General features: G+C 40.7%; 6 protein-coding genes, 3 long non-coding RNA genes and 1 other non-coding gene across 25 annotated transcripts; 6 read left to right on the top strand and 4 right to left on the bottom strand.

Annotated features, from left to right (window-relative positions):
* The first annotated feature begins 16172 nt into the window (after positions 1 to 16172).
* Positions 16173 to 26709, top strand: nipal3 (NIPA like domain containing 3). Of its 4 annotated transcripts, none has more exons than XM_088602665.1 (12): positions 16173 to 16563; positions 16654 to 16833; positions 18264 to 18332; positions 18696 to 18867; positions 19909 to 19968; positions 20772 to 20917; positions 21574 to 21670; positions 21886 to 22021; positions 22337 to 22425; positions 23456 to 23519; positions 24006 to 24100; positions 25413 to 26709. In XM_088602665.1, the coding sequence occupies exons 2-12, from the start codon at positions 16753 to 16755 to the stop codon at positions 25586 to 25588; spliced, it is 1185 nt and encodes a 394-aa protein (XP_088458791.1). In that variant the 5' UTR covers positions 16173 to 16563; positions 16654 to 16752; the 3' UTR covers positions 25589 to 26709. The 4 variants fall into 4 exon arrangements, with proteins under 4 accessions (XP_088458791.1, XP_088458792.1, XP_088458793.1 ...); XM_088602666.1 differs by having other exon boundaries at positions 16173 to 16570; XM_088602667.1 differs by lacking the exon at positions 16173 to 16563 and having other exon boundaries at positions 16570 to 16833; positions 20796 to 20917.
* Positions 26710 to 27504: 795 nt separating this feature from the next.
* On the bottom strand, positions 27505 to 33266 carry LOC148649680 (uncharacterized). The gene is made up of 5 exons (XR_015925904.1): positions 32991 to 33266; positions 31730 to 31789; positions 29434 to 29493; positions 28946 to 28996; positions 27505 to 28077 (listed from the first exon to the last, which is right to left on the bottom strand). It is a non-coding gene; the product is annotated as an uncharacterized LOC148649680 (long non-coding RNA).
* A 1022-nt stretch (positions 33267 to 34288) lies between these two features.
* Positions 34289 to 75163, top strand: rcan3 (regulator of calcineurin 3). Of its 2 annotated transcripts, none has more exons than XM_088602670.1 (5): positions 34289 to 35217; positions 37069 to 37287; positions 67416 to 67589; positions 68459 to 68630; positions 71887 to 75163. In XM_088602670.1, the coding sequence occupies exons 1-5, from the start codon at positions 34984 to 34986 to the stop codon at positions 72039 to 72041; spliced, it is 954 nt and encodes a 317-aa protein (XP_088458796.1). In that variant the 5' UTR covers positions 34289 to 34983; the 3' UTR covers positions 72042 to 75163. The 2 variants fall into 2 exon arrangements, with proteins under 2 accessions (XP_088458796.1, XP_088458797.1); XM_088602671.1 differs by lacking the exon at positions 34289 to 35217 and adding an exon at positions 35301 to 35589.
* A 3518-nt stretch (positions 75164 to 78681) lies between these two features.
* ncmap (non-compact myelin associated protein) lies at positions 78682 to 92107 on the top strand. 4 transcript variants are annotated; one of them, XM_088602675.1, is made up of 5 exons: positions 78682 to 79828; positions 86186 to 86241; positions 88531 to 88631; positions 89350 to 89434; positions 89980 to 92107. In XM_088602675.1, the coding sequence occupies exons 3-5, from the start codon at positions 88541 to 88543 to the stop codon at positions 90242 to 90244; spliced, it is 441 nt and encodes a 146-aa protein (XP_088458801.1). In that variant the 5' UTR covers positions 78682 to 79828; positions 86186 to 86241; positions 88531 to 88540; the 3' UTR covers positions 90245 to 92107. The 4 variants fall into 4 exon arrangements, with proteins under 4 accessions (XP_088458801.1, XP_088458802.1, XP_088458800.1 ...); XM_088602676.1 differs by having other exon boundaries at positions 78682 to 79833; XM_088602674.1 differs by having other exon boundaries at positions 78686 to 79833; positions 88528 to 88631.
* A 1826-nt stretch (positions 92108 to 93933) lies between these two features.
* On the top strand, positions 93934 to 107172 carry srrm1 (serine/arginine repetitive matrix 1). Of its 7 annotated transcripts, none has more exons than XM_088602659.1 (18): positions 93934 to 94023; positions 95380 to 95469; positions 95723 to 95845; positions 97961 to 98131; positions 98390 to 98499; positions 98816 to 99025; positions 99189 to 99404; positions 99711 to 99830; positions 100170 to 100441; positions 101206 to 101286; positions 101571 to 101654; positions 101853 to 101997; positions 102256 to 102297; positions 102552 to 102644; positions 103188 to 103682; positions 104181 to 104370; positions 104814 to 104990; positions 105424 to 107172. In XM_088602659.1, the coding sequence occupies exons 1-18, from the start codon at positions 94003 to 94005 to the stop codon at positions 105529 to 105531; spliced, it is 2748 nt and encodes a 915-aa protein (XP_088458785.1). In that variant the 5' UTR covers positions 93934 to 94002; the 3' UTR covers positions 105532 to 107172. The 7 variants fall into 7 exon arrangements, with proteins under 7 accessions (XP_088458785.1, XP_088458787.1, XP_088458783.1 ...); XM_088602661.1 differs by having other exon boundaries at positions 101568 to 101654; positions 105431 to 107172; XM_088602657.1 differs by having other exon boundaries at positions 101568 to 101654.
* A 2585-nt stretch (positions 107173 to 109757) lies between these two features.
* LOC148649676 (uncharacterized) lies at positions 109758 to 112107 on the bottom strand. The gene is made up of 2 exons (XR_015925905.1): positions 111967 to 112107; positions 109758 to 111173 (listed from the first exon to the last, which is right to left on the bottom strand). It is a non-coding gene; the product is annotated as an uncharacterized LOC148649676 (long non-coding RNA).
* Positions 112108 to 112169: 62 nt separating this feature from the next.
* On the top strand, positions 112170 to 141024 carry LOC148649674 (chloride intracellular channel protein 4). Its single transcript, XM_088602672.1, has 6 exons — positions 112170 to 112605; positions 132165 to 132274; positions 133856 to 133981; positions 134483 to 134589; positions 137561 to 137742; positions 138256 to 141024. Exons 1-6 carry the CDS (start codon positions 112537 to 112539, stop codon positions 138418 to 138420), a joined length of 759 nt encoding a protein of 252 aa, XP_088458798.1. The 5' UTR covers positions 112170 to 112536; the 3' UTR covers positions 138421 to 141024.
* On the top strand, positions 128601 to 128714 carry LOC148649675 (small nucleolar RNA SNORA5). The gene has a single exon (XR_015926254.1). It is a non-coding gene; the product is annotated as a small nucleolar RNA SNORA5 (small nucleolar RNA).
* An 11133-nt stretch (positions 141025 to 152157) lies between the features above and the next one.
* LOC148649673 (uncharacterized) lies at positions 152158 to 166036 on the bottom strand. The gene is made up of 2 exons (XR_015925903.1): positions 165941 to 166036; positions 152158 to 153207 (listed from the first exon to the last, which is right to left on the bottom strand). It is a non-coding gene; the product is annotated as an uncharacterized LOC148649673 (long non-coding RNA).
* A 4037-nt stretch (positions 166037 to 170073) lies between these two features.
* Positions 170074 to 241644, bottom strand: runx3 (RUNX family transcription factor 3). Of its 3 annotated transcripts, XM_088602654.1 has the most exons (8): positions 241249 to 241622; positions 240899 to 241021; positions 208995 to 209236; positions 206817 to 206973; positions 205071 to 205175; positions 189282 to 189446; positions 179832 to 179909; positions 170074 to 174331 (listed from the first exon to the last, which is right to left on the bottom strand). In XM_088602654.1, the coding sequence occupies exons 2-8, from the start codon at positions 240954 to 240956 to the stop codon at positions 173841 to 173843; spliced, it is 1296 nt and encodes a 431-aa protein (XP_088458780.1). In that variant the 5' UTR covers positions 240957 to 241021; positions 241249 to 241622; the 3' UTR covers positions 170074 to 173840. The 3 variants fall into 3 exon arrangements, with proteins under 3 accessions (XP_088458780.1, XP_088458782.1, XP_088458781.1); XM_088602656.1 differs by lacking the exon at positions 205071 to 205175 and having other exon boundaries at positions 241249 to 241644; XM_088602655.1 differs by lacking the exon at positions 179832 to 179909 and having other exon boundaries at positions 241249 to 241632.
* Positions 241645 to 250573: the final 8929 nt, after the last annotated feature.

The raw sequence follows: 250573 nt of genomic DNA, 5'->3' as shown, positions 1-250573 counted from the left end.
TCAATCAGCTATGCGCTAAGGTATATACAGTAAATGTGAGACTTTAGACTTCCTATCCCAGTGTTCCTAGTGCAAACACCTCTCCACCAACCCCACTGCCAATAGTGCTATCCTCTGGCTCGTGATAAAGGGTGTACCAAGTACCAGTCACATGAGCTCAGGGCAACAGTGTGAATAAATTGTTATGGTTCCAGACTTGTAACTAGAGGGTTGTGGGCCAAAATCCTGGGTACAACACTTGTGTTGTACTCTTGGGCAAGATTCGTCACCGATTTGTTCTATAACAGGGTATTTATACTTTTACAACAGGGTAAGTGTTCTATATAAGGTATAAAATACCATACTGTATAAAAGGGTAGAAATATAAGTTCCTTTGGATACAATTGTTAGCCAAACAAATTAATAACTGTCTGTATCTCTAGAATCTGTTATAATTGTCTCTGTAAATTCCCTTTTATGAAAGCGAAAGGTTTAATAATTACTACGAAAACTATTTGGATCTAGGCATAGATACTATTTACACACATAACAGAACTTTCTTCATTTCTTTTGGTATTTGTGTGTTATATCATTCATTGACACCAGAAAGTACAAGGCTTTCTAGAGAGAAAAGGCTTTCCAAGTAGCTTGGTCTTTCTCAATATCAGAAGTCATTGTGTTTTGGACCAATATGTTGGAAGACCTTGTTCAAAGATCATTAATGCTGATATGAGTTTTTTGTAGCAGATTCTTTTTAGGATGAGGACAGAAGCACATGTGATTTATCTCTGTAGGTTACAATTACCACATACTTGCTTCAGGGCTGGTCTGCAGCTAGTTCTAGTTCTATTACATCCATTACATTTGTAAGAGTTTTTTTAAAGGCAGCTTACAGATGTTGCCAGTATATATTATCAGCAGCCAGGTAAGCATTGCTGGCCAAGAGACACTCTATTTTTTAACTTTTATTATAAATTTTAGTTCTGTAAAGCACCAAGTATGACTTTGTTAAGATGCCAGATTTAATATTTAAACTTTAATTCATTCAATTAAAAAAACTGCAGCAATTTGGAACTTAAGTTCTAAGATACAATACGATAAATACAATATTTACTCTAGTAAAGTTTAAAAAATCATGTTAAATGTTAAAGTCGTGTTATAAAATATCTGACAGCCCAAAACGTCTTCAGAATCTCAAGACGGAATCATCGGAGCGTAAGACATCTTGAAAAATTAAAACAAATGTAAGGGAAGGAAATAACTAAAAATGCTCAACTGAAACTACTTTCAGCGAAAGGGACTGGAAAAGAGGGATTAGGAAATCAGAGGAGCCGACTGTCTGTGCCCGAACATAAGATGTCATTTCAATACTGCAGCTGTGATACAGGTGGGGATTCTTGTAAAGATAATAATGTCGTTTTTAAAGCACATAACATCTCCAGACTTATAATCAGCATGATAAATCTGCTATCAGTGGTAACCTTGCTGCAGGCCTTCTCATTTCTCTATGGATGGGTTGCAATATTCCCGTGGGATCGTAAGGTGGGAACGTTTTCCAGGGTCCGTTGCCTCATTAGGCACAACTAAACATTGAACATGTACAGACCACCACCTCAGAGCCAGTGGCATGCAGGCTCCGGGGGTCTGGAACAGCCTTCCCAAGTGCTGCTCCGGATTTGCACATCTACAGTTTCACTCCCAGAGTGCGCTCAGCAGGTTTGGTCTTGTCAACGCCGTTTCCAAAGCAAAGAAACGGGGGAAAAAAAGCAATCGAGAATCCAAAGGGAGAGGGAAACAGAAAGCCAGCACTCCCTTTGTGGATTGTAGGCTGTTACTCACGTATGGTCCTTATCGTACTGTTCTTAAGCCTTTTTAAACAATAGGCATGCACAGAGGGGACAGAAAGACAGATGGACTGACAGCCACAAAGATGGATTAGACAGATAAGAAGTGAAAACGTCACTGGAAAAATGGGCTTAAAGATTAAAATCAAACACGCTAGGCACGGAGAGAAGAAATATTATAATTATATATATATACTGTACATGTACTTAACCATTCAACACCTTAAACAAAGTTCGGTAATTTTAGATAATTATAGCAAAAACAAATCAGTTTCTCGATGGATGTTGCTCAACAGGTCACCAGATTTTATCACCTACATTAACAGTATCTTTTATACCCAACTTAGGTCCCCCATGTCAAAACCTGCGCTGAATAACTCCACATGTGAGGCAGTTCCATACCCTTGAGGACAAAGCCAGCCTGCTGTTATATCGATTAAGCCACTGTAAGAGACCACCAATTAGTTTGCCCCCTCTTCAATATGAAAGGGGGTCACCTCCAACTGGTTTGACTCGTATCTAGAGCAAGCAAAGAGCCATGATTGCAGGGTGCTGAAAATATGAAGGGAACAACAACAAAGAAAGACTTTAAAAGTGCCTGCTGTTCATTTGCTGCTCAGGTTTCCCTCTCTGTTTTCTTAGCATGTTTTAGTCTCTAAGGCGTCCAATATTGACAGGGATAAAGCTGTCACAAGCTAACCATGACCGCATTTGCATTAGGTCTCAAGCCAACCATAGAAAAGGCCATTGTCTTGGCAGTGCTGCTGTCGCCTGCTGCAAGCCTTTGTAAGACAACAGCAGACACACGCACACACCCTGCTGCACACACACACACGCACCCACATGTATTCAAATACATCCTGTGCTATTGAAATCTGAACACCAAGCAACTGTTTACCATTCATTCCTGCTTTATGATTTATCAAGAAAAATCACAGCTTTGTTATTCTCCCTGACCAAGCTGGCATCAACCCCCAGAGTTCAAAAGTGCTGCTACAGTTCATTGTTCTTTCCTTTTCTGGGATCTGCTTTTTTTTCTTTTTCTGCCCAAAGGCAATTTTTTTTTTTTTGGGTTTCACTCCCTTCCACCTGCTGGTCTCACTATCTGATGAAGGGAGAGAGAAAGAGAAAGCACAAGGAAATGTGACATTTTAAATCAAAAGCCAGCCATTCTGTTGTTGAGCAAGCTGCGCTCTGTATTCTGCTGAAATGTTTACTCCAGTTTTAATGAAAGACATTTTGGGTATGGGTAAATTGTATCAATTTATTCTTACAGTAACTAAAAGATTTTGTTCAGTCCCAGTCCAGCAATAGACAACATAAAAAAGAAAAAAATGTAATTCTTACTTTGTCTTTTCCTAATCCCTTTTTTAAAAATCCTGAGGGTTAGCTATACCTAAAGTTAGAAATACTGCGGAAATTCCTGACTGACATATTGACCTTTGAAACTCTTCCTGACAATACACTTGTATTGGCTCCACAGCCAGAAAGTAGTGTTTCTTTTCTTTACCTTTTAGCATGGACTGGACCTTCATATGCTAATAGTTTTGCTCAGGGAGCTCCCACCTAAAGTGTGGTATAAGGTATAATTCCTGCAGAACCTTTCATGGGTCCAAATACACGCCAATTGCCAGAGCGCTGTATTATACTGCGAAACTGGCAACTTGAGTTTCTCTCTCCAGATTGGAGCTCATTGTATATCCACCCCTCAAATAAACAATCCAGGTGAGCACATGAAGTTTATTTTTGTGTTCTGCATGTGTCATAGTTCCAGTTTGAATGGGGCGTTCACACGTTAAGAATGATTTCTCCGTACGCAATGAGAGCAGATTCTCCCCTGGAGGGGGAAAAGGTTTTGAAACCCTCCCTGTCTTCATCCCCTGCCTTAAAAGCAAGCAGGACCCCTGTAGGAACTGGAGACCCCCCTTACTGTGCTTACAGGCCTCTGCGTATGGGAAGGTTCTGGAGAGCTGCAGGGGTCTATTTCATTGCCAACCCTGTACAATGGAGGTGGAAGTGTGGATCAGCACTGAAGACCTCTGGTGGTGGAACTGGAAGGTTGTGGAATGCGGTCCCAGATGGAAACTGGTGTACTACTCTTGAGCACGATTCTGCACTCACGCTCTCAAGTAAAATACACAGATGTACAGTACAAATGAGTACATGTGCAAGTAGCTAACAATGAACATTTCGGCCAAATTAATACAGAAACAGAAATAACAGCCTTTTTTACGTGTGACTACACAAGTAAATGACTTGCGACTACTTTTACTAGTGACTACTTGCAAAATCCTCAAAGGCTTTGGCAAGGTCACCCCAGAGCGTGGGCTTTGAAAAATGGAAATACAAACCAGAGGGCCTAGGTATGCGACAGTGTTTTTAAAACTGAGAACAGGAGGACTTTCTTTACCCAAAGAGTTGTGGGAGACGTGGCCTGGCTTCCCAGCAATGTTCCCTCTAATTTCTAATGATGATATGCGCGCAAATAATTCACGTTGTGCATTTTTTTTTCTCCCAGTGACAAAAACTTGTGCGCACTACATGGAGTGTATATAAACTTGTAAACCTGAAATTATTTTTGGTTAATATTTCTCGCAACGGAACACACAGCAAATTATGACTTTTCGGATTGGCGGTTTCTACCATTCCGTCAAGCCGTTCCACTTGAAATGAACTGGCAATTCTTTTGCTCTTAACGCCCTTCTCCTCTGTCGACATAGTGAATCGATATTTTTATTTTTTTAAATAAAATAAACTTTTAAGTGAGTAACACAAACCTGAAAACAGTTAGTCTACGTTTCTACGATATCAACGTTCAACGATGCACACTGTGCAAACCAGAAAAGGAAAAGGCCGTTTATGGTGAAGCGCAGAGATCCTAAAGACCGGGACAGGGACTCGACGAGTCCAGTCGTGGAGAATGAGTGTCGAGCGAGCCTGAGCGGTGAGGTACGGTACGAGACTACGGGAGCATAGATATCGATGATACCGACGATCGAGTAACAGTAATAATGCACACAGCCAAGCCGCAGCCGGTCTCAATATGGTCAATTTCGCACTTTTCAGTTGACGACCGTGTTTGTTTCATTATTTTATATTTTTTTGGAATTGTTTTGTGAGCGCAGTTCAATCTGCTTTGTGCGCTGATATCAGAACCTGTGTGCCCGTGCTCAGGCGCACAGTTCAGAGGGAACATGACATGATACCCCAGCTTCCTTCAGGAAACAGCTCCTTGACTCCTAAATAAGCCAAACACCCTACTATGGTTTTTGACGATTAGGAAATTATTAATTGTTCATTAGAATTAGTTGAGTGATTTCATCACATGTATTTTCCAAGGCTTAATCTGTGTTGTTGGAAAGTTCCTCTGAGACAGGAAACTCTCACACAAAGTCCACGATTGTCTTTTAAAGACACAATCCACTGAGAAGGATTATTCTGATAATTATTGATGAATTATTGGCATTATTTATTATTATTCTGATGCTATTTTAAATAAGAAAATATGGTGAATATAAAGGGAAATCAACTGCAGAAAATGTTCTGCACCAAACAAAAAAAAAGGTGCAATCCACTTATATTAAAGTTATGAACTAATATTATGCAATGAAGTAATTGCATATTCTGTTTTTTAACATTGTGTGGAGGAACTAATTTTATTTTTTAAAAAGGTTTCATATTTTTTGCCTCTGTTTCTGGTGGGAATGAAGTTGATGACTCGTGCTCCTTTCAATCCTCCCTCCCCTGTCCTGCAAACGGAAAATAATTTATGAAGAATTATCCCATTAATCCCACAAGATCATGTGAGGAAGACTTTCACAGTCCTTGAAAGGAGACGTGGGGTGAGGTCACTTCGTTTTGAAAGAGAATGCATGGTGTCAGCAGCCACTGGTATTGTTGCTGGATTTAATAAAATACAGGTAACCACGGTGAAGAAGGAAAACTTCACATGCCTTTATTGAAGACACCACCATTTTCAAACAATGCCTTAATCGCCTGTCTGTACCTTGCCCTCTCCTCCAGCAGTGTGTCTCTAATTGCACTGGCAGATGCAGGGATGGGGATAGAAGTTCCCTCTGCAGTGCTGTGGGGGCAGAATTCCGCAGAAGCACAAAGCAATGGAATGAGAGGTCAAATGAGGCTCTTCACCAGGACAGGGTGTTTTCGTCTTAACATGGCTGGAAAGCAAAAATTCTGCTGAATGATTGCTTGAACAAACTTAATGTTTTACCACTGTGTGGCGTTAATATGCTTATTGGAACCACTTTGGGTGCAAAAAACATAGAACTCTGAAAAATATATTTTTTTTAATTCCGTTTGAACAAGTGAGTTACTTGTTCAAGTGGTTACAGTGCAAACAATGAGAAAATGACACCGCAAAACAAAACCAGAGGAAACAGGTGGAAACCGTGTGGCAGTGCATTTAAACCCATGAACAGGAGGCACTTCTTTACTCAAAGGGTAGTGAGAGTGTGGAACAAGCTACCCAGCCATATTGTTGAAGCCCATACCCTGTCTCCCTTCAGGAAACAGCTGGATGTTTCTTAAAAAAAAAGCAGAAAAGATTAAAGCACTGGAAATACCTGTGAGAGACAAGACAGCAATATGGGAATTCATTGTTCTGTATGGTATGTGCTGGAAATGCTGTATGCATATATATATAGATGCAGCACTTCAATGAGAACAGAAGACATGTACATGAGTCCACATCCTAAATTTATCTCTTTTAATCTACTTGTACAATTTCAGATACACCCATGAAATATGTCTCTGTTGCCTTGGTAATTAAACCATGATTACTTAGTCAGCATGAAAAAATGAGTCGATGAGTCATTTCATTGAGCATTTGGGTGGGTCCATTTGGATAATAGCTTCTTTTCAGTAGTTGTTGGACAGATTTATAGTCAGGTTCTGGCAAATGCCTTTTTTCCCCTTTAAGACATATAGAAAGCAGTGCAAATGAGGCGGATCCTTTCCTTAAAAAAAATAATCTGAATTCCATCCTTTTGGTTTTACAGGTTTGATAAGACCCCACGCATGGTGACGTATGATCATGAAAACTTGCACCCTATTCTTATTTGTTGTCACCCTTGAATCAATTTGAAATATTTGGAAATATGCACAGAGACAAGTCTGGACAAGAGAAGGATTTTGGATGTCGTCCTCAATGTGATTGCATTCCACCTGAAAAACATATACAAGGCATACAGTCTGTTCACCAATAGTTTCTGGTCTGTTCAAGTGTGACATGTGTTACCGGTGTTCAAGTCACAATAAGTGCTTTACATTTGCTTATTTTGAATTTCACAGGGAGATAATCATGTCTAGGTTATGATGCATTAGACTGCTTGTAAAGACGTTTTGTGTACAAGAGCCAGAATTACCTTATAAGGAGTTATGCATGAACTTAATATGGAATTGAGTAGCTGAAAGCTGAATTGTGAGTCATTACGTATGTGCTATTCCTCATGAAACTTTTCCTATGTCTACTGTATGTGGTGTTTTTCCATGCTTTCACTGGGGTATATCTGGCTTCACTGTCCTTTCACTGTTGTATCCCAGGCAACCATTATAAGGGACTAACTGAGGTGAAGGAATAACAAATGTGTCTTTGAAAATTGTGTTTTCTTGTGAAATGTGAATTTGGCGCTGATTTGTACATCTGTACGTACAGGGTAGCTAATATCTCTAAAATGTCAAATGTAACCTATATAACCACATTATGTATATGCAGCTCATCCGTGCACAGAATCACTTGAAAAAACAACATGATTCTTCGTGTGATGCCTGATCAAAATTTTCCTTGATCAATTTTGTTGGTATTTTGAGTCTTTTACTCCGCTTTTAATAAATATATATATATTTTACATTTTGGCTATTGGTTTATAAGATTTGATTCTATGGCAGATCATAGACCCCTGCCGGCCCTGTTCTCACTGGACTCTACTATTCCACTGTTACTTTCCTCTGCTGCCTCAGGAAGATCCTGGCTCCCATCCTGCCACTGCGGGGACACTGTCCTCTTCAAGGAGAACGAGTCAGAATGAGTTCTTCCACAGAAGAAAACCGGGATCTGTATGTCTGAGGATCCCATCCGGCTCTTTCTTGAAAAGAAAAAAACAGGACAGAATCCTTTTCAACAACAGGGTCTAGGCAACTTGTTACAGACACCCGCCTTCTTTTGTGTAAAGACGTGTTTTCCATCCTTGGCCTACAGGGCTTCTCAAGATATAGTTACAAGGTCTTAAGAACTGTAACAGGTACCTGCAACGTTTTACAATTAAAAAACAGAGAAGAGTGTCTAAATTTCAAGGCACCGGGATTTCATCTAGAACGTTTCCTTTCTGGTCCCATGACTCCAGTGCAGTCATCTTCTGAAGAAAGAAGCTGGTTTGCCTAGCTTGTTTAATTGTGCTGCCTGAAACACAGGGACACGGCAGTGGAGAGCAAGTGTTCAACTGAATTCTCCATTCACGTTCACAGGGTTTCAAAACAAACATATTTCTTTCCTCATGTTTTCTCTTCTTTCTTTATTTGCAAAAGCAACGTCAAGCCTACTGACACTCCAGGGCCACGTTTGTACACTATGTCCCACGGAGAGTGCTTTCTCAGCACCCGCCCTGTGTGTCAGAAAGATGACAGGAAATGCCCCTGTAAGGAATAATAGTGGAATATATAGAATTAATCAGGAGGAAGCAGTCTATGTGTTTGTAAGTGGCTAGTCCAGTCACATACTGTACTGAGTGCATTTTATTTATATTAAATATGCTCTCTTATTCTCTATGAGTTTTTATTTCTGAATGTAGTACACAAGCAGAGGACTTTTACAGGAGAAGTTTTTTATTTCCAGCTCAACCTCAGAAATACACATGTCATGGTTGAGAAAGGGACTAGTCAAGCACATCTTTCACTTTCACAGAAGTTACAAATATGGGGTGGTCTCAGAAAAAACAGGAAAGTTTAAGTGTGGACAAGTTACTATTTTAAGAACTTGTGTGTGTTGGTGCCTCAAGCTTTTTTTTTTTTAGTGAAGTTGTTCTACAAACATTTTAATAGTTTTAAATATTTATTTTTCATATTTCGCTTGCACTTTTAAATTGGTGTTTTTTTAAACCATTCATCACAGCCATGAAAAGACAAGACTGCTTTCACTTTAACTAAAGCAGTGGAGAAGGGACCTTAATTTTGAAACAGGGAATGCTGCACATGTCCATTATTAAGTCTTTTGTGAATTTACTTTACTGGAATTTTAGCTTCACTAATTTTTGGACCAAGAGTTTTTGTTTTTATGGCTTACAAACTCAAACCCACAACAGCACTTCCTTTCCCTCACCTACAGATGGGTTTCTTTACCTGAGGTGACAGCTTGTCTGCTGTTTGCAAGGAATGCTGCTCCTGTGCGTGACTGGCTTGGAGATTGTAACACCTCGGGAGCCCCACTGGAAAATTACAAGAGTCATGATGACAGATCATCCTATAGAGGCATGTGCACTGGTGTCTTGTGCCAGGCAAAGTGATTTTCACAACCTAAAGGATGCCTTGCACGTTTCTTCCACGAATATCTTTCTCAATAAAAATGCTAAATCTTTCAGGGTACTCGGCACACAAAACAAAATAGCCTCAGAGAACAGATAATGAACATACAATCTTGCAGGGGCCTTGATCAAATATACCTGTGCTCATTCTTCCTCCACATCATTCTGTGTTATTATGCAAACCGTAATAATAGGTCTCTGTCTTTGTTTAGTAGATGAAACTATCTTACAATATCACCTAGGTGGCTGTGTCAGCATGCATAGGCTGCAAAGGAAAAGTGTAGGTTTATTCCCCGCTGAAAAGAGAAGAGAACAGGTGTCAGCTGTGTCTCCGTTCTTTTCAGCATGGAATAAACCTACACTTCTTCCTTTGTGTCTTACAATATGAGCAAAATACCAAATGTACAGTAGCACTGCAGGGATTTCAAAACAACTCATCTCTATTACAGGACTGGGACTGAAATCCTAGGCACTTTCTTTCTAACACTTAAGACTGGGACTTTAAGACTGGCAGGAGAATCCATGAGTTATATTGCTTTTCCCTTCTTTGGCTAAACTGAGGGGGTTTCTCATGTAGCAAGTGTAACGAACAGTTCTTTCCGGACCCTATGCGGACGACACAATCCGACAAAGTGGGGGAACACTGGGGAAACGTCATGCAGGAAAACGGGGCTGAAGACAGGGGGGCGTGTCCAAGGTGCGCTGGTGCACGGGGGAGGTGTGGCCGAGGCGAACAATCCGAGAGTAATCCATAGAGTATCCAAAAACACACGAGAAAGTCCAAAACCAGGAGATCCATCAGAGGAAGGAATTAAAAACCACGAAGGCCGGGTCGGAACCGGCGGACGAGGAACAGGAACAGGAACAGGAACAGGAACAGGAACAGGAACAGGAACAGGAACCGAAGTTAAAACCTTAACGGGACCAGGCGCTTCCTGGTCCCGGACTCGCACGATATGGAAATCAGATGCAGAGCCCGGAAGAGCGTCAGCGCCTGGCTTTTAAGGTGGGCAGGGAATGGGAAACAGGTGCAGAGAATGAAGTCTTTAGTGAAAGGGCTGGAGCACCCTTAAGGAGGGGGGACTATAGTCGTGACAGCAAGACCTACAAGAAGAGCCCAGGCTGAGGCTCTCCCTGTCAAGAAGGCTAACATGACCAAGAATTGCTAATTTGCTGTGGGTGGCCTTTAATCCCGCTGTTTGAATGGAGGGGTGTCCAGCGCTGACTTCTCCAAGCCCTTGTGCACCTGTAATGTCTGGCTTTAGCCAAACCCAACTGATGCATTCCTTTGCCTGTCTCCATGGCTTGACCACTACATCTGATAGCAAGATGCACGCACCTCTGTGCACCCCTTTTTAGCAAGACATTTCCACAGTTTCTAGCACCCTCTCACCCGGATTAGCTGACAGTTTGCTGTCACATTGAGAGGCTGATCAGGTGACTTGGCTTCCATAGTTGCAAAACTGATTGTTCCCAGAAACACTACTCCCTCCACAGTGACATCTTCACTGCGCCTTTGCCCTGGAGTGGAATGTGTTTTTTTCTGGGTGTAATTGCTGCTTGGCATATTTCTTGGAGTGTACAGTACCACATAGTTGCATTTATATTTGGATGGTCTTTTCCATTTGTCATCAGCGTAGCATTTCTCATTATTTAATTTCCTTTTATTCGTTATTGATTTATTGATTTATTGAGTATTACAGCTGGGCTGTAATACTCAATCATTGCAGTATTTCCACACTTTAAAAAGTCATGTGCATAAGGATCATGGGTGCCAATCTATGGTGAATGGGCAGTCCAGTATCCCACAGGTATCAGGGAGTCTGTCCTATAGTACTGTGGCTGTAGGGAAGTTGCTGCTAAAGATTTAGTAAACCTGTTTGTTCTTCTGAACAGAAAAAAAAACATTTTCCCACTTATTCTAGAATGTGTTTTGTGGGCAGATGCTAGCGTGACATTTTTTTGCTGAATGTGGTGACTCAGCTTTGTTGAATTTAACTAAATTCTGCTTTTGTTCAGTGCAAAATTCAAGCTTCAAGCTCTCCAGCAATGTTTCTTTGGTTAGTCATGACAGAACTCCATATTTTTCACACTGAAGGCTTCTTCAGTAAAATTGCACGATATCATCATCAAGTTCCCACCTCTGAGGGAAACACAGAGTACACACTGAGAATTTAAATACTCCAGGTAACCTCATTCCATATCCCCTGTATATGGCAGAAATGGCAGAAAACCAGAGCCCCGCATCACATTGCAAATGTGTGTATCGCAGCAATGAATGTTGATGTTATGTAGTCAGTCCTACCTCAGTGAATGTTCCTTAATAGGTGTGAGCCTGGTCAGTACCTGGATGGGAGACCTCCTGGGAAAAACTAAGGTTGCTGCTGGAAGAGGCGTTAGTGGGGCCAGCAGGGGGCGCTAACCCTGCAGCTCATGTGGGTTCTAATGCCCCAGTGTAGTGACGGGGACACTATACTGTAAACAGGCGCCATCCTTCGGATGAGACTTAAAACCGAGGTCCTGACTCTCTGTGGTCATTAAAAATCCCAGGGTGTTTCTCGAAAAGAGTAGGGGTGTACCCCGGCGTCCTGGCCAAATTTCCCATCGGCCTTTATCAATCATGACCTCCTAACAATCCCCCTCTATAAATTGGCTTAATTACTCTGCTCTCCTCCCCACTGATAGCTGATGTGTGGTGAGCGTTCTGGCGCACTATGGCTGCTCATCCAGGTGGGGCTGCACATTGGTGGTGGTGGAGGGGAGTCCCCATTGCCTGTAAAGCACTTTGAGTGGAGTGTCCAGAAAAGCGCTATATAAATGTAAGCAATTATTATTATTATTATTATTATTAATAATAAATAAATGAGGGATTTATGGTGTCCAGGGCAGCCAGCTTCATGAACGATACAGTACATAAATTTCTAGGTAGTGTATTTTTTAGCAAATGAATATAGAAAATGTAGTCATAAAGAAAAGAAAAAACCGTGGAAAGTTAATCTTTCTGTAATTCCAATAGGTACCTCTTCACGAATTTATTCCACAGAACAGCGGCGGTTTCTTAAACTGTGAGGAATGTGTTTTGTTTCTAATCAGTGACTGTGAAAAATAAAGACACAACGCTGAAAAGTGTCGCGTTATAATAATGACATATCACCGTATCATCCATTTTCCGGTTAAGACCCTCGAGGGACTGTTTAATTCGCGGATTTCAAGTTAATTGTGAGAGGAGGGAGTGAGATGCCTTTGAAATACAAGTTTTTGCGCCCTCTCCTGGACTTGCGCGGAATTGTTTTAACATGCTCTGCAGCATGTTACGAAACGCGTTTTTGCTGTAGTCAGAACATCACCTTAAAGTCAAAATCCATCTAAGAATAATGTATAACTACGAGTAATAATTTAACATATTAAAAAACAATCTCCCTATTAACATAGCTCTGCATAACGTTAGCTCAGACCGCAGTCCTTCTTTGCAGTGCTAATTTCAATTAGGAGAAAGTAGTATCCCCAATGGCAATTTAACAGCAGCATACAATATAAACTAAACACAAAAACAATACACGTCAACATTAAGAATAGAATCGGCTTTTGTGCAAGGTTATGGCTATAGGTATAAATGAGAACTTGAGTCTAACTTTTTTTAAATTGAGAAGCCTGTTCCTGTGTTCTGATGGGAGTAATCGACATTCTTTAAACAAACGGCGTGAAGGGTCCTCTAGGATTGAATATATCATGTCGTGTCATTTCCCAAACCGCTGTATACCCTACGGTGTCGCGGGAAGCCGGAGCCTACGGTACACCCTGGACGGGACACCAGTCCATCGCAGGGCAAGTGCAAGCCAACCAACTCGAGAAATGCCCGGGGATCTTTAATGACCACTGAGAGTCAGGACCTCGGTTTAACGTCCATCCAAAAGACGACGCCCACTACAATATAGTGTCCCCGTCACTATACCGGGGCATTAGGACCCACACAGACCGCAGGGTCCCCTACTGGTCCCACTAACACCTCTTCCAGCAGCAACCATAGCTTCCCAGGAAGGCTCCCATCCAGGTACTGACCAGGCTCAACCCCAGCATTGAATATGCTTAATTCAATTTATTCAAGACTCGTAATCGATAGACCCGGGCCTGTTCAGAAATATCAGCGCTAGTGACTGACTCTCTGACATAATTTGACTCCCTTTGTTTTTACTCCTCAGATTAAGCTTGCCAAACCAGCGCATCAGTGCAAAAGTGAAAGCAGATTCAATAAAAATACTAATAAAAACGTATAAGATTTTTAAAGAAAACAAATAAGCTTTCTTATGAAAATGCTGTTGCCCAATTACTGATGTCCACAGTGGCTGCGAAGGGAAAACGAGTTTTTTCTGTCTATAGGTACTGAGACCACAAGCCTCGGTATTCAGATCTGGAATTTGTTAATATTGTAGCAAAATATGTATTGATTTAATTCCCCTCGTCTCAGCTCTCTTCTGTCTCGATTTCTTCAGCGAAATGTCTGCAACAGAGATTGATTCGATGAAAATATATTCGTGCATTTTAGTTTTCGTGCTAACGCTGCGTTGTGAACGTTCGTTTTCCAGCTAAATACTGGATTGTTGCATGTAAGTAATTGAAGTGATTTTTTGCACAAAACTAATAGATTTCTTCCTCATACAGTAAATGGAACTCGCTCGACTACGCTTGATGCTGTGGTCTTCTGCAATAGTAACTCGTTAGTCCCACGCCTCGCGTGAAGATGGGAGGTTTGATACAGAACAGCCGAAGGCTCTCTGCAGCTGTTGTGACACAAGACAATGGCATGCGAGTTTTTATTTTTAATGTTCCTGTCACGCTATGGTTGACTGACGTTCTCTTATTAATTCTAACCATTGTTTCCTGTTAGTAAAACAAAAATGAAATGATTGCTCAAAAGATTTAAATATAGAAGCAACACTAACAACAAGTACGCAATATCAGACAAGCCAGTTAGGAATCAATTTTGATTTAAGGAGATTTTGATACTCGAGATGTTTTTTTTTTATTAAAAATAAACCTGTGGCTGATGGAAATGGATGGTGCACATTTACAAAATCAGAACTAAGATGTTTAGCTAATATCAAACTAGTGCCTCGGAGAGGTTGTGAAAGAATAAACTGCGACCAATTGAATACATGAAATAACAAGAAATAATCCGACTTTATGATTTTGTTTTTAATTTTCACTACCGTACTATAAATTGTACTGGCTCTTAAACTCTTAAGATATTTAAATATAAAAAAGAACTTTGTTGAAATAGTAAATATGGATCGTTTAATAATACAAAAATAGAAATAGATATGCATCCATATTTACGTCTTTTTTGCCGGATCTGACATAAATCTCCCAAAAGACACATTTTACAAGTTAAAGGTTTTTAAGCACAGCACGTTTGCGCCATCTACCGAATGCATGATGTACTGCAAAACAATAATGTACATGTGCAGCATATTGTTAAAACATCTTTCTTTCACCTCAGAAACATCGCTAGACTACGTCCCTAAACTCTGGAGCTCTCTCCCCAAGGATATCAGTGAGTCACCTTCTCTAAACTCCTTCAGATCCAGACTCAACACCTTCTTCTTTAGAAGGGCCTTTACTGAACTTGTTCCATTTTTTACCCCTCTGCTCCTACTGTATTTAGTACCACCATCTAGTGTCTGCTGTGCGCCTTCACATCGGCTTTATCTTGAGTATTTTTTAAAAATGTTTACTTGCTGTTGTTGTCATTCTGTAAAGCGCTCCCCGTCACTATACCGGGGCTATATGAGAAGCCACCTTTAAAGGCGCTACAAACAATTAAGTGTATTATTATTATTATTATTATTATTATTATTATTATTATTATAACTTATTGACACCGTGGCGGGGACACTATACTGTAGTGGGCGCCGTCTTTTGGATGGACGTTAAACCGAGGTCCTGACTCTCAGTGGTCATTAAAGATCCCCGGGCATTTCTCGATAAGAGTAGGGAGTTATCCCGGTGTCCGGGCCAAATTCCCCCCTCGGCCTTTACCGGGGCCTCCAGATTGTCCTTGCCCTGCGATGGACTGGTGTCCTGTCCAGGGTGTACCCTGCCTTGCGCTCGCTGCCTGCCGGGTAGGCTCCGGCGTCCCGCGACACCGTAGGATATACAGCGGTTTGGGAAATGACACGACATGACAAGTAAAACCGCTGGAAAAGAAGCAACACAGTAAAAAACGTTCGAGCCGGGAGCGACAGCCTCAGAGTAGCACGTAGAAGCTGAATGAACTCCACGCAGAAAAGAGAAAACTGAAGATTTTCTCTCCTCAGTCTCTTTCAAAAGTGCCCCTTACACCCGAAGATCGCTCAGCTGCTGGAACCTTGTTTTCGCCGACTCAATAAAAGAAATGCTTTCAGTTTTGCATGAGAAAATGGCTGCGTTGTAAATAGTGCCTCGCAGCTCCTGGGTTCCAGACCGGCCTGGGATCCTTCGGTGTGGAACCCGCATGTTCTTTTCGGGTCGACGTGGAAAATTCCCCGGGTGCTGAGGTTTCCCCTCCCACCTATATCTTGTAAATGCTGCTGCGACCTTCGCCCGTACAATCGGATGTTTTGTTCCTAGATGCTTGAAACGCCTCAAAAAGACCGATGCAGGCGCTGCAATGATACTCGACACCAGGAACCGGTAATGTGCGTCATCATGCCCCGGACAAAACTGATGGTGAACCTGCCCATTCGGATCATGCGTTTTAAAGGAAACATGTGGGAGGGGGTGATAATATTATTGTTAACGCTTAAAGGCGTCGTGTAATTTTGCAATTCAGCTGAGACCTGATGAGTTCTCGCCCAAGCCGCGACCGAACTAAATGCAAGAGGAGGTCCGCGGCGGCTCGTTCTCTTTCCTGTTTATTTCTACGACGGAGGGCTGTTAAGACACACCTCCTCCGCTCACGCCCGGGCGAACCGCGTTTGATGCGGAGTAACTGCGACAGCCGGCGGCGAGTAACCGGCTTGGGGAGCCTGGAGCTCAGCAGCGCTCCCCGGCTGTGAGCTCTGACGTGCCGGCACCGCGGACGTCAGCCGGCGGCCGGCTCCTGATTGGCTGAGCGCACCCCGAGCTCCGCAGACAGCCGCCGCACCTGCCCGGCAGTGATGACGGCATAGACCGGCTCCCCCCGTCTGCCGCTGCGCCTGGTGGGTCCTTCCTGTAACCTGTGGCAGGTAGGAGGTGAGCTGAGCTGAGCAACGTTTCAAAGATGGCGTGAGGTTCTGCGGTACTGAGGACACCTCTCGGTGGCTGTCTTTTTGTAGGCTGCGGGTCAGCAAAGCTAAACGGAAGATGCCCTCGGTGCCGATGTACGTGTGTTGTCAGGACAGCTGCTGAAGAAGAAGAAGAAATAGAAATAAAAAATGGAAGTGGCACACGACGCCGACGTCATACTCAAGCAAGTACAAACTTTCCAGGATTCTGGGAAGGAATCCTCTTACACGGTAGGCACAGTTTTATCAGCTCCGGCCAGAATTGAGTGACCGTTGATGAGTACTGAGTAATGCGTAATTTCACCTTTCGGTAGGGTGCCAGTGTTGCGTGTTGATGCTTGCTGTAATAGTCGTGTTCAAACAGGGAGGAAACGGCACAGGCATCGCCGTGCAGTCGTGACAATACGCGTACACTAGCTCCTGCAATGAAACTGCTTAAATGCCTTCGGAAATAATGGCGAGCGCGGACTGGCGGGTTGCTTTGCAAGATATTGTACCGGCTATGTGCAGACGCCGCGCTGTGTATCTGAGGAAATGGCTGGTTAAAAAAAAAAACAGATTCATGCAAGTGTACGCAGCAGCCCCGCCGCTGTTATGTCACGTTGTATTTTTAAATACAGACACAGTTCACAGAATAACTGTAGGCGACGTGTTTAGCTGATAAAGTGCAACTGACAACTCGTTTTTCCTCAATATAAAATTAAAAATCAAACTGGAATTAGAAGGCTTATCCTCCATCTTCAGCTGTATGCCCATAATTGTATATACAGTGTATATATAGATCAGGCAGCGCGTTTTGTTCTGGACATTTTCTGATTGGTTAATTGTCCTGGATGAGGTTCTTTTTGCTTGTCAGGACAGAACACAGTGTTTTCCCCATCTTAATTCTTGTGACTGCCGAACCAGTGGGACGACCTATTAAAGATTTGGATTGAAAAAGAGCCAGGATTTGCTTATCTCTGTTGCCGTCATTGCTATCGTGCACCATCCTGAGTTTCAGGAAATGTTACCCTACTTTGCTGAAAGTCTGAGCACTGCCAGTTTACTGTGTGCAATAAATGTACAGCTCCATGTCCCTGTGAAGGACTTGTAGCCTGGAAGTACTTGTTTACACTCCCTGATGTTATTGAAAATGACGGGAGTTCACACCGGAGCCACACCTCCTTCCTGTCAGTTAACAATGTTGTGAGATTCAGTGGTGCAGCCAAGACAATGCTGTATTAATTGGCAGTGAACTCAATAATGATGTCTTGGGCGAACAATATTTATGGTATTGTTTATAACGGTTCAGTGAAACAGCTCAGTACTGGGATATGTGTGTGTTAGAGAGCTTGGTAAGGTAATCAGGGCATGCTATGTGAAAAGGATGTCTTTGTTAGGGAAAAAAAAAGCTCTGCCTATATTTCATCTTTACTGGCAAGCAAAGGCTTTGTTGCTGCGTGTGAGTTCGGAACGGAAATGATATGAAACGAAACATCCGTTGCCTCTTTCGGCTAATGTTACGAATATCTGTGCTATTACTGTATAGGTCTTTAACCCTCTGAAGGCTTTATAATTGTAATGCATCAAATTGTAATATAACTGTAATGCATGCATGTTTTTTCTGTATTTATCTTGTGTTTGAAGGTATTAAGCCACTGTTTTTGCTATGTGATTTGCAGGAGAATCTCATTGGAACGTTGCTAGCTATATTCGGAAACCTCCTCATCAGTATTTCACTGAGTGTGCAGGTGAGTGTTCATTTGTCAGGCTCTGGTGCTTTAAAGCAATGAATCAGTGAGGGTGTGTCAAGTCTCTGAATGCTGATGTTCTTCTGTAAAATACCAGAGTTACATGTAACATTTGAGACTTGTGTTATTGAACACCAGCAACACAGCAGGAAGTTTATTTGCACACTGTTTCGTCACTGGACATGTAACCTGAGGCAGGTGTATCTGATTAGGACAGTACCTCTGTCCAGGAATTTCACTGGAAGGCCTCTTTTTTTTGTAGAATCCTGTTGACTGCATTCAATTGCTGTCAATTCTCAAAAAAGCCTCCTTTATATTAGTGGGTGAAAGTGTTTTTCCATCCGAGTTTTTCTCCCTCTGCAGAAATACGCCCACGTGCATCTTGCTGGGACAAAGGAGCCACAGCCTTTTTACCACACCAAGACATGGTGGCTTGGACTGGTGCTCTCGTTCCTCGGAGAAGTGGGCATCTTCGTGGCATACGCCTTCGCTCCAGTCTCGCTGGTGGCGCCTCTCAACGCTGTGTCTGTCATAGGTATAAGATCACTTTATTGGCCATATACAATGTCATGCATTAGGAATTTGTCTTTTCGCAGACCCTCTCCATGAGCACGCAGACAGGGAAAGAAGCTTGGGGTCAGAGCGCAGGGTCAGCCATTTATATGGCTTCTGGAGCAGTTGGGGTTCAGGGCCTTGCTCAGGGGCCCAACGGAGTAGGATTCCTCTGCCGGCTGCGTGATTTGAACCGGCAACCTTCCAGCCACAGGCGCAGATCTTAGCCACAGAGCCAGTTCAAGTTCAAGTTTATTGTCATTACACTCATATACATGGTATATGGTATAACGAAATGCTATTTAGCTAGCTCTCGGACATAAGTAGTACAAAGAGAAAAAAAAACAACAACAATACAATTGTGTAGCAAAAGAAAGATCGAGACAACAGACGATGTGCAAAAAAAAAACAACAACAGGCAATGTGCAAAAAAAAAACAACAACAGGCAATGTGCAAAAAAACAACAACAGGCAATGTGCAAAAAACGACAACGGGCAATGTGCAAAACAACAAAAAGGTAACAGGTTATGTGCAAAAATATGCATCAACAGAATAAAATAAAGGGATAGAAATGATGGGGAGTGAGCTTTTGACATGTATGGTAGAGGTGCTCCGCTCCTATCGTATCGTACAGTACCCATCACTCCAAGCACCGTGTAGGGTGGGGCATTGCTGCTCGTTTAACATGACGGGACGAAAAGGACGATCAGAAACTTCCACATTTTTTGTCTTCAGCATCTGATTTTTGTTTCGCTTTGCTTTTTTTTCTTTTTGCAATGTCTTCTTGTATGTCTATTTACTGCGATGTTCTGTGGTAAAACTGTTTGTTAAAGCTTTCTTTGTCTGGTTGCAGAAGTTCGTTCCCTTGTGCCATTTTAAAAGTGGCGCCAGGAGCACAGGAGGATGCCAGGCAGAAACAATTTCATTTTCACCACGCCTGTCTCCTGTGTGTCGATCTTTAGGGTTCACACCGACTGTACTGTTCTGAGCGCTACCGCTGAACTGTGCTCTTTCTTTCCACAGCAAGTTCGATTTTAGGATTCATCTTTCTTAGGGAGAAATGGAAATTCAAGGAATTTCTAAGTAAGTAATGTCTTCAGTAAACAATTTTAAACTTTTCACTTTCAAACTGCATGGATATACCTGCTGCTGTTTCTTCCCCTGTAGCCATCTTTACTCCCTCTGTTCAGCAGCAGTTAGTGAAATTTCTCTTTGATCTCTACAGTGACAGTGGCTTTAAAAGATTCAAGCTCAGCCAGAAACGATGGCCCTATATTGTAGGGCTGCGAATTCATCTGGTGCCAAGCTACTTGAAAACTATTTTCACAATATGAGAGACAATTATAACGGGGAAAAAAGATGCATCATTTATGTATTATTATACAAAACTTTAATCTGTTTCTGTTAAACACCTTAAGTGTCTTTTATATTAGATATTTTTCAAAATTGTAGTTTTACTTAAATAGTGAGTGAATTAATCTGGGTTCTCTTCTGAATTTGGGTGTCATCATGCTTGCTTTTGATTGAAAAATCACAATTTACAAACAAGACATTTTAAAATGTTTATTGTTCTTATTATGGTATTAGAATAACACTCTGCTTGTGTTTTGTAATGAATCTTAAACATTTCTAAACCCTAACTGCTGAAATTTAAATATGTCCTTACCCCGCTCCTGCTAATTATTAAAAATACAGGGACAGGAAGAAGTTAAGAATACATCAGTGACACAGCATTGTGACACATGAAGGAGGCACAGAAAGCATTTTATAAGCTGATAAAGTCTGTCAGCCATTCATTAGCATTAACCTCATTCTTTTACAGTTGGCATTACTAACCAGCATGAAAACTTCTTTCTTACTCTCTCCTGTGTCTCCACCCCCTGTAGGACGCTATATCTTATCCTTTTTAGGCTGTGCCTTGACAGTGGTGGGGACCTACCTGTTTGTAACATTTGGGCCCAACACTCATGAGAAACTGACTGCAGATAATATAATAAAGCATGTCATAGGCTGGCCATTCCTTTTGTATTTGGTAAGCATGTTTTCTCTTCAGTTTCCTTTTTTTTTTAAAGTCAAACTTTGAACAGCTGTGCTTCAGATAGACAAAATGCCATTTCCACATAAAATGTGGAAATTCACCGGTGAGTTTATGCTATCTATAATCTTTATGTAAACTGTGTTTTATTTACGTTCAGTCACAACAGACATTTGCTCTGTTTCTGAAACCTTAATCCTTTTGCTGTGTACAATTGAAGAATTATACAAATTACAAATGTTAGACAAATAGTAACACAACTGTAAACTATTTCAGGAGTAGAAGTAGCTCATTTCGTTACGTGTCAGAGAAGGTTTAACAATTAAAATATGCCATCCCTACATTATTTTGTGATTTTCAGTTTCTTTATCAACAGTCGTACTTTCAAATATAAGAAAACATCTGTACTTTATCTGATTCTGTGTAAACAGGACTTTCTGTGTCAGGACGTCATGGTCAGGGTGTTAGAATTTCAGCCATAAGCTTTCCCATTCAGACATGGTCAAATATGAAAATGTAGGTCCTTTAAGTGTTTATGCTACAGAGACATTACTGAATGAAAGAATATTTGATGTTCATGGTTAAATACAGTTGTTTTAAAACTGACCAAATCGAATATCGGTCAATTTTCTTTGTTGATGTCTTTATTCTAGCTTCTGGAAATCATCGCTTTCTGCTTCCTGTTATTTTTTTACAAGCAAAGGAAAGCAGTTTTCCTTGTAGTTATTCTCCTGCTGGTAGCATTGCTAGGTATGTATGACTATTTTCTACATTTTTAATTGTACATTTGTGATTGCAAAAAAAAGTGGTCAACTGCATTTTAAAGACAATCTTAAAACCAGTATGCTGTCGGAAAGAGCAAAAGTCATCTGCTGAGGAAATTTCGACATCCAACACTCATGCTGTATTGTGTAATTTGCAAAGGGTTACATTTAATAGCTAGTGAACCGTTGCTCTTTCCCCAGGCTCCATGACCGTTATTACAGTTAAGGCAGTGTCTGGCATGATTGTTCTCACAGCACAAGGAAGCATGCAACTGAACTACCCCATCTTCTACGTCATGCTTGTGTGCATGGTGACGACGGCTGTATTTCAGGCAACGTAAGTTAACCAAGCATCCATTTGGAACAAGCAAGGCAGTCGGTTGTCCCCTGCAGCTGCGAATACACTGAGAAGTTTGAATGCCTTGTGCCGAAATTCAAGGAATTTGCCTTTTGCTTTTAGATCTGGATGAGCCAATGTTGAAGCTCTTCTATATTAGGGCATCACAAACATCTGACTTTAAGCCTTTTAGTTTGGACATTAAGGTTCGGAGATGCTTATAAACCCTGCTGGACTGAGGACATTCAATATTCAAGGCCTTCTGCAAATCCAGCATGTCCTGTTCTCTGTTTTCATACCGCCTCTGTCTTTCAGATTCCTGACTCAAGCCTCACATCTATACGAATCCTCACTGATTGCCAGTGTGAATTATATTTTGTCAACGTCTTTTTCTGTCTCGGCTGGTAAGGAAAATCATTTTTATCTGTAGTGCAAAGACTAACCGTAGAGAGGTATTGTGGCTCAGTGGTTAGCATTGCAAGCTCACCGCACAGGGCCCTGGGTTCAGTTCCAGACCTGGGGCGCTGTCTGCCTGGAGTTAGTATGTTTTACTCGTGTTTGTGGGATTTGTCTCCGGGTGCTCCAGTTTCCTTCCACAGCCCTGGAGCATACTGGTAGGTTAATTGGCTTCTGGGTAAATTAGCCCTGGTGTGATGTGTGTTGCTTTGTGCCTGCTCTCTGAGTGACTGGCACAACATACAGGGTGTGTCCTGCCTTGAGCCCGTTGCTTGCTGGGAATGACAGCTAGAAAACGGATGAGTCTGAAGACATTTTTATTTCCTCCACGTCCTAGCTCTCATTTTTGGAGGAAGGTGTTTCGAAACATTAGGGGCCTAAGTAAATGTATATAAATAAATGTGTATATATGTCCTATATAGTTCCACAGGTGGCCACTCCTTTTGTGCATAGTAGCTTCAGCATTTGCAAGATTTTATGATTTCTGACTGTGGCCTTCATACTGTAGTAGTGGCTTATGGAGCTGTTTGTATGAAACATATATAATTTAGTTCTGGGAAGCTTGGCTCTTGTTTAGCATGCATGCCAGTGTCAGATAACTGTTATATACCAGTGGTCAGCTTTGGCACTTTCAAAGCAGCTACAGCTAGTCCTTAATTATTGAAGTAAGAATCTATACTAACATAGCATCTATGTTAATTGAGCAATATAGGAAGATTTGAGCAATTAATTTATTGGAAAGTCCTTTTATTGGCATAGAATGGAAGTTTGAGTACTCCTGGTGTATTGTTGTTTTAATTAACTGCACCTCTTTAATTTTTTGAGTCATTTAATAAAGGTCTTGGCCTCTTTGTGAAAAACAGCTGCTTGCCTTAAATCAAAATCTCAAAAATGTTTTGATTCCTGCGACTTAAATGAGAGAATTCATGTTTTGATTGTTTGTTTTTTTTTTTACTGATTTTTCTCTTTCTGCTTTAGGAGCAATATTTTACTTGGAATTTAACCATGAAGATGTACTGCACATTTGCATGTTTTTGTTAGGGTATGTACAGTATAAATCATATCCTTCTCTAGTGTAATGTTTAGCAGAAGGGAGCAGAAGCTTTTAGTGTGTGTGTGTGGTGTCAAATATGATAATACTTAGTGTTTTTGTCTAAATAACTTGGGGAAAATGTTTACATTTATGTATACAAGGTGTGCACATTTCCTTAAGAAGCAGCCTTCCTCGCACCTGAAGAAGGCTCCACGTCCGAAACGTTGTTTTCTTTCTTCTCTTTTCAGCATGGAAATAAACCTGTATGTTTCCTTAGATTACCGAGGAAGAGGCAGAGTGAATGAGATGAGATCTCCAGGCTTTAGTCCCTTGCTGTTGTAGTCCAATTCAGTAGTCCTGCTGCTTTTGTTGAAACCCATTGGCAAAGTCTGACTTGTGCGTTTATGTCGAATCATGTTACTGAGGATCTATGTTACTGAGATGATGCATTGCGAACCTGTGCTCATCAGAAAATGCCTTTTATCATCTTTGCAGATGCTTAATTGCCTTTTTAGGCGTCTTCTTAATCACCAGGAACAGGAAGAAGTCGAAGGCTTTTGAACCCTATGTGACAATGGATGTCATGCAAGGTAAATGCATGGGAGCCTCCTCAGTGCAGGACTCACACCATCGTTTTAATGATTACAGATTAATTCACATAAGTCTAGAGTATATAATGTTTCAATGTATACTTATATACTAATGATGTGAATTAACAAATGTAAAAGGCTCCGCAGCCTTTTATTTTTAAATCTAAATTAAAATGCAATAAAATGGTAACAATGTTTTTTTGACAATAAGTCCTAAGCAGTAACAATATAATTGTGTGATTTATAGGAGAAATTTAGTAACATTTTTTCAGAGGCTTGCATATCTAGTCACACTTTCTTATATCTGAAATTCCCTTGTTAGCTTTTAGAGTTAGCAAGATTCTTTTCACAACTTAAAGGTGAGAATTTGTTTCTAATGAGCTAGTCTCCAGCTCAGCGATATCCTCATGGTCTTTTGGCACAGCTGTTGGCAGAGATCATTTCTCCTATAGCTCAGCTGTACTGTGCCTTACCTGCAGCTGTGGCAGTGCACTAACCTGGAACCAGTGGGGACAAATTGTGCAGCTTGGATTTACATCATAATTGCAGAAGTGTGTGCTGTGGAGGCAGACAGGGCTTTGCATAAAGACAGTTAGGAGACCCTGTGTGGTAAACCAACATCTCTGGTTCATGGCATTAAGGTGATTTAAATTCTCTCTATGATACAGGCAGGAAATAAGATTTAATTTAAAGCCGTGGCAATCGTCTAGTAGTATTGAATTTAGGATTAAGACAACATTAAAAGATTAAGATCTAATCTTATAAAAAATGTAGTCAGATGGTCTTCAGGTTATGTTTTAGCCCAGTTTTCATGACATCTGTTTAACATTCTCCATCTTCTGCTTGCTTGCTGAGATGTGTTTAACCATATGGCATGACTTTATCATGACTCACTAACACTTCCTCTGTCAGCTGAACATGATACACACTAGACACAGTCAGCCATAATTAACTGCATCTCGCCAAACTGCCCATGCCTTTAATCCTTTAGCCAGTACTTTATTTTATTGGGAACAAACCTGAAAATCCCACTGGACAGCAATATTTTAGAGTAGTCAATAAAACCTAAACCCTCATAATTTGGGGAGCTGGAGCTCTCGGCAAAAACCCATGAGGAGTTTTCCAGAACACTGGGGGGGAACATACTAACTCCACATGGACAGGTGCCCCAAGTTGGAACTTAACTCACAAGCCTGGAGCTGTGATCAGAAGTAAATCAAATAATCTGATGTTTCATTTCTTTGCTTCCTGAAGTACAATATGGAGTCCTAGGCTTTTTAGCTTACAGATATTTTTTTTCCCCTGATTGCAGGCCTCCCAACTATACATGATAAGGGACGGGCAATTCAACCTGACTACAATGGCTCTTTCTCCTATGGTGCCCTGGTGAACAATGACAATGTCACTCCTGCCACTCTCCCTGTCCTGCAGGAGCAGCTCAGGTCTGCTGCAGTTCCATACAGGGTGTCTGACCTCAAAAAGGAATGAGATATGAGGTTGTATCCCAGATCTTCTCAAATTCAGATCAAGGACAGTCTCAGACTGAACAGTCTCAGTTTTGCTTGGTTGTCGTATTAGAACAGTCTCCTCACTACAGTATATATTGCTATTAGCTCCTGGTTTCTGGAATTCCAGATTGGCAGTATTGATGCCAAGCAACTCTGTCCTGCTGGTTAGAATGCACAAGAAACTGAATGTGCCTTAGCAATCACCCATCAAGATGCAAGGCATCCTCCTTTGTTAAAATCATGTAGTTGAAGTAAACTGTTATGCAGTATGAGAGATGTTTGTGCACCTGGTCTCTAAGAGCTGACCTGGTAAACGGTGGGGTTGGTTTAAACCAGTAACTGAAAACTGGTGCAAGTTACTTCATTACTCGGCAGACTTTCCGGCTCATTCTTTTTTATCCCGGAAGAGGTTAGACATACAGAAAACATGCTGGGAGTCAATACATGTAAGTGGTAAAGTTTAATTCAGTCACTTATAGTTCAATACTGCTGTAAGTTTTGTGTGTGCGTAATTGGCTTATCTCTGACCCATTTCCAGCTCAGCTGTTAAATGACTCGTGTGCGAAGCACGGAACTGGATTCTCTTAAATTATTTATTGTTGTCATTTTAAAGACTTTACTTATGAATTGATAAGAATTTATGATTTGTTGTTCTGTTTGTTGACTGCTAATGTAACATAAAATGTATAGTATGTATAATGTTATGATGCTCATGTGTCCAACGTAATGCCTTAACTTCTTTGAGCTGTTGACAACATGGACCCCCCTGTTTTGTTCTTTATTTATTCCGCCATAATTAAAATATTGCGATTTTACTGATTTATCCATGCTTTGGGCTTATGTAACGGTAATAAAACCAAAATGCAAGTATTTTGTCTTCCAAATGATATTTCCATTAAGATTTAAGAAACCTTAATTATTTTAATTGATAGTTTATAATATGACATTTGTTACAGTGCGTAGTGTTGAGCCGTTGACCTTGTAGTCCTTACAGAGGATAAAAAAAAACAAAATTGCAATGGAAGTCAATTTCAGCTTTCTCATAAAAAGGGAAATTTTGCTCTTGGTGTCCAATAAATGTTTATTTTTGTTATATCCGTATTCCTCCTTCCTGTGGTTTTATTTTTATCCTTATTTCACTTACGTAATTATGCTTGTGGCAGGATACCCTGAGGACTGTTTAAATGGAACTACTGTATCACCGAAATCTAGTTATAATAAAATAATGTGAGCAATAATATTAGAAGACCTGTGGAGCTGGGACAAATTTAGTACTAATGCAGTAAAACTGTAAGCTAACACAAATCTCATCTACAGATCATATCTTCACCAAATGGTAATCTTATGAGATTGTTAGTTTAATATGGAGCCTGATCTCTTCGGATCTCAGAATTTCGACCAGGCTGATTCCTGGTCTACTGGGTAGACCTCCACGGAAAAACAGGTTACTGAAAAGAGACAGCATGGTGAGAGGGGACACTATGCTGTGAAGGTTGCCATCCTTTTGAAAACATGGTAAATGGAGGTCAACTCTGTGGTCACTAAAAATCCCACAGCTCTGTTTGAAAGAATATGTGTGTTAGCCACATCTTAGATGAATTCCACTCTGAGCTTCGACAGCCTGGCCTGCCTAATGTTTTGCATTAGTTCAGTTGTTGGAACAATTTTTCATGTCGCCAGCTGATCTGCTGTGCAGTGGGTCTGCTGGCTCCCACCCAGGTGGGAGCTGTATGATGGATGAAGTGGGTCCCTTCCTATCTGTGAAAAAGTGCTTTGGAATGAAAAGTGCTACATAAAAGAAATATATTCCTATTATATCCAAGTAAGTTTTTTTAGCGTATCTTTCTTCTGTGCTTTCTGTTGTTATTTCAAGGTATATTTCAAGGAGAGTGGATATCAGAGGAATTATTTTTATTTCATTATATGCACATGGTTCTTTTGGACGAGACCCTAGAATGGGGAAAAAAAAAACATGACTTGAGTAATTAAAAAAACAGTAAAAAAGCTATGCCTTCAAGTTTTGATTAGACAACAGGGTCACTGCACAAAGTGTCTTGCAGGGGTAAAACTGGATGGAATAATATATTGAAAAGTTGTGTGCTGCAGGTTTTATTTCTTGTTAAGATTGTGTCGATGAAATTTGAATTTTGTCACATTATCAGAGGTGAAACTACAGTAGGTTTATGGTTGCTTAATTTTGCTTCGTTTTTTTAACACAATAGTAGGAAACATTTTTAATAAACTGGATGCCAGTTCATTACGACTAAGGAAGTGACACCAATAATGATATACTGTATTGATACAAGCTACTATAATTTAAATAATTACTTCTAATTGGCTTCTTTACATTCTATTTTCAGGATATATAGGGATAGAAAGTGCTGATTCTGTTTTCATACACATTTCAGTGATTCTATGAAAAAATGAATCATCATCTGAAGGCTTTGCGCTATGATTCCTCTTCAGCCTCTGAAACAAACAAAAAAAAAAAGGCAGCAGTTTGAAACTGACAGTATTTGTCATGTTAGTCATTTTCTAATTAAATAAGATGTCACAAATGGTGAGGTGATGTTACTGCAGAAACAAGATCATGATGACACTTAACTCAAAAGCTTTTTTAATAGTATTTCTCATGGGAGTTACTTTAGATGCGAAAAACATTACTCGGTCTCTACAGAAATCAAAGAGAGAACTTATTGAATTATCAATTGCAATGTGAGCCGTAGGGGTCTGGACAGTTACCGGTACTGTTACACAATTTGTATTCACAGCAGGGGAGTGGTAAGAGGAGCTGTGGGAGTTTCGTGCTACATAATGTGAATACAGGTCAAGGTGAAGCTCCGTAGAAGTTTAATCACCTACTAGTCAATAGAAAGTCTAGTTTCATTATTAATGCAGAATAATTGGTCTGCATTGCCTTCCTGGATTTTCTTTTATGAATGAATTAAGAATTGTTCATCATTTTAGTTGTACCCACAGGATGTGAGGAATGTTTGTGTTTTTCACCTCTCGGCATACAGTGACGAGCCCCGTCTCACACAGAAGAGAAAGAGGAGGTGCAGTAAGACTCCTCTGACCCACCTGAGCTCCTCGTCACTCGTCTTTTAACACATCGCAGGCAGCACAGCCTGGCTTGGTGTATACCTAGTGGCCAAGTACTGCTTGAACCCCCATATCACATGGACCCAGGCTTGATCCCCAATATCAATAGGCTCAGGCTTGAACCCCAGTATCACAAGAACCTAGACTTTGATCCCAGTATCACAGAGTACATCAGTTGGAAGATTTGAGCTCTCCTCCCACACCCAGACTCCTGTCGTGACTGCTTGTTACTTACTGTCTGTCCCCGGTGAGCGCTCGCCTTCACTGCAGGAAGGATTACTCCTCTCTGTGGAGAAAACACGGAGCAGTTGTGCATGTCGTACAGTATATCAAAATCAGATCCCAAAAGCTACTCCTTCAGGAAAAAATTCCATATCCTGTAGACATGCACAGATTTCTTTCTGAAATCACTGCTTTATGAAACGGCAGCAATCTTATTTTTTATCTGGCAATTCAAAACATGATATAAATATTAATAGAGTTACTGGGAATGTTCAGAACCTGTTGAAAGGGGATAAAAGAGGGTTTTTATAGGTTTTACAAGTATCAGTCTGAGTCACCTGACAGATGATTCCCAATGGAAGATGCTTCTGAATTCAGATATCTCACAGCGTATCCTCAGCTAAAACGTGGTGCTGGGGTAAGATCTTTTCTATTTTTACTATAACTCGCTTTTTGTCTCCCAAAGGGTTCTACAGTGTGTGTTTTCATTGCTTATCTTACCTTCTACTCTCTCTGCTTCAGATTCAGGATGAGATGTAGGTTCCTCGCTCTGTTCTTCATCTGAAAAAAAAAGGCTTTATATTTTAGCTATTGAGAACGTAAGAGTGGTTACATAGAAGAGACAATTCGTCCCATTTAGCTCCTATGGTTATAGATTGTTACTTCATCCATGGGTCTCATCCTATATTTAATTTTGTCATTGTTCCTTTAAATTTGCATTTGAATCTTCTAATAGCATTGTATTATTCCAGAGAGGAAAGCGGATACTGTACATATTAAAGTGTGGTGGCTCTTTTTGGAACAAGTCCTAGAAATAAGCAGAACAGAGCTCTAATTTTAAATCCAGTGTGTACACATCGTACAGACAGGAATCCAGTGTGTACACACTGTACAGACAGAAATGGCAAAAGTCATGTCCCTGTGCTTTTATTTGGAATACTGCACCATGCTGATAGCCTGTAAGAAGGATGAATGGACACTTGAGAAAATTGGTATTATAAATCAAAGTGATTTTACTACGGAATATTTGACAACTGTGAAAGATTGGGGCTCATTTTTTTGAAGGGTGGCTTAGGGTTCTGTTTACACAGCTTAACTCTTCATTCCAAATCACCAGCTGACCTGAGCTGAACCTCTGGTGACAGCTTTGAGGTTTATTAGTGTTGGCCTTTGAACTGGGTGACACATCTAATACTCATTGGTAGCATGAGATGATTGTCCTACATAAATCAGAGTTTAGGAATGTCTGCATTCCAATTTCAGTAACTTGTGAAATGGAAGTATCCATTAGGTTTTTAATATATTAATGCAAACCGTGGACTATACATAACTACTTGTGCCTCTTAAGTAGCACCAATTCTTGACCTTCAAGAATTTAAGAACAGCTACAACTTTGAAGAGGACTTCCACAACATAGTTGGGTAGCTTGTTCCAGACACCTTCAGCTTATGAACTAACAGGGTTGTGGATCTCTGGGATTCAGTTTGAAGAGTTATTCCTTTGCAAACTGTAAATGTATCTTTCTTTAGTTTAAACCTTGATGTGTCAAGGCTATACTGGTTTGCTTTGTTAGTTGATATTTTAGGGTTTATTTAGCAAGTAATGGAAAGTACAGTGGCGCAGTGGTTAATATGGCTGCCTTGCAGTGCTGGGGCCCTGGGCCCAGTTCCTGGAGTCCTCTCTGTGTGGAGTTGGTACATGCTTCCTGTGTTTGTGTGGGTTTCCTCTAGGTGTTCCGATTTCTTCCCACAGTCCAAAGACGTGCTGAAAGGTTGACTGGCATCTGGGAAAACCGGCCTTGGTATGAGTGTATCTTTGTCTGTGTGTGGCCTGCAATGGGCTTCAATTCCTAAAGAACAGGCAATATCTTCTGTGCTTCCTTTATCAAAAGCCATTTTAAACTGATATATTGCCAACTTAACGGCAGCCAGAATCCTGACCAGATCTAGTGCAAGTGTTCACATTACCCCTATCCTCAGAGTCCTTACACTGGCTTCCTGTCAAATTCCGTGTGGACTTTAAAATCCTCATGCTCACCTATAAGGCTCTGCATGGCTTGGCACCTCAGTACCTGTCTGAACTATTATCGCCCTACTCCTCATCTCGCAACCTTCACTCTTCCTATTCTGGTCTCCTAACTGTCCCCCATTAAGGATTAAGAACCCATCTACATTGTATGTGTGACAGGGCCTTCTCCTGTTCTGCCCCCAAGCTCTGGAACTCTCCGCCCAAGGATATCAGAGAGTCACCCTCTCTAAACTCCTTCAAACCCAGACTCAAACCTTCTTCTTTAAAAGAGTCTTTACTTAACTGATTCCATTCTTTACCCCTCTGCTCCTACTATACTTAGTACCACCATCTACTGTCTCCTCTGTGTATTGTAATTGTGTTCTATCTTGTGTATCCTTTTTATTTATTGTTGTTGTCATTCTGTAAAGCGCTTTGAGAAGCCACCTTTAAAGGCGCTATATAAAATAAAGTTTATTATTTTATTATATTAATAAAGGAACTATGGATCTTCTACAGAGCATGGTCCGTAACCCTACGTTTTCATTCAAATATTTCTGTGTGTGCATGTTAGTGTCTCTCTGACCCCTGTGACAGACTGGCGTCCTGTCCAGGGTGTACCCTGCCTTGCACCCACTGCTGGCCAGGCCAGACTCCGGCACCCACCCAGCCCCGAACTGGGTAAAGCAGTTCGAAGATGGATGGATTAGTAAGTAAGACGGTCTTCTGTAGTTGCGTTGCCCCCTAACTGTGAGAGCCGAAAATGAGTGTTCTTGTGCACAGGCCATACTCGTAGTGGCAGCTAGGTCCAGGACTTCTTCAAACTGGGAAACTGGAGTTTTATTTCTCTCTACAATTAAAAAGGAGAAAAAAAGAGATTCTATAGAAGCATCATCGCAGACTTTGTTCAGAGATTTTTATTGAACCTGAAAAGCTAAATAATTCTAAGCAGATGAAGAGTCGACCTGTTAAATAGAATTTAAATGAAGCACATGGGAAGAGTACATCAGAACTGTATGATTTTGAATTAACCAGTACTTTTTAAGATGGAAGAATCTTCATTTTGCCTGACAATAATATCACAAAATGACAAATGAACATCTTCTGGGCTGGAAATACAGGGTGTCCAACCATGTTGCTGAAACCAGTACAGCACAAAGCCACTGGAATTGATCCTTGGATCAATTAAATACTATCAAATGGGCTGAATGGCTCCTCTCATTCGTAACCTGTCTTATGTTTTTATGGTGGTACAGTACTTGACCCAGCACTGAGGAAAGCTATCGAATAAGACTGACTTCTATGAATGCACACTAGTCAGTGTAAAGACGCAGATATTAGGCATAGCTTCTAAACTACTACAGTCTCATCAAAAATGAATGTGAGTTCTGAAAACAGGATTTTTAAATTCAGAATAATAAGTTTGCCTCACTCTCCTTACTGCTGTTTTAGAATATAGTTAGTCAAAAGAACCATCAAATACTCCATAATCAGATTCATTAACGACCTTCTGAATTAGGTTAATACATGACAGATTTGGAATGCCAATGTTTTGTTTCCCATTCAAACCACAGTGGAAACTAGTTACACATTACTCAGGTTTTGCAGTACTGTTTCATATGAACTGCACCTTTATTTCCTTTTCAAATTTCATCTGCTGCCTGCCTAAGAATCTACCTATCTAATGTATGCCTTTCACTTTAGTTTTACTTTTCAAGATACCTTGAATGCAGATGAATTAATTTTAATATTAACTTCATTTGATCACAGACATCTGCAATAATTAAAGATGGCTGTGTTGGTATCGTACTTTTCCGCTCCGGTTTTGAGGGCTGCAGAAATATGCCCATATTTGTTGGTCGGAGCAGAGAAGATGGATAGAGACAGAAAACTGCTAATTGAAAAACAAGGAATGTGACTTTAGAATGTAAGAGCATTAAACACGTGAAGGCATCTTCATTTAAAAACTAAAACTTCCCAAATTAGAAAAGACCTAAACATTTCAAAACATTTCTTTAATTAAATGTTGAAATACATAAAGAAAACCTTACCTGGTGTGTCTTTTGGGGCGTTTGTTGGAGGATTCTGTGTTTTGACTTCTGTGCTGGTTGTGCATCCCATCTTTGATAACAAGAATATACCCCAAACTCTGGCTAGAGCTGTCTGATTCCTGTATGAACTGATCCCTTTTCCTTCCACTGCTGGTTATTAATCATTTTATTTACACTGCCTTTTATCACAGCTTCCTGTCACTTGTCTGCCATAGTAACACCTTGTGTGGGATGTTTCCCTGCAGAGCCCGGCTATGGTTTTGAAATCTGGAGATAATTCAACAAAGTTAATCTTTCGGTTAAGCAAAAGTTAATGATTTAACTCTCATTACCCATGGCAGAACTAATGCCCAAAGAGCTGATCCCAACATAGTTCTTGTTCACAGGCTTCTTAGTCGCTAACTCTAATTGTTAGTACTTGAAATCTTTATCTTTTGTGAATTTCTCCAGAGAAGACAAAGACCAAGGTACAAAAGCTTTCAAAAGTGCTGAAGAATTCAGTAAGCTTCTGTGTTGTAAAATCATTTTAGATGTTCAAAATAGGCATATTGCTTTCCTGTCCAGCAACATTTTAGAGTCATCAATTTGGAAAAAAACACACAGCTTTTTGCGAACCCACAAATGTGTGTGTGCTTGTCTCCAGGAAGTTTGTAATACTGACTCCCTGTCCCTTTCGGATTTTTTTTTGCTCTGCTCTAGTTCCCCTAATGTATATACAACAAATGTGTTTACACAAGAAACACAGCACTAACAATATTATCAGAACCGCAGCAGAGCCAGCAATGGAACACTTCTTATTGTATGGTGCTTGTAAGCCAAACTAAATTAGATTATTGGATTTGGGAGGAAAACAGGAAAACTTGAATGCCCGTTGCTTAACTGGTCCTGTAGTACTACAAATTTTAGCCTCCCTTCACACTGTGCTGTGTCGGCAAATAAAATCATATCAGTGCACAGTTCAGGCGGCTCTGAATGTTCTTTGTAAATTACAGTGACGGATGAGCGTGACTGCTGCCGTGGCAACAGATGCCCTCTTTTGAACAAGTTCCTACTTGTGGAGCAAAAAACGAGGCAATGTCAGAGGAGGGGCAGACACCAGGTTACACTTCACCTTGCATTTACAAGGCATTTGGTAAGTAATAACCTTTTAAGAACGTGCTTAAATATGCTAGAATACTTACTGTAAATCTGGAAGGTTTCTTCTCATAAAAAATAAGAATGACCTCTAGTTAAACACATTTTATTGAGACACTTTGAAGTGTATGGTATTGTAAATTAATCGGAAAGACTCACAAGCTCAGCAGGTGTGAGCCTGGTCAGTACCTGGATGGGAGATGTCCTGGGAAAGATAAGGTTGCTGCTGGGAGAGGTGTTAGTGGGGCCAGCAGGGGGAGCTCACCCTGTGGTCTGTGTGGGTCCTAATGCCCCAGCATAGTGACGGGGACACTACACTGTAAAAAGGCACCATCCTTTGGGTGTGATGTAAAAACGAGGTCCTCACTCTCTGTGGTCATTAAAAATCCCAGGGCGTTTCTTGAAATGAGTAGGGTATAATTTCCATCTTTGAACTGGCTTAATCACTGTTCTCCTCCCCACTGAGAGCTGGTGTGTGGGGAGCGTACTGGCGCACTATGGCTGCCGTCGCATCATCCAGGTGGGGCTGCACATTGGTGGTGGTGGAGGGGAGTCCCCATTACCTGTAAATCCCTCTGAGTGGAGTGTCCAGAAAAGCCCTATAAAAGTGTAAGGATTTATTATTATTCCTTCATAAGATAAAATTTGCGCTGTAGATTGCACGGCACACAGGGGACTCTTAAAGCATATTTTGGATGTTATCAGGATTAAGAATGGCCTTTTCATTTTCATTTTGGAGGCGCAGTCTATTTTCTCTTATCTACTCTAGTTAACCTCGTATGTTTTTTTAATTTCTTTGTACGACGTTTCATTTTTAATTTTCTTTTCGCGTCGGGTACTTGTTAGACCTGCCACTGCCATGGGAACCCGTGTCGTGCAGGAAGCAGCTCCTTTGAAGAACCGTCCGAAGCCCCCAGTTTTGTTTTGTTTTTTTTTGTTACTAAAACGAAATTCGCGACGTCTGAAAACTGAAAGACGCCGAATGGAAACAGCCACGAATGGGCCGCATTCATTTTTTTTGTTGCTGTCCTCGCCGAGCGCCAGGAGGTGCTTCTGGCCGAGCTGTCGCCGCCGGCACGGCGAATCCTCCCAGGTGAGCCGTGTTTACCCGGCGCTCGCCACCAGTCTTGACGCGCAGCCTCCCCGACCCCGTCCGCCGCCGTGCCGATTGGTCACCCAGCGAGAGGGGCGGCAGGCCATTGGTCCTGTCCTGCAGCCCTCTGATGAAGGTGTAGGGTGCACCCACCTGCAGCCGGAGCGGTCACGGGGTGGGGAGGGGAGGGGAAGGGGGGGGTGATGCACGGGCGATTGAGCGATATAACTTCCAGCTGTGAAAATACAGCTGCGGGCGCACCAAAACAGCCCGAGGATTGCGCTGCCTCTGTGTGCCGCGCTGTGCGTTTGTTTTGCGCTTAATCCAAGAGCAGCGGAAACTCGGCGGACTGTTAACGCGGGTGGCTTTGTGGTGAGTGAGGCGATCCGCCCGTTGTCGATTTGGAGTTGACCCGAGCGGTCCTCTTGATCCGCGGAGAGCGTGATTTGGAGGTGGCAGGAAGACGCGCCGGCTACGCTGGGGCTGCGTGATGTAACCGCGCTCGGTTGTCATTTTGACATTGAGCCGGTGTGACGCGAGGTCCGTGTGTGTCGCTGGGCTCTGGTGTCCCACACGCACGGCTATTTTTAAGTCTATTTCGTTGTTAGCCCATCATATTTTTAGGTGCATGAAACGGCGGCTCTTACAACGCTACTACGAATCTTCTCCGACCAGTGTTGTGAACAGTCTCGGTATACTTAAGTACGGGGTGGCCCAGATAACAACGGTATACTTTGTTAAGAGGAACAAATCTGTGCTTCTTAGATTGTGTTGCAACGTTTATGAATAATAATAAAACAACTTTCTACGATAAGTTCCACGATCAGACGCCGCTGGTGTATTAATTAAAAAAGATATGGTGTATTAATGAAAAAATATATGGTCTTGAAAGTCGAACGTTTTAATTGTTTGAAATGTAGACGCCACATGAGAGTAAAGTTCTTTTAAAGAAATGTTCCTTAAATATAACATCACGGTGTATTTACCTCATCTGCACTTCACCGCTTTTTTCGAATGATGTCGCTGCGGGGCGACAAATTATGGTTTAGAGTGGAGGTCGTTCACAGTGCTGTTTCTGTTTATACCTGACTTATGTTTGTATTCACACTTCAAAACTATGCGGTATTTGTCTGTGAAAATAGTAATAACACTGTTATGTAAGAGGACGGTAGTCACAAATGTGGTTATTTTCTTTATGTCTTTGCAATGGTTGTCACAACACTTGATTGTCGTCTAGGAAAATATGTATTTTTTCTCTGTTTCAATCAATCTAACAATATTACAATAATTACCTGCATAAAAAATGCCTTCCTGCTTTGTGCAACACGTGTTAGACAGACGTTATTGTCGTAAATATCTAAAAAAGTCATTTTTATTCCTTGATTGTTACCTATGTGGTATGTTCTGTTTCTTATATCTATTATTGCATCTACTGTACGGGGTGGAGCACGGGTATACAAAAGATCAGTGCAATCTTAGTTTTAAACACCCTGCGTTTAAATAACACTTTAGCAGAAGGAGCATACAATTCTTGTTCCAGTGATTTCCTTCCCTGCTTCTTCCTTTCAATTCTTTCTCAAACAATTAAAAAAACAAGGGACCGCAACAACAACAATATTAATGTTTGAGTAGCGGGCTGCGTCAGCGTGCGTAGGCTGCAAAAGAACAGGTAAAGGCTTAGGACAGAGGGGAACCAGCAGAAAATAATCATGAATAATAATAGCTGTGATTTATAAAGCGCCTTTCGAAACCTAACCGCATCGTACATGGTGATGCAGAAACAGACGAAGATGTGTGTCGGATGTTGCACCGACAGGGCAGCTGCTGAGTGTCCACTCTTTGTCCCCTCAGCACGCGCAGTGTCCGGCCCACTTCCATCCCACCATGCTGAGAGACGGCGGGAAGGCCTGGAGCGACCCGGAGGAGGAGGAGGAGGAGGAGGAGGAAGAGGAGATGATCTTCGGGGAGAACGACGAGGACGCGGAGGAGATGATGGACCTCAGCGACCTGCCCACGTCCCTGTTCGCCTGCAGCGTCCACGAGGCCGCGTTCGAGGAGGACCTGCACCGGGTGAGCACTGAAGCTCCAAGGGGCAGGGTGTCCTGGTCGTGTCATTGTGTGCCACCCAGTGGAGAAGCGATCCCAGTAACAGTTAACCCAGCGGCACTACACGGCCTCCAACCCCTGACCTGCGCTCAGAGTGAGTGCCTGTATTGATAGATAGATACTTTATTGATCCCGTGAGGGAAATTGCAGTGCAACAGCAGCTGAACACAGACAACACTGCCACAGTGTAACGAATGATACAATAATAATAATACAATACATACAATTGATCCAGCCATGTGTAATATGGATTTTCTTTACCCTGCATTATTTGTTTTTAAGTGTGCGTTGCCTTGATCAGAGGCATGGGATCAATAATTTAATATTGCTGGCACCGCTCAAAAGGGTACAATAAAGCAATTGTCAGGTTGTCGATATGAAAAATAGCAGGCGCGTGCACTGAGGTTTCTGAAGCAATGAAGAGCAGTGAGTCTGGAAACCAGAATTCTCCACAAGAGCCAGAACCCTGCTATAGGTGACCTCAATCCTAATGTACTGTGGAAATGTGCACCTGCTGTATGGTCCAGTAAATGCTAGCCGTGCACTCAGGCTAACAGTGACAAGAGTGGTCTCGCATCTCTTTCAGTGTGGGCCGATTCCTGCTCAGATCTCCTCTCCTGTGTTATGTTCCTCATCAAACAGCACCAGAGCATTGACATGCTAATGATCATCATTTGTAAGGATCACCGTTTTGTCATCTCTGTCGTTACTTTCATAATGGAAAGATTTGGCTTGCACTGTAGCGAATACAACCTCTCTCTTTTATGCATTTTGATCCACTTACTTTTTTCAGCCTCCCAACTGGCAACTCTTTGGGGCCTAACGAAAAGAACAAGTAAGCGGGTATTCCGTTACCCATGCATTTTCACTTCCGAAAAAGAGAATTCAAGTTAATCACCTGTAGATTTTAAATGTGCAATTCCCACGCATCTCCATTTGATCAGATTATCTGCCCACTGCATCTTCAGTTGCTGGTGTTGTGTTTCACTGACGTCGTTTTAATAAAAACGCTCCCCTCTCTTAACCTACCCCTCCACGGCCTAGTTTACCTTCGTGTGATTAATCAGTGAAGAAAGCGTGGCTGAATGAGGCTTCGGAAAACAAGTCCCACGAGTTGTCTTATGACTTTAATTTCATGTGTATCGTATAATGCATCTATCTGTCCATTTCATCCTCCTGTTAAAAATCCAATAATCTGCTTGGATCCCATGTCTAAAGGTTTTTATTGAGGTGACAGATTTTTTTGTGGCAGAGCTCAAGTCTAAAGTAATTCGGTGTCTGTCTGACCTTCCTTTTCACGTTCTCGTCACTCTGCACATTGCCCAGTCAGCTTGGCTTTGTTCTGTTCAGAGGGCTGTTTTCTTTACAGAGCAGGTGTGCCAATTTAAGACAAAGCTCTCAACGTCTATCTCAGATGGAAAGTGCATTAGTGGAAACAGTGTTTAGTAGAACACCCCGTTCTTTTATCTTAAGTATAATGGCTGCTACTCAGCTCTCAGCATCACCCTCATAACCTGAAAATATACCATTACCTCCTGTTTTTCTCAATTTCTAGATTGAATGCTTTTACAAAGGTCGCCCCTTTTTTTCCGCAAGATCTTTTATTTTTACAGTGTTTGAAATTTCAAGATCAAGTGGAGCACTCTTAGGGAACATGGCTGGTTAAAGTACATTCCGTACCATTTTTGGACTTTGCATAGGCATTGTGCTCGTGTGAGAGCAACAGGTTGGAAAACGGAAATCAAACTTTCTGAAAGGAAAGGTTTCAAACTTTCCGTTCTATTTGTGCTATATTTATTTGTGGATTTTGTTGCTTTTGGTACATCAAAAGGGGAGGTGATGAGGCATGAGAGCAAGTTGTGCAGATCTGACTCTCTACACAATGGTTTAAGGTCAGGTGCGTGGCAGTGTGGTAAAATTACTGCCAACATCTCCCTGCATCAGTATCCTGCAGTCATGCAAGAGGGATGCAACAAAACCTTCATTATTGCGATATTGAAAAGCTCTACTTTATAATTGTGCTGATTAAATCTTTAATGCACCTCTTCATTTTCAATGTCCACATTAGACAAATTAAGGTGGGTACGTTTTATAATGGTAAGGATACTTATTAAAGTAATGATGTGCCAGAAGGATGTTAAGTTATAGGGCCGCATGGTGGTGCTGTGGCCTGCATTGCTGCCTTGTCATGCTGGGGCCCTGGGTTCAATTCCTGACCTGGGGTGCTGTCTTCGTGGAGTTTGTATGTTCTCCCTGTGTTTGTGTGGGTTTCCTCCAGGTGCTCTGGTTTCTTCCTACAGTCCAAAAACATGGTGGTAGGTTAAGTGGCTTCTGGGAAAATGATTGCTTGCCAGGATAGACTCCAGCTCCCCTGCGATCCTGAACTGGATAAAGCACTAACAGGATGGTTGGATGGTAAGTAATAGCTACTAGGGTTTGAACTGGGAAGCTTCTCTCAGCAGTGCTTTGGCCTTAACTACGGCCCCATTTAGCCCGCTGAATGGAGCCATGGGCAGGCTGAGTGTACAGTCTGGTTATTTACTATTTTACTGGGAGAGCTGGGGTCAAGCAGCCTGACCATATTGTTGAAGTTGATGCCCTGTCTTTTTTGAGAAATGTCTGGACAAGATTGTGAGCTCAATTAGATGAACAAACAAGCTAGATGGCCCAAATGGACTCCTATTATTTGCAAACTTTCTTGCGTTAAATGCTTAGCAGAAGCAGGGTGATGTAGGTATATATAGTAGAACCTAAAAGTTAATGAGTCTAAAAGCCGTACAGATTAAGTGTCCCTCTTCCTTTTCTCAAAGATCACTGTTACGTCATTTTTTGGAAAATGTAACTTTTTCCTGGTTACAGTCCTTGACCGTGTGTCGCTGACACCTTGTCTTTTTTTGCAGTCCATCATTGCTGCCTCAGACTCCCTTTGGATGTTTTGTTTTCTTGTCCTTCCTTTCCGATCTCTTGGGTATCTTCTTCTGATCTCACGGTGGGCTCTCCTGCGCTGTGATCCAGAACGTATTTAAAATTTCCATTTGCTAAATTTTCCAGTCAGTCTGCCAGGAGCTTAGGTTTAGTTCATGGAGCATAAAGAAATGCAGTTCTTAACTGCAACAAATGAATGGTTATTACCAGGAAAGGGAGAATATTGTTTAGCAGCAGATGCACTGGCGTGTTATTGATGGATACACCCCTGAAGCTGGTTGAGTCCATAATGAAAGGCAGAGGCTAGACGTTCATCCCTCCATCCATTTTCTGACTGCTCAGTTCAGTACGGGATCATGGGGAGGACGGAAATCTAATTGGGCAAGCAGTGGGCACAAGGCAGGAAACATCCTGGATGGGACGCCAGTCCATTGCAGGGCACACACGGACACAGCTGTGCACATCAGAGCCAATGTGATAGAAGCCAGTTAATTTGCCAGTATGACTTTGGACTGTGGGAGGAATCCGGAGGACTTGGAAACCCAGGGAGAGACCTATAAACTCCATGCGGAGAGCACCCCGTGCCTCCTTGGCTGGAAGGGAGAGGGGGTACTGCTTTCTTGATTGTTCTCCAGGCTGGACTTTTGACAGGATAAATGATGGCAATTTAGTTCTCATGCAGTAGTCCACCTAACTCAAGTGACTCGCAGTCAGTCATGAATGATCAGTTCATTAAAATAACAACAACAAGAACAATTTATATAACTGAAAAATAAAAGTAATATCTTTTTTATTTCTAAGAAAGTGCATTGAGAGTGATCAGATCCTTTTTATGCTCCCTATATTTCTAAAAATATGACATCTGAAGATTAGCAAGAAAAAGCTCTTAATCTTTAAAGCGGGGCACGAGAGCCTGTACCGGAACACTTTTTAGTTTGGTGAACTATTCAGCATGCTTCCTACTCTAACAGCAACGTTGAAATGATGAAACATTAGCAGAGTGTTATAGTTATAGTGATGTGTGGTTGGGGCGGCTCTTTGCATTCAGTCAGCGCACTGAGTCATGAAAAGATGCCAGAGTGCTTTACTACACCTCATCAATGTCAAGTTCTTTTTTTTCTCTCCTAGAAAGTAGCAGGTTTTTTTTCTGCTCTTACGAGCTCATCTGTTATTTACTGAATGGAGTCTTTAATACCCTGAAGCAATCAGCTGCCCACACAGCACTTTCACAACAATTGTTTTTTTATTCTCTCTCTCTCTCTCTCAAAAATAAAAAGTACACACAGTCCCAGAAAATATTCCACAGTACAGATCTTGCGTGCCTATTTACAGTATAAATCTCACCATCTCAGCTATGTCTGTCAGTCTGTGGTTCTAGTTGATTTTCTTCATGCTCAGTCTCTTTCCTGTTCAGAATGTTGCTTCGGCCTATAGGCTGTGACCTGGTTTGACAGTCCAAGCACAACAATAGGCACAAATCCAGAGCAGTAGTCTTACACACACGAGTCCAGTGGGGATGGAACGGAGGGTCACAGAAGTTGTAACAGGACAGCTTTTCTACTGCTTGGTTCCCTTAAAGAAATGTAGCTAAATAGAATATTTTACTAGATTATACTATATAACAAAGCTGACCTATTGTAGAAAGATGTAAATTGTGTTTTTAATTTGCTGGCCCACTAGATTAGGGCTCGTGGAGCTGTCTTCCTGCTGCATTGTAACTCATTTTCACGAAATGCAGAGTGTATTACAGAATCCAGATCTTTTAATTAGTGAATGATTAAATGAAGTAAATAAAAAGTGGCAGAAATAGACACTTGATTAAAAAACAAACAAACAAACAAACAAACAGCCCTGGGCTTGCCAGATAAGACACAAGAGATGTGTCATCCCTGTACAACGTACTGTGAACATTGCTCCTCTGCATGCAAAATATAGGAACTGCAGCATTCTGTGAATTTCCCTGGTTTAGCCTGCCTGGATGCCTGCTTTATAAATAGAATGGCCTAGATTACAACAACTGCAGTGGCGACAGGAAGCTGCCTTGAGCACTGCTACGGCTTTGTTGTGTAGACGGGACTGTGATGGCACAGGCATTCTGCCAAAGTTACCCTTCCTTTGCTGGATTAGCCTGGTATTGACAGAAATGACCACAGTCACAAGCTGACTGATTCAGCGTTCTCCCCCCATTCCAAAACATAAGCGTGCACTCTTCCCAAATGAGTCTGGTTGGTGGAGGAGTATGGTGTACATTTATGCTGTGTCGCCTGAGATGAAGGCAGAGAACACAGACAAAGTGGACTTTTTTATTACATTATTTTAGTATTTTATTAGACGCACTTCTCTCCTTTATAATAATGTTTTCATGGAAAACAAATCGCAGCCACGTTATCGGGGAACCGAACGTTGTGCAGTTACATGGATAAAGGTCTTTTTATCACAAAGTTTGAAATTTCCGCTCTGTTTTATTCGTCTGAGAGACACAGAAGAAATACTGCCTCTTGTCTGCAGCAGCTTCTGTCTCGGGCTGCAGTCCATCATTGAGCTCCAGAAATTTCCTGCTTGAGTCTTGTACAAGACCCCAGTGCCTGTGTCCAAAAATAACCCCTTTTCAGTGGCTTAGGTGTGCTGCCTTCATGAAGCTTCAAAAGAAAGAATACTTTCTTCATTCTTGTTCTAAAGGTTTCCTGCGCTATTCCTTGTATGACCGAATATGGGGCAAAGTTATAAAGGGTGTCTGTTGGGCCAGTGATATGGCATAATGCATATCCCCCTGTAACCTTTTAATAGTGCAAGGAGCTCCTCAGAAGGAGCTTGACTTACAGTTTCTGGTGGAATAATGGATAAACCTGTCCAATTTTGAGGATTTCCAGAGTTAACTGAGCACAGGTGTTGTCAACAATGTCATGGCACACTGGAATGAGGGGACTGTTATTTCAGATCAGGTGATTGTGTTGAAAACTGGGGATTTCAACAGAAGAATAGAAAAAAGAAGAGGCATTTTGAATGTGAATATTGAGTCTAAGAGAAGTTCAAGGCCTCTTTTGGTAGTTGGTGGGGTGGAATAGCCACACATCCTACAAGTTTGTTAGGATTGCTCATAAACAGAGATGGTTCTTTGTTTTCACAAGTGCTGCTGGTGTGACATTTTGGAAGTTATTGAAAATCTTTAGTGGCATTGAAACACTGGAACCTTACATTTACAGTAGAGTAGAAGCACAAACTCTTCTATATGCTAGAGGCCAAGCCAGGAAGAGTCAAGCTGTGGAGACCAGTGCTGGGGTATGCGAAAAGATGAATTCCTAATGCAAGAAATTGTATAGGGCTAATAAAGAAACATTATACATTATTATTATATCTTATAGTAAAAACATAGGAACAAGCTGTAGGTCTCAGTGTAAGCAAGGTAAATGCATGGTAAAGTACATAATTATTGTGGTATTGTGGCATGCAAAGCAGATGTGTGGTATTAGCATGGTAAAGCTCCGAAATGCCCTGGTTAACTTTTATGAGATGTCAGGCTTGAAACATTAGCCCCGCTGGATAATGAAATGAGTTAGCTATGGGTTAGTTATGAGTTAATTCCAGCCGGAGAACACAAATCACTTCTGATATGAAAATCTTTAGAAAGATTGGCTGCTCTTGTCCTTTAAAGGCTTTTTTAAAGAAAACTTGTTTTACACCACTTTTCTAGTCCTGTCTGTCCAGTACCTTTAATAAGCATTAAAAACACAGTACACTAAGGGATGAAGTGTTCTATACGTAACCTGTATACGACAAAACATCTTCTTTAAAGGGTTTGATCTTCTAAACTTCTCTGCTGTTGGACATCTTATCTAGTTCTTGCTTTTTACGCCTGTGCCCTTTCATCCTGGCCATTTTCAGAATGGAACATGTGTAGTCTCTGCAGGGTATATGCGTGGTGAACATTTGATTAATTGCACAGGGTTTTGTTCTGTTGTAAGAGAATTATCAGTTCCAGAAACCTTGTAGAATTTATTCAAATGAAACACTGTTCTCTCCTAACAGAAAATTGCTTGTTTTAACGCTGAGGTAACATTCTAGCATATAGAGGAAATGTGCAATTGGTCAGAAAAGCAAGTGGCATGCTTGTTGCCACCCCAAAACAAATGTTTGATAGACACCTAACTTTAGCCTGTGCTTTCAAAGTGACCTAATTAGCCAACCCAGTTTAAATCAGTGTATGGTATATGCTTTGTACATAACAGCACCACAAGCATGGAAGACATTTCTTTGCCTTGGTATTTAAAAACTGCACTTGCTTGCCTGCAAGCCTGCCTGTGCTCTCAGTCTTTAGAACATTATGCATTGTCTTTTGCCCCAATTGAAGCACAGTGTGAGTGTTTCTAATACTATATATAAAAGTTTTTTTGTGGGTCCATGTGGTTACAGGTCTCACAGTGTAAGAAAGGTTGACATCAGTTTTTAGGTGAGATCAGTTTTATGATGATATCACTTCCCACACCTTTAAGAAGGTTTGGACCCCCACACTCAGGGTTTGGTTTTCTGTAGTGTCAGGTGTGGGCTGGATAAGAATCGAGCACCCCAGGGTTTTGACTGCAAATGCATGTTGAACCGGGGCCCGACTGCATAATAACATTACAAACCAGAGGAGGCCTTTCTTTCATCCAGCTCATTTTGATGCCAGTATGTGTGTCATCTGAGGATGTCAGCTCACTGTTTCTTTGAAGGAAACTATGGTATCGGCTTCAGCAAGGTACCTGAGTAGCTTTTTCCAGGCCCCCACAATCCATTGTGTAAAAAGAAAGGGTCTCCTGTTCACATGTTGTGATTGTAGCTACCCATAGTTCCTGCTTGTCTCCTCTGGCATGTGTTTTGCAGTATACTGCATTGTGTGCTACAGTACGCGAAGTGCCATGCTTTGTTTTTTCCATTAGGGATGAGGTTTTAAGTGCGGTCGACCATTGTGAACTTTGAGCATTTGGAAGCATTTAAGGGTTCTCGACTGTGGTGGTGGACACTTAAATACACTGGACATTTCAAGCGTCAAATCCTAATTTGTAGAGTGCGCTAAAGACAAATCCATCATAGTGGACTGTATATAGCTGTGGTAATGTTTCTTATTGACAAAAAGCTTTTTGTGACAGGTTGATCGATAAACATAATTAGTCAGGTGATTATAAAGAAACCTGATGAACCATGCAGTTATCATTTTCATTTGCTATTTTTCAAAACTGCTTTTACATGAGATATTTTGTTAAAATTAAAAACACTGGGGACCTTGGACTGCCTTTAGGAGTGTAGCCGGATTTGTCTGTTTAGGCTTCTGTGATAGTGGCTCATGCTTGCTTTCTGCTTTCATCTGTTGTACATTGAAACAACGTGTAAGCTCATCTGTCAAGCTGTATGCTGTAGTGAACTCCCTTGCCTCCTGTTTTTTGTTGCAGTGCAGCAAAACATTTTGATAAAGGCAGAGTAATCAAGTAAGAATTAATGATGTTACTGCTTTCCTTTTTTGTTTTTTTTAGTCATTCAGACTCATAGCTGTGGTTTAGCGCACTCGAAGGTAAAGAAAGCAGGGTTTTATGACCAACATACAATTCTAAAAATAGGAACTGAGAAAAAAAGAAGATAATCCTTACCTTTGTCTCTGATACATTTTGCATCACTGCATTTCGTTGTTCATGAATGGAAAATGATCCGCTTCCTTTTGTATCGCCTCGCGCTGTGTTGTAAGCCGTCTCCCAGCCCATGTGTTCCACATTAAGGCTTTCGAAATAGATGTTAAACCTGGACTTTGGCTTAAGGAGTCTTATTTCCTGCAGATGCAAATTACACAACAGTAACAGGCTGTGCTGTGTGGCCTGTCCAGGTGTGTTATGCAATGCTTGAAAACCGGTTGAAGGTCTGCCCCCCTGAGTTTCTATGAAATGAAGACAAATGAAGCATTGTGGTGCCCTTCCAAAATGAGCCTTACTTTTCACATGCTGATCTCTCAAGAGTGATTCAGCGAGACAGTGATTAGATGTGGGGCAGGAGCAGTTCAATAATTACTGTCATTTTGTTCAATTTGTAAGTGTATGTGTTTAGAATGCTTTTCCAAGTGTGGCCTAGATTTTCAGCAGGGGGGAGAACTTGCCCAAAGGAATATTGTTTACTAATGACTGTTTACAGTAGAATTATTTTTCGTTGTACCGATTGCATATTGCGGATTATGACAAGATGGCAGGTTTTGCTTTTTCGGAGGATTTTTCATCCAGTCCAGAGAAAACCCTCCATCACATTTTGGCAGGTGGATCAAAGTTTTGATTTAATCCAGTCCGTAGGGGTTCATTGTTCCTCTACCGGAGGGTTGCTTCTTCTGAAGTGCTTGGAGTAAGAATGAATACCACTGAGGGACAGCGTGTTGTTTTTCTTTCATTAACATAGATTACGTTAATTAAATGTGGGAGATGGACTCTTATGATAGAAACATCGAGGAATTGGATATCTTTTGCAGAAGTTCTTCTACATCCCCTGGAGTTCATTGTGATTAAGTTGTTCGCTCATCGGCTATTGCTCCGATTTACATAAAAGAATGCAAAGACTGTTCCTTAATGCCAGCAGGCATTGATTAGCAGCTGTACAGGAACTGTGTCCCGCAGTTTCTAATGGATTATCAGCAATGACTCCTTAAAACCAAAATGGACTCTGTGTTAACAAATCAGCCCCTTTGAGTGCTGTGAATGCCTTTCTTGCACAGATTATATAAATCCTGGTGTGCAGTTGCCAAGCAGATTTACAGTGCAGTTTTGGAATAATTAAGGAAAAAGAACAAAGCTTAGGCTTTTTGGATATCTGGGAGCTGTGCATGTATTGTGTGCATGGCCCATTTTATAAGGAGGAATGGGATCTTGTGATCTGATGATGCCACGTTGGTTTTGCAGGGCATCTGCAGGAACAGTGGGCCTTAAAGAAACAGTATTAGGAGAGTCTGAGTGCCATGTGTGAAGGTTGCATTTTAGACCCAACCCAAAGATTAAGGTGTAATGGCCCGGCTCTAACCCAAGGAATTCTAGGCCTTTGAAAACCAGTGGACACGCTGAATGGAGGATGCACTGGTATTCAGGCAGACCAGAGAACATGCTGTACACGCTGTAAGCGGCCGTGCAGCACACAGGATAATGGAGGAGGTTTTCGAGCTGGTGGTCAGGTCTGGTGTCTGGTCTGAAGGGTCAGGCTGTCCAGCTGTGGAATGCTGGAGTAGCACAGACAGACAGGTTTGTGTGAAGATCACTGAGACTCTCAGGGCCATTACCCAGTGACAGAGCACCTGAAAGAGGACAGGACACGGCTTAAGTATCCAGCACCAATAAAGTAATTGCCCGTTAAGTGGGAGCAGGTAGCAGTGACAAGCATCCATATCATGTTCTCACGGCAGCGTGGGGACCGGGGGCTGTGAGCAGGGGCCAGAGACTAAGTGTTACATTAGGATGACAGGATGCTGAGTGTGTAGTCTTACTGCACCTGTTTTTACAGGTGTTTACAGGTAAGGATGGGAGTTTGTTAAAGGCCTAAAAGCTGTCCACCTGAGAAAAACGTGTGGCTTTTGGGCACAAGGGCATCATGTATTTACTAAAAACATAGAAACAGCCAATACTCCACCTGCCTGCTAATGGAAAAACCAGTTATCCTGGTGAGGCACCCGGCAAGCCACAGCCCTGTCGTGTAGATACAGAGCTCAAGGCAGCACCGGGAGGATGAGACCATTCTCTTGCCTGAATGGGAGATAGAAAGAAGGTCAGTTTGGAGTGGCCAGTCAGGTCTCGCCAGCACTATGCAATCTCTGCACAGACACAGGAATCTGGCGAGAGTGGCCAGTCTCGGACCCAGGACCTAGGAGCGGTGAGGTAACACACTAGTCCCCATGCCTCCTTTCCACCCTGGCATGATGGAATGCCTTCAGATGCATTCTTTATTCTGCATGACAACATGGCAGCCGTTATCTATATTCCTATCCACTTGTGAACCTTTGAAAAAAGTTTAATTTGAGTCAGTCATGCTTGATTCCATGCATCACGGTACCCGATGGAGCTCATTAAAATAACTGAAATACAGGATACTGAAAACAGTTTTTTTTCCTACTTCTTGCACAATCATTAAATCCTTTGAATTTGATGACTTGCATGATATTATGTGACAAAGAAAATTTACATTTCCAGTTAATCACACAGCTTGAGACTTTATCTTTTAATTAGTTTCGTCAAAAGACAATATATTCTAGGTTGATAAAAGCAGGCTATCAACAAAGAAATGAAGTATAGTAGCCTTTTTGTTGTTCCCTCACTTTGAATGTCCAAAATTAATTGAATGATATCATGCCTGGAGTGATTTCATTCAGCATTAATTGACTAGAGGCTAAATGTACTTTGTGTGAGCAATAGCCTATTCACGGTATGCTAGAGATCTTTTGAAGACGTTTCCATCAAAGGAAGAATCATTCCAAGCCTCACCTGTCCTGATGTGGTGAATTGTGTGCCTGTCATGAGTGCTAGTAGCACCTAACAGTTGACCAGACTCATGTTTCAGCTTTTTTTACACAAATTATCTCAACCTGGTCTTGTTCCTACAGTATATTAAACACCAAATTCAGATAGCAGCTGGTTCAGACAATTATATCTGGAGTCGTTCCTGATGTTTTCAGAATTGTAGTTAAAAACCAGCTGGAAAATAAAGCTGGAAACTTCATTAATTTAAATGCTGTTACAAGTCTTTAAACCTGGTTTTGTGATTATTGGTAAACATTTTCCTTTTTTGTTACATAAAAAACATTGGAGGTAGTCTTGCTGTATGTTTTTTCAAGATGCAGTTCGCAGGTATCGTAATGCTGTGTTGTTGAATGGGCAGTTTTGCCCACAGGAAGCCCTTTGTATCAGCAGAGAAGCAGGTTTTAAGTTTTTATTGTCTGCAGTGCATGGTGTTGTTCCGCAAGTACTAGCACAGTGGGATTAGTCAAGAGCAGCACTGCAAATTAGCAGGCAGCGAATGACGTCAGTGCTGGGTCTGAACGCTCTCTGGTTGGTGCATCTAAAAGCAGGCTGTCTGTGAAGCACAGAGAGCATACAGCCACAGAGCTCCTTCTCACAAGTCTAGTTGTATTACCAGTGCTTCCAAAAGCACTTTACAGCTAGCAGAGCTATTGGAGTTACAGAATTAATCTTTTGCTTAAAACTAGAACAAATAGGTTTCAATATCCTCTTTTCTTGATCTAGAAGGGAATGCCATCTCTTAATATGAAACTGGAAGTCCTGGCTGTGATTGCGTGTGAGGTAGACTCAGAGGTGTTTACATCCGACAAAATGCAGGTACAGTAATGCTCTGTTGTTTATTTTAATTTCTACTTGCTGCCTGAAAAGATGTTTATATTCTGTACACGAAGCAGTCAGGACAAGCTCCTGTGCAGGGTATTGTGTTGACTCTCTTGTCTTCTGATTCATGGACTTTGTGAATGAATCCACAGTAGATGGAATCGTGATGACAGATGTGCTTCTCTTCTGAGGAGGAAGGAAAATGCCGTAATACGGTGCTGTGTACATTCATGCCTATTTATTATTGATAACCCAAGCTAGTTAGGATCAGATATCTCCCTGTGAATATGTGAACCATTCAATTCTGGAAGTCAACTACCTCTGTAAAAGAGTGGAGTGATGAATGGAAATGAATCACAGCGGAATACCGAGAGGCAGTTTGATATGCAGTGCCAATTCCCTGCAAGAACATTGCAGGTAGCTTTGTTCCTAATGGTCGCGGGGCAGGATTCAATAAAAAACAGGAAGCAGTAACCTCTGGCAGATGAGAGTGCCAGTACTTATTCTGCCACTGCACTGCAGATAGCTTTCTTGGAGACAACAGATTCGACTGTTTAAGTATTCCAATGCAAATTTCCCAGTGCCATCTAGGCATAGCCATTGCACTGTACCTGATGGTGCACACCCCAAACCAAGAAAAATAATCTGGAAGAGAGCGGAGAGGCATCTTTCAGATCTCCGCTGTTGCGGAGAGATGTTATCAAAGTAATTGGAGCGCTGCAATGTCGTCTTCTCCTATGTGCTAGTTCAGTCATAAATGATAGAGTATATGTTGGTAAGCAGTACAGTTAGGTCACCTTTAAACAACATTTGCACCCTCTGAAATGTGAACAAGTTAGAGCTTTGGGTTTCTGGCTAGATTCGACTCTTGAGATTTTGTGGCAATGCAGTACAAATTGATTTTACTTCCTTTTTTTCCCAGATCATTAACATACAGTCAAAGATCTTTGCGTAAGATCTTTGACTGCAGGTATTGATATTGACTCTCCCAAAAGGCAAATTTGATTAGGATTTTTAGTTTTCCTTTGTGTATTTGAATGTTGTGTGGTTTACTAACATATTGTATTGTAGCTCTTTTGCCATGGCTGCACGGAGCTGTAATTATTTTTTCAGTGCCCATACCCTGGTCCAACACAGTAAATGTTATAGTGCTGTTAGCCACAATGCTTCCCCGCTGGTCTGAATCGATCCACAACGGTGCTGTCATGACCAGCCATTGAGCCTTCATTATTAGTAGTATTGTCTGTTAGTGGAAAGTGTGAGTCACGGCGGACTGGAGCTTCTCCCGAAATCATCGGGGTGGGAGGTGGAACTAAGAGCTCATGACCCTGTCCACTGGGCGAAACCGCCAGTCCATTCCCTGGCCACAGGCAAAGACAAAATCACAGACAAAAATCAGTCCTAGCCAGCGTGTTCTTGAGCGACAACTGAAGCACCCGGGGAAAACCCACACCAGCGTGAGGGCAACATGCAGACTCCACACAGACACACCCAAGACCAGATCCCGAACCCAGGACCGCATTGATCGGGAGGATCCGAAACATATTGACTACTTTTTAACTGATGTAACCGATGGCGGTTTCATCTCTCTGAAGTGAGTGATGTTACCTTTTGACATGAGCTTGCACAGTATGAGGTATTGTGGTTGGCTGTGTTAAAAAGGGGCCTTTGTTTCCGTGCTGGAGAATTGATCCTTCCCTGCCCAGCCGGTGATTGTAAATGATGATGTGCATTGTACATTGTTTTATACCTGCTGCTCTTGCTGCCTGCAGTTTTTCCATACTGCAGTTATGAGCAGCATGGATAGGAATATACTGTCTATACTATATCGGGACTGACCAGTGTTAACTCAACATCGTACCTCTGTTGTCTCTTGCCCTTCTGAGTGGGTCTGGGAAAACACTTTGTCAAACACGGCATCTCCTAAGTATTGAGTGACAGAATGAGAATCGCAAGAAAAGAGCAAAATAAATCCTCCAGGAGAATTTGCACCTTGAATGCTCTGGTTGGGTGGTTATTTCATTTGAACGCACCAGCATGGGCGAGGTTGAGGCCGAGGCCTTGCGAGCCTTTCTCTGGAGCACACGCCTGCCAGAGCTAATCCCCTGATTTCAGTGCTCTGCAGCCCCTTTGCCACTGCTCCATGTCTGGGCTGTAAGATTCCAAATGGGATTTTCTGGCTGTTCTGTCAGCTGAACATACCGTATGAATGAATGAATGAATGAAAGTATGAACCTCTAGCCCTGCAGTACTGTGGTACTGGCTTGGTAGTAAGTGGGCCTGTAGGCAGAGTTAAAAAGACCTCTGGTGACAACATTGCGTCAGTACGAGTGCACAAGAGAGAAGGAGGATCCCAGCTGATAGTGGTGTAGATTTAGATGAAGAAAGAGAAGTTTGGCCCTGGTCTCCTGAAGATTTGTTTGCAGAGTCCGGTGTTCAAGAAGGACATCTGAAATAAAACGGTACGTGTGGGAATTCATTCGGAATTGGCAATAAGAGGCATGAACTCCGAAGCAATGCCTTGGGGGGGGGGATAAAGCAGGATTGCAAATGAAATTTGTTTCTTTGACGTCCTGCACCCTGGATCGAGTACCGCAGGGGAAAGATTCCCGACCTGTGATGACCGACCCCCAGCGGGTACAGGTCTGGCACTTGCTAGGCTCAGGTGTGCCAGTGGAAACGGGGTACCCACGCCTGTTGAGTGTAATTAAAACTCACAAGTGCCTCATATGATCCAGGTGGCACTGTTGCACACTGTGCCGGGGATACTCTGACCAACCCCAGCCCACCACACCCCCAGCAGCAGGTGGCAGATTGTGCTCCACCTCACTGTCAGTTAAGGGCATAGTCAAGGCTGGAATAGGCCATGTTGGACCTAGAGGTCTCAGTTTGCACTCTGGGCAATGCCTTTAGTGGCAGAGGCATTCAGAAATCCCTCTTGACAGGTAACCAGAAAGACATTAAAGACATAAGCTGCTGCAGCATGTTTGTTGAGAAATCACTGTCCACCCCCAACAACTTGCACATTGTATTATAAGAGTTTTGCCGGTGATATTCACTCTTGGAGGTGGAGTGCTGTGAATTGTGCTTCCCTCTGCATCTATCGTCACATCGTGAAGGTTGCGGACCTGTAATTCCTTTTGTTGGAACATTGTCTGCTTCATGCGTAGTTGTCCTTTCCAACTTTTGTTAAGCACTTCCTGTTTTTTTCATCATGTCATGATTAATATTGAGAAATTGTGTGGAATCTGACCTGCTGTCAGAAATTAATTTATGTATACTGAAATTGTGTTCAGTATTAATTTATGTATACTGTATACTGGTGGCTGTTCAGAAAACAGACCAGTTGGTTCATTTTTAATTCTGTGCTCTCTTTTTCTGCACTTGTACCTGTGTTTGGTATATGTGCTGGCTGATATGAATATAAACGGAAAGAACAAAGTCTCCAGTCGATCCAGAATAACCTAAATAAGCATTTTTGAAGTCGAAAAGCTGGCAATCTATTCCTCCAGACGTTATTCAGTCATACTGATGTCAGTCTTACACCCTGTAATTTATTTTTCCCTGCCCCAGCCTTACTTTTGAGACAATAATACCTTGCGTGAAGCTGATAATGACAAGTGGTGAGATATAAGCTAGTTTAATACCACTGCTGTGATAACCGCAGACCTGTCCATAGCTGCAGGTAGCCATTTTGGAATGACACATGCTATTTAACAGCTCTCTCGTCCAGCTAAATCTATAGCAGCTCTGCCATTTCTTTCTTATTTTAGGCTTAAGAAGCCAGGCTTAAAATTGCTTTGGAAATGTTTTGATGTTCTTGGAATCTAAGTGAATGACACCCTAAGTGAAGCCTCATTCATTTAGAAACATCCATAAACATTTTATGTGTGCATTGGCTGGCCTTAGGCTTTAAGATGAGCCCTTATACACATGGCACTGGAAATCAGTGTGTCAGATCAGGACACAACACTGCAGTGGGTCAGATTTACATTGTGAAATATAGTTCACTTTTTTATTTTATTCACAGGGTGTGGTTTGTGTTTCTTAGGGGCCGTGTTGCTGCTGTAGTACAGGTTGCCCACAGTCTGACACAGACATTTTTGGTGCTCATCTGGCCCCCATGTGCTGTGTTTAGCACAACCTCTGGCAAATTTCATTAGGAAGACTTGGAACACCGTGTGTTTGTGTGTGTGTGTGTGTGTGGTACTTAATCTGTACATGTGAAATAAGAAATGTAAGTAAACTCTAGAAAACAAGCAGCTAAGTTGATGCTGTACAAGTCAGGGTTAGGCTTATCTCAGACCTGCTGTTTCTGAAGCGCCTTAGAAAGACTGCAGTTGCCCACCTAGGGCTGGCCTTGTGGATTGAGCTTCAGCTTGATGCCTCTGTGTGGCTCACCAGCTCCCAAGTAAGCAAGGCCACCAGCCAAGCTCTCTTTTCAGACTGCGGGTGATGTAAGCACTGATGCCATCGATTGTTCAAGGACCGTCCAGTCTGCTCTGGGATTCTGTACTCTGTCTCAGCTGAAGCTCTCATTCAACTAAATGATCCTGCTTCCACCATTACAACCTATGAAAGTCTAGGAATAAGAGGAGGCCATTAGACCTCACTAGCCAGCCCCTGAGGTCCGGGCGGGTTGATAATTTCAGACCCTCTCGCTTGACCAGAAGTGTGACATTCGTTAAGCCCAGTGTCTACTAGGAGGACTAGGAGGCACTCAAGGTTATCTTGTGCAAACTGGGTTGCATTGGCCCTTGAGAAGATTATTAATATGAATGTTCTAATTATGAGAGTCAGTGAGCAGGACAATACTGCCACACAAAAAAGCAGTTTTGCCTTATTGTTTTTTTTCCACTACACTATATATGTTCATTGTAGTCTTTACCTGCTAGGGGTTTATATATGAGCCAGTATGTTTTGATTAAATGAGCACAGATAAATGTGTGGTTGACACAATTAATTATTTTTCTGCATCTCCAGAGCAACTTTTCTGAAGAGCCTTTGATCAAAAGGATCAGCCAAATACATACTGATTATTTTAGTCTTATTTGATTCATTAACCTTATTACATATAAATCACCATGATGGACATAAGCCCCCGGTTGATTTATTTTGTTGTATTTTGCTTTCAGAGCTAAATTTTTAATGTGGTTTTAACCTTGCACTTCCACGTCTCTGTCTGAGGCTTATGCAATATTCATTTGATTCATGTCAAGCACATCAGGAAGCAGAGCACCACTTTTCCAGTTTTTTAATGACGTATTCCCTAAACTCATCACTTTCGGCTGCACAGGAACGCCAATTACATGCGCACTCGCACACGCATGAAGACCAGGCCATTGCTGTTGCAGCTACATTCTGCCCAGTCTGTGGAAAGTGGGCTTGCTCAGCAGAGTCGCAGATTTCTGACTTTCTTATTTTGGAATTTGCTGTCAGACTGAAGAGGAGCCTGACGAAGGAGGTGCTGCACTGTCATCCTGTGCAAGAGAACATTTTCATTTTTCCTGGTTCAGTTTTCTCTAGTGTCAAAACTGACTGAACACCCACTCTTCAGTACTGTGATTTTCACCATCTGCTGTGGTCAACCTGCAAAAAATTAAGTGCAAGAAAGAAACATTGCAGTTATACCCACTTTATCGTTCATTTTTAAGCTAGGAGCTTTTCAAACAATGCTCATCATTTTGGAATGTCCATCCATCCATTTTCTGACTACATAATCCTATACAGGGTTGTGGAGGAGCTGGAGCCTATCCCAACAAACAACAGGCACAAGACAGAATCCGCCCTGGACAGGTCACCAGTCTATCACAGGGCACACACATATCTGTACATATTTGAATGGAAATGTGGGCTTATGGACGCTGCTCTGAATAAAAACCATAATACTATTTCAGACTCTGCAATATATAGTATAAAAGGAAACACAGGAGAAGGTACCTATAAACAGCCTATTAAGGAGTTGCACAACATTGTGTGGATAGGATTAGCTTAAGAAAGTATTACGGATTGCCACAAACCACCTGTCTGACTGAAAACATTAGTTCCAAATTGAAATAACAGGATTAATAACCCACATGCTGTGCAGAGATTATCGACTCAGGAGTGTTTACATCCCAAATATTAGTCTGCATTATTTAAGATCCTTAAAATACTGTAATTAACTAGTGGTGTGGACTGGGTTGAGATGGACTACAGAAACACATGCCTGGGTCTCTATAATAGGTGCGAACTCTGTTATGTTATATGTGCTTCACTCTGCTTTTATTCAACACTTTGGCGTGAACAAGAGTTGTGGAAACGCCTAGTTCCCTACATTCTGACACAAAATCTCAGAACATTACCAATTATGTTAAAATGAATGGAAGTTATGATGAGACAATAATTTTAGCTTCTTTCGGAAAAATCCTGGCAGCTTCAGTCGGCACAATTTTAGGAAAACGGTAGCCTGTGCCATGCCTGTTTGGCCCCATGAGCAGCTCTTAGACTTAGGGTGTTTAAGTACAGTTTTTATTAAAACACAGGCCATGTTAATCTTGGTATTGATAAAGGAGCTGTAAGGTCTGCCTAAATGACATCAGCATTGTTGGGTCAAATTAATTTGAACTTTTTTCCATGATCCGTGATCTTATGACACCAGCAAATGAGTTCCTGCACACACAGTACGTGCAATATTGCATTTGTGGGGCATACTCATTACCTCGATCTCATACTCTTCTTCTGTTCTATTTATAATTCAACAATAATGCCCACCACCGCTTATTGTACTGTGCCTGTTTTAAAGTCATGCGTCGGTGTAATGGAAATTGCAGTATAAATAGAGACCATTGTTATTAAATGGATCGTAAAAGGTTGCTATTTGTTCTGTCTTTATTTATTTAACTTTATTGCGTGATAGGTTAATCTAATGATATTTCCATTAACATGAAGCTTTCCTATGGTAGGTTGTGTGTCGGGGTGGGTCTGGCTGACTGGTCAATCAGTGGATCAGAGAGAATCTGGCTCAGCAGTCTTTTGTTACCTCTGATCAAATCTGCTGAAAGTGTGAATGAGCACAGAGAAAGTAATTAAAAGCACACTTTGAACAGATACATGTTCATAATTATTTTCAGCTAATTTTGTGCTTAGTCCCAAGTGGCACAGGTCCCATAGAGTGTGCAGTTTTTAATTTTTTACTCAAGTTCCATAAATGATGAACGAGTGTACTTTGACTAAAATCTTGTCTCTCTCCAGGGAGAACATTTTAGCTTGATCTTGTACCGACTTAATGAGCCTGGCTTCAACGTGCATGATATGTGCTTTAGTATAGGCTGACCTTAACTCACATTTTCAAATATTCTGAGGCATTCTGCACCTTAATTGAGTCAGTTTACTGCATCTGCTAATAACCCTGTTGCTAGGATGAATAAGTGCTTAATTAAGTAAGAAGAATAATCACTGATTAATATAGTTCAATAATATTATGTAAACTAAATGTTCTGGTAAATAACATTACTTTTATCTCCACCTTTATTTGTACATTTATAAAAATCGGAAAGGCAGAAAAATCTGCCTTACAATGTATTTTCAGTTTTTTCCCCCCTGTTTAGGACTGTGTGTGCGATCACAGAGCTGAGATCCAACATGATGCTTTGTTGAATAGTCATGGCATACACAGAGACCTTTATTGTTGTGAACAATTTGTGGCTAAATTGTTTAGTAGCCTGAACTGTACTAATGCTGTACAGGAAAAAAAAGCCTTCATATTTTCTTCAACAAGAAACAGAACAGGCATTATAAATCACAAATTTAACTCCTATGGTGTGGTGACCAGCCTTTTAATACATTTGTTTGTGTGGGAAGTTATTCAGGATCTTTCGTTCAGAATTCAGATTTTCTGTTTCGTTTTCTTCCATGCGAACTGTGATCTCTTGCTGCTGTGTGCGCGTGCGTCTCTTCCCTTTATACCCCCTCTGTGAATTTCATTTTCTCTGCTGAATCACCTGAAGCAAGGCTGCTAACAGATACACTCCTTCAGTACAACAAACTTAATCCGCCTTTTGCATAATGCGGGGGTTGTGACAGAGTAGTGTGAGAATAGAACGAAAAAGAGTTTTAATCCATTCTTGAATAACATTACCCAGGGAGAACTGTTCAACAGTTTGCCTAATCTTGCAAGTGGGCATCATCTATCATATTTTCCTACTCTACATTAAACATTTTCCATCTGGATTTAAGTAGAGAACAGCGAGTAGGTTTTTGTTTTGATCACTAGAAATGTGTTTGATTTAAAGCAAAAAAAAACAACAACAGTCGATACTGTAAAAATGGGATAGGATAGTTATGAATGATGAAGGATTTTCTTTATTATTATCATTGAATGGGCAACAGGCAAAAATCTCAAAACCGTAAGCACCACAGTACTATAGGATCACCAGAATTTAAACAAATATTAGAAAATGTAAAAGAAAAATATACATTTAGTGCATTTGTGTTAAAAAATGTGAGTTGCAAGATGGGTAATTGCCTCAGTTGCTGGAAAAAAAGTCTCAGGCCATCCTCTCCTGATTTTTGATGGTTCTCATAATTTTCTGTCCACTGACATCAAGTCACTTAAGTCATATGGGGAAGCACAAGAAATTGTCTGTTATCGCATTGCACTGCCCCTTATTTTCCTTGACAAAGGGGTCTGTGATGGTTCCTGTCCTGCACTCATCCCTGTAATCATACAAAGGACTCCAAAACCAGGAAATCCTCAGCAATTGTATTGACCTTTCAAATTTCACGTCGTAAAATTTAACGGCTGTTTACGGATTTATCAGGAGGTGGGTTCCTCTCCATATCTGGAAAGCTGGAAAAATTGTCGCTTTATTTTCTTATCACTGGTACCCCCCATCTCTAATTTGTGTTGCGGCTCACGAAGTTCAACAAGCCTCTTGAACAGGAGAAACGATCGGAACCTCGTGTTTCGAGGAGAAAAGAGATCTCAAGAGAGGCTTCCAAAAATGGCGGGCAGCATAATGTCTAAGAAGGGGGGGGGGAATGTAATTAGCGCTCCAGTAGCTGCTCCGTTTTCTTTTTTTATTGTGTACTGGATGATTTCTGGCTCTGTGTACCTAGTACCTGTGGTAAAAGAGCTACTTAATGCCACATAAAAATGATTACTAGTTCAGAGCTGCGTCTTCTGGGAGAACCGAGTTCCAGAAGCTCGCGGTTGCAATTAGCGTTGTATTTACTGCCGTCATGGGAAACAAATCAATTTCCACTGTGTTTTATATAGAAAACAAGCAAAAGAAACAATCAACCGTCATTGAGGTGAAAATATGGCTATATTGGCCTCCGACGAACAGTGTTAACGATTTTACACTTTCTTATCCTACAGTGTGCTTTTAAGTAATAAAATAATAACTGTGGAAATGATCACTCGTAGAACCACGGAGACGTGAATGTATGTTGATAGACGCACTTCATTTGTATTGTTTTAAAATAACCTCTGATTTAAATGCAGAAAATCCTTAAGTCGGCATGTTTCATTAACGGCTTGCTCAGAGGTTCAGGAGAGTGTGTAAGGAGCGTATTGGAGGGAGAAAAACAATGGAAAACTCTTACATTTCACCTAGAAATAGCCCGTTACCGTCAGTCGTATCGGCTGCCCAACGAGACGGATCGCGTCACTGCTTGTGTAGCGACAATTATGCACATCCTAAACTTGTGCACTTTAAAAGCCCAATTCAGACTCTACTCCCACCTTTTGCCCATCAACTTCAAAACCACAAAAATCAAAGGCTGACATCAGACGGCGTTCAAGTGTGTCATTCCGAAGTGTTTTGCATTCGTTACAGTTTGGCAGAAACGATAAAACAAAACAGATGAGGTGTTTGTTCGAAGGCGCAGGCTCTAACCTGCATCCTCTTCCAAAGCAGATTTCTTCTCTGAAGTGTTTTTGTGAGCCATCACTCTACATTACTGGTGCGTGTCCTAGTCATCATTATAGATCTAAACATCTGGCCTCCGCGGTGTCATTGTTTTAACCTCATGTTCATGCTTTCCACTTCAGGGAGTTGAAATGTGGCGTAAAGTTTGCTCTGCGATCTAACAACTGCTTAATCTAAAGGTTCCGACAGGCGCAGTACTGTACTATAAGGTTTACAAAGTTGCCACTGCGAGAGCAGCCGGTGTTTCTTCGCCTCTGCCTCTGCAACACGATCTCTCGCTCCGGAAGTCCACCTAAACACCATGACATAAATAAGTAAGTGCGTGCGGTTAGGTTACAGATTTGTTTTGTAAAATAAAGGAAGCCCATGAACCCTGTAGAGCTACTGGTTTTGAAGCTACCTGCTTCACGTTCAGTAGAAAATGTTGATTTTTGTTTTTCAAAAGCTTTTTTTCCCCCCCCCAAAAGACTGCACCTCGGAGCAGGATCACAGCATCAGAATTACCCTTTGGTTCATGTGCACTTTGCTTTTCGAGAACACTTATGGGACGTTCATTTTTTGTGCATTTTGTTATTTCTAAGAGTCTCTCTATATTGAAAGTCTGGACTGGTGTTTTTGTGTCGCAATATTACTTGACAGGCTTGGTACCTTCAACTCTGGTTCCATCTGAAGTGTAGCACCTGGATTCTGTTTTTTTGGTAGTATGCTGTGTTGAAACCAGAACTCTGCTTTCTGTTGCATTGCAGTTAATAGTGTGAGAGTCCTGCTGGGCACAGCTATTGGGTAATTCTGGTTTCCTGATATCTCTTTATTCATTTGTTGGATTTATTAACATTCTGTAAGATGCAGAATCTGCTACTTTACACACTGTCATATTCATTTTAAAAGGGAAAAGAGATATTCCCAACAATGAAAGCAGGTAGGGTATCTGAGTTTACTTGACAAATTCCAAGCAAGTAGAAAAACAGGTAATCCTGTTGGAATATGATTGTGTAAAAAGTTATTTTAATATCCATCCATTTTCTAACACCAGGAACCTATTCTGGCAAGCAGTGGACACAAGGCAGGGTATACCCTGGATTGGACACCAGTCCATCGTATAGCAAACACACAGATACAAACACACACACTGACACATACAATTGTATCAGGACCAGTTTTTCTAGGGAATAACTAACATACAGGTATGTCTTTGGATTGTGGGAGGAAACTCATGGGAATATGGGGAGGACATGCAAACTCCACTCAGATAGCTCCCCAAGTCCAGAACTGAACATCAGCCCCAGTGCTAGAGGCAGCAGTGTTTATCACTGCACCACCATGCTACCTGCAATCATATTGAATTTGGTTAAAGTATCGATCCTAATAACTTTATTTCTCTTTGTCTAATTGATTAGGCTCTAACAATAAGAATTCAGGCAACTGAAGGGACAGCAGTTTGCTTGTCCTTTCAACGTGTTCCTTACTGAGAAAACAAATACTGTGAACTGAACGTTTCTGCTCATGTTGATTAATTTCCTGGCAATCGCTTGGTGTTGGAAGCAAAGAGTCTCTTATTTTTTTTCCTCATTGATTAAGTGTTACTTAGAAAAGTATTTTTGGCTTCTAGAATTGTGCTTATCTAGTGAACAACAGTATGTTACTAATTCAGCAAAACCCCCCAGTGAAAATGAAAAAAAGCACTCATGAACAATTGCGTCAGTCCAGGTTTTTGAGATGCTGTTCAGATCTGATTTGTTTGACGCAGACAGTCAAACAATTTTGGTGTGCTACTGGTAGTTGAAAGAGGCTGTGCATAATGTAGTGTTTTATCAGCAGAGAGCTGGTGAGGTTTTGTCATATTCACTTCATTTAAAAAATGAAATGGCCTGTGTAAAATAAATAGCTAGTAACATCTGTGATTGCACTGGTCTCTTGCTTTGATTTCAGTCTCCTTTACAAATCACACAAGTGCTGTGCAATTTTCATCCTGTTCGGTTATAGATTAGAGTATGAATATGCAGATACAGGAGGAAAGGTGTGCAAAAAACTATTGTGAGAAGTGTTAGTAGTTCTTTGTTTTAATAGCAACTGGAGAAATTCTCAAATTCTCCTGTCAGGTGACAAGCTGCAGACTCATAACTGGAGCAATGTGAGTGGAGTACTGTACCTTGCTTAAAGATATTAGGGCAGAGTTTCACAGGGTTGGAATCCATGCACCTCCAACATGGAGCTATCTTCAAGGATGAGATTGTGAAGTTCTGTAGATGCTTATCGGCAGATGCTAATCACTTTTAAAAACCTGTGCATTAAAAAGCAGAGAGTCTACTGAGGGTTAGAGTAAGAGTGAAGTGTCCACTTTATGCAGTTTGTTAAGAGCTGTATGTACAAGCATAAAGGGATTCAAGCTCAGGGCTCTGTTGAGTCATTTTAGCAGTCAAGGCAGCTGCTAACAGTGAACTTGGAGCCTGGCTTCTCACAATATGACCCAACAGGAGGAGATGAGGAGGGGGGTCTTTGTACAGGAAATTGAACGCAGTGGGGCCCTGGGAGAGTAGTCGTCTTGCACTGCAAAGCAGTATTTTTTTTTTAAAAAGCGATTTGCTGAAATTTTGCACAGCAGACTCCAGTCTGACTTTTAAGAGCTGTAACTGCAGCAGAATTCAACCACAAAGCTGTCCTCTTTGTAGTCCTTGGCAAAATCGAGAAGACCTACAAATATGAAATAAAATAAAGAAAGTAAAACTTGCTAAATAATAAAACTCTGGCTACTAAACCCAAATAAAATTTCGAAAAGCATAAAATGAGAGATGTTTCTATTTCCTATACTGTATAATCCAGGCAAATTTAAATGCCTGTAAATTAATTCAATGGTTTAATTTGTCAGTTGCAAGGCAAGAGAGTACATTATTTCAACCAGCACATTATCATATAATCACATATAAACATTTGAAGTGTCCAATTAGTATCGGACAATTTGTACAGAATGTTTTTTTTTCCTGAAGTGTCACAGAATACTGTGAAGTTTTATATTGTTTTAACCCTTCACTGCAATGAGGCTTCATTTCAGACAAGAGACCCAGATCAACCAAAATGAAATAAATATAGCTGTCACTGAAAAAACAAACCATCAGCAGAACCTCAGTTCAGTGTTCTTCTTCTCATGAGAACTGCTAGGACTTAGGACTCCATTCATTACTTGTGAATGAATTTGTACAAAACCTGTTGTATCATGTGAATGTATTATATCTGTTCTTTTCTTCATGGGGACAAATGTAATTTAGAAACATGCTGCAGTCCGCAGAGTCAGTAAGAGAAATACTCCCCTTCCCAAAGAGTACTGTCAGCAATCTGAAACCAGATAAGGATCGAAGAAGAGCAACCTGTATCTGAAAAAAAAAAATCAAAAAGTGACCAATAAAAAAACAATATAACTGATTGGCATGGAAAAAGTCAGTGAACATTTAATTGTCAAAAATATCACACCTACAAATACCTGTTGGAGAAAAAAGCTATTTTGAACTAACATTTTTATCCTGCCATGGATTTTTTCTAAACTCCAGTTCTCGTGCAGCTAGGTAATTGTTTCATTTTTTATGCTTCTCTCTCCCTGCGGTTAGTTTCTCTCAAAGTGCCTCTCCAAAAAGTGAACCTGTAGCACACTTTACTTGCAATATGTACAATAACTCCATTCACCACAGAGGAACATGACCCATACTGGAGAGAGTGGATTTTAATCATATCTGGAAACCTGTATTACCGGCGTAAATATCCATGCCAGCTGAGTTGTGCACCTTAGTTAGCAGCCTGAGATTGGATGCTCTTAAAATTCCACTGTTTTTGGCTTGGATTGAACCAAATTAGCTAAATGTATCAAATGTTTTCCTGTCATTTTTTTACCTTTATTTTCATGTGATTCACAATAACTGAAAATAAGCTTCATAACTAAATATGTGTTAACAATATGAGTTGTATTTTAGGCTATTAAATTCACTGCAAGTGTGGCAAAGTGGTTAACATTATTGCCTCACAGAATCTGGGTCCTGGATGTAATTCTTGGGGTACCATCTATGGGGAGTTTATACAGTGCCTTGCGAAAGTATTCGGCCCCCTTGAACTTTTCAACCTTTTGCCACATTTCAGGCTTCAAACATAAAGATATAATTTTTTTATTTTATGTGAAGAATCACCAACAAGTGGGACACAATTGTGAAGTGGAACGAAATCTATTGGATTTTTGAAACTTTTTTAACTAATAAAAAAATGAAAAGTGGGGCGTGCAAAATTATTCGGCCCCCTTGCGTTAATACTTTGTAGAGCCACCTTTTGCTGCGATTACAGCTGCAAGTCGCTTGGGGTATGTCTCTATCAGTTTTGCACATCGAGAGACTGAAATTCTTGCCCATTCTTCCTTGCAAAACAGCTCGAGCTCAGTGAGGTTGGAAGGAGAGCGTTTGTGAACAGCAGTTTTCAGCTCTTTCCACAGATTCTCGATTGGATTCAGGTCTGGACTTTGACTTGGCCATTCAAACACCTGGATACGTTTATTTGTGAACCATTCCTTTGTAGATTTTGCTGTATGTTTGGGATCATTGTCTTGTTGGAAGATAAATCTCCGTCCCAGTTTCAGGTCTTTTGCAGACTCCAACAGGTTTTCATCCAGAATGGTCCTGTATTTGGCTGCATCCATCTTCCCCTCAATTTTAACCATCTTCCCTGTCCCTGCTGAAGAAAAGCAGGCCCAAACCATGATGCTGCCACCACCATGTTTCACAGTGGGGATGGTGTGTTGAGGGTGATGAGCTGTGTTGCTTTTACGCCAAACATATCGTTTTGCATTGTGGCCAAAAAGTTCGATTTTGGTTTCATCTGACCAGAGCACCTTCTTCCACATGTTTGGGGTGTCTCCCAGGTGGCTTGTGGCAAACTTTAGACGAGACTCTTTATGGATATCTTTGAGAAATGGCTTTCTTCTTGCCACTCTTCCATAAAGGCCAGATTTGTGCAGTGTAAGACTGATTGTTGTCCTATGGACAGACTCTCCCACCTCAGCTGTAGTTCTCTGCAGTTCATCCAGAGTGATCATGGGCCTCTTGGCTGCATCTCTGATCAGTCTTCTCCTTGTCTGAGCTGAAAGTTTAGAGGGACGGCCAGGTCTTGGTAGATTTGCAGTGGTCTGATACTCCTTCCATTTCAAGATGATCGCTTGCACAGTGCTCCTTGGGATGTTTGAAGCTTGGGAAATCTTTTTGTATCCAAATCCGGCTTTAAACTTCTCCACAACAGTATTACGGACCTGCCTGGTGTGTTCCTTGGTCTTCATGATGCTCTCTGCGCTTTCAACAGAACCTTGAGACTATCACAGAGCAGGTGCATTTATACAGAGACTTGATTACACACAGGTGGATTCTATTTATCACCATCAGTCATTTAGGACAACATTGGATCATTCAGAGATCCTCGCTGAACTTCTGGAGTGAGTTTGCTGCACTGAAAGTAAAGGGGCCGAATAATTTTGCACGCCCCACTTTTCATTTTTTTATTAGTTAAAAAAGTTTCAAAAATCCAATAGATTTCGTTCCACTTCACAATTGTGTCCCACTTGTTGGTGATTCTTCACATAAAATAAAAAATTTATATCTTTATGTTTGAAGCCTGAAATGTGGCAAAAGGTTGAAAAGTTCAAGGGGGCCGAATACTTTCGCAAGGCACTGTATGTTCTCATTGAGTTTTTGTGGGTTTCCTGCAAATGGTCCGGTATCCTGCCTCAGTCCACAGACATAGTGGTAGGCTAATTGGCTTCTGGGAAACTTTGTCATGATGCGAGTGTGTGTATGTCTGAGTCTGTGGGTGTTCTGTGATGGACCAGCATCCAGGGTGTATCCTGCCTTGTGCCCATTGCTTGCTGGGATAGACTCCAGCTTCCCTGCATCCCTAAATTGGATGAATTGGTTAGAAAATGGATGGATGGAAATTCGCCTCTACAAAATCTGGGTGGTAATGTCAGCATAGTTTTTTTTAAAAAGGATGAATTGCAGAATTGGTTCACATTGAAAACCTCTTCAGAAAAGCACACAGTACCCCAGACTTGCAGGTATTTCAGTGACAGGAGAGAGAGCGTCCTGATTTGACACTGTTACTCTTGTCAAAAAGCTTAAGCATCTCAATGCAGCTTGGTCTTTTCCAATAGCCAGATCAGTAAAGAGACTTTGTTCTTTTGTGTTTTAAAAATTAATATTTCCAGATTTTAAAATCTGAGCGAAGATGTATTGTATCAGGGAACAGAAAAGAGTAAGAAGGGATGAAGAATAAGCTTGTTCCCAACCTGTCTAAACTTCCTGTCTGTAGTTATCCTGGATTATGTCACAGTGTTGCTTAGCTACTGTCTTTGCAAGCCTTAACTGCCAGCAGGAAGGAACTGTAATCGATGAGGCCAGTGGATTGTCCACTCACAGCAAATACAGAACCAGCACTCTCCTGCTCAGGAGGCTCACAACTCTTTTGACACCCAGCCATTTGCTGATTAGTCCCCGAAGGGCTTTTGGTATCACGTTGTTCTGAAAGGGATACACAGGCTTTTAATTATTCAGCTTTACTGTTTGTTTTTCAGTTCCAGGATAATATTTTGTTTCCAAAGTACAGTACTTCATCTCAGTAATTGAAAGCACTCTAGAATTAATAGGCTAATGAAGCACTTAGTTGTATAATCAGCCTTCCAATACTTAACTTTACTTGGACCACTTTCCCTGGTTCTGTCCTTTTTTAGACATACAGTAGATCATTCTTATCTGAGCGTTAGTTGACATTTATAGTCTAAAAGTGTTTGGTAATGGACAATGCATAGCATTTTGATCTATCATTACATTTTAAGTATTGACAGTGGAGCGATCCTGTCTTTCCTACAGCGAAGAGAATCGGTTTTTAATTTACCTTCTGGCATGTGACGTGCTTTGGAGAAAGGCCGTTCCCATTAAAACCACAATCATTTCAGGTATGTATTAATGTGGAAGAGCCAGTGCCAGCAATGTGCATCTCCTTCATCTCTTTGTGTTGGATCCATGAGAAAAAAGCACATATTTAATTATACAGACAGATACCCATTCCCATCCACGATAGTGGCATGGGGACAGGTACGCGAGACTCCATCACCACTCCTTGCCTTGTTGTTGTTGATGGTCCTGGAGTCCAGTAGGTGGCTTGATTGCTGGCAGGAGGAACACAGATTACATCATTCTGGCACTGAGCGTCTCCCTCAGCCTACCCTGTAAGCAGATAGAGGTCATATTTGATTACCCACAGTGCCATTCTGCTCTGTGTATCGCTGGCGATTACCGTAATTGGCTCCCCCGCTACCAAAGGTTTAAATGTGCTGCCTTTTCATGTTTGCTGTATAGCTATGATACAGTGGAAAATGTATGATGCCAAAACCGGTACTTTTCAGCTCCGAAAATGCATGAACGAACTGTTTAATTGCAGGGGAGATTAGTTTGTTGTAACCTGAAACCAGTCATTGTGTGAAAATAAGTGTCGAGATTTGCACAGTATCATTAAATAATTTCAGTCCTCTCCAGTGGTCCTTATAATTTAAGCATCTTTTCCGACAAAAACATACGATTAGTAATGTTCAATGCAGAAAGTGCTCCTCATCCAAACATTCCTGAGCACAAAAGATTTGTTTATTTGTTTAGAGGTTTATGCAAAAATAATTATCCTGTTTACCTTCTTAACAGGATCAGACACTTGGAAGTTTTGTTACACCAGGTATTTTGTTTGTACAACTTCTTTGCTTTCAGCGGTATGAGGATAACCTTCAAGCTAAAATCAGACTTGTTTATTGTCCTATCCTCCTACTTTCATGCCCTTTCCTCTCTTTTAATTGAGCAGAATCTTTTTGATTGTCGTTTTTTAGCTTCGAATCATTGTTCATTTTTGTTCCGTTTTGTTTCAGGAAAGGTTTGAGGCCCTGTTCCGGATATATGACGAGCAGGCATCGTTCCAGATGTTCAAGAGCTTCAGGAGAGTGCGGATCAACTTCACCTCCCCTGAGGCAGCAGCCAGAGCCCGGATTGAGCTCCATGAGTCCGAGTTCAATGGAAAGAAACTCAAACTGTACTTTGCTCAGGTACGATGCCGCATGCAGACAGCATTAGTCTCTGCCGTGGTAGATGTTTGCAATTGAGCAAAGCCCGAGATGGCAAATTAATAACTTTGAAGCATGTGAAGCGATGTTACCAGCTTCGAGTCTCATCTCAACAAATCCCAGACCTCCTCAGCCCTCCCAAGGAACACTAGGGAACCGCTACAAGTTTCCACTGGAAACCTGCACCCTGAAATGATGATGGGGGACGTTGTGTGGTACGAGGTACTATCCTCTAGATGAGTTTACTGAAACCTTGTAGCTGGTGTCCTGGCTTAATTCCTCTCTGGGCCAGTGTAACCTGCTTTATGTTCGCTCTTAATTGGCAAATCTGCTGTGCATAAGCCATGAGGGGGCTCCACGTCAGTAGTGGATGAATTGGTTCCCCACTGGTCTGTAGAGAGCTTTGGGGTTCCTCTTGGATGAACACCTAAGAGAAAATGCAAGGAACCGTCCACGTGTGACCTGCTAGTCCGCTTGTGAATGAAAGTTTTCCATGTGACATCAACTTTGCCGCTTTTCCCGATGCTGTTCCAGTCCTAACTCACACAGATTTCATTGGAGCCTTCTCATCTGTGATCTGAGCCTTTTGGTGTGGTTTTGGTCTTTGGATGAGGGTCCAGTTGATGGAGGGGGTGGAGTGGGGGGTGTCCTAAAAATCAAAGCAGATCACGTTTCCAAAAAAGCCACGTCTTTTCGCGGAGTGGGCAGTACGCAGACAGAATGGGGAAGGGATGCAGATCACTTTCCTTTTTGGGGGGTATGAGCTAGGTTAGATGGACACAACCATATAGTACAGCAGAGCAAAGGATTTTGAGCGTCTCTCTCGCCTGTGTCCGTGTGTGTGTGTCTAGGTGCAGAACTCTGGCGAGGAGACGGACAAGTCCTATCTGGCCCCCCCACAGCCGGTTAAGCAGTTCCTCATCTCCCCCCCGGCCTCCCCCCCAGTTGGCTGGAGTCAAAGCGAGGACGCCACACCGGTCATCAACTACGATCTGCTGTGTGCTGTTGCCAAGCTGGGCCCAGGTACGTCCCTTCGCAGGGCTGACAGAGGGGCGCCACGGTCACCCCAAGAATTTCCTGTCACGGACGTCCAAAGGGACTAACCGTGGGAAGCAGGAGAGCGGAAAAAGACCCATATGCGTAGCGGCGAGACGGGAAAAAGGCCCGGGCTCATTAGTGCAAAGAGTTCAGGAATGCCGTATAGAAACCTATGCCCTCAGGGAGCGGACGTGGGGCGCCCTGGTGCTAGGCGGGTCTCAGGACATCCGAACGTCAATGCCCAAGGGAAATATATAGCCCAAGGGAAAGAGAGGGACAGGAAGGACAGCAGACCGGAAACTAGGGACAGGACAGAGAAGGAGCGCCCCCTGGCTGCAGAGGGCGTGACATTTCCACAGCTTTCCCATGGCTACATCACACCCCTACTGTCCTTTTCCTTGGGTTCCCATAGCTTTTATTCCTCTTCCATGTTCTCCTGTGTCTCCTTACACTCATCCAGGCTTTTAATCGGAGACATGACAGTCCCCTTTTGTGAGATTTCTGTAGCAGCACTCATCAAGGTTGATTTTTATAGCTGCAGGAAGCTATATCTGTTCATGCAGTTTCAGTGCTACTAAAACATAGTTTTGCTACAGATAATTACAGATCACCCATCATGTAGAGTCATAACTAATTATCACGAATAAACATTTTAAAATAACCAAGCACTGAAGTTAATTACTATAATATCTCTTCTGTTTGTGAAATGAAATAACTTTGCTGGCTGTCAGTTTTCCACTGTTGTCTGCAGATCTACAGCTGCATGATTTAAGTAACAGCTTGTATGTGTAACAAGCTTGTTTAGTGTATTTGCTTACTTTTTAGGTAGAGTTTACTATCCTTTTTGTTCATCCTAGCAAGTGGTGGTTCTTGATTCGGAAGAACTAAAGGCGCAACTGTATATGTTCAGGAAACACTGGACTGTCCCCATGAATGCTCTATACTGTGGCAGTGGAGTGGTTTGAAGCACAACTGTTCTAATGTGGTGCAGGGAGGCATGGACTCGAGCCTGCTGGCTGGCGACAGCAGCTCAAGTAACCTTTCAAAAATACCACACATCAAAGGGGCTAATTGAAACCTGCTTCCCCTCAGTGTTGCGCAACACAAAACTCTACTGATCTCATTAGAGGAAGGTAGGGCTTCGGCCTGTATTTATTTTAAGACTGCTACTCATATTAGATGATCAGATTAACTTAAATGTAACAAAGGCAGAGAAACAGTGGAGAGGGGGAAGGGGTGGGAAATTTCAATTAATTGATCTCTTACTGCTTGTTCTCCCCCTTTTTAAAGGAAGCAAGTCAACTTAAATATAAAAGGCACTGGGAATATAAATTAAGTTTCTCTTTCTAGTATTAGTCCTATTATGAAACCATAGGGATAGCGAGATGTGTAATGTGAGTAGTATGTGTTTTTGGCAAGAAAAGCAGGGTGCTTGGACAGAGACCCGTTCAGCATTCTGCATTCAGACACTCAGACACCTGTGATGTGCCTCCTGCTTGAAGACAACGGAACACATTAATTGCAGTTGATGTCTCAATTATTTAAAACACTTACTTGGTACGAGACATGAACTACAAACTGAGCTGAATATCTCCCCTTGTTTGTAACCTTTCTTATGTTCTTACGGTCTCAGTATTTGCTGGGTGATTTATCGTGTTTTTTTCATTCATTCCTTTCAACTGGTGACGCATCACACAACACCACCACCACCTCCCTCCCCACACACTTGCTCGTAAAGTCTGCATCTTAAATTGCTTTTACACATCTGACAAGGCCTTTCAGTGCCTGCACAATTATTGTAAAAGCACCAATAAAAGAAGGAAGGAAGAGATCTTCATTACAAGCACATAGGAGCCCCAAATTATTGTAAAGTCTGGAAAAACAAAATCTGTATTGCATTTCACTGAAGATGGTTCCAGGGCTTGTCAGGTTTTGAAAAATTACAGTAGTTTTAGTTTTACTTCTACAAATACCAGCAACATACCTTTCAAGTGTCTTTGTTTATAATTAGGCTCCTCAGTGTCAGTGTCTAAAAATGTTTTGTATATTATTGTTCAAAAGAGTGCGAAGGGCATATTCTGCATTAACTAGATGTGAAAACGATTTTGAATCTCATCGCAGTAGTTTTTGAGTGGCACACTTGTGCCCTCTGGTGTGTGTTGTAGAAAGCAGCATTTCTCCGAAAGGTCACGGAGAGGAAGTCTTGTTTAGAAAAACCTCTCATCACGTTTCCTCGGCTCATCTCGTCTCCTTGGCAACCCCGATACAATCTTTTTTTAATATATTACAAACTCAGAGGATTATAAGGTGCAGGGAGGCTGTATCTCAAGATAAATTCTTGCCTGAGAATCGTTCTTCTAAAATAGCATCAGACAGATTTAGTAATTCCCCTCTTGAAAGCGACTTTTTTTCTCAGGTTTGGAGAAAGGCAGCGTCACAAAAAGCAAATGGTACAAGCCAGCCAGCCAGCCGTGAACATTATTGAATCAAATGCAGTTTATCAGACATACTGTTTACTATTAAAAACACAATACTTATTTCTGGTCTGGATTGATAGACCCTTTATTGCTAAATGTCCTTGAAATGAACAAGCCAGATTCAGTGTAATCAGTCATTGCATTAATCTTGGTATTATCGCAGCTGACAGCACCAGTCACCAGGAAGTGTGAGTGAAGTCTTACTTCAGAATAATGGCCATCTGTGGTTGTGTGACATCTTTGTAAGTCTGGTCCTGCTGCTCAATTCAAGATTCGGGTCCCAGTGTAGTATTTTTGTGCCTGGGATGCACTGTAAAGCACCTTAACCTCTTCATGGGTTTCTAGCTTTGCTGCCTTGCAGTGCTGGGCCCTGAGTTCAGTTCCCGGGGTGCTGTCTAACTGGGGTTTATGTGGTATGTTCACCCCATGTTCGTGTGTCTTTCCTGTGGGCAGTGTGAGTGTGTGTCTGCACACCCTGTGATGGACTGGCTCTGTTGCTCGCTGGGATAGACTCTGGCTCTCCGTGACCCTGAAGTGGAAGAAGCGATTAGAAAATGGATGGATGATGAGATAGAACAAGACAGAAGGGAGTAGATTCAGAAAAAAATAGATACAGAGAGGTTCACAAAACTCTGTTAGTGGATTGTACAGTTTCCGTTGTCCTCTGCATCGCAGTTCCGTTCCTTGCGTGAGGCGTGAATCCGTCCTGCTAGTGATTTCTTTTCTCTTCCCGGGGTTTTTTTTAACCTGTGCTCTTTCTCCAGGAGAGAAGTACGAGCTCCACGCTGGCACCGAGTCCACCCCCAGCGTGGTGGTGCACGTCTGTGAGAGCGAGACCGAGGAAGAGGAGGAGGCCAAGCCCAAGCAAAAGATAATCCAGACGAGACGCCCAGAAGCCCCTCCCAAGCTGTTCAACTAAAAGCTGTGAAGCTCGTCCTTCGTTTAAGTTTCAATAACGTTTAGCAAAGGAGCACGCAGAGGTGGCAGGTCTGTACTGGTGCTTCACGCACACTTTGTATAGAGAGAGACCTGCTCGCTGACACGAAGCAGGTGAATCTTGAGAAAGACAAAACTCATGTGTTCATTTCAAGCACTGTGGCTTCTCGCTGGCTTTTCTTCAGTTCGTTTTTTTTTTTCATTCTTATTATTCTTATTCATGGACCAGTATGAGAATTGCGATAACCATAATCAGGTGCAGATCCAGAGACTTTGTTTCACCAGGGTCTGCTGCTTGCGTCCATATCGGCTGACCTGTCGCGCTGCAGACCTTCGGACAGAAATAGGATGCACTTTACGTTACACGTAAACCGGACAAGAAGCTCAGAAGAAAGTTGACTGCATAGCAACGGCTTGTCCTGTTTGGAGGATCAAGCGTTGTGAGGGTTGTTTTTTTCAAAGGAGAGTTGTTTACTGAAATATGTGTTCTCCCCCTGCACTTGATACCGTAAGCTGTTTGCACACATGCATGCTGATGTAGTGGTCGCTGTTTATTTTTTTTACTTGTCCTAGAAACCAAAACAAACATATCTAGAATTTGTGGTGTTTTTTTTTTGTGTCAGACAAAGCTAGATTTCATGCAACATCGAAAGTGGGGTCCCATTTGTATAGCAGCTGTTCCAGCTGGTGAGGGTGATGGACAGCTTTAGGAAGCCTTGAATCCGGCTTTGGTTTGTGTTAACCCTGAGCAAGGCGAAAAACATTGACTTGTAAAAGCGAAATAACACATCATTCAGAGGGAACTAGACAATAAAAACAGGAAGATCATAGGTCTTAGGACAGATTATAGCAAATCTGTTTTGTTCACAATGTCCCAAAACAAAAGAAAGCTCAAGGGAAAAAAGGATCATTGAGCTTCTAATCATTGTCAGATAAGAATACTTAATAAATGTCTTTAGGACAACTGTTGTTTTGTGCTATTGGTCAGTTAAAGCCATTAAATTTTCATTGTGTTTTAGACTTGCTTCATATACACTGCATGGCTGCTAGCGTTTTTCAAAATGCCACAACAGGGCCATTATTGTGAATGGAAACCCATGGTAACTGAATGCCTTCTAATTGTAAGTATTTTGAGCTGTCAGAGAGCTTTGAAGAGAACATCTGGATCTTTGGCTGTATAGTGTTGAATAGCTAATAAATCTTCTCACTCTGCATTTATTATAAACTAGAAGTCTCGTTTGCATCCAGAAGCATTTTGTTTTTGCAGCATTTAGGAAATATTTAATTACTGTTGTGTTGTATGGTAACATTGCCAAAAACTAAGACAAAAACATCAAACTGGCTGTGGTGTTCCCTGCCTTGAGCCTGTTGCTTGCCGGCAAATCAAACTGCTGAATTAGACTTTTTCCTTTAAAATATTTAAAGTCAACGATGTCTGTTTAAAAACTGATTTGGACCAATAAAAATTGTCAACAGATCTAGAAAATACCGACGTTTAACTTTTTGCAACATGCATATTGTGGTTTAATCTTAATAAAGTCTGCCGTGTTGATTTGCATTTTATCAATTGTAATTGCTTACTTGTTCTAAGCATCATGAAAAAATAAGAAAGGTGTTAAAATAATAATTTAAAGTGTAACTTGCTATCTCATTTTAACCCCTTTGCCCTTTTATTATTGTTAAACTGTATGCTTAAGAACAAGTATTTTCATTGCATTGCACTAGAAGAAGCCTTTATGTTCCTTACTACAAACTTCAGTGTGAGGTGACTCTTCACATGTGATACCTGGTAACTTAAAACAGAGAAGTCAGCAGGAAGAAAATACTTTATTGTCCAGCATTTAAATATGAAGTGATGTCACAGTAAAAACACACACAGACTTTATTTGTGCAGTATTTGCCCAACAATATTGGTACTTTAAAAAGGCTTCTGCTTTGCTGCAAACAGCTAATTTGTAATACCACAGTATTCTCGCATACTAAACCTCCAGTAAGTGAAATATATTGTGGAGAAGTGCTCCTTCATCAGTTCCAAAATAAACTGGTGGAGATCAGAACTGATGAGCAGACCTGGAAAGCTGCTTTAACTGGGTATTATTACTGTTGTCATTGTAATGATTATTATGTGATTAGTCTGCATTGTAGCACTTTATTCCCTTTGGCATTGATCGTCTTTTGTTTTTCATAAGATGACACATCCTCGTGGAGGAGTATCATTATGTTGTATTTAAATAAAATGGTCTTTTTCATAATCACCTTATAGCCTTTGCTTTCACAGGCCTAGAAGTGTAGGTGTTAAAGTTTAAATTTCATATACTGTACCAACTGTTAAAAAAGTTTCAGGTATAATATCGATAGTTAAACAGGCTCATGTGCTCTAAGTGTAGCTCTAGGGAGAAATGATATATATACGAAAGGGGGGTATTTTAAAAATGCCTTCAGAATCTTATGACTTTGTGTGTATTTGCACATAAATATGCTATCTGACACGAGCTTTACTTCTATGTCTATGGTTTAAAACCAGTGTATCTTGTTCAATTGTAAGATGTCAACAGGATATGTACTCAGCAAACGCATTGTCAGATGATGGTGTTCGTTTAGCATTTTACTATCGGGATCTTTTGAAACTGGGTGCGTTTTCCATCTCAAAAACTGTTTTAAAAATGTGTACAGAGCATTACGTTATGGTGGCCAATGAACTAAGCTTTTGCTTTTCTAAGGTTTTAGTTAAGGATTTAAATCAATTGAAAGGAATAGTCATTTAAAAAAGAGGGACTTGTGTTTGTCTTGAATCATCACTCAGCAATCACAAGACGTTTGTTGAAAATGGATTCAGTTTTCACTTTCCTTGGAAGTCTATAAATTATCAATAACATCACTGTTGTACTGTTTGGTTGAAATATAAATACTGTGTCTTCTCGTATTGTAGTTGTTCAGAAAAACAGTAGCAATCAAGCAATAATTTATGGTTATAACTGTATTTAATGTGTTGTATGTAATAATTTTCAGGATTGTTTTATTGACTGTTACTTGCTTATATTTGTGTAGAAATATGAATGTAATTTGTTTCACTTAGGAATATATAAAGAATTATTCTTAAACCTGCTTTTTAGTCAGTTTATTTTTTCTTTAATAATTCTCATGTTTACCTTTCTGGAGAAGACTGTAATCTTCACGCTGCAAGGAAACAGTCAATTAAATGACAGAAATATCGTCAGTACAGGAGTATGAAGTTGTGCCTTTGAAGATGATGCTGGCTTCTTTCAGGATACACCTGGCTGAAGTCCTCCAATCAGGATACTCACTTCTTTACACAAAGGGTTGTGGGAGTGTGGAACAGGTTACCTGGCCATGTTCCTAAAGCTCATACCTTGGCTTCCTTCTAGAAACAGATTAGATCCTCAGGTCAGTTAGCTGCTAACAACAAGCCATGCTACATGGACTGCATGCTCTTTTTTTTTTGTAACTGTTGTATGAGTCAGATTGTTGTATGAGTCAGTCAAGCAGGATGCGACTAATTACCACAAGCAGCCAAGGTAAGTGTTTAAAAGAACAGCTATAGGTCATATTCAGCTTTCCATCCTATTTGCAGTCCACATTCATCAGAATGAATACTGAACATCTGATAGGCAGAAACATTTCTCTGGCTCGTGGTAACCTTTCACACGGCCTTTCAAAGGACTGCCAATCCTTGACTGCGGATTTAAACTCTTAAAACTGATGACGCATGACAATAAGGCTTTAATTATTGAATGATATTGATCTGATGGATTTTTGGCCTGTATTTTCAGTACAGCTTCGTTGATCTGTTATTTGTCCCATTTGTGTATTGATTTCTAACATGATGCAGATATACGTGTGCATGCATTTTCTATCTTCCATGTGCTAACAATGTGTGAGCTATCTATGTATTTTATAAATATAATAGTGATTGATTTCATACAGTAAAGTCAGCAGATAAGTGTAATTCTGAATGCACTGTCAGACTATGAATCCCCTTTATTCTCACTAATTTGCTTGATTAGAATCACCTCACATATCGGGTCAACCTTCATAAGCAATTAGCCTACTATTACTATTTCTGATTTACAGAAAATGTATTTCACAATAATGGTGATTAGGCTATTACTAAGACGGGCACATGCACTGAAAAATAAGGGGATTGTTGTGTGATGAACCCTGTTTCTTGCTTATTGACAAGTTTTATCTCCAATTAAGTGTGATCTGTTGGTCTAAAATGGGTGTCAAACTCAAATCCTGTAGGTTTCTGTTTCCCTGTGATCTCTCAGTTACATAGTTGGTCTAATTGTTTAATTAATTGAATACATAATTCTAGTAACTTGGCTCTGAGGTGTACAGTAAGTAAACGTACTTTTCATGAAGTGGGCGTTTTGAGTCATCAGCCATATAAAACATTAAATCCTGTTTATATGTCTGACTAAGAAAATAATTGGGTTGATTGTTGAATTGTTGTAGGAAGAAAAACTAGCATATACAAGGTCATCCAGAATGACACCCCTGATTTAAAAGGTTTTTAAAGGATTGATGTAGCAATCCCCTGAGTACATGCTGTCCCAAACCAGAAACAAAAACAGGATTGGGAAGTTTGCTGCATGGATTATGTTGAAAATAATCTGTTTCTAATGCACATTTTGCTGTAGTTTCATCCTCGACAAGAGAAACATTGATCTCCTGAGGCCTGCTTGTGTCAACCATGGGCTGTATTAAGCAACCTCTGTTGGTGGGCTGTATCCCATTAGTACCCCAGATTAGTCCATCAAGGACTCTCTGGGGAAAGAATGATTAACCTCGCTGCCACTGAGATTTATCACTTCCTTTAAATCAATCTAAAGAACTATCCTGTAATTGACCAGGAGGGAGGGGAGAAGCATGTTGAGCACACAGCTCCATCAGTCCATCACCTCAGCAGGAGGCTGTGACCTGTGATTGGATTTCACCTGGGCATCCTGGCTTTGTGTCGGTTAATGAAAGCACAGAACCACACTGTGTTCTGTGGTTTTGCTATAATTGCTTTGGTGGCCCAGAAAGTGTTGGACCAAGATTTCCCGAAGAGACAAGTCACGGCACCGTACAAGATGTCATCCTTCAGCTGAGAAGTTAAACTGAGGTCTCACTCCTCCACCTGCTCTGCTGTGTCCTCTAACATGTCTAGCACCTTGAAATGAAAAGTACCATAAAATTATAGGAATTATTATAAAAATTGAGTCAGGTACTTGAAAAATAAATACTGGTATATTGTTGCAGACAAAAATCTCAATCTTTTATTTCATTTCTTTGGGTAGAACTGCACTCAGTCCTTTCCAACATGGTTCTACATAATTGATTAAATCCTGGAAATACAGTACACATTTTTAAAACCTTCACGTGCAGGGGAAACTTTGAACCCCAAATGCTGTGTCTAGGACATGAAAGAAGCCAATGAATGCTTAGTAATCATAGTGAATTGATTTTTAGCTGGGAGGTAAGGCAAGACCTGCGATCGACTGGAGTCCCATCCAGCGTGTATCCTGTCTTGCTTGCCAGGCTACCCTGCGTCCCTGCACTGGATAAAGTGGTTCGCAGATGGAGGGATTAAGAAAGACCTCTTACTCTTGCGCACAGAGTACCTCAGGAAATCTGTTCATCAGTTGTCAATATTTGAATTGATAATGTGTAGCTGAGAATGCCAATACTATTGAACGCAAAAGGAGTGATGAGTTAATAGATTACCATTCACTATTATTTACCAAATATTAGTAAGATTAGGGCTCAGTATCGAATCTAAACTTCAACAAATCCACCAATTCAAAATGACAAAACCGACAGTGGCTCTGTTTTCAGGAAGCTTCCCTGTTCAACCTGTTAGAAACCAGTCATGACATACTGCCTCAGTTTAGGTTCAATCATTAATAGCAGACTCAATGTTTTGATTTGATCTGGGCCCTAATTTTACTTTTTATCACCCCATGAAGCACTGTGCAGGTTACTTATTACCATTATCTACAGGAACAAATTAATTGCAGGAGCTGGACAAGGGTGCTGGTATCCTGGCGCCTTATTACGTGAAACGGGAGAGAGTGTTCTTGCTTCGAGGGGCTACTAAATAATTGGTGGATTTCAATTCCAAGCAGGTGTGTGATTTGTCAGCTATACAATATAGCAGTTTCTGCCGCCTGAAGGAATATCTTCCTGCAAGCTCATTCTGATCTCAGAGAGGACTCAAGCCGGAATCATGGGGGCATAAGAAAGAAACACAAACACACACAGCAGGATCAACACGCCAGCTCAGAGTGCTGCTTTGTTTTAAAAGAATTATCAGGCCTTCTGACACCACAGCTATGGTTTCAAAGTGTTTTGTTTTTATATCAACTGAAAGAGCAACCCCATTTCATGGGGTTTCATAGAATGTTCTTTCAGTGTAGCACATGAATTGATCAAGCCAGGCACGTCTGTACTCAGTGTACACATGAGGGAAAACCCACTGTGTTCTCAAACCATGGGGCAATAACAATTCAATCTGGTGCATTTATATTCCAGAATCACACACTTCTCTAATTCTGAGGCTGAGTGATCCATCTTTCTGTCTCGCCTAGTCCAGTCTGTATGCTTGAATTCCTGGCAGCCTTTAGTTCACTTGTGTGCCCTTCTTAGAAGTCAGTGAGGAAGTCAGTCTTTTCTCTGAGCTGCCTGAGGCTTATCATACCTCGTACAAAGCCTACGACAGAGAAAATAATGTAAGTAGCTTTGATACTATTCACAGTTAAAAGCTGTTCTTATATGATTCACTGTGGAAACAGCTGAAACGTCTCGGGGTTTAACGCCAACAGGGGATTTGTACAGAGGCCGTCTCTGTAAGACTGCGATGTGTGCGCGAATATCCATCTGAAAATCGACTTGGTCACCTCCTGAGCTGTCAGTCCCAGTCGTCAGATGCACAAAATAACACCCCAGCTTTCTAAGAGCTGAATTAATTTTTTTAAACACAAGAAGTACTGGTACAGAAGTCTTCCATGACAAAAGGACAGCATTTCCGTGGCAAGATTAGCGAAATGGGCAAGCTTTCAGCAGGAAAAGCGGTCCAACACTCGACGTGAGGAAAAGAAAACGGAATGGTGCTGTAGGTGCAGATCGTATTTGTTCCCGTGCGTATTTCTAGTGGTGTAAGACACTTTCCCGAGGAGATGCATAAAGACATTCACTGTTTTAACAGTGAGATAGCAAAGGAAACGACAGGCGTTGCTCTACAAAAACCTTAAGTTTTAATTAAACTTGCATTTAAGTTACTACTTGCCACTTTACGTCTTCCTTCAAATCACTCAAACAGGTCACTGAGTAATAAAATCTTTGCTGTTTGGCATCCATAAAACACAACCTTTGTGTGAGCGGTGAGCGGAGAAGCAGGGTGACTGCTCGGTCAGTAAGACACGGAGGCAGTGGGCAGGCTCTGTGCATGCTCACAAGCCCATAGGATGACACACTAAACCGAATAGCTGAACGCTTTGATCACCTGTAGCGCAGATCCGAGGCAGCTCAACTAGAAAAACCGGCTCTCGCAGGAATTACAGCACCATGGCGTTCACACATCAAGAGCTTGTACACTTTGATCGGCTCTAGGAGGAGGCTTTGGAGGAATTTCTCTGCCTCTCGCTCCTTCTTAAACCCCAAGTCCGACTATGACTCTGCGGTGGCGGAGGTCGGAGTACTGACCGGAGGAAGACTGAGCTGGAGTTCCAGAGACGGGCAGGAGCTCAGCTACACCTGCGGGGACAGGTAAGGTGAGGAGAGTCGAGTCTGATGCTCACTTATCTCGCAGCTCGTCGTTCTTTTCATGTATTACTGATTATTTCTCAAGTTAGAAACAATGTAGGCTAATGGAAGTTACACAGGTCAGGAAGCTGAAAGTTCAGATATCTCCTTTCCTTCGCTTCTATGAGGGAAACATTTCTTGTGTTTTCTAGTTTAGGTGGTATTATTTAATAATAATAGATTGTAACAATCGATTTTGTATTTAAATATTTCTGTATATAATGTATAATGGCCATTACATATTTAAACTTGTTTATAGGTAATAGTTATGACTTGTTTGGTTTTTTGTTAAACAACAAAAAACAAATACTGCGCTGGTTATAAACTATAAGAATATTTTATATAACAACCTAAACTATTATGAAATAAGTCAAATCTTGTAACAATAATTCTAGTGTCTATTTTGAGGTCATACTTCACAGGAAAAAATCTGATCTCTGCATTATAATTGGGTACTGTCTTAGTAAAGCACGTTGCTCTGTTGAACTTGTGATTCACCAGGTATCGTGAACATGTCTTTAAAACGGGATATCGATCCTGCCGAATTGAGAATTGTCGCTATAATACTACAGAAACAAAATACTGTTACCGAAGAGCATCCATTAATTGGTTGATATTGTGAGACATTTGTAAATGAAATGCGGCGCTTGTAGTACCTGAGATCACCTTGCAGTAAGGCATCTGGCGATCTCTAAATCGTCTGGCTCCATATGCAATTACACGGAGTGAGCTCTCTACTCACGAATAAAGCATCGAATGCTCTAACTCCAGACTGTTTTAAGGATTCACTGCGTGTATGGCTCTGCTCCTGGCCTTGGGACACAGCCTGCGTCCAGACTCCACACAAGGGGCTATTGAGCCTTCTCGCCTGCAGCACCGTGCCTGTAAAATCCGCTGCCCAATTCATTACAGATGCTACGACTGTGGACACTTGCGAAACTCGCTTAAAGGCGAATTATCTTTTTACTTAAGTTTGTTTCCTGATGAGGTACAGGCTCATGTGTAATTTAGTCATTTTCCCGGTTTCTCATTTATCTCTCAGCCCTCTCAGCCTTGAACGTTTTCAAAATACAATTGTAGCCTTTTCCTTATTATTTGAGTCATTAAGTAAGTCATATAAATAAGTTATGTAAGCATTTTGGTTGAAGGCACGCTGTGCTTGCTTTATTCGATGAGACCATTTACAAATGAAAATAAAAATCTGGCTCCATTTCTAAGAAACAACTTAACAGATGTTTTTTTTTAAAGCATCTGCCATCTACATAAGCTTCAATAATATAAGGGAAGTCCTGTGTTAACGTTTATGACATCTATTGAACTTTTAGCTGCAACTTTGAGAGACATGCTGTCCTCTGATGGGCATATCCAGTCGAGTCAATCTAGTCTAGTCTTCATGCCTGAGTGTATCAAATAAGCAGAAATGTGCAATTTGACAGTTCATAACATATTAAGTCGTGGCCATTGACCTGAATGATTTTTTTCTTGTTAAGGGCAAAAATCAGGTCCAGCTGGACAAACACACAAAATGTGATCATGTACTTTAGATTTTCCTTGGTTTTATTCTTGATCTAAAGAATATACTGTAGGGGAAGCTCATTCATTCTTACGTGAGTAAAGGAAGATTTTTTAAAATCATTTTCACAGTCTGAGTGACTAATAACTGACATACCAACCAAACGAGGGTACAGCTCGCAGGTAATTAAGCCGTTGCTGTCCAGTGTTCACTTAATAAATTACTTTGAAATAAATAAAAAAGGGAACTAGCAGCTGCTTTTGTTGTCCTATAAATCCTCTCTTGACATTGGTTGACTGTTCAAATATTGACCTTGGCTCCTGCCGAGCTTGAGATTTTGTTTATGACAGTACCTGTTTCCAGAGTGTTATATTCCAGAGCTCAGAAGAAGTGGGTTAGAGTAAGTGATATCAAGTGTCACTAATGGGCAAAGTGTAGGTAAAAGCATCATTTCAGTTCACGATTGCCTTTAAAAGGCATTTTCCACAAACAACTCATAACAGGGCAGGAGCATCCTTATGATTGGGAGAATCACATGATATGAGAATTTTTCAGAAATGTCATATTCAAAGTTTGCGTAAAATAATTACCAAAGATTTTGTTTTAAAAAAGCAGATGTTTGAATATCATTAATACCATCATGAAAGTTCACTGTTGAATTTGTTTTTTTAAATTCTGATTAGCGTTGTATCTTTTTGAGTCTTTTGTATTGGGGTGATTTTGCTCTGCTATAGATATTAATTCCTTTAGGTGTTCTACGCAGGTACACGAAATATGACATTTAAGTTAACAAAGAAACAGGGAAATTGACTGATGCTTCCTACAGTATATAATGAGGAAGTTAAATGTGGTTACCAAATACTGTAAATGTGGAGAGTCGTCTTTTCTTTCTTAAAATATTCCAAATAATGTCATGTGAAAACAAGATAATAAAGGTGACTCAGGAAAAGTGTACCTGAACAGTGTGTCTTTTGTTCTCCACAAGAGACCCCCTTTTTAAAAATAGCTGCAGTTCTAAAAGAAAGAGTGTTGTAATGGTTTATTTAATGGTTTCTCCAGTGTGTGTCTTTCTGAAGTCTTTATTTCAGGTTGCTAACCCTTTCCCCCCTAGCTGAAATGCTGCTGTATATTTCAGGTATAGCTTGGAGCTGGATCTATAACATTGCATCTGATATTGTATTACTATAGGACTTTGGTGATTTTATGATTCAACAGGTGATCTACAGAGCCCGTGTTTTTATTTTGAACATCACCTTGGTATTGTTGCTGGACTTGAGCAGGATTCGAGTTGGTTACAGCCAAAAGGCATAAGGAAATAAAAGATTGGTTAATAGAAGCCCATTGGCTGGGGTTCATCAAATAGTAGTTTCTTATACCACTAACCTTTTACTAGCCAGAGTTAGGATGGGGATTTTAGCCTGCACTTACCTGTTTAAATGAACTTAAAGCATTATGACAATAAAATAATTTGGGTGTATTTTCTTGGGTGTATTAATATTACTGTATAAACCAAATGGTTCTGCAGTATCTAGTCCAATGAGCTGTTGCCAGAGCACACCTTGTAATTATCTTTGTATGATGCATTTAAGTTTGTGCCCTGCCAGTCATTTTGAAGCATTCTATTGGAACACGCGTGTAGTTCATTTCAGGAATGTGCCACAGGTGAACGCACTGGATAAGAGCAGGCGCTTTGTGTGGGCTGTCTGCTGCACTCCTAAATCAAAACCTCCACAACCGCTGTTGGAAATCAGATGGGTCTCCACTAGATTCTCTTATGGTTCAGTTTTCTATTGAATTCTGCTTCCTCATTTTCTTGTTCTCCTTCCTCATGCTACTTTCCCAACCAAATAAGTTGGTTGGCAGCTACATGGTAGCCCAGCATAGGACAGCTAGACAGAGCAGTGTAAGATGCTTACTTACATCACTATGCAATGGGCCATCTAAAATGAGCGACACAGAAGATTCTTATTTCTGTCTTGCAGCACAATAAGTGTTTTGCTTATGCAACCTTGTGCAGTTATCTTGCATTATTCCCCATCAGTGTGGACAAATGAATTGCTCATGTGAAACTGCAAATTTGCATGTGCACAATCGTGAATAATTTAATTAGCTGGGTGTTGACTGGTGTCTATTGCTAATACATGATCCAGCACGTTTTATTCGGGGGCTCAGGTATCTGGTTATGCTTATGGGATTTTTCTCTCTTTTGGAGCACCTGAGTTCTGCTTAAGGTCCAATAAGTGGGAAAAGGCTTAAGAATCTGAGGTGCTCTCTTTTGGAGAAGCTTTAGGTTTGAACATGTAAAACTTCTGATGAATAGAAAGGCCAATTCTTCCTCTCACCTAATAATCAATACAGAGTTGTTTCTGATGTATTCCTTTGGTTATTTAAAGAGGTACTTCACTGGAGAACAAATTCTGATTTTCAGTGACAACCTGAAGATAATTATGGACATCAACGCTTGTAAAAAGTGATTGGTAATGTCAGTATATGGCATAATTTAGCGCATAAAGCATAGTTTATGAATGTATACCAATAATGAAAATAAAATATAAATGTTAAGAAACTGTCAAAACCAGCCTCTGATAGATAATGGTTCCAGAATATCAGACATACAGTATACTGAATGTGCATACAGCCTGTCTAGAATAATGTTTGCATTTATCATTTATATGTATCAAATTCGTAACAACATGAGGGAGAGCTTTATAAATAACGCTATGGTATTTTCTCTGAAAAGAGGTCTTTATGCACAGTGTAGTTTGATCTTTGACTTAACAATGATCATTTGTTTCTGAACGTTCTCAAAACTGGATAGGGAGCTTATAGCCTAGAAACCTTAATCCCTTTTCTGATTCATATCTGAAACACAATGGACACAGGCCTAAAAAGACTGGTTCTCTGGTTTCTTATCCTGAGAATAGTTTATTTTATCAAAGAGGTCACGCTAAAATGGAACTGATCCCTTCAATTCACCTGTTTTCCACTGCCCATCATTTCTTTGGGTGAAGGCTAAAGCCTTGTTTTAAGAACTGGGCTTAAGAAAATAGCCAAATCACTTTGTGCTTTAAATAGATTATCCTATAATCGTCAAATTTGCAAATTAAAAGCCATAAAATAATATTTAATGAGGCAGGTAAAAACTTTATATATCTGTTATTAAGATGACATGGAATGATGGATCTTCATAGAGCTTTTGAATGAAACATTCCCTTCCTTTTTGTGAATTCACTCTTGTTTTATAATGGTTTATAATAGTATCACACCCGATGAAGGCTCCACAGCCGAAATGTTGTGTCTCCTTTTTTCTCTTTTCAACATGGAATAAACCTTTAACTTGTTCTTTTGTAGCCTACCCATGCTGATGCAGCTACCCACCTGAACTTCTTGTTTTATAATGCCTGTGAAGGTCTTGACACCTTTGAAGTATTTTGTTTAAAGAAACACAGTCAGCATTGTGACTTCCTGAATACATTTAATTTTATTTCATTAACTCAGATTTGTAGACAGGCAACTTACATAGCAAGAAATTTCTTAAAACTATTGAATGGTGTATATCTGTATTTGAGCATTTTTAATTAATTTTGAGTCAAAACAATTAAATACAGCAGATAAAAAGAAAGAATGGGGAGTTCATACAAAATTCAATTTTAAATGGGGGAAAAGCATATGTGAGCATAGTCACAGTTTTTCACTTGTCAGAGTGTATTCTAGCCCTGCATATTGTTATGAGGTCTGCAAATGAATCTCCACCCAACCTTGTAGAATTGATTTTTATTATGTGTCTGAAGATTTATAGCAACTTGGAAACCGTCATTGAACAGGAACAGTCAAGAGCTAAGAAGCAAAGCTACATCAGTCACATCCTAAAGAATATTAGTCACATGTAACCAAAAGTAATTTACCGCTGGGCACTCCCAAAACACATGCAGATAGGAATCAGCCACACCTTGACAGCATCTGTAACAAACAGGGTCAGATGCAATCTTCAAAGATGTGTCTGCTTGTATAGACTATACAAAATGCACTTATGGAGCAAGCACAGGGGTTTTCCTGATGGTCTTCACTGTTGCATTGAACAATATGGGCATTTGTGAAAAACACCAAAATTGTCCAATTGAATCAATTAAAAAAGATCCAACCTTGTTAAATGTTTTCTGTGTTTCAGATTTTCATGGGAACTCCTTAATATTTCCCTGATGACATTCTCTTCTGAAGGTTTACCATATATTTGCTGTTTTCAAATGCTTGTTATACTACAGACTTTGTATAATGGCTTAGAATAGTGTATATTTAGGTATTGGCTGTAATATCACTTCTATTGTCTTTGAAAATGCTTATAACTGTTGAGGTACTTCGATAGTATTATTTATCTAAACCTTTCATTCAAGGAAACCGAGAAACATCATATAGAGTGTCATCGACAAATGGTTTAATAAACTCCAAATGTACAATACCATAGCCCCTAACCGGAAACTCTGAGACTCTAAAGGAATTTGCACTGGGAAATGAAACAATGTAAGGTGCAGATACGTCAGTAATTTGAGGTGTTCGTGGGGCCAGCAGGGGGCGCTCACCCTGCAGTGTGTGGGTCCTAATGCCTCCAGATAAAAAGACTATACTGTAATAAAAAGGTGACGACATCAGGGTGAGGCATAGCACTGAGGTCCTGACTCTTAGTGGTCATTAAAAAATTCCCAGGGTGTTTCTCGAAAAGAGTAGAGGTTTCCTGCTGACCTCAACAGTCATGGCCTCCTAATAATCCCCATCCATTAATTGGCTTTATCGTTCTGTTCTTCTCCCTACAGGTAGCTGGTGTGTGGTGAGAGTATCGGCGCACTCTGGCTGCTGTCGCATCATCCAGGTGGGTCTTCACACTGGAGGTGGTGGAGGGGAGTCCCCATTACCTGTAAAGCATAACTTGAACAGAATAAAGGGGCATTTCCCCACCTCCTCTGACAGAAGGGACCTGAAGCACTTGAATGTATCAGATGCTTCTTTTCCTTTTCATTGACATCAACAGCATTGGCTTTATGCGAAATGTAAAAGATGTGACGTTTTTATCTGTTGTTTTCCATGTCATTACTGCATTCCATCTTGCATTCTTAAAGTTCCTTCTGGCTCTGTCAGATTCTGAAACATACAAAGGCTGTCCGGGATCTCTAGGTGTGCTCGTATGTAATTAGTTGTGAAAGGTTGCAAGTTTAGCTCTTAATGAACAAAGTTTAGAGGAGCAATCTGTTCACAGGTAGCTATATTGTGTAATCTAAAGCACCCTATAACACTACCCCAGGGAAGCTGGTGTCTAAAAAGGCAAGAAAAATAAAATCTGCTTATACTTGAAGCCATCCTCACATGTTTTGGTATATAGAAGGAGCAGGCATAAAGATACTATGTTTCTAGAAGGCAGAACGTTTTTTGAGTTTGATTGTGATTCTGAGCCTGATTTCCTCATTGGGCAAATTGCTTCTACCAAATGCTAATACCAAAATTGCAAATCTATTATACCAGTAATGATTGCCTGCAAGCAAAACAAACACCTCCATTTAACAGAAAACTTTCACTTTGACTGGATTTAAATGTATATTTTTGTCAAGATGGTCTCAGACCAAAGCTTGACTTTAAAAAAACAAAAATGTGCATATATGAACTAACAATCAAAAAATACAACGCACTTTAAAGTCCATCTGCAGTTAAAGCTCCTGTAATATCTATGTGCAGACCTTCTCTGGTGTACCTAAAGAACTACTATGAATATGGTTGTAAAGTGGACACATTAAGTACAGGTGTTACTGTGTAACAGCTGGAATGGCAGGGGTCAAATGGCTTCAATACTCTTTTTCCTTCAAGAGATAATGATTGTTCTGAGAGTTGGGTTTCCTTCAGGTTCCCATGATGGACTGGCCTCCTTCCAGGGTGTATCAGGCATTGTGCCTGTTGCTTGCTGGGATAGGCTCCCCCACAATCCTGAATTGGCCAAAGCAGTTAGAAAGTGGATGGAGGAATGGATTTCATTATTTTTTTCTGCTTGGATGCTTGAAATGTTTCTAATGTCATTCTCCCTCACCACTGTCAGTTGTTAATCACCTCATCTTATGCTTCTTATAACTCTTATGCTACCCTTTAACTAGTTATTTTCAATTCATCTGGGTGAAACTTTCATCCAAAGCAACTTACATTTCTGCTAATTCCAACAGCTGGGTATTTTATTATAGCGCTTTGACTGAAGGACCTCGCTCAAAGTTACGACCACAGTGTCTCACCTGGAATTTGAACACACAACCTTCCAGTTCTGATTCCAGAATCCTTAACAACTCGTTCACAACAGCAAGTCTTGCAAACAATTAAGTAATTAAAAACTGACATCTTAAGCACCCAAAGTTATATGGCATAGTACAGTGTGTAGAGCCACCAAGAATAAATAGGATGTTTTTTCTGACAGGCAAAGGGAATATCATTCTTGTCAATGTAAGTGCGTAATTAAGAGGCCCCAGGTGACCATGCTTCATTCCTGTGACTTAATGTAGGAATGAGTGTGTCTCTTCAAGGAGATGTTTTACTTATTTTCACACAGAGCAGTTCTCCATGTCACGTAGGCTCTGGGGATATTCCTCATCCTGACACATCTTTAAAACCTCTTTAAAAATTAATTTTCGAAACAATTACTGCTACCACTTCTGGCCTAATTAAACATGCTGAGGTGTGCTTCATGAATGCCAGTTTCGCTCCAGTTTCCTCCCACAGTCCATAGCCGTACTAGTAGGTGAATTCTGGGAAGGCCGGTCCTGGTGTGAGTGTGTGAGTGTCTGTGTCTGCTCATGGATGGACTGGCGTCCTGCCCAGGGTGTACTCCACCCTGTCCTGTTGCCTGCCAGGGTAGGCGCCAACTCCCCTGAGGATCCTGTGTTAGATGAAGTGGTTAGAAAATGGATGGCTGGTCTTCCTGTTTAATCTCGCTGATATTTTCTTTGAACCGTGCCCTTGTCTTTGCTCAGGTGCCCTGTCACTCCCCCGGTCTCCTGTTGTGTCCAAAGTTAAAATCTCAACACCTTCCTAAAAGGGAAAATGAGAACTCCCCTGGCTGAGATCTATTTTATTTGATAAAAAAACACAAACGTGGTTCAGTTTTAAATGTTTTCTTTTTCTCCAGGAGGTTCCTGAAGATGCAGGGTACAACAGTACAGCCAGTGCCAAGTGTCACCACAGCTCCCTTGAACACCACCACCATGTCCAGAGAGCAGATTCTCATTCAGAGTAAGACGCCAGCGTTGCATCGCTTGCTTGTTTCTTGTAGGGTTTCCAGAATGGCACAGTTCGGTGAAGGTCTGGGATGTGTTTAATTTGTGACAAAAGCAGCCATTTCCAAAGGACAATGGGAGAAGACAAATACCAGCTGTAGGCCCCACACCATCCTGCATTCCAGCAGTGTTACAGAGGGGTTTACAATCTGGGTCCAGCCAGGTTATTGCCATGATTGGGTGTCTGAGGGACCATTACCAATGGCATTGGAATCACAGAAAATATTATCACTTCTGGCACAATGGCTGCTAATGTTGTCCCTGCCTTGCAGTTACTCCTGAGGCATCACATACAACAGTTATTTCTTACATGTCACATACAGCAGGTGTGTGTTTAAATGCAAGGTAAGGAGTTAAGTAGAAGTGAAGAACTCCTATGGTCCCGTTGTAAATGAGTTTTTGCTCAGCTTACTCCATAACACCAAGTTATTAATGCAAAACACGTTAGGAAGTAGTCGCTCCTGTGTAACGTTTGTCAGTGCCGAGTGTTTCAGCACAATCATTTAGATCCTCTTTGTTAAGTTAACTGTGACTTCAGACACTAAAGTTCATTATGATTTAACCTGTAGAATATTGTAGGATCATTTCTCAAGACACTGTGATCCTACACTTGTAGGTACAAACGACTCATGAGACAAAAATATTCTATTAAAACTGCTGTCTATTTTTTTCAGGTTCGGGGGCTATGATTGCTGTAATTGTCATTGGGATTACTATCATACTTGGAATAATCCTGATCATATTAATGATATATAACAGGTAAAATATTCAGATTATTTAAAAAAAACCTACAGAAATATTTCACCCTACATAACACATTCCATTTACATAAACAATTCCTAACTAATAGCTACTGTATGTAGCCCTGTGCTCTTTTTAGATTCTGACTGGAACTGTTTGATTGCTGAACATTACTATTTTATTACAATTCTGTGCTAAGATTTACAAAGTCTTAATTATACCTAACTTGTGATTTTATGGTGGGTAAAAGCCAAAAATGGACATACAGTTCAAATTAACCCAATTATCAAGTCAATTAGGAGTTCAGTGCGAACTTGTGCTAAAACCTGCATATGTGTGGGGCTTGAGCAACAGGATCAGTAACTCCTGGGGTCTAGAATAAGTACAATATACATCTATTGTGCTCCGTGTGATTTGTCAAACAGACACTCAGTCTGTTTCATTCAATTTATCGGTTTCCCAGTTTCTCTGTTACATTAGACAAAAATTAAAAACTGCAGTAGAAGAAAATTTAGTCGTAACCCGAACCAGAATTGTCTCCTCTTTGTTTTTTCCCACTACAGGAAAACGCATGTCTCACGGGTACTGGGGACAAGGTCTCGCAAGAAGATGTGGTCCTCAACAGCTCAGACCAACCTGCCCATGGGGAATCTGGGCAGCAACAGCTGTGCTTCAGGAAGCCAGTATCGAAATGAAAATGGCATCTCGGAAAACGAATTTAGACTCCCCAGGGTGGAGATGCACCAGAACGTCTTTGTCCTCTATGCCACAGACACCGAGCCTGTTCCGGTGTCTGTGCACAGCTCCTCTTCCTTGGAGAACACATAACATCTCAGCAGCAAAGCTGGTGGAGCCGTGGAACAAGTCTGAAGTCTACTGGAACTGTGCAGTTTACTACGTTCTTAGGATACACACTCATAACTGAACCAGTACTGAGCTGCTCGGTCCTCGGTCCTGTCCTTGAGAGCACTGCATTGGAAAACTCCCATGCTGTTTGGAAGGACGCAAACCAGACACTTAATAGAAGGCAAACAGGTCTTGAAATCTTTAAACCTGTGAGCAACAGGGCTAAAGTGCTGTGATACTCTAGTGTTCACCAGCAGTGTTTCCATGGCTGTGTATCCAAGTGTTGTGCATACTAGTAGTCAATGAGTGTCGGACTCAGAAAGTGGCACCACAGAACTTTTCTAGGTTTTGTGAACTTTATTGTTCTCCTTTCTCTGATCTGTAAAAGCCCTCATTGTTAAAAGGGATGTATGTAGACAGTGTGTGCAGTGTCTCGATTGGACCGCAATGCTACTGAGCTAAACAGTTTCCTTTTTGAAACCCAGAAGGTTTCAGCCCTAAGTTAGACCATGGATCTCCATCCCTGGTGCAGGGTTTTCTGGGTAACGACTGCAGTATGTCACAAACTTTGAAGAACCTAGAATAAATTAACTGTGATCTATTAAGCAAGACACGTGTTAAAAGTATTAACAAGTTAGCAAAGATTGTTTGGGTCAAAAACCTCCGTTCAGCGCTGTTTGGAATCTGGTGTTTTTTTTCCACTCTTAGGTTAAGAAGGAGACCCTAAAAGAAGTTTAGGATTCTGTTGTATCTCTTAGGCTTTGAAAAAAGGTTGGACACACAGGAGTGATTTGTTTCAGAATTATCTGCCTTAACGGAACAAATTACTTGCTTATTTCATCTATAACTTATAATTACCATATTAACATTCCAACAGTCCATCAGAAAACTGCTTATTCTTGTTCAGGGTCACAGCAAACTGGAGTCAATTCTGGAGTCACAGGGCCCAGGGTGGGACAACACCATGAACAGGCCTTCCCAATCCTTAGAAACAGGCGATTTAGGATTAGGGTTAGGTTAATAACCTGTAATATACACTGTATTGGGGCACTCTGGAAGAAGGTTTAAGTCCTTTCATTGAGGTGATGTTTAATCTGAGCCTTTTCAACAAAATCAAGGATTTTATCTCCTTTTTCTCCCCCCCCCCTCTGGCTGAAGCATTCATTCCTGGTTGATGTTTTGTACATTTTTTTTAATTGAAATGACCTTGATTTCCATGTAATAAAGCAAATCATGTCCTCTCTACTGTTTCTCAGACCTGCGTTAGGCAGGTGACAATAGCCTGTAATAAAGTGCTTTAGAGGAAGTTCTGCATCTATATAGACCTTTATGTAGGATTTATGTTTTCAGGTTTTGTAATGAAATGGGAAACGTTTCAACCTGCTTTCCTGGTGAAAGTCTGGTGATCCTGATATTGTAAAAAATGACTTTACTTGCAATGCTTGCCGGTGTTTTGAAGAGGAAGGAAACTCATAGGTACAGTATAAGTAAACCTAAAATGAAAGCACATGGCTATAACTGTAAAAAGAACCTTTATACATCAATACAAGATGTTGCTTTTGATCAACTTGAGCCTGGAGATTTTTCTGACATGGTTATGTATCCAGAACTGCTCTCTGGCATCAAGAAATGTCACTAGACTGAATTATTCAAGATTTACTGTATATGTATATATAATTGAAATCAATGTCTATGCAATGATAGTGTTACATGTTCCTATAACAGGCTGGATTTAATGTTGAGCAATTATGCTTGCTTTCTGCTGGTGTTGGAATAATAAGCCACAGTAAGAAGTTTTGTGTCCTAATTTTTAAGAAGAATAAATAAATGGAGCTTTTATTTAAAGTATGGCGTCCTCTCAGAAAACATATTGCTTTTATAATAAAGAAATTGCGTTATATTGTCATAAAAATTACACTTTACATATGTAACTGTCGTCCTAGAAGGCTTGATATCCCCACTTCCTTTGAAGAGAAACCTTGTCTTGCTTTGCATCAGCTTCCCATGCTATATTCCCGACTATATTGGTATTTCCCTTTTTTGTTTTACTTACATTTGAGAGATTTATCATTTGAACTATTAATCCAGACATCATAGCTCATGTATGATTTAGGGTAGATGCTTGACCTTATGTAAATGAAACTCCCAAAATGGCAGCACATGAGTGAGCCCTGCCCAGCTGGGTGGAGCTTGAGTGGCCAGCAGTTTCCCTGGTTGGTGCACAGGAGTAGCCCATGTGACTTACAGGTTGGCCAATGAGCTTTCAGAGCTGTGACACTCTCCCCTCAAAGCTGGGTCTGAATGAGAAATGGACAGCTCAGGATCAGTGCATGTTTCAGGGAGACAGAGATGGCCTCCTCTCCTCCATGCTAGTACAAAGGGTGGCGGAAATGAGCCATATTGACTAACCATCAGAGATTCCCAACAGGTTGGGGTGGAATATTTCAAATCTAACAAAAAAGAATTCTAGTTATTGGCTAAATTTATAAGAGCTGAGGACTTCCAGTTAATCCTTTATTATTGGGGAAAACTACAATTGTTCAATGTCCAGGTAGGATCTCTGTACTCCACGGACTACAAAAAACATGGCTTTCCAAAATGTATTCTTAACTCCTTTCCCCCCACATTTGTCTTTTTCTAGAAACAAAACATCCTGTCATTTAAAATCATGTGCTGTGTCTGGGTGATGTTAGACAAGTTATACCTGCTATAAAGTATGTGACAAAGCTCTGGATGATTATGTAAATACGGAAACCAATGTAGCATTAAAAGATTATTTTCTGTGGAAAGATTGAAGTCTGATTTAAACTCATGGAGGATTTGAGCAGTGAGGACACCTGGGTAAACATCAGGGGTTTCTGCCAGCATCTGCTGCACTGGAACTGTATGACTGTGGAACCCAGAATGTAGGCACTGACATACACAGAGGGAATCACGATTCATACGTCATCCCTCATCATTGGCATCGTCTTGTGAACCTGTTAATAAAAGATCTACCAAATTTGCGATTAGTTCTGGAGCTCTGCTGCTACACCGTGACTCACACTGCTGCTCCGATCTGTGAGGCTCATGGTCTTCAGGGAAACGGATGAGTCCTCATCCCACTACAACACGATTTGATTGTCAGTTTTGTATATCATGATGCTGGAAAGTAATGCATCATCTTCAGCACATTGACAAGTTTGTAACACACTCAAAGCAGAGTGATTTTGTGTACGGAGCGCAAATAACCTTCACAGACCTGCCTGTTCGTACCTGCGTTGCTATCAGTCTGTTGAGGGTGAACTCATGGGAATATCGACATTTAGTTTTGTAAAAAAAAAATCACGTTTTGGAACATTTTAGTGATATTTGCAGTGAACCTTCATCTGTCAAATAATAACTGTAACGGTGGAGTTATGGAGTCGTTTAGGCGTTCAACTTTAAAACAGCTGATGGCCACGTTTCAGAGCAATTGGCGCTCCTTGATAGGTTTGCCGGGGAGTTTTGGACTCTTGAGAGTTTTGTTTGGATTTGCAAACGACGGTGTTAAATGTGTTGAGGCGCCTTGAACCTGCTGTTTAAAGGTTCCGCGGAGAGCCGAGCTCCAGTGCCTGAGGTGTAAACGCATCAATAAAGTTACGCCGCCTGGTGGTTATTTATGGTCCTACACGAAGGGGGGGGGGGGCTTCTTCCTGCATTGCATTGTGGGAGTCGTGGGCATTTTTCTTTCAGAGACACATTGCACATTTCGGCAGAAGATGGACGCGGGTTTTTTCCGCGTAAGTACATGTCTTCTTTTTGGCTAAAAAAAAAATGGAATTTCGAGTTTATTGTTCTGCTTATTGCAACCTAGGCGTCCCCTCGGCTCGGTTTCCGGAGCCAAAAGCGTGGCTTATCCAGGAGCATTTTTTTTTTCCTTGTGTACTTCATGCGCCATCCCGGAGCAACGACATGCAATGGGAGAATAAAAATGGCGGCTGTATGTGAATTCAACCGGGGATCAAAATCATTCGTTGAAAATGAATTGGAATCTGTATTGTCTCATGTTGTCTTGAGGGTGCAATTAATAAACGCGCACATCGTTTTTGAGGATGTTCTTTCTGTACTTGTTAATCTTTAAAAAAAAAAACCTTCAGAGCCCGTGTAGGGCCTGTGTCGACAAGCAGTCAGCCAGGGTGCAGGGTTCGTTTGAATAGACTATGCCCAGATCCTTCAAACGTTGTGTTCGTGTGGCTGCGGAGAAATGTTGAGTTCAGGAGTTTTTTTTTTTTAATCTTGTGTGCTGGAAAAAAAAAACCCCTCAGCGGCCTATAACGGAGAAGACAAAACGCGATCGGGTATTTAAGCGTCTTGACCTGTGCGGCAACATCTACTGCGTCTTCTGGAGAAAAGACAACTTTCTCTGGCTTCGCCTCGCCGTGCCTGTTCGCTCCTTGGGGACTTAGGTGTTGGGAAGTGACGAGGGAAAGTCACCTTTGAAGTACACGCTCACATGTGGAGGAATATTGCTTGAGAGTTTCCGTCGTGTGATAACCTCGGTTTTTTTTTAAAAAAGCTGCCCTTAACCAAATCTATCACGCCTCACGATGTGTGCGAAATGCTGACAGACCCAGTGAGTTTGGGGAGCTCAAACTTTTTAAAAAAATGCAACTGGGCTCGTCCTTCACTAGTCATTGTCTTATACTGTTACCAGCAGCCTGAAGAGCTTTTCAACTTGATGGCCTTATTCAGAGATCCCTCCCGGAGTTTAGCAGATATTCTGGTTTAGTAAATGATATGGCTGCTACGAAGACTTGTAGGTTTCATTGTAACCTTTTGTTGTTAATAATAATAACAACAACAACAATTTCTTGCATTAGGAATTTGTATTTTCACCTACCCCAGCTTGCTCTCCATGAGACACACAGACAGGGAGAGAAGCTGGAGGTCATAGTGCAGGGTCAGCCGTTGTACAGCACCCCTGGAGCAGTTGGGGCCTTGCTCAGGGGCCCAACGGAGTAGGATTCCTCTGCCGGCTGCGGGATTTGAACCGGCAACCTTCCAGCCACAGGCGCAGATCTTATCCTTTGATGAAATTGTTCATGTGAACCTGTGCTGAAACCTAAAACCAGAGTCTGTCTGTATTTTCTTACCAGGGCACGAGTGCGGAGCAAGACAATCGCTTCAGCAACAAGCAGAAGAAACTTTTGAAACAGCTCAAATTTGCAGAATGTCTCGAGAAGAAGGTATGTGAGCATCTTCTAATTAATTGTTGTTTCAAAATATTCTTAGAGACCCAAAGGATCGTCCTTGGTCACCTGGGGTGTCTACTTGCGATAGGCTTGCAGTTATATATTGTTTTGCAGTTCTGATCAGAAAACAAGATTCAGTTTAGGCTGTGGACACAAGGTGTCCTCCAGTGTTTTTGAGTTTATTTTTGATTTTGTGGTAGGGTGACTGTTTTGTAGATGTGTGGCTAAATGTCAGCTTTCTTTTCAGGTGGATATGACCAAGGTGAACTTGGAAGTCATCAAACCATGGATAACTCAAAGAGTGACAGAGATTTTAGGGTTCGAGGACGATGTCGTCATCGAGTTCATTTTCAACCAGCTGGAGGAAAAGGTAACGCCGTCGAAACAGTTTCTTCTTCCTCAGATTCTTGTTTTGTAAAGCAGTGAACTAGTTCTTATTTTTTTGTGCAAGAGGCGGGTGGGTGGTTGTGAGAACTAGAGAAGAGTATTTTTTCTAGTTGAGAATTCACTTTTTATAATATAAATTTACTGCTCTAGGAGGTTTTGTTCTGACTGCTGAGGTGAAAGGAAATGAAGCTATATGTATTTGAAAGAAATGTTGCTGTTATATGTAACAAAGTGCCTTTGACAGCAGTTTTCTAATGATGATGTGATTTATGATTTAAAAGGCCTGAACCAATATGGATGTTATTCCTTGCGTCTGAAGTATAGCACCATCACCTAATTAGGTCACAGCAGAGTGAGTGTCCAATGTCGCTCTGACCCAACTCCCTTGATGATGCAGTGTGTGTTTGGAGGTGAGTTGTGTAAAGTGACCAAAAATTCCAGTGACGAGCACTTGGACAGATCCTTACACTGCTAAACCACCTACATTTACCTGTGGCTAGATATTTATAGACGGTAGCAGTATACCTTTTTAAAACCTGTATGCAGTATGCCTGAATTGTTTCCGGTTTGCTGTGTTCCAGTTATGATGGCTGATGGCGAAGACAGCCATCCTTTTTTTCCTCCTTCACTGTCGGGCATGGTGCATGGTGTAAAAAGAAATACTGCTATATTTATTGGTGAAAGGAAAAATACTACATTGAAAGTGGCCTGACTGCACTTTTGATGTCAGATTATTTAGACCTGCTGACAAGGTCTTTTTAAAAAAAAAAGTAGCAGTGATATTTATGATTCCTCACGTGTATGCAGACAAACTGATAATGTAGACATTGGCGTTCATTTGCCTAAAGTTGATCTAGCTCCTAGACCCTCTATATCTTGAGTTAATATGCCTTTTGTTTGACCTTTTGACTTTTTGTGTGAAAATAGGCACTGCTTTTTTGGTCCATATTGAGGTATGCTTAAGACTTGTTGATTTGCTTGCCAGGCAGAATAGCTTTTTAAAAAAAAAAGTCAATGCAAACAGTATGTAAAGCCGATTGTTGACATTGGTTCAAAGTGTATTTTTTAAATCAGACGTAGGGTATTTGCCTTTTGTGAATGCTCAATGTTACAGAACACTGCCTTGATAGGGTTTGTGCTAAACTCTCTTGTAATTCTCTGTTGCTGAAATTAAAAGCGAAATTTATTTTTATTTTATTTTTTAGAGTGATTTAAAAAAAAATTCAATTCTCTTGTGGCTGTGTACTCATTATTGCTTGTTCGTCTTTTGCAATTTAGATAAATGATATAACATTAAGCTCAAGGTGGTTGAGTTGCAGTAGGGAGGCGGAAGCAAGCCAAGGGAACATCTCTCTCTGCAGGAGACTTGGCGAGTCCATTTCCAAGGGTTCCACCTGGGGAGAGAAGACGTCAGGACTGTGTACTTGCTTTGTGGCGTTGATGCGCTTGGCTCTGTGGATCTTGTTGCTTGAACGAGAATGACTTTCACGAATTTTACTTTGGGGGAAAAAAAAACAACAACAACTCGCTGGACATTGTAGGGAATAGCTGTGAGGCTCTTGGCTACTTAACCCTTTGAAGACAGTATCCCAGATACGTTAGTTTTGTATCCTGTGGATGAATTGCAAAAGTGTAGCTCAGGGTTTACTTGTTGTCATTATTATGATGTTCCATTGCATGCAGGAACATTGTGTTTAGTCGCCCTTGTATTGTCAACGCAGCTGAGCAGTAAGCCAGAATGTATGTCAAATGAGTTTCCAAAACGAGATTAGCTTTAAAAAAAGGGGAATTTGGTTATTTTTTTTATAAGAGTTAGTGCAATAGAGGTGCTGTAGCACAGTTCTCTAAGTCAACAAAGGGTTAATAGGCCGTATGGACTCTTTACTCCCTGTGAAGGTGAGCAAAAAACAGCTTTTCAGGGTTAGTGATATTAGACAGCTAAAATGGGGCTGGCTTTTATTTTATTTTTTTTCCTTGTTATGGGACCATAGGAAAGGCTATGATTAGGAAGAGATAGAAGGAAGAATTAGCCCACTGTACCTCTTTTTTTTCTTGTTCAGCAACCTGTTTTTTTTTTTCCACCTTGTATCTGTTGCAGAATCCGGACAGTAAAATGATGCAGATTAACCTGACTGGGTTCCTGAATGGAAAGAACGCACGGGAATTCATGAAGGATCTGTGGCCCCTGCTTTTGAGTGCCCAAGAGAACATTGCTGGCATACCCTCTGCCTTCCTGGAGCAGAAGAAAGAGGAGATAAAGCAGAGACAGGTGAAGTGCATGTCAGATGCATGGAAACATGTTCAAACCTTTAGTTCTTGCTGGAGGCATCATTTTTTTACAAGTATAAAAAGGCAGCCGAAAAGCTGTAGGGTAAGATGAGCCTTTCCATCCCCTAAATTTCTAACATTATGACTGGACTCTGAAGTTTTGGCGAAAACATACCTTTTAAAATGTAGGCAATCGAACTTTGCGCTGTGCGCGCAGTCTTTGTACAGACCTGGTCCTAATTCTGTCTTGCGGTTGCAGATTGAACAAGAAAAGCTGGCGTCTCTGAAGAAACAGGATGAGGAAAAGGAGAAGAAGGAAAAGGAGGACAAGGAGAACAGAGAAAGGGACAGATCCAAAAGCCCACGAAGGTATGCGGAGCAGTTCACATGGATATGAGTATTTGAATGGGCTTGAATTCTTCCACTGTGGCGGGGTTAAAGTTTCCAAGCACTTTAGCCTGGAATTTTATCCCGTTTTTAGGTTTTGGTCCTTAATCATATGCTCTAGTGGCTTTTACGTTACTATTAATTTACTCCTGAACAGTTGCAAAAGCCAGTTTCACAGACCCAGAATCCTTTGATACTTCCACGTGTGTTGTGTTAAGAGTCTTTGCGCTGAAATGGGGGAAAGGGGAGAGGGCGCTCCTTGCAGGCGTGCTGAAGAGGGTGTTTGATTTGACCGCAGGAGGAAATCACGGTCCGGCTCCCCCCGGCGGCGCTCCCCGGCGAAGCGCGACCGGAAGCGGAGCCACTCGCGGTCCCCCCGGCGCAGGACGAAGAGCCCCAGCAGCTCGCCGCTGCGGCTGCTCCGAAAGCCGGAGCCGCAGCTACCCGAGCCCGACCAGTCCGAGGCGGTGAAGAAGGACCTGCTTGTACAGGAAGCGTCATCGACGAGGTACTGTCTGACTTCTTGTGTTCCTGCGTTTCGTGCTGTTGACTGCCGGCGGGCCCCTGGTTTTTCGGAATTGAACGCTTTACTAGTTTATTTCGGTCGCGCTTTTGGCTCGGTACTCTGTCAGCCTGACTGAGACCGGCCTTCGCTCTTGGCCCTTTTTTAGTGACGTTGTAAAGGATGTCAAGCCGGACTCCGTGGCGGAGACGAAGGAGGCCTCTCCCGAGAAGCCGTCGAAGAAGGAGGAGAAGCCGAAGCCGAAAGAAAAGGACAAGGACGGCCGGCGGGACAGGAACCGGCACCGGTCGCGCTCCCGCTCGAAATCCCGGTCCCGCTCCCGGTCGCACTCCCGCTCCCGGAGGCGGCCCAGATCCCGCTCCAGGTCGGTGGCCTTCAATCCTCTCGCTTGCCCCCTTCTCGCCATTTCATCGCCGGCGCACCTTCCCGACTGGGCTGGTCCTGAAATTGTGCGCTTTTGATTTAATCGCCCCGTGCTCAAGCGGTTGATATTTGTTCGTACAGGCTGTCATGCTGTGCTCCTGAAACTGGTGAGACAGTTACATGAGTTGCACTCTGCCCTTCCCCGTGGTGTTCATCCCTTTGGCATAGATCAGTACGGATGACTTCTTTCTTGATAACGTCAGACTCATTCCTTAAAGCTAAACTGAGTCTGTCTGTCTCGATTTAGATCCTACTCTCCACGGAGGAGGCCGAGCCCAAGGAGACGCCCCTCGCCTCGCAGGAGAAGCCCTCCCAGACGTCCCCCTCCACCTCCACGTCACAGGAGAAGCAGATCCCCCGTCAGGAGGTGCGTGTGATTTGTCTCACTTCTGCCTTGGGATGCGTTTGTCTGGGACTTCTCTTACTGTAATCGGGGAAAAATCGAAATCTTTTGAATCTTCAAAACAAGTTTTTTTTCTTTCTTTTGCCGGCCACAAGTTATTTCACAATCAAGCTAAATATTTCTTAGACATCACAGTTTACAGTATATTACAGATGAATCCTTCCAAAATTAGTTTCCTGTTCGAGCTTTGTTTTGCCGAACGATACGGGTATTTGTACAGCTTCCCCGGCGGGTCTTGTCTTTCCGTCTGAGACAATGCGAAGAAGAATGTTTTGACGGTCGTGTTTTTCGGCTTGCTTGCAGGCGACGCTCTCCCTCCCCCTCGTCTTCCGGGAGCAGCTCGTCGTCCTCGTCGTCGCGCTCGCGGTCCCCGCAAAAGAAGGCCGTGAAGCGCGTCTCCAACACGCCGCCCCGCAAACCCCGCCGCGGGTCCCCGTCGGCCAGCCCGGCGAGGAGGAGGGTCAGGACGCCCCCGACGGCCAGCTCGCCTCCCAAGAGCCGCCGCTCCCCGTCGCCGCTGCAGTCGGGCCGGGCAAGGAAGGGTCGCGGCTCCCCCTCCCCTTCCAGAGCCTCAGGTAGCGCAGGGGGACTCGCACGAGCTCCCGATGAGGTGGTCTGCGGCTTCTTTTCTCCTGTCATCCTCCAGACATAGTCATTTCTTTAAATAGCTCGACTGGGGTGACGAGAAGAATCTGTAGGAAAACCGCAGTTCTTTCCTATTTGGTCTCCATATTTGCCTCCAAAATACAAGAGGCTTGTATTTTCTGCTTCCAGACTCGAGGCGTTTTTTTAAGGAACAGGTTATTAAGCGATAAGGTGCACCTTCTCTGTGGGCTTAGAATTGGATAGGTCATCCCTTGTGGCATAAGAACACATGGTGAATGAGGCTCTTGGACTCAATTTCCTCTATTGATGTGGAAAGTTGATATCCTTGCACAGGGACAGAAGAAAGTAAGACGTGTATTGCATTGCAAGAACCACTGGCTGACATCCATGGCTTCTGTTTTTGTTAACTTTGCTTCCCTCTGACCTGTCGAAAATATCCTCTGTTCTTCTCAGGTAAACTTTTATAAGATCCAATCCTCAGAAACCTCAAAAAGGACTGGTGAAAAATGCACCTTCTGGGGGGGATTAAGTTCACGCCTGTGCTAGAAATCTTTCTCGTTTAGCCCTAGCTGAATTAGGACGTACAGAATTGAATTGGTTTTCTGATGGGTAGAAAAAATTACATTGTGTAGCAGGCAATAGTGTTCAGAGTGCTGATAAATTCCGTGCTTGCTGGAAAAGCTACAGTGAAAGTATTTTTAAAATTAATTGCTCTCTTGCTTTTTTTTTAAAGCTGGAAAACGTAAACCTGGTACAAAGGTTGAATCGCCATCACCAGCCCCAAAGCCAAGAAGATCAGAGCCTTCGGAATCAGGTTTGTTTGTTTTTTTTTACTGTTGTTGATCACAAATAAATTCAGGTCGTGGGCTTTGTATTAAAATAATTGCTGGTTTCTGCTGATTGTGGCCTGTTCCCCATCGTTTATTTCAGTTTCAGCAGTTCCATGCTAAATTTTTTTGCTTCTCATTGGCTTTAAGTATGAAGTGAAATTCAAACATTCAATCTCTGAAAGCATTGTAGCACTAGTGTGGAATAGATGTGCTCTATGTAAAATAAGATTTATACTGAGTACTGAAGGACATTCCTCTGTTACAGAAGATGATAAAGGTGGGAAGGGGGCTACAGCAGATTCTGTGCAGCAGAGACGTCAGTATCGCAGACAGAATCAGCAGTCTTCATCAGGTTACTTGTTTTTCTTTAAATGTTATTTTCATGCACTAACGTTTTGCAGTAGTACATTGGTAGTGTGCTTGCAGTGTTTGTCAGTTTTTATTTCTTTTACGAACATCTTGTGCTTTTTTTTAACCCATAATGTCCCATTGGCGGTTTTCTTTTTGGTTTACCGTTGCTTTCCCCCCCCTTTGAATTTGGTCTTGGCAGAGACGGGCTCCTCCTCTTCCTCTGAAGACGAAGGCCCCAAAAAGACGGGGGCGCGGAACGGAGAGATCAAGAGGAGGCGCCCTCGCTCGGGCTCCCGCAGCGCCTCCCCGTCGCCCAGGAGGCGGCACAGGGAGGCGTCTCCGAGGTGAGCGGGGTTGAGGGCTCTGTGCCGTCTTCGTGCGGGGAATGACGAAAGTCCGTTAAAAGAAAACGCGTCTGGGCACGCAGAAGCCTAGTGTCAAGACGTTTGTCCAAGGGTTCGTCCAGCCTTTCTCGCTGGTGCCGAGGACGGTGTGGGGTTAAAGTCTCAAGCTTGAAAAGGAACCTTTACCCCCCCCCCACTGCGGTGTCTTTGTTAAATCTTTAGTGGTGATGGCTGGTTTCTGTTCTTTCTTGCTGCCAGGATGCCGCTTGGAAAGAGGTGGCAGTCACCAGTGGCTAAAAGGTTGGTTAGAATATAGTATGCTGTTTCTCTGATTAGCAGCAGCCTTGCGCGCTAGGCTTTCCTCGATGCAAACCCAGTAAATGATTTGCTTCGCCGCACCTCCTTATTCCGTGTTGCATTTGAGTAGCGGTTTACGAAAAGGTGTATTTAGACTCCGTCCGATTTGCACCCGGGAAAAAAATGTTGCGCTGCGAGATGCGTCGGTGGGTGTCTTCGGTCACTGACCTGTTGAACGATGGGCGATTGCTTTCCAGGCGCAGGAGAAGCCCCTCTCCCCCAGGAAGACGCCACCGATCTCCTTCCCCGCCGAGGCGCCGCAGATCTCCATCCCCTCCACCCAGGCGAAGGCAGGTGTTTCCGGCATTCGTGTTTGTCTGAGAACCTCTCTGGGGTCCCCCGTGGATAAGCTTAAGGGCCTGCTGTTTTTGAATTTTTTATATTTGATCCATCTACAAATGTTTGTCATTGTCTCTTATTTCAAAGTCGGCGTTAATCGTGAAATCAGCTGCTCGTGTAGGGAAAAACATAGAGAGCTCTTCAGTTGCACTGCAAAAGAACAGTATGTGGATTTGCGAGTACAACTGTTTGTTTTTTTTTGCTTCTTGATCACTTGTGTTTTGAGGTTTCTTGCAAGGGTGTAAATATGGCTTTTTATTTTTATGGTAAGGCCACAGAATGCTGTCCGATACTTTGCAAAACATGAACTATTGGTGTCATTTTTCTAGTTTTAAGGTGAATCATCTCTATCGTAAAAAAATGTTGCGATAGGTATCAGGGTGTTATTTTTATAGGAGAGGTTTGTTACACCTCACTAACTTGTCAATCTCCGCTTACGTGCCAGTTCACTGTTCCGTGTGATTGATGCGATTTGTTTTATGGTGCTTTTCCAGGTCCCCGACTCCTCCACCTCGCAGGCGCTCCCCCTCTCCCAGGCGGTACTCTCCCCCAATTCAGCGCCGCTACTCTCCGTCTCCGCTCCCACCGAAGCGGAGAGGGTCCGCGTCGCCCCCTGCCCCCAAACGTCGCACGTCTCCTTCCCCGGCCCCCAAGCGGAGGCCCTCCAGGTCGCCCCCTCCTAAGCGCAGGAGCTCCCCGCTGCCGAAGAGGCGCACCCCACCTGCCTCTCCCCCCCGACACAGGAGGAGCCCCCCCCCAGCGGGCCGGCCGAACCGAGACGCTCGCTCCCCTCCTGTCCACGGCAAGCGCCTGTCGCCCTCGCCCGCGGGCCGCGGCCGCGCGCTGCGGGGGTCCCCGAGCCCCCCCCCGCGCCGCATCCCCTCCGGCTCTCCGCCTCCCCCGCCTGTGAGGCGGCAGCAGTCTCCCTCTCCGACTAACAGGCCCATACGGAGGGTGTCTCGAACGCCAGAACCGAAGAAGACAAAGAAGTAATTTTCTCCCGTTGCATAAATGGTTTTGTCCAGTTAGAAAACAGTGTCTTTCAGCTCAAATCGTTTCAGTTATTTTCCTTTAGTCAGGTATGTAGAGAAAAAAGTAAGAGGTTTATTCCCTGCTGAAAAGAGAAGAAAGAAAACAACGTTTCGGCCGTGGAGCCTCCTTCTGTTGACGTACCTTAAGAAGGCTCCACGCCCAAAACGTTGCGTTTTCTTTTTTCTCTTTTCAGCAGGGAATAAACCTTTACTTGTTTCTTTGCGGCCTACACATGTTGATGCAGCTCCCCACCTGAACTACTACAATATGTAGAGAGCCTTCTTTGTGCAGTAAGGGAGTTTAATGGGGTTGGTTGTCTTGTAGCCTTTGCGATAAGAGGCGTACTTTTGTAAATTACTTGAATACGTTTCCGAGGCTGAGCCTTGCTTATTTCTGAAGGGTGTGGATTTCTGGCTTTGCTTTTCATTGTGCGTCTTTTTCCCTTTTTCTCCAAGGGCATCGCCAAGCCCCCTGCCTGTGAGGAGGATGCCCACCAGATCCGTGTCCCGGTCTCCAGAACCAGCTGCCAAAAAGCGCCCACTAGCTCCCTCTGCTTCCCCTTCTCCGTCTCGGTCAGCCAGCGGGTCCCCTCCCCCAGCGGTTAAAAAAGCCAATAGCGCCTCACCAAGTCCATCTCCTGCAAAGGTACAGGCATCTTTTTTTTGTTTTTTTTTCTGTAGTTTCTGTCGTTTAAAAACCCTTTGGATGATAATACACTGAAGTGGATGATTAAACATTTCAAATGACAGACAAATGCCCCTCTCCCCCTTCAGGAAATAGAAATGTGTGGTTCACAGTGCAGTCTTCTACTTTAATTGGTCTGCAAAATACGTTTTCTGACCACTATTGGGGTTAAGTACCTAATTTTATTGAGGCACGTGGGAGATCGTTCATATTCTAACCAAAACGTTAATTTAATTCAGGTCCACAACAGAGATTTTACAGGTTGTGGCGCTTTCCCTAAACTCAGTAGATGTTGTGATGTATCGGACATATTAAGCCGTACGGATTTTGGGGAAAAACCCCGTCTGATTTCTCACCTTGAGGGAGTTCAACACGTCCACTTATTCTCTGTTCGTTTTCTCCAGAACTCTGACCAAGAAGCCGGTGGCAAGAAAAAGAAGAAGAAGAAGGACAAGAAACACAAGAAGGACAAAAAGCACAAGAAGCACAAGAAACACAAGAAGGAGAAGGCAGCCATGGCGGCGGCTGCCGGCCCGGACGCTGCTGTCCCAGAAGCCCATCCCGACTCGGATCCCAAGAAGGTGAGGTGTCTTTGGGAAGAAATGAGAAACGAGAAGGAGGGTGGGATTTTGTACTAAACGAAAACTTGGTCTGGCTTTACATGCCCAACTTTAGGAATCGGAAACGGAATAACTTGCTCGGTGCCCGTTTTTTAAATCGGTATGCTGAAAGCATTTCGTCGTCCTTTGGGTGAAAATGTCTTAAAGCTTCATACCGTACATGTTCAGGTGCTTCATTACACTGGTTTGCGTACGCATTTTCATAATAGGCCCCCCATGGCGCAGAATTCAGCGGCTTGACGTGAAAAATAAAGAATTGGTAGAACAAGTCTCCAAAATGTTCCTTTGGAAACTGGGAAATGACAGAAACGGACCATTTGACTTCAGGTCCTTTGGTCTAGTAGAGTTGGAACACCCTGTCTTTTTAATGTAATCACTACGGTGTTTTTTTAAGGATTCAGACAGTGAAGCAGAAGACAACCTTGATGACTTAGAGAAGCACCTGCGAGAGAAGGCCCTGCGGTCCATGCGGAAGGCTCAGATGTCCCCCTCAGATTCTTGAAGATGCGGAATGCTCTGAATGTCTCGGCATATTTGTTTTTTTAATTTGGTCTTGTTCACATGGTTGAGCTTTAGAACGTACAGTTTGTTGTTTATCCCCCCTTATCTACAGAGTTCTTTTTGTACAGAAAATAGGATGAGGTTTTCATGTAAGAAAAGAGGCCAAAGGTTTACCTGGCACCCCCCCTCTGCTCCTGGTTTTGCTAAGCGAACGGAGACTCAAGCCTGTTAATCCACGACCCTTCCTGATCCTCCCCCCATCCTGCTTCAAGATGAAGGGCATTGAAAAATACAGGAGTTGTCCTGGAATTGGCTTTAAGTGCGAAAAATTACACATTGCCCGCTTCCCAGTTAGAGGAACGAATTTAATTCTGCGTGTATGCAGTACAGCACTGAAAATGACCTAAAACCCCTTTTGATTTGCATGGATCAGACAAGGAACAACCCAGCCTTGGTTAAAAGGTGTCTTCTCTGTAAAACTCATTTGAAATATTAAATTGCACTCCTGTAATGCTATACATTTCCTGTTAAGTGCTGCTTTTATTTTTCCTTCATTTATTTTTTGGCTCCTTAATTGTAGTTTTTTTAAATTCCATGTCATGATTGTGGATTGCATACTGGGGGGATGGTGTACGCAAAATGCATTGCCCGGAAACTAAAGGAAAAAACACTGGATTTGCTTTTTATGATTGTTTTGCTAAAGGCTTTAGTCAAAGGAGAATTTTACTTTGTATACTGCCTCTGGTAAAAACCGAATAGCTCAATGATGGATGTTAGGCTTTAGCTGATGTGGTTGTTCCAACATCCACAATTATTTTCAAACTTTTTGCCTGTGGGAGTTCATTGGATCTGTATTTAAATATACTGCTCTTTTCATCCTTTTGAAATTAGTTTTTTTATATCAACATTGTGGTGTGAATGGATTTTTTTTAAAGTTGTCAATGGACTCTCAAGTCTCTTGAGGATAATATACACAAGTATGATTGATTCTTCAAGCTTGAAACAACCTTTCACTGTGAAGTCATTAAAATGTTTTGTCATAGAACCTTGAAGAACCTAATTCCTTTGTTGTATATCGTAAATTTAATGGATATGGGAGTTCATATAAACATTCATGGCTAACTTCTACATGCAATAATTGGAGAACAGTTTTTCATGCATTTTACATCCCTGAAATTTGTTTTAATTGGAATCTTGCGGTCTTGATTAATGCAATTCTAAGAAATTGGCTACATGTGTGGATTGTTTATAAAATCTCTCCCAACAGAGGGCGCATTTTCACAATTGCATATAATATAAGTTAAACAGGTATAATAAATGGTTATCCCCAGTGAGAGAGTAGTCAAGTTTACTTTTTCATTAAAAAAATTTTTTATAGCAAATATTTGCAGTAAAATGGATTCAGACATTTTGAGTTTCTCAAATAGTTCTGGGGACAGGGATTTCTTGAGCTCTGCAGTTTAACAGGAATACTGTTTTGTAATAGTGTATGTACCAGGAGCAGGATAAGTAAGCAGGTGGATTAAAAGTGACCAGTGTCGATTTTTTTAAAAAAATACATTGTTATAAATAAATAAGATCTCTTGATATTTTTGGTAAATGGACCGCACTGTTCGAGGTCAATAAATGTTTTCGGTGAAAAGTTTTGATTTTGATCTTTTGCATACACCTATATAAGCACTTATATATGATAAATCAAATGGAATTGCTATGTGGATTCCCCGAATGAATTAAATATTTAGTATTATAGGGATGTTGATTTTTTACCCCGTTTTACAGTGGCATATACCTAAAGCTTTCCTTTATGCATGAGACAGCAGTAGTAGTTATGGCTGTCATATTTTGTTATGCCAACTATTAGATTAAATTATATACGAATCATTGTTTGCAGGTGTCGTTAAGAACTGGTGTTTATGTATCCTTTACGAACTCTTTTGCAACTTCACTTGCACAGATCGCAGGAATGTCATCGGTTTTTAGGACTTCTAAAGTGACTTTTCTGTGCCTCTGAATGAATAGTGCATTGTTGCATATTTATGTTTGACCAGAGCAAGCCTGAGTTTTTGCTGTTGAAAAACATCCTGAAGGTAAACATTTTAAAGCTACAATGTGAATCCTAAACACCCAGAGTATTTGTATTTAAGTGTTAAAAGGATGATTATTAAATAGCAGTATGTTTATTCCTTGATTTACAAATCCTCTTGGATTTAGTGTTCAATTTTCAGGTCTTCAGAGCACCCTGTTCCTTTTCCATGTTTATGCCTGTGAACACATGCTGTATTGCTAAAAACCTTAAATCTTGCATGGCTTCTGGTTTATAATACACAAGGGTGGAAATGAATCCTAGTTAAGTTTACCTATTAAAAACAGGAAAAACGTAATCTCTTGGTGGAGATGCAAAAAGCATAATTTGTCAAAGTTTAGATTTCCACATTGAAAGGAACTAGAGCTACATATGATGTAACTGAAATGGCTTTAACAGTTTTTTTTTAATTTTAGCAGTATGGAAAAAGTGGATCTTTAGGGCCATTGTGACACGATGTATTTTTATATGATGTTGGTCAGCATGTTGAAAATGAACCTTTCCTAACAATTACCAACTTTTCAAATGTACAGTGTTTGTTGAAAGTTCAGGAAGAATAAACCTTGATGTTACAAAATTCCAGGTTTTGTATAGCCCTTCTAGATTGATGTATATTCTGTAAAAGCATTAGTCTTGATTTGAAGGAAACTTGATAATTACACTCCACATTACGATTTAAGCTTGTGTCCCTTAACTCGGGTGGGCACATCGAATTTTGACTCAGAAGAGCAATAGCAACAATAACAGCTTAAAAAGATTTGAAGCACTGAAAGTGACTTGATTGACGACACCAGTCATTGTACTTTACAAGACAAATTTGGAGAAATGTTTTCCAAGATAATTGTAATTTTCTTTTTGCGGTAGCTGATTACACAGGTTCTAGCATTGTTTTTTCCCCTTTGTGTGGATATTTAGATTTCTTCCAAGTCAAAACGTCGAGAACATACATCTGTACAGTACTTGTCACATTCTTCAAATAAGTGGCATGTTAAAAGGGGAAGATGTCCTCCAAGTTACCATTATCTCCTGCGTTGATGTGCTCTAGGCAGCCAGTCAAGGTTATAGATAGCAACTCCAGCGTGTTGGTATTTATGAGCCACCTTTGTTAACCTTTTGGGTTTTGATTATTCGGATGCCAAATGCAGTATGAGAAGCTGTGTGGCCAGGTGCTCTACAGTGAATGTCCCTATATGCATGTACTGCTCCAGCTTCTGTGGCCACAAAATACTCATTTCTGATTTCTCTTGTAATTTTTTTAACACTGAACACAAATCAGAGATGCATATTCAGGCGAGGGTCATTTATATTTGCAGCTGGGTGTTAGGGAAGGACTAAGAGTGGCTTGTGATTAAACCAGGGGACTCATCAGAAGGAAATCTGATTTTGACGAATGACCAGTGTGATCTGAAATAATTAATTGCTTACACTTATCCACTCATCCAGGTGGATGCTGCACATTGGTGGTGGTGGAGGGGAGTCCCCATTACCTGTAAAGCGCTTTGAGTGGAGTGTCCAGGAAAGCGCTATATAAGTGTAAGCAATTATTATTATTACTTATATAGCGCTTTTCTGGACACTCCACTCAAAGCGCTTTACAGGTAAAGGGGACTCCCCTCCACCACCACCAATGTGCAGCCCCACCTGGATGATGCGACGGCAGCCATAGTGCGCCAGAACACTCCCCACACACCAGCTCTCAGTGGGGAGGAGAGCAGAGTAATGAAGCCAGTTCATAGATTCTGGATTATTAGGAGGCCATGATTGGTAAGAGCCAACGGGAAATTTGGCCAGGACGCCGGGGTTACACCCCTTCTCTTTTCGAGAAACGCCCTGGGATTTTTAATTACCACAGAGTCAGGACCTCGGTTTTACATCTCATCTGAAGGATGGCGCCTGTTTACAGTATAGTCTCCCCATCACTATACTGGGGCATTAGGATACACAGACCACAGGGTGAGCTCCCCCTGCTGGCCCCACTAACACCTCTTCCAGCAGCAACCGTAGTTTTTCCCAGGAGGTCTCCCATCCAGGTACAGGAAGTGACCGAGTTAGAATTTGTACGATGCAGCCCTGGCAACGGAGGTGTAACCTTTTAGGTGTAAATTGCAAAAACAATTTTTCTGTGTAGAGAAATAATGTAATACTTTTATTACTTCATATTTAAATCTTTAATTTGTTGAGAAGGGATTGGAGTGGTAAGGAAACATACCCAGGCAATCTCTTGTATAGTAGGTTATTTCTCATTATGTCTCACATCTGTCACACAAGGCAAGGCTGCTATTACTCTTTGTTGACTGGATGGGTAAAAAATCATCTGTTTTTATTCTCCTCCTGTGTTTGTCTGAAAACCTTGTGTCTGCTTCCTTTCCTGACCTCTCGTTACTGGTCAGAGTGTTCCTGTAGAACACCGATAAACCACAGAGAAGGAAAATTTAAAGTCACAGGCCTGTCTACAAAACAGATTTTTCTGTCTGCACTGAGCTGTTTTTAGTGTCTTTATAGAAAATAAGTTGCCCGATATCCTTTGTTCTAGGGGACTGAGAAAACGCATTTATTAAATCTTTTAGTATCTAGCTGAGATGTACCCTGAAACATTAAGATCCTGGACCATTTGCTCAAAAGTTTAGTTATCTTTATATACTTTATTTTTTTCAGATAAAGTATTACGGCCTGTAAACAGCTCTCTATTGCTACTGCTGTACAGCATTAAAGAAGCTTAGCACAGTACACTTCTTTTAAGGGTGTACTAATACAAATAATTCAGGGTAATTTTGATGTCATATTTTCATTTTTAGCATATTAGACACATATCACATCACATCCCAGGCATGTCTTGCTCATGGGTATGCTCGTCAATTTGTATGTCGGCACATCAGGATGTCTGCAGTGAGCTCTGCAGTTTTATCCAGCTAACATGGTTTCTTTGACATTTACATTCTAGCCTAAAACGCTAAGATTAAATATGAATTTGTAGTCTTACTAACAAGGTGAATTCTCCCCCCCCCCCCCCGCTCCATTGCTCCAAGAAAACAAAGATGCCTAGGAATTAATTGTTTACACACCTGCCCGAAACCCTAAATTGACTGTTGTTGAAATGAGAGGCAGAAATAGCTGCATAGTGTGGTTTCTGTGAAGATCTGGGAAAATAACAAGGCCTTGGGGACTTCCTCCAGCTGCCTGCCTGCAGTCGAGGGCCTGCTCCCTCTCCTTGTGTTGCATTCCCTGCGCTTCTGTAGCTAACCGATCAATGCCATGATGACTTTGCAGGGAAAAGAAGCAAGGCCCTGATTCGGCAGGGTTGCAAATGCGATTTAATGGAGCTTGAACCCTCTTCAAAGATGCATAACTCGATTTCACTAGAAGCCAGGGCTTGCACAAAATTAAAAAAAGCATCACTTAACATTTCAAGCGTCACCCCTTGACTTAAGGTAATCTTTTCCCCTTCCGCAGTATTTTCTCAAGCACTCCTTCGGTGCGACAACTCCAGTGCTTTCCTTCCGAGTTTCAGCCAGTGGGCATCCCAGCCTCCTCCTCCGGTCTCTCCTTTGAGCACTGAAAAACTAGAAATGAAAAAATAAACTGATGTCTGTAAGATGCAATAGTAAAAACGCAACGCACGGCATGAAAAGGATCATCCGTTTTTTAAGTTTGAAGTTTCACATCCACATAAATTTAAAGTTAGTTTCACAATTAACAATACTTTTTTTTTCCTGAGACGAGGCACGATTTAATATGCCCTATTTTGGATTCTGTTGTTAATCACATTACAGTTCTCTTGTAATGCTTTACACTGTGATACTGTGTTTACTTTTAGATAAGATCATCCAGTATTTTATAGAACAGAAAGCAAAGATTAAATTGCAAACGTCTTATTTTAAACACTAGTTCCACACTTCTATTTTCGTTTTTAATAAGGATTTCCTTTAACCGTGGTAACACTAGAAAGCTGGCTCTATAAGCCCTTGTTATTTCACAAGAGGAAAATTCCCCCTTTTTAATGTGTCAGTTTGTTACATCAAGTCAGATGCTAGTCATCATGCCAGAGCGTGATGAAAACCACTCTTGCCCTGAGTGAAAAAGATATACCGTAAATATACTGTATACACACGTAGGTGTGGCGTTTTAAATAGGTGCCGAGGCTTTAACCTTTACAAGTACAGCATTTCCAAGCGATAAGAAAACCAAACAGCAAGATTTTATGGGCGGTGAACGGTAAACGGTGTCTTTACTCCAGAATAAACAATAATTTAATGAGCGTAATTTTTTTTTTAAAAAGAGCAGACATTAGGTCATGCATTTCCAACTCAATTTCCAAAGAGGAAAAAAAAATTAAACAAAATTAAACAAACAAACCCAGCTTCAGCCTCGCAGATGTTGGGCCAGTCCGGATACTTCTCTTCTGCTAAGATCCCCAAATTCCCAGCGCCATCCCTTCTCCTGCTGGATAGACCCACCCACTTCGTCTGCGCCATGTGTGTGTGTGTGACATCACAGCTTTAAATATTCCCGTTGCCTTTTCTCCCCTAGTTGTGTGTGTGTGTGGGGGGGTGTTCTCTTCTGCAACAGTTTTGTAGCGAGGGGTTTCCGGTGAGCCGGGGGGCGCAGTGTTGTACGCGCAGAGGCGAGGCGACTGCAAGAGCATCTTGAGGGGTTTCCAGTCCCGGGCTGTCCGCCGTGCGCTCTCTCCGGCCAGACTCGGCGCGGCTCAGTCTCACCGCAGTTCTTGGCGACGTTATTGGGTTGGGGGAGGACAAATAAATAAATAAATAAAATACACCGCTGCTGACCGCTGGGCTGAAAGGAAGGGGGAAAAAAACGGAGAACGGAGGAAGGGGGGACAGAAAAAAAAAGTGAGAAGACTGCGTCAAAAAAAAAAAGTAATTTCTGTGGACTGTTGGAAGAGCTTTTGAAACGCGGTCCGCTATGTCGCTATCGGTACCCCAAAACGGAGTGAAGGGGGATAACGAGCCGGTTATCGAGCTCTTTGTAAAGGTAAGTGAAGCCGGAGTGATGCGGGAAACAAAACTTCTTTGTTTTTGGCTCCCTCCCGTCTTATTCAGTTTTATTCCCTCCCGTTTAAACAGCCGTGCTCTGCAGCAAATAAAACTTTGGGCGTTTGAAGTTCGTTTTGAAACGAATAAGAACGTGTAAATACGGCAGATGGACATTTTCCCCCGTATAAACTAGCTGGGTCTGAGTACGAAAAACCGAGATAAAACGACACAATGCTTCTATTCTTTGAAAGTTAGGATTGTTCACAGTAGGGAGGTGGCATTGTGTTGCCTAACCGATACTTCTATTTCATTTACATTTCTGGCGTTTGCGCTGTAGAATAAGGACCGTTAGTTTGCACAGTCCACATTGCACGTTTTTCCTCTGCTTGATCTTGCCAACGCCTAAAGCATGCATAATGGTTTGTGTGTAGAAAGACTGCTAAGAGCAGGTAAAATGTCCAGATTTCTCCAGTAGCACTTGGGACTGCCGTGTATAGGAAGGTTTTCAGCCACAATACATGGGCGTATGCGATGAGTTATCTGCTTTTTATACGCACGGAGAAAACGGGCAAATAGAGACTGCATTCATAACTGTTGTATTAGCTTAAAAAATGCAACATACCTTTGACGCCTAGGCGCAACAGTCTGTACTACTTTTCCAACGCTAAGCTACAGTACGCTGTCTGTATAAATAACGTTATATTTAAGAAACTACTGTATTTGGCAAAACCGTTGTATGGCGTCTGGTATAACGAATGATTAATGATCTCAAACGTAAGCAGTTTTCAACTTTCTTTGGCCTACATACCAAAAACGGAAATATGCTTTACTTTTAAAAAAAATCCATCTAATTTCTGGTCCAGGGTTTCAGCTGGTGACTGGAGTAGGGTGAAGAAGTTCCTTTGTGTTAGAAAACTTCGAAACCGAGAAAGAATAACAGGATACCCTCCCCCTCTCTCAGAAGAAGGCGATCTTTGCTGGGCACATTCGAGAAAAGGCAAAAACGCCACTTTCTTTGCAAACTCCTGGAGGAGCTGAAACTCTGAAACTCCTGGAGTCTCAGAGCCACGTTTTTTTTTAAACTGAACCGAGTCTTTTGAAGGGTTCCGACCAGACTCTACAACGAACAAAATATTTTATCGTCGTACGCGGTTATTAGTTTCACATCGCATATTTTAACGCTTCTCTGAGAGCTGCGTGCGTCGGATCATTATTTTAACATTTGCTCCCAAATGAAATTGCGCTTTCAGCAGAAGTGTGCAGGTTCACGAGTTTGATTGCAGAGGTATGGAACATGAGAGACTCGACTCAGCACACCAGCGAGCCACGATAAACCGGTGTCAAGGAAATTGGGGAAAATACTCACCCATCACACCAGTAAATTGTCCAGATAACAATTTTCCTTAAAGCGTAGGAGCAGCAGAGCTAAAATTGACTTGTATTTTGTTCTGACATATGTTAAGCGAGTGCTTATGCGGTGTTATCATCCTGCCTTGATAGGATGCTGAGGAGATCCCTCTTTACCTTTGAGCAAGAATACCTTTTCCTGTCCGTGGACTTTGCAATTTCTCTTCGTTGTGTCTTTGCTGTAAAAGCCATCAGTGAAAGGCCACAAACAATGTGCAGATAAACAGATTTAAATTGAAGTTCAAGTTCGGGAGCAAGGGCTGAGATACTTTGCACCTCGATAGCACCTGCTGTGCGGTGTCTGATGCCATGACATGCCTCTTTGTGTAATTCAGGGTCGGAGAGAATGTGCCAGGCTATTGCATTTTGAAAATGTTTGTGTGTGTGTGAGAGGGCGGTAACAATGGCTTTTGTCCACTGTCCATCGTGAAAGCAGTAGCTCAGTCTGAGTGAACGGCTCGCTCAGTGCAGTGCCCAAGTCATGCCCGACTGTAGCACATAGTGCTAAAAATAGACTGGTTTGGCTTTATAATGGGTGAATATTGGGCTGGGTTTGGAAGAGTGTGAGGCTGATGCACAGCCCACCGTGAAACATGAGCGAAACAGAAAGGAGAAGGATCTGGATGGTTTTTGGGATGAATGCACATCCTCAACTGTGAGGTACTGGAGTGCCGGACTCTGCAACCCATTTCCTCATGAGCATTGTGTCCAGATTTCTACTTCATCTCGCTGCCAGCCCCCAAATTAAAGAATGAAAAGGAATCCCTTGTGGAATTGTCTTCTCATTAAAAAATAATAAAAGCCACATTATCTGCACCAATGTGCATGGCTGCTAAAATGAAATTCTTCCTCAAACCGCAGGTATTGCTAATTTTTGAGAAGGGATCGGCAGAAATCTAAATTCAGTTTTTCTTTTGAATTCTTAAATTAATCTGTATTGTCCTTTTTTTTTTTAAATAGATCTGCCCATGTCGGTTAATTTCTAAACATACACTGTCTGCTGCAGTTGCGTGCGAGGCCTTTGATAATGTCAAACCTTTCACCCCAGATGACATTCAGAAAAGCATGAACTGCCCCCATTCCCACCCCCCATCACCACCCAGGTCTGACTCCACTGTGGCCTTTGTCTGCTGTGTTAAATACTGAGCTAGTCCAGTTTTCTCTTCTTGTCTTTCTGCAGGCATGGCAGATAATGAACGTTCATGTTTGAGTGTATGAAACTGTTCTAAATACTGCTAGGGGAAATGGGAATCTTATGGATAGCAGCTGTTTTGCATGTTTTGACATTGTAAAAATATAATATGCAAATGTCCCTGTTGTTTCTTGGTATAGAATTACACCTAGGCATTGTGCCCATTATTTAACAATAATAAGTGCCAATTACACTTTGCTTCCTGTTTGATTCAGACATTTGTCCCAGACTTATGAATTGGGACGCCTTGGACTGGGATAGCCCTTTCAGGAGAGATGGAGAGATGTCTTTGTGGATTGTGAAAAGTAGAGGGGACAATGGGTTTGCGTTGCTCTCCTATTCTCTTGTCACTTGCTAGCATGTACAGATCTATTATTGATGACAGGGGATAGTCTTTTCATTGTGCGGCAGAGATGGCTTTAAAAAGAGCAGCACACGCCATCGTGACACTTGAAGACTTGTCTTGGTGTTCCGGTAGTCCCACCTGGCAATGGCTGATAGCATTGTGCTTGAATTTGCTCAGGGTGGTTATTGATATCCTCTATGGCATCGTGTTGTGAGTGCAGATAAGTTGTTTCAGAGGCTTCTAGCATACTGCTTGCAATTGCTAGTTGTTGGGGAGGGGGGGACTGTAAGAGATTATAATAATTATTTGCACTTAAATAGTGGTTTTCTGGACACTCCACTCAGTGCTTTACAGGTAATGGGGACTCCCCTACACCACCGCCAGTGTGCAGCCCCCACCTGGATGATGTAATGAAAGTAATGGAGTAATGCAGATGTATTCGAGAGGTTGTGAATGAGAGAAGGGCATTGGGCTCATCTGGATTTTCTTCCATATTGGTAAAGGAAAAGTTTCTCCATACATGTGTGAAGGAAGTGCAGTTTGGCTGATGATGTAAACTCTTTTACTGTGGAAATGATGACACATGACCATTCATACAGTAGGTGTTGCACCAGGTCCCAAAATAAATTATTACGTCGTTGACCTAATGGCCTATAACACAGGCTTTTCTAGAAAGCTATTTATAGATTCCTTAATCAGATGACCTCATTGGTTAGCTGGAACAAAAGTGAACATGGGGAACTGAGTCATGAAATCATATGAAGTTCCTGGGCTAATAACTCACTCTGTAAATTGTTTTTGAATGTGCCAGGGTTGCTGTGGAAACTGAGGGGTGGCGGTGGTTCACATCGGAGGTGGCGCCTCAGGGCACAGTGAAGGACGGGGTTATAATGAGCGGAATCTTATCCCAGGACAACTATGGCCTGATCACCAAGGGTGGAACCCGCCTTTATCCCGCGATCATTCATAACCACTGTAAACATGAGCAAATGCAGCGAAAAACGATTAAAGGACCTCCTTGAAAAGACAATGCAAAGGGTGTCCATAGGATTAATGTGAGCTTGTGAGCATTAGAAATTCTTAACCTCCTGGGCCTGACCTCTGATATGTGCAGCAGTGCTGAGAAGAAACAACACCTGTCGAGGCTGTCTGATAGTGGAGATGGAGCTCCTTGTCGCTGACCACACCCCTCTTCTCGTGCTGAATCGCGAGAGTGACTGCTGTCAGGTTTAGGTAGCTTGTGTTTTTGAAGTATGTTTTATAACGCCTATATCATTGTCCAAAGTACACGATGCCTGTAAATCCTTCGCAAGGATACTGTAAGCCCCTTGTAATACTGCAATTAAAAAAAACTGCTTAAGGTTTTTATACACAGCACATCTTTGAGGCCTAATTTTTCAAATAGTGCATCTTGAAAATGTTGTATTTTATCTTGCATTTTCATTTTGTTTTGTTTTTTTGCTTTTTGTAAAACACAGGCGTAATGTACTGTATCCTGATTCTTTAGTTATTTGTATTTAAACATGAATAGCAATTAGCAGAAGAGCAAGACCGCTGAACCATGCCCACACCTGGGAAAGGGAACCGTGAAGTGCAAGGTTTTGTATCCCCTCAGACAGATATTTCTGACCCCCTTGTGTTGCACAGCGATATCGTTTGTGATTACTTTTCCTGTCAGAGGTGGCCGAGCTGGAAGTTATTTGCATAGAGACGTGGCCTTACAATGGTATAGTAGAAATGTTGCAAAGCAAGCCCAACCAAAACCATTGAACTGTAATACTCTTTGATAGTGTTTCCTAATACAGTGTACTAGGAATTCCATTTGAGAGTACATGTTGGTTCTTTGATCAGATTTCCACAGTACAGGAATACACAGTTCCCCAGTGTGTGCACTGTGATATTGTCATCGCATTATTATTCAGTTTTACAGACACATTAGCCAATCTTACCCCGGGGCTCTATGTGGTACTAGTAACGCACCTCTGTGTCAGTGACACACTTATAAGCCAAATGCCTTAAAGTTTTGGGTGTTGGACTCGATCTGTTTTCGGGTTTAGCAGGCTGATACTGACTTCTGGAAATGTCAGTGCCAAAGCCATTGTGAATACAGTCACTACAGAAGATTGAGGAAATGATTCTTATACATAAAGGTAATTGTGTGAAGTATTTTTGGCAGTAAATAAAATGTTGTGGTGGAGTGCACACGGGGTGATATGTTTAAAAGAATGGGAGACAATTAAATCATGCACACATAGCCATTTTGCATTATGCCAGATCAGAAAAGGCCTAAAAGGTGTAAAAAACAACAGTACAACAGAAAAACAAATGAACCCTCCGCCGCTTAGTATAGCAGACTCTTCTCTAGAAGACTGCTATTGATTTGAGAATATAACAGTGGCAGACAGTTTATAAAGCCGCAGTACAGGTATGTAGCTCATTTTATGCATTGTTAGTATATGGCATTACTTGCTTAGTTATTGTCCAACCGTTTGAATGTATTTAATGCAGCCTTCATTTCCCCTTTATCTCCTTAACCCCAAACTGTGTAGCTGCAACACATACAGTAACTAAACTCGTACAGACAGTTTGGTGACTGACTTGCTTACAGCCATCACAGTACAAACAGTCCTAACTACTATGGCCCTCCTGTTCCAAAAAGTCATAATTCTGGTTTATTTAGTCAGGGGCTATCTATTGTCAAACCTTCTGTAGTAAGGCCTAACTTCTCCCTGTTGTTGCAAAGGCTGAGGTCGGTTATATAGTTGGTCCGTTTTACCTCGTCACTTCTGATATATGGAATTCAAAATGGTTTGGTACCGATACTCAGCCTGCATCTTCAACACTTGCATTTCACAGGCACACCCCATCATTGCAGGAGAACGGCGAGGCTCATGCCAAGCGTGGCCTGCTTTGGCCTGCCAGTTGCAGTCAAGCTGTTTGGATTATTATTTTTTTGCTCCTGAGGGTGGTGCCCCCTCGCTTCCTCAGTCCGTTACTCTACCTTGTCGCGTTCCGAGGCCCTTCCAGCAGAATCTGCAGGAAGCAAAGATTGCCACCCTGCGCTGGTTACAGTCTGCAGTTGCATTTAGTTATTCTTGTCTCTGCCTCCACAGACCAAAGCTCCTGGCAAAGCAGATGTTATTTTAGACTTGGACGCTTCTGGAACTTTGAGCTGTTTTTAAGCTTTTTGCCAAGGCTGAAGAGAAGGTCTTAACCGCTTAACACTGCACAAGTTTCCTTCTGAGAAAATGGCTGCTTCCAGCTATTGCCTGACATGTCAGGAGTGGCTTATAAAGATCTTAAGCTTCTATTCATAAAAGCTGTATGGGGGATTTGGAAAGAAGCAGACCTCTCTTGTCATACCTTAGCCATTTCCATTTCCCAGGCACAGTGTGACCTTGGTGAACATGCAGAGTCAACAGTCGGCTCTCTGAGGGCTTTTTGAAGAGCTACTTAAATTTTCTGCTCCATCTGTTAGTAACTGACTGCCTGGAAAGGTATTGTACTGCTTGTTCAGTTTCTCAGAAGGTGCTGTGCCTGTGTCTGCATATAGCACTCAAGGGTAGGCATGGCTTTCATCCTGATGTCTGCTTACCATTTTATGAAATGGCAACAGACAAGAGAAGCCTGTATTTCAGAGATGGAAGTGATGTATTTCAGCACTGCAACTCTGCAATGTGATTAGATCTCGTGAACCTGAACTCCAAGTGCATTTTATGATTAAAGCGTCTATATCACGTTTGGCTCTGCTCCAGCTCAGAGCAGTTAAGAAATGGTGTGCTGCTTTGCTTTGCAGAAGAAGAGCTAATTATGCCTCCTTAACATTAAACAGGGTAATTATTTTTTTGTAACTGCAGAAACAAAGGATTATGTGGGATTTCCTTGTTTTTGCTCAAGAAAGGAAGTGTGGATCCTAGTTTCTTAGCCATGACGCCCTGTAAATTGCACAAAGGAAGAACCGCTTTTAAGAGCCTGGATGTCTAACTGCAGATCAAACTGCTGTACGATACTGTGGTTTAGATTTAGTCCTGACGTACATCTGTAGTGGCTAACACTTTCATTTGGCAAAGAACATTACATTTGAAATATAGAGTTGTTATGATTTTGAGTTTGCAAAATCAAAACTAAATTTCATTTGTCATGTATGGCGATTTACCAATTTTTTTCAGGCCTTTCTACAGATACAACATTGTCAGCGTTCTTGTAGAATTCTGTATGAAAGCTTATCTGCCCGCCAGAGCAGCACCCAGAAGCTTGCATTATTAGGAGGTCATAATGACATTATAATGGAAATGCAGACTCTGGAGAAATACTTGCATTAAACACCTGAGAAGACTGGCCACATTCTCTTTGTCCCCGTGGTAAATGCATTTTGGAATTTCCTTTAAACCGAGGTATGCTTTTACATCAAAAAGGTCTCCTCCCAACTCCCAACCACCCCTTGGTGAGATTGACTTGATGGTTTATCAGTCGCTAATTGACGGGGTGAAAACTCACTCTGGTGTGATTAAAACAAGAAAGCGCCAGTTGAATTGAAGCCTTCAATTGCAAAACCTGTGCTGATTAATGGTTTGCTTTTGTGTCTTGCCAATAGAGACTGTCCATAAAGCACTGGTATTTGTAATTTTAAGTTTTAAGTGGCACATGGAACAAAAATGGAGAAATACTGGTCTGCATCCTTTGGAGGAGTGTTAAGGGGCTCTGTAGGGCAGAGGTGCTGGTCATTGAGCAGATGGTAGAACGATCAGTCAGCGATCATTGAGTTTATTAGTGAACCAGTAGGAAATGGGGCTGAGTCTGCAGTTTTGACAGTTACCCACATGGCCAACTATACGCTTCTGTGTGCTGAGAGAGCCTTCCTTTTTTGGCGTCGTTTCATTCTCTGCTCGGCGTTACTCCTCCACAGAAGAGATGGAGATGGAGATGTCAGCAAAATCCTGAAATCTGCATACCAGATCAAAGGTTTTCAGCTGCTCCCCAGAAGCTGGGTTGGTTTGAACCAATGGACAGTCAACAGTGCATGAAAACTAAGTAAATAATTCTTCAGGTGCTCCTCTCATAAGTGTGGTGCTGCTGACCCAGTGTCTAGTTGTTGTATTAACTTGCTGTTTTAACCCCATTTTACCCCTTTTCATAATGCTGTTGAGTGATGTCTGCACACATGGTGACAGTGCACCCTTAAACTTTCTCTAACATCTGAAAGAAATGTCAGGACAGCCAGGGACAATCCTTGTTGAGGGATTACAAACCTCCTTTTGTTCATCCCAGAACTGTGATAGATGGCCTTTTTTCAATTTGAACAGGTATTTGGATGAACCTCTAGAACAGAATGTAGAGTGTGGCTGACCTGCCTTATTAAAACGGCAGAAATGTGTTTCCATTTCCCTTAGCTCGGAAGGTTTTTCTGAGTGAAAGTGACCTCTCTGACTTCTGCAGTAATTATCTGTCAGTCAGCAGATATTATATGTATTATGGTTTTGTAAAATTTCCTTTGACTTTGGAATAAGTTCTGTTTAAATATAACTTATTAGCTCCAGAATCATAGCTTATGATTATAGAGCCCAGCCATATTAATGCCATATGCCTTGACATCATTTGCATAACAGTGATCATAAAAGGGCGAGCACACAAAACTGAACAAGAGGGCTTGTTGCAGACAGCTCTGCACAAGGCTGGTGTTTATAGAGACGTCATGGGAAACGAAGACCATTCTGAGTTTAGCAAGCCTGGCCCCTGGTTCTGCGATTGTGATATTGGAAGTAAGTTCTATGGGAATATCTCAAGGTCAAAGAGTTAACCTGCCACACAGGGAGGAACAGTATTTTTACCTCACCTTCATTGAACGTGCTGCGTCATTGACCTGTGAAAGAAGCAAAAATAATAGTACTAAACGAGGATGTCTGTAAAATATGCTACACCGGATAATAGCAGAATGTTATTTTAATTGTCTGGTGCTGTAGATTTTAAATTGAGTTGGACGTCAGTGGAAACACGCGTGTCTTGGGTTAAATTGCAAATTCAGACTATTCTGGGTGTCTCCTCCAGATGGCTATGTGCTGGAATTTTAACAAAGAGGTGATCATTAGGCGGCGAGATTCCAATTTTAATTTTAGGGACCAGCCCTTCTCCCCTTTTCCAACAGCACAGTTTCTACTGAGCAGGAATTTGCTCTTCAGAAATGTCTCAGCTATTTTCATGTCTTCTGTTTAACTACCTTTGATTTAGCAGATTTTGGAAGTTTGTCACCTGTCTGCCAACTTCACTGAAAGCAGAGAACGACAGCCTTTCTTCAGATTATCCAGTTACTCTTTTATTCTATTTCAGAAGACAGGCAGTTTTTTAATTTAGAATTTCCAATCATTTGTTGTACTCAACTGATTTGTACCTCAGAGTAACCCCAGAAGTTATTTTATGGGAGATGTCCTACTGGGAATTATTACACATAGAAAAACAAATCCATAAATTTACTTCAATTTTTTTTTTTTACAGTTGCAAGGGAAATATACCATTAATGTAGCTTAATAGCTTCATGAAATTGCCTTGTTGTTTTTTTACTGCCTGGCTATAGCTGAGCTGTAGGCTTTGGAAGCTGATGGGGGGATAGAAACAAACTGGTTTTTAATGAGAGTGCAAAAGTCACTTTTTTTTTAGCAAACATTAACATGGGAAATTACGATTACCTCTCACTGGAGCATGATGGGCAACTGTGCACATCGAAACTGGATTTTTCATGGCTGTTGAACTTTTTCCCCATCGTCCCATTTTGTTTTCCTTTCACAAAGGGTTGCTCAGGGGGTGTGGTGTAGCTGTGGCCCATTTAAACCCCCCGCTGCTTAAGTTACTCTGATCACATGTCCTCCGCAAAGCCTCCTGTCCAGCTGGGAGAAGGAGCACGAAGTGTCCTGCTGATCATCACAGACATCTGCTTGGGGAAAATGTGCTTGCAAGTGCCTAATTAGAATTGCTGTTCACTAGGAAGCTAGGTCCCAGTTGCTGTAGTGTGTTTGCAATTGCAGTCCTTCGCCGAGAGCAGCCGGACTTGTTCACTTTGATCTTTGCTTCAGTCACAGGTTGGTCCTGGTACCTCTTCCTCAGTGGGGGAAACTCCCATAAAAAGAATATGAACAGCCCTGAGCTCACTCTTGCGACGCTGCCCAGGGTCGTAAGTATACGTCCAAGGCCAGCCTGACAGTGTTGGAAATCTACAGCCGCCCCAGCCCGTATTCATGTCGTAGAGTGTCATTATATTGCCAGTTTGAACATGGGGGCGCTCCATCTCAATGGCATGTGGATGGGAGTGTTGAAATCCAAGATGGCTGAGATCTGGCCTTGGGCCTGTGTGAAAGGCCACTGAGTGAACTGTATCGATACAGACCTGGTCCCAGGCTGCCTTCAGTGTCTTCATTCAGTGGCTGATTCTTGAAAGAAGTCAGGGTTACAGCTTCAACGACATGGCTGGGCAGCTTGTTCCACACTCCCACCACCCATTGTAATAAAACCCTCCCTGTAGAAGCTGTTGATTATTTGAAGTCCCACACATTGCCATGGTCTGAGCGGTGACTCTGGTATCTTCAGAAGTGCTGTTGTAAATGTGGTCTCTTTTTTTTATTCATTTGCCAAACGCCTGTGTTAAATACTGGAATTATAAGTACTAAGAAGAGTGTCTCATTCTACATACACAGAAAACTCTAAAAGGAATAATGATTTTTTAAAAAAAGTTATTTTAAATACAGTGACTCTGCTCTGAGCAGGAAACTTCTCCATTTAAACGAGTGCGTTAAAAGGTGCTTCAGTGTCTTAATAGTTAACATCAGAGTAGTTTCTCTCTGTGTTTCCAGCTCCTGCCTCAGATGTGGTTGACTTTGATTATAAAAGCCTTGCTTGTTGTGATTCAGTAGAGTGAGTTTTAATAACTCACAAAAGCCCAGATGTCCAGATGTGTGTTCTTTCACTCAGTCTTGTGTGCTATACTCCAGGAATGCAGAGTATCTGGATGAAACCATTCTTGATGGCTCTCAGTTCCCCCGAAAGAACTTAAAACTTAAAACTACTGTATGTCAGAAATGGGAAAACAAACAATTGTCAATAAATCTGTTCTATTTCTTTGGAAGTCACATCTGTAAAACCAAAACTCTGATCCATGTGTTCTCCTATTATCCTGCTTAGCTCCTCGAAGGGACCATGGCTGGTACCTGCGTCATAGAAATAGCCCTCAGTACAGTGGGGAGGATGCTTGAATATATTTAGAAAACCACCCTAATTATGGTATTTAATACTCTGTTGCTGTGTTGCGTGTCGGGGAATTTACATGAATATATTTTAGCCCAGTTCTTGAGGAATTAACATGGTGAATTGCACAGAGGGGAGGAGGGCACACAGCGAGTAAGAGAGAGTGCAGGAGCCGTTCTCGCTGGTGCTGTTTCCAGATGCTTCAAGGAGACAGTAGCGCTTTTCACCTTGAAAATGAATTCATTTCTTTCGAGGCCCGATGTGAGCGGAGTCTTGGCTTTAGCCGCTGTGGAGCGAGAGAGAGAGGGGCCGGGAGAGCGAGACCGAGGCAGCAGTGCCCAGTGGGAGCTGGGAATTCTAGGCCTCTGACTCATTCGCCCGGGTTGTGTGTTACTCAACAGCTTGGCAGCTGGGAGCGCGCTGCTGTGCAGCGTGGCCGTCTCCCCTTCGGAAAAGGAAAGTGAAGCTGTGGCCGCTGCTGTCTCTTCTGTTTGCTGTTCTTCTGGGCACCTCCCTCTCCCGTGTGGGCGAGAGGAGCCTGGTGGTTCTGCCTTAACCATGCAGACAGCTCAGACTGACTCGTCCTTGACCAACACTGGCACCTAGACTGTATTGCCAAATCGGTAAGGAAGCTGTCTGGCTTTGACTGTTTCACAGTCTGCCCATTTATTGGTCGGACAAGTCTATTGCAAGGCTTAATTATATAAATGCTGTCTTATTGGCCTTTGTTTCATGAAACCCGAGCATTCTCGCGTTGCTCAAAATAGTCGGATTTGTCAAAGATATAATAAGCACCTATAATGTTATATTCCTATATAGCAGGATCAGTCCATAAAGTTCAGCTGTGACAGAAGAGATCGAGCCATACTACACCACTCTGTTTATGCAGTATAATGTGATTGTATTAGTCTAGCTTCTGCAACAGCAATATCAATCTATATCCATCAGCTGATAATGCAATCACACCATGCTAGGAAGTAACAGGTTCAATCCGACTCCATCACTTTTAGTCTAAGTATTCAAATACCTGGAAAGCTGGTTAATATTGACACATTTTCCCAAAGGCTTTTAGGATAGAAGGCTAATTTAATGTGTATCCTTATTTGGTTAAACCCAAGAAAGCACCCTGGACACTTTATTTAGAAAAGGGTGGGTCTCTTTTGGTCTATGTTTAGATGTTTCCTCACCAATGTATTATACCCAACATAAAACATGCAGTGGTCATCTGTCATTACTCTACAGGAGTGTCTGTTATCTTGGGAGGCATTGCAGCAGAGCAGCTAGTTTGCTTAGGTCTGATCAAGTGTTTCACAGCAGTTTGTTAGCTTTCATATTTAAATTACAGCGATCGTAAACAATGTTATTTGAGTCCCATGATGTATTTTCACAGCAGTTTGTTAGCTTTCATATTTAAATTACAGCGATCGTAAACAATGTTATTTGAGTCCCATGATGTTCTTGTAATACCCTAAATTAGAATGTAGAAAGAGTTTAAAAACTTCAGAAAAAACAAGGTACAGAGAGCTAGTCTTAAATTCGCTGATAACTGTTGCATGCAATGTTCTTTTTGTGTATGGAGAGACATTTTCATTTCCGTTTTGGAAAATGTAATTGGTAAGCTAATGATAAAAAAGTAAAACTGGCAACACATAGTTTCTTGGCCTTTAAAAACCTGCACTGATATCTTGTACAGTATACAGTATGTATAGAAGCTGCAGAGAAGAGTGTTGATTTTTAAACTCTAGATCTCCGAGTTTTCTTCTGTCCCCGAGCAGATAAATCTCCTGTCTGCACACAGTTTTATGCAGGCTGGCACTCTCACAGCAAGTCCACTTGAAAAACAGCCGTCTTGCACAGCTGACTTCTCTTCCAGGAACTGTTGTTCTCCACACACTTTCACAGCAGCTGACCCAGGTGCGTGGAGCGACAGCTCTCAATGAGAAATGACTCCCTTAGGAACGCCAGACCCAGTTACCGCTGGGTGTGAAGCAACACATTAACAGACATCACTAATGCATGATTTCAGCTAGCAGTCACCTGGGCAGGTTTATATGGTATTACTGATTGCTCTTTAATTAACCTGTTAATAAGACTCATTTGTTTTTAAATGTTAAGTGTAATAAGTAATATAAGATCTCCAATCATACTAGGGAATAGGAACTCTTTAATTATTCAGACTTTTACTTTATATTTAATTTGTGTTATTTTGAAATTAGTTTCTGTAAATTCCCAGGGCTTTCAGCTTTAGGCAGTTTACGTTTCACTGTACTTTTAATTAGGCTTCCCTTTTAAATATTTAGATTAGTGGCAGTTCAGAAATCACTGCTAAAATGGACACTACATGAGATTTTAAATTTAAAGCACTAATGATATTATTACAGCATGCCTTTGTAAACATCTTAAATAGCACTCCTAATATCCAGTTGTACCAACAAATTTAGATCTGATTTTGAAACCTAAATTATCTTCCTTTTTGTAACTCCTCTGTTGAATTGACACAATTACTCTAATTGCTGGAGTAAGCATAGGTGTGGAATACTTCTGGCAGCTGGCTTCTCCTCTATATTCCGTTTCCTAAAATAGTTCCTTTGCATCTTCCAGATCTTTTCCTGGCTGTTTTCTGTTAGCTTGGCCAGAACAACACTATGTGGACTTTGTGATTTGCTTTTTTTCCCATTTATGGTAAATGGATAAGAATACACCATTTCTATGGCATTGTACCATGTTTGAAGCAAAAGTGGTTGAACTATGCAATGTTTTTTTACCTAACAGAGTTAAGCCTTGTCTCCTTACCCTCTTCAAGCGGTTGCGTATGCAAAACCTTCGTTGTTTTAGATGTGTTGGACTGTAGGACCACCTCTTTGAAATTGCGGAGATGTTCTGCTTTTCCTAGTGTTTTTATATAGGTTACAGTGCTAATTAGAGGGGATTCCCTTAATGCTGCATTTGGTGGAACAGATGTAGTGGTAGAGCACAGGCCAGTAGGTGTGTGGTCCAGAACACCCTGCCCTAGCATGCGTGAAGCTTCAACTGGAGACGATCATTTTGTAGCCTTAAGGGTTTTGCAGTGTATACGTGTTCAGGTTTGACGTTCTTGAAACTGAAGTCGCTGCTCTTCTCCCATCTGATATACGGCTCCACCTCTCTGGGAAGAGGAAAAGACTCGCATGCGTTTTGCTCAGTCTGTTCTTTTTGGGAATATCTGGGAACGCGGTGAGCCGTGCTTCTCGACGGACGAAGCGCTGGGACCCCTGGCAGGCGAAACGGGACATTTCTAAAATAGTTTGCATCCCTTGGCTGTGCCGAGAGGCCCTGTGAAGGGGGGTGGTTGTTGTGTTCAGCGCTTGGCGGCTTGGGAAGTTAATGAGAGCTGCCTGGGAGCTGCTCCTTCCCAGGTCTTCATGGAAACGTCCTCTTGGGAAAGAGGCTGTGGCAACAGTCTTTCGGAGCTGCCTGTGAAGACGGACTGCGGGGGAGAGCCTGGGCTGGATTAATAGCCACTTATTCGTACAGGGACATGAGCGAAACCAGGGAAAAATCTCTGCTAGGGTGGTGGTACCCTGATTATCCACTAGTTTAGTACATTGTTTCAAACCTTCCATTCATCTCGGTTGTACCGAGTTCAGAGGTCTCATGGAGTTTGATTTATGATGCAGATACGTAGTGAACAACAGGGAGTCTTGGGAGTGCAGTCTGATCATGTGTGTGCAGCTTTAGAAACTTGTACCATTCGGAGGCACCTTGTATACTGTGGGATTACATATCAATAAGACTCTGCCTTTTGAGTTTTTGATAGTAAAGTCACTGAAACAGGCTAACAGCTAGCCTAGTAGCTCCAGTCGTCTTCAGAATCCTGAAAGCGGAATATTCTTAAAAGTAATTCCAATGGCTTCTGAGGGTAGAATTATAGCGAAAGCTCTGTTGTCTTAAATGGAGGGATTCAACATGTATATGTGTGTTTTAACAAAGCACCGTATAGCCTGTTTCGTATGATATATTTATATTCCCCAGCTCTTTATTTCTAGATATAATCACGTAATCTTCTGAGGTAGTTTAAAATACATCCAATTCGAAAGAGCTAAAAATTTATACTTCCACAATTCCTCTTTTTTTTGGCAAGTAAGCCTTTAACCTTTGGTCACGCAGGACCACTGTTTAACATCTGTGAAGTGCTGCTGGATCAATGATCAACTCACGCCTGTGTGATACAGGAGGAGCCTTGACAATATTCCTACACCGCTCTCTAGAGATCAATGATTGCTGAGCTCAGAGGATTTATTTGGCAATTTCAGCCGTTTATGCTGAAAATGCTTCAGTATAATCTCTTGGGGAGTGGGTGACATAATTTAAAACTTTATTAGCCCTTTGAGTGGAGATGCATGTTCATTTCGCTTTAATAGACTGCAGACAACATACACACGTTGCGTGCAGAAATCGTCATGGGAACAGCAGGCAGAGGCAGCAGAGTGCGAGTCTTCAATTTCCGCTGATGTTGCTCTGCTGGTTTCTAATAAGCAGCCAGTCTTCTCAGGTGAGCTGGCTGAAAGTGGGCAGTTTAACCCTTCATGGGCTGAAGTGAAGCAGCATTTGCACACAGTCTGTCTCTTAGAAAAGTTCAAAAGCATTTCTCGGCTTCACCATTGTCTCCCACAGTCGTCATTCATTACAGTGTTTGAGAAAATGGCATTTGTATGTTATGCATGAGAGATATGCAAAGGTGTCCTGTATATAGGAATAAACAAGTTGATCACTTACATGTTGATAACTTGATTACATACAAGAAACAGTATGTTCGCACTTATTAGAAAGAATACAGGCCTGCACACTTGTAAAATATGGTTTGACCTCTGTTTTAGTTCTGACTGAACAAAATGTGTGCTACATAAATATTTTTGTTATATTCCTCCATTTTAAATGTCATGAAAAGATAAAACAGCAGAGATGTTAGCTCAAGGTCGCTTACGTGCCTGTGGTATTTTCCTCTGTGGTGTTTACTTGTATATCTCTGTCCCAGCGGCATTAACTCCAGTCTGACTGGAACACTGTGAGCTTTCTGTACAGAGCTGTGTTCTCCACAGACACGCTAACTGTCAGTGTATCTGGAGGGCTAAGTTTTTCTAATCAAATAATCGGAGTGTGTCTGAGGTTGCGCTGATTTCTCGAAGCTGCATGGGAAACTGTATACTGTATGTGAGGCATAACCCACAGAAACTCCCGTGATTCATATGGGAGACACCATGCCCTGGGTGATGATTCACACCCAGACTTCAGTCCCCAAGGGTGGGGCAGCATGACCTCCTACACTGGAGACCCTGACTCATCCAGATACATTATGAACCTGGAATGGGGCATCAGACTTCCTTTGGTGAAAGGATTCCTGGGGCGACCAGAGGCACGGGCATTTCTTCAGTGGAGAAAAAAACGGGGGCTTTCATGAAACAGCTCTGACCTCTCGGCACCATCGGCTTAATGATTAATAATAATAATTGCTTACACTTATATAGCGCTTTTCTGGACACTCCACTCAAAGCACTTTACAGGTAGTGGGGACTCCCCTCCACCACCACCAGTGTGCAGCCCCACCTGGATGATGTGACGGCAGCCATAGTGCACCAGTACGCTCCCCACACACAAGCTCTCAGAGGGGAGGAGAGCAGAGTGATGAAGCCAATTCAAGATGGGGATTATTAAGAGGCCATGATTGGGAAGGGCCAATGGGAAATTTGGCCAGGATGATCAATGAACGGGATGTCAGTGAGCTCTGTAGTGGTTTAGATAAGGATGGATTTTTATCCTTCTTTAAAAAGAAGTTTCTGAAAGCAGTAGCTTTATGTGGGTTTTTTTCCTAAAATAAACTTCTTGATGCAATTAGCCGTTTGCACAAACCTATCCAGATATGGTTTTCTAGCTCATGTCAGCTCCAGCTTTTGACAGACATGGTTTATGTTTTTATAAGGCTAAAATTACTTAGATGTGTGCTGTAATTGAAGCGTGGCATAACATTATGTAAACCTGCTCTTGACTAGTAAGAAATGTAGTTTTCATTGGAGATTACATTACAAATGAAACTTTTTCAACAGGCTGGTATAAGAATTGCAGGGCGATGGAACATCAAGCTGAGAAGCAAAGCTTAGTGCTTGAGTGCTCTGCTCTTTTAATCACATTTATCTCATTCTTTGTTAGCTGGTGATTGTGGTCAAAAGTGTTGCACCACAGTGATATGTATTGTATGTTTATATATATATAATATATATATAAAAATAGCCCTGTGAGATGTTTTAGTTTCCTCTCAATGCTAATAAGACTTTGTTTCAGCTTCTTAATCTCATCTTTTTCTTTCGCTGGCTGCTGAAATCCTTCCTCTCTTTGAGAGCTCATTATATTTAGGGAACATAGCAGGGTTTCTGTGTATTTGAATAAAATGCAAAGTCCTTCTCCCCAGGAGCATCTGTGGCATACAAGAATGGAATTTCATCAAATATTAAATATATTTTTCATGGCTCCAAACATACCTTCATGTCACGCTGGTAGCTAATTGTCATTCAGGAGTGCAGACCTTGCAGGCTGTCTGTCAGGATCTGTCCGAAAACATCTGCCTTGGGTATTTGCCTGTCCTCTCAGGCCCAATCAAATAACAAACTGTGCTAGTGAGATTGTCAAATTTGTGGAGCACGTTTCTTGAGATTTACGTCCGAATGACTTCTGCCTTCTGTGAGTGTTGGGAAGATTTCCTTAGACTTTGGTTGTGCTTGATTTTACTATATCATATCCACATATATAAACCAATGTGTAAAGCTTGGATTAAAATACTGCAGTACATTCCCGAAACCTCCTGATTCACTAGTGAATTTAAAACTCACTTAGAGGGATCTTAGGAGATTGCTGGCCTTGGCATCATCAGTAAAAATGCTTAGTGGGCTGTTGTGCAGCAAGCATGCAACAGGTTCTTATTTTTGTATGTACCTTGGTTCAACGTTTAAAAAGAAGCAAAACTTAACTTTCCTTTATGATACAAGTACTCATTGTCCAAGGACTGTTAGCCTCATTTATCATTTACAGACCAAAACACTTGAAGTGAGCTTGGAAACAGTTCAGTGAAGCCATTGAACTGAAGCCTTAGGCGCGTTTCTGAAGAGGCTTTCTACCTTAGTTAAAAGTCACTGTAACTAAAGGCTCCTAACACTGGCAGGCACAGTAAATCCTTGATAATGTATAGCTTGCAGTTGTTGGCAGTGAAGTGTAAGGAGGAGGTAAGGGCGGTCGAAATACCTCTTATCTACTGGTAGTTCTGAAGTCAGTCGGTAAACCTGGAATCTGACCTGACTTCTTTTTTTTTTTAGTGATTTGTATACTTTTTGTAACATTACATGGCTCAACAACTTCCCCTTTGTGCCCCTTTTGGAGATCCTGATGTGTTAGTCATACTTGGAACAGGAAAAGCCATTAACATTACTGGAAATCCACAGAGAAAGAGCTTGCTCCCATTTCACACCATTGAGGGATCATTGTATACTTGTTAGGCTCATAATCTAGACCATAAATGTTATTATATTGACAGTTCATGGGGCTGTACAGAATATCAGTACAGTGTTTTGTGCTTTTTAAACAGCATCTATGAAGGATAACATGAAGCAGTCGGAACAGACAACTTCATAGAGTGCAGTATGTAGATGAAATATTTAAAGAACGGTCTTATTTAGTGAGTTTTTTCAATCTCTGAATGCAGGCTTATGTTTAATTCAGGGCACCATTAAGTTTGTCGTGTGGCAGCACAAATATGATTTATGACAGCAGATCTGTTTGCCCTGCACAAAGGGCAAGACTGCTTTGTTTTAAAGAGACTCTATTTCCCGTCCCACTGCGGTGACCCACATCAGGAACATGGATATTGTTTCCTTGTGAGTGTCAGGGGCACCTTCTCAGCTGGATTGCCGGAGGTCGTACCCGTGTCGGGAATCGCACAGAGACGGCTCTTCCCCCTCGTCAGTGTCATTTTTTTTGTTTGTTTGGCTGTTGAATCCAGGTTCCTCTAAAGAACTTTGATTACTCTGGTTTTCTAAAAACGCTTGCTTAGGAGTTTAAGTCAGTAAGACTAAGCTTCTTGAAGTTCAGTTATAAATCCAGGTCTTGATTATCGTGCCGCATCATTGTTTTTGAGGTTTTGTGATTTCCGATCTGGTGGGTGGTTTGACGTTTTGGTTTAATCCAAGAATGTTAATGTAACTGAAGCAGCAAATACTCTTCGAAGTTCATTAAGAACTAAACTTCGTGGGCGTGTGGTTAATTGTTCAGCTGCTGTGAATATCGTTTGTTAGGCGTTAACCCTGTGAACTTCGGAGGGGAAAGGCGTGATATTAAACGGGGAATTGTCCTCTGTTCGCAGGCGGGGAGCGATGGGGAGAGTATTGGGAACTGCCCCTTCTCTCAGAGGCTCTTCATGATTCTGTGGCTGAAAGGAGTGGTGTTCAACGTCACGACCGTCGACCTGAAGAGGTGAGGCTTCTGTCTTCGTCTCGGCTTCTTATTCAGCAGGGATTTCACCCCCTGGTCTGAGCAGGGAAGCCACCTTGTCACCACATGTTGGGGTTAAATCATGTTAGAAGAGGCAGTATATGGGTCTGAACCTTCCGGCTCTCCCCTTCTTCCATGTGCTGTGATGTCACTGTCGGGGCTTTGCCAGCAGGCCGAGTGGTTCGAGCTTCTCGCGGCCCAGTGTGATGGCCTCTTTCCTAGAGAGGAATGCAGCTGCCGGCCCTCTTCTCTCCTCCTCCTCTGTACTCATGCTGCTGAAGTCATGCCAAGGCTGTGAGGTCATTTCCTGCCATTGTAGCAGCAGGCTGGCTGCTGATTTTAGAACATTACCATTTGTGTTGCTCAACACGGTCTTGGTTGAGGTTTATGTCGTAGTTCTGCTCCCCTGCCGAGTTGTTTTAAAACATAAATTGGACACATTTAGCATTATAACGTTTCATCTTGACATTTTTGCTGTGCTTTTTCATCTAGCAAAAAATATGCAAGGGAATATAGGGACCAAATCCACCTGCCAGGAATATACTGTTAAATCGCTCATTGTAGGAATTTTTATACCATCAACTTAACTCCATTTAACTAAATGTTCTACTCTCTTGGTGATACACAATGTAATATTCACTTGGTCCCAGTATATAGAATATATTCTTCAATGTGCTTTTAACCTTGCTTTTTAAATTGTTGATATCTGATGCAGTTTTATTATCAAAGTGAAAATTTAAAGCAGTTTGGCTGCTTTTCTGGTTAGAAACTGTGAAAAGGAAGTTTGTGCTTGGCTGTTGAGCTTTTAATCGTAACCTGTAATGGCTAAACAGTTTAATGAAAACGGAACACCTAAAGAACAGAGAGAACGTTTTTGAAACAAAGCAGTTTATTTTGAAATTCATAGAACTTGTTGATCCAGCTAAATCTATTGTAAACATTGACTGGAAATTCTAGCTGTTGAAAAGCTTAGCAGTGCTGTCCAGACTAGATTTCACTGGAAATGTCTTGCCTAACGTTTGTATTGTTCTGTGCGAAATTGGCCTGTGCTCTCCTGTTGAATAGTGGCTCTGAGATGTCTGTTGATCAGCATCCAACGCTTAGCTCACAAACTTCTGGCATCGGTCAGGGTGGTACAATGGAGTGTATCGTCCTGCTGTGAGTTCACGGACCACAACTAGGATTTCTCAGTCTGCTCCTGGCATGTGTGTGATCGCACTGGGTTCACCTCAGGAATACAATGACATGCATGTCCATTATTTGCATTTTAGAGTTTGATAAGTAGTATATATTTGTTTTGCCTCATTGATCGCCGAATGTGCTTTCAGAATATCCCACATTTCAAAGTAGATAACTTTCATTTGACTTCTGTTCTTGCTTGCAAAGAGCTCATTGCCAAATGGCGAAAGACAAAATGGTCTCTGCTCTGCTTATCAGTTTATGAGCCTCGTAAGAGGTGGTTTCTTGGAAAATCCCACTCCAGGTCATAGACATTCTTGCCCTCGACGTTTGTCAGTGAGTTCCATGCTCTCCAATGATGCGTGCGGTTGTGCGGTGTTGCAGGAAACCAGCAGACCTGCAGAACCTGGCCCCTGGCACCCACCCGCCCTTCATCACCTTCAACGGAGAGGTGAAGACCGACGTCAACAAGATCGAGGAGTTTCTGGAGGACGTGCTGAGCCCCCCCAGGTGAGCCTCCCTGGAGGAGCCCTTTCAACATCTGCATACCTTCCAGTGCCAAATAAATCATCACACCACTTATTGAAGATCAGGACTCTGTTCTGCGAAAATCCTTCTTTCAGAAATGTTACCTGTGCGCTAGCACAGTACTCGGGAGCTTTGGGGAACGCCTTCAAGCACTCAGTACTAAGATAAAGGAATCTTGCATATCTTATGTGCTTTTGAACAGTGTAAATGTACCTAGGTTAGGTTATACACATTGATATAATGTGCTTGGGTGAATTTACAAAGAAATGCAGCGTTTTTAAAATGGAGAACAAGACTGACTTCATCAATGTTTGGAAGATATTTTTGCAAGAGGTTCTTTGGGTTGCTGACTGTTCTTTCTCGTACTGAAGGGTTTCATCACATGCTTAAAACCCACTGGCAGCTGCTGTGTCCTTCCTTAGTATGATTCTTCAGACTTGGTGTTCTGTATGGAAAGATGCTGATGTGTGAATCTGGTGTTAGGTACATGAAGCTGGCCGCTCGACACCCAGAATCCAACACTGCTGGAATGGACATTTTCGCCAAGTTCTCCGCTTACATCAAGAACTCCAGACCAGATGCCAATGAAGGTGAGCTTCTCTGCACCACCACCACCATGAACCACCATGAACACTGATGAAAACTGGCAGGACACAGCCGCATAGAGGAAAAGTAGACCTAAGAGTTCATTGCATTTGCAAGCAACTTGCCAGATCCCCAGTAATACAGCAACAAAGCAGTGGAATCCTTTCATACTGCTTAAGCAACACCATTGCAAATATACAGCTTTGGAAATAGGCATTCTTTATTTTGCGTGAAATAATTGGATTAAAGGTGGACAAATAATTCTAAGGCCTGTTCGGAATTAAAACTGTAAAAAGCTGACAGGTTTTTAATGAGTTTTTCCTTTAACGTCATGAATTCTGTGTAGTTCCATCAAGTGACATTTAGGAAGAGGCTAGTAGAATTCCAGAGAGAGCAACATGGGGAAACATCGCTTGCACAGAAAATATCACAGGGCCACATGTTTAACAAAAGTTTCTTTGTAAGAAAGCACTCTGTCAAAGAAACGTGCTGCTCCCATGAAAAGCTGGTTTCTGCCCTAGGAAGATATTTATGGAAATGCCTTCCCAGTTTTTCAAATCTGATATATATTTTTTTTAATTTTAAGCACACTAGCCAGTAAACCAGAAAGCGGACAGTGAATGTTTTATCAATTTATTCTGCGGCAATTCTCAACAGTTTGGAGCAGGGCACAGTGTTTTTAATATCCGCAACAGATGGGAATACTGTAACTTTTTTTTGCAAAGCCTGTGGGGTTTTGGTATTGATTATGTGGCTAAGCTCTAGGCATGTTTGAAATGAGAACTTTATTGCTGAAGAAAGCAAGGGATGAAACACTACGAACCTTGTAAGTCTCAGATTGAATTACTCACTGTTGGTAGAAAATTCCAGTTGCTTAGCAACCCCCAGAGGCTTATTAGACCTGCTGGTTTTGAGAGAACAGTGTTCAGCTTTGGCCTGTCTTTGTATTGTTTCATCTGTTGACATTGTGATCCTATGGTACCCTCACATTTTATTTGAAGCTTTGCATTAAAAGAGGATACAGCCACTGATCTAAAGGAATAAACATTAAAAAAGCACATTGTAGTAAACGATCAAAGTGGCAGATCATTTTTCAAAACCACAAATCCTTTTTTGCTTCCCTGGAATCAGCCCAGAGAAGAGCTACCAGCCAGATACATTTCTGGTCTTAAAGGAATGTGCTGCTCTGGAACTTCTCGGTTTTTATCGCAGAGCAAACATGTTCAAAAATCCTTGAAGGATTCAAGTATTCATGAAAAGCCTTTTTCTAGACAAAAGGTTGTAGGAGTCTGGAACAAGCTACCTCGTTTTATTGTTGACAGAAGAGCATCAGTTTCAAGATATGGCTGGATTAGATCCTCAGCTCAATTAGCTAATTATTTGGTAGTAAATAAACTTGATAGAATAAATGGCCTCACATCAAGTTTTTTCTCAGTTTATAATGTATTTTTCACATACTGCCAAGTGAACCCATTTAATACGAATATTTGTGAATAATAGGGATATTATTTTAACCACCACTAATTTGAATTGACTCGCTGAGCTGTTTCATGTACTCCCTGTATTCATTTACTCCCATTTTATCTCTATATGTGAACACAGTACATCAACATAAAACACCACACTACTACCCTGCTACTGTAAGTGAAGTGTCAAATGGAATCAAATCTTTCCTGCTGCCTTCCAGCACTTCCAAAAGACTCCACTGGAATAGCATCTCTCCCATGGTATGTAAGCACTTGGGCGGTGCATTCCAGGGAGTGATAAAGGCGGAATCCTGGCTGACAGTGTCACAGGGTGAGCCTTGAGCCTTAAGCAAATGAAGTCCTGTCACGGTGTTCACTCACAATGAACATTTTGAAGCATGGAGTTTTGTAATAAAACGGTGTGTGTTTTGCTGCTTTGGTTTAAGATGGGATTTTCTTCTATATGATTTTATGAAGATAAATTGTAAATTGACGCTTTTCTAGAAGGCGCTGAACCAAAGCATTAACTGGATATTTGAATAATAGGTGGCATGAATTTCAATAAAAGAGCTCTTATTGAAGGGAGGTAGAAATATACTTTGCAAAGGTTGCATCTGACTTAAAGAGGATTCTGTAAGAGTAGTAGTTCAGGTGTGTAGCTGCGTCAGCATGCGTAGGCTGCAAAGGAACAAGTAATATAGGTTTATTCCCTGCTGAAAAAAAGAAGAAAGAGAACACGACGTTTCGGCCGTGGAGCCTTCTTCAGGTGTGAGCACACCTGAAGAGGGCGGAGACAGTGACGCTGACCGCCATGAGCCTGTTCATTTTAACTGTGGCTAGTGCCTCTGTGTCCAGCAAAACTAGTTTAGGGTGTTAAAAGATTACATTCAAAAAGACAGATTATCATAGGGAAGCTATTAACTAACTTTTGCAAAAGGTCTGACTCGACATTGGCTCATTTTTCTCTTGTCAGGACTGAACACTGCTTAAAACTAAATTGACTCCATATTACTCCGTGTGCAAAGTTTATTCAGCTGTGGTTAGAGCTGTATTCCACATCAATACTTCATGCCGTTGGAGGCTTCCTGTCTGTGATGCGTTTCCAGTATACTGCACTGCCCTCTTGTGGCTGACCAGTCCTTTTTTTTACCCTGTTTTTTTCCCTAGCTGTCTTTCCAACATCTAGTTGGTGTGTTTTTGGTCCAGTGTTCCCCTGGAAAATGTTAAATCTCAGGGAGTCTTTGGCTCCTGGTTGTCCTGGTTGAAAGTGTTCATGTTAATTAACTGTGGCTTTGAATGGTGTGTCTTAATTGAGTAGCTCTGTGGCTATATCTTAATATATATGGCATCTACATCTACATTTCTGTATTTAACTGTGTAGTATAGGATATACAGTGTATAGTAAAGGCCAGCAAGCGTATTTACCATGATATGCAGTCGGCTTGAACAAAGCCTTGCCGGTGTAGAAGACTAGCGAAGGGGCAGTACTGACGACCCGTCCTGTCCTCAGGCCTGGAGCGGGGCCTGCTGAAGACCCTGCAGAAGCTGGACGAGTACCTGACCTCGCCCTTGCCCGACGAGATCGACCACAACAGCATGGAGGACGTCAAGGCGTCGAGCCGCAGGTTCCTGGACGGGGACGAGATGACGCTGGCGGACTGCAACCTGCTTCCCAAGCTGCACATCGTCAAGGTAGCGCCGCCAGCCCGGCCTCCCCATCTGGCAGAGTCCGGTCAGCTTCTTGATTCATCCCGTCTTTGAACTGTATTTCTGGGAGAAAACCTGCCAACCTTACAGGATGCCTGCACAAGCAGCAATTCATTGTCATCTTGCTGAACCGTCCCTCGGGTTGTTTGCAGGGGTGTTCCTGCATTTAATTACGGATGTTAAAGCATTTTGAGAATTGAGGGTTTCATCCAGCATGGAAAGAACGTTATGTTTCAGGTTTAACCATTTAATTCCGGCTAAGTACAATACACGGGGATCCTCAGGTACTTGACAATAACTGATTTTTTTACAAAATTCCTGTCTGACATCTCGCCTCATAAAATGATTTTTTTTATTCACGCAACATCCGTACCAAAAAAAAGGCAAGACCCGTCACAACTCTGATAACTCAATACATGAATGTGTTTATTGAAAAGTTACGGAGTTGGGTTGCTAACCATTTAATTCTCTGGATGTCCTATATTTTTCGTCTTGAAGGTGGTGACGAAGAAATACCGCGGTTTTGAAATCCCCAAGGACATGACGGGCATTTGGAAGTACCTGAGCAACGCCTACACCCGCGAGGAGTTCACCAACACCTGCCCGAGCGACAAGGAGATCGAGATCGCCTACGCGGACGTGGCCAAGAGGCTCACCAAGTAATCAGGCCTGGAGCCCTCCTCTAACCTCAGCACTGGGACTGCTCATGGAGAGAACGCGTCGCATTTATTCAACAGTGTGCGTCTATTCATTTAGAAGCCGTGTCCAAAAAAAAAAATGAACAAAAAGCTGCATGATTTTTTTTTCTCCATTTGCTGTTAAGTCAAAGTCGGAAGGTAACTCAGTTTGCAAGGGGAATGGTGAAGCAATATAAGAGCTGCCAGACGCTGAACCGTTTTCTTATTTCTGCAAGATGGTCCCCTGGCTTGAAAACGGGGATCATCTGCCTTCTCACAGCTTCAGCGACTTTAAAAAAACAAAACAAAAACAAAACGCAGGGATCAGGAGGAGGTTGATTTTGGGAAGCTTTCTTTTAGGGATTTTCAAATGTTGCTTTGTGTTTTTTCTCGATTTCTGTAAATGGCACGTAAGATGAAGAAGTGTAAGTGAAATCTGCTCTATCACATTGGGGTTACAGGGACTGAAGGGGTGTTTGCCCCTGATATTAATGCTTTTGGGGAGTTTTTAGTTGGATTACCAGTCACAGAATAAGAATTATCACAGTTATTATACTGGGGAAAATGTAGTAAAGTAGGTACAAGTTATTACAAGGATAGAGAGCATGAAGATGTTTGACAAAATTTGCATGGCTGCCAATAGGAATAGTGGAAAGATGTAAGACACTGATCTAAGTATCAAAGCGCAGATGAGTTTATAGCTCTTTCGTCTTGAACAGCAAGTGTTCTGTTTGACTGGCATGATGGGCTTGAGGGAATGTTTCTCAGGTCTCCACCGTTTTAAATTCTTAGTCCTTTATCTGGGTATTTTAAAACAAATTGGTCAAACTGTTTCTAAACAAAATCCAATTAATGAAAAACTTGGGTACACGTTTAATAAAAACAGTCATCCAACGGTGAGTTTAGATGAAAAATAGTTCTTTGTAAAAAAAAAAAACAAGTAAGCTTAATTTTTCCTTGGCTTAGCATGCAGGATTCTGATAAATGCAAATGCAGTTGCAAACTTTTGCAAGAAAATGGCATGAAGAAGGTCCAGAAAAGTCAGCCGGGTCTAATAGTTGATGTTCCAGTTTTGTGTGTTTAAAGATTGCAGTGGTTTTACAGTTAATCCTCTTAGAAATTGTTTTCCATTTCGAAAGTTTTTTTTTCTTTTTGGCATTGAATTAAAGAATATGAAGGAAACTGTTGAATCCTGTTGTGCTGGCAGTATTGTCTTGTATTCCTTCACCAAAAAAAGGCTCATTGCCTCATTGTGAGCAGTACAATATGATTTTCAGTCGGGTATATAGGTTTTTTTAACCTTTTCACATGCAAAAACTCTAACATGTATTTGAAAAGTTGACACTACAGATATTTAGGATAATGACTAGTAGTGCAATGATTTTTGACATTTTTTGTGTACCAATTGATTTTACTACATCTAACATTGGGAGTGTCTTGAGAGCAGTGAATGTATACCCAACACCCGGAGAATATTTTTCTAGGACTTTTTTTTTAACCTTTTTAAGATGTGTGTTGTTTTGATCTGATTTTTAAAAAAGGAATTTGTAAATATCTTGAGTGTTCTCATTTTGAAATGTAATTTTTGTCCATGTAGTTAATTTGGAGGAAAATTCTCTCTTCCTGTTTATTTTATTGATAGTAGCACATGTTCAATCTAAACAATTTGAAGTCCATGTGGACAATTCTATAGCTCAAGATCCAGAATTAAGTTCTATTAATCATTGCATTACTATATGTGTGTCAATAACAAACCTGCTGGAGGTGGTGGTATTTAAAAAAAAAGTGAAGTACAAACCAGCAGGGTGCTGAAATCGGCACAGCCTTTGTACATCAGTTAAAACAATTTTACATGTTAAAAACTGGTGCTGCTCATTCATTCTAACCTGGTTACAAAATCAAGTTTGCAACTACAAAATGTAGTTTTTTAAATGCTTTTTTCATAATACAATATTTATTGTAATTATACCCTGCTGTTGCTTTAAACTGCTGTCACAGCTTAAGAAGCAATACACCGATACGAGACTTTCACTAACATCCATAGAATTGTTTGCATTAAAAATCATTTAAAGTGTCATTATTACAGATATAGTACTGTTGATTCCTGCATCTACCATTTTATTTCAGAAAGTATTTATGTAATCATTTAAAGGAACATTTTACCTCCATCGAAATTAAATGCAGTATGACATTAAGAATTGATGACAGGTAATGCTAATTGCTAATGCTGTATTGTCTTCATATAAGACGTTTTGCCGTAATGTGAAATAAGCAATTAAAGACTTCAGATTTTTTCAGCCCTCTATGGAATAAAGCAGTTTTTTATTTTTTTGCTAATTTTGCTTACTAACCTAACAATATTTTTTTTACATATTTATATATACACTTTTTTCCTGGATATTGTTGGAGAAAACGGCTCTGCCAGTTGCAAGTTTTCTGCATTTACTGGTGTTTAGATCCTGTGTCAGTGTATTAACGACAAAAGTTGCAGTAGTACAGTATCTTACCTGCTGCACTGTATATCAAACAACATGCATATATACAAGTAAATTGCTGGGAGCTTACAATAAAACTTATATTTTGACTAGCATTTCTGTGGTTTTATGTCATTGACCTTTTATGGTTTTGCTGGAAGTACCATGAAATCGTGGATCCGTCTGTTCTGTATACAGAACAGTGTAGGACTGCTTTAATTGTATTTAGGAAGGATTTAATTTCTCATTGTAGGTGGTGACCTGGGCGATTTTTTTTCCCATGCTTGATCCAGCTGATTTCAAACACTGTGATGTTGATTATAGTTTATAACAGGTCTTTAAACTTAATTAGACTTCTGCCCATCACAGTACTCTTTTCAGAAAATTCTAACTCGTATTTACTGTGCATTGAGTGCACTATGTATTGCACAGTGACGCAGTGGTCAGCATTGCTGCCTTGCAGCACTGGGGCCCCGAGTTCAGTTCTGAACCTGGGGTTCTGTCTGCGTGGGGCTTGTATGTTTTTGCGAGGGTTTGTTTCTTCTGGTGCTCAAACTTCCTCCCACAGTTCCAGTGGGAGGTAGGTGCTGGTAGGTTAATTGGCTCTGGGAGAATTGGCCTGAATGTTTGCGCCGCTGTGTGCCCTCCGTAGGACTGGTGTCCAGCCCAGGGTGTACCTTGCCTTGCACCTGTGTCTTGCCAGGACAGGCTTTCGCTCCCCTGCAACCTTGAATTGGATGAAGCAGAAAACGACTGGAAGTGTTGGTGTGCAGTTGCACAAAATCCCCACTGGGTGTCACTACAAACTTGCCAGTGAGTTGGAGACGGCCTTGTAATCTGCACCGTTGCGCTGTGAATGAAAAGGCAATTACAGCCTATGACAGTGCTGCTTCTCTTTACATGTGAAAAATAAGGAATTTAAAAATAATGAAAATGCGCATGAACAGCAGTGTCAGGTAGGAGAGGAGCTATTACATGCAGAATCTAATGTTGCATTTATGGTCACTTGGCATATTTGCACAGTTCCAGTTAAGCTGTTTTTCCTAAGGCAAAACACAATTTTTCCCCATACCCAGCATGAGAGATTAAAGACTTCTCCTCTGCAGCGCCAGTGGGCAAAATAACAGATCGCATTTCTTGAAATTATTCTGATTTTGTTTTTCCTGACAGCATTTTCAAATGCCCATGAAATCCCCACACCTAGAGAACCCTCATGAAACCTGGCAAGAGTGTCAAGCCATTTGTTGTCTTTTTAAACTTCTATAACTCCAATGAACATGCAAATGTAAAACTTGGCCCAGATTTTATACTTGTTCAGTGTGATCAGTAAGTCACAAGTTAGGACTGCCATATTTGACAAACATTCAAGATTCCTTTTAAACCCCTTGGCCAATTGGAGCAAAACTGGGTTTATTCAAGTTCTTTTTTTCCAAAGCTTTTTAACGCTGGTTGCTAAAAATCATTGCTGCTTCAACCAGTATCATTCAGGATATTTTTGATGCGTATTGTATCTATGTCTTGCCATATCTGTGATTTGTTACAACACGTACCAATCTCAGATGTGTAGATCTAGAGATGTTCCAGGTTCATGAATCGTCAAGATCAATATCAGCTGATCAGAACTGGCACTTTCCATTGCAAAGGCTTCCGAAACACATCGGCCTCAATGAAGGGATACCTTTCCCTGCCCCCCCAGAGGGCAGGAACCACCTGGGCCTCACTCTGTAGCTTCCCTACACAGCAGATCAGATGGGGAGGTGAGAAAATACTGCTCCAATTTAGTTATGGGGTAAAGGCTGGCGAGATTGTGCACCTCCACACTGGAGTAGCGTTGTAGTAATGCTGTGGGGTATTTTATGATGAAGTGGTCAAGACCTCAGGCTGTTTCATCCTAAGGATGGCACCTCCTGCAGCACAGTGTTGCATGTCAACATGCTGGGGCTTTGTCTAATAGTCTGAATTCTGGTCTGAAGGGAAGAGCACCCCCTACTGGTATGCCATAGGGACTACTGGTCTTCGTTTTCCATTTTGGTAGTGATGGGGCCTAGCCTTGCTTAGTTTCTGGGATCTGACAAGGTCAGGTTAGTACAATGATAATGCTGCTATTGGGAACAAAAAAGAAAACATCTCAAAACTTTGCTTGTATGTGACCTTTGACCTAAAAAAATGCAAAACTCTCACCCCTTACAGACAGCAGATAGGGTCATGGTTATTATGGGACTCATATTGGACCCCATACATCCTGAAAATGTATCATCAAAAAGGTGTCCTTGCCCATGACTTCTACATCTCCTCAAGGTGAAAATGTGTCCCCCAGCCATTGCTCCTTTCAGCTCGATTTCTTCTGATCTGCAATATATTCACATGATTCAACTTTTCCATTGAACGTCTGTGGGTGAAGACAAAGAAGCTTTCTCATGTATTAGATTTTGAAAGTTATTTTGAATTCGCTGCACAAACAAGCCTCCTCTTAAAAGTACGTGTTATTCCATGTGTTTTGTAAGTGAGAAAGGGGGTGTTGTAACAGTGGGGCAAAGCTTTCAGCTTGATTAAAGTATCACATTTCACAGAACAACATGCTTTTTTGTTTCAAGTCTTTCGCAGTTGCGAGGCTTGTGAAGTTTATCCCCCTTCCTAAAATAATTGCTAAAACTCTTCACCTAACTTATCGCACCTATTTTAGAAGATGAAAAGAACCTACAAATTCCTCCTCCCACACATCTTTTATAAGAATGCTATACATTTTTTGTAATAAAACAGTGAAGTAAAAACAACTGAATTTATATCTGAAATACTCAGAAATCTCTGCCTCTTATTAACCTTAACCTTAATGAATGTAGGTTATCCTTCTGCATTTAGCTGTTATAGTCAGCTTTTGCAGTTGAATGTTGTATGTTTCTTCTGCAATCCACTTGCACACAATCCAAAATATAAAATGAGTTAAAGCCAACATTATACGAGTCACTCTGCAAGATCTGAGATGCTTGTAATGTTCTCTGCTGAATGTATCACTTTATCCTGGGCCTCACAATCGAACAATAAGTTTGACGTTGGTGCTCTAACATTGTCGTGTTGAGTGAAAGGTTTATAGCAGGGTTCCCAGTCCTGTGCACACACACACACATCAGCTCATGTTTTTCCATTGGAGTCCTAAATTAAATTATTGAAACTATTATCAGGTCTGTTAAAGGCTGAATTTGAATTCTGCATCTGGTTATAGTTCTTAAACCTGTATGAAGTTGCCTTGTAGCTGTTGTGTTTCTTCAAGTCTCCAAACTTTGCTAAAATAAAAGGAACTTGCGAAGACCCTGGCCGCACAATTTGTTTGTGCAGTTAAGGATTCATGTCAGTCAAGAACTGAGTTGCAACGCAGCAGACCTGCTGGGTGGGTCCCTAGGTTTACAGGACAGGCCACACTCAAGTTGCTTCACTAGATCGGAAAGGAAGGCAATTTTTCTTTTTCTGGCCTCCTGCTTTCCGTTGCACGATTTCTGCCAAGAGGCTGTTTAGCCAAGCCGGTGGCTCTGTTTCGTGCCTGTTATCACATGGGCACAGCTTTTGCTGTTTAAAACATAACCTGCTGGTCACACGCATGGGAGTCCTTGAGACGGGAAAGCAGGCTTTCCTGGCTCTCTGGGATCTCTGTGTAGTTGTTGTTCTTGGAATAGAGGAGGCCAGAAAATGCCTACATGATTCCAGCACTGTAGGCCTTTACATCCCTTAATGGTTTCCATGCCATTTTATCAACTTTTCAAATCTTCGGCAGTGCTGTTTTTTTTTTTAATTTATTAAATATGTTGGCATCTAATGCCTCTTTGGGAAGAAAAAAAAAATCAACGGTGCAGTCTTATGAGCAAACTGTAACTCTTCCGCCTGAACGGGCTCAGATTTCTTTCTGGGACTTGAAAACTGTCACTTTCGTGTTACAGTAATAACCGGCTGAGTTTTACCATGAGCGCTGGAGAAAACCTTTTACATTTTCTTTAAATGGTATTTTTTTAACGTGGATCATTGTTTCTAATTTTTTTTTCCTAGAACCGTAAGTTAAAACCACCTTCCCAGCGAGTACTGCTGCTGTCCTGAGAGCCCTCCCTTCACGTCCGGCACCCTTGTCCTGACAGCGATAATGTGGCAGAAACTGAGCAAGGTGGCAAGACATCATCACAGTCCCCCCCCACCCCCACTGTCTTTTAATCCGACAAGGTGTTGTCGTCATGCTCAGGTGCTGTGATCAAAATCCCCAGCGCGCAGGGCAGGAATTTCAAAGGCGGAGGACACTTTGCCCAAAGGCGAAGGCGGGGTGAGAGCTGGTGTTTGATTGGCCTCTTTCATCTCCCTGGCGAAGTGCTGTGACTTTGCCTGAGGCTGCCGTGTCTACCTTGACAAGATGCCAGCTCATGCGGTGCCCACACAAGGCGTGGCAGTGCCATGCTCTGGGACAGGGGAGAGCGATGTAGGTGGTGTGGTTTCCACTGTTGTGGTGACGCAGCGTTCTGGGTATGTGGGTGACCATGTTTCTACCTGAAATATGAGCCACCGTGGCACAGCGGGTAGCAATTGGGAAACCGCTGTTTTGTGTACCCTAGCCCCACAATAACACACTCTCCTTGATGTGTCTTTTCACACTCTCGATCTCAAACAACCTGCAGCAGATCCTCAGCGCTTGTTTTCAGCGCCACGCCGTAGCGACACGTGGAAGAGTGGGTGCAGTTTCTGAACCAGGGTGCTCCCAGACTGCTTGAACCTATGAAGATCAATCTGGAATGGCAGCAGAGTTTCTGGTAGGCCAGCTAAGTCCTTTGTTCATGTGATATGTCATGCAGTGAGCTTAAGGAGAAAGCAGAGCATGATTGGTTATCTCCTTGTTTATCTTGGCACATCATCTGAGCAAGTGTGAGACCGGCCGTAGTTTGGCTTTGATAACCTTGGCAGGCAAGAAAGACTGGGACTGGCTTTCTGTTAGCACTGCCTAACACATGAATGCTGCCAACACTCTGTATTTCTTGTTGCCAGTGCAAAAACAAACTGGGCACACTGGTTGCAAGTGGAAATGGGAGGCTCATCATGGGCTGTAGCAGTGAGAGGAAGCCTTATTACATCATTAGGATGGCAGCTATAGTGGCTGAATCGTGATGACTCACAGAGTTAGGGTGATGGTGAGTCAACCCTCCCCGCCCCCACACACACCTTCACAATGGAGCTGATGACTAGCGTTTGAACCAAGTGTCATAGGAAGTCTGAGCTTTTATTCCCATCATCCCTGAGTCGAACACATTGCTGAAAATGGGTCTAAACAAGGTCTGTTTTTCAGGGTTGTGACCCTGACTCCAGTCCTCATGTGCGTGTCTGCTTCTGTTCTCTGTGTGTGGTGGTCTCTCTTGTACTACAAGGGTCTCCTGCCTTTTGGTTTCCTGTAGTTGCTGGTGACTTATTTGAAACAAATGATGGCTGAAGTGGCCTGAAGTTTCCCACCCTTCAGATCCTATAAGGCAGGAACATGGAGGTCTTTGCGCCTCCCTGGGTGCAGAGAAGCCTTCAGCCTTTCCCAGTTCATGAAGAAGGTGACTGGGAATGGCTGGGGCCCGCAGTGCTCACGGATGCAGTCTGAGGGCTCTGACTGGGCTGGGGCGTCTCCGATGTTCCCAGATTGGTGTGACAGGGTGTGGCTCGGATGGCTGGTGTCTCAGGAACATCCCGGAGGAAAGTCTGGGAGTTGTTATCTCAGCCTGGATCACAATTAAACCCAGAGGTTTGGGGAGCGTTCCAGATGTGGAAAGGGAACAGCAGGAGGTCACTTCCCCTGGCAGTGTGGTTATAGAATGCCTGGGGGGGGATAGAATCACAGAGCCTCAGCCAGTAACCACACAGCTGGCAGCCTGGTACAGACAGCTGGGGGGGGGGGGGGGCTGGAATAACTGTTCCCCTATCTCACCACACCCAGCAGGAGCCATTGTGGGAGGAAACCAGAGGCTTTTATTTGGGAGCGCAGTTTATTTAACATGTTCATGAATGAGGACCGGTCCCTGAGCAGATCGGTGTTTTTACTCAATACGGGAAAGGGCGTGCCCCATGGACGCCCGGGAATGTGATTCAGAGGGCTGCCCAGTCATGACACCTTTTACTCCAGCTCTGATCTGAGCAGACTGGCAGAGTGCGGCCAGCTCCGTCCTGGTCGGGGCTGATCGGAGAACATTCCATTCCAGAATCGCCTGCTACTCTTCTGGAATGACCTTATTATGTCACTAGGGGGAGCTCTCCCACACTAAGCTGGAGCTCATGCATTTTAAAAGATGAAAGATTGAAGTATTTTCTCCACATGCTTGGGTTTTTATTCTTTACTGCATTTAACTAGAGAGTCTACCTTTATAACATGTAGCTGTTGGCAGTCAAATCGGTCATTGTAAGCTATAAGCGTCGCTGATAAAAGATTCCAACCACAGTTCAATAACTTCATGTACATTTCTTTTTCTTTTTGACACATCACTTCTATATTTTAACAGCAGCACAATGCCTTACACCAAAGAAACATGACCTCTTTAAAGAGTTCACTCTTTTCTGCAATATAATTAACTACCAGTACTGACAATTGTTAGAGCTGTCAGTCATTTGAGGTGCTTATTTCTAAAGGCAGAAAGCATTTACTGAGTCTGACCTTGAGATCGTGGTAATAACACAAATGATTTGTGCTCCTTTCTTTTCCCAGCTTTTTGGATGTTGATGCTCATGTACAGATTGAGTATTTTCTGGGGTTTCATAACCTATGTGTAACAGCTGCAGGGCTCAATCTTATTTCTCAGACTAGCCAAAACACTGATTTGTACATGTTGAGGATGAGTCGCTCTGTTTCACGACTTAAATTGATTATTGATGAAGTAACACAGAGATTGGCTCAGGTTCCTAGCCTGTGGCACCATCCTGAATTCATTTCTTTTAGTCAAAAATATTAGTCCCAGGGGTAACAGCAAGAAGAAGTGCTCTATCCCTGGAGAGGCTGTGCATGAGGACACTGGGGCTGAGAGGTCACTCTGACCCAGGTGTTTGAATTTCCTCTTTCATAGTGGACATTATCAGAGAAGGAACTCATTGGCATTTATTGTCATTTATTTTTATTGTAGTGAGTTTGGCTTGTGCATTGCATGTAACTATTAACTGAATGATTTTTGCTTGCTCAAACACAACGTTGAATGTAACATAAAGTTTTTCTGTTAAATCCCTCCCTTTACTTCAAACAATGGTTAAGTCTTTTTGTTTTCACTAAAGAATACAGAAATAAGACTTTGTTAATAACAGGTTTGCTTCAGATTTCTCTTGAATATCTGGGGCATGACCTTTTGCGATTTTCTGAGATCTGTTACTTAGACATTTTCAAGTAGACTACATTTACTGTGTCTGTCTTACATCCTCCATATCATATTCTGTCTTATACATGCAAAATACAGTACTGAAGTGCCAAAGCCTGCATCCTCTGAACAGTAGTTAGTGCTTTCAGGAGAGCAGTATTTCCTGCATATTGATGTATCTAAGCTGACACTTGAATTGAGAGCACAGGTGCTGTCCTAACATGATCAGTCAGCTAGATTTTGGTGGTGGACAGGAGTTTGTCTTGGGATAGTTTCTTTGATTACGATGGAACATCACAAAGCACAGAACTGAGGCCAGGAGCCTTGGAGGCCTACAAGCTGATGAGAGACCATCTGCAATGCTTTTAGGAGTATAGTTAAAATTCTAAGTGCTTTCTGCGGTTAAGATTCTGTGCTAAAACCTGTAAGCTAGGATTGCAGTGGCTTGGATGGAGAGCAAACAAATGTCTGAAAAATCCCCATGGCCACACTCAATTCTGTCTTTTTCCCCCCTTTCCTCACCCATGAAAATACGGCAAAAGTTCTATTGAAGTGATCTAGCAGGTCCTTTTTCAGAGCCACAGCACAGAGCCCATATCGTACTCTTTGAAGTCTTGGCCTGTCATCCATCTAATGCAAAACTTGCTTTCATGCTATGCCAACTACTGGAAAGCCTATGCTAGTAAAGGGAAATTGTCTGCTATATAGAATATATACATTTATACCGCTACACCCCCCATAGTTACTTTATAATGGCCCACCATCCACTGCATGTAAATGATGGCTCTGGAATCAGTCAATACTGGCCACTTTATTTTCAATAAAGTAGCAGTGTTTCATTTCTGCTTATGGTCCAAGTAGTCAGATTACAAAGATATTGTATGAAATTACGCAATTATAAAAACTTCACTGTGGCATAAAAGAATATTTTCTGTGAACAGAATAAAGAACTTGGTACTTCTTGTGGCATATGCACAGAAATGAAATAGAAAACCGACCGTGGTTTCAAATTGTGTTTCGAATTGGTTTCCTAGTGCTCTTGTCCTAAAATTCAGAGCAATCCTCTACTTTGCCACCTAGTGGACAAAATGGTTGGTGCTATGAAGTGTAGGGCCTCTTTTACTGAAACGCACTTAAATGTTACACAATTTTTCTTCAAATGTAAATGAAAATATTTTTTTCAGTGACATTACGCTCTGGATCTTAAACTGAGGTTTTCAAAGGCATTTGTTATAACTGGACTATTTGATGGTCCAGTTACAAAATATATATACATATATATACAAATATTTCAGGTGGGTAGCTGCGTCAGCATGCGTAGGCTGCAAAGGAACAAGTAATAGGTTTATTCCATGCTGAAAAAAAGAAGAAAGAGAACACAACGTTTCGGCCGTGGAGCCTTCTTCAGGTTGTATATTTGCTATATACAAATATGTACAAAATATAAAATATTTACAAAATATATTTGTATATATTATACACAAATATACAAAATTAATAACCAGCCTTATTGCAGCATCATGAAGCAACACTTCACAAGCAATCAATGCTAAGGGGCTAGAGAAAATGAATTGCACATTAGCTGTGTCAGTGGTTTTTGAGTCCTAGTAGGTTTTATAAACAGAAATCTTCCATCAGCACACATATACTAAGCAGGTAGCAATACATTCTTGAAAATATTTTAACCATTAATTGCATATTATCAGGGCTGTCACATGGTGTTGATGTGTTTCTTCCTGGCTTGGCTTGGCTTATGACCTGCATGGATAAGTCTAGACACCAAGGTGTATGTTTGTTTTATAAACTAATACAAAAAAAAGAATCTAAAACTAATTTTAGCAAAAACTTTTTAAATGCATCCTGCATGTGAAGTGCGCATGAGCACTTACTCTCTGGAGCAACACTCCTTTTTGAGAACATAATGCCGAAGAACATCAGGCTAGTTGTCCCAATTTTCCCGTTACGCTTATTTGCGTGCTAATAGCTGAATGAAATCCTTAGATCAATTAGCTGTTTCCTGAGATTAATTAGTAAACTTCAACAACCCAACTCCTTTGACCTCCTTAACAACACTTAGCAGTTGTCTTCATTAAAGGCTATGTGCCAGAGTTTCATCCAGTGAACTTGACAAGTTTATGAGCTATACCAGAATCTGAATCATTGATAGAAATTAGAAGTCCTGAGATTGACCCTGTGGCACTCCACTAATTTCATCACCTCGGATTGAGCATGTATCCATTATCTGTACTGTTTTTGTACTGAGTAGCCAGGTGTCAATCTAGATGCATGCTTTTCCTTCAGTGCTTCCCACCAGCACGTTGAAGATTTACCTTTTTACCAGGACCTTTATGAAAAGCCTTCTTTGAGGATTGGGGGAATTGACAACAAATTGTCTGGCCATGTTGATGGAGCCGATACCCCAGTTTCTTTCAAGAAACAGCTGGATGAGGTTCACAGATCCATCCCCTACCTAGATTGGAGGAATGAGCTGCTCTTGTGGCAGATGATTTTAATGATTCCAAGCCAAAACGTCACGTGTAAGAATGCTGTTTATTGTGAAGCAAAGGGAGAGTCTGTCCTACAGTACTGGAGGAGTTTTATTCCGGCCATCATTTGGTGGTTCCCTGCTCCTTTTTTTGTTGGTATGAAAAATGGTTTGGAAACTTATTTCTGCTTGGTAATCTAATGCTACGGTATGACTCAAACCACTTTTTTGCCTTGTTAGATCTTCTAAATTTTGAGATATAATTGCCATACTCCAGAAGGCAAATTCTGAAATATACAGTACACTATAATCAGCTGACCCTTCTTTTGGGTTCCACAAGGCACTTGGATGAACTCGCGTCTGAATTTTACTCATCTCTAATAAAGTGTCCCCTTTAATATGTACTGTGTGTTATGAAAACGGTAATTAGATTTTGCTGTTCATCAGAAACAGATTGCGCTCTTTTTTATATTCATACTCGCACAATTGCGAAGACTTACAGACACCAAAAACGGAGTTGCTATTCTAAGAAAGTAGAGACTGCAGGCTCCAAATTTCCAAATGTCCTGATTCTGCAGAACCATCATGGCAGAATTACAGTCTGTTCCCTTCCAACAAAACAGAAGAGCTTCTTTGAACATCTGCCACTCATCTCTTCCTCTAATTGCCCACTGTCTTAAATAAAGGCTGGTCTGGTGACAATTTTTTCTAAGAAAAATTAAAATTTGTGGAGATGGCTCGATGCCTTGGACGAATTCTCTGTGTTTCCACAATCATGGTAGTTATAAGACACTATAAGTAAGAAATCCTCTGAAATCCAATTACTATAGTTAAATTGATTCCTTTGTTAGAGCATCACCGTTTCAATTCAATTAAATGCCCATATCAAGCAAGTTTACATTTTATTGGCCATTCAACCTTCATCAAACATGACATGATCCCAAAACCATGTTATATTAGGTTTGGGCCTGGATGCACCATGATCATTGTAGTATGGGATATTTTGGGACGCAACACCATTTCACAGATTGGTCCTTGTACAAGGCATGGGAGTAGATGCAAGCTGATCAGTTTTATGGCAGTGAGGACAACCCTGGTGCTAGAGTCTCCTCCAAGAAACAGCTGGGTGAACTTCTCAGATCATTAAACTAGAAAGCCCTGTGAACTGAATGACCTCTTCAGCCTTTTGCGCGCTCTATTCTTAATCCAAGTCCCTAGTCTTCGAAGTGTATCTGCACATCTGTGATTAACCTGATCAACGTAAAAATGCCACTGTGATCCTGTAATGTCATCAAACTACCCATCCCCTCCTTTGTGGCACTGCGGTCATGCTGCAAAGTCCTACATGATGCAAGTCTGTACTTTGTCATGGTTTTGTAGTTAGTGTGCTAATTACTGTACACGCATCTCCATGCACTACTGAAAGCTTTTCATCCTTAGTTTTATTTCAACGTCAGAGACAAGAGGACTAGAAACCTACAGGATATGCTATAGGAAGTAAAACACAAATTACAGCTGCAGTCAGGGATTGGATGTTTTAGACATTTGCTCTGTCAGAAGGTCCAGATCTGACCAATGTCAATGTGTTTCCTGCGTTTGCCAACAGTGTTTATACGGGGGAAGGAAAAATAACCCTTCCCAATTCTCAACTCACCTGACGTGCTGGGCCTTAGGTGTTGTTTACATCAGCCTAAACTCTGTGCTCTGCCAGTTCTGAATCACTAAAACGGGAAGAATAGGCAGGTAAATTCGCATTTTAAGCCTTGCTGTGCAAAATGTCACACGTGATACTGTGGATGAAAGCTAGCACCAACAGGTCTCGACCACAATTGTCATTTAATATTTTCTACTCCAAGATCTAGCAATGTGCCTTGAAGGGGGCTGAGTACATCATTTTAAAGACAACTCTTTTTTATTGAGTGTGCGTCACTTGTGTAAACTAAATGAAATACATGATATGTCAAACCTCTCATTAACAGGGACCTGAAATGATAGCCATCCATTTCAGGCAATGATTTTTTGTTTTTTTTTTCATTTATGTGAATTTTAATAACTTGCCCTCCAGCTTCTCAGCTGCTGGTGTCTCTTTATGTAGTTAAATATATCACGTTAGTTCCTGCAGTGAGATTGAGAAGATCTGAAAGATGTAAACTGAAAGAAACCTTTTCTTGTTTAGTCTAGAGATTTGTGACTGATTAATTCTCTTAATTTAACATTGACCCTCTGTGGTTCTAGATTTCACATTAATATTTATTCTTGCTTCTTGTTTCTGTCCGGTTTGATGTTTCATGAAGTGGTTTGTGAGCCTTCCCAAAAACCACTAACTTAAATCAGGTCTTCATTAATCAGTACCCAAATTAGAACCAGAAAACAACTGAGTCCTCTCATCTCTTTAAATTGTAAAGCTCTGCCATGATTCTCCTCTTGTTACTCCACCAAAAAGACGACTTCTTCTGTTTTTTCTCAAACGCTCCCTGTAAAATAAAGAAAGACAATCTCTTTATGTGCAGCATTTTTGTGAAGGCAGTAGTGTTCACAAATACAAAAATGGCAAGAAAATGTGGCACTGTTAGAATTTCCCAACTGAGCTACTGTAACTCAAGCTTTGCAAATGGCAGTCAGAGTCAGTTAAAATATTATAAATTATGTGGAAAAAAACTCACAGATCTCTGTCTCTAATAAGTTTTGAGCTTGGCTCTCCAGTGTTATTCTCATAAAATCATACTCTAAACCAAAGGTAAAACTAAGCTGACTACAAACTGGAGTTGATGGTGGAAAATGTGTTTCAGTTGGAGCTAATACACTAGATATCATTACACAGAGCTGCATTTGAACAAGAAAAGAAGCTCAGGACACAGAACAAAAAAGATTTTTACATGAAAAACTACAAATGAAAATGCAATAGCGTGCGTGTGCTCCTGGAGTGCACATCATGCATTTGTGTATTACGCCTCATGTAAAGTAATATTCCAGTAAGGAATCCTACAAACCACAACTATTTTCATATTTTCTTGGAACTTGGATCATTGGAAGCTGAAAATTAACCCATGCATTGCTGTGCCACAGTTAAGATGTCCATGAAAAAGTTATGCTGAAATATGTATGTCTATTACGTTTGTAGTTGTCTAGAATACATTTGGTATTAAAGGCATCTGTGAAATTTATGGTTTAGAAAGGCAATACCACTTAATCATTCTATATAACTGCTGAAAAATACAGTAATAAGCTTCTCTGAATTTAGCATTAATACCAGCTCGCATTCTGTTGGCAGTTTTCATGATTCACTGGAAATTAGATTTGTGATTTTTCACCATGTCTTTTGTTTTTTTCCTCTTAACTTTTAGGGTTTTGTAGGGATGCAAGAAGTCACGGCTCAGTTCAGCGACTTTTGAAATTGGATTATTACAAAAGACCTGCCAGAGAGCTGAGCAGGATGATACCAGTATTGTCACAGATATAAGCTCTAAAGTTTGAATATTTCTTGGTGTTTTTAGACACTTGATACCAGTGTTTTTATACTGGGGGAGATCACTTTATTGGCCCTGTACAATTTCTTGTATTAGGAATTTGTTCTTTTCACATACCCCAACTTGTTCTCCATGAGACACACACATGGAGACAGGGAGAGAAGCTTGGAGTCAGAGTGCAGGGTCAGCCATTTATACAGCAGCATTTATACTGGAGCAGATGGGGTTTAGGGCCTTGTTCAGGGGCCCAACATAGTAGGATTTCTCTGCCGGCCATGTGATACGAACCTGCAACCTTCCAGCCACAGGTGCAGATCCTTAGCCACAGAGCCACCGTTCCGCCCAAAAGTGTTGCTATCAGGAGTGGGATTTGAACCCACACCTCCCTTCAGAGACCAGAACACCGAAGGGGTTTGGAAAGATACTGTATGAATCCTTGAGTCTGGTGCCTTAGACCACTTTGCCATCCTGACAAGCAGACTCACTCGGTCTGAGCACATGTTTAAACCATAATTTCATGGGTCCAATGGCTTTCTCTCTTTTGTAACTTTTGTTGCACTGTACAGTGCTGTGGAGGAGTGTACAAACTGCCCAAGAAAAACAAAACTATTTTTTTCTGTGGTATACTAGAAAACCTTAAAAGGCCTAATTAAACGATTCTGAGAAAATAGTTCACTGTTGAATGTGAAGTGGGTGCTCTTAAAAGACAAAAAGCCTGTCTGTAAACTGTGGTAATTAAGTGTAACCTAGATATTAGGGATTTCTTCCCTTCCCCCCACATCTACTCTACATCACTTTCTCTCCTTCATCATTCACTGTTGGAAAATCCCCTAATCAGATGAAGAAAACTGAAATGATTTTTTTTCTCTGACAGACGCACCTCCACATTTTATGCATGTACTTGAAAGCAATTACTTAAAAAAACAATTATTTTTAACAGACAGATCCATTGAAAGGAGTTTTTTTTTGCCTCATGGGCAAACATTGGGGGGGGGGGGGGAAACAATTCAAGGTGATGTCTGGGCTTTTTTTTGTACTTGATGTAATATGATAGTACAGTGAGCTGACAAACAAGACAATAAGAGACTGGAAAGTGCCTCTAGGATATGTGAACCTCAGAGGAACCATGGGAACTGGTTACACAGCCTTGAAGCCAGACACTGAGTATGTAAATCAGTTAGAGCCGTCTAGATGTTGGGCAGATAAGACAACCACAGACACATCCCTAATGTTGAGGTATGACTGTAAGCTGCCTTCTTAATAGGGATAATAGAATGATTTAAGGAGGTTCAGACTATTTACCAACAACTTATTCACACCAAGCTGCTTCACTATTGCCAGAAATTTCCACAAACAACCTATTTACACATTCCAACTGACACCTCCGCTACACACACACACAGCAGATTATTATTATTTTTTAAATTAGCTGCTCCTCTTCCATGTATAGTGACGACCTGTGCCATATTTGTTTTCAGGAGGTCTGATTTTTCACCTTATGCAGAGCCTTGGCGTCTAACACTTCAATGCTTTTTCAGTCAAGCCCAGGCGTAAGGCTCATTGTAATTTAGAATACAATTATTTTCACTAACATGAGCTGGAGGCGTGTGTGGAACAGGGATTTTTCTGGTTATACAACCACCTTCAGAGCTGAATGCATTTCAGTTGCTGCTACCTGCCAGGTCATTGTGACTCGAAAGGTTTTGATTTTCTGGTTTTCATGTTCTACACAACAACATTCTCCCTGGGTTGGGAGCCGTCTGTGGATGTTGCTCAAACCTTACATTTCAGAGCCCCCCTCTTTTATTTATTATGATAGAAATAAAGCCATGGCAGGCCAGAAGTCATGGCACATGTGAAGCAGCTCTAAAGCACTACTATTTGTGTCACCTGGGAGAGAAATGGGTGGTTGTTCATTACAGCTAAGGGCAGGCTGGTTAGCATCACGCAGCGAAAACAATTCTCCTTGTCTTTCAAAGAGTTACCCACTCCACAAGAGCCAGTCTAAAATGCGGTTGATGCTAAGTTAATCAAAAATAATTCAAATTCAAAGAGCTTTACTGGCACGACTGCCAAAGGAATAACAATTACTTTATCTACCCTCTAGTCTGTTGTTATCCGAACTGTATCAAATTCACAGCAGAAAAGCTTCCTTTCGCTGCTGCCAGGCTGATGTGCGGTTAGTTGCCTGGGTTTCCAGATGTGTATTAGTCAGAAAAACCAGTAGGCTGGGCGGTGGCTGTCCTTCACGATTTGTGACAATGCTACAAATGTTACATGTTACTCTTTCCTTCCTTGGTTAAACCAAGCTGTGCCTGATGCCAAGATGCACTGTTTTTGCTAGGAATTGTCAGTCCAGAGTTTATCCGTTTGGATATTGGCTGTTGAGCTGGTGATAAGGGGAAATACATCTTTAAAAAGTGACTTGGTACTCTCTGTGATTAAAGACAAACTACTACAGTAGTAGTACTATTGAGACCCATGATGTAGTGCTTTCTTGGTCAATGCTACTTGTTACCTATGCCACCCTTTCTGTTCCAAATCATGTTGAAAAACATCAACAGAATGGCTCTCTTGACTGCATGAGATGAAGATTATAATTACTGCCCTGTAAGTCTTTCCTTTTATGAGCTAGGGGGGCGTTTGTTGCAGCGTCCAAAAATTTAGTAGAGATCTTCATTTCAATGTTTTTAGTTTTTCCTACTTCATAAATGTCCATTGACTTCCGCCCCCTGATACAACACCTTTTTTTAATGCTCAGTTTCATCAGTTCCTACTCACTGTGTCTTGCTGTAGTAATCTGAAGAGCACTTAAAAGTATACTCTGATAGCTTTCCACAGCCTGCCTTCCTACAGTGATCTCAGAAGCCAGACAGACCTCTTGTGCCAGCACGCAGACATTGTCAGATATGTTTTAGAAATTATAGTGTAGCTCCACCTTGTCTTGGCTGGTCTTGGACAGTTTTGCATTTATACTGGGACTCCAAAAAACTCTCTATTTGTGGTATTCTGTGGAGGGTACAGAATAAAGTACAGTGAAAAGACGAGAAAAGTACAAAACATACATTTTGCTTACAATTAGAGACTATTTGGCTTAGCTTGCTCACTTAGTTACTTGTACTTAATTAATTGGAGGATCGCGTCTCTCCAGGTAAAGAAGCACCTTGTGTTCTGATTGGAAGTTCTCATCCAGCAGTTTCTTGGAAGAAGCACAGGGTTTATGGCTCAGTAACGTGTTCCAAACACCCACAACCCTTCTTGTGAAGACATGTCACCTGTTCTCAGTTTAAAAGCATGTGTGCTTAGTAAGCATAGAGAACAATGATTAATCGAGACACAGACTGTGGGAAACTAAGGCAGAGCAAGCTCAGTGCATTGTGGAAGAACAGTAAACTGTGAGCAACAGCAGAGCAGGACCTGAGCAGTGCTAATAATATAGCACTGCTGTTTGTAGGTCTGAAAGAGACCAGCAGAAATTCCTCAGTTTGTGCTCTGCTGTTGTAGCTTTGAGGTGATGTTTGCTATCGTTATCAAAGATTCCAGGTGCCATAGTTTACATTTTTTATTTGTTGACCGACACCTTCATGATCTTCTATTTCTGGCAACAGCGTCTGTTTATTTTAATCATACGATAAGTCCAACACCCAGCGTTCTTTTAGTTAGAGATGTTCATCCAGATTCTTACCTCACGAACCTTTGCCGTGTTGTTCTCGCATTTCGAAATGTGCAGCAAAAAAATGAATTTTTCGCATAGTTTTGAATTCGGGGCTCTGTGAAACACTTTTGGGCACATAAAGAGCTGCCAGTGTGAATATCCTGCGAAGCACACAGTAATTCTGAGACACACGAATCTCCCTGCTTTCTCACATCACGAATGCAACCGCTAAATTGCTTGTGAAACCGAGCAGCAGTGGCCCACAAAAGCAAAGAGGAGCTGGTAAGAATTTTAAAAAAAAAGTGTAAAATGAAATTAAGCAAGTGTGAAAGAAATGTAAATTTTGGTGGTTTGTTGTTTTAACAGTGCTTGTGCCACATACAGTAAGGTATAGGAGTTCTGGCTTCTAAAACACAACAAAGCACTCTTACCGTGAAATACGGCACACTCTGTCTTCTTTCTCTGAAGTTTATCGCAGTAATAGGCAGGGACAGGCAATGGTCGGCTACTGTCATGCATCAGCACACCGCTTTTGAAGTTGATGTGAAAGAGCCGAAATTGTATTTAGAAATGTTTTTTTTTTCCTGGTGAAATCTGCTTTACGCCTTTACTGTATTTCCTTCTCACCTTGCAGCCTGATTAAAAGAATGTCACGGCACAGAGCAGCAGAGCTGCAAATCGGCTGATGATGAATGGAGTTGAAGGTGGTATTTATCAAAGTCATCTCTCACATTAATCATTGCCAGTCAACTTTTCTAATCTGAAACAGACCCTTGCCTTCTTTTTTTGGGGAGGGGCGTAGGGGGTTGTGGCATCTGTGTCCACTGTTTCTGAAAAACAGCGATACTGTACATGTGAACCACTGGAAGCGAGCTTTCACTTCTGACACAGGAAAAACAGTCTGCAGGGAGCCAACATCCACTCCATTCCCAGCCTGTCCGCGCTGAGGACCATGTGGGTGTGGGGAGTGGGAGCGCTTCCCTTCTCGGGCTCTCTGATCTGAAGGCCGCTATCGGGAGGAATATAGGTTAAAATGCTGGCAGCAAATTTCCCATGGCTCTGTCGGAGCTCGTCCACAGGAACACAAAGATGCAGTCGCGGCTGGTTTTCTTTGCCATTTTTCTGGCCACTTCAAGAACTTTGAGCATATGATCCAAAAACTCACTTCTGATACAACCCCACCCCTCACCTCTGTGGTGTTAGTTACCTTTTGATCAGTGTTTGTGCTGAAACTGACCAGTCTTTTCTCAGCATCTAATGTACACACCGTATGAAACATCCTTCTATATCTTACATAGAGCATTACCACTGGATAGGGTTCTCAGATCTCTTCAGATGATTAATGGCTCAGAACCCGGTGACAGCCTGAATAAAGATAGCTTTGAAAGGGATTCGATTAAGTAGAGTTTTGAAATTAAGGGAAAATGAAAACAAAGGGTAGCTGCCAAAGAGTGAGAAATTGCGCTAGCTTGTCATGAGACACTCTTCCCAACTCCAGTCCAGCTATTTTGATCTTAATTAACCACCAGCCCGGGAACATGCTCAATAGTATAAAATCCCACCCTGGATTTTGACATTTGCAAGGATATGTGAATTGTACTGAGCAGTACAGATTTTCAAATCATTAGTAACGTGTTTTAGTTTAGTTTGAGTGTGAGTTTTAGCTATGAGCACTGCAGATGAGGCTGTGTGATTCAGTTTTCCTGGTGTACCTTGCTTTCAGTGCGTTAGAAGCACAAAGTGGCCTTTATTCTTGTTGTAACTGCGCTCACACATCCTTAGCCTCATTTTACTCAGTAACCGGAAGGAGGCTTGATCAGTTCATTTCCAGTGCAGGTCCGGCCCTGAGCCACAGGCCTTGCTGGTTCCAGCCTGCCAGCAGCCCGGACAACTTACGGTTTCAGGAACCTGTGGGTGTGCTGTATGCTTAGAGCTTCCCAGCCCTGAAAGTTCCCTGAAACATCAGGCTCAGAAGTCACTTGCTTTCAGAAACAGTTACTAGACTGTAAGCAAAAGGATCAATAAAATGTCAAGTTATTTATATAAATAACCACAGTATATATTGCTTCTACACATCTAATCATTCAGATGTATAGAGTGAAGAAGGTCTTTTTCCAGGTATTATAGTTCCAATCCTAAATGTGTTGCATTAAACTCATACGATTGTCCTTTGCTTTGAGGTTTGGTGGCACACGCCCTGCCCTGACCACCACATGTGGTGCACAGCTGTCTATCCTTAAATGGGATGCCCAACAACAGCGGAGAACCAGGACGATATCTCTAAGTCTCTGTAGTTGGCAGGAAGAAGAAGGAACAATCTTCCTTTCCCTTGTAAGTGTAGACCGATGTCAAAGTCCCCCTCCAGCCACGCAGAGAAAGTGGGAATCGCAGGCATTTCCATGAAAATATGGGGTATACATTTCCACATCTAGCAAGGCAGGCACTGTGGACAATACTATTTCATGCTGTGAGGAGGGGGCTCTTTTTAGTTTTGGATGGAGAAAAATATCCTCAGAAGAGGAAACGAACTATTCAGTGATTTCTATATAAAGAATTAGGCTTTGTGAAGCAAACAATATTAGGGAACATCCTTTATTATACAGTAAGTGTAATACAGTTGTCTTGTATCTGGGGTAAGCCATCATGTTTGTCCCTTTCTTCTCACGCTTTGTAGAAGAGCTTTCTTTCCAAGAACAGAGTGCCGTTAGAATGTCTTGGGTCATTTTGTACAGGGTGTAATCATGACAAGACCAGCACAAAAACCCAATGTTCCCTTTCAGAGAAACCCTGAAAATGGCAGAGAAGGATAGTCATGCTGTGAGTCATAATTAAGTGATAAAATTGATTAAATTAAGTGAAGTAAATTAAGTCATAACTTGTCATTGTGTCAGAAGCGTTTTATTTGCTATCTGACGTGTACCATTCAGAAACTGGTACACTGATGAGAATTTGGAGGCGTGACTGATGGTGAGGATTGGTGAGGGTGAGGCGGTGATTGTTCATTAATGCACAAGTGAAGACCAGGCTGCCTGTAGGGGTTCCAGCCCTCCAGAGAAAATGGCAAAACTAACATGCACCCGGACACTTGACTCCGGAGATCCAGTCCCACATCTTCATATGTATCTGATAATTCATTACACAATTATGATTGAAATTTTTGTGGTGTCAAACTCTTTCTTTGTCCAAGACCTAAAGATGTCAATGAAATATTTAGATTAGCTTGTTGGTTCTGAGCTACAAATTGATTGACCCATCACCTGCTTTAAAGGATATTATTTTTTTCCTTGTCTTATGGCACCCCATTTCCTGCTTATCATGGATGCATGATTTTCTTTGGGCAGCTGTGCAGTCTAGAAAATGAGTTAAAATAAATGAAACAAACAAGGTAATAATTTCCCATTAAAACATCACATCCTGTGAATACCAGGGTTTACAGGATAATACTTCAGGGTTCACCTTTCCCGGAAATTCAACGTGCCCTGAAGTTTCGGAAAAAAGTCTAATGAAAAACAGATTTGTTGTCTTGTGTTTTTCTTAAATTCAGATTCCAAAAGATCATTTAGAAAATTGACAATATTTAAACTTATTCACACCTGAACTCTGTAAACAGAACTCAGTCTGTGTAAAATGCACCAGGTGATTATTTCCCTCGTATATTGTTCATGAGTCACATTTCTTGGACTGAAAATGAGCTGTGATCACATGTTAAATGATACACCTCTGATTATTTTGGCTGAGACTGGAAAAAAGGTTTGCTTTTGTTCAAACCTTTTCTCTGTACGGGAGCCTCACAATACAGCCTGCAGAGTCTGTTTGTTCTTGGATACCTTGGGTCATTGTGACACAAAGCCCACCTGTAGAACCCTTAGTTATTTAGTTATTAAAATAGTTGGCTGCAGGATTTAGCAGTTTTCTTTTTTGGCCAATATTCAAGTGTACACTGCATTTCAAAAACATTGTTCTATCTCAAAGATGTATACTCCGATAACACTGGAATGTAACTGTTTGCTTCTTGACTGCCTTGCCTTTGAAAGCTGGCCCAGCCCTGTTATGCTCGAGCCATTGTGTGACTCAGAGTGTTAACTCTGCACCCTGTCACAGGTACTGAAGAATCACGTGGATTAAGTATGCAAAACATTATATGCAAAACAAATTGCTGGGGAAAGGTGTCAGGCTTGTTCCACTTCCAAGAGAAAGTTTTGCAAATTCTAATGTTGAAAATCTTTTGATGGATCTAGCAGAGTTAAGATAATAAAAAATATTGAATCAGTGGCAAAAAAGGGAGGGAAAGGACTTGATTTTTTTTTAAAGTGTGGTTTTCAAGACAACCGAAGAATTGGTTGCTGTGCCAGGTAAAAGCTGCCTCATCCTGTGAGCCATTGTTCACGTAGCAAATTCCATACCTTACCCTCTCTCTTCCCGACTGTGTTTTATCTAATAGTGAAGCTATAAGACTTCATGACATACTGTAGCATGAGGGAAAAAAGCAATAAAAACCCAGATCCAGAGGATCCCAAAGCATATTTCATTTAGCAAGGGGACTCACTTCATCCACCACTAAAGTACTGCACCCATGTGGGGGATCTATCTGCACCAGCAGCCTCTCTGCACAGCAGATCAGGTGGAGAAAAACTGCTGCTGACCAGGATCACAGCAAGATCCTAGGGTCTCACAGTCATGCAGGTGGGCTTTAGGGAAGGGTTACACCAGTTGAGTTGATTATTTTAAAGACACAGAGAACACATTTCATCGTTCCATAACCTGGCCTGAGAAAGCAGCCTGGTCCTGGATTTCAGATTGCACATGTCATAATTCCGTGGCAATGAAGCATGTGAAAACGCTGGTGATGTGCAAAGTGGGCTGCAACATATGGTGAATGAATAAGCAGTTTCAATTGTATATGTGGCATGTAACATTGAGACAGGAGGGGGTCCCCTGGCAATCTGAAATCCAGAAACAGGTTGCTTTCTTAGGCCAGGCTGCTGAGGTCTGTCTTTGCATGTTTAGCCATCAGCAATAGTTTTATGTCATGATTCTTTGGGTTTTGACCATTAGAGACTCTGTTATCTTAAAGCCTGCTGGTTTCTAACCCCCAGCTGACATTCTGTGCCTTAAATCACTCCTTTTGACTCACAGGATGTCATGTATTTCTATATTCCAGGTGAATGCTGTTGAAGTCTTCTGATATTCTGCCGAAATGACGTTAAAATCAATATAGCAAGGCTCCTTACATTTGTACAGTTGGAATCTGTTTCAATTTGATTATTCAGCTAAATGGACCTGGATTCACAAATTCTGAGAATTGTAGACAATGAAACGACAAAGGAAAGCAAGCCCGGAAAATTTAATACTCCCGCCACACAGAATCTTTGAATTTGCTCTCATATAGAGTTTCATTCTTCCTCAAGTAAGCGCTATTTACTGTGGCAAATCAACGTCCAGTGCCAAAAGTAAATCCCTTCAATCATCTTTATGTGAACGAGTTTTAGCCAAGAGCAAAGATGTGCGGACCGGCGATGAATTTCAGTACAGAATGTCTTTCTGAGTTCTGGGAATTGGCAAAATGAAGGAGAGTCTCCATAGATTTAATCTCTGCATGAGAAATCACCTTGGTTCTGTGTTCCTTGGTACTCTCTCAGAATGTCTCTCTCAGTTATAGATAGCAAGCCTTGCAGTTTTAGTGTGAGAAATATTGCATCACAGTTACTCACGGACCAAGCTCCCTATTTTTCCACACTGTGAGAACCTTGGCTTTTATACGAGAGTCTTTTTCCCACCACAAATTTAGTTAAAAAATAGAATTTGTAGGCATTGAAATCAAACTAGTTAGGGCTCACTCAGCCCTTCTCATGATTTGAGAGGGGAAGGTCAGGTCACAATGGGGTCAAATAAGAACTCTAAAATAATTATAATGGATTTCCTACACAGGTAGAAAACTAACATGGAGTGTCTGCCCATGTTTTGTATTCATGAGAAAACTCTGAGTTTTGGGAAACTCGTGCTCTTCCAGGGAACTGAAACGTTTTTGTTTTCAGTTTTTGTCCCCAGATATTTCTTCTGCACACTTTCATGTTTTCCAAGCCTGAGATGCATTCCATTCCGTGTTCCAGTTCATTGTATCGATGTGATGAAGAGAGCTAATTCTGCAAAACGTCAATTACTTTTCAAAACATTTGTGCAAGAATTCAAACTGGCTGTCGTTGCTTTTTTTTAAAAAAAAAAACAACCAAAGAAACTGTTTTAAAAGTTAACAGAGGGAAGAAAAAATGTTTTGGCATTGAGCAAGGCTTCTCAGATTTCCTCTGATATTTGGGCACTTTGAAAGTATAAAATGTAAAAGTGGTTCTGTTTAAAAAATATTTTGTGAAAATCTCAGAAACTTCAGTTTGATAGCTACATTGTTGAAGATCATTATAATATAGTGTTACCCCAAAACACATTTAACTGATGGATGTGTATACAGTTACAACATCAGGAGAGCATGAGTCTGGGGCGACACTACAGAGCGAAGAAAAACAACAATAACCGAAAAAAGATGAGGACATTTCGAGTATCCAGAGGAGAACAGATGCCAGATGGTAGAGTCTCTTTGCCATTGCGACACGTGGATGATTTCACCATATTTAAAGATGTGCTTATTGGACAAAATCCTATAGACACAAACTGTGTTAACGCACAGATAGAATTGGGACTTCCTATCCCATCTTTCTTTCAATGTTACAAGGATTTGTTGAGCTAATCCATGATTTTGTACTGTATATGTCTGCATTTTGCCAATCAGAGAGTATTAAATTATTCCTTCTTATTTTGGAACATTGTTTTCTTCAGGCTTTTTATTTGCTCTGTTCAGCAGGACAGTCCAGCACCTAGTCACATATAATTAAATGAATGTTGCTGTTATTTTTCCCTTCCTTTCCTATCTTAGTTTATTTTTATGCAGGATTTGGCTTCCTCTGACACATGATATTGACATTTTGTTACTTAATCTATTGTTACCTGTAACTCTCCGAGATACCTGTCTTTCATTTTAAGCAAATGCAAAAAGTTTAAGATGGAAAATGGCTAGTCAGCTTTTTTTGTTTTGTTTGTTTTTTCTGCAGTGTCCTCACTGGTTTATCACACAGTGATGTGTTGTAAACGTCCACATCTGGTTCTGTAGATCTCTGAGCAAGGACTGATTGAAAAGATCTGAACAAATACCACACATTTAAAGTCCATCTTTTTCTGGGCAAATCTCATATGCAAATTATTTATTGGCAGTGTTTTATGGAGTTTAGGTATAACAAATGTAGCTTTCATCACTTTAAATTTGGTATAAATAAATCAGAAAAGTAGTTTGATATTCAGCAGGCCTGTAAACAGGAACATTGATGTCAACAGGGGTCCTGTGTGTGCAGTGATGCCTTTGTTGTTCAGCCAAGACTGCCCCTAATAAATGCAACACAGACCTTAACGGTAATATGGGAAAGAGGTTTCATTGCTGTATTCACTGGGAAAGGAAAGAGAGGTCAGGTTACATCTTCTAAACCACCTGGGTGGGAGGAGTATCTGTGTTGGTGGGGTTGGGAACTCGACTGCACACCACACTTGGATAGTGTTAAGCCTGACCCTCAGGACTGTCGCATGAAAAGGGCTGGTTTTCTTCATGGCGTTTTTCTCCACTTGTTCCATTTCATTCTGATTTTGTCCGCCTCTCATGTGGAGCTGTTCCTTGGTTTCTTCCAACTAGATTGTAACTGGTGTTTTGACTGGATGCAGAGGCAAAATATTTTAAGAAAAGGCTGCAAAGGGGTGAGACCATTTCAGCTCGCCAACGGCCGTCTGTGGCCACCCTACTTTTGGCCATTTGCTGTGTTGAAGAAGTACATCCCAGTGGATGGCATCCCAGTTAAATGGCAGCACCATGAGCATTTTGAATACTGTGGTGTCCTGCTTGTTCTCAGCCTTGTGACACTCTCGGTACGTCAGTCAGGAATTATAACCGGTGATGTTTTGGTGGTTTTTGAAAGGCGCGTCCTTCATTGAATTTGCCCCCTTCGCAGTGCTGGGGGTGGGGCTGGGGTGGGATTGTAGAGTTTGACTCACCAATGGGCTTCAGAGAGCTGTGTGGTGCTGTAGTGCTTCCTCCAGCACGACCCGCTGGGATTGTTGGAGCTGCCTGGTTCAAGCACACAGCCACCTAGAAGAAAACAGAGGCGTGAAAAGCAGTCAGGAACAAGCGATAGCTGACGGTTTGGATTGGACTTGAAGCTCCTGCAATGTTATCTGACAAAATTATACTTCGACATAATATTCGGTTTAATTGTGTTGCATAAAATAGCTTACTATATTAAAGACAATATGGTATTGTTAGTAAAGGGAAAATACTTGTGTAATAATTGAGGTGAGGATATGTGTAGTGCTATATAAAAAATGTGCTGGACAACAGGATCTCCTGTTTATATATTTTTTTTTTCACAGGGAGACAATGTGATCTAAAAGGCCAAGCTATTTTTGAACAAATAACCAGCTCGCAGAGATGGCATCAATTCTCTTAAACTGGCTGTGCCGTTACACTGCAAAGATTGCTTTCGACTTCAATGGTTAATTGTGTGGGCTGTCCTCATCTGGGCCAAATTGGCCATATCAACACCACATACATACTCGTTATATAAAAATAGCACAGTGGAAAGAAACTGGTTTTACAAGCAGGGACTTGCCACTGAACATTAATATTGACGCCATGGTGTTGATTTTATGAGTTTTAAAATGTTTTCCCCTCTCTGGGCTACACAGGTGCTGACAGCTCCGTTCTGCCTGCTACTGGGGGAATTAGGGCATTCACTAGACGGTGAGGAGCGAAGTCTGCATGTGGTCACTTCTACTTGTAATAATAGAAAATCACACGTAACTGTAGAAAGAGCACATTTGTAGCAGACGTTTGAGTAGGGAGCTGCGTCAGGTAAAGGTTTATTCCATGCTGAAAGGAAAAGAAAAGAGCCACAGTGTTTTGGCTGTGGAGCCTTCTTCGGGTGTGAGGGAGAGAGGGAAACTTGCAGACAAATGGAGCGTGGGAGAATAAAAGAAAAGGCAGGTAAGAAAGGGTGGGGAGCAGGGGAGAATGAATATCGACTCTCAAGGCCAGTGGAGCGCCGTGCAGAGAAGGAAGGCAGGTGTAGTGAGAGAAGGGGACAAGGAGCCCAGGGAGGAGGAGGAGGGATGCCGAAGAGATCTAGAAAAGATTTAGTGGAAGTCACAGTGGGTCACAGCAGAAGCTGGTTAAAGAACTTCGAGTAGGTAGCTGCGTCAGCCTGTGTAGGCTGTCTGATATTGTCCTGTCCTGTCTTGGTCCTCATGAGCACAACTCTCTTTTAAAGTCATTCAGATTGCCAGTCTATCCCAGTCGGGGAACGGGTCTTGTGCTTTCTGAGATTTCCATATTTACCCAGATCGGCGATTGCCTGACCCGAGGCAGTCATGTGCCTGATCACATTAGCTTTGCCCACAGAAAGCTTAGCATCTCTCTGCTGTGTTTGACAAAGATGACTTTTGGACAGCCAGTGTACTGGATCATACAGTAAGTTTTTCAAACAGAGATCACATATGCCTCTGCTGGTCAAAACTAAATTGTTTTCAGCCTTTTGACTTAAAAAAAAGTACTGTGTACTATTGCACAGTGTTTTGTGTTTTTTCAAAAGTGCTTATCTGTATTTTTATACATCAGAAAGCTTGAACAGGTTGGTAGTTATCCTTGGTAGATATAAGATATGCTTAAAAGTTATATTTAGACAAATGTCAGGTGAACACAGTGCCCTGATTCAGGTTAGTACACATACTGAACCAATGGGACCATTGAGCACGTATTGCTATCGGCAATGCATTGTACACTAGAGGGCACTAACTCCACTGGTGTCCATCAGACAGTGCCTTCCTAGGTATAAAATCTGATGGGCACTGGTATTGTCCAGGAGAATCACCCCACTTGTATGTGGACCAAATTTAAGTTCCCCTTGGGGTACAGTTTTCACGTTTTAGGAGTCTATATAGGCTAACTGTATAATAGTCCTGTATGCACTTTTTTATGTGAAGTGGGCACAGGGCACATGAAGTGGGCACAGGTTTCACAATGGACTGATTGCTGATTCGACTGCAAGACATTCCAGTTCAACCCAGGAGCAGCACTTCTCCGAAGAATCTCTTGCAGGAGTGCAAGACCTCCCAAAGAGCCACTACGAGCTGCATCTCTTCCTCTCTCTTCTTGGTTTGTGTGGAATAAAGCGACAAAGTGCAGCCCAGCCTGTCAGCAACACTTCTTCCCCGGAAGGAGCCCATTGGTCACTAATGAAACAGGCTTTTACTTCTCCCCAGCATGTGACTGCAGAGCAAATTCTGTCACAAAGTAAGGGCAGTTTTTTACTTGTGTGCAGTACACATAGCCTAGGACTGGTGCACTGTCCTGTCTACTGAACCATCTCCTCTAGTTTTTTAATCCCTTATCCTTATCCTGGTGTGTATGCGAAGACTTTCCTTCCCAAGAGAATGTGCCCTACGTGCATCCTAACTGAGTCTGTCTGTTGTGCCATTTAATATGTGCATAATGAACAAAACTGAGCGAGGCTCTTATCCTGACAATAAACTGTTTATCTTGTTCCGTGCTTGGAAGACCGTCTCTTCTGTTGCTAAATTAAACAATCCTCAAGGGTTTCTTTTTTTATTGGAAAATCCACAGGAAGTTGTTTTATGTTCTTACAAAACCAAACTTAATTCATGTTTTTTTTCTCCTTCGTGAAAAAAACCCCAGCAGCAAATGAAGAGAAGACTAAAATAATTTTTGTGCTTTTGTTCGCCGAATGTTCTTGATTACCAGAAAACAGTATGACATTGACCCTAACTAGTCATGTTTTATTTTCTTTCAGGACTAATTGACCAATCCTTTCAGAGATCCAAAGTAATGTGGCGTTTTATTACATTCCTAAAACAACTGTATAGAGTCCTGAAATCCTGAACAGTGTTCTACAAAAGCAGTTTCACATTAATTCTGTAGGAATGAGAATCTAGTCTAGTATATACTATGGATTGGACATAAAAATGTCAAGTCTCTTCTCTCTCAGAACCTCAGAACAACATGCTGAGCCTCTTCAATATCAAACACCTTTAAATCCGGGTACGAATGTGTGCATGGATCTTTAACCAGGGACCCTCTTGAAGAAGGATTTTCTCAAACTAGTAAGTGCAGGATTGAGAATAACCAGCAGGAACCTGCACTTGAAATAATGTTTAATTGTGAAATATTCTGTCTGTATTTAAACACGCATGAGCAGTCTAGACAAAAGAAAGCAACAAAGTGTTTCTCACACGTCTGAACCGGAATAGACCTCTAAATATTGTACGCCACAGGAGCTTTTTAAAGAAGCCGCGTTCTTCTGCTTCTGCACGGAGAACTCTATTCCCCACTAAAGCTGCTTCTGCTGCAGGTTTGTAGAGGTTACCCCCAGTTGCTCCTCTTGGCAAGAAACCCCTCTTTGACAGGCTGTGATCATGGCCGAAAGAGCCCACAGTCCTACACAACTGAACCAGTTTGAGAACTTTGGCCATGGAGCTTCTCCTTTGTCTTAAAAAGAGAGGTATGCTTTTGAGGCTGAAAGCTGAGCAAAGCTTTATTTTTTTTGTTTGTCCTTATGACAAAGGCTTAACAGTTGTTGTAGACACTAATCTATTGTTCTGTATTGTCTTCTCTTCAGCATTAGCATTAAGTAGGGGGAAAAAAGTTAAAATGATCTTGCATGACTAGAAATGACTAAAATCCAGGCTTTCTGTCTCTCTCAAACCAAGGTGCCCAAGGCTATGACGCACTACATTTTTTGTTGCACTGTATATGTACACATTTTACACAAGTTAATCCAACATCCGTGAGTTTTAAAGGAATAACCAATCCCTGTGGAGTAAGAGAGCTTTATGTGGCATAAAGTGTTACAATCATGTGCCCCTGGCATTCCCTTCCCCCTCAACATCTTAAAAGGAATACTTAAGAAACAGTAGAAACAAGTTTTTTTTTTAAATTGTGAGATAATACTCCACTGTCTGAAACCTAGCAAAAGCTTAGGCTAAGTCTGGAAAATTCTGAAGTATGCTAGATGAATCAGCAAGCGCAGACCAGTCTTAAATACAAAACAAGACTTTATTTCTAAGAAAGAAAATATATTTAAACACAGAAGTAGCCAAATAAAGTGGAAAACGAGTTTGGGTTTCTTTCAATTTATTCCTTCAGAGACACATTTAAGACATGTTAATGATCATGTCATGACTGAGAAAACAAACAAAAGCAGTCTTACAGCATGAGCTCAAATAGTTTTAATTATGTTGCTTTAAAAACTACATCATTCACACAATGCATGTATCACAAGCATTTAATATCAGGAGTTTGTATATTACATCGACGAAATAGCAATTTACATAGAACAAATTTAAATAAACAAACACGATTTTGATGCTTTTAGCATAAGGTAATAGCAAAAACCAGACAAAATGAAGATAAGGAAGTTTTCTTTCTTTAAAAGAAAAAAAATCTATTGTGCTTTCAACCATTTCCAGCTGCAGAGAAGGCAGTTGATATATTCTGATTGGTCATTATTTGCAGCCAATCTAGCTTTCCACCAAATAAAAGGCTATGAAATGTTTCTGTTTCCTCTACTAGAGGACAAACACAAAAGCATTCATTGTGCATGTCTCAAGGCAGAAAAAAAGAAATGGGATTAAAATTTAGCTTAAATTTACATTGTTGTTGCACTGCTTCGTCCTCATAATCCATAATAAGGAAAAGCTTCACTCTTTGCATATCTCAAAGATGGGAATGGCTGTAGTACGCTTGCATAGTTTCCGAATCTCTGAAAAGAACAGGCATGATTGTCTGTCAAATTGAGGACAGGGTACCTCTGACCACACGTCCTGCCTTTGTATTTCCTGAGTAAAACAAGAGAATTTGGCCTTTATTTTTCTCCTCAAAGAGGGGTTCGAGAAAGCGACCGTTTTCAGATTGGACTGAGCCATTATGTTAAGTCTACTGGGTCTCTGCCTGCAGCAAGTCATAACAGCACAAAACTTGTCACCCCCCCCACCACCACCACCCCCCCCAACCTGCACACAGTCAAGCAAGAACAACAAAATCTACGAACCACACACAGCCACCAGCCGTGGCCTGTTTCTGTGTTACAACTGTCCCGCTGCTCAAATCTCTCTCACGAAGGGCAAATGTGTACAATAACAAAATGTTTAAAATGTGTAACCCGACACCCCTGGATAAGTGCTACTGCATCATTCATATAGAATCTGTACATATATATTAATGTGGCGGTGAGCCTCCAGCTCCCCCCCGCAAAATAAATAAATTACAAAAAACAGAACAAGAGAAAGACGGAAAGGCTTCAAATTATTAAGGGTTATACAGGACATGCAGCCCCATCTCACAGGGGTGTGAAGGTCTCAAGACTTTGTGTAACAGTATATACCACACCACGACGGCTCTCTTTGGGACATTGAGCTAGAATGCAGTCCACTGTTTTTTTCCATCAGCTTCTGAGCATTATCAATCAGCACAGAAAGGCTTTCACAAGAGGAGTTTCTAGTTCACAAAATGGAAAGCAAGGTATTTGTAGTGTGTTATGAATGTGCAGTGCGACCCCTACAGTATAGAGGTATCTTACCGGATGGTCTGAAACCGAACACTGTAAACTGCAATGTACTGGTTCAGACACTTGACTTTGTTATAGTGCACTCACAACACAAGGCAGCAGTATTGGCAATTTACTGTGCAATCACGGCTTTGTGCAACTCCCAGAGAGATTTTGTGCAATTCTGTTGCTGGGAAGGAAGAGAAAAAAAATGGATTTTAAAAATTAAAGCAATCATGGAGCTAATACTCAATCCGAGTGCAAGGATTTTATTCATTGCTGCCTTTTAACTAGTACTCTACCAGTCTCAAGTGGATTTAAATTGGAATGGGGTATAATTGTGTAGCTTTCTAAAGTAAATCAAATCCTTTCCTAAACACCACCTATGTCAGACATTGCCTTCCGAGAACATGTGCTTAGAAAAAATTGTAAGCAAATTATAGTGCAAAGCAAAATATATTTTGGCAACTTCAGGGATCATTCTGATAAAACACAGAGTGATGAATGATACTTTGGACCAGCATATAATCACAAGAAATTACACACAATCTACCGGAACATATCTCTAGCTATTCAGCTGAAAATAAGGAGCAAAATCTTACTTTTTTAATCTATGCTGACTGAACCGAGGAAGAGCTTGTTTTGTGATTTTAGTTTTGCTCTTTCTAATTGCTAAATGATCAGCATTTTTAGTGCATGTGAGCTGAAATGGAAAACAAGCAACTTTTTTTCTTTTTTTTTAATTAATCTGAAATATATTACAGTAGCCCAAATTCTAATTTATCTCCAAATAGAGACACCTTCAAAATCTTAGACCCAGAAACACATTTTAAGTGCACATTTCTTCTCAAATAAATAAAAATATATATATAAATGTCCAGTTTAAACAAATCGAGCTCACAATAGTAAAATGCCCCAAATATTAACATTAAGAATTTATCAAAGAAGAAGTCATCTCTGATTTTAAAATAAACACTGCACCTATTCATCATGCATTTCAGAATTGTCCATTATTATTGAAATGCTGAGAGATGAATTATTAAATAGAAATATCAATGTCTGTTCTTGGCTTTACCAGTTTGGGCGCAAATACAATTGCACTGTTTACACCTCTGAAGATTAAACATGTTTAATGGACAATACAACTTACCAAACCTATTTGTACAATTACGTTACAGCCTCTCTCTCACACACACATTATGATTTAAGCTTAATGTTGGGGCGCTCATAGTTAGGGTGGTGACACACCTAAGCCCTTGTCTCTTGTTGTGTTTTACGGTGAATTTAAGCTGCTTCAGAAGGTATAATACAACCTACATTCTTTTCAGAGACAGGATATGAGCAATAGATTTCTAGGGTTTTTTAGAGAGTTGTTAAATATTTTGGAAATTTAAAGGTGTCTCTCCAACACTTATTTTTTAATGATTGCACATATCCAAAGACTTTGCAATGATTATGTACATCACCACAGGCTTGACAACTTAAGTGAGATCCCTGAAAGGTCTTTGGGAATCGCGTATATAAGTACAAGGCAGTTTGTATAGCTTGTCTTCCATCTACCCAGCGTGACTCAAATGTGATTTCCCCTGATGTGATTGCATGGTACTGATCAAAGCTTCGCTTTAAAGAAAAAAACAGCAGCTCTTTTTAAGGTATCAGAAAACCTTGCCAATCATTTTGGAAGTGACCAGAGGCACGTTTCAGGCACTTGCTGGGGGGAAATCTAACTGTGTTCTTTTTAAAACCGAAGACCGTTCATAAGATGCTCTGCTTGTCTGGTTGTGCCTGATTACAGGGTTAAAACTGTGAACGGCGAAGGGAGAGGATCAGTAGCCCTGATTGAAAAGTTAGTCTGAAGGCAGAAGGTGAGAAACGGTTTGTGGTTTTTTTTCCACAATCCAGCTTTTCAATCATAGAATAAAAGAAACAATCATCTTTGGTTATATCATTACACACGATCAATATGTACATTTTAGTTTCACGTACTCCTTTACTGAACTTGAGGCACACTTTCTTCTCATGGCCTTTTTTTGTTTTTGTTCTCCGAGTCTCGAAGGAGCAAATTCTTCAGAAGCGAGATCTGAGAGCCTGTCAAATAAGAGTCTTGCTCGTGGCGGCTGTTGTTGTGTTTTTCTTACAAAGCCTCAAACATCTGGCAGGCGCGTAGCTCGAATGCGGCCAGCGAGTCCGAAAAGGCAGAAGTCTTTGGTCAGGTTTCAATGGATAAAGCTAAAAAAAGATGTAAAATGCGAAATGACAAAGTACAGTCACACATGCGGTAAGTTTTTTTTTTCCTCTCTTTTCTTTTTTTTTTTTCGCTGCTCCAAACTCTTGTTCCTCTAGTACGGCCGCCACACGGTCTCGTCCATCCTCCCTGGGGTGGTCATTGTTGTCGGGGAGTTGCTATGGCTACCGTCGGCCTCGATGCCGTCACTGTGGCTCGTCAGGTTTGTATTCATGAGGTTGTTGCCCGTCGTGGCGCTGGTGCAGGAGGGCAGCATTCTGGTCGGGGACCGCTCGCCACCGGCGGTGACCATGGAGAACTGGTAGGAGCCCGAGCCCGTGCCGTAGTACAGGTGGTAGGGAGAGGAGTTGGTCTGGAAGGGCCCGCTCTGGTTCTGAGAGGGGCCCGGGTAGGGAGGAGGCAGGTACGTGTGGTACCGGGAGGACGCCGACATGCTGGTCATGCTGATGCCCCCGATGCCGGTGCTGGAGGGGCTGGCGGAGTAGGTGAAGCCCGGGTAGTGCATGCGGGGGTCCGAGAACCGGGGGTCTGCAAGGGTCGACAGTGAGGGGAACTGCCGGGGGTTGGAGAAGATGTCGGAGGTCCCTGCGCAGGAAGAGAAGAGAACGAACATGAGCTGGAAGAATAACTTTGGGGGGGGGGGGGTCAGGAAAACAAATCCTCTGTTTCTCCCCTCGGCCAGAATTCATTTTTTTCCGACTGTTACTCGTGGAAAGGGTGCCCAAACCCTCATGGAGCAAAGCAATTTCTTTGGGGGATAAAAATGTTCAAGGCCGGCACCGTTTTCTTTGGATTTATCAGCTATGCAGATTCTGGTTGATCCCTGAATGCTTTTATTTAAAAAAAAGGTCACTTTCTGAGAAGGATTAGTGAATGTGGAAGAAAAAATTCAAAGGAATTATCGGAAAATTAAGTACAGACATTTCAATCAGTCAATCAGACAAGAGTCTTGGCTACTGCCTTAAGTTTGTACATATTTTGGTAGAACTTTCCAAAGTGTTATTTCTGAAATGGCTTACTGACATTAATCCTGGGTCTAACACTGCAACTATCAAGAGTGTTGGGATTTGATACAAGTGCTCTTAATGGAATAACTCAAAATCTGCAGTTGTTTTCTTCTGTTTTTGCTGCTGAAAGGAAACAGGAACTCTGACAAGCACACAGCCCTTTGACTCGAATTATAAGTGATTTCTCAGAGATTTTTGCAGTGGAAGCCCAGCATAATGGAATCCAGCTGCAGATTTCTGTTTAGTCATCAGAGGTTAAAACACATGATTTGGGTAAACGTAAGTGCAAAACGCAGGAGAGGCTATAAAGACAAGGTGCTAAATGTATTTTAAAAAAATGAACATGCTCTTACAGGTTGCGACACAACGAAACCAGAGAGAGAAAAAACACATAAGAGAAACTGTCAAAGTCTATCTCATTTTAAGCAATTAAGTTCTGAAGCTCAGAAACGCTGTTTTTTTCTCTTCAGGCTGCATCAATAGAGGCATTGTGAGCCGAGAGCAGCATGCTTTATAAACAGTGACAACTTGTTTGGCTGTTGTGTAACGTTTGCAATAAATATAAAGGAAGAACTCAAACAGGAAACCGTGCAGCCAGCGCTCTCGGTCATAGAAGCACGCAAAGCAACTTCGCAGAAACGAGAGGGAGGGAGAAGACGCCGATGCAAACAAACAGGGGATACTCTGGAAAGGCTCAATGCAGCTTTTTCAATTGTTACATTCATAGAAATTATTGTCACCGGCACTGAGCGCTCCAAAACACTTTCAACAACTCGACTTTCCCACTACAATTTGAACGACTTGTCTGTATGATACATGGGGGGTGGGTTTAAGATTAAATCTGACTCTTAAATCTGTCACAAGTGTGCCAGTTTTCGCAATATCGGTAGCACACCCTTTACCTCAGATGACAGCTCATAAGAAGAGATTGCTGACTAGATGTTGTGAACACTTGGGCTACACCAGCGAAAGACCAAAGTCAAAGGCGAAATTCTGCAACTTCAGATGCGTGGACTGGAGTGGCCTGGAACAGATTCCAGGCATATCTGATGAGCACACGGGGAGGAAGCATGCAGACTCCAAGGAAGCAATCATTGCACCGTGGTGCCACCTAGCACAACTGCAAGAAAACAGCAGGCAGACTTGGATCCAACCCCTGTTTCTGTGTCCTGTCACAGCAGCCGACACGTCTGATGAATAGGCCACCTGGAGCATGATACTTGTGGATCAAGGTCCGAGAAACCATTGAAGGCTCTAAAAGTGTACTCCCACAAAAAGCACTGCTAATCTCGTTCATCTAACAGCAACAAAAAATCGTCTAGGTTTTTCCCTTTGTAGAATAAATGTGACATGTTTTAACACTCCACACCGCCCCAGAGATCTCCCCCCTGCCTCGCCCTGTGTAGTGTAGTGTAGCATTTCAGTGACTAATGAGGTTAGAAGGTACACCTGGCCAACCCCAGTCCTGGAGAGTCACAATCCTGCCGGTTTTATGGGTCACTCTTAAATCATCCATTTCTAAGTGCATGTGACAATTGTGCTTTGATCGCTGAAACAGGTGATGTGATCAGTGAAGTAGTTTAGAGATCATTTGACATGGAAGTTCAAATATCTTAAGGTCTACAGCTGGCCATTCCTGACTATACTGGAGCTATTAACTCTCTACATTGATCAAAACTCACCTGTTCCAAGTCTTAACCAAGTGATAAATTAGGTGATTTAATAGTGAGCTAAAAAACTTGCTGAACTGGGACACTCCAGAAGCAGGGTTGGAGATTCTTGTTTTGTATCATGGCCAGAGAGCACTAGATACAGTAGGTTTCATGTTTGGAATTTTAAATGATCATCCCCCCATCTTGTTCCATATAACCGGGAACAGCAAACATCAAAAAGCTTAAAGGTCAAGACTTGCAAACCCAGCAGTCAAACACGATCCTTGATTTACTCTGTAGAATTTGTCTGTTGTATTTTTTTTTCCTGGAGCAATAAAACTTTTTCCCACTGTCTTGCTGGTGACATTTACACATAAAGAGTGTGTAAAACTTGAATTTCTAAAGATAAAAGGGTGTGCTTTCTTTCCAGAGGGATGAGTGCACGCAAACCCCCTTGCATGCCAACAACTATTTAGAATATCTCATCTTAAGTCTCAAGAATTTGGTTTGCTTTGCAAATGGCTCATTGCAATTTCCACGGCTTTTAAAAAAAATCGACACAGGATCTTTTGCAGTCAAAATTCTCTCTGCTTCTGTTTGTTTTGTGAAGAGCCCGTGGTATAGAGTAAGTATCTGATTTCATGCAAGCAGAACCCATGGACTGTACTGTTGTTGATTGGGAGGAACTAGTTCACCCACTAAGTCCTTCAGGGCTCCTGAAAACTAGAACAGGTTTTCCTTTCTCTAAATACCGGCTTAATGCTGAGCTTCCCAGAATAAAATGACAACTGTGGGCTTGGAAGAATCCTGATGTTACCTCCTTAAAAACACTGAATGTAGCTCGTTCTTCCTCCAACAGGGAAGCATGCTTAATCTCTGTTCATTGCAACTCAAATGTGTTGTGGAGGGATGCTCAGAACAGAATTTGGGATATTGTCAGATTTCAATGCTCTGTGCAGCAGAGGTGAATTAGTGTTGTATTAACAACATTGTGTGCTAGAGCTGATTTCTTAGAGCCAGGGTAGTAAAGGGGTCTGCTTGGCATAAAAGGACAGCACTAGACTACTCCGAAGTTGTCCTAAAATGCAGTTGTGTTTGGACGATTTGCTTATGATAGAAACTGATTTGTTAGTTAACATAAGATGCAATATTGGCTTTAACAGAATTCAAATCTCTGCCATTCACCTGCGAATTGTTTTTCTAAGCTTAATGCAAAATGCCATAGGTATGTATTACACATGGAAATTTTTCAGATGCAAATGTGCAGAAACAGAAGCCCTAACCTCAGACTGTTGGCTTTCAAGCAGGATTTTCTTATTCTTTTTCATTCCAGACCACACATTTTTGAAAGGGATAACTGCACCTCGATCATGGCTGTGTCCTCAAGATTATGCACAGTGCTGAGGCTTAGCTTCAGGACTCAGGACTAAAATACTTCTACTATTACCATTTCTATATGTAATAAGGCAAAACTGTAGAGAAAGAAAACAACCAAAAAGATTTTAACCACTAAAGAAACTCAATGATAACATGGAACACAGTATGGAGAGGTCACCAATGAAAATAAAACAGGGGACAGAAAATTGCAAGCTGTTGTGACAGCTTACAGCTGTCAGTGCTCTATTCAAACCCTATCTTCTTTATAGTTTACTGCCATGTTGCAATAAGGAAATACGACTATGACTATTATGTGTTAGTTTCAGGCAGTGCCACAGCTCTGACACAGCTGAAGTAAGCAAAACAAAGTCTGATTTCATGTGGGAGCAGAACCGCAATTGGTCAGGGCCTCCATTTCCACATGAAAGCACCACTGCTTTTCAGGCTTATTCTCAAACTGGAAATCAGGAGTGCCCTGTTGCACTGTTTACGGTGGCTGTTCCCAATCCACGGTCTCACGACTAAAGAACTAAAACTAAACAAATGTGGGGATACTCCTGCTTCCCACTTCATTAAAAAAATTAGGTTATGGCGGAGCAGCTCAGGAATTCTATAGTAACACCTCCACAGACCAAAAAAAAAAGTGCCGTCTCTCTCCCCCTCATTAGCTGACACAACAACAATCCTTTGAATTGTCTCACGCCCACACTTCTGTCTTCCAGCCTAGACGATGCATCATCCCTGCAGTTTTAGTCAAGCAAAATTCCAGATAAATTGAACTAATAAATAACAATTCTGTATACTCACTGCCATATGTTTACACGGAACACCAGATACCAAGATGTGACTCATCTGACTAAAAGATAGTAGAACTGACTGAGGGGGATGATTCAGTACAGAGGCACTTTCAGCTAATCGGAACAAGACCAGCAAGTCAAGAGAAAGAGATGGAAGTGTGCCAGTGTGGTAGGTTATTTGAGGAATGTCCTGGGAAACAATACCTAAAGGCAATCTAAACATTTTTAAGTGCTGTCTGTGCTGAGAAAAAGAACACCCTTGAGAAATTGAAGCCAGGAGGAGGTGTGAAGAATTGAAAAAAATACCCACCCTTCCACCCTGAACAGGTAAATGAATAGCAGATGTTTGTTTGTACAGTGGGATAATCGACAGAGCAATGCTGTTGGTTTGGCTGTGATTCATCGTTGTGTTAAACGGTGTATGAATGCCAGTGTCATTCTTAGAGGTTTTGCTGTCAAAAAAGCAGTGCGCCCTGTTTTTGCTTGACAATCATGTCGAGCTCTCAAAATAAGCTCCATGTGGGAAAACTAAAAATAATTTAGTGTTAGCACAAGATGGCCCTTCAGGCACTAACCTCTATCCAAGCCAAATTCAGCTATCTTTTCCAAACTTGTTAAGACAAACTAGTAATTGTGTCAATTTGCAGTAGCTCACCACACCCCCATGCTTAGACTGTGATTGGGCACTCCTAGACCTCAGCGATGACATGAGATGACACTTAATTCCACACTAATTGAAGCAAAAGACAAAGTAATGGAAATAAATTTGTCTGTGTGGACCTTTCCAATGTCTACTCAGATAAGGTCAGAAGGCGTTTTCCTCATTTTATGTTTGGAATAGGCAGCTGTTTTTTATACCACTCCCTCTCAATTTGGAGTCCACACTTTTGTCACTGAACTTGGCTTTATTCCAGCAACCTTCATACCAGCTCTGGGGGCTGGGAGGGGGGCCCCTGAAACCTGTTATTGGGGGTGCATGCTATGAGCCCCACAGTGACAGCAGCTGAGTTAGCACCAACTGGAGGAGGGGTGCAGCTCTCACTGACACCAATGGCAAGATGGGGTGCACAGAGGGTCGTTGGGTTCACTGTTGTTTGACAGGCCAGGTGTGTGTGGCCACTCAGGGACTCCCAGTGTCGTTTGCCTAATGGAAATGCTCAGCCTTGAAGCTGTCTACTGATCTACTAGTCTTAAGTTCATCCTGAGGAGGAAAGCGAAAAAGCACTGGCCTCATATCATTGAGTTTGCTTACCTGACCATCTCAGATCATCTTCCACCTTGCATGTTTTTAAAGGTAAACTGGGAGGGTCAATTTGTTCAGTCCACAGAGCTGTAAATATTAAAATAGCGCATTGATCATTGAGCACAATACTTCATTTAATGCTAATGTTTCTAAGTCTGTAATCTGCTAAGTCTACCATGAAAAGTTACATTTTGGAACAGAAATGAAGTGCAAAGCTTGCTACGAAAGTTGCAAAAGCTGGCATGAATTAATATTATTATTGCTCTACATTTGATTGTTATATCAAAACTTGTACAAATGCATTCGCAGCACCTTAATTCTCAGCAACTGATTGCTTTTAAAAGTATTGCTACTCCTGGAAGCATAGAATTTGCATCTGAAGAAATCTGAATCTGGTCATCACGTATTTACGCTAATGCAAGAAAAAAGGCATAGAGCATTGAATGTTCAATTGTGTTTAAGAACAAAATGGTCAAAATCTTTTAGAATGAAAATGACGGTGAATCTCTTAACAGTAGTGCTGTGTACTGTGCAGTTCATCGGTCTGTATGAGGGAAGATATACAGCCAGATTATGTGAACTTGTTGCTTGTTGAGAAAAGGAAAATGGTGTCAAAACATATGAAGACATCCCAGAGGCATCATAAAGAAATTTTAGCTAAAACGTCACTAAAGAAAAAAACTATTAATGAGAATTTGTCAGGAGATGGATCGATTATTTAGCCTTCAGTGCCTTTGTTAAATATAAAAGGGACAGAATGCCTGTCCTCTGTTATGGTTGTATGGTTCTTCTTTCTGACATACAAGCTTACGTCAAAAATGATTCAACAAACACTTTCGTTCCTGGTAAAAAATGTGATGATCCTGCCACAGGCATCTGCCAATTAGACATGCAAATAAAATCTGCTTTTGCTTTAGCTGTTTCAAGCGATTCTACAGTGCAAAGGAAATGCAGACAGACCTATTTTTAAAAGCATAGACCTAATAACATTTAGCACAATAATAAAGTCTTCTGAAAGAAGTTGTAAGATTATTTCTCCTGAATGTCACCCTTCAGTTAGTGAATTTACATGCTACATTGAAAGGTATTGTCAGGGATCGTTCACGATCTAATCTCAGAAAGAGTTAAAACTCTCCCTGGCATGCTCCATTTATCATATTTCAAAATCCGTTTCCCTTCCCTGGTTTCCAACAGAAGCCAGTTTATAGATCTGGGGAACTTTTGTTTGATAGATATATGGAAGTTTTTTTAATTAATTAATTAATTAATAATTAGTTTGGAGCTCTGAAGCAGAAAAAACAAAAGCTTGCACAGGACTCGGGATTTGTGTGTGGCAGTCAAGTCTTCCTCTGCGGTATGTACCCCGGATATCTGCTTCACTGCAAGTGGTCAGCACCTGGGGGTCAGCAGAGAGCTGCTTTGGTCAAGGCTGAGAGCCAGTCAGAGGTTTTCGTCTCAGCCACATTCAACAGGCTTTTAATTCTTTCTTAAAAGCAGCAGCTTTTCCTCTAAAATCTGGGGTCAACATTCAGATGCTTGGTAATCTGGTCCCCCTCTTCACAATGGCAAATTCTTACATATAAATGGGGTCATTCAGTAGGTGCAGCAGCTGGTGTGATTTTGAGAAGAAAATAAACATTTCCTTCAAATATTTTGATTGGCAAGCAGACAACTTCAATACCGAGCACAGATTGCCAGTTAACAGAACAGCACAGGGTGGACCTCAGTGTGGCAACCGCTGTATTCTCAGTGTGAACGTGCATAGCTGTACCTGGCTGTTCAACACAAATTCTCATAAAATGTCCCTCCTTTGCACGGCCTTGTCAAAACTCACATTTACTTTTTACTGAAAGTGGATGGTTTTGTCATCCTGTGATTGGGGAATCAGTGTCACTGGGAATTTATTTTAGCAGTGTGCCATTCTGGTTTCTGTAATTAACCATACCATTGAAACAACATGAATATGAGAGCTTCCTGTTGTAGGTTCTTGCAAAAGAGGGAGAACAACACAACATCTAGGATCTTGGGATCTTTGGAATGGAATCTTTGGCTGTTGGCTCATGCTAAAAATGGTTATCTTACTTTCCTGTACTCAATACAAAATGCAAAAAATTAAGTTATTTTTCCATTAGATACTTGTAGCTAAATTCCTGGGACCACAACTGGTGGCCATTATTCGTGTTCTTCTATGTAGAAAATACAACTAGCCAAAGCAAATATTTAAGAATAATATTTTCCCACATTCATTTAAAAAAATAATACAAACTCTCCTAGGAAAAATACATTAATCACCTTTTGAAACACTGGAAATTTCAGTGACTTTTATGCTGTAATTTCATTATTCGCTGGAAGCCGCTTCAGTTTTCCAATCGGGAAGGAAAACTGCCATTTTCCTTTGGACCGTTTGAAATTTTGTCTTAAAAAAAGACAAAACTTCGAAAACAATGCACAGGGATAAATAAATAATAGGCCACGGATTCTGAAAGCACGGTAACCTTCCAAGCAAATGTATCTTGGCTGGGATCTGCAAGCTTTTGAAAGTCGGAATTTGTAAAACCCGGTTCGCTGCACCTCTTTTTGGCTTATTTTTTGGCCTCAAAACCACTATGTGGCTTTGGCTGTGAAAAGCGGGCATTGCTATTCAAATGAATCCGAACGCTGGCTGCTGCTGTGCACTCTTGCGTTCGACCATGCACAGAAAGAGCAGAGCCACACAGGGCTGCTTCTGAGCTGCTCTGCCCTTCGACAGTGCTGAAATGCTGGGCGGCATGCATGGATCCCTACCATGGTCGAGAATGAACAGCAACAAAAACCGAGCACAAACAGGAGCACTCTCCAACCCCATCAGGACAGGCTCTGTGCATTCCCTGCTGTCTGCCCTTGTACAAACACACACACAGCTGAAGGCAAATTAAGACAAACCCAAACCTGAAGTGGAAGCCTGCTCTAATATGGCATTTTTAATATTTACACTCTGTTGCACAAGCTCCCCAGACAGTATGGTGCAAGCCCATGGAACCTGTTACACGGCTGTGTCTGCAAACGCACCGATAAATCAGGTTTAGTGTTAAGAAACTGGCTTGTCTCATTTCCAAGATGTTTTTCGGCTGCTCATCAACAGGAGCACAAACTTAAAGCTGTCCTCTTAAAGCAAACGCAGTTTGCTTGCCACTCCAAAAAAACCTGCCTGTTACAAAGTTACGCTGCCTGAGCACTGAGTGTTTCATAATGGGATCGAATCCCGATTCATACAAAACATCACGTAATCAAAGAAAATAATCTGATGGCCTCGATACTAATAATCAACAGCAAATAGGACAAAGCTTCACAGTTGTGGTCAATGGATCTGTTAAATACGCAACTGAATTCTTAGGTAAAATTCATAGCAAAGTCACATTGGCTGCTTTCTGTTGAGTTAAGTGGATGAGAGAGCATTTCACCACCCCCACCAGTGGATGGGACACTGGTCCAGTGCAGGGATCACCCCTCCAGCTATGCTGGTCCCTACCTATACAGCTGGCTGGACTGGAGCCACTGGGGTGCAATACCTCACTCGAGGCACTACAGCACAGCAGTGTCTGCACTGAGGACTTGCTTGAGCCCACAAGTCAGGTATTCAAAGCCTTGCGCTCAATGCTGTTCTACCCCACACTCACTCTTTACCTAAATCTAAAATTAATGAAATTAAAAAGTCGACACTGGTATGACCCACATGAATGCAACAGTGTGCACTTGCATGTGCAAAAGACGTTCTATATCCTGAACAGGGTAATTCCGGTTAAAAAACAAGTAGAAGAAAAGCTGTGAGTTTCAGGACCCCACTGGCAGCTACAGGAAATACTGCAAGCGTGTTTATGAACTGCGTCATTACTGAGACTGTCGCCGTGTCTCTGTTTATTTGGCAAGTGCATTTGTAATAATTTGTCACAGAGGAAATGTGCTGCTGTGTTGTGTGCTTTGTTATAGTACTTTAAAATTCCTGAGAACAGCACTCAACAATTCTGGTTGTTCTTGTGCATGAAGTTGGCTTAAATGTCTATTTCCTATTTCAGAATTTCAGTATAACTTAGAGGGGGGAGGGCATCTTCATAATTATGATTATGATCATTATATCGAGAGGTACTAAAATCACAGCACATGAGTACTGGAAATAATTGCTTTTGCTGCATTTTTGCATCTCAGTTTAATTAACATCCTGTACAGCTGCACAGGAGTACTGCTGAGGACTTTGGATTTCAACCCAGTCAGGTCATGGGTTCAAATCCCAGGTGGAGCACTGCTGCTTTTATCCTTTAGCAAGTTTCTCCCCTCGGAATGCCCTGATCTATTAGTGGGCACTCTCACTGTAAGTGAGAATTCATTCTCTCCATTGAATTATCTTGTTAAAGGACTAAAAAACAGTCCAACATACTGCTACATGTATTAGAGGACTACCAATGTAAAACATATGACAGCCATCGGACATCTTGCAGCCTCTAGAAGAGAACAGAAGGCTCGCGTTCTAGCAAGTACGAATATTAAAGTAAATGTTAAAATCGTAAGAGAAAGGCAATCCTAAGATTAGGAAACTCCTTTTAAAATATAAGTTTGATGTGTAAGGATCTCGGACTGTTCGTCTCTGTCCAGCTTTATCCTTTGCCACCTGTTATTATTTTTCAAATGTACCTGGAGTATCCAAACAATTTTCTTTTCACTTCTAATTTAATTCTCAGTTCCCGACAAAGGTGTGCATGGATTGCCATACTTGAAAACAGAACGACTCCATGTCTGGAAGACCAGAACAATAGTCTGAAACCCAGCATACATTAAGAAACTGGTTTCGAGACAAACATTTTCCTCGTGTATGTTGGCCTTGTTTTCGTGTTCCCCAAAATAAGGAAACATGTTTCCTGGAACAGACCCAGCATCTATTCTCCAACAGCACACCTTTCAAGAAACAGATGACCTGTAGCCAATCAGGAAACGCACAGCGGGCACGAGATCTCGGGTCACATGACTTTGGACGACGGCATCATCCGTAGAAGATACCACGGTTTGCAACTGTTCATTGTTTTATTATTTTTTTATTACTACTCAGCACTGTATCTGCGCCTCCCCATTCTTTTACAGAGTCTTAGGGCAGTAAATAGTGTAGCGCACTGCAATAAAGTCAGAAAAAAAGTGCGCAGCCAGACAATATAAATTGATCTTGTCGATGCACGCATCATAATGAAACTTAATTGGAGTGCTGACTGTGCTGCACTAGAACTTGCGACATCAACGTATAATTGGCTGTCTCAGTGGAACAATGTTTCTTGGATGTGTGTTACATATTACAGAGTATGTCTTAGAGAGAATTCAAAGTTTGAAAGCCCAAACATAATTTGGCGCTTTAGACGATAAAGGAGGAATTTAAATAATCTGTGAAAAGCTAGTAACGTTGTTTACTGTATCAAAAGGTGTACACCATCACCTGTTCTTCAATTGCACACAGCCTGAGCGCCAAATGAGTGGAAGTTATATTTTTAAGGAGCATGCACTGTATTATGTGACATTACCAGCTTAACGCAATTGTGTCTAACAGCGCATTATGAAATTCAAGCACCGTAATTTCGACTTGCTTATTCTGTTTAAAAGTTAAACTTTGAAGCTGTGGTCTGTGTGAATTAGGAAATATGTTTTTCAGGATAACCGGTATTCCTTAAGAAATAAGTAATTATGATGTGTTGTAGACAGTGGAACGGTTACGCTATTTAAGCAAACAAAAAATGCGTGGGTCTTAATTGTAGGAAACTTAATTTCTCTGTTGAACTGTACACGCGGTTACACAATCAAGCAAAGAGTCTGAGGTCTGTTAAGATGACACAAAACGCAGTGTACAACTGTTAGGTTTCACAGGGTACACATCATTATTAAAAACATTCGATACAGATAAATGCCTGTGTTTAGTGTAACTTTATAGTGTAAATGGTGCTTGTCGAGTAAACTTGTGTATAAAACAAAGGAAAAAATGACAAAAAATAACAGGCTAGACATCTCCCTGGGTTAAGTGTTAACCAGCCTACTTAACTTTTTTCAACCTGCTCCTTCTGTTGTTTTCCCTATTGGTTGGTGTGCACAGAGACCGTCCCTGTGAAACATAGGCCAGCCTCCCTTCAAACCACAAATGCACCCATAAATAGGGGAGGCGGCTGCAAAATACCTGCTGCAAAGGCTCATTTCTTAATTATTATTTTCTGATTGCCCATGGGAGGAAAGGCGTAAAGGTATTATGCAAGATTAAGGTATGTGGTTTTGGGTTCATTTTTCTCCCCAATAGTCCCTAAGCTTGTGCCAAGTGTTACTGCATACTACAGCATCTACACAAACCACAAACCTTCTCGTTCCTAATTGCTGCAGGGGTGCATTATGGTTTAACCAACATTTTAATGTGCTTAGTCTGCTTAATACGTATTTGTCATCATATAGGTGCTTTTAGTAATGCCTCAGCAACCCAGTAAAACAGAACTTAAAAATAACTGCCTCCCTCAAGGCTTTAGGTACCTAGTAAAAAAAAAAAGAAAGTGTCGTGTTTTAATGTATGATTTGATGTTGAAAAGTTTGCCTGAAGGCATAACATTTTAATAGTAAACAAAAGCAGACAGATTTTGGGGGCATCTCAGGAGAGCAATGGTCACAGTACAAAATGTTAACTTTTGGGATATTGACAGGCCCCTGTTAATGTTTCAATAAAGAGGCTAAAAACGACAGGAGGTCATTTGGTCAGTCTAGTTCATGTGGTTGCTAAGTAGATAAATGGTCCAAGCATCTCATATGCAACCTTGTCTTGAACGAAACCAGGGTATCAGCTTCATCAAAATGGCAGGGTAGTTTGTTCCACACTCCACTTTAAATGACTTCCCTGTAGTTTCTGCTTGTGCCCTGCGCTATTTCACTGTTGGTTCTGAAGACATTCTCTGGATTGACTATGTCAGTGCCTTTGCCTTTTGGCAAGGTTTCTGACTATTTGAACTGGAACCCCTCGCAGCCTTCTCTGTCAAGACTAAAACATTCTTCTAGCTTGTCAGAGCAGGACAGTCCTATTTTGCTATTGTATTGTATATAACATACATTGCTATTCTCTGGTTTAGTTACCTTTTCTGTAACATGGTGACCACAAATTGTACACAATATTCTAAATGACGTCTTAATAGTGCACTGCACAACTTTAACATCCCTTCATTTAAATTCTCTACTATTAACTATATATCGTAATGTTCTGTTACAAATATTTATATATTATGTAGAAAATAACAGTTATTTATGAACCTTTTTCACAGCTTGAAAAAGCAATTGGCAGAGTGACATTAAAATATAAGATTTGTGTTTTAAAAAATAATTACATAAGATTCACAAATATATGGGACATATATATATGGGGCATAACAGGTGATTCTTTCCCCTTAGGTCTCCATATGTGATATAACTTGTATTGAGGACTCTGTAACCTCAACCTCAACCTCTGTAATTCCTTATTAACACCCTAAACCATGCGCAGTGTGGTATGTTAACACCTTACAGTAAAATGAGAAAATATGTGAATTCAAAGTTTCAGAAAATCTTTGTCAGAAGCTTGGTAAAATGGAGAAGAAAATTTGCACTGCCATGTGTTCTAAAGCCCGGTAGTTTGGCCTTGTAATATCCGATACCCTGCAATGCCATAACAGATTTTAAGTTATTTTAGTTACTTCTGGTCCTTGGGGATACAAAATAAGAATCGGAGCAAAAACAAGAAAATCACTAAGGGTACAAACACTTTAAAAGTACACTTAATAAGTAAAAAATTCCTAAATAAAAAAGAACCTAATGGAATGTGTCAGTCCAGTAAGATAGCTTGTCACGTCCAGACATTTCTGATGATCTCAAGGCAGTGATTTTCAAGGCCATTGAGTTGGTGTATTTTCTTAAGGCAGAGTAACACGCTGTTTTACTTGGGGAAAAAACACTGAAAACATATCCTCAGTATTTGCAAACCTTGCTGATAAATAGAATCATTAGCTGTGTGTGCCGGTAATTAACGTCTCCCCCCATGAGAAATTGTGTGTGGGAGAGTATTGTTGACCGAGGGGTGTGTAGTGTGATAGTGCGAGTGTAGACAGCGAGACATGCCATCATAGCAAATGTGTCTGAGAATGAACACCGATCTCCACCCACTGACTTATTCCAAACTTCCTTTCTTTTTTTTTTTTTGCACGTATCTTCTTTTTAGTCTAAACACCAGGCTTCTCTGGGAGGAAAAGTCTTAAACTGGCATCCCCAGACTGGCTGACAGAAATATCTCAAAGAGCTGTTAAATTCCTGCTCAGGTGTAAAAGGGTGTGCTACTCCTGCAGAGGACAGAGGCTAGGAGCAAAGTGTTCTCTTTCATAGGGCTTATACACAGCCATTCACAATCAAATGATAGGACCCTAGCAGACAAGAGGCAATCTACAAAGTTTCTTAAAAATCAAACTAATTAAGATACATTTTAAAGAGAATGGCATTTTGAATTCAGAACTTTTATTACCTACAATGCAAAGAGGTAAGACGGCTCTGTGAGATTCCTTTTACTGGAAGTCTTCTGAGCCAGTGTTTGAAATTGTGAATAACCTCTTACATTTAAAGCACGGCCTGCAACAGTAACAGACTTGCTGATCTCACTGCTCTCAGTTTGCTTTATTGTGGTATAGATGGTATGAATGGAAGGTGGTGCCAAACGTCTTTAATGCTTATCACCGTCTATTAAATAAATAAAGAATCATCAATTAAAAATCATCTTTACCTGTAACCAGTAAGCACAACCAAAACAGTGTTTTTGGGGTTGCCGAATTAATTACTGAGCATGTGAAGACAAATACATGTGGCTAGTCTGTGCAAGCTTGCTGAACACTGTAATTAGAATGCAAAGCAGGGATTCTCCAGAAATTGGTTTCCAGCAAGTGTACAAAACATGGATCATGCCCAATTCAATGAAAAACATCTATTTTTAAACTAGGAGCTGATTTAAGGTGTTAAATGGACTTTGAATCCTATGAATCCGGACTGGGCGTAATCTTTTCCATTACGCAACTGCTTCTGAAGTCCTGTAGTTATGCAACTCATTTTCAATTTTTTTTCAATATCCATCCAATTGTAATAAGCACATGTGAGCGTAATGTAGCAAAATAATGTACTGGTCAAGCAGGAGCTCCTGCAGCTGAAGTCCTGTTACCTTGGCAGTGCCAATTGTGGAAAGAGCACTTTTCAAAGACACTAGGTCTTTTTAAGCTGAGGCTTCATACATCGCAGGTTCCCTTACATCTTCCCCTGTCGTCAAAATTCTTTTCTAGGTTTAGATGGGAAGATGGACAGAATAATTGGGACCCAGGATCACACCAAGGTGTTCATCTGACAGTAGCTGTGTACCGAGGGGGTGGAGTGGGGGTGGGAGTCTACTGGACAGGGCTGTCCTGTGTGACATACCTTGTGTTGGAGGGCTGAAGTGACCCTGGTGGGTTGTCCGCTGGTTGGTGTTGGTGGTCCCAACGCGCATGTTGGCCAAGCTGGCCCTCTGGATCCTCTCCAGCTCGCTCAGCCGGTCAGAGAAGATTGTGGGTTTCTGCTGGTCTTCCAGCTTCTGCCGGTGTCCTGCCAGAGATACGGATAGCCATGTTACAGTCTTCTGCTAACACACCAGTGTTGTTCTGCAGTTGAAGGGGGGAAATATGGCCAAGTAAAACACAGTTCTGACAACCAAGGTTCTATCCTGGGAAGACAGAGTTGAAGATGAACTATCATTCCCCACGATCCGCAGTAAAGGTAAAACTAGATGTGTAATATTTACACAACCTTTCAATTTAAATGAGTTCTTTATACTATTATAAAAAGAGACACTATACTCTAGTCAATTCATAATTTTGTATGACTTACACCATTACTCCTGGATGAATGTGTTTTCCTCAGATTGAATAATTAATACCCATTTTAACAGTTCGTTTTTTCAGGATAGTTGCTTATTTCAGTTATGCATGTCTTTCTTCACATCTTGTAGGCTAAGTAAAAGTATGTGGCTCATTTTTTGGCATCTGATCAATTGTTTTGCTGTGTGTGGCTTAACACTCCAAAGAGAAACATGTTCAGTGATCTACGTTCCACTGTTAGCACAGACCACAGTGGATTACCGAGGTATTGCCAGCGTCTAGGTCAGTGATTTACAACTACTGTACATGGTTCAGTTTCCATAACTTCTGAGAACATTAACACCAAATCTAAAAATTACAAAACCACTAACAATTAGAAAGCCATTTGCTTAAGCGATAAAAAATGGCTAAAATGTAAAAAAGTGAGTTGGGAGTTCAACAGTAATTCCCAGGGCACGTTTTTTACGTGAAAACAGTATGCCAACTGGGATGAAGAGTACTGTTTTGGCAGTGATCCATTTGGATTCCATCTCTTCAGGTCACTGCTCATAACGGAAGACAATCACTGGCTCGCAGAGCTGATTCACAGCAAAGAACCGAGGAGGCCTTCTGGTATAAATCAAAAAATACTTTCAAGGCCCTGCTGTTCGTATTGTGTCAGAAGTAATGAATTTTATATTTACTTGGTTCTTACCAATAAAAATAAGTTGATCACTTTTAAGAAAACCCCTGTGCTGTCACGAGCTGAGGTATGCAGGGTTTTAATAAAGGCTGCTATTGTGCTTCGCATTCATCCTGAAAAAAAGAGGAAAGCCCCTAACGCTGCACAGTCTATTACAGTAGAGTGTTTTCAGTTATTTCTGTACTTCTGCATTTGAATCAGCCAGCTATTCAACTGTGTAGAACTCCACAGGCCCCATTACAGCACTCTTCAGTGTTTGTCAGTTAACAGGTTGAAACAAATCCACGTAAGTGTAAATAGTGAGCCAGAATGTCAGCATTCACGCGCGGTCGTTTATTTGGATAAGCACACAAAGAGCCAGGTGAAACTATGCTGTGTAAAGACTGTACAATTGAATAATATGGGCTCACGCCATCGTAAAAGCGGTGGCCTTCTAATCTACTGAAGGGCAGATGATAAGATCCCGTGTTTCAATCCAGCAGTATTTTGCCGGTAGGGGTTAACGAAAACGCTACGCAGACAATTTCACCTGTCAAAGCCTTTCCTTAGACGCCACACAAAGAGAAACGGCCTATATCACCCAACACGGTGGAGTGCGCGTGTAGAAGAGAGAGGTTTAACGATTGCGAACCCCAGAGCGGTATTTACTGCATTACTGAAAAACTCGCTCCTTTCAGGAAAAACAGTGAGTTATGATATCGACGTTTGTTTACTCGGAAGCATTAGCTTCGCTTCCTTGGTATTGCTGTGAGAGGTGGGCCAGGGGGCTCAGCTCCCGACAGCCATAATGGACGCATTAGAAATGGGTTTAATGTAACTACCAGAACAGTATAAATGTGTTTCAGAGAACATATATAATGCTGCTTTCTTCCTTTCAATCGAGCCCTCTGGCAGCTGTTCCACCCAAGGCAGCTCAACATAAACCTAATGTGAAGCAATAGCTAGGTCTGAATTTGAAGTGTTCACAAGCACCCCAATGGTGTCAGATGCCTGAGGAATGATCACTGGGTTATATATATATATGTATGTATATTTGTGAATTATTATGACAAGGCCTGAACTGAAAAGAGAAGAAAACATCAGTTATTTTTTATTGACGGATTCAATGTGGGGCTAGTTTTGAGGATCCTTGATGGAAGTCATTACTTCTCCAAGGCTTTTCTTTATGAACAGAGCTACAATTTGGCCAAAAAAAATGTTTTGTTGTCCACACCTTATCAGCAGCAGCAATGGATGTAACTGTTCTCAATGTGAATGTGAGGCTTCATGGCCAGTCATGGCGTCTGAATGCAGATGTGCCTGCACTTTCACTGTCCAGCCTCATCAGAATTGAATGAAAGATATCAAAATACTGTTCTGTTTTGATTTTTCCTGAGTTGTCCCAAAGCAAAATGCAAAGCCACAGGATCCAGTAAAGATAGCCAATATGTCTTTTTTTTTTTTCCTTGGGAAGGGAACAGTCTCTTCTAGTACCTAACAAAGTCTGCCACTGATAGCTCATTATTCAAATGTTTGAAGTTGGCTTTGCTTACGCCATACGGAAAGGTTCCGGGCATGCCAAGTCTGAGTCTGAGCCTTGGCTCTATCTAACACACTTAAAGACACTGTGCTACTGTCTTTCTGTACAAACTCAGGGAGAGGAGGAAACTGCTGAGAAGCCCCTAGGCTTGTGCATTCTGGTAAAAGATTTATACTCCTTCAAACAACTGAAAGGAAATAATATTCTGCAAAAAAAAAAAAAGCTGATAATTTATATAGTTTTTTAGCCCGTGGTGGTCTGTGATGAATTGGCTGACTCTTAAGGGATGAAAGTAAATATCCCTTTAGTAGGAAATAGACTGGCTGGGGTCCAGTTGGCAGAAGAGAGGAAACACGCTGCACTTACAGTAGATTTGGAATGCCTTAAGAGGGAACAGTGGGAGAAACGTTCATTATGCAAGTCTGGTGTTCATTATGTTGACTTGAAGTTACTATTAGACCAGTAATCAGAAAAGCCATCCTTTTTTTTTCTTCATAAAACTTTGTAACTATTTCCCATCTGGTCTTCTCTTGTTGTTGTTTGTTGTTTCATTAGTTTTAGGCACAGCACTACAGATTATGCCAAGACCTCTCCATTGCCTATCCCGATCCAGTTCACTGGCAGCAGTTACCATGGTCTTCAGGGGAAAAAAAAAGAGAGAATTGAATTTTTGGAGGGGCGCTTGAAAGAAATGTGCACAGATGTTGGTTTTTGTGTGATGCGTCTATTAATCTAGCGACATCTTGGTGGACTGAAATCAAATTCACACTATCAACAGACTAGCTGCAACTATGCAGCCTTTGCCCAGCACAGATCCATGAATGGTTTTGTAGCTAGCTCAGTACTGAGTGTTTCAGAGTGTTTTCCAGAAAACAGAAGTGATACTTTTGCTACCATGATGTCACAGCCCCTTTGAAAGATTCTAGCAGCTGAGGCTCACAGATGCAGTGAATGCAGCTCATGTTGGAAGTGAAAGCTTGTAAAGATTTTGTTCATTTGCAGGGATGAATAACGGCCTTGACAGTACCAAAGCTTTTTTTTGCCCCTCAAGCTAGTTAGGGTAACATTTTATTTTATTACTTTTTGAGGGGGAGGGAGGGTTGATTAAAAATATTCTAATGCTGTTAACAGAAAATCGGTTTAAAAATAACTTCTGCGTCAAACGCAAGCGTGTTCCTTAATTGCACATCTGCGAAGGTTTTGTTCAACTTTCTCAACGACTGACAACACATCCCAGCATAGTCACATGAGCGCTTTTGCTAAACGGCAGGCAGTTTTACAGATAAGCAGGGCCTATTCAGGATGCATGAGTTTACTATTTATATATTGCACAGCAGGAAGTGGGTTTATGGCACTGTGCAAACCGACCAGGGATTTCCAAATTGCCTGAGAAGGACAGATGTTTGTGCTGAAAAGGCCTCCTGAGGCCTACAAAGTGTGAGGCTGTATCTTCTGTGTGCAAAGGATGTTAGCAGTCGAAGGTGTAAACTGTTAGACAATCAGGTCTGCTATTTTGAAGACAGGGTGGTACTTCAGAACCATTGTCTTAGTGTTCCATAATAATACACCAATATACAATTAAAGGTAAACCGTAAAGTGATGGGATGCGAGATGCGTTGGAACTGTTATGGCATACAAGGAAGCTAAAACTACAGCCACGATTTTAAAATATTTGCCTGCTTTCCTTTGACTATTTAGCATGGCTTAAAAAGAAAAAAAAATGGCATAAACTGCAGCCAGTAAAGCAATTAAAGATATTGTTTTTATTTGCCTCAAGCTGCCAGCTCTCTGAAACCTAGGACAATAAAGAAATGAATACTATATTATTTATAACAAGGCTTTTCAGTAATAAACTAAAATACAATTTACTCTTGCTCGGTGCTTTTGTGTCAAGCATGCTCAAAAACCCACATAGCTTGATATGTTTCTCTGTATTTATTACAAGTTTAGCTGTAGTTTGTTGATGTTAGATTGTCAATTAGGTCTTCATTTAAGACTTCAGTGTTTCAAATCCTTGTGAAAAGTGCTTTTTTGGCAGAACAGTTCTAGGTTTTGGATAAAGGCATGGGGATTGATGGGGAATGCCACAGATCTGTACATCTAAAGGGCCTCTCATCTGGATCTGCGTGATGTTGAAAATGATTTCTTTGTCGTGTCGGATCTGTGGACACGACATTCAGGATATTCCAAACTAAACTGCAGGTGCCCCTACTTAGCGCTGAGAGACAGGTTATCCTTTGCGGAGGCTGCCAGCAATAACAAGTTAGGATGGCGAGCTTTTGAATTCGAAACCTTCTTGAAGTGAAGGCAGCAATTTAATGGTGATCAATGCTGATGTCGACATCCAGTGGGTTGAGAATTACCATCTGGTACTGAAAGGTTTTTATTTCACATACATGTGCTACATACACCCTTATGAATTTCTGCCGCTATAAATCCAAAAGATTTTTTTGCCTTTGCAGTTTTCCCACGAGTGTACCATGCTTATACCATGCGTTCACTTTCCTCGATTATGATTTGATTTACTTTGACATGCCCATGATGTTTTATCACCATGTTTTCTACTTTTTACCGTGACATACCATGGTAAGCTCCTCTTAGGGCCCTTGTCCATTACGTTGCGGGCATTACATTCATCTTTTGGATCTTTTTATTTCAAGTTACCACTCAGCTCTAACTCTCTGTCAAATAACTGGATCTGAGGGTAGGAGAGATCCAGTCTACTGGGCCCTGCCGCAGCTGGAGCCGAACACGACATTTCAGCGAAACAAAAAAAGAACCCCTGACATTTCTTGATGCTGTTTTTCCGCTTTTGTTTTTTCATACCTTCACATGTTGCTTTTGGTTGCCGCACAAGATAAATTCCAGTAGCAGCCAAGAAAGAGAAAGAAAAAAAAAAACAGGCATGCTTCGACCAGACGGTGCGATTTTGTCATTTGCAGATTGGCGGTTGCCTCATATACTGTAAAAGCACAAGCCAACCCACCCCCATGGTCCATGTTCTCAGTCTGGACTAAGGCAACCTAATGAATGACAATCCTGAGCACTTGGACTGCGAAGAAAGAAAAGCTAATAAAAAACAGTATTTGACTTAATTACATAGAAGAATGGCTACGCACACTACCTAATAAACTGCACCTGTGCTGTAGGAGCCCTCCCTAGTGCTTTCTTCTGCAGATGAAGGCAGAGTTAGCCATGCACAGAGCGTGTTTATTCAGTAGGTGGCAATGACAGCTTCTCACCAAAGTAAGACACTCCTGATTGATGAGCTGTTATGCTAGACTTCCCCTCTTTACATTTCTGCTTCGTTTTTTTTATTCAAGAGGCAAGCACATGTTCCCTTCTGAAAAGAGAGACATTAAACACAAGTTCTTTTATTAAATGCGCAGTGTCGACTTTTCAGGAGCCAGCGAAACCTAATCTCGGCAATAAAGGGAGAGTGCTTGGCCCGCAGTTAGATTTCAAAAGTATTTATGGGGAGAGAGAGGGTAAATGTTCACGTTAATTGGGAAAATTACGAATTGCACTTCATTTAACAAAAAAAGTCTGAGAATCAGAATTTCTTTCTCTGCGTTTGACTTTACTTTCTCTCCCTTTTTTCCCCCACTGTCTGTTAAGGCTCTTCTGGGCTGTGTTTTAACAGTAGTTATACGCAAATACGCGAGAGACCTGTTTTTGTCCAAACATTGTGATGTTCTTCAGCAGCCTGGAGATAAATGACATATTAGGAGCTAAGCGAAGTCATGAAGCAGCTCTACTACGGATTACATGTTCTTTTCCTGCTGCATTGTTGACTAGCTGAGAAGGATGCAACATGCTTATGGGTGATTGCCTCTATACCTACTGTATGCTAGTTAACCATTGTGGCTTCACCCACCTTCAACAAGACGTCTGGCAGGTGTTTAGTCAGGAAGTGTGCAAGTAACCCCCTTGGTATTCTCCCCACCTCTCTGTTTGAATTCCGTGTAACTCTGATCCACGTTACACTTTGCAGTCTCTGTTTTCTGTTTCAGCTGTCAGATGCCCTTTCAGATGCGACTAGGCTATTGTACATTGAGCACTTTATTTCTCATGACAGACAGCCGCCACATTTGTTAAAACAGAAGCAAGGGTGAGAGAAACAAGGTGGGGGGGGGGTACAGACAAGTTCTTTAACATAAAGGGAAACATCGAAACAGAGAAACTGAGAAACAAGAAACTGCCGCTTTTTCAGCGAAGGCCTGTGGTCTCATAAAAACGTTTCAGCTTCTGTCTTCCTCAGTGCCATTCACCTTGCATCTCTGTGCCCCTACATTCTTCACCACAGTTTCCTTTGCATGCCATGAACACAGACCAAAAAATTAAACATGTACTGGCTGATCGCTCCAAGTAGAATCTGAATCAGAGGAAAAGCTAGGAAGCACACTCCTTGCATGCCTCATGTCTAGATTTCTCCTGATCTCTGCCTGGAGGTGATGTAGGTCTAAATGGGCCATATAGTCTGCAGTAGAACATTTCAAGCCCTTTTCCTTTAATCAGGCGTTTAAGCAGCATAACTAAGTGGAAGGATGTGGGTTTTATTCTTGAGCAGAGCTGATCAAGTCTAGACTCTTGTCTAAAATAAGAATCTGAGAGACGACAGGCTGAGAGGCACATATGTATCATTCTGTTCTTGTCTTTTCCCACTGCGAATACTTTGTGTTGCTACTGTAGACAACACAACCATCTAACAGCAAGTACTAGTAGCACTATTAGCACTTCGATCATCGTTAGTGTGCATAGCTTTCTTTACAGCAGGCAACAAAGCAAATTAGGCTTATTCTTGGGTCAAGCCTAAGCTTCCTTGCAAGAAAATCACTGGTAGAGCATAAATAATTAGTAATATATCAAATGTAATAAATGTAACTCCAGACCCATAACCTTATCTGGCTTATACAGTAAACTTTGTTTGACTATGTAAATATCTGTTTTAACACTTTTCTTGAGTGACTTCTAAGTATTCAGGTGATTGGAGAAAAGAAGATCTGCATAATGTTGGGATAATTAAATTAAAGTTAGCAGCTCTATAAGTCCCAAATAAGGAATGGTCTACATTGTACTTTAAGCTGCTGTGATCTTATATTTAGTGATGTCCCTTCAGGCTGGGTGTTTTCAAACAAATTTCTTGTGAATGTACAATTTAACTAGCACCTTTTTTTTTACTTTGTAGATTAAATGGATAAATTAAAAAAAGAACAGTTATCCTAAAATAGTTGAATGTAAAATGCTGCCAGATTTTAGCATTTGAGGTTGGGACAAATGTCTATGGGAGTACAGACGTGATAAGCTCTTCCCAGCTTTAGAGTCGCAGTAAGAGGAAAGACAGCTCTGCTGCAAACGTGCCTGAGCAGGTCCAGCCCCAATATCTGCAGCCGGGCACTGACCCCTTCAAGTGAATTTGGGGGAGAATCTGGAGAGATGAGATCTTATGGTTGTGATAATTTAGTTATCACAGAAAAAGAGCAGGTTTAACATCATAAATGTCCTGGCAGACTTTCTTGTTCATGCTTTGTCATCTCTCTGTGTATAAGAGCAAACAAGTTTCTCTAGAGAGTGGCAGGCAGTGAGGGGGGTGGATTGGAGGGGGAGCGACAAGGCTGTTTTTCAACACCTCTTGGCCAAGAGCCAGAACACATACTACTGCAACCTCTCCCAGACAGCTGACTTGGCTGCCAAAACAGAGACACCCTTCTTCACTCGAGTGACAGATTCTATTAAAGAAATAACCTGCACTCTAAATGTTATTTCAGCACAGGGGGAAACCGGCGCAGTTGCTTCACAAGCCCGCAGTGCCGGGATCTGGGCTGGGCGCTGTGCAGAACCCACAGGAAGGCAGATTCATGGAGATGTGGTCGCTACGCCTTCGGAAGTCGGAAACCGAAACCCAGCGGCGCGCACCTGCGTCTTGCTAAGCGGGCTCGATGCGTCAGCCCTGACCCCCCGTTTTCTCACGCACTCACAGGACTGAAGTGTCGACCCGGACGACTGTGCAGAGCTGGCATTAACAAAAGCAAAAGCGGTTGGCCTTACTTTCAGCTCTGAGGAGCTGCCTTGCAGCAGCTTCACAGGTCTGACCATTTTACGATCTGCCTTTGCGATACTGCAGTGATGGCAGTGATCTTTTGATCTTTTCCTTATTGCAAACAATGCTACAGCTAATGTCCCTAAAAGTGTATATATATGCACAGACCTATAGATGTCTCTATATGTGCGTGGGTTTATGTTTTGATGCATCGCTGCAGTTCATTCCTGCATTGGTGGATTCTCCGGCAGGGGGAACAATGCTTTATGGGAAGCCCTGATGCCCATACTGTGTAGAATAAAGGCCTTGAGTGTGAACTTACTTTTTAGTATTTTCTTAGTAATATTTGCTGACTGGTGTAAGAACTCCAGCAGGTCTACGCCACCATTTCAAGTCCGGATTTAACGAGCGTTAAGATACATCTATTTTTGAAAAAGCAACCTTAGCCACGAAACCTCAAACACAAACATTGGGCTAATTGACAAGGATCCCAGGGCAGTACATATACCCTGCTTCTCAATATATCCCTTTTCTTGTCTCAAAGAAAAAGTGCTCTCCATGTCCTGTCTCTTCCCTCCAGAAAAGCTGTTTATTATCAGAGCGCAGCTAAGGAGAAAATATCCTGGCTCGTGGATCATTTATTTTGCTAAAACAAGATCTCAGGGTTTATTAAATTACTTTAAAATAGCATAATGGATTCATTTTCTCAGAAACCGTGCAAATAAGGAAGTGGAAAAGTACACAAAGTGGGCATTTATTGCCTTCAGTTGTTGAATAAACAGGAAAAGGGTTAGCAATGAAGGGCTGAAATTGACCTTGCTTTTGTTTTTAAAGAAAGGCATTCTGATGTCATTTTTCTGTGTGTTTCATGCAGAAACACGTCACAGTTCCCTCTGTGAAATGTTAATCTCAACCACTCCTTCACAGATAATCACTGAAGCAAATCTGGGGTCTACTTTCTAACAAATTGTGATGGTAGGCCCGTTCTTAAGCATATGCCGTACACTACTATCAAGTATTCCTTCTTAAAGCAATACTCTAGGCGATATCATTTTCTTCACTCGTCTTTCTTCTTTTAAAATGAACCCAGGAAGAATACATTTACACATCAAATATGAATGCTCAGTATATTGCCACTTTTATGTTAGCAACAGGACTTTTTGTTTTGGAAAACATTTATCTGCATGCATTACTTCTGTGGCTTGACATGAACAGGCACGGGCAGTAAAGACGGACAGACATTCTTTCTTTGCTGCCAACATATTTTGTCTAATTTGCTTTGTTTTTGCAGGGGCTTAGCTCAGGGTACCGAGCCGAATACCTGATCAGACACAAAAGAGCTCTGCCAGTGCTGTCTGCTGTCTCAAATCGAGCACAGCAGGCCTAGGCATGAGACAGACTCCACTGGTGAGGGCTCGAGTGAGCAACTGGCGTTAGAGGGGGCCAGACACACCATACTATGTACGGACCCTGTGTACGGACCTAGCAATCATGCACTGTTTAGACGGCCAACATAAAGGATGCACAGAGCTGTGCTGATGCAAGGCTGTCTGACTCACTCAACCATATATTTTTCTATGAGGCAATTTGAAGGGGCAGACACAGCTAACGGGTACAGTTACGGGTTTTGTGTACTTTATTTTGGGTCCGATTATTCCACAAATGACCTCTAACTCTGCAACTGGCCAGAACAATATAATTGAAGAATGAAGGTCCTACACTGTTGACATTCTGGTACTCTGTGCTAACGAGTCACGTAAAAGCAGAAACAAGGCAAAACTGAAAGTGTGTGAAATGGACATCAAAGAAAGGAACTCTTCTTAATTACGTACACTGATACTAAAAAACATTTCTCACACAACTTACAGTAGCTACTTAGTTCTGACTTCAGGGGATACAATCTAAAACAGACTGGTACATTTGCTCAATTTCTAACCCCTGAGGTGACCAGAAAGTTGACCCAGGCAAAAGCTTATGCTGGTTATTTGACTTAGTGAAAGCAGCTTCTGTACTGCTAAACGAATTAAATTTGACTTTTATGGTATTGAAAAAACGGTAGAGAAAATCCCACTCCGCACGACCTATACAAAATTCTGAGAGAGTGAGGAGGTGTCGTTATGTTTTATCCGTGTTTTCATCAATACAACTTGTTCCCACTTTATGCACGAGGCCCTTTAAATCAGTCGTGACTGAAGCAGTAGACCAGAGCCTTAGTGCTTTTTCTCGCCTGCTTCAATCGCCCACTGACGAGGGACAATATTCTTCTGCTGAGAGCAAACCAGCTGCTCTGACCAGACCCTAGGTGTGGCCAAACGCTGAAGCACGACGCCAGAGGCAGAAGTGGCCTGACACACCTGGGTGCCAGCCCACAGGGTGGCTTCTTCTTTTCAACGTATGCTGTGCTTTTGTTTGCTTTAGTAAGAAAAGCAAAGTCATCAGAAAAATAACACAAAAATGTCTTTGTCTGACCATTTGCATAACATGTACAGTGAGTGCGGTAAATGCAAATAAAGTCAACACCCCCCCCCCCCCCAACGCACACACACACACACTGTAACTTGTCCCTGTATTCATTTTTTTCCTTTACATAAATATTTTGATCTAAATATATTAAACGGAATTTTGCGTCTGTGTTTTCAATATAAAATTGCAATCTGTCTCCCTAGTGGAGACCTGTAGAGACATTACTCTCACTCACTCCCATTCCCCCTTTCCTGCGCCGGACTCAGAAAATACAATAACTTGTCATTTAGACAGCCTTTTGACCCAAACTCTTATTATGAAAAGCAATGTTGAGTAAAATAATGTCCCTAAGTATTTCACACTAATTTGAGTAACTGATGTCCAATGTACAATGTGCTCTACAATAAGTCCAATGTACAATGTGCTCTACAAAAAGAACAAAGGGAGATGAAATACTGCATGTGAGCTTATAATCAAGCAAATCTATAGATATAAAATACTGTAAAATTAGTTAAAAAATCAGTAGGCAGTTTTGGGTAAATGCAGCACTAATTTTAAAAGGTTTGTAACGTATTACATGTCACAATGTCATCATTTGTATTTCACAAAGATACTATGTCAAATATTGTATCCTGTTGCAGTCCGGACAACTTGCTTCTGGCACTCTAAAAAAGGTAGCCGACGTGAAGAAGAAATAAGGATTTATTTCTTTAAATAACATTTAAGAATTCAGTGAGATCTGTGGCTTTTCTCAGTAAATGATATAGCTGGTGCTCTTTCTGCCGAGTGCTGCCAAAGCTGCTTTTGACATCGTTGTTTCATTCCGTTTGTGGTTGGCAGTGGCCGGTGTTTAATGGTTTGTTTCCCTATGAAAATGTGCGCAGCGCATCGCTCATCCCTCACTTGAGTCTCCCAGCCTGGCCCATGTATCCTATAGCAGTGTTTACACTGCGGTTACCAAGAGCTGCTAATCACATGATTTGCTAAAATATCAGCAGTTCCAGCTGGAGGAGAATGCATTTGCGCACTTAAGTTACACCTAAGCAAACAGTGCATATAGTATTCTTCAAAGGGCATAAGAAACAACTTCTTGGTGGTTTAGAGAGGAAAGCACTTTTCCAGTGAATGCATAACAAGTCCCCGAATATCTCTGCAGAATGATGCAGGTCAGCATCATATATTCTGTGCGGCTCCCTACAGAAGCCACGGGGAAGCTACAGCGACATGCTAGGCCCATGTGAAGGAATTCTACTGTGTTTGCGGAGACGTGTTCAAGCAGGCGGGACTCTGCCTCAGGTTTCCCACCTAACCATAGCGGATGAAAATTAGCCACTGACTGCTCTGAAAGTGGCCCATTTGCGTCAGCAACTGGCGAGAGAGCTGAACGTCACCCCCTGTGCTGCCGTCTGTCTTGGTTTCACAGCTGTTCCCAGACTGCTTTCATCGTACTGAGTTCCCATTCCTGCTCTGTCGTACTCAACTTGCTGGGTTTCGTGTAATGTGGGCTGGTGTGGCTCTGCAAGAACAGCCTTTTGTGGGCTCTTGTGGACAGTGGCATACTGATTGGTTTCGGAAAAGGTTATAGGTAAACTGGGGAGCTGTGCCTTACCTGAGCATCCTACAGAAATCCTGATATTACTGTGTTGGTTTGTGCCTGAAATTGGATGGGCAGATGTTGTGGATTTCCCTCGACATTAAGCCAAAGTCCCTTAGTTTCATTTCCTCAGCACAAAACAATTTTCTCCTTGAGGAATATGGTTAGTTGTGATGATTTGTCTTTATTTATCTATTGGCTTTTATTCATTTTCCTTCATAAGTGTACATTGGCTAGTGTCAGCACTGACTACACAGAACCAGTTCATAATATTTTGCATATTGCCAAAACTGAAGACAAGGGTCATTAACTAACATCTCATGTACTGGATAAAAAAGACCTAAGTTTAAAAAAGTTAACAATATTAATTTGTCAAATAAGTACAAAATAGCAGCCAGGGAAGCTTAATTATAAAGATGTAGGCACGACTGTGCTAATCACATCTCAGGAATAAATGCATACTGGAAGAATCTTACACTTTACTGTCTGATTACATGGTATAATATTAAAGTGCAGTAAGAATGGTTTAAAATTCTAACACTGTTTGAACAAGCATACCCCCACCCATTTCTAGCATTTAAGATAAGAACAAGCATTATATTTTTACAGTTTTTAGCTGCAGGGAATCTCATCTAGTTTGTCAGGTTTTCCAACTGTATCTGTAAACATGAACAATAAACCTTTCTTTGCCTGAAACTCACAATTATGCAAATCTGGGACTGGAATAATAATAAAAAAACTGTTTAAATCAGAACTCAGAACCAAAGGGTGCAAGACTGGAATTCATAAATAAACTTGGATACAAGCAGAATTAAACCAACTGTACTATAGTACATTGCAAGAATATTAGCATCCTTGTTTTACAAATGCACTTTATAATTAGTGCGACCTTTTTATAACTTGAATGCTTAGATCATTAGAACACTAATGACCATAGCCAGTCATGAGCCTAAAAGTTTAAGATAGTAAGCAACAATTAGGTTCGCCTGCTCATAATTAAGTAAGCAAAGCAGGAGCAGCATTTGTTGTCATATTTTGCTTCTCGATTTGATTTTTTGCCATCAAATGAGGAACATCGTCCCACAGACCATATGATTCTGTCAGGTTATAACAAACTCCAGAAAAAAATCAAATGTCAAGTGGCATGTATTTTCTGTATTTCAGTGTTGGTAGTGGTGGCTTTCGGCACCCATCTTGAATACTGATATCTATCAGCTTAACTGCATACCCGCCTCAGGGAGGCCACAAGCCTCATTAAATCAATGCTGCTGACCTCCTCTTTTGAACAGGACCACTCACAAGATAGCGACAGACCAGCGTGACGCCAGCATGAAACATGGGGTTTTGATCACAGAGACATGAGGGTCTGCATATCTTTTAATGGCGAGAAACCAGCCCCACACACAAACTAAACAGAAGACTAATTCGGTTGTGAACGGCACCACTGTGATGTAAAGTGCTTTTGTGAAGGAACTATGTTTGTGGTCAACTGTTCTAAGTTCACCCCCCTCCAAAATAAAGCCAGGGCATTTGTTTTAATCAAAGAGAAAAAAAAGACTGTGTTTTAACAAGAGTGTTTCTGGGTCCCACACTGTTAGACGTGCACACCCAGTTTGCAAAGCTGTGCTGTTTTTGCCTCTGTCACACCCAATGCAGCCACATCACGATTTAGTGAACTCTAAAACCAATAAAAGCCATCATGTGCCCAATGATTTTGCACAATTTTTGCCCAGTACATCATACACTTTTTTTTCCTTCTGAAATCTTTCTAAAATGCTTTGAGAAAATGTATCTCAAAAACTGTAGATCTTGGCAGAATAAGTTAGCCTAAATGGAGCTAGTCAATGTCCATAAATTGAGCCAGAACTCTTTCTTTAAAATCTTGTTCTTTCTGCTTCCAAATCGAAGTCCAAAAAAAGACCCTCAACCTCACATCACACGCCAGTGGTTCTCTGGTTCTCCCATGCAAAGCTTCTCACTGTTTTTGATATAGATGGAAGTCCGTTTTTACAGACATCTGAAAAGAATAGCTGTACTGTTTCATTGCTTGTGTGAAATTCATTGCAGTGGCAATAGATATTTAAAGGGGTCACTACAAAACAATCAAGAGCTGTCAGTGAAGCAGCGTGACAATGGGAATATACAGTATAAAGAGAAACTACAGTAATGAGTAAAAACTACATCTGCAGTAATAAGGCAAAAATAAGAGGGAAAAGCAAAACTGCTTGCATTCACCTAAGAGCTTGTGATCTAAGGCTGATTGCTTCCTGTGCTTACATTGTACTCCCTTTCTTACAGAACATAGTCTCTTTTAATTCAGCAGGCAAGACAAAGTACACCCATGCAGACAGTAAGTCATTTTGTTAAAACTGGAACGCGAAACATCAGTTAAAAGTAATGTATATATATTAGGCCTGTTATTTTTCATCCATGCCAGTGATATACACTGTACAGATCTCAGCCTTGGCAAGGTAACACCTTTTACAGTATATCAGTGGAAAGACAGCACCCATGACACTCCATTCATTTTTAGAAAAAACATGATCATTTTACGTCTGATGTAACGTATCACCCATTCATGTTCAAGGGCATTTTAGGAAATCGGATTCCCCAAACGGTTCATAATTCAAAGCTGCCCACAGCAAGATAGCTTTTTCGAGCTTTGGAGAAAACAATACATCTTGTTAATTCTTTCAGAAAGCCCTTCCTGTCTAATCGTAGATCAATACGTTTGATGTAAGGTGCATATGAGCACCGTTAAGTGTCCAGTAATAATATTAGTCAGTTCATGCTGAAGATATCAGCTCCTGTCAAAAGCTCTTGTGTTCATTTGATTTCAAGAACAATGTATAGAAAAGGCATTGATACTGCCGTTCTCTGAAAATGTGTAGGTGCTTCCACGATGGACATACTGTATGTTTGTGTTGTTTTGAACTATTGCAAAGGAAAGCTTGTGTTAACTGTGAGACAGGAATGACACATTGGCTGTGTGCTCAGTGCAATTTCTCTCCTCGTTTTAGGTGACTTTATGGTCAGAGAAACAGCTGTACTTACGTCTTGGCTCTCTAGGTCCATCAACGGTCACTTTAATTGCTCTGTGATAAGTAGCCACTTGAGGAGGACTGGTGAAGACAGTGATTGTGAGAGTAAAGCTCTTCCCTAAAAATAAGAAAAAAAGCAACACCAGATTGTGACCAGATTCACAACAGAGTAATTCTTGAATTAAATTTTGGGGGTTACTTCATTAAAATTTTGGGGGAGTAGGTCCTTGTCGTCAGCTGATGTTGAATACGGAAAAAACAGTCAGCTCTCAGACATCAAAATAAATTCAATAAAATAAAAACGATGAATTCCTGCTTTCCGCAATTACAAATATAATTCTGGCTTATATACTTCAGCTTAGGCTTTGTTGGCATTTGTCTTTGAATATTTTAAGAAATTATGTGTGTTACCGAATGACATATCTTATATAATGCATGTACTTAGGACTTTCAATGTTTACTCTTGAATTTATCTTAAAATGAGAGGTTTCGTTGATATTTAAGTCTCACTCTTCATTCTCCTAAATCCGCTACAGTCCCAGCTTGCAGTTTACGGGCGGTAGCCGAGATTTCTTTCCAGCTCCCAGGTTCATTTTTATATAAAAGGAATCTCTTGTTGAGAAACTGTAAAGGGATCCTAACAGGATAATTAAGTGCAGAAATGAAAGGTACTTTTAATTCGTAGACGAAAGCATTTTCCATTCATCAGCCTGCAACTATTTAAGTGTAGCGTTTAAAAAGAGAACTCGAGTGTGGGACTTAGGCCAAGACGAGGAGGAAGGGGGCAAAGAAGGCTCTGAAAGAATGCAAACTATCTGAACTCACATGAAGAAGCCGTAAGTAAACAGTGAAGCCCACAGAAACGTGAGGCTGAAAGGTGTATTTAAATGGGCCTCAAATCACAGTGCAAGAAACCAAACCATCTTTCTACTGTATTTCCACTGCTCTGCGAGGCGCAATACTTTCAAGATCATTGATGCAGACGCCCTACTTTGATATCAGTAACCACAAACAGGTGATGTATTTACATAGGAAGAGCTCAGTGGGCAGCTTCCTAATGAGGCTTCTTGAGTAAAAGTGCTGCCAATTGTATTGATTTCCAGAGTTCAGCAGTGGAGGATAGAGGTGTGTGACAGCGGATGTCTGTTGACCTACAACTTTTCCTCTTCCAATGTACTGGCTTTCAAATTATTCTACCATGGCCGATACAAAGGCGACCTGACGACCTTTTCAATACAGAAGTGTAGTATTTATTTCCACCTCTTGAATGCCTTTGTGATGCTTGTCTTCAAATGATGTGAGCTGCCCTGCTTTATTTGTTCAGCTGTTATCACTTAAAAAAATAGACCCACTTTATCTACATTAAATTAAAATTGGCACTGAAGGCCAAATTACCATTAAGGGATCTAAGAGACATTTACGTTTTTATCAATATGAAAAAATACTATTTACCGTTTTTTTTCCTGTGTTCAACAGATGGAAAAAAAAACTACGATCCAGCTGCACTGTACACTTTATTGCATTTATGTATCAAAAATGGTGAAATTATTTATAAAAATGCATGAAAGCTATTGCACTAGCTAGGACTCGGAGACAGCAGGCGAACGAGCACAGCTTCTACTACTACCGAGAACATATGATTAATTCACCTGCTACAATATAGGTCTACGCAAATGAAGTCTCGTTTGAAACCTCCCAACAACAACAACAACAACAACAACAAAAAACACAGCACAGGGTACCAAAGCAATTAGCTCACCTCGTCCACTCCGTCCCACGAACCGGAGGTCGTTGAATCTGGCCACTTGGTTTTTCATCACAGCCGATGCGTTTCTGAGTTCCGCCGAGTAGTTCTCGTCGTTGCCTGCCATCACCGTCACCAGCGTCCCATCAGGAACATCCCCGAGAGACACCACCTACGGGATCAGCAGTCGGTAAAACCCCGGGACACGTCTCTCCCTGCTCCCGGTTTTTCTCTATCAGCACCGACAGGTTCTGCCCTTCTAGAGCAGGACAAGATCGCTGTCGCGTAATTGGCTACTAATACGCCAATAACACATCCCCACCGACGGAAAAGCTGCCCATTTAACGACCCATTTCTAGGGAAGAGGATTTAGCTCTGCAATCATACACGATCTAGGAACTAAAATTAAACTACACTATAAAAGTGCTACATGTCGAATTGTGTTAATCGGCCCGAAAAGTATTATCGCAACCTAAAACGAGCTGGGTGCCCTTTTCGATTATAGTAGTTTGATAAGGAAAATGAGAAATTACAGTATATCGTGTTTCTGATGATGCTGTTTGCGTGGTTGTTGCTGTCGTCTTTATTCATGGTGTAAAATATGAAACGCTTTCCTGCTGATGTATTACTGTTGAAGCGAAATGGCTTGTACGTTTTTAAAAAAATACGCATATACTGTCTGGGATTTGCTACATTTCCGCAATATATCCAAAGGGATCGGACTTAAAATTATGATTAGGAGACCAGTACGGAAACCTTTAAAAAAAAACAAAATATAAATACAGGAAAGTATATTAATTCAGAGCTTAACTTTGAAAAAAAAAATATGATCGGCTACTTGACCGTGTGCTGATAACCTCAATAAAAACGAGAAACGATCAGCAAAACAAGAAAATCTATTTTCATTTGTTCAGAAATATACATTGTCTTATATTCAGACCACTGAATTAAAAAAAAACTGTATTTATGAGCTAGCTGGAGATAGTTATGAGTTTGAGTCAATTGCAAAGACCGCAGTGAAATTCTTTAAAGTTGAATTGCCCACATACCAGAAAATCCACAGTGACCGACACCGCTTCCCACAAAATGTAAGAGACCCATTTGTCGAAGGTAAATGCTCTTAAAATAGAAAACGTTCTAACCCCAATTTTTTTTTGTCCCTCGTCTCGCTACGATTCGTGTCCTGCGCCTCCACAGAGCCATCAATGCGAGCGACTTTGAAAACATCTCAGGCAGGGTACGGGTGCAACGCAGGAATGTTTTTTTTTTAAATCGGAGTGCGTTGCAGGATAGCACTTCGATCGACGATGAGAAATGACAAAATAACATTTACACTTGGTAAAAAAAAAATATATATATTTAAAAAATAAATATAAATGTGTCGAATCCTGTGAGTGATTCGTCGTCAGCGTTATCATTATTTCATTGTTTTCAAAAGCAGGCTGTAATAAATTGCCGCAACATACAGTAGTATCGCGCAGTGTTATGTCGCATTTGTGCGAAGTCTCGGGTCAGAGATTTCCGTTATATTGTCAAGTACGCATACAGTATAAAACGAAAAATTCTTAAAATATCAAATTACATATAATATTTGATTTAACCAACTTAAGTCGCGCCACTGAAATCATCACAGTATTTTATTCCGCTTTAAATGTACTGTTATTATATTCACTAAAAGTTCTTGAGTACATAAAACAACATTTTTCAGGGTATCTCATTGCTGTTATTGACTATTTAGTACTGCGTTGCTTCCTCTGTATCAAAAAGACTCCCGTTTTATGCGCGATATTCAAAACTGCATTGTCGCCAAGCACGGAATCGCATCTTCCAGGTGTGTAACCTTTTCCTGAAGAAAAGCCTCAAGCATGTCAGAGAACTGACCGCAGCATCGGTTCATCTCCCTATAGTGGACGTTCCACTCTTATATCCTTGATAATCATAAGCATAAAAACGGCAACCTGTTATTAATTTCTAAATTGGCAGCGATAGTAATTTCTGTTCAAATATTAGTCTCTGCACTAAAAAAAAAATTAGAGTTAAAAACAGCGTAATTTACCGCCTCCCCGACAACAATGTACAATTGCTGCAATTAAATAGTGTACCGTTTTAGGTCACTGTTCAGGCGTTTAAGAACAATCCATCACCCAGAAAAACAAGAGAAGGCAAAAAAAAACAACCCAATTCATTTCTTACCTTAAAGGCCACAGGTAGAGTTTTGTTACATCTCCAGTGCGAAGGCAACACAGAGCAGAGGAAGTTCGGGCTGTCGGTCCGGACCAGCTCGCCGGCGTGGTCGGCCAGAACTTCCACCACAGAGCGCGTCTCCGGTCGAGTCCTTACCGGGCCGGGCGTGCCCATCGGCCCGGTGCTTTCGCCTATCTTACTGCAAGGGAAGGACGTCGAAGGCGGTGTAAACCTTCTCGTGGTGGTCGGGTCTACGGGAATATGCATCACAACAACCGGGTCAGCCTTGCTAAACAGCACGGTGTTCTCTGAGGATTTCCTGTACAGATAAATGTGGGTTTCTTGTTGACCTCTTTTCTTTCTTTCTCTTTCTTTTTTTCAAAAGCACGCCAGTGGTCTTGTATTTTAATGTTATGTTTTCAAAAACGTCCAGCAGCGGAGGTCTACAGCCGAGAGCTGCAAACTTGGCGGAGGCAAAGTTTTATCCTGTATATGAAGAGTGCGTTCTGCTCGCACCAGATGTGGAGCTGGAGTGTGTTCTGAGCGCACGTAGAGTTGCTTAAAAAAAGTTCCTGAGGCTGCTGAGCTGCGCTGTACTTCAGGATGTCAAAGCAATGCAAAGCGTCGTTTGCTCGCTACTTTCTCATTGACTTCAGCAAAACTAAAACCGCAAACTCTCAGACCATTTTGTTTCTCTCTGCAGCGATCGCTGTTCTGTCCTATGCAAATCAGATCTTCTTTCGGTTCTGCACCTGATGTTTTTTTTTTCCCTGACACTACCAAGACCGATATCTTCACAAATACTCGCTTTTGTATAGCAAAATATATATTTTTTAAATCACAAATGGCCAAATTCCACCAAACCGAGTATTTATTTCGCAATTTTTTTCAATCTGGAGGACCACGAATGCGCTTTCAAGAACAATCAACATGCAGATGCATATTTTAGTTCATATCAGGCATAGTCTACAAATATTCCCTTTCACCCAAAAAGTGATTAGGAGGTTTTTGGGTGCGCTTGCTCTCACTTTTTTTTAAAAAACTAAGTCGCCTATGTTCTAATGACGTTGTCCCTGTAAGTACGCTCCGTGCATATCCAAAAATGAAAGTTTCACAGCCTCGGCCCCCTGCTCCAGTCCAAAAAAAAAGGCTTAAATCAATGTCCATCCAAGTTTATTTCGTGATATTTAAATATTTAGTTGTCCAACGCCGGTTTACGGAACAAGAACAAACTCGCTCTCATTCTGCAGGGGAAAAAAAAAGAAAAGTTTTTTTTTTCAGGTTCTTCTGAAACGAGCAGAAATGTTTCGGCAGTCAGTCACTGAAGACTTGCTTATCTGATGGAAAAGTAAGATAAGCATGAAAATAACTCGAGGTTAATAACGTCGTCTTCGATCCTCTGCCGCTCAAAGCTCCGACATCCCTCTGCTTCCAGAGCTCGGTGCAGAGTTTTCCCCGTCTTACGGTTTTTTGGGGGGAACAAGTTAACAAGCTCTCTTTTTTTTGAACGCAGCGATGCACCGCAGAAGGAAAAGTACAGTAATATTATTTACTGCAGTCATTTAGCGCTGACTGTCGGAGGAGTGACGGCGCCCTGCACCAATGAGGCGGATGGGTCGGGCTATCAGCTGACCAATCACATCCGACGGACCTGGGACGAGGAACAGGGACGCCTTTTGCACGGAGTTTTTTTTTAAATACTGCCAATAACACATTATAGGCAATTAGCTGATACAGTGGCTATATTTTCAAGCTCGGTCCTTTTAATTTTTTTATTTTTAAATATATAATCTGTAGAGGCCGGGCTACGAAGAAAAGAGAGTCCGCTGTGTGTCACACACAAGAGACCAACTTCGATACAAAATGCAGAAGTCCTGCACGAAGTTATTTTATATTATGTTCTACTGTATCGTAAGTTCATCTGTGCTACCAAACACATGCACGGCTTTCGCGGGTCTTTTGAGGAGGACGACCTCAGTTCTTTAGCTTTTAAAATGGTTACCGAACATTAAATGTTAAAAGATTGATAGCCTAAGGCGACGTTTCTCTGTTAAGACGCACATACAATGTACTATACACCGTCCTGTTAGTTGCGCGGTAATGTACCGCATCCACATAATTTAGTCTTTAATGCCTTTATAATAAGGCTGTTTGCTGTAACCTATACGAAACCTGTCTTGCGGCAAAGAATTTCGCGATGTGAATTGTAACACCGTTCGGATTATTTTATCAGTACAGGGTACTTTCTTTTAAAGTCCCCTAAGCAAAACGAATTAATTTGTATCTGGAAACTATGGGTTAAATGGTGTCTCTGTAGCCATAAACAGTGTAGCAAAAAAAGGATTATCAAAACCACAAATCCATCGTTAATGAAAATGAAAGATTTCTTCACAGCGAGTAAGGTTCTATAAGTGATGATATATCGCGCAAAATGTCAATCAAATTGCAGGTTTCTTCAACACATGGCTCATTCTTAACTCTGGACAGCACTGAACGCAGTAGTAGGGAACTTTAATCTCCGTGAAGCACAATATAGAGAATGCGAGGTGAAATGCGGATATTTGAAAAGCTGAAAATATTTTCTTAAGGGCCTGCACGTTTCAAGTTTCATGTTCCCTCCTCACACCCAAATAATCTGTATGATTAAAGGCGACGACAGGTGCCTAGATATCTCGAAGACGTTTATCGTGAATCTGTGTGTGGTATTCGCGGTATTCTGGAGATCAACATTAAAACGATTTTCGATCGATTAGAATTTATTTCAACGTTGTCAAAAAGAAAACAGGAACACCCAAGGAATGGATAATTACCCGTAATGATAAATTCATGATTATTTTAAACAGTAAATATTCGAAAACCTTAACACGTGTCCACAAAACAAGCCATTTTTGCTCTGGTTAAAAATTGTGGTTTATTAAATAATTCTCGCTTATCATATCTATTCAGGTTTCAATCCCAAACTCAAGTAAGATGCTTGGGTTCTGTATGAAAGAGCGAAAAACTATTTTATATAACAGCTTTTTAGTAGCCAAGATGTTTTCGGGGTATTTCGAATACTGACAGCATTCATTGTACCTGTCTTGATCTTATTCTATCCTCTAGTCGGAGAATAAATAAGATAAGGGTAAAATTCACGTTACATGGAACACGTTGGTCTAGGGTTACAGAAAAGCTGTATTATTAAATAACTGTTCCTTAAGGATATTACTGTATATGTTTCTGTTTACTAATGTTTGGAACCTTGCATAGTCAGCGACATAAGCATTAAAATCAGTGATTTGAGGGCTTAAAGATGAATGGTTATTTGAAAGCGTATCTATTTATTGATATAAATGTTACTATTTCGTCTAGCACACTTTCTGGAAGTGTGCAATTATATGGTCACTTAAAGTCAATAATTCGCAACGCCGTGCTTGAAAGTCAAAGTGCGTTTAAAAGCCCCCAGCCCAGATGCACCTGTTACCTTACATTCAAGAACGGCAAGAGGAAACATTTAAAAGGTTTTCTTCTCGCTTTTGCTTTTGCACTCTCGGGCAGTAAAAACATAATCGAAGGCGACAAGTTTCCACCAATTTTTATAATATAGATCACACGATATAAAGTGTTTTTTTTTCAGATAAAATACACCTAGGAGAAATGATCTAATACGATATGAACGGGGACATCTTTTTTATACATGGAATTTCCCCTTTAATGTGTAGTTTCAAGCTGCTTTTACACATTTGTGTGGAGCACATGTGTTCATACTAAATATTAACGAATAGGCCACCGCATTCTAGCAGGGCAATAACAACATAGTACAGGCCCTGAGGGTTGTTTTCAGAAAAATGTTTCTTCATCAGTAATTTGACAATATAGAGATATTTTTTTGTACATGTATACGCATGGAGAAACTGCATTCAGCTTATGAATTATGCTAGCCCACATAGCAGGCTAGTAGGGGTCGGTATGGCAAACGAATCCGTATTAATCAGAAATAACTACTGTAGTTCATCTATCGGAGTGTCACAACCCAGAGCCACACCCTGTCTGTTCGCCACACCGAGGGCAATACCGTTCTTTCAACACTAGTTAGCGCTTTTGTCGTTTAAAAGAACTTCAGCTGGGACAGCAGAAGATTTCGGTAAGTGAAAACGTTTTCACTACGCAGAGGAACAGAAGCAGCGAGCGTGCTTCTCAGAGGGGAGTTCAGAACTGAAAGGGATATCGTGTTGGCGTGCTTGGAATTTTTATTATTTTCTTTGAACCGGTTTTGCAGAACACGAAATGTAAAACACGTTGCTCTTCCATCGAGAAGCTCGGTACAGTGCTAGTCTACAAATCCCGCGAATAGGACAGCCTGCCAGAATAATATATATGCTAAAAAAAAATCACAAACAGTAAACCCGAGAGAAACACCGACTTCACAGCTTTGTATTTGTCAAACATAAACGTCAATAAATAATTAGAAAGGAACTACACTCAAATTTAAGTTTTGCTATGAGACTATAAAAAAATTAAGCAAGTTCGTATGTTCTGACTGTAATAAATAATGATATTTATGTTTATTTAATAACAGTAATAAAAATTAATTGGCCCTTAAAGCCAAACTGATCATTTCGATGATGAAACCTTGGGTCTGGAAGTGTTAACTGGTATTTTATTTTAAATGTAGCATCCGTGGTATCTGATAGCATTTTTTTTTCTCCACCGATGTTTTTAAACCTACACAGGTTTATAAGCTTTCTGATCTGCGCGTTGTGATGTTAACTACTTGCTGTTGAATGGAAATTATATTTGAGGTCTAGGGCGCTCTTCAGAGGAGTCGAACCCGCGCAGTCTGAAAGACTTGTGCGCTGTGTGTAGGTGTATGCAAAGATGAAAGCAGGCAACTACTCTTATTACACAGATTAAAAAGTGGGAATATTACAATGAGTTTTAATTCGTTTCATCAAATAAAATCAGCGTAAGGCATAGCTAATACGTTTTGTTTTCAAATGGGTAATAATACTCTAATAGATACTGTATGTTCGCGCTCCATCGCAGCTTAGATTTAATGGTTGTAATATCTATGTAACAGGTGAGACTTCAGCAAATCAAGTTTGTGGAATAAATGTTTATTTTGTAATAATAGTCTAAAACTCAGAAAACTGAATAGATCTTCAAGTAGAGATGAGCGAGGTGACGTTTATTTGCGGTCAATCGTTTTCAGTTTTTAAATGTTAGTTTAGCAGTAATTTTCTTCAAAGCTGTGTAATAGGTAATGTGAAAGCAGACGAGGAAACCTTGTTGTTTTAAAGATAAAAAAGTTCATATGATCACAAGAAAACGAGAGCAGAGAGACACGGTCTGAGCCATCTGATTGTCATCTGTAAAGACACAGACGTCTGACTCACGCAGAAACGTCTTGTTCATGTTTGACTCCTACTCCCCAAGGTATCTTAATTAGAAATCACAGCAAGTTAAGACCCGTTACCTATGCAGTTGTACCCATATTACCGAGTAATTCGAGCTCATTATTTTAAACGCGTTTTATAAAATCTGATAATGGCAATCGCAATCAAATACGCAACAATAAATAATCGCAAACACGATCAAACGAAAACTCTTAGCGCAATCCCAATAATATTCATCTTGGTGGAAATGGGAGAAAACGCACCAGTAAAACGTGTAATCTGTACTGAAAATATATTTTGTGGGCAAGTCTGATGCTAATTCCTGATTTCCTAGCGGAGACTGCTAATTTCAAGTCGCGTACAGTACGTATTTCTGACTCTCAGGTACGTCTTGTTTTTTGGTTGGTGTCTATTTCGGTTTTATATCGCATCACAATCACATCCCTTACACCTCTTGCTGTATTTCAGTGGCACCTTTCAAAGTAGTGCTGAACTTTACCATTTAGACTTCAGCTTCCAATAGATTTTGTTATATATATTTATTTAAGGCAAAAACGCTTCATTCAATTGTCCTGATTTTATTTGCACGTCTAAAGCAATTATTTAAGTATGATTTATAAAAAAAATAAAAATCCTTTACCATTATAGCACAAAAAAGCGCAATACTAAATTCGTTTTAAAAAGAAACGTTAGCATGTTCCTTTCTGGAAAACAATATTCCACGTTGTCTTGAATTTGGAATCAAGTAATTCGTATGATAGAAAACAAATGTGTCATATTAAGAAAAGGCTCAGAAGTGTTGCGCCCTCGTTTTGTTCAAGCCCATCATTCCAGTCTGAAGGACTGCAGGAAGAAAAAAGTGCCGGATTGTTCGAGGCCAGGAAACTACAAAGTGCTGTGCATGAAGTACAAAGACAAAACTCTTTTTTTTTTTTGCTGTAGTTTAAAGGTCCCCAAAAATTAGAAATGCTTTTGGCAGAGTCAACAGTTAACATATTTTTCATACGAAGAACCACTCAGTTGTATACATAAATACGTTTTCTATTTCCACACATGCTCAGACTGGAAACTCAAATCCGGGCAGCCCTGACTGGCACAAACATAAACATACAGCTGTTGTTAAGTTAATTACGCCTATCATGTCAAAATCAGTGTCAGAATAATTACCATCCCAATGTGGGATTAGAGTTGTCTGGTCCTTCCCTGATGCAATAGGTGCAGATCCCACAGCTATTTAGTAATGATGCAGATGTTTTGTGTTTTTTTTCCCCCCACAGCGCTATAGATAGGCTTTGTGGGATGGGCGGGTGGGGTTTTCGGTTGGGTTTGCTTTATTACTCTCATGTAGGGCAGACCGGGGCCAGAGTCTCATGGAGTCCGCGGTGAGATAAATTAAATAAAAAAAAAGCTGGCCTCCTTACAGATGCCACCAATCAGACAGTTCCAGGAATTCATCCTTTTGGTCTTGCATTAAAGACAGAGGGAAAGGTTAATTTCACAGAAGACTGGAAACAGGGTTCGCTACATTAATAAAACTAGTACTTTAGAAGAGCTCTGGTCAACTACTTTAACATACAGTGCAGGCAACGTACTGTACAGTATAGACATGCTTCTCTGCTTAAGCAAACTGACTGCAGTCTGTTGATGCATAACTAGTTTTCATCTTCTGTTACTGGTGTCGAGGACAGATATCTGTGTTTAAGAAGACAAGAGAAACGTAAAACACCCCGTTCAGAGAGATCGAAAGGTGCCTATATATTATACAAGCGTGGTTCACTAATTGCTGCACGCAGCAGCAAAATTAACTCATTAGCTCATCTAAGCAGGAAGATGACGAGTGAAGAAAATAAAATCCAAGGGTATTGCTAATAATGAAATCTAAAACTGTATTACTAGTTATTATTATATTATTAGTTATGATATTAGAATAACCAGTAAAAGATCATTCTGATGTTAAATGGCATTTTTAAATATTTTTTTAAAGTGTTTTACATTTTTAAAGTTTATTTTTTTATATGTGCTGTATTTGGGTTGTTTTCTGTCTAGTATTTTAAATATTTCAGAGGTGATCTACATCTCAGGAGCTCTGTTTTTTTTCAAGTACCTGGTCTGCTTCAGTAGCAGAAATTAGGACAGGGCAAGATCATAACTGACACAGACTTAATCCATAGGAATAATGAATGATTAATCAGAGAGTGTCATTATTTCTTTAAAAGGCTATTTTGTCATAGGGTCTGCTTTTCGACTGAAGCTAATTGCTAGCTTCCAAGAGACCACTTCGCAATTGTTGAAGGAGCTTGAAGGATTTCCAAACGTAATATCCCCATTTTCAGCATTGAATTTAAACTAATGGAATGAATTTCTGAACTGTGTAAATCGCAGGTGTTTTCCAAGAACTGTAATGGAAAACCGTATGTACTGGAGTGAATTTAGATTGACTGTTCTCTTTCATTTCAAAACGTCCAAAGTTGGAATGTTAATGCCAAGAGTAAAAGAATAATGGATATTGGGACAGTTTGGTTTTCAGAACTTTCATTTATCTGTGTGAAAGTCCTATGAGGTTCTCAGCTTTCCGGTATGACCCTTTCACTGTAGTATCTGGCAAATCTAGGACAATGGCAATGTTCATATTTGCTTGTCCTCTGCACTGATGTTCTGTATATTAATATCAAACCACACGTAAGTTAAAACTGAACCTGCAGCTTTTTGCATGCATTTATCATCTTCATTATGAACTATTCATTTCAAGAACAGTTTCTTTTGTTTCAGCCACACAGACATGCCGGTATACGGTGAATGATTTTTAATGATCAGAGAGGGTATTCGATGAAGTGATGGCTAGATGGTTCTATGACATCTAATATTTATGCTTCTCTGTACATTTTTATTTTTAATAATACTGAATAATGCTTGGCATGCACTTTTCTATGCTTCTTTTAAAAAAAAGTGAACTTTGAGCTGCTGATCATGATGAGAGTCAAACATTTAATTAATATATGTTAATGTTAATATGTGACTAACAGCACAAAGTCAGTTTCCAATCCACTACAAACAGATTAAATAATACTGATAATAGCTGTTTAAACTCAGTAATTCCTCATTGTGATTCCTATGCAAAAAGCATTCTAGTTTTATCACACATCATAAATCTAACCTTCAAGAGTGTTTGCATGGATCCCAATACATATTGCAATGTGCATAATTCATAAATCAGTAGTTTATGTTCACAAAAAAAACTATTTTTTCTTTTGAGATTCCAGCAGTAAGATAAAACCAACTTTAAATCATTCCTACCATGAAATCAAATGCTTATTAAAAAGTTGATAAATGCACATAAGGCTTTTGATCTAAGCTTCTCTGAGGCATTGAAGATGCTGATTAAGAGGTTTCAGAAATGTTCTGATTTTCTTAAGCTTTCTTAATAAAATGTTACAGTATTGGACTGTTTGCTGGAAGAGCACCAAAAGCAAAAACCTTCAGGAATGGCACCGAAACTTTCTTTCAATTTGGGCAGAGATCCTCTTTAATGATGTATTAGCTCTGGCTTGCTCAGCTGAGCCTGGCTTATATGAACCCTGCCCCCCAACCAGAGGCTAATAAACACTTTTCAAAAGAACAAGGTGGAGGAAATTATGAGGAAGATTAAGAAGAAAAAGGTATTTCTATTCAGAATTTTGTGTATGGCTGACTGATTGATAGGATGCCTAAACCCTAAACTTTAACTCAAACCTGTTTTGAAATTGAACCCCAAGAGAGACTGTAATACTATGCTTAAGACTTTCATTGAAGTGTAATCCTAGTCCTTTGTATCTATGACTTGAACTGCTGCCTCGTGGCTATAAATTGTACTGCTCAAGGCAAAAGACGTGGACACTGAAGTCATTTCTTATGGTGTTCTTTTTCCTGACCATAAGATTTGGTTTTTAATTATGATGGATCTCTAAACCTGGTATAGGTTTTCTTACAAATTTACTGGTCTTCTTTTAGCTCCTGTAATAAAATTATGATTTTTTTTAAAAATAAATGATGTTAAAAATACCCTTTCATATATAGTCTATACAGTTGATATAGTCTTTGATAGATAGAACACCAGTGAAGATTGTTGCTGGGAAATTCTGATTGTATGGAACCAGAACACCAATGAAAATGAGGCAAAACAAATTTCCACTCTTGTATACAGGCAGATTTTTGTCTGTAAGTGGGTTGCATATTAATTTAGGCCAAAATACTTTGTCATCCATTGAACTATTTTTGGTTTTGTACACAGATGCTGTTGCAAGTCAGCTTTTAATTTAACCAAATTCATAGGCAATTAGAAACTTAGCAAACTTATGACATAAGAGAAATATTTCTATCTTTAGTAGCAATGTGGTGTGTATTTCTTTACATTTTTAAATTATAGGGTTGATCTTCTTTTAACCAGTACATTCTTTCCCGAAAGCTTTGCCTCATGTGCACTGTACCGTCTTCTGTTTGGAAAAAAAAGGTTTCCAAATGGCTAACCTCCACAACACAGAGCTTTTACTTTCTGTTTCAGTGACATCAAGAACATTTCTTTGTTTCATTGAGCAGTATTTAGAAGTCACTGTATGTTAGGATAATAAACTTTGTGAATTATGATACTTCAGTGTTACATCTGTCTATAAACAATCTATTAGCATGTTACAATATTAAATATGTTATTAACAATTATAAAACTTAATTACTGTAGATACTATACTAGGGTTAGGGGTGTAGGTTAGGATATGATCAAGATTAGGGTTTTGTTACTAACATGCAATTATAGTATAGAAGAGGTTTTTATTATTGCATTCATCACTGTTTTTATTTTTAATTTTAATTTATATAAATGGCATTTTCAACCCCAAAACTTCAATATTAGTGAAATAAATTAACAGTACAAATTCACACTTTTATTTGTAGAAAGTACTATTTTACAGGATTGTAGTGAATGTTTAACAAATGAATGCTACTTCATTACTTTGTAAGAAGTATGAGGAAAACATTGGTCAAAAGTAGCAGTTATATTTAGGTAATATAACTTCAAATAATATTTCAGCACATAACTACATTTTCACCCATTTCCACATTTTGAAATAAGAATCATAAGAGCTATGTGCTCCTCATGTACAATATTTAAACAGTTAAATAGAACAGAAAATGGCCACATTAGGTCCAAAGTTATGCAGCTCAAAGCTTTTTAAAAAATGTAACGTTTTGGTAAGCGATATGTGAATGAGTCTAGTAAACAAAAACAAAAATTCAAAAAGTGAATTCAAAACTGTTTGATTTAGTATTTGTTTACCAGACAATTCCTACTTTGAAGTTATGATAAATGTCGTTAACTGAGTTAATTACATTGTTTGGGGTATTTCAGGAATGGAGTCGTATCTTGGCAAATTGCGTTTTCGTTTTTTTTTTCAAGCATATTTTTTTGTCTTGATCCTCCTCACTGGTCCCTTAGCAGTATGAAAAAAATGTCTCATTATGTAATAAAGAATGTGTTCATCATCCCAAACAGACAAAAACAAATCTCTAAAAACAAAGTGCAAGAGGTGACATGTTTAGACCAATTGGATCCACAAAGGTTTATCATAGAATTAAAAGAAAATGGAAAATACTTTAAAGATCGCTTGTTCCTTAATTCTAAATTCATTTTCAGACATCAAGCCGAAATTTTAAAAATGATTAATTTTAAAATTATAATGCATTATCACCGTGGCCTTCTTTCTAAAGGACACTTCTGTGTTCTGTGTGACATTGTCCTGCTTTACCAACAGTGGCGGCACACTGTGTATTGATGGGCGTTGTTCTGTGACTCAATTTCATACTATCCCAAAGCCTTGGAAGCTGGGTCCATCTGATTCTTTCTTTACACAAAGGGTTGTGGGAGTCTAGAACAAGCTACCTGGCCATGTTGCTGAATCTTAACACCAGGAATTCTTTCAAGTGGCAGCAGATTGGGCTCCTTGGATCAATTAATGACGGCCAGACACACAAGCCTAAATGGGTGGAATGGTCTCCTCGCATTTGCAACCTCTCTCACGTTCTTATTCTTTGTCATTTATGCCGACTATTCCTGTAAAAAAAATATCTGAAAATGATCCATTCAATTCTGGCAAGTGTACAGGGACGTCTGCAATCACATAAAATAAAATGTCACATAAATAAGGTTTTATTCCATTCTTCATTCTTTTCCAGTCTCAAGGCAGTATTTTAGCCATTTTTTTTCCGCCTTTTGTTTTCAGAAGAGATTTGCATGTGTTTGCCGGTGAAAAGTCAAGGGAATATTAAGAGTGCGTCTTTTGTTTGTTTTGTTTTTTTTTCAAGAAAAGAACCATATAATTCTTTTCATTGTAAAAAAGTAGTATAAATATCCCAAATGGGTAAATTGTTTCCGAACAAAGACTTTATTGTCTTGAAAGCTCAGGGAAGGAAAATAATTACACTCTGAGCAACTCTGCAATGTGAACCCTCCATTAAATGATGGATGTTACACAAAAACATCCATACTAAAACTGAGGCTGGAAGACGAAAAGACACCTTTTATTCATTAATTTCAGATTTGCAAGTGAATGCATAGAAATGCATTGAATTTGTTTTTTGAGAATAAAGGAAACAAAGGTAGATTTTTCAAAGGAGCCGAAAGGGGCTGTATCACTGGCACTGCACAGTCCTTTATTCGCAAACTCACTTCTTTTTTTCTGGGCTGCTGTCCTTCTTTGCCAGGGTATTTTTTATTGCTCCTCCTCTGTATTATTGTGGCATGTGTGGGGAGGGGGTGCACTGAATGTAAACCCTCAGGCATTGTCTTGCACAGCTCGGCAATGTCCCATAAGTAAAAGGATTACTGTAACTAGCCGCAGTAACCAAAGAAGACCAATAAGGACCAGGAATGCAGACACACACACTGGTCTGCTTGAACACATTGTGTCGGCCAGTCCTGTTCTTTCCAGAAGCTAACTCCGAGGGATGGCGGTTGTGGTACAGACAGCGAAGTGTTATTTCTCCGGCCCAGGGGCATGGGGTTCATGTTAAAATCCCTTGCCTGTGGCTACCGGGTTTGCATGTAGTGTTACCTCTCATGCATAAGCCGGTGATTCACACTTATTGACTTCTGGCTGCTAAATGCATCCTTAAGCTCTGAAGAATAAAGCGGATTTCCCTTGGACCTCCAGAAGGCTTTGCCCTCTCAGCAAGGTTAATAGAGAAAAAGGCCTGGCTCAGCCACCAACGCCAGCAGCTGTTTCAAAGCCTTTTTAAAAAAAAATGTGTTTCAGAGGGGGTAGCATTCATAATCCTTTGTCATCTAAGCGTCTGATGGAAATGGTTTTGTGGTGCATCAAGTACAAAGATTACAGGCTCGACTGCATCCCTGTGTGTGACTTACGAATGACAGAAAATCCATCAAATTAAAAATCATTCATCAGCACATTTTGTGTACTGTATTAATGTTACAGGAATTAAAATTTGAGAACAGTTTATTAGTTTTTAATTTTTTGGAATTGCATGGGCATTTGTATGCTTATGGCCAGAGCCATTTGTTTCAGAAGTATGTTTGCAGTCAACCCTCTTTGTGCAACTAGGGACTTTTCTGTCTCAGTACTTTAGAGCATGCTTTGTCTGGCGTTTGTCTATAGAGGGTGCTGGCACTGTAGAAACACTAGTTGCCAAAAAAAGCAGTATAGTTTAGATCTTTGTGAATAGTTACAGAAAAGTCTTTTGAATTTTAATTATTTTCTAGTGGGAACCAAAATACTTCAAGAACAACAACAGCAAAAAAAAAAACATGAAAGAAATAGCTTTTTTGGGCCTCTGCAGTTTTGAGAAATAGTTACGATAGCACTGCAAAAAAAAGTTTCGAGTTTAAAAAAGTCAGAACTAGTTTAAAAGGATCTGATACGCTGTCTTATATATAAAGAGGATATTTGCAAAAATGCAAACTGGCTTTCTTTTTATTGGGGCTTGAGCATGACACAGTGGGCTTTGAGTTCTTTCCCTAAGCCACAATGTTATTGGTTACCTGGGAGAATTTAAAATGTATTTATGCATTTATGACTTGCTTCAGATGTACAACAGTCGCACAAAACACTGATATGGGTTCTTGCACATAAACAGAGCCTTCCTGTTTGAAACCCCATTTGCCTCATACCGCAATCCAACTTAAAACCTAAGACAAATTTCCACTTGTGGTGGACAATAAAATTAAATTAATCTGAACAGGCCTGCCGTTCCTGGTTTCTGTCCCCTAGTTCTGTTCCAACTAAAGTAGTCAAGTTAATAATTTCAGTATTTAATTTCCTTGTTAAGCATACATAGAATCTTTCAACGGTCCAGATCTCACTTCGTTAAAAGTGCTGTTATCTCTCCAACATCTTGGAGCCAGCTTAAAAGAATTAATGTAAACCTATGAGGTGTATTAGATAATGGGACCGACTAACGGACCCGACAGCTCAGGTGAAACGACCACCAGCAGATACTGAAACCCACGAACAAAAACCAAATGAAGAACGTTTCACACTCATGTACAAGCCAACAGTTTGAGATGATGGCCACCAGAAGTTTACACCAGCACGGTGCGAGTCAGGTATGCATCTGATCCCCCTGGCCAGTGATCAGTACAGGCAGGGTCTCAGACAGCTTGCACATTGACATCTTCCCCCATGATCGGACATGTAAGGCTGCTGAGGCCTTACTGACTGTTTGGTTTCGAGTTCTTGGCTAGTGCCGAAAGCCAAGAAGCAGGATGAGGGCCGGAGTGCGGAAGAGGTGGTGATAGGTTTTGTCATGAGTTTCAAAATGATGCCAATGCGTTTGGGCAAAGATGAAAACTCCTTATCTACTTATCACTTCCTAAAAACCAACTGACAAGCTTTTGATGGTGGCTTTTGATGAGTGTGTTGAATTTACGCTGCTTACTGATTTTGATCATGCCAGCCCGGCTCATTTAGAGTACGTTAAAAAAGTGCAATAAGATTTAAGATTGATGGATGTTGTGTATGAAGGCACAGCTCAGATTAATAATAAACTTTTAATAAAATGGTCGAGTTCACTGGGTCACCAAGAAGTTAAATTCTTTTCAAACACGTCAGCAAAGTCCAGCTCCCTGTTTATTCTGGTTATTTAAGCAGCTGGCAGAGTGAGACCTATCAAATATAAGTTTCTTTATCAAACTGTATTTAATGCTTCACCTGTCAGAAGATTGCCCAATAACCAATAACATTGTGGCCACAGGTCCCCATTACACTGCGCACTCTAATTACATTAAAGAAACCCTTACTGCATACTGTATGAAGTTTCAGTGTTTGTGACACTTGTTTATGTGGAAATCGTAACCTTTCCTTCTTTGTTGCCAACTCTAGATCAGAACAAAAAGTTGTATCTAGGTATGTCCATTCACATACAACATGATCACCTCTGAGGCATTTCCTTTCTCTGGCACACAGAAGTAAGTAGTAATCACTACAGTCTCCTGCACAGGCTTCTGATGTGATGTATGCAATCTGTAATCTAACATAATTGCCTGTTACTGAAAGACATTTTTCCACTACAGTAATTACTGCAGCATGTTCCCTGTGTAGCTAACGACAGTCCTCTCGAGCTAACAGAGTCAGAGTTATAATGGTGCCTCGGATTATCAATAAACTGTGTGCTCTAGTATGTGGTTATGGTACAACATTGTAAGAAGATTCCCATTTTTTGGAATTCTTTGTGCTGGTACTGAGGTTGAAAGGTGTATCACACATTTCTGTTCTTTTTTGAAAAAAAAAAAAGAACAGGTTTAGAGTTGGGGTAGCACTTAGCACTTTTACTACATTGACCAGAGACATGCAAGTAGCTACTGTATGGTTTATTTGTCATTTTCTGTCACGTTCATAGGAACATATTGAACAGCTGCCATTATTGAAATTCCCGTATTTTTTTTTCTGAATAATTTGTTTCTCCGCTAAACATCTCATTTGCAATCATAATGCAGAAAGATGCTGCTCAGTTTTACGTATTTTGAGTAGAAGCAGTTGTGGACTTGGTTACATTTCTCATTCGAAGACCTGTCTAACTGGAACACTGCCATCTCTCCGGTTGGTCAGCGCCATTTAATCCATCAACTCTTGAAAAGCATCTCTCCCTCATTCAATCTTGAAAGAACTAGTAATGTCCCATGTTCTTATATGAAGACTGAGAAATTGTATACATTGATAAGCAACTTATACCAAGATTGTAAAACATTTGCAGGGACAGTTGTGAATGAGTTGTTAATTGTGAAATGAGTAGCAGTCGACTGTTCATCATCAGGTATTCTGCTCCCGACTTGAATCTGAAATCTTTGGTTCCCTGTAGTATTCACTATCTGATACTAATGCAAACAGGGTGTACACTTGAATCCCTTGGGACAGAGCAAAAATAAATTTTAGAGTTCACAGACCAGTCTAGGACACTGACATCAGATTAATCTGAAAGCTCAGCTCTTCATGTTTACAGTATGTGTAAACCGAGGCTTGTCTTATTAATTATTGTAGTAGAAACAGAACTGAAGACCAAAGTAATGGCATCCAGCTTCATCAAATCTTTTTATTTAAAGTCAATAAAATTTTTGAAAATTATGGAAATACAGTCCTGGTCCAACTGTCAACCAAGAAATGACAAAGCACAGTGTCCTGCTGAGAAGCAGATTCCACATTCTGTGTTTTTCTGGTGTGTGTTTGAGTTGAAATGCAGGTAGTGGTTAGCATATTGCTTAAGACAGGACAGGCGCAGGGCACCTGACTGTCAGCCTGGCCATCACTGACCCCTCAGCATCATGCACTGACCAGCGTGCTGCACTGTGGAACAGGAGGGGCTTCACATGGGTATGGTGTTCACCACCAAACCAGAAGTTGTGTTGTTTGCACCTGCAATGTCACATTAAAATGACTGTTTTTGCATTCACAATGTTTGGATTAAAAAAAAAATCAGTACATCTTGCAAGTGCAGTGCTGTGTTTGGAAGACATTGGTAAACACAAGTCTATTTTATCACAGCCATCTGATGTGGAGTGTGCCACAGATATACTGAATTATCTGCAAATAAACATTATAGCTTTTTACAAAGTATATAAACTTAATATAGTCAAAATGAGAACGTCAAAACTTTTCCAAAATAATCACAGTGAGAGACTGAGTTAAAGACTTTGATGCATAAAATGTTTATGAAGAAAGTGGAATACTGTTGTGTACTTTTTATTTAAGCCACCACGACCAACCATATACAGTTCGTATGATACAGTATAAAGCTACTATAGTACAGTTTATTATATACACAGAATATATTGTCTTATTCATATAAAAGCAGCCTTCCTGAGCATCCCTGATAACACTTACAGCTTACTAACAAACTGAACTGAAATTACACTGGAGGTGATTAAAACAGGTCTTTTTTTTGCTTTGTTTTGTTTTTTTTTTCTTTCCAGAATGCGAAGGTGTTATAAATGAGCAGTACTTGCCAACCTGTGCTAATATCACACAATCTCTGAAACTTAAAATAGTGATTCCAGTTTCCTAATGTGTGTGCAGACGAACAGACGTTTCAGAAGCTCATTGTTTTCGTGTGTCAGGGAGATCAGACAGTGCAAGCAACTAGCAGGAAAAGCAGATTTAAAAAATGTGGATAAAATCACCCCAAAACACATTTTAAGCTTTTGGTTTTGGCTTTGTTTTTTCTGTTCTTAACAAAATGTGATGGAGAGAGAAATCCTGTTTCATTACAGGACATTTATATAGTGTCTTGAAACTGTGCTACAAGTTCCTCTCCTCTCACTGGGGAAGACTATGTTTAATGTGATTTTAAAAGAGAGACAGCAAGTAAATATTTCATTTAAACAGTTTTCATAATATAAAGAAAAATATAGTAAACTTCAAATTAAAGTTATTACTGTCAGAACTATAAATATCAACAAAAGAAAATCCATTTGTGAATGAAACCCAGAGTAAAATTCAATTGCATGTGAGCCCAGTATTAGGAAGCCATCTCTTTTGGTTGCCAACAACCACCAGGCCATTAAATGCTGTCTGTAAACCACATTTTACTAGAAGACAATGCCCTATTGTGTTCCTGTGGCTGTCCCCCTGATTTAAAAGAAGCTTTATGCAATTAAATATTAAAAAAATGCAAAACTGTCAGTTGTGTTCCCAATCTAATTAGTTACAGTCCTATCAAAAGTAGGAAACAAGGCAGCCTGCCCTTACTCAGCTGAATGGCTCTTTGACTTTAATGTGGTCATATTTGGAATGCTGTTGTTCATTCTTGCCTGCAACAAAAGCCACATGTTTTTGAAAACATTGCACTCCAAAGAAAAATATGAAGAAACAATGAAATATGCTGTGTATGCCTGGTATGATTTATAAAAGATCCGCCTTTGGCAGGGCAAGGCATTTATAACACATTGCTGGTCTTGCTTTGCCTTTTTCTTTTTGAAGACTGGCATATATGAACACCTTCTTCAGAACCTCTCAGTACTTATTTCCTCTCAAGAGAGTCCTGAAGCAGACAGGTTGGTTAAGGTAATGTCGCACTGACTCAATACAGTAGAGCTCAAAACAAACAATTCCACCCCCCTCCCACCCCATCCAAAAAATGAAAGGTAGATTCCTGGGATATCAATCTAATTGAGCTGATCTAGGAACAGCTGGACTACCACAAGCCAGAATGAGAACGAAGCTCTGACTGCATGTTGGAGATTTCAGATGCTGTTTCTGATTTAGCCTCCCTGCAGTGTGTGGAAGAGCCCTTCCAAGTCGAGCCGTGTCACTGCAGTGTGTAGTGTATTGGATTTGTCATTTACTTAAAGCAAGTTATTGCACCACTGAAGATATGGGGAGCATTGAACAGTCAGAGCTGGCTCAGCCGAATCTTGAGGGTGACAATGGAAACCATATCTGATGGGGGTCCTGCAGTAACGTTGGATTTGTGAGGAGTTTTCCATTTAAAGTTGAGGTATTGAAGTCCCCAAGTTTATATAATCATATTTTGCCCTTTCCACTGAATGTAGAATTTCACAGAAATCTTTTATTCCTCTATACTGGTTTATAGTGATGTAATACTCCTGTTGCTCTAAGTAGACAGAAAATCAGCACCCGCTATGAAAGCTGCTGTCATAGTTACGTTTCCAGAACGTTATTTAATATAGTTTTACTCTGAATCATTTTGAAAGCTGGCGACGATCTTGTGATTTGTGTCTTCATTTGAGAAACCCACTGCTTCCCATTGATAGTGGGGAAGTTCTAACCAGAGCAGGTGTTAAGGAATCACGTGACCTTTTACCAGAGTTTTCACAACGTCTTTTTAAAATGTTGCAGGTTTCCATGGAATAGGACATTGCATTGTTTTTTTTTTGTAGTTTGGTGGCTAATATTCTATGTATCTGTCTGAATGTTAACACAGCAACACTATTGTGTGTAAAGAAGTGTCAGTGAATATTTAACTATTGAACTGTTGGATAAAGACATAAAAAGGAAGGTTTAAAGTCTTAGTTAAAATGTTTCTGGGATATTATGAGTTAGACCTGAGCCAGTTTTCATTTGTCTTTTCAAAAGCTAGTACATGCACCCAAGAATTTCTTTGTTAAAAATAAATTTGCAATCATTTCACATTCATTTATAAGTGGTGATTGTAAATCCTAGAGACCAGTAGTCACAGAATGACTGGATGGTTTTAACAAGGGTCAAACTGTAGTTAAGTAATGAGTGGAAGAAAGTAAAAAAACCTATGAAAAACAATATGCTAAAATCATGTTGTGATCTAGTGATGCCATGCAATAATGAAAAGGTAATTATTTGGAAACAAAATGAAACACATTTTCAAGAAAATACAGGAGTGCGGGAGCCCATCTAACACTAAATGTGAGATTATCAATTGAATAAAAGTCATTTTTGGACTGTTCTTGGAGTGGTCAGAACCTTTAAGGTCCTGTGTTGATTGCTATTATGGGATACCACAAGTATTTCTAAATTAAAAGGTTTTGTTATAACAAACGCTCCTGCAAAGCGTTTGAAAAAAAAAAAAGAGTTTTACCCAGTATCACCCCTTTTAAGAGGATCTGTAGGTTTTTCCTGAGAAAAATGAAAAAAAGAAACAGTCACGTTTCAAGATTAATGTTTAGAGATTTTTTAAATTAAAGACTGATTCAAAACCGGTTGCAGAAATGAGTGTCTTGTCTTTGATCTTCATTTTCTCAGGGCTGTGCAGTCACTGAATTGATATACCCAGGCAAGCCTTTTATTGGTGGTTTCAGTTTTAACAAACAAAACACGCGAGTTGCTTCCCTGCTGGTGTCCCTTGCCCTTGGAGTTCTAACGCATGCAATCCATTAGAAGAACATGTTAGAAAACACGTCTTTTTAAAAAAAAAAAGCAAAGAAAGAAACTCTCCTCCTTTTCAAATCCCAGATTTGTTGACTCAGTATCTAAATCAATGAGGTGGGAAAAGGAAATTAAAGACATGTGGAAGACTCTAGCTGCTTTACTAACACAACTGGGTGTTATCTCAAATGCAATGCACGAGCATAACATTTAAGGGAAAAGAGGCTGATTAATTAAGGGCATGACTCAAATGGAGCTCCTTAATTCATCCCAGCCTCTGATTATTGCATTTGGCTTCACAGTCTCCTCTGCTTTAGGCACAGCAAGCAGTATGTGCATCTGAAAGGAATTGAAGTGGTGAATGGTGTGTTTAGATTAAACTAATCAATCCTTCAAATGGCTTTGTCGTGTCATCATTCTGATTGCGAGGATGTTTTTGTTGTTTTCTTGCTATAGTACGGCAGCAAGACTGCCCTTTGGTGCCCTTCAGTCCCCGTCTTCATCAGTGATTGTGCAAAGATAACGAAAACCTATTGAGCCTCGGCGGTAGATATCGAATTTGAAAAAAAAAGACATTGTGGTTTTTGCCCAGAAATCACTTTTGGTTCACTTATTTTAAAACAACAAAAACAAAAGGAAGGGTAGTGGTGAGAGTGACAATGATTCAGTGATTTTTTCTGCAGCTGAGGGTACTCATATTGGTAGCTTTGTAGCTCTGTTATACCTCTCCTGTACTTTTCCTCACTTCTGCACCACAGCTTGCTTTCTTTTGCTTGAATGTACGTTCAGTTTCAACTATAAAAACCCTCTGTCTTTTCTATTGGACAATAGACATGCCATTTTCACAGCACGCATGCACCCTATGTGATTGTTTTAGCTGTAGGTGCTACAGTATATAGCACATTTTTCATTTTTAAACTAGTGATCTTGTTCGCAGGCTGTCCTTCCTGTGCATGTTTTAATCTTGTTAAAAAAAGAGTATGCAATACAGAGTAACAGGACAGACAGGTTTCATCCATCTGACCATAAGTCTTTAATAATTAAGCAGTCCAGAATTTATTAATTCCAGAGTTGTATAGTCCAACTTTCAGAGCTTGCTAATTTTTCTATACAGTATTTACTTATTCTTGTGCAGTGCCTTGTACATGGTAACTATTGTTTACTGAAAAGTTTACAAGCCATTAATTTTAATGGTGAACAGAGAAAGCCCTTGTAGGAAACGGTATATATTGTGCAACACAGTCATGAATCTGACAGATGTATGGCTATTATTAATATCATTGGCATTATTAATGTGTGCGCAGAGTTAATGTCAATTCAGCGAGTATCACGGGAGAAGTTCCTTGAAAGGCAGCATGTGGCTGTGCTGAGGATGTCTGTCTGGCAGACTCAGCTGTTCAACTACAGGCAGGCCTCAAAGCCAGACTGAAGACCTCAGACCAGACAGTGAAGAAAAAAATGCTTCTCCTTCAGCCCGTGAGAGACTGCTGTTCTGTTGTCTGCCGGGAAACAGGAGAACTGGAAGGAGCAGCCAGTGCTGTCCAGTCACACAGATAGGGCTAGTCCACACCAGGTCATGAGCCAGCTGTGAATCCTATTAAATGGACCTAAATAGACGTAGTTGCCTGAAAGCATATTTTGACAATAACATCTCCTCTGCAAAGAGGTCATTTAGCTTTTGCATGGTAGGGCTTTGCATATTTTATAGTCTGTTTTGCCTGACTGCATCAGAGATTATAGGTCAGTAATGAGTCACTGTGCTTCCTGTCTGTTGCACTTGTGTTTAGTCCAGACCATGCTGAGGCTGTGGAAATGGATAGTGGTCTCATTGGCCTTTTTGTTTTTTACTCTTTTCAGGACAGGTTGTATTTTAATTCTCCTGTAGCCAGGAGAACCTACTCAAAATGTACTAGGATACCATTCATTTTCAATTTCCTTTTTGCTGTTTAATGAAACACTAATGCATTTTAACAGACTTGAGCTACAAATGCTGTTGTCAGTATTAGTTTTCCATTTCTCTTGTTTTCTAAGATTATATGGCAAAGGGATTAACAGTTTCAGCCCATTTACATATGACATACCTCTGTTTAATGTGCATGACCAAAAATGATGCTGTTGTGCAACTTTTACTTTTACACATTCTTTACAAATTCTTTAAATTGTGCTCGCAACCTGATCAGAGTACATGTGATTTATTTTTCTTGTTTGTGACTAGATATTGAACTGAAGGTCCTGAAAGGGAAGCCTCTTCAGATACCCAAAGATATCTTTAGATATCCCCTGGGCGTTCAAGTAAATTGGAAACTGAGGAAATAAACTGTAGCACTGCAAGGAAAAAAGCCGAATACAGAAACTGAAACTAAATAACTGAAAACCCAGTTTTAGTGCTGCCTAGTGATTATTTTTTTGAGGAGCTAGATGTGCAGGTTAAGCTTGACAAGATAATGAATGCTTCTAAGTTGTCTGTAGCTGCATTGTTGCTCTTTATGATTTTTTGAGTCCATTTTGATGCTAACCAGCACAAAATTATTGTGAAAGAGTACAAATTCATCTGAGAGATCAAATCTGCTTATTGCCAATTTTGGAGAATGAATTACACAAACGGAACAAGCCATAGGCAAACCTTTCATTGCAATACAAAATGTCAAGTCTGAACTTTTGAAGGAAGCATACTATTTTACAAGATGCTAAAACTGTTCTAAACAAGATGCAAGGGTATCATGTATGACTGTATTGAAATAAAAGAAAATATGATAGTGTAACGAATAAAAGACACCGTCCTTAAACAACATTTCTATTTTAAATACTGTAAAGGCACATACCTGTCAAATTAAAAAAATAAAAAAAGTAATTCAACTGCTATTTTTTTCAAGTGAAGATCATATTAATATACCAGGCTCTGCAGTACGAAATTTCACCTTTATTTCTGCATTGCAGATATGATTTAGGGACCAAGGGCTTCCATCTTGAAAGAGAGGTTTCTTCTTCGATCTTTGGATTGAAGAGCTGAGTGACATTACAGCAGGGGATGTTCTGTATAATAATAAGCTTTCAGTTACCATTTCCCTTTTGATTGCAATTCTAACGTAAACCTTAGTAGAAAGAGACACTCATTACCAGTTATTTTCAATTAGTGTAGTAGAGAGAGAGAGCTATACCATTAGAGGTTTCATCTCTTTTCTGTTGTGAGTCATGCTAAGCATCCAGTTAAAGATCCTTTTTTCCAGTCTTACTTGAATCCCTCTTAAATAGGTGCAGCACAGTGTTTCATGTTCAGATGATTTATTGGCAGATCTGTACAGTAACTGCACTGGATATGTCAGAGTTGGACACCGATTTTGCATGCCATTTAACATTATTTGCAAGATTACAAGCCTTTCAATCCAGTTGTACTATTTCAGTGGAGTTTATATTTATACACTCTTACACAAATATTTAACAATAATTTAATATGTGTTCTCCGAGAAGCAATACATTAAACCGATTCCACTATGGTTACGCAAAAATAAACCCTGAAAATTGCTTCAATTTATGTGGTGGTTTGCTGTATTTTAAGCATATTTTTGCATTAGATAACATCAACAGAAGTTATTAAAAATGATTAATATTAATGCAGTACAGCATTGGTAATTATTTTTAATAGTTTTTTTTATTAATGCAAAATACACTACAGACTGAGATCACTGAAACAAGGGACATTTTCTTAAATGATTTAATCTAAACCTGTAATAGCTACCTCACCGCTAAGTTGGGTGTGTCAGCAAACATGACTGTTGTGATGTTTTTCAATTTATAAGGGTGGGGGTTGGGCTGGGTCACAGCCTTTTTCATACCAAATTAACTCCCACACATGTTTTGGGGTCATAAGGAAAAAACACTATATATATATACTTTATTAATAACGTAATTACTTTATTGCTTATTTTAAGGTAAAAATAACACACCTAGGATGTCAAATACAGGATACACTTTTCACCAGGTTCTACAATGGATTTCTAAAACATTGAATATAATACCTGGTGGACATTTTAAGTTCCACAATTGCATATTGTTTTCTGTAGTTGATGCTACCCGTAAAGAAATGAAAAAACATTCTACCTCTTTTGGCCACAAAATGAATGTCAACTGTTATCCTTCAAGGCCTGGTATTAATGCACCTCCTTATCTTCCTTATGGAACTAATCTGTTGCCCACTTGAAGCAATTTAACCACCTAATAAACCACCTAATGATCACCCTCAGACACATAGATACAGTAGTTTATTACTGACAGTGACAGCTGATTCCAGCCCTCTTTGACATTTTTGTATTTAGAAATTAATTAGCATGCCCAGATAATTCCAGTTCTTGCTTTCGAAGAGGTAAAAAGCGAAAAATAGCTTTGTTCTTAAATGCATGCATTTGAAAAGAGAATCAATAACAGATCTGCTGGGGCTGCCAACATAAAGCTTTATAAATTTTAACAAAATACTTATTGTATGACTTTTGGTTTTTGACTGGCAATTCAGAAAAAAGGCTTTAATGAATTAAATGTGAACAAGTAGGTGTCTGTGATGAATTTGCTTTCTGTGGTGACTAAAACATCTAACCTTAAATCTTGCCAGTTCTTCCTGGTTCATAGGCTTTGAGTTTGTTGTTACAGGTCATTATATTCTCGGATCTCAACAGAAATGGCAGAAATCTGACTAAAGAAAGTGCTTCTTCTGGTCTTTCACTAGTAAAACACCCTTTTCAAATAAACAAAGATAACAATAACTAAAACACTATTGACACAGGAGCTTCAAAGCAGTTCAGTTAGAATGGAGCCCCCACCTGTCATTAATTCTCTGAAACTCTCCACCCAAACCACATTGTTGCTGTTAACAAATTGCTTGGAAGTTATTTGTATAGAATGTGGCCCCTTCATGGAAATTGCTCTCTCTTAATCTAAGTGTAATTTTGTATACAGTATCTGTCATCTTCATTTGCTTGCTTAGTACACTGCACAACATCTTTTAAAGACTGCTTTAATGAGTAGAATGAAGTACTGATCTTTGTGCATGATTGCAGTGGAGAGTTCTTAAAATTTCAGATTTAGAAAACACAACGAGACATGATTTTTATTTCAAATAAATACTAACATACATTACATAGGAAGGAACATTTTCCCTCATATAAGCTGTCCATTTTCTTTTCCTTTGATGCAAAGTTTTTATCAGGTTATGTTACTATGAAAAATACTTTTGTTGCATGTGTGTGGGGCTGTCTCACAAATGGCTTACGCATGCTTCCTCAGCTGTGCCTTGCCTTCAGGAGTGCAGCTCCTACTTAACAGGCAGCATGATTCTGCCTAGATCAGGCTAAAAATAGTGCTAAAGCAGGTAGTGACAGATAGCATTTACCACACTCCGTAGAACAGTAGTCACAATAATCTCAGGGGTTTCTTTTCTCAGGAGACATTGTTGCTGTTAAACTAAAATGATTTTTTTTTATTTAAGCATGATTTTGTTATGCTGTGTGAGATAGCTAGTCTCTAAGAGGAGAGTGATTCTTGTCACCAGTGTTTGCTTGCCTACACATTTCTTTCCATGCTTATTGTCCTGCCTCTTTACGTCACTAGTTACCAAATCTGGTCTTGGAAATCCGTTGTCCTAATGTTTTCATGTTTTTCCCAATTATCTGTAATTCCACCATTGTCTAAGAGTGCTGAGGTGGAGGGAACAGACAATTTATCATGCATTCGTTTCATTTAAGATTTAAGATTTAACACCAGGATGGCCAGCCAATCTGTAATCATTCACAGCACCTCCAGGTCAAAGATGGCCAAATCCAGTCCTCAAGATGTACAGTATTTGCTTAATTGACTGATTTTATATGCATGGTTTTAAAAGTCAAGGCTTTGCGAAGAACTAAAAAGCATGCTGGACTCTTTGTGGATGCATTGAAATCCTCTAGCACCCTTCCTGGTTACCCTGGTATTGCTAAGGAACATTTCCAGCACGATCATCCTCTCTGACAGAACAGTGGTGCACCATGAAGCTTGAAATAAAAGAAAAAGCGTATTCAGTAAGCGTTAAGCAGCTGTGCAATGGTAAGACTGGACAGCAAATAGCAATCAAGTCAGGAAATAAAAGAATTAGAAATTTATGTACAGTGCAAATATCTGATATGCCTAGCAAGGAAGAAATGAAGAACTGGAAAATTCAGATGACTAACTTAAAGTCTTGACAGATCTAAAATCTTGTGGCTTCCCATAAGTTTCTAGCAAGAAAATTGTTCCTTTTTTCTGGTTCCGAAGATCCCCACAGCAATGTGCCCTGTGTGTTTTGTAATAGATTATCTAATGGCCAGATGTGATAACGTTTAAAAAAAATGAACAGCTCTTTTCTTTCTTCATTGGAATACTGGAGTCAGATAGATTCCAGATTTGTATTGACAAAAATCATATTAAGTAAGCGTTTCCATTTAATTATCCAATTAGCTTAATACGTTTAATGTCCACATCAATTTTTCCTTGGAAGTTACCATTCAAATATATTTTCCACATTGAACATTGAATTCGTGGTGAAGCAATCCTGAGCTCTAGGCTACTATAAATTTTGCTGACATTTCTGTTTATGTCAAACTTTTTTCATTGCAGATTAAAACCTGAGTGTTCTTATCTACACATCTGTCTGATGCCAGTTCTGCATTTTTTCTTTATTAGATTCACATCATATGGTTCACATTTTTTGTGTGCATTATGTTTGTGAAGTTTTATAAGGCCATTGAATATAGTAAATTGAAATCCTTTAAGAGTTGTGAGAATGGATGAGTTCAGATAAGCTTGAATAATATTCAAAAGCCTGACAGATTTGACAAAGCTGAGTTTAGAATCAGTGTCTGTGACACACCCACTGTAATAGAAATGGCCCAGTTAAGCCACAGTTATATAAGAGGCTTTAAACACCTGAAAAGCAAGTGAGGTCACGATCGTTCTGGTTTCTTTGCTGGACTATTTTTAGGTGGTTGGTTCATCTCCAGTTTTCTGAAGTACAACGCATTTGGTAAAAAAACGAACTATTGTTTTACCCTAAGAAATTCAAGACGGGGTGATGTTCATGTACGTTTACAACAAACTCACTCCATTCTTGCTATCCTCTTCCTTAGTTTTTCTTTCATTCCCTAGGACATGTGGAAGGATCCCTGGTTGAATCCATTAAGCAACGTCTTTATTCAATAAGACATCACTCGCGTAGTGCAGGTGAAAACAAAGTCCATTGCAGTGTAAGGAGACTCAGCTTGTTGTGGGTCAGTTTTAAAATAAGATCTCACTTCTCTGTGATTGTCATGACATATACTGTATATCCCATCCACAGTTTATCAAATGCTAACTACAAATAACACTTAAGATTGGTGAATCAGACTGCAAAATCAATGTTGATTTTGATGTATTTATAATATTATTGGAACTATTATAAAATATTAATTAGATAATAAATGAATAATTTAGAATAATATTTAGATAAATTGGTTTTTACCAAAATTAATTAGAAAGATATTATAGAGATATTTGGTCATAAACAATTGTTATACATTGTCTGTGTTCTTGGGTTTGGAAAGGCGCTTTATAAATGAAATATTTTTCTTATTGTTGTATATTTTGTATGTTATAGAGATAATTGGAAAATATTCTATAGATCTTTCCAATATAATAAAGTATTATATTACATATGTTAAAACAATATTAAGTGCAGACATTAAGTGGGTCATAAAATAAGGCAATACCTGCAAATAATCTCACAACTGGTAAGAATGTGAAGGAACTGGTCTTTTCATACGAGCTAATCAGTTGCTGGGAAAAATCTAAGAGATTCGCAGCCAAACTTGAGGGCACTAAGTTTCTAAATTAGAACTGAGCTTTCATTTGTACCGAAAGTATCATTTTGTTTGTTTCTTTTTGTTAATAGTTATCATGTTCATCATGTTTTTGAAAAATGTGTATAGATATATAGTATATTACTGTACGTACTGTATCTATAGGCTGGGATTTTTATAATTTAGCTGAAAAGGACGTTCTTGAGAAATTTAGTTAAAACAGTATTAATGCATTCAATGCTGTTTGTTGTTCAGTTTCAGTGCAGGGGAGATGCTTTTGTAACATTGAAAAGGAGGTAAATATTTAGTGGGTTGGTCTCTAATCAAACTTTTGGGATGTACCACTGTATTGGTGCCAAAAAAAGACAGTTTAGATGCTGGATTGTCTGTGTTTAAGTATTTCAAAATAGGATTCCTGTATATTTAGATAAAACTACAAAATATCTGCGTTTAACACTTAAAAAAAAAACAGTAATGAATGAAAGTTCCGTTAGTGCAGCGCGGTCAGAGATAAATGAACATGTTTGCACCCACCCAACCTCATCCTAAGTTAGGTAAGGTAATAACTGAAACTGTCTGAAATTTCACAAGAAAGGGGAACTTCAGTTTTGGAAAACAACCCAGAAATTGACTGTTTAAATCCAACGCCTAATGGATTCACCATGTTAAGATCCAGCAACTAGCCAAACACATCGTTCAGCATACTGCAAGTTGTTTCACATTAACAATACAGAGCATATCATACAGCAGATTTCCATTGGCACAATATTTTCACAATGTTTGTTAAACGACAACTTTCAAAGTTTAGGACTTTGGATGCTATCATCTTTGTTCTACTGGAACTGATAGGAAAATATGAGAGAGCACTGGACGTTGGATGTTGACATTAGAGTAATTTCAGAGGTGTCAAGAGTATTTCCATCGATCAGTCATAGCTCACAAAAAAAAGTTGAATCATGTTTCCTTTTTGCAAACCTCTTACACATTCTGCAGTCCCTTTCTAACATGCTAAATCCCGGATTGACTATGAAAGCTTATTGTTCTTTGCAGTCACGATATCCTAGGAATCTATCTACCTATCTTGGTTTCAGAGGAGGTTAATGTGGTGTGCAAAAAATTGAATGAAAAGGAAAGAAAGGTTTTGTCTTTTACATATGATTAAGGGCCTTCCTCTGCTCTTTTCAACTATGGATCTACTGGATTTATCTACTGGAAGTTGGAACAGTGAACCGCTATCAGGTTTGTGAATCTCAGATACCCTGAGATCCCACTGATGCCTCCAGCACTTTGACTATCCATCTGTCTGTTCGTGACAGTCATTCAAAATCATCCGCCTGGCACTTCACCAAGAAGAATAATCAGACTGAGGGAAGAACTATGGGAAAAATGCAACCATCATTGTTTTACAAATTTGTGATGTCCTTTTACAGTTTTGAGTCTATACATAAACAGGATTTTTGTAAAAAATGTTCTATGATTTTTAATTCTTTTAATACATTCTTAAAATCTTACTTGTAGTAGCCCTAACATTTTAGGACCGATACTAAACTGGATATATTGTTACCAATAATGACATTTTGTACTTTCAGTTCTTGAAGAAATTCAAACAGGTTTACATAACTAATCTAGGAAAAGCCGTCCTAAAATCCATCCCTCCATTTTGTGACCGCTTCATCCAGATCAAGGGCGCAGGACATACAGAGTGTGGTGTGACAGCTCTAAAACTCTTGATTGGAATCAATGTGTCTGTAATTTTGAAAATATGTCTTGCTGAAACAATTCTAAGATTTCACACGTGCCAACAAAACACAGTATGAAGAAACCTTAAAATAATAACATGACTATTTGAATGTAATATGGCAGCCTACAGTACCTCCTAAACACAGTATTCATTTTCTCATATCCCAGATCTAAAAAAACATGCAGAAACCATGCTGCTTCAGTGAAACACATCATCCTGATTGTTACTACATGTTCTTAATCAATCAGTGAAAGACATTGGAGAAATATTATTCGTATTATGACTCCACAAAGACCTCTAAAAGGAAAGATTTGTTCACAAGAAGCCCGTTTTCAATGAAAAAGTAGCTCAGACCTTCCTATTACTAACATCCAGAGCTAGTGCTAGCGTAACAGCTTTTTGATCATTTGTGGCTGTTTTCTTTTTGGTATTTTCAGTGATAGAAATCTGTGCAGTCTAAAGAAATCCAGATTTTAGTCTTATAACATTCCCAGTGCCTCTTCACTTTTTTGTGAATACTACAAACTACTTGCCTCGATCGTACAAGTAGTGTAATTTGTCTTCAAGTGTGGCTAAATGATCAATTAGGTTCTTTTGCCTTAAAGAGGCAGCCTGTAAATGAAATAATGTAGAAACTAACCAGCAGCATCAGTTAAGTCTTGTTTTTTTTAATTCCGCTAACGTTTGGTTGCATTTGAAATGCATGTTGTATTTGACGTACCATGGCTTAACATAACATGCTAGTGAATTGCAAATCCTCTCAAGTTTTTTAACATTTAATAACGATATATATCCATATTTTCCATTACCTTAATTGTGCATTTTTTCTTTTTTCGTAAAGGAAGTTTAACCATTTAAGAATTAAAGAATGTCCATACTGAATCTACAATTAACTTAATTCAACCTTTCATAGAACTTTCAGTGTTACTTGCAGCTAATTTATCTCGCTAACCTGACTGTGGCCCCTTTGTGACTATATTTTCAGTGCTGTTTATTGGGGGTAAATTCTTGCTCTTATCAAGATCAAATGTATTTTAATTTTGTGTCAGCACAGAGAGTGACGTCAGGCTGGTACGCACAGAAACAAAGCAAGATCTGTAAAAAAGAATGCTTGAAATGGGATGAAAGGCCTGTACTTATAATAAATAAATTCTAAACTTTTTTGTATTATATTCCCATATGGGTCTTAAAGCCATGTTACTGGTAATCCACTAAAAGGCTCTCATGTGGATGACAGAAAGAACTCCAAGCGTTTGAAAAGTATTCTGCAAACAATTTTGATGTAATGCTGTTTCTCAAGAGCTGCCTTTAATTAACTTAGAGCTAAGACCACATTTAGAAGAGTGCAAATGTTTTGAAGTTGCAAAACGTTTTGAAAGCTACTTGAATGTTGTTTCTCCAGTTCTCAGTCTGCATTTTCCACTATATGTATAGTAACATTTTACTTTATGTTCCTAGAAATAAATCTTTTTCACTTAATTATTGAAATGCTTAAATATCCAAAACATGACTTTTAGCAGTAAAAGATGCTGGAACAACATGCAATATACTGTATCCGGCCATTATTTCACACTCTCTCTCACACATACAAGCCTGTCAGATAACTTTCAGAACACACTGTAAAACCTTATGTTTCAGCATAGGTGGCAGTTTCTCTCAGCTCATCCATGAGCTCCTTGACAAGTGACAAGTTACGTTGTATTACATACTGCAGGGACTGCTAGAAACCATTAACTGGAGTTCCACTTCTCATAAGGTTCTTTTAATGCTTGTTTCAGATCAGCTGTGAAATTCCACATTTATCCTCCAGCTCTTCTGAGCCATGCTGACTGATTTAGTAAAATTGGAACATATTTACGGAAAACAGTGCTCTACTCATCACCAAAAGCGCGCATTTACAGTTAAAAATATTTAAAATTTCAGTCTAGTCCTGGATATTTTCAACTCTCCTGCAGAGTCATTTGAATTTCAGGAAAGTAAGTTTTGTGTTGCTATGGAAACCAGGGGAAAGGCACACTGCCATATAAGATGGTTCTGAGAAACCTTTCTTTGTACAGGCCGTGTTTGTTATAACTGCCTCCCAACTTTCCGCAACTTGACAAAAATGAGTTGAAGGCTGTGATCTCTTTTTTTTTGTGCATTTGGTTTAACACAGAGACACTTACAACAGTCCCAACACTCCCTCACATTGTACAGCTGTTAACTGGAAATAAGTGATTCAAGAGATTAATGTTGTGGTAAATGTGACTCTGTAGTGTGAGTGCTATATCAAACATGCAGAAAGCAAACTCCTTTATTTGACTGATAAGGATGAAATAAAGATTTTAATTTAGAATACTTTCCTCCTTTGCCACTGTCCTGGATCTGATGATGTCTAGCTAAGACATCAGGCAAAGTCTCACTTTTAAATGTGTTATTCTCACAGCTTGCTGACAGTGGTTCTGTATTGAGCTATTCTCACTTTTGCTGCTAATTCAGGGAGGCACTGAGTTGACAAAGTGCAAACAAGACTACTAGAATGGTTTACAATTTGATGTACTCAAGATTGAGGCAACAGCTTTTTCTTTTTGCTTCGCACTGAGCACCACATCATCAAAGAGGAAAAAAAAAGTTGGGACTCTTAACTTACCACGCAAGAATCCCGACGAATAGTTTGAGAAGGAGTCGAATATGCTATTGGACGCCATGGCTTTATTGAGCACGCCGATGCTAGAACCTTTTGTGGTTTGCGCCACTGTTGAAGAATGTTGTGCTGAAAAGAAGGCAAAGAAAAATCCCAGAGGAAACTCAGAGTCTGTTTGTGACCAAGAATTTGGGTTTGCACTGCCACAGGAATGATCAGCCACAAGCCTCCAAGAGCAGCATATGTTAGCAGCATCAGAAGCAAAAAATAAAAAAGAGGCAGAGGAGAGAGTAGCCACAGTGTAAGCCTGCAAGAGAGACGTCCCACACCAAAAAAGTAACTGAGGCTGGACTTACCAGACTTGGCCGGGATGTTGTCTGGTGGCAACTTGTTAAAAAAATTGTCCGTTGAGGTTCAGGTGCTCGTCTAAAATGTAGGTTGCACCACGCTTGTGGTTCTGTGGTTGTGTGTGAGGCCTGTCAAGAGTGTTAACTCAAAACCCTGCAAAAACGACTCAAAAAGTATCCAGCTAGTCACTCGCTGACTGGAAGAACCTGGGTCACATGTCATGTGAGGTCACCAGGCCTCCTCTCTGCATCTGTTTTGTTTTTTTTTTTCCCCTGACTCCTCTTTTTGATTGGCTACCCAGGTTTGGTGGCTTTTAGGAACACTGGCCTACTTGTGTCACCCGGACTTTCAAGTGGTGAAAAATTTTGAAGAACTAGAAATAATTCAACTTGCATAAGCCGTCCGACAGAAGAAGACCAGTCTCAGTTTGCAGCCAGAGCAGGAATCCGCTTTGTGTGTATGATTGCCTCCTCACTCAGGGGTGTGACTCAAAGCGCATCTGTATTTGTAAGCACTCGTGGTTTAGTCCTGCAAACCAACTCTCCACCCTCAGTTACCACTTGATAGTATCATAATCTTAAGCTCATTAGAGTTAGCAGTGCCAGCTCTCATATTCAATAGATGTTTCTCTCTCTCTCCCCCTCTCTCTCTCTCTCTCACTCACACACAAACGCTCTCTCTTTTTATTTTATTTTTAAAGTTGATCCCATATGTGAGTGGAGGCGGGACTTGAAAGCCCTCACTGAAAAAATGGCTTCCATTCCACAGAACCATCCATGTTGGGAAAGGTGCACTTCTAAGTCAGCATTATTCAGTGTGTCTTGTTAGATAACCCTTTTAAAAAAGGCTCCATTCATTCGCAAGGCTGTTAAAGAGGGTAAACACATTTACTTTTCACAGAAAAGACTTTTTCTAAAGAAAAAAAAAGACCTTCGGGTGTGACCATTGAGGTATAGGTCAGACCAGCCCAGGGTTTATCTGTTTAAGTCAGCCAGTGAAAGGTCATTTTCAGGTCTCCTGTTATTATTGTATCTTATTGTTTATTATTGTATCAGGAGCATATTTGTGTTTGTGGAGCCCTGTTCTTATTTTATTGGCCACTCTAAATCACCAGTTTCAAAATGTGAGAATTATTGTTAATTGTCTATTGATTAAGCAAGTCATTTCATAATCAGATACAATACAATAATCAGGACAATCATATTCTTGCTACACATGTATTATAATTTGACAAGCTGCCTTAATAAAACCATTCCAGGTCTTTAATGGCTACCTACAGTATCAAATGCACTGGATTGGAGTTTTCTAGGACCAGGCTTGGAGATCCCTAGCTAAGAGTGTATTTCATATAATTAGCTTCTGTATGCTACTGTATCTATATAAATGTTAGTTATGTGACGTTTATATAGATACAGTGTCATTTCTTACTCAACGGTTTAGTTTTTAGAATGTGTGACGTGAACAATGACAATACTGACTCACTCGTCATGAATACAAACAAAGGCATTTTGTTACAAGGTTGCAGGACAGAAGGTTACTTAATAGAGAAATGATAAATGATCAATATTAATTTAGAATTTCTGGTTACTCTTTCTCCTCGAGTACCCCGAATTGGAACTGTCAGATGTAAATGACCTCATCCCACTTTGTACTCTGTACCAGCATGGAAGGAAAGCAGATCATGCAGGCTTTCCTCTCAAACACTCTGAGAGTCACCCACTGTTTTTCTCACACTGCCAGACCCCATCTAGCCCACAGCAGACAGCATCAGCAGGAAGAGTGATACAGCCCTCTCTGAAAATGCTTGATTTTTGTGTTTCATAGTTGAGAAATACAAAGGGGTAGCAACTCAGCCCATCTGGTTTCTTTGATTGCTAATTGATCAAAGGAGGTTCTCATCCAGCCCCTCTTTGAAAGATGTCAGTGAATCGCTTCAGCACATGGCTGGGTAGCTGGCTTCCACATCCCTTTGTGCAAACAAGTGCCTCCTGTTCTCATTTTTAAGTGCAATTCCCCTTAGTTTCCACTTGTGTCCTCTGGTTTGTGTTTATACTGTTAAGCCCATACCTTTGAGGATTTTGAATACTTTAAGCCTCTTGTAGTCTGCTCTGTTCAAATCAACCTTACAGAATTTTCTTTTTAACTGAGTTTGGAGTTCACGTAGAGCTGTGAACCACTGATTCTTTTCCTGCGCTTTACTGATATTCCATCAAGTATTATTTCCTTCTATGTGATTTGCTGATTATAGAGAATGGATATTTTTGTATTTCAGAACAGTCCAGTCCTGGCTTCTGCGTGCAGCCATTACAATACTATAGAGTGAGTGAACCAGTTCTTGTTTTAGGAACAGGGTTTTATCTATGCCTCTACTGTATATATCTAGGACAATGATTTATTAATAGACCAATGGTTGATATCTCCCCCCATTCAGGTGAGAAATACCCATTTAGCAGTGTAAGAAATGGATCATTCTGGAGCCATTGGAATTAAGTGTGCTGTAGAAATGCAATTGATTACAGTTCCCATCTTCCAGACTTTAATTTCTACCAGGAGTTCCAAACTCTAGACCTCAGGGCTCAGCATCCAGAAGGTTTTCTAACTATCTCTAAATTGCTAGCAGCTCGAGGCTGTAGAGAGTAAACTGGACCAATTCAACTTTAATTAAACTTTCAGTTTAGCATGTCTCTCAGGCGTAGGGCTGTTTATATCTTAAATTAACATACAAAAGCCTGCTGGAGTACAGGCCATATTTTGTGTCTTTTAAAAAATGGTTATTGAATGACCCATTTGTTTTTCTATTACATGTGCACCATAGCCTTTTTGTTTAAGTTTTAACTTTCAGACCTTTGTGAATAGCAGACTAAAACTTTTACACTTCTAAATGACATTTGGAATTTGATGTTAAGATGAGCTGCGAATGAATGGACTTGATCTAATTCTAGGGTATTTAATCGGTCCTTTTTGGTGAATTGTCCTTTATAGCCCTTTACTGAATGAGAAAGTGTCGATCTGTCAAAGTTCAGACATCTCTACAGTTTCTATTATGTTGCTGTTTCGCTTTTTAAATTAATTAAACATTTCAGTCTATCCCTCTCTCCCACCCCCCACCCTCCTCTGTAAACTGTAAAGCACCATTCAAGTTTTATTTCACTTTTCATTTTTTCCAAGGGCAATGATTGGTGGAGGTTCCTATTTCAGATTTAACTATTTGACTAGCCACCACACTCATGACAACTGTGCTGAGCGCTGAGGGTTTCCCATGCTCCCTTGAGGGTTTGTGCGTGACACAGCCCGACAGATCAGCCTCAGCCTCCTTCCTCCTCTGCTCCCTGCAGCAGTGTGTCGTTCTGCATGTCCCTAACCAAGGCTGGGAACTCCTGGCTCAAACCACTGCCTGTCCAGTCACATGGCTCGCTGTGTAACGTGTTGTTCTACTGACTGTAACCCACCAGGAACCCGTGCTTCTCATAATGGGAAACTGATAGGAGCACAGACCCAGTTAATAGCCCTTGTTTGCTGACAGATTGCTGTGCCATCTTGCTGCAATGCCTCGGCATTGAGAGAGCCTTCTTTTGGTTGAGTGGCAAGCAAGAAGAATAGCAGGTCACCATGTTCCTATAAAACAGAGTTAGCCACACTGCAGCAACAGAGAATAATTAAGATCTCCCTCTGCCAGGAACTGCAGTTGGTGGTTGTATAATCCCAGTATAAATATGGTTAGCCATTAGACAATTTTAACTGTCTTGGAAGGGGCAAAAAGAGTCATCTGGGCAAATAAGGATCTTGCTTATGCTATGAGACATTGGACTTTGCTATTTTGGTCACTGTCTGCTTTCAACCTCAGAATATGTCTTTGAGGTTCTTTGTGATATAGTTAGATTGAATAGGCCTAAAGATAAATGTGTGCACCAAACTGTAATGAGAGGCCTTTGAGAAACAGTTCTGAAAATTTCCCAAACCTATTTCCTTTCCCTTTTCTAGGGTTCAGTGTCACAGGGAGTAGATTCTTCACTCTGCACTTGAACGTAAGAATTTTGCCAGCTATTATTTGCTGCACTCTTAATATTATTGTGATTGGAAAAGAACCTGGTTCATTGTACGATTATGGCTTCACAGCAGGGTTTTGGCAGTTACTTGGAGTGCATACTGTAGGAGCAAGGATTTTATAGTCTAAAAGCTCATTGTACTTCAATGATTGCTTCAATATGAATGTGGTGGAGTGTTGCAAAGACTGTACCGCACTAGTTTAGTGATAAAATCTACACCGTATACGTTGCTATGTAATTACATATTATAATTTTAGGTTTTGGATTGCCTGCTGTTAAAGGAACAATTCAATAATGGAGATCCACTGATAATAGCCAGTAAGAATTGAAACATATTAATCTGTGTTATTGTCCCCTGTGAGGTGAAATTGGTTCTAGGGTAATCATCAAGCTTGAAAGTTCCTTCAATACATTTAGTTTTTTTTGTTTGGAAAGCTCATGCACTGTGTATATATTAAATAAAGACGTGTTCTCATTTAGAAAAGGCAGGAGCAACACGCTTATACAGTTTAATACACTAAAAAAGCTGACTACCCATTCAATAAATGCAGGTAGATTTTAAATGAGAAGCTAAAGTAAAGTTAAAGTAGACAGTTACTATTTATACAGTTTGAGGGAGAAAAAACAGTTGTTTCTTTAAAATCAAGACTGTAAAAGATATCACTTTATCAAAAGTCTTCCGTGCTTGAAAATAATATTCTTTTATATTTATGCTGCAAGGCAAATAAGGTTAGCTGTTAGTGGACCAGTAGGAGGTGCTGTGTCATCTAGACCTGAATATCCAAAAACCAATGCCCTAGTATGGTGGCCAATACCCAGAACCCAATATCTTGACTACTCTGTCATTAAAGATCCCATGGAACTGTTTGTAAGACTATCCTGACATTCTACCCTGGGTATGTACAATCTGGCCTCAATAAAAATCTGCCTTAATTCAACTGACAGGAGTTCTCACTCTTCTGCTGTGCATTGGGGCAGCTCAAGCATAATGACATCTGTGTGTCACCCAGGTGGGGGTGCATCTTAGTGGTTAAAAATGAGGGTCCCCTCTTATACTGTATGTGAAGCAAAGGATTATTACACTGATTCCTTTCAGATGAAAAGCACTGTAGAAATGCAAAGAATTATTACACTCTATTTGGGTAAAAATACCAGATGTTTTCTGTTATAGCTGGATCCTCTTTGAGAACATTTTAAGTAGATATCTACGCAGATTGTCAAAGGATCATTGCGGTCTTTCTTTTGAGAATTTCATGTTTATCAAGCCCCTGTATTTAAGTTTAATATAACTTATATTTTACTTAGAAACCATTGGGCTTAATCACCGACAATAGTACTCCTCCTTGGGTGTGGCGTTATAGGCTAAATACACTCAGTGTGGTTGTGCATTTAACTGCAAGGGTCTTATTTCGTGGTTTAAAAATTGATGGCTTCTCCATATGTTACCCATATACAAGGAATGCACTGTGTGATTGCAGAAGATTTCATAATGAAATAGTCATTGCATCAAAAGTATGCAAATAGGCTTCATCATATGTTCCGGGATAATGTTGGTCTGAGGAACATAGTAATTAAAGATATTGTCAGCTCAGTGCATTTAAACCTTACCGTATAATCGACAAAGTTCTTTGACGATGAATTGTTCTTGGCTGGTACTGTCTCAGAAGGTCACATATTAAAAAACAGGACATTCTGTATATTACAAAAAAACAACCCTAATGCAAACTTTATTTTTATCAGAATGGTAATGATACAAGAGATTAGTTTTTAATAGTACATTAATACCTTTTAAATGACAAAACGAGAATAAAAATAGGATCTGGTCGGGCTTTGTAATAGTGAGTGATTGAAGTACCAATCTGAAAATCAGCAGTTACAGGGCACATCTTTGCTCTCCACAAATTCATCAGAGGAAAGCGACAACGAAAAGTTTCAGAGAAGAAGAAACTATGGTTGTGTAGTTCAACTTAAAGTGTTATTTAAACATGTTATTTGATGACATCCAATAACTGAAATCTTATCAATACTCAAAGGCTAATTGCTTCGTTTCAAGAAATAAAACAGAACCTTTGTGGAAAACGGTAGCGGCGAGCTGATAGTGATGTCTCCCGTGTGTTCACGGGGTACACTGTAGTCCAAATCTGAATTTGATTGTTGTGGGTGGGGGGGGTTACAATGTCCTGTTAGAAAAAATATTGTGAGGGGTTTCCAAAAAGGGGTAATGAGGCGTATTGATAAGAAAAGAAAATGTTTCTGATGAACATACAGTTTGTGGCAGACAAAAATCAATTGAGCGATGGTGAAAGGGTGAGTTTCCACAACACCACCCCTATACCACAAGCCTACTGGAAAGAAAAACAGTCTGCAAAAGTCGCACGGTTTGAATGTTAATAGTAAAATAATCTTTGAAGTGTTAGGTACGGAGGTTGCACAAATCTGTAATTTGTTTTAAAACTTGCCTTTAAAGAAAAGAAAGTCTTATATTCTAAAATAAGGTTACAAGTTAATCTGTAATTTAAAAAAATACAGATGGATACTACTTAAATTATAGTGTACTGTATACTGTATAGATATATATTTTATCAAGAGCCATTGACATGTAAGACTTCAAAACAATATATACAGTATATACTACAGTATATATATATAGTATATATATATATGTGCTCTGAGCACAATAATAGTGACTGCATCCAATCAGGGAAGCAGTGCAGAGGAGCAATAAAAGAATTTGTGTGAGAAAGCCTCTTTGAAGATAAGCAGACTTCCCTGCACTTATCTGTGTAAAAATCTAGCACTAATGTTTCAGACACAGTTACTGTAGGCTTGGTTCATACAGTACACTACATATCACTATCTTAAGTGGTTATTTTTTTATAATTTCGAATCCCCAATCTGCACAAATAATAATAGTGATAAATTGCATCCATGCAGTTTGACTCCTCTAAGCAGGTGCACATACCTGTATCTCCTTTAGGGGTGACTGCCCCTGTAATTACTGTGGGTCCAGACTAGCGCCTACTGTACCTCACACAGGTTTAAAGCAATTGCCTCAGATTGCTTTACAGCACACTGAGTGTTTCCAAGCACCTTCTGGTGTGGGAGATGAGTGTTTCTTATCTTCATGATTTGATTTTTAATTACATTCAATAATAACATTTGAAGAATAGTCATCAGGTGATTTTAAACTAGTAAATATGTGAGGTACAGTAGGCACTAGTCTGGACCCACAGTAATTACAGGGGCAGTCACCCCTAAAGGAGATACAGGTATGTGCACCTGCTTAGAGGCTTAGAGGATTTTCTTAGAGGATTTTCAGGTCAGAGTCAAACTGACCTGAAAATCTTATCCAAAAGAGGAATTTATCGGGAATAGAGGCATTTATAGAGAATAGAAGTTCAGCTTTCTGAATCAAGGCCTTTGGAATAATTTATTTCTAGCATGTTTTCACTGGCAATATTTTAAAAAAATATATATTTAAAGTCGTGCCTGCAATGAAGAGCAGACCTTATCTGTCCTTCAGATAAGGTTGTGGTATGAGAATTGCAGCACTTCTTCCAATGTAAGAAAACCCCCAATATTTCATTACATTACACCCTGCACTACAGCCTCACTGTTACAAAGCATTTGGGCAAGTCTGAGACACAAGTTAAGAAACTGATCTAACCCCCTGTCAGAGACTTGTGGCAGAGATGTGCCTGTTTTGGCTTTCAACAGGAGAGAGCAGCTCTGTAGAAAGATTAAAAATACAATTAAAAACCCATTTGAAAAATATGAGGTGTGAAGATACCAATATTTCTATGCTGACTTTTATCCCTTTATTGAGAGGTGGCAAACAGTTACATATTTAAGTTCGAAACTTATGCATTATAGCAATAATGAGGGCAAATTCTTTTAGAAGACGTCCGTCTCAGAAATGTCCTGGTTTGAAATACAATGTAGAGGATTCTTGAGTTTGGACGTTACAGAAGTATGACAATCGCCATGAATATATATTTATATATTTGTCTGGTCTGTGGCTCGATGTTACCTTGCAATTAAGAAAAGTATTCCTCCACATGCCCAAAGGAGTCTATTTATAGCTTGTAATCATTGCCTGACTGTTGCACTGCTGAGGTGATTTAGAGACACTATGGAATGTAGAAATTATAATGGAGAGGTACAGTTCTATGACAAATTTACTATTCTATTCTTTTAAAAAATTAAATTCTTTTTTTTTTTATTTGAAGAGCCAAAGAGTAATCTTTTGCACCCTATATCCACCATTGTCACGTTTTAGAAAGACAAAGTACTGAGTGTTTTGTTGATTCAGTTACATGACCCTGTTTTAATGATGATTATTGCTGTTGTGAAGGCTTGAGCCAAGGATATGAGAGCTTTGTTCTTTCCCTTCCCCTCATCATTTTCCCAGAAGGTGCCTCCTAAAGTCTCCTCAAGTTCCTATTGATTCTAAATAGATGACAGGAGATGTTTGGTGGTAGTCAAATGTTTAAGAATTGAAAGTTGCAAATAAAGATAGAAATGAAAAGACACATCATAGTGTAGGAACTTTCCATTAAAACACCCAGAAGGACAAGGGACCATCAGGAATAACAGTTTTGCAAATAAAAAATAGTTGTTCTTTAATACAATCTCAAGGGAAATTATTTATAGTAATAACTGGTTATAATATCCTGAATTTAAACACAATTTGTAAAAGATGGGTAACTTATTGAGAAATAAATATATTCAGTTTATTTTCTTGACTCACACTAAGGTCAAGAAAGACATAGCAAAAAATAGAATTGTAAAAATGCATTTTGCAAAAATAAAAAAGAAATAACATTTCATAACTGTGCACCATGCTCTGATTTGCAAAACAAAAAACTCTGAATTTTCTCCTCTTGTTTAGGTGCTATTAATCTCGTATAACCCTGTGTCATTATGTAAGTTAATTAAGGCAAAACAAAAACCTCAAAAACTTAAATGTATCATGTGTCAAATTAATTATTTATTCATGTATTATTCATGTCCATTATTTATTTATTCAAATCTAAGAACTTTTTTCTGGAAAAAAATATGCACCCTAATAATTAAGATGCAGATCAACATACAGTATGGGCATATGGACATTAGACAAAATCACATCTTGGCCCTGCATCTTCAGTTCGTTGTGTTTGTTGAAAAACAAGGGATCAATGTGGTCACACAGTGGCTGGCTTAAATCCTAAAGCTGCACTGAATCATATTTTTGTTTTTCCGAATGTTTCCTGTTGTTGCACCAGATGATCAAAGGGGTCGATCAGTC

Source organism: Lepisosteus platostomus, chromosome 13 (genome assembly GCF_059453375.1).
Source record: "Lepisosteus platostomus isolate fLepPlt1 chromosome 13, fLepPlt1.hap1, whole genome shotgun sequence".
In the NCBI taxonomy this organism is placed as follows: Eukaryota; Metazoa; Chordata; class Actinopteri; order Semionotiformes; family Lepisosteidae; genus Lepisosteus; species Lepisosteus platostomus.
The sequence above is the reverse complement of the archived record's forward strand: the minus strand, read 5'-3'. Positions and strand labels throughout refer to the sequence as shown.

Excerpts from the sequence above, each read along its gene's own strand:
- nipal3 (XM_088602665.1), top strand. The coding sequence starts at position 16,753 with ATGGAAGTGGCACACGACGCCGACGTCATACTCAAGCAAGTACAAACT. Across the intron at positions 21,671-21,885 it reads CCTGCTGGTAGCATTGCTAG|GCTCCATGACCGTTATTACA; the intron begins GTATGTATGACT and ends CTCTTTCCCCAG. Across the intron at positions 24,101-25,412 it reads GACAATGGATGTCATGCAAG|GCCTCCCAACTATACATGAT; the intron begins GTAAATGCATGG and ends CCCTGATTGCAG.
- runx3 (XM_088602654.1), bottom strand. The coding sequence starts at position 240,956 with ATGGCGTCCAATAGCATATTCGACTCCTTCTCAAACTATTCGTCGGGA. Across the intron at positions 209,237-240,898 it reads TTCGTCGGGATTCTTGCGTG|ACCCGACCACCACGAGAAGG; the intron begins GTAAGTTAAGAG and ends ATATTCCCGTAG. Across the intron at positions 174,332-179,831 it reads AGATGATCTGAGATGGTCAG|GGACCTCCGACATCTTCTCC; the intron begins GTAAGCAAACTC and ends CTTCCTGCGCAG.
- srrm1 (XM_088602657.1), top strand. The coding sequence starts at position 94,003 with ATGGACGCGGGTTTTTTCCGC. Across the intron at positions 95,470-95,722 it reads CAGAATGTCTCGAGAAGAAG|GTGGATATGACCAAGGTGAA; the intron begins GTATGTGAGCAT and ends CTTTCTTTTCAG. Across the intron at positions 99,831-100,169 it reads AGCAGATCCCCCGTCAGGAG|GCGACGCTCTCCCTCCCCCT; the intron begins GTGCGTGTGATT and ends GCTTGCTTGCAG.
- rcan3 (XM_088602670.1), top strand. The coding sequence starts at position 34,984 with ATGGGAACCCGTGTCGTGCAGGAAGCAGCTCCTTTGAAGAACCGTCCG. Across the intron at positions 35,218-37,068 it reads GGCACGGCGAATCCTCCCAG|CACGCGCAGTGTCCGGCCCA; the intron begins GTGAGCCGTGTT and ends TTGTCCCCTCAG. Across the intron at positions 67,590-68,458 it reads TCAAACTGTACTTTGCTCAG|GTGCAGAACTCTGGCGAGGA; the intron begins GTACGATGCCGC and ends GTGTGTGTCTAG.
- LOC148649674 (XM_088602672.1), top strand. The coding sequence starts at position 112,537 with ATGTCGCTATCGGTACCCCAAAACGGAGTGAAGGGGGATAACGAGCCG. Across the intron at positions 133,982-134,482 it reads GACGTGCTGAGCCCCCCCAG|GTACATGAAGCTGGCCGCTC; the intron begins GTGAGCCTCCCT and ends ATCTGGTGTTAG. Across the intron at positions 137,743-138,255 it reads CCAAGCTGCACATCGTCAAG|GTGGTGACGAAGAAATACCG; the intron begins GTAGCGCCGCCA and ends TTCGTCTTGAAG.
- ncmap (XM_088602675.1), top strand. The coding sequence starts at position 88,541 with ATGCAGGGTACAACAGTACAGCCAGTGCCAAGTGTCACCACAGCTCCC. Across the intron at positions 88,632-89,349 it reads AGAGCAGATTCTCATTCAGA|GTTCGGGGGCTATGATTGCT; the intron begins GTAAGACGCCAG and ends TATTTTTTTCAG. Across the intron at positions 89,435-89,979 it reads ATATTAATGATATATAACAG|GAAAACGCATGTCTCACGGG; the intron begins GTAAAATATTCA and ends TTCCCACTACAG.